The sequence below is a fragment of the Oncorhynchus masou genome, chromosome 29 (assembly GCF_036934945.1).
Source record: "Oncorhynchus masou masou isolate Uvic2021 chromosome 29, UVic_Omas_1.1, whole genome shotgun sequence".
NCBI lineage: Eukaryota > Metazoa > Chordata > Actinopteri > Salmoniformes > Salmonidae > Oncorhynchus > Oncorhynchus masou.
In genome coordinates this window covers 46,721,257-47,008,483 of record NC_088240.1, presented here as the reverse complement: position 1 = coordinate 47,008,483, position 287,227 = coordinate 46,721,257, and the positions used below count along the sequence as shown (strand labels likewise).

The 287,227-nt window shown below is 42.5% G+C and overlaps 3 protein-coding genes across 3 annotated transcripts; 2 read left to right on the top strand and 1 right to left on the bottom strand.

Annotated features, from left to right (window-relative positions):
• Positions 1 to 7,093: 7,093 nt before the first annotated feature.
• LOC135519917 (P2Y purinoceptor 8-like) lies at positions 7,094 to 15,994 on the bottom strand. Its single transcript, XM_064945132.1, has 3 exons — positions 15,919 to 15,994; positions 11,234 to 11,552; positions 7,094 to 11,093 (listed from the first exon to the last, which is right to left on the bottom strand). Exons 2-3 carry the CDS (start codon positions 11,524 to 11,526, stop codon positions 10,334 to 10,336), a joined length of 1,053 nt encoding a protein of 350 aa, XP_064801204.1. The 5' UTR covers positions 11,527 to 11,552; positions 15,919 to 15,994; the 3' UTR covers positions 7,094 to 10,333.
• Positions 15,995 to 33,803: 17,809 nt separating this feature from the next.
• Positions 33,804 to 44,456, top strand: LOC135519916 (fas apoptotic inhibitory molecule 1-like). The gene is made up of 5 exons (XM_064945131.1): positions 33,804 to 34,002; positions 34,317 to 34,466; positions 34,855 to 35,083; positions 37,703 to 37,752; positions 41,884 to 44,456. The coding sequence occupies exons 2-5, from the start codon at positions 34,353 to 34,355 to the stop codon at positions 42,031 to 42,033; spliced, it is 543 nt and encodes a 180-aa protein (XP_064801203.1). The 5' UTR covers positions 33,804 to 34,002; positions 34,317 to 34,352; the 3' UTR covers positions 42,034 to 44,456.
• Positions 44,457 to 53,116: 8,660 nt separating this feature from the next.
• dnah7 (dynein, axonemal, heavy chain 7) lies at positions 53,117 to 266,866 on the top strand. Its single transcript, XM_064945130.1, has 67 exons — positions 53,117 to 53,480; positions 61,466 to 61,537; positions 61,778 to 61,880; positions 62,323 to 62,503; positions 62,649 to 62,739; positions 62,854 to 63,034; positions 63,211 to 63,283; positions 63,600 to 63,725; positions 63,899 to 64,018; positions 65,868 to 66,051; positions 66,125 to 66,304; positions 66,529 to 66,801; positions 67,299 to 67,426; positions 69,940 to 70,018; positions 76,218 to 76,442; positions 77,842 to 77,988; positions 78,350 to 78,670; positions 84,180 to 84,547; positions 87,888 to 88,074; positions 105,646 to 105,839; positions 117,331 to 117,529; positions 119,097 to 119,237; positions 119,671 to 119,883; positions 120,027 to 120,136; positions 120,432 to 120,600; positions 123,765 to 123,867; positions 124,274 to 124,401; positions 124,660 to 124,872; positions 125,866 to 125,964; positions 126,308 to 126,556; positions 136,608 to 136,757; positions 138,381 to 138,563; positions 142,814 to 142,990; positions 146,327 to 146,458; positions 153,438 to 153,659; positions 154,643 to 154,840; positions 157,990 to 158,145; positions 158,336 to 158,504; positions 158,841 to 158,967; positions 165,823 to 166,042; positions 169,416 to 169,874; positions 169,960 to 170,127; positions 170,470 to 170,715; positions 177,445 to 177,674; positions 178,024 to 178,354; positions 178,675 to 179,021; positions 179,229 to 179,409; positions 182,616 to 182,801; positions 183,702 to 183,865; positions 187,541 to 187,695; positions 189,755 to 189,945; positions 199,515 to 199,648; positions 200,040 to 200,375; positions 217,279 to 217,405; positions 219,410 to 219,604; positions 220,674 to 220,766; positions 220,919 to 221,095; positions 222,059 to 222,220; positions 226,322 to 226,522; positions 226,682 to 226,843; positions 233,467 to 233,649; positions 235,424 to 235,561; positions 238,268 to 238,498; positions 245,488 to 245,640; positions 252,029 to 252,206; positions 252,920 to 253,023; positions 263,416 to 266,866. Exons 1-67 carry the CDS (start codon positions 53,469 to 53,471, stop codon positions 263,620 to 263,622), a joined length of 12,042 nt encoding a protein of 4,013 aa, XP_064801202.1. The 5' UTR covers positions 53,117 to 53,468; the 3' UTR covers positions 263,623 to 266,866.
• The last annotated feature ends 20,361 nt before the right edge of the window (positions 266,867 to 287,227 follow it).

The window sequence follows — 287,227 nt, the reverse complement described above, 5'->3', positions numbered from 1 at the left end:
GCCGGAGTCTCCCGCCTGTTTAGCGCAGCCAGAGCCTTCCTCCTCTCCTGCGCTGCCGGAGTCTCCCGACTGTTTAGCGCAGCCAGAGCCTTCCTCCTTTCCTGCGCTGCCGGAGCCTCCCGCCTGTTCAGCGCTGTCGGAGCCTTTCTCCTATCCTGCGCTGCTGGAGTCTCCCGCCTGTTTAGCGCAGCCCGAGCTGTCAGTCTGCATGGAGCAGCCAGAGCGGTCAGTCTACATGGAGCAGCCAGAGCTGTCAGTCTACATGGAGCAGCCAGAGCTGTCAGTTTGCATGGAGCAGCCGGAGCTGCCAGTCTGCATGGAGCTGCCAGTCTGCAAGGAGTTGTCAGTCTACAAGGAGCTGTCAGTCTGCAAGGAGCTGTCAGTCTGCAAGGAGCTGTCAGTCTGCATGGAGCTGCCAGAGCTGTCAGTCTGCAAGAAGCTGCCAGAGCTGTCAGTCTACATGGAGCAGCCAGAGCCGCCAGTCAGCATGGAGCAGCCAGATCTGCCAGTCAGCCAGACTCTTCCAGATCCGCCAGTCAGCCAGACTCTTCCAGATCCGCCAGTCAACCAGATTCTTCCAGATCTGCCAGTCAACCAGACTCTTCCAGATCTGCCAGTCAGCCAGGATCTGCCAGAACCGTCAACCAACCAGGATCTGCCGGATCCAACTACCTGGCTGAGCTTCCTCTCAGTGCTGGGCTTCCTCTCAGTGCTGGGCTTCCTCTCAGTCCCGAGCTTCCCCTCAGTGCTGAGCTACCCCTGTCCCGAGCTGCCCCTCTGTCCCGAGCTGCCCCTCTGTCGCGAGCTGCCCCTCTGTCGCGAGCTGCCCCTCTGTCGCGAGCTGCCCCTCTGTCGCGAGCTGCCCCTCTGTCGCGAGCTGCCCCTCTGTCCCGAGCTGCCCCTCTGTCCCGAGCTGACCCGCAGTCCCGAGCTGACCCTCAGTCCAGTGGGGTTCTGGGTGAGGACTACTCGGCCATGGTCGGCGGCGAAGGTGGACTATCCTAGGACGCGAGGAGGGGGGACTAAGACATTTATAGAGTGGGTTCCACGTCCCGCGCCGGAGCCGGAGCCGCCACCATGGACAGACGCCCACCCGGACCCTCCCTATTATTTTGATGTGCGTCCGGGAGTCCGCAACTTAGGGGGGAGGGGGGTTCTGTCACGCCTTGGTCGAAATATATTATGTTTATTCTTCATTTATTCGGTCAGGCCAGGGTGTGACATGGGTTATTGTGGTGTGTTTTTGTCTTGGGGTTTCGTGGGATGTCTAGCGTTAGTCTATGGCTGCCTGAGGCGGTTCTTAATCAGAGTCAGGTGATTATCATTGTCTCTGATTGGGAACCATATTTAGGCAGCCATATTCTTTGTGTGTTTCGTGGGTGATTGTCCTTAGTGTCCTTGTTCCTGTCGCTGTGTTAGCTTACATATGTATAGGCTGTTTCGGTTTTCGTTACGTTCATTACGTTCTTGTTTTTGTATTATTTTGTATTGATTCGTGTTTACGTTTTTTTATTAAACATGGATCGCAATCTACATGCTGCATTTTGGTACGACTCTCCTTCGCCTACAGAAAACCGTTACAATACCACACCAAAATACAACTAAGTTTGTCTAAAGCGGTTAGAGTGTTTTGTTAAACCAGTTGGGGCTGAAAAGGTGGTGCAGGGATTTCAAAAACATTCTTTAGAAATATTTAACTTTAACACATTAACAAGTCCAATTCCTCAAATGAAAGATAAACACCTTGTTCATCTACCCATCATGTCAGATTTTAAAAATGTTTTACAGCGAAAACACAACATATATTTATGTTAGACCACCACCAAACCAAAGAAAAAATGCAGCCAAAGATAAAATCACAAAAGCAGGATTAGAAATTAAATGAATCACTGACCTCTTGAAAATCTTCATCAGATGACAGTCATATGACATGTTACACTGTACATTTATGTTTTGTTTGATAATATGCATTTTTATATCCATAAATCTCGGTTTACATTAACGCCATGTTCAGAAATTCCTCCAAAATATCCGGAGGAATTATAGAAAGCTACGCCAGATAACAGAAATACTCATCATAAACTTTGACTAAAGATACATGTTCTACATATAATTAAAGATACACAGGTTCTTAATGCAACCGCTGTCAGATTTTTTTTTTTAAACGTTACGGAAAAAGCCTAACATTGCAATAATCTGAGACGGCGCTCAGACGTAACCGCCATGTTGGAGTCAACAGAAATACAAAATTACAACATAAATATTCCCTTACCTTTGATGATCTTTCATCAGAATGTAGTGCAAAGAGTCCTAGTTCCACAATAAATTGTTGTTTTGTTCCATAATGTCCAATACTAGTGTCCAAGTAGCTGCATTTGCTACCACTTTCAGCTCACGTGCCCAAAAACTGACTGCTGGTCCAAGATAACTCGCACGAAAACTTCCAAAAGATATATTCCAGGTCGAAAAAACTGGTCAAACTAAGTAGAGAATCAATCTTCAGGATGTTATTATCATATATATCCAATAACGTTCCAACCGGATCATACGTTTTCATCTGGAGCCGAATGGAACAGCCGTAGCACCCACAGAGAAATACGCCACAGGAAAATGTCATTCTGTCGGGACACTGACTATTTTCCCTCCCATTAGGTCAAAGTTCACAGCAAATGCTCCATTACACTTTCTACTGAATGAGGACATCTAGTGGAAGGCGTAGGAAGTGCTTCCAGATCCAATATCTTATTGTGTAAAGGAGGGGGAAATGACGTCAAAGTTGCCCCAACTTTCAGAATTTCACTTCTTGTTTGGAAGATTGCCTGCCCTATGAGTTCTGTTATACTCACATACATAATTCAAACAGTTTTAGAAACTTCAGAGTGTTTTCTATCCAATAGTAGTAATAATATGCATATATTAGCAATCTAGGACAGAGTTTTGATGCAGTTCACTATGGGCACGCAATTCATCCAAAGTGAAAATACTGCCCCCTATCCTCAACAAGTTTTAAATATCATGTAAAATGTGTTCCGTCTTAATTGGATTGTGTGAGTGACTCTGAAGCATTGGTGTCACATAATCTTTATTTTTTGGGTGTGTGAGGATGAGTTGAAGTGGACTTTTGAGTATAATGGAGGCTATTAATGCTGTCTGTTGTGTACGCAGGCTGTCTGTTGTTAAATCATTGTGTTGTGTACCTTGCAGGTTGTCCAGAGGATATTCTACAATGTCAACAGGTCATGGACAGGCAGAATCAGCTGTTCGGAGCTCAGGAAAAACAGATTTCTCCAGGTAGGAAGGAAGTTCTGAGGTGGAATGGATAATTTGTCAGATGAGGAGGGGCTGTTTGGAGTCTGGTTCCTCCCATGGTTTCTTCCCATCAAGGGAGGTTTTCCTCGTCATTGTATAGTGAAAAGTGCTAAATAAGTCACTATTAATTGATTGGTTAATTGATTGTTTGGCTGGTTGGTTGGCTGGCTGGTTGGTTGTTGAATTGATTAGTCCAACAGAATGTGTCCCTGCTAGAGCAGCAGCAGGAAGAGTATGTGAACCAGCTGAGTTCTTCTCGTATTTCTATGTCATCTACTACAAGTTCTGGGAGCTTGATGCAGACCATGACCTCTACATAGACCAGAGAGACCTGGCCATACTGTATTTATGGTATGGAAATCATTCACTTGACGTCCCGATGAGCTTGATTTATTTTGTGTGATTGTGGATCACACAGGCTTTTTTTTCACTACCTTGACATTTTGGCTTCTACAGACATTTCTGTAATAGGCAACATCAAGAATTTTATGTCTATGGATTCAGCAAACTGTTAGCTACAATAACTATAATGTCAACAACAACAAAAACGTTGAGACACGAGTGAAAATATGCCATAAAGGTAAAAAAATGATAGAAATTCAACATTTTATTTGTTTCTTGTTGTGAAAAGCACTGTAAACTATAATAGACAAGATATCCAACACCAGATAGTGAATCCCCCAGTTCTTGAGAATAATGTACCAGTGTTTGGAGGCACAAATATCAATGAAACAAACAACTATATAAAAGCGTGGGACTACTGCCCACATCTGTTTTCAACAGAACATGAGCCCATTCACATACAATGGCCAAGTCTGACCCTGACATATTTTGTCACAGGTGAAAGCCATTCCTCATTTCACAGAGGGTCACCCCAGTGATCCCACAGTCATTAGTGGGACTAGTTCCCCATCTACTGGCCTTCATGTGTATTGCACCTTAGTGCACTACTTAAGCAATAAGGCCCGATGAGGTGTGGTATATGGCCAATATACCACGGCTAAGGGCTGTTCTTAAGCATGACGCAACACAGAGTGCCTGGATACAGCCAATAGCCATGGTATATTTGCCATATACCACAAACCCCTTAGGGTTGCTATTATTGCTATTATAAACAGGTGACCAATGTAATTAGAACAGTATACAAAAATACCCATGGTATATGGTCTGATATAGCACAGCTTTCAGCCAATCACCATTCAGGGATCAAACCACCCAGTTAATAACACTGTGTGTATGCATGTACAGTTCATTCCGAAAGTATTCAGACCCCTTGACATTTTCCACATTTTATGTTACAGCCTTAACTCGACTAACCGTTGCCCCAGCACATTGACTCTGTGCCGATACCCCCTGTATATAGCCTCACTATTTTTATTTTACTGGTGCTCTTTAAATATTGGTTAAATTTATTTATTTTTGGGGGGAATTTTTCTTAACCGCATTATTGGTTAAGAGCTTGTAAGTAAGCATTTCACTGTAAGGTGAAATTTCACTCAAGCAAAACACCAGTCTCAATGTCAACAGTGAAGAGGGGACTCCGGGATGCTGGCCTTCTAGGCAGAGTTCCTCTGTCCAGTGTTTCTGTTCTTTTGCCCATCTTAATCTTTTATTTTTATTGGCCAGTCTGACACATGGCTTTTTCTTTGCAACTCTGCCTAGAAGGCCAGCATCCCGGAGTTGCCTCTTCACTGTTGACGTTGAGACTGGTGTTTGCGGGTACTATTTAATGAAGCTGCCAGTTGAGGACTTGTGAGTCGTCTGTTTCTCAAACTAGACACTAATGTACTTGTCCTCTTGCTCAGTTGTGCATCGTGGCCTTCCACTCCTTATTCTATTGTGCTTAGAGCCAGGTTGCGCTGTTCTGTGAAGGGCGTAGTACACAGCGTTGTACCAGATTTTCAGTATCTTGGCAATTTCCAGCATGGAATAGCCTTCATTTCTCAGAACAAGTATAGACTGATGAGTTTCAGAAGAAAGTTCTTTGAGCCTGTAATCGAATCCACAAATGCTGACGCTCCAGATACTCAACTAGTCTAAAGAAGGACAGTTTTATTGCTTCTTTAACACAATAGCAAAAGGGTTTTCTAATGATCAATTAGCCTTTTAAAATTATAAACTTGGATTAGCTAACACAACGTGCCATTGGAACACAGGAGTGATGGTTGCTGATAATGGGCCTCTGTACGCCTTTGTAGATATTCCATAAAAAAAATCTGCCGTTTCCAGCTACAATAGTCATTTACAACATTTACAATGCTTACACTGTATTTCTGATCAATTTGATGTTATTTGAATGGACAAAACATGTGCTTTCAAAGTGACCCCAAACTTTTGAATGGTAGTGTATCAAATCAAATGTTATTGGTCACATCCCATAGGAAAGCTAATCCAAGATGAGAGCTCCTTTATAACCTCTGTCCATCTCCTAGACAAAAAGAGCACTAGTCAATACTAAAGTGAGATGCTGTGCATTTTCTCATACATCTCAATTGTCAGTCCTGAGAAGTAGACATGGATCTGTCTCACAGTGATCACTGTATGAGTTCTCTGAACTCTCTCACACGTGTCTCTTTTCTCAGTCTCAGCTACTAGATAAATGAGAGTAGTACTTAAAGATTTCAATGTGATACGAACAATTAGATGCTCTATCTCAAACATGTCTTACATTCATCCCATACAGATCTCAGTGGTAACGTCACAAAATGTGGAAAAGTCAAGGGGTCTGAATACTTGCCTAACAAATAGTTATATTGACTATGTCCGTCCTAGCTCGCTCATTAATGTCTTAATCAAAATTACAGATTGCCTCTTAACGTACTCTTATCGTTCCTCTTATCGTTCCCCTGTGCCATAGTTTGTAAATCTCAATTGTAAGTAGAAAACACATTTGTTTAAGCAAGTCAGCCATATAAGCAATGTTTTTTAAAAGCCAGTAAAAGAGGCTGAATTGAACTGTTTTGCTGCCAGACAAGGCTATGCTGATAGCCAGGTGTAGCGGTGGTAAGGATTCACTCCATGCTACTGAAAATAAATATCTGCTGTTGGGACAGCTTTATGTAGGCCCTGACAGTTTGTGGTCACCGTTATAGTGGAATTAATGTGTTGTTTAGTGTTGTGGCTTTGCTGGAATGCATCCTAAAAAATATGTTTGAGTTTGCCCCACCAAAATGTGCACGCTAAAATCCCCACTGGCTACAGGTAACTGCCAAAATAAAAGAAACACTAACATAAAATGCCATAAGAGGGCAGTGCTGAGTGGTGGTATTTTCTCTAGTCTTATGGATGGGTTTTTGATTATCATCATTATCATTTATTTCAGTTGAAAAAATATAGATGCAACATGCAACAATTTCAAAGATTTTACTGTCACAGTTAATCTTAGGAAATCAGTCAATTGAAATGAATAATGTCTTAATTTATGGATTTCATATGACTAGAAAAACAGATATACATCTGTTGGTCACAGATATCTTTTAAAAAAGGTAGGGGCGTGAATCAGAAAACCAGTCAGTATCTGGTGTGACAACCATTTGCCTCATACAGCGCGACTTCTTCGCATAGTTGATCAGGCTGTTGATTGTGGCCTATGGAATGTTGTCCCACTTCTCTTCAATGGCTGTGCAAAGTTGCTGGATGCTGGCAGTAACTGGAACACGATGTAAAGTTTTCTTAACGCTCTCGAAACAATTTGAGAACATGGTTTTAAATAGAACCATGAGAAAACATTAACCTGTAGAATAAATTATATTTTCTCAAAATATTAAGAAAACCACAAGAAAACTTGTAACGTTCAGAGAACATTTTAATAATGTTAATTTAATAATTTTAATAATATAATTTAAAAACGTATACCTTCCGTTCTCAGCATCAACAAAACTCTATCCCTTATCCCTCTATCCTGTTAAGTGTGTTCAGGTTGGTTGGATTCTCCCACTAATTGGCACTAATTGGCCACATAATACCTCAAAATGACAAAGCAAAAGCAGGATTAGACATTTTTGAAAATGTACAAAAAAAAACTGATATCATATTTACATAATTTTTCATACCCTTTACTCAGTACTTTGTTGAAGCACCTAGCAGTGATTGCATCCTTGAGTCTTCTTGGGTATGATGCTGCAAGCTTGGCACACCTGTATTTGGGGAGTTTCTCCCATTTTTCTCTGCAGATCCTCTCAAGCTCTAAGGTTGGATGGGAAGCATTGCTGCACAGCTATTTTCAGGTCTCTCCAGAGTTCAATTCCGGGCTCTGCTGGGCCACTCAACAACATTCAGAGAATTGTCCCAAAGCTACGCTGGAGTTGTCTTGTCTGTGTGTTTAGGGTCGTTGTCCTGTTGGAAGGTGAACCTTCGCCCCAGTCTGAGGTCCTGAGAACTCTGGAGCAGGTTTTCATCAAGTATCTCTCTGTACTTTTCTCTGTTCATCTTTCCTTCAATCCTGACTAGACTCCCAGTACCTGCCGTTGAAAAACATCCCCACAGCATGATCTACTTCCCCCCCCCATGCCTCACCATAGGAATGGTGCCAAGTTTCCTCCAGACATGACATTTGGCATTCAGGCAAAATAGTTCAATCTTGGTTTCATCAGATCAAAGAATCTTGTTTCTCATGGTCTGAGTCCTTCAGATGCCTTTTGGCAAACTCCAAGCGGGCTGTCATCTGATTCCGTTACGGAGTTTGGGTAATCCAAATGTTATGTGACTGATTACAATTTTTGGGCAGGTAACTAGTAACTGTAACATATTACATTTAGAAAGTAACCTACCCAACCCTGTAAATCAGACATGATTACTCGTACTGTAACAAATCTTAATATACATTTTCAAAACACTATCAAGTCTCATATGCAAACATACTCAGATCAACCACATGGTGGCGCTATAAGCGGAACACAATATCTATCTGTTGGTAGAGTCATGGAATTTGGCACACATGCTCAGGGATGTGAGTATAGCTAACCTGTAGAGTATGGTTGTGTTTGGCCTCATGGTGGCGCTGTTGGAAGAAGGTGAGCAACAGTTTTCACTAGAATCTTTGAAAGGAAAATTTGTTATTTTTTGTATTTATTTAAAATTTATTTAACTAGGAAAGTCAGTTAAGAAAAAATTCTTATTTACAATGACGGCCTACAGAGGCCAAACCTGGACGGGACGACGCTGGGCCAATTGTGCACCGCCCTATGGGACTCCCAATCATGGCCGGTTGTCCTACAGCCTGGAATTGAACCAGGGTGTCTGTAGTGATGCCTCAAGCACTGAGATGCAGTGCCTTAGACCGCTGCACCACTCGGGAGGTTTGAGATGGGCCTATAATTTTCAGATCATCTGGATCAAGATCAGTTTTTTTTAAGGAGTGGTTTAGTTACAGCCAGTTGTTTTCTAGATATTGTTGTTTAGATTTTCAATATATATTATACACTGGCAACAGCCAAAATAAATAACCTAGGAATCTTAAGGCTTAACCTGTCTGAACATACACAGGTAGGGCAAGACTACACAGCCTTCCCTTAAAGGTGAAAACACATCCACCGAATTATGGCCTGCCGTTCGCTGACTGCGTGGTGTGTTTTAGGGACCACCCCGCCAGTGGGCGTCTGACTGCCAAATCGGTTTGCAAATTACAGCAGGCACTCTGTTTAGACTGGTGGTAAGTACTTTCGGCCGTGCTGAGAAACCAAAACTAATCTGAATCACAGGACTTCAAAAATATACATATGCACTTCCAAAGATCATTTCTATATCCATCAAGGCTTGAGTATAACATTTAATCACAGTTTCTAAATTGACCACTTCATAATTTTCTTTCAACTCACAGTTTTGACCTCAATCATAACACAGAGGCCATATAGCCCTAGGCCTATTTCTATCCATGCTCAGATGTGTGTGCTCTCAACATTAGAAAGGACGAAGAAACCAGACAAATGCAAACTTTGAGCGTTCCAAACTAACGACGTTGGAGAAAATGACTGGAAACTCCTACATCGAATTAAATAACCCAAAACGTATTTCTGACAAGTGTAGCATAGTTTGTGAGATCTGAAAACAATGTGTCCCCTCTGAGAATTAGAACGGTAAATTCATATGCATATATATTTCAGGAAAGAACAAAGATTAGCGATGTAACCAAACCATAACGGTCTAAATTACTGGGAAATTATGGTGATTAACAGAAAATGCATTACTGGTGATATAATTAGCGGGGAATCAATAAACATTGAACAAACAAAGGGTATACTTCATAATTCACATAATGAAGTAATGAATTTGCCCGAATTGGCAGGAGGCAGAGAGCACATTGGTGGTGAGAGGAGCCTTGCTCTCACTTCGCCACACTATCTTATTCCTATCTTTATGCAAGTTGCAACATTCTTTCACAAAATAAATAACCCTTTTTTTCTGTTTTCTTTTTAACTAAGGCCAAGATTCAATCATATTAAGCCGAGGTTTTGGTAGTGTCGGAGGTGGAACTGCATTGGAGCTGTCAAATTAGTGAGCAGCGGCTCTTGCAATCACTGTCAGGAAAGCCACACCCGCCCCTAACTTCCGTTAGAAGTTCAGAGCGAGTGTTGAATTGAAAAATCATTCAACTAAATTCTATCATCTTAAACCAGGTGTCGATTACATCTCACATTCCAGTGTTCAAACTTGTAAACAAGGCTGCAAATGATTTCTGTTAATGCAAAATCACTTTCAATGTTAATGCGAAATCACTTGCAATGTCCTCTTTAGGTTTACTGCCAGGAGCGACTTGTGGATTTGTCAGCTCTAAATCAGTTCCACCTCTGACAGCATCAAAACAACAGCTATGCGGATGTCGGCAAAAGTAGATCTGATTGAATAGAGCCCTAACTTTGGAAATGCAGAAGCACCATCTGTCCTAGTTTGTTAATCTATATACAGCACACAAAAACATTCCATCCTGTAAAATTATTGTGAAATGTCATTTGTCCCAACACGAGACATTGCGACATGTCATTTCGGTTGTCATCTGCCCTCTCTCTTCACTTTACAGACAAAGTTTTTAACAGTGTTGTTTAACAGAAACTCTGCCGTTTTCTCCGCCCTGTCCCCCAGACACATACTGGGCAGAGTACAGGCTCTCTCGGTGCGGGTCTGTCTTCCCTGTGTCCAGACTGCTCAGTGTTCTCAGCCTTAGCATCTGCCTCAGCTTTTGACGGAACTCCCTAGAGGCAAAGTAGTAGATGAAGGGGTCGAGGCAGCTGTTGAGGCAACTGAGGGAAAGAGTCAGCTTGTAGGCCATGTAGAGGGAGTCCCCGTAGAAGAGCCTCCGGATGGTGTGAGCCAGGAGGAGGATGTTGTTGGGAGCAAAGCAAAGTGTGAAGACCGTTAGGACGGTGACGGCAAGACGGATAGCTTTCTCTTTCTGGTTGGTCTTGGAAACTCGGGCCAGCTTGCGGATGATGCCGACGTAGCAGAATACAGTGATGCAGAACGGGATGAAGAAAAGGATGACAAACAGGGTAAGGAGGAAAGCAGCCCAGGCCTCCATCGATGGAAGCATGTCCCTCTTCAGAACGTCAAAGCAGGTGGTGATCCCGAGTTCTGGAACGTGGAAAGTCAGGTCGGTTGTCATTAATGGGTACAGGACAGATAGGACGACTGTCCACATGGCCAAACAGCCGATAACAGCGAATGACTTCCTTTCCCTGGTCTCACGGAAGAGCATGGGCCAACAGATGCCCAGGTAGCGGTCTCCACTGATGGCGGTCATAGTTAGAATTGAGCAGTACATGTTGGCAAAGAACACCAGGGTCAGGAGCCTATGAAAGATCAGAATATATTTAATCGTTATTCATCTGTGACAAAAGAGAGTTGTTTGCTCAGGGCATGGAAAAGGCATTTCTCTCAATGAAACTAATCAGGATAAATAAATGATGATAAAAAAAATAAACAAGAATACCTGCATACGCCCGGGCCCAGGCTCCAATTATGCCCCTGCATCTGATACTTGATCTGGAAGGGCAGGACGAGGCCCAAGACCAGGTCAGTCAGGGTCAGGTTTATCATGAAGATAATGGAGGGGGTTTTGGGAGAGGTACGGAAGAGGAGAAGCCACATGGAGAGGCCATTTCCTATCAGGTTGATGACGGTGACCACGATGTAGATGATGGAGATAGCAGTGCTGGCTGTCGTGTTCTGGAACAGGGACAATGTGATGTTGTCCAGTTTGGTGCTGTTGGTACTCCATGCCATGGTGACAATGACTTCACACAGACTACCTATGATCAGACAGACATTTAGATTATGTAAAAGGATAGAATTGTCTTGTCTGTAGCCCAATGTACTAGCTAGTGTCACGTGGGATCTGAACTTTTCTTTTAAAACAAGAATTGGCAGACAATAATGTGCCAATGAATTAAAGTTCACCAATTTTTTTTTTCACCACACCCTAATAGGGTAATTTTATTCCTTCTTTAATAAGGACAACAGTTTTCAGTTGTGCTAACATAATTGCAAAAGGGTTTTCTAATGATCAATTAGCCTTTTAAAATGATAAACTTGTATTAGCTAACACAACGCGCCATTGGATCACAGGAATGATGGTTGCTGATAAAGGGCCTCTGTACGCCTATGTAGATATTCCATCAAAAATCTGCCGTGTCCAGCTACAATAGTCAGAAGTGACCCCAGACTTTTGAACGGTAGTGTATATACAGTTGAAGTCAGAGGTTTACATACACCTTAGCCAAATACATTTAAACTCGGTTTTTCACAAGTACTGACATTTAATCCTAGTAAAAATTCCCTATCTTAGGTCAGTTAGGATCACCACTTTATTTTAAGAATATGAAATGTCAGAATAATAGTAGAGTGATTTATTTCAGCTTTTATTTCTTACCTCACATTCCCAGTGGGTCAGAAGTTACACTAAATTAGTTCTTGGTAGAATCGCCTTTAAATTGGTTAACTTTGGTTAAACGTTTTGGGTAGCCTTCCAAAAGCTTCCCACAATTAGTTGGGTGAATTTTGTCCCATTCCTCCTGACAGAGCTGGTGTAACTGAGTCAGGTTTGTAGGCTTCCGTGCTCGCCCACACTTTTTCAGTTCTGCCCTCAACATTTCTATATGATTTAGGTCAGGGCTTTGTGATGGCCACTCCAATACCTTCACTTTGTTGTCCTTAACTAATTTTGCCACAGCTTTGGAAGTATGCTTGGGGTCATTGTCCATTTGGAAGAACCATTTGCGACCAAGCTTTACTTCCTGACTGATGTCTTGAGATGTTGCTTCAATGTAGCCACATCATTTTCTTCCCTCGTGATGCCATCTATTTTGTGAAGTGCACCAGTCCCTCCTGCAGCAAAACACCCCCACAACATGATGCTGCCACCCCCGTGCTTCCACGGTTGGGATGGTGTTCTTCAGCTTGCAAGCCTCACCCTTTTTCCTCCAAACATAACGATGGTCTTTATGGCCAAACTGTTCTATTTTTGTTTCATCAGACCAGAGGACATTTCTCCAAAAAGTATGACCTTTGTCCCATATGCAGTTGCAAACCATAGTCTGGCTTTTTATGGCGGGAGTAGTGGCTTCTTCCTTGCTGAGCGGCCTTTCAGGTTATGTCGATATAGGACTCGTTTTACTGTGGATATAGATACTTTTGTACCTTTTTCCCCCAGCATCTTCACAAGGTCCTGGGATTGATTTGCACTTTTCACACCAAAGTACGTTCATCTCTAGGAGACAGAACGTGTCTCTTTCCTGAGCAGGATGATGGCTGCCTGGTCCCATGGTGTTTATACTTGCGTACTATTGTTTGTACAGATGAACTTGGTACCTTCAGACGTTAGGAAATTGCTCCCAAGGATGAACCAGACTTGGAGGTCTAAACTTTTTTGTCTGAGGTCTTGGTTGATATCTTTTGATTTTCCCATTATGTCTAGCAAAGGGGCACTGAGTTTGAAGGTAGGCCTTGAAATACATTCACAGGTACACCTCCAATTGACTCAAATGATGTCAATTAGCCTACCAGAAGCTTCTAATGCCATGACATAATTTTCTCTAATTTTCCAAGCTGTTTAAAGGCACACTCAACTTAGTGTTTGTAAACGTCTGACCCACTGGAATTGTGATACAGTGAATTATAAGTGAAATGATCTGTCTATAAACAATTTTGGAAAAATGACTTGTGTCATGCACAAAGTAGCTGTTCTAACCAACTTGCTAAAACTATAGTTTGTTTACAACTAATGTGTGGAGTGGTTGAAAAATGAGTTTTATTGACTTCAACCGAAGTGTATGTAAACTTCCGACTTCAACTGTATTAGAAAACATTTCTAAAACCTGTTTTTGCTTTGTCATTATGGTGTATTGTGTGAAGATTGAGTAAAAAAAACTATTTAATCAATTTTAGAACAATGCTCTAATGTAACAAAATGTTGAAAAGGTCAAGGGGTCTGAACATTTCAGAATGCACTGTATATCTAGGGATAACCACAAACAAAATTGGTGAATGCAGATGCTTCTGAAGCTGAGAAAAATGTGTGGGCATGCGGAAAGAGTCTGACTTTCTGTAAATGGCAGTCAAAGAGAAGAACAATAAATGTTGTCCACCAAACGCTTATTTAGGCCAGGGTTTCCCAAACTCTGTCCTGTGCATCCCCCCCAACGCAGCTGATTCAAATAATAAAAGCTTGATGATGAGTTCATTATTTGAATCAGCTGTATAATGCCAGGGCTAAAACCAAAATGTGCACACAAGGGGGGGCCCAGGACAGAGTTTTGAAACTCTGATTTAGACCCAATTACGATCTCTTCAGAGCAAGTTATTACATATAGTCTTGTTTCAACATTCTCTATGAAATGGGATTTTTTAAGTTATGTATGATTACATGCAGTAAGCTTTGAAATTATAGATGAATGTCCATTTGAATGTGGTAAAAAGTCATTACATTTTGATGATGGCAGTATGATAAACAAAAGAAAATATACATTTACAGCAAATTGTTTAAATGTTTATATTCTATGTGCTCTATTTTTATGCTTCCAGTTCTTAATTTTAATTTTGTGTCTTTTACTTTCAGTTTTGTATACCAGTTTCAAACCTTTAAAAATACAATATTTTTATGTAATTAAAATATATTTCACAGTGGTTTAGATGGTACAATGATTCTTTACTCCATCTATTGCTTATTTTATCACATAAACTGAAATAAGGCAAACCTTTCAAATTATAGCAACCAGGAAATGGTGGAGCGATTTCTGCATATTGCACCTTTAAAGGACCAAAATAACCCAAAGTCTCTAAATGTATAAGTAGTTGCAAACATGCAAATTAAGCCTAAAATGCAATGTATGTATGTATGTATGTATGTATGTATGTATGTATGTATGTATGTATGTATGTATGTATGTATGTATGTATGTATGTATGTAATGTATGTATGTATGTGACTGCATACAGTTTGTTTCTTCATTGAAGTGCATTACTATTTAAACTTTCTCTTATTGAAAGCCAATATTAGGCTATACCATCGATAAGTTGAAATATCATCACGTCGAGAACAGCCTTCCACCCAAAAGTCAATTCTGAATGAAAAAAGTATTAAAGGGGACAGTTAAAAACTAAGCCTGTGCTAATAGTCCTCTGGAAACACATTAATTCTGGGAAATAACATAACTGAGAATCTCTTGTAATACTAGTCCTGTACAAATAGGGCTTTAGGCAACAACAACTATTGTGTATGATGAACTGTATCATGTATTATAGGGGTTAGTATAAAAATATTGTCTATAAAATCAGGGTTTTTTGCATTGAGTGTGATATTTTTCTATTCTTGTGGTGACAATAATGTGTTTTTGGCTCTGGAGTGAACTTCCCATTGTAAAATACTACAACACTAGCACACACCACAAGGACTAAATACACTTTCACCCAAACATATTGAGGGTGTTAATAACCACATACCAAATGTGACTGTGTCTGCTGGCGCTTTCTATATACTATAGAACACATTTCCAGTGTTGTACAAAATATGAAATTCCAAAAGTGCATGAAATTCCAACAGTGCATCTTGGCTCTTGCACAGTAAATCCCCCTCCATGTGCAAGTGAAGTGGCACTCTAACCTTATATTATTTAACCAAAACACAAGCTTTGCCAAAAGTAAATAGCACAGGTACTGTATGCATCTAAACAGAATTCCTTCATTCTAACTTCAAATATAGAATGTAATATATCTGAACATTATCCCTATTTCTGAGACAAGGTACTCTGAATTGAAACAAAGAACAATGACATATTTTAGGCTAAATCTTTATCAATCTCGAATTCAGATTTTGGACATTAACAGTTCAAATTGAAGTATCTTTGTATTAAGGGCTCCCGAGTGGCACAGCGGTCTAAGGCACTGCATCTCAGTGTTAGAGGCGTCACTACAGACACTACAGAATCCAGGCTGTATCACAACCGGTCGTGAATGGGAGTCCCATAGGGCGACACACAGTTGGCCCAGCGTCGTCCGGGTTTGGCCAGTGTAGGCCGTCATTTCAAATAAGAATTTGTTCTTAACTGACTTGCCTAGTTAAATAAAGGTTACAATTAAAAATGTAAAAAGTGTAAAGCAAAGAGACAGAGCAGTACTTACCTCTGTGAATACACAGACTTGATTCAGAGAGGGGAAGTTGAGGGATGGATGCATTGTACTGTAGCAGGTCAGGAAACGGGTGCACGTTACTGTCGAATAAGGGAAGTGCGTCATGTCTTCATATCCAACTGCCATAGGCAGGCAAAACTAGTAAACAAGGTGTAATAATGTATGTGCACTCTGTTTCTGTTTGGTATTTGCTTTCCTTTTATTAGGTAAGTTGATTCAGGATACATTCTCATTTACGACAACGACCTGGAAAAAAAGTGTGCGTGTGCAATCATTAAATTCGCTCTTGCACGCCTTGTATACAATGCCATTTATTTTTTATAGGACTCATTTTAATGCCAAAAAGTTACGTCCACAAAACTTAGTGCACTGTGTTCATAACAGATTGTAGTTTTGGGAACAGAAAACTGTATTGAGATCGGCTTATTTCTACGAGAAAATCAGAATGTCGGCCCAGTTCCATATCCAGACGCCTCACAAGTTCTCAAATGGCAGCTTCATTAAATAGTACCCGCAAAACACCAGTCTCAACGTCAACATTGAAGAGTTGACTCAGGGATGCTGGCCTTCTAGGCAGAGTTCCTCTGTCCAGTGTCTGTGTTCTTTTGCCCATCTTAATTTTTATTTTTATTAGCCAGTCTGAGATATGGATTTTTCTTTACTCTGCCTAGAAAGCCAGCATCCCGGAGTCGCCTCTTCACTGTTAACGTTGAGACTGGTGTTTTGCAGTACTATTTAATGAAGCTGCCAGTTGGGGACTTGTGAGGTGTCTGTTTCTCAAACTAGACACTCATGTACTTGTCCTCTAGCTCAGTTGTGCACCGCGGAGCCTCCCACTCCTGTTTCTATTCTGGTTAGAGACAGTTTGCGCTGTTCTGTGAAGGGAGTAGTAAACTGCGTTGTATTTTATCTTCAGTTTCTTGGCAATTTCTCCCATGGAATAGCCTTCAATTCTCAGAACAAGAATAGACTGATGAGTTTCAGAAAAAAGCTCTTTTGAGCCTGTAATCGAACCCATAAATGTTGATGCTCCAGATACTCAACTAGTCTAAGTAAGGCCAGTTGTATTGCTTCTTTAATCAGAACAACAGTTTTCTGCTGTGGTAACATAATTGCAAAATGGTTTTCTAATAAATTAGCCTTTTAAAATGATAAACTTGGATTAGCTAACACAACGTGCCATTAGAACACAGGAGTGATGATAATGGGCCTCTGTACCCCTATGTAGATATTCCTTAAAAATACCTGCCATTTCCAGCTACAATAGTCATTTACAACTTTAACATAGTCTACACTGTATTTCTGATCAATTTGATGAAATTTTAAGGTACAAAAATGAGCTTTTCTTTCACAAACAAGGACATTTCTAAGTGACTCCAAACTTTTGAATGGTAGAGTATGTGTGTAGAGTGTATGTGTTTGCGAATGCTGTGTGTGTGTCTCTCTTCACAGTCCACGCTGTTCCATAAGGTGCAGTTTTAGTTTTTTTTAAATAAATTCTGATTTTACTGCTTGACTAAGTTACATGATGTGGAATAGCGTTCCATGTAGTCATGGCTCTATGTAGTACTGTGTGTTTCCTGTAGACTGTTCTGGACTGTGAAGAGACCTTTGGTGGCATGTCTTGTGGTGTAGGTATGGGTGTCTGAGCTGTGCGGTAGTTGCTTAAACAGGCACCTCTGTGATTTCAACATGTCAATACCTCTCACAAAGACAAGCAGTGATGCAATCAAGCTCTCCTCCACCCTGCGCCAGGAGAGATTGACATGCATATTATCAATTGGGTGGAGGCCGGCCTGTGGTGACTGTTTAACAGTCTCATGGCCTGGAGATAGAATCTATTTATCAGTCTCATGTGTCCAAGCTTCGACACAACTGTACTGTCACCACAATTCTAGATGGTAGCGGGGTGAACACACCTCCAGCATGTCAATGATTTAACCAAGCTATAGACCAGTGAGCAACAAACCCATCCTCACAACATGAATGCTAGCCAAGATATTTAGAAATAATGTCACTATATATTAACAAACAATTATATTTACAGTATATAAAATAATAATATAATAACAAGTAGTACAAATAATAAGTAATAATGTAATAAACATTATTACAATATAGAGTTAAAAAGTAAGGTCGCTCTCACTCTAAAGATGCCAATATTTTGCAGAGTTAAATTAACTATGTATCAGTAGACAGCTGCACACATGTACTTTCCCAGTTACAGTGAGGCATGTAATTGATGACTAGCATGACATTATACACACGGCACAGCATACAGGTTTAAACATTGATCTGGAGGAGTGGATAAAAACACTATGAATGAAAAGAGAACCATGTAGAAATCTTAGGAGAACAGAGATATACTTAACACATTATAAAAAATATTTACCAAACATCTTAAAGTTGTCATGAAAGGTCTCTCTTCTTGTGTTGTCACAATAACCCCATGATTATAGGATACAGTAAAAGCTGAACTCTTACTATCAACAGGAAGACAGCCCATGCCTGCCCATGAGCAGGCATCTCGTGAATCTGGTGAACAACAATGAAGAAAGCGCACTGTTCTCTGTTCCCACTTCAGTCTCATAACATCACATTTCACAGTTGTAAGCAGTTAGCTAGATCTTGCTCGCCAACTCTCCACACACAGATTACATATCTGACACGTCTGTGAAGAAGGTCATTCCTCAAATAGTGCCTTTTGTGTACGTCTAAGATTGTGTGTGCATTTTGATGAAACACTGCTGAAACACTCAAAGCACTGTATTCTTTAAAAAATATATATACAAAATTCTCTGAAAATGTCAAACTTCTGGGAAATGTTTTATCCATTGAACCACAAGATTTTCACAATAAAAAAAATCAAATCATAAAATTAATAGTCAAATCATAGAGAAAAAGCAGGTAAGCTGGTTTTACTCTTTCAGACATTTTCTATTTGTGTTTTGTAGTGAAAGACTGAGCGCGTCAAGAATAACATGTCAACACTGTTACCCATAAATACACAGGCTAGACATTTTGTAACAAGTTCAAATATTGTTGTTAAGTTTTCATGCAATTTCTCTCCCTCTGGCACACAACAAGCTTCAATGGTTGATTTAAGATGAAACTGTAAACCCTTTCACAGTCCACAATCACTCACTTTTATATACATTTCTCTTAATTTTAACTCTTGAGATGGGATGTTTGTTATGAAGTTGAACATGTGTTCTTTATGAAACAATGTTACAATTCATGAAATAAATTGTTATTTTGGGCAAAATTACACTACCCAAAAGGCACACTATTCGCAGAATGACCCAGGAGCAACGTATCACCAAATGGATATGGCCCAGATATAGCAAAAGAGACAGAGCAGTACTTAAGTCTGAGAATACACATACTCGAATCAGATAAGGGCGGTTGGGGGATGGATGCATTGGTACTGTAGAGGGTCATAAATAGTTGCAATTTACTGTAGAAAAGGGGAGGTGCGTAATATCTTCATATCCAACTCTTTTGCCACCATCGGCAGGTAACACTAATAAACAAGGTGTACATAGTGCACCCTGTTTGTGTTTGGTATTTGCATTTCCTTTATTAGGTAAATTGATTGAGTACACGTTCTCCTTTATAATAACGACCTAGAAAAAAACAACATTGCAAATCCCTAACATTTGGGCAGCTATTGTCTAAATATTTCTTATTATATGTGTATATACAGTAAAACACTTCCCCAAAGTGTAGTTAAATATCCTGAGTTAGTTATCAATTTAGGTCTTCTCCATTAACAAACAAATATTAATGACAAGCTAGCTTGAAGTCTAACTTCTTCACAGAGAGGTAGATAGAGACCTGCATTTGAGCCCTTATGGCGACAAAGACAGAGAAAGAAGAATCTACAGACCTCATTGGGTTGGACAACGTTGAAATTGGGAGATACACACATGTGCACATCAATACATGAACATGCATATTCACATACAGTTGAAGTCGGACATTCACATACACCTTGGCCAACTACATTTAAACTCAGTTTTTCACAATTTCTGACATTTAATCAGAGTAAAAATTCCCTGTCTTAGGTCAGTTAGGATCACGACTTTATTTTAAGAATGTGAAATGTCAGAATAATAGTAGAGAGAATTATTTATTTCAGCCTTTATTTCTTTCATCACATTCCCAGTGGATCAGGAATTTACATACACTCAATTAGTATTTGGTAGCTTTGCCTTTAAATTGTTTGACTTGGTCAAATGTTTTGGGTAGCCTTCTACAAGCTTCCCACAATAAGTTGGGTGAATTTTGTCCCATTCCTCCTTTGGAAGTATGCTTGGGGTCATTGTCCATTTGGAAGACCCATTTGCGACCAAGCTGTAACTTCCTGATTGATGTCTGTTGCTTCAATATATCCACATAAATTTCTTCCCTCATGATGCCATCTATTTTGTGAAGTGCACCAGCCACTCCTGCAGCAAAGCACCCCCACAACATGATAATGCCACCCTTGTGCTTCACGGTTGGGATGGTGTTCTTCGGCTTGCAAGCCTCCCCCTTTTCCTCCAAACATAGCAATGGTCATTCTGGCCAAACAGTTCTATTTTTGTTTCATCAGACCAGAGGACATTTCTCCAAAAAGTACGATCTTTGTCCCCATGTGCAGGTGCAAACTGTAGTCTGGCTTTTTTATGGCAGTTTTAGAGCAGTGGCTTCTTCCTGGCTGAGCGACCTTTAAGGTTATGTCTATACAGGACTCGTTTTACTGTGGATATAGATACTTTTTGATACTTTTGGAGGTCTACAATTTATTTTCTGAGGTCTTGGCTAATTTCTTTTCATTTTCACATTTTCCCACTGAATTTGAAGGTAGGCCTTGAAATACATCCACAGGTACACCTCCAATTGACTCAAATTATGTCAATTAGCCTATCAGAAGCTTCTAAAGCCATGACATCATTTTCTGGAATTTTCCAAGCTGTTTAAAGGCACAGTCAATTTAGTGTATGTAAACTTCTGACCCACTGGAATTGTGATACAGTGAATTATAAGTGAAATAATCTGTCTGTAAACAATTGTTGGAAAAATTACTTGTGTCATGCACAAAGTAGATGTCCTAACCGACTTGCCAAAAGTATAGTTTCATAACAAGACATTTGTGGAGTGGTTGAAAAACAGGTTTTAATGACTCCAACCTAAGTGTATGTAAACTTCCGACTTCAAATGTACATCCCACCATGCAGCTTTCACCTTTCTCACCACATCCTTTCACACCAACAGCTTGTGAGTTTTTTAACCAAGCAACACACAAGTGAGCAACAAACCCAGCCTCACAACATCAATATCAGACACAATGCTAGACAAATGATTTAGAATTGTCACAATATATTATAACAAACAATCATATTTACAATGTGTAAAACAATAATGCAACAATAAGTAATATTAAAAAGTAATAATGTAATTATTATTACAATATACTGTAGATCCACACACTAAGGTTGCTCTCCCTCTAAAGATGCCAGTATTTTGCAGAGTTAAATTAATTATGTATACGTAGACAGCTGTGTACATGTACTTTCATAGTTACAGCGAGGCAAGTCATTAATGGCTAGCATGACTTTATACACATGGCACACCTCACAGCTCTAAACATTAAACTGGAGGAGAGCAGAGATACACTTAACATATAATAAAAAAAAATGTCAAGTTGTCATGAAAGGGCACGCCTCCTGTGTCATCACAATAACCCAATGATTATAGGATACGGTAAAAGCTGAACTCTTGCTAGTAACAGGAAGACAGCCCATGCCTGCTCATGACCAGACATCTCGTGAATCTGCTGAACAACAATGAAGAAAGCACACTGTTCTCTGTTCCCACTTCAGTCTCATAACATCACATTTCACAATTGTAAGCAGTTAGGTAGATCTTGCTCACTGACTCTCCACACACAGATTACAGATCTGACTCACATCTGTAAAGAGGGTCATTCCACAAATAGAGTGCCTTTTGTGAACCTCTGAGATGGTGTGTACATTTAGATGAAACACTCAAAATTACAATAACACTGATTTCTTTAAAATAATTTGTTTTCTCTGAAAAAAATTGCACTTTTAGCACCAAAGTACGTTCATCTCTAGGAGACAGAATGCGTCTCCTTCCTGAGTGGTATGACGGCTGCTTGGTCCCATGGTGTTTACTACTTGCGTACTATTGTTTGTACAGATTAATGTGGTACCTTCAGGCATTTGGAAATTGCTCCAGAGAATGAACCAGACTTGTGAAGGTCTACAATTAATATTTTATATGGTATTGGCTGTTTTTTTTCTCCCCATGATGTTAAGCAAAGAGGCACTGAGTTTGAAGGTAGGCCTTGAAATACATCCACAGGTACACCTCCAATTGACTCAAAGTATGTCAATTAGCCTATCAGAAGCTTCTAAAGCCATACCATAATTTTCTGGAATTTTCCAAGCTGTTTAAAGGCACAGTCAACATAGTGTATGTAAACTTCTTACCAACTGGAATTGTTGGAACAATTACTTGTGTCATGCACAAAGTAGAAGTCCTAACCGAAATGCCAAAACTATAGTTTGTTAACAAGAAATGTGTGGAGTGGTTGAAAAATGAGTTTTAATGACTCCAACCTAAGTGTATGTTAACTTCCGACAACTGTAGATAAAGAACTGCAATTGAGCCCTTATGTTGATAAATACAGAGAATCTACAGATCTCATTGTATTGGATAACATTGAAATTAGGAGATAGGCACATACACACGTGTATGTCAATAAATGAGCACGCATGAGTTCTCTATTCCTGTGTGCATGATGTACTGAGAACCCAGATAGCTGAATAGACGGAGAAAGAATATCCAGAAGCAGCCATGTTTGCATGAAACAGAGTATGTTTACAATCCCTTTTGTCTCTCTGGAAGGAGATCCTCGCCCTGAGCACGTCTACTTTATTATCTAGAGATTGAACATTACCGAGTAATATACTCGGAAGTGGTGGATGGAACACTAGAGTGATTACATTACGAGAGAGAGACTTTACATTACAAGGGAGAGATGTCATCAGAGAGCACAACAGGACACTGTACTGCTACACTCGGTTTGTTTACATTAAAACATTTTTATTAAATCGATTTTAATCCCAACTAAAGTTTTGTTACTAAGGATTCCACAACGCGGTTATCCTTTACGGCTGAGACTGCAAGTTTGTGTTCCTTTTTCTTTTGGCGTCAATTCTGCGAGTGCTAGCTGGCAGTACTACAGACACCTGTCGTCGTCGTGGGAAAGACTCATTATCTTCTCGTAAAACAACTGGTTGCAGTATAGAGCCAATCTGGATACCAATCAGATCCTGAGGGAAATAGACATACCAACAGCTTTAAGCCATGTATGGAGGAACAACATACTCCTTCGTTGAAAGATCTGACCACCTCACAAAATAGCTTTAACCTGACAAAAAAAAGAATAACAGATTCATCTACAGACACGGATTTACTTACCATTGAGGTAGAGGCTAGTGCTCTGGCTGGAATCCATGCAACAGTGGAATAGTTGTGTGAGGAGGTAGCAGGACTTGAGGGGGAGATTGGAGTTCAGCCAGAGTGAAATTCTCAAGCTCCAAAGATAAAACAAGGCACTCACAGCCAAGGTAAAAATACACAATTCCAACATGGATTGTCTACTCAGGGAAAACAGGGTGATGGAGACGCTACTAGGACATACAAAGTCATAGCATGCGTGAAAATATAATTTTTTCCCTGGCATTCCTGAGGACGCATCCAATAATCAAGAGGGCGCGATCAGAGAATTCATGAAATCCGCATTGAAACTTCCTATAGAGACTGTGAACAGGGTGGCTTTCCACCGAGTACACAGGCTTGGAGCTCGGAGAGACATGACCAAGGGTCCCCGACCGATCATCGCCAAATTTGAACACTACCAACAAAAGGAGCTGATCAAAAGCAGAGGAAGTGAGCTTTAAAGGACCAAATTCGGTCTCAATAACCAATTTCCAAAGGAGATAAACGAACGACTTAAGAGACTGTATAAGGTACAAAGACAACAAAGGATGGATGGTAGGCGTGCCTTTATCATTGTGGACAAACTCTTTATAGATGGACAGCTTTTCTGAGACAGTTCCATAACACCGTGTCTGTACTAAATTCTACAGGGACTTCAGGTTACAAACAAAAAGAAGGTATGGGAACTGTTTAAAATATCTGAACATTATGAAGTGAATATGAACACAAACGTACTTAATTACATGCTTGCTTACACATACGGACTTAAACACACCAGATCTCACTCTCTTTTCTCCCTCTTTTCTCTCCCTCTCTATTGTCGAGAACTGTTTTATAATTTAACGTGTTTATTGTTTGTCGCTTTTTTATGTATGTGTCTACAAGTTTATATATGTTTACAACAAGCAAGGGGAAGATACAGTGCCTTGCGAAAGTATTCGGCCCCCTTGAACTTTGCGACCTTTTGCCACATTTCAGGCTTCAAGCATAAAGATATAAAACTGTATTTTTTTGTGAAGAATCAACAACAAGTGGGACACAATCCTGAAGTGGAACAACATGTATTGGGAATTTCTAACTTTTTTAACAAATCAAAAACTGAAAAATTGGGCGTGCAAAATTATTCAGCCCCCTTAAGTTAATACTTTGTAGCGCCACCTTTTGCTGCGATTACAGCTGTAAGTCGCTTGGGGTTTGTCTCTATCAGTTTTGCACATCGAGAGACTGAAATTTTTTCCCATTCCTCCTTGCAAAACAGCTCGAGCTCAGTGAGGTTGGATGGAGAGCATTTGTGAACAGCAGTTTTCAGTTCTTTCCACAGATTCTCGATTGGATTCAGGTCTGGACTTTGACTTGGCCATTCTAACACCCGGATATGTTTATTTTTGAACCATTCCATTGTAGATTTTGCTTTATGTTTTGGATCATTGTCTTGTTGGAAGACAAATCTCCGTCCCAGTCTCAGGTCTTTTGCAGACTCCATCAGGTTTTCTTCCAGAATGGTCCTGTATTTGGCTCCATCCATCTTCGCATCAATTTTAACCATCTTCCCTGTCCCTGCTGAAGAAAAGCAGGCCCAAACCATGATGCTGCCACCGCCATGTTTGACAGTGGGTATGGTGTGTTCATGGTGATGAGCTGTGTTGCTTTTACGCCAAACATAACGTTTTGCATTGTTGCCAAAAAGTTCAATTTTGGTTTCATCTGACCAGAGCACCTTCTTCCACATGTTTGGTGTGTCTCCCAGGTGGCTTGTGGCAAACTTTAAACAATACTTTTTATGGATATCTTTAAGAAATGGCTTTCTTCTTGCCACTCTTCCATAAAGGCCAGATTTATACGACTGATTGTTGTCCTATGGACAGAGTCTCCCACCTCAGCTGTAGATCTCTGCAGTTCATCCAGATCATGGGCCTCTTGGCTGCATCTCTGATCAGTCTTCTCCTTGTATGAGCTGAAAGTTTAGAGGGACGGCCAGGTCTTGGTAGATTTGCAGTGGTCTGATACTCCTTCCATTTCAATATTATCGCTTGCACAGTGCTCATTGAGATGTTTAAAGCTTGGGAAATCTTTTTGTATCCAAATCCGGCTTTAAACTTCTTCACAACAGTATCTCGGACCTGCCTGGTGTGTTCCTTGTTCTTCATGATGCTCTCTGCGCTTTTAACGGACCTCTGAGACTATCACAGTGCAGGTGCATTTGTACGGAGACTTGATTACACACAGGTGGATTGTATTTATCATCATTAGTCATTTAGGTCAACATTGGATCATTCAGAGATCCTCACTGAACTTCTGGAGAGAGTTTGCTGCACTGAATGTAAAGGGGCTGAATAATTTTGCACGCCCAACTTTTCAGTTTTTGATTTGTTAAAAAAGTTTGAAATATCCAATAAATGTTGTTCCACTTCATGATTGTGTCCCACTTGTTGTTGATTCTTCACAAAAAATACAGTTTTATATGTTTATGTTTCAAGCCTGAAATGTGGCAAAAAGTCGCAAAGTTCAAGGGGGCCGAATACTTTCGCAAGGCACTGTATCAGAGGGTTTTTCTTGTTCAAGATAAAAGCAGATATCAGTTTATCTAGGGAGATAAAAAAAAGATTTTGTTAGAAAGATGGGAATACATTGAAATGAGTACAAAACTGCTGTGAGTCAGATCTGTACCGGACGGTGTATCTGTGTGTAGAGTACGTGAGCGACACCTCAACCAGCTTCATGAGCTAGTCACCTGGAATGCATTTCAATTAACAGGTGTGCCTTGTTAAAAGTTAAATTGATTAACTTCGTTCCTTGCTAATGCTTTTGAGCCAATTAAATTAGATTTGTCACATGCGCCAAATACGACCTTACAGTGAAATGCTTACTTACACGCACCAACAATGCAGTTCAAGGAAGAGTAAAGAAAATATCTACTAAATAAACAAATGTAAAAAATTATAAAAAGAAACACAAAATAACAATAACGAGGCTATATACAGGGGGTACCGGTACTGAGTCAATGTACAAGTTAGTCATGGTAGTTTGTACATGTAGATTGGGGTAAAGTGACTATGCATATATAATAAACAGTAAATAGCAGCAGTGTAAAAAGAAAAGGGGGGGTCAATATATATAGTCCGGCTGGCCATTTGATTAATTGTTCAGCAGTCTTATAGCTTGGGGGTATAAGATGTTAAGGAGCCTTTTGGACCTAGACTTGGCACTCCTGTACCGCTTGCCGTGCGGTAGCAGAGAGAACAGTCTATGACTTGGGTGACTGGAGTCTTTGACCATTTTTGGGCCTTCCGCTGACTCCGCCTAGTATATAGGTCCTGGATGGCAGGAAGCTTGGGCTCAGTGATGTATTGGGCCATACGCACTACCCTCTGTAGCACCTCACGGTTGGATGCCGAGCAGTTGCCACACCAGGCGGTGATGCAACCGGCCAGGATGCTGTCGATGGTGCAGCTGTATAACATTTTGAGGATATTTTCAGTCCCCTGAGGGGGAAAAGGTGTTGTCGTGCCCTTTTCGACTGTCTTGGTGTGTTTGGACCGTGATAGTTTGTTAGTGATGTGGACACCAAGGAACTTGAAACTCTCGACAAGCTCCACTACAGGCCCAGTTGATGTTAATGGGGACCTGTTCGTCCTTCCTTTTCCTGTATTCCACGATCATCTCCTTTGTCTTGCTCACATTGAGAGAGAGGTTGTTGTCCTGGCACCACACTGCCAGGTCTCTGACCTCCTCCCTATAGGCTGTCTCATCATTGTTGGTGAGCAGGCCTACTACTGTTGTGTCGTCAGCAAACTTAATGATGGTGTTGGAGTTGTGCTTGGCACGCAGTCGTGTGTGAACAGGGAGTACAGGAGGGGACACAGCATGCACCCCTGAGGGGGCCCAGCATTGATGATCAGCGTGGCAGATTAATTGTTGCCTAACCTTACCACCTGGGGGCGGCCCATCAAGAAGTCCAGGATTCAGTTGCAGAGGGAGGTTTTTAGTCCCAGGGACCTTAGCTTAGTGATGAGCTTTGTGTGCACTATGGTGTTGAAAGCTGAGCTGTAGTCAATGAACAGCATTCAAACATAGGTGTTCCTTTTGTCCAGGTGGGAAAAGGCAGTGTGGAGTGTGATTGAGATTGTGTCATCTGTGGATCTGTTGGGGAAGAGTAAAGCGATTTGGAGTGGGTTTAGGGTTTCCGGGAAGATGGTGTTGATGTGAGCCATGACCAGCCTTTCAAAGCACTTCATGACTACCGATATGAGTGATACGGGCAGATTACCTTTGCATTCTTGGGCACAAGGACTATGGTGGTCTGCTTGAAACATGTGGGTATTACAGACTTGGTCGGGGAGAGGTTGAAAATGTCAGTGAAGACACTTACCAGTTTCTCCACGCATGCTCTGAGTACACGTCCTAGTAATCCGCCAGGCCCCGCCGCCTTGTGAATGTTGACCTGTTTAAAGGCCTTGCTCACGTCGTCTACGGAGATCGTGATCACACAGTCGTCCGAAACAGCTGGTGGTCTCATGCATGCTTCAGTGTTGCTTGCAACGAAACAAGCATATAATAAATTTAGCTCATCTGGTAGGCTTTATCATGACTTTGAAAACTGAGTTTCTACTTATCATAAAACATATTCTGACTTACATGTACACAGTTGGAAACAGGCCATTTTATGCAAAGACAGTAACCTACAGATGATTCAATTGTAATAGCCAGGCTTTACTTCCTGGCTATTATGACACATCTGGCAGTTCCTTCTCTTCCTAGCCTGTCACATGGCATGGTTTCCATAGTAATATATCAGTTTTGCTTGCCAATATACATGCACATAGTACTTCAAATCACCCCAACTATCTCATACCCCAGTACACTGACAAGGTACTGGTACGCCTTGTATATTGCCTCGTTATTGTTATTTCATTGTTATTTTATTGTGTTACTACTTGACCTATTTGCACATTTTCTTTTTAACTGCATTGATGGAAAAGGGCTCGTAAGTAAGCATTTTACTGTATGTTGATTTGATTTTGAAATGCACATCAAATAAGGTTTAATTTGATGTTGGATCTTTAATTGATGATTTGTATTAATATATAATAACCTCAGTCTATAAACCCTATTCCCCCTCAGGAGACTGAAACGATTTGGCATGGTTCCTCAGATCCTCAAAAGGTTCTACAGCTGCACTATTAAGAGCAGCTGTAGCAGCTAACTGGTTACATCACTGCCTAGTATGGCAACTGCTCAGCTTCCAACCGCAAAGCACGACAGAGGTTAGTGCAAACGGCCCAGTACATCACTGGGGCCAAGCTTCCTGCCATCCAGGACCTCTATACCAGGCGGTGTCAGAGGAAGACCCTAAAAATTGTTAAAGACTCCAGCCACCCTAGTCATAAAATGTTCTCTGTGCTACCGTACGGCAAGCGGTACCGGAGTGCCAAGTCGAGGTCCAAGAGTCTTCTAAACAGCTTCTACCCCAAGCCATAAGACTCCTGAACACCTAATCAAATGGCTACCCAGACTATTTGCATTGTCCCCCCCCCACCTCTCTTTTACACCGCTGCTACTCTCTGTTGTTATCTATGCATTGTCACTTTAATAACTCTCCCTACACGTACATATTACCACAAATAACCGGTGTCCCCACACATTGACTCTGTACCGGTACCCCACCTGTATATAGTCCCGCTATTCTTTAATTACTTGTTACATGTATTTTTTATCCTTATCCCCCCAAAAAATTAAATGTCGCACTATCCAGGTCTATGCCCAAACAGTTTGAGCTCACTCTTAAAAATCCATCTTTCCAGAAATAAGTCCTTCACTGTTGCCGCTTGTTATAGACCCCACTCAGCTCCCAGCTGTACCCTGGACACCATATGTGAATTGATTGCCCCCCATCTATCGTCAGAGTTCGTACTGTTAGGTGACCTAAACTGGGATATGCTTAACACCCCAGCCATCCTACAATCTAAGTTAGATGCCCTCAATCTCACATAAATGATCAATACCTACCAGGTACCTACCAGGTACAACCCCAAATCCATAAACATGGGCACCCTCATAGATATCATCCTGACCAACTTGCCCTCTAAATACACCTCTGCTTTTTTCAACCGGGATCTCAGCGATCACTGCCTCATTACCTGCGTCCGTTATAGGTCCGCGGTCAAACGACCACCCCTCAGCCCAGTCAAACGTTCCCTAAAACACTTCTGCGAGCAGGCCTTTCTAATCGACCTGGCCCGGGTATCCTAGAAGGGTATTGACCTCATCCAGTCAGTAGAGGATGCCTGGTTGTTCTCTAAAAGTGCTTTCCTCACCATCTTAAATATGCATGTCCCTTTCAAAAAATGTAGAACTAAGAACAGAAATAGCCCTTGGTTCACTCCAGACTTGACTGCACATGACAAGAACAAAAACATCCTGTGGCGTACTGCACTAGCATCGAATAGTCCCCATGATATTAAACTTGCCAGGGAAGTCAGGAACCAATATACACAGTCACTTAGGAAAGCAAAGGGTAGCTTTTTCCAAACAGAGGCTAGCTTTTTCCAAACTCCCCAAATTTTAGGGATGCTGTAAAGTTCATGTAGAATAAGAGCACCTCCTCCCAGCTGCTCACTGAATTGAGGATGGAAAACACTGTCACCACCGATAAATCCACGATAATCAAGAATTTCAATAACCATCTCTCTATGGCTGGCCATTCTTTCCACCTGGCGACCCCAACCCCGGCCAACAGCTCTGCACCACCCACAGTAACTGGCCCAAGCCCCCTGCTTCTCCTTCACCATAATCCAGACAGCTGATGTTCCGATAGAGCTGCAAAATCTGGATCCCTACAAATCAGCTGGGCTAGACAATCTGGACTCTCTCTTTCTAAAATGATCCGCCGCCATTGTTGGACCCCCTATTACTAGTCTGTTCAACCTCTTTCGTATCGTCTGAGATTCCTAAAGATTCGAAAGAGGCCGCGGTCATCCCCCTATTCAAAGGGGGAGACACTCTAGACCCAAACTGTTACGGGCTTGTATCTATCCTGCTTTGCCTTTATAAAGTCTTTGAAAGCCAAGTGAACAAACAGATCACCGACCATTTAGAATCCCACCGTACCTTCTCCACTATGCAATCTGGTTTCTGAGCTGGTCACGGGTGCACCTCAGCCACGCTCAAGGTCCTAAACGATATCATAACCGCCATCGATAAAAGACAATTCCATGCATCGACCTGGCCAAGGCTTTCGACTCTGTCAATCACTGTATTCTTATCGGCAGACTCAACAACCTTGGTTTCTCTAATGACTGCCTCGTCTGGTTCACTAACTACTTCTCAGAGTTCAGTGTGTCAAATCGGAGGGCCTGTTATCCGGAACTGTGGCAGTCTCTATGGGGGTGTCACAGGGTTCAATTCTTGGTCCGACTCTTTTCCCTGTATATATCAATGATGCGGGTGATTCTCTGATCCACCTCTACGCAGACGACACCATTCTGTATACATCTGGCCCTTCTTTGGATACTGTGTTAACAAATCTCCAAACAAGCTTCAATGCCATGCAACACTCCTTCCGTGGCCTCCAACTGCTCTTAAATGCTGGTAAAACGAAATGCATGCTCTTCAACCGATCGCTGCCTGCAACCACCCGCCCGACTAGCATCACTATTCTGGACAGTTCTAACTTGGAATATGTGGACAACTATAAATACCTAGGTGTCTGGCTAGACTGTAAACTCTCCTTCCAGACTGATATTGACAATTCTGGGAAGGGGGTTCCGCTAGCGGAACACCTGGCCTACAGCCAGTGAAATTGCAGGGCGCCAAATTCAAACAACAGAAATCTCATAATTAAAAAACAAGTATTACACACCATTTTAAAGACAAACTTCATGTTAATCCAACCACAGTGTCCGATTTCAAAAAGGCTTTACGGCGAAAGCACACTATGCGATTTTGTTAGGACAGTGCCTAGCCACAAAAAACCATACAGACATTTTCCAGCCAAGGAGAGCTGTCACAAAAGTCAGAAATAGCGTTAAAATTAATCACTAACCTTTGATGATCTTCATCTGGTGGCACTCCCAGGACTCCATGTTACACAATAAATGTTTTCTTCGATAAAGTAAATCTTTATGTCCAAAAACCTCAGTTTAAATTGGCGCGTTATGTTCAGTAATGCAGTGTCTCAAACAAACATCTGGTGAAATTGCAGAGAGCCAAATCAAATTACAGAAATACTCATAAACATTGATGAAAGATACAAGTGTTATACATAGGCTTAAAGATTAACTTCTTGGTAATCCAACCAGTGTCCTATTTCAAAAAGGCTTTATGGTGAAAGCACACCATGTGATTATGTTAGGACAGCGCCTAGCCACAAAAACCATTACAGACATTTTCCAGCCAAGGAGAGGTGTCACAAAAGTCAGAAATAGCGTTAAAATTAAATCAGATGATATTCATCTGGTGGCACTCCCAGGACTCAGTGTAACACAATAAATGTTTGTTTTGTTCGATAAAGTTCATCTTTATGTCCAAAAACCTCATTTTTGTTTACGCGCTTTAGTTCAGTAATCCATATGCAAGCGCGGGCACAACATCCAGACGAAAAGTCAAAAAAATTCCATTAAAGTTCGTAGAAACATGTCAAACAATGTTTCTAATCAATCCGTAGGGTGATTTAATCATAAATATTCAATAATGTTTCAACCGGACAATACCGTTTTCATTAGAAAGGAAAGGGAACGAACGTCGCACTCATGGCCACGTGAGATAAACAACTCATGGCTTTCAGCTGAGCCACTTACTCTGAGTTCTCTTATTCTCCCCCTTTAACAATAGAAGCCTGAACAACTTCTAAAGACTGTTGACATCTACTGGAAGCCTTAGGAAGTGCAATCTGACCCCACAGACACTGGATATTCGATAGGCATTCACTAGAAAACTACAAACCTCAGAATTCCCACTCCCTGGTTGGATTTTTCTCAGGTTTTCGCCTGCCATATGAGTTCCGTTATACTAGTTTTGGAAACTGTAGAGTGTTTTCTATCCAAATCTACTAATTATATGCATATTCTAGCTTCTGGGCCTGAGTAACAGGCAGTTTACTTTGGGCACGCTTCTCATCCAAACTTCCCAATGCTGCCCCCTATCTTAAGCATATCCAATCCAAAATTAAATCTAGAATAGGCTTCCTATTTAGCAACAAATCCTCCTTCACTCATGCTGCCAAACATACCCTCGTAAAACTGACTATCCTACTGATCCTTGACTTCGGCGATGTCATTTACAAAATAGCCTCCAACACTCTACTCAGCAAATTGGATACAGTCCATCACAGTGCCATCTGTTTTGTCACGAAAGCCCCATATACTACCCACCACTGCGACCTGTATGCTCTCATTGGCTGGTCCTCGCTTCATATTCATCGCCAAACCCACTGGCTCCAGGTCATATTTTAGTCCTTGCAAGTTAAAGCCCCGCCTTATTTCAGCTCACTGGTCACCATAGCAACACCCACCCGTAGCACACGCTACTCGCTAGCCAACACCTACATTGGCCGCCTTTCCTTACAGTTCTCTGCTGCCAATAACTGGAACGAATTGCAAAAATAACTGAAGTTGGACACATATCTCCCTCACTAAGTTTAAGCATGAGCTGTCAGAGCAGCTTACTGATCTCTGCAGCTGTACACAGCCCATCTGTAAATAGCCCATCCAACCAACCATCTACCTACCTCATCCCATATGTTTTCCTGCTCTTTTGCACACCAGTATTTCTACTTGCACTTCCTTATCTGCACATCTATCACTCCAGTGTTAATTGCTAAATTGTAATTAAGTTGCCACTATGGTTGCCACTTATTGCCTTACCTCCTTACTTCATTTGCACACACTGTATACATATTTTTCTATTGTGTTATTGACTGTACGTTAGTTTATCCCATGTGTAACTCTGTGCTGTTGTTTTTGTCGCACAGCTTTGCTTTATCTTGGCCAGGTCGCAGTTGTAAATGAGAACTTGTTCTCAACTGGCCTACCTGGTTAAATAAAGGTGAACTAAAAATAAAAACAGTGTTGGTTTGGGGCTCTTAAGTAAGCATTTCACTGTTGTATTGCATGTGACTAATACAATTTGATTTGAAATGTATTAACTCGGTTGGAGGCTGACAGGTTGGAGGCTGACTGGTCAAGCTCTGTTTATCATTAAACATATTTTGATTTACATGTACACAGTCGGAAATAGGCATTTGTATGCAATCAGTAGCCTACATATAGTTCCTTTTCAAATTTGGCTCCCCAGTGCGGGTTTACATCCTGGCTATTTTGACGCATCTGGCAGTTTCTTCTCTTCCTAGTCTGTCACGTGGCATGGTTTCCATAGTAACGTATCAGTTTTGGTTGTTTTGATGCGTTGCTGAACTGAAGCAAACTGTGGATGTCCTATAAACAAACAAGCACTTTACGTGTAGATATAGCTAGCGAACTAGCTAAACTATTGTTATATTTTTACAGTAGGAAGCTTTCTAGCTAGTAAACCGTTCCTGAAACGGAGCTAGCAAGGTACTGAAAGGTAAGCCTAACGTTAGCTAGCTAGCTAGCTAGCTTTGGCTATCAGTGTCATGGTTAAGTTAGCTACGTTAGCTAACTAGCTAGCAAGCAGGCTCCTTAATAACTAATTTGTAACTAAGAGTAACGTTAATCTAACTAAAGTTAGCTAGCTAAATTATATAATATGCTAAATGATCTCCAGGCTAACGTCACTGTGGTTACTCAAATTAACTAGCTAACGTAGCTAGGTCCTTCTAATAGATTTATTTCGCTCTGGCACCATGCTATGTCGTGACCCCTTTGAAAAGTTTAGTTAATCTTGTTTCAATGTTCTAGAGTTGGTGGCCAAAGCGGGCCAGTGAGGAGGTCAGAATGTCGGGCGACCTGGTAGGAGTGTGGGAAGTGGCCCTGAGCGATGGAGTCCATCGGATTGAGTTTGAACATGGCACAACCACGGGGAAAAGGGTAATCTACATAGACGGAAAGGTAAAACTTGATAAATAATAGTTACGTTACACTTAACCCTATTTATTAGACAAGCAGACAAAACGTCAAGCATCAACAAACTCGGAGAATCTCTCCCACTCACTAAACTCACTCCCTCTCTCTGTTTGAGATTGAGTGGTAGCTTCTCTTGATCTCCCTCAATGGCAGTCACATTCAGAGAACCATTTGACATGTCAGTCTTTGCCATGTTGTGTGTGTGTGTATATGTGTGTATATATATATTATATTATATTTGTTTACAATTACTACTCGGGTAGTGTCAAGTAAATGTAGGCATTTTGAATATAGGTCTAATATTATAACGGTATGACAATAACATAGAATCACACTGAATTATTGGACCTCTTGCATTTGTCCCTTTGCCCAGGAAATTGTAAGAAGAGACTGGATGTTCAAGCTGGTGGGAAAGGAGACCTTCAATGTAGGAAGTGCGGCCACCAAAGCGACCATTAACATTGACGCAGTGAGCGGCTTTGCTTACGAATACACCCTGGAGATCAATGGAAAGAGCCTGAAAACGTACATGGAGAACCGCTCCAAAGTCACCAACACTTGGCTGCTCAACCTGGACGGCATCGACTGCAGGGTCGTCCTGGGTAAGATATGTGACATATGTGTCCATTTCCTCTCCCCAGCTTTTAATGCAAACATACAGTGTGTCAACCACTATAAGGGGAAACTGATATTGAACACTGCCTGTCTTTTTGAGCCATTGAGATTTATTTACAAAGTGCCAAAGATTGCTGTGGCAATATTTGTATTTTGTGGATGTTTGCAAAGCACCTCCCATAAAATATAAATTACATCAAATTACTCAATTACCCTATCTGAATACTGGTAGGCTATGTCAGCCACTCTGGAATTTCAAAGTGAAATAGATGGGTTCAAAATAAACTTCACTGTTTTTAAAATGCCCCATGGTAATGTTAGGTCTGACTTGTCCTAACACAATGACAGGCAATGGTGCAAAAAAATCTATGAACTTGTCACAAACCCATGTGTTCGGTTATTGGTTGTTGCATTTGTTAGTTTGAGGATATGGAACTGACAATTACCATTGCATTAGCTAGGCTATAGTACCTTTGATGGTTCACTATTGAACAGAGTGGGCATGACTAAAAACATTCACTCCTAGTGTGGTTAGTATAGTGTTAGCTTATTTCTTTATGCTACAACCCTTAAAATTAGCGCACCTCAACATTCAAAACAAAGACCACCAGAATACCAACACTTATCTTCCACTGGTGGTATGTCATGGATGAGGCTGTTATTTTTATAGCCTCTAAACTCCACACCACCATCCTAGGGCTTATGGAAAACTGTAGGCCTTGTAACTGTTCCAGACTGGGAAAGACAGGTAGCCCAGAGGTTAAAGAGGTGGGCCAGTAACCAGAGGGTTGCCAGTTCCAATCCTAAGTCTGAGGAAAAAACCAAGAGCTGGATGAGAGCTGGCAAATGGAGATGCCATCACCTGCTGTTGTGCCCTTGAGCAAGGCACCTCTCACCTAAAACTCTGCGCTTCCGAGTGGCACAGCAGTCTAAGGCACTGCATCTCAGTGCTAGAGGCTTCAAAAAACAGACTCTGGTTCGATCCCGGGCTGTATCACAACTGGCTGTGATCGGGAGTCACATAGGGCGGCACACAAATGGCCCAGCGTCTTCCGGGTTTGGGGAGGGTTTGGCCGAGATAGGCCGTCATTGTAAAAAAAAAAAAAAAAAAATGCTCCAGGTGCTCAATTCTAAGGCCAAATCCTTATTTTTCTTCTTCATTTGGCACTTTGCCACCTGTCCTCTACACCACTGCTCAAATAAGTTCAGATATCAGGTGAAACTGTCCCCTTTTCTAAGAAATGGCTCAGATGGGTTGGCCGGTCTAGCAGTAATAACGCAGCCTCTGGCACGTCTACAGTGTCAGCATAGGTTCGAATCCGGCCTACTTTCCCCACTGTTATACTCTCACTATCTGTTTTAATAGAATCTGAAAACACCTTTAAAAATACATCTATTTTACCATTGCGTGTAAAAATGTAAAAAACTGAAGACACCACGTCATTTTTGGACACATTTTATTGACACGGTAGCGCCACGGATACGGCAGCGTCACGCTCGCTTGCAAAATAGTGTAGAAGCAATTGCCTGACTGTAAACCATTTTAAGTGGCTAGCTAATCATCTTGGCAAACTGTGGGGGGAAACAATTAACTTATTTATCATTAATTAACCACTGCAAATGCATTTGGTAACAAACACGACACTGTCTCCAAAGTCAAGGTTTCTACAGCAATATTTACTTGACGTTCTTTGACGTCTCCACTTTACAAGCTCAGGATCCACTTGTGTTGGTAGGCAGTTAATTTTATGTGTTCCTTGATTGTATTTGGCAACCCTGTCCAAGTATTCATAGAGAGAAGCAACTGGTTGGAGTGAAAATGGACGCGGTCGTTGACGCGGCTGATTTGTAGAGGCCCCCATCTTGGCGGTGTAGATCATTTAAATAATTTTTAGGCCAATTTCCTGCAATTCTACATATTTCTCCATGGAGCGGATATTTTTTTTTCTGTTTTAAAATACATTTTTCTACTATTCTATTCAACTGTAGGTCATTATCTTTTCTACATACTTTATATCTGGTTTTAGTTGTTTCAGTTTACACTGAAAGGCCCCCCCCCCCCACTGTTTGGATTTAGGTGACCCGAAAAAAACACTTAGGTGGACCAGCCACGAATTTCACTGGCATAAAAATCCCTGAGTCCATCACCCTTGCTCTCAGAAACAATTGAAGTATTACGCACACTACCCTTAAGTCACATCTACTTTAAATGGACAGTTTAATTGAATGTGCTCTCTAAATAATTACATGAAAAATAACACTGAAGGAAAACACATTAAATTTAGTTAGGCCTACTACCATAACCAACACAATGCCATCTCGAAAAGGATAGCAGGAGAGCATTTGAAAGAGACTGGAGAAGTCCAGGTTAATTTTCAGTTCTATTGGTAATTTTGACTCACGCTCCTTTGAAATCACTCAAAAGCTTATCTGAACATAGCCTAAGAAAAATGCTTTACTTTGGCAGAAACCAAGTCACAGCTATCTTAAAGGCTTGTTCTCATGGTGATCATCAATCAGGAGTACAATATGCGCTGCTTTCATTCTGTGTATCCTGAAGTATTTTATTGATGTTTGCCTAATATGTGTTATTTCTCTTTCCACAGAGAAAGACACTATGGATATTTGGTGTAATGGACAAAAAATGGAGACAGCGGTAAGCATCTTCCCTCCAATCATGCTGAGAATCACTTAGCAAAAAGATGAAATAGTAAAACGCGGATGCCCCGTCTACCGGGCAATCTGTTTATTTCCTGTGTTTGTTTGAGGGGTGCAAAATCGACTTGTCACTTAAATCTTGCTGGATTGATTGCTTTTATTATAATCACATTATATTTGTCACATGCGTCGGATACAACAGGTGTAGACCTTACAGTGAAATGCTTACTTACAAGACCTTAACCAACAATGCAGTTGAGAAAATATGTTTTTAAAAAATGTAAGAAATAATAACGAATAATTAAAGAGCAGCAGTAAATTAAAATAGCGGGGCTATATACAGGGTGTAGCGGTGCAGAGTCAATGTGTGGGGGCATTGGTGTCGAGGTAACTGAGGTAATATGTACATGTATGAAGAGTTATTAAAGTGACTAAGCATAGATAATAACAGAGAGAAGCAGCAGTGTAGAGGGAGTAGGGTGGGCAGTGCAAATACACTGCGTGCACAATTTTGGCAAATTGTGTTCCTCAGGATTAATTTTATTGTTGAACAAACACAATGCTCTCAGTCAATCCAAAATGTTATTGAACCTCAAACCAGAATGTTTAACAAAGGAGAGTTGAGTTTTGTCTTTCTCGGGGAATATATAAGTGTGCACAATTATTAGGCAACTATTAGTGTGCAGAATTAGGCAACTAAATTACAAAAATAATTTCTCCCAACTCACGTGTTTATTCAACATTTCAGTAAGTGTAACAAATAAGTAACACAAAATGGCAATTAAATAAAAATGTTGGCCCTTCAAAAATATTCAGTGACCTTCTTTTCAATAACTGCCATGAGCCTTCCAGTTTCTTGATCTGTTCACGATCAACTTCGCTGAACTACAGCAACTACAGCCTCCCAAATGCTGTTCAAAGAGGTGTATTGTCTTCCCTCACTGTAAATCTCACATTTGAGAAGGGCCCACAAGTTCTCAATAGAATTTAAGTCAGGTGAGGAAGGGGGCCAGGTCATTATTGGGGCATCTTTGAGGCCCTTGCTGGCTAGCCAAGCAGTGGAGTACTTGGATGCATGTGATGGAGCATTGTCCTACATAAAGATCATGGCCTTCTTGAATGCTGAGGACTTATTCCTATACCACTGCTTGAAGAAGGTATCTTCCAGAAACTGGCAGTAAGTTTGGGAGTTGAGTTTCAGTCCATCTTCAACCCGAAAACGTCCAACTACCTCATCCTTAATGATAGCAGCCCATACCAGTACCCTTCCTTCACCTTGCTGGCGCCTGACTTGAAGTGGTGCCCTGTGTCCATTACTGATCCAGCCACGCGCCCATCCATCTTGTCCATCAAGAGTCACTCTCATTTCATCTGTCCATAAAACCTTTGAAAAATTGCCCAATCTTGATGCTTCAACTTGTGAATCTTATTCAGTGGTGGTCGTGTTTCTGGCATCTTGACCTTGGCCATGTCTCTGAGCACTTGACACCTTGTACTTCTGAACACTCCAGGTAGGTTGCAGTTCTGGAATATGGTGGCACTGGAGGATAATGGGTTCCTGGTGGCTTTGCAGTCAATTTGCGCCTTTTCTTCTCCATGCATTTTTTTGCGCCACAGCTGACGATTCGCAACAAAACGTTTGATTGTCCGGTGGTCACGCCTCAATAGTTTAGCTATTTAAAGAGTGCTTCATCCGCCTGAAAGGCATTTTAAAATGTTTGACTTTTCAGTGTCAATTAAATCAATTTTTTGGCCCATTTTACCTGAGGTAATGAAGCTGCCTAATAATTATGTACTGCTTGATGTAAGTGTTATTCAATTTCGCCACACAATCCCTCATTACACAAATACATATCACCTGAAAATAATTCCATTCAATAAGCATTCAAGTTTGTATAGTTTGGAGTTGGAAAATGTGCATAGAAATAAGAAATAATATCACAATACTCATTTGATTAGCTTGGGGGTAGAAGCTGTTTAAAAACCTCTTGGACCTAGACTTGGCGCTCTGGTACCGCTTTCCATGCGGTAGCAGAGAGAACAGTCTATGACTACTAGGGTGGCTGGAGTCTTTGACCATGTTTAGGGCCTTCCTCTGACACCGCCTGGTAGAGATGTCCTGGATGGCTGGATGCTTGGCCCCGGTGATGTATTGGGCCGTGCTCACTACCCTTTGTAGTGCCTTGCGGTTGGAGGCCGAGCAGTTGCCATACCAGGCAGTGATGCAACCCGTCAGGATGCTCTCGATGGTGCAGCTGTAAAACCGTTTGAGGATCTGAGGACCCATGCCAAATCTTTTCAGTCTCCTGAGGGGGAATAGGTTTTGTCATGTCCTCTTCACGACTGTCTTGGTGTGATTGGACCCTGTTAGTTTGTTGGTGATGTGGACGCCAAGGAACTTGAAGCTCTCAACCTGCTCCACTACAGGCCCGTCGATCAGAATGTGGGAGTGCTCGATCCTCCTTTTCCTGTAGTCCACAATCATCTCCTTTGTCTTGATCACGTTCAGGGAGAGGTTATTGTCCTTGCATCACATGGTCAGGTCTCTGACCTCCTCCCTATAGGCTATCTCATTGTCGTCAGTGATCAGGCCTACCACTGTTGTGTCAAACTTAATGATGGTGTTGGATTCGTGCCTGGCTGTGCAGTCATGAGTGAACAGGGAGTACAGGAGGGGACTGAGCATGCACCCCTGAGGGGCCCCGTGTTGAGGACCAGCGTGGCGGATATGTTGTTACCTACCCTTACCACCTGGGTGCGGCCCGGAAGTCCAGGATCCAGGAAGTCCAGGATCCAGTTGCAGAGAGAGGTGTTTAGTCCCAGTTTCCTTAGCTTAGTGGTGAGCTTTGAGGGCACTATGGTGTTGAACGCTGAGCTGTAGTCAATGAACAGCATTCTCACATGGGTGTTCCTTTTGTCCAGGTGTGAAAGGGCAGTGTGGAGTGCAATAGAGATTGCATCATCTGTGGATCTGTTGGTGCGATATGAAAATTGGGTTGGGTCTAGGGTTTCTAGGATAATGGTGTTGATTATAGCCATGACCAGCCTTTCAAAGCATTTCATGGTTACAGACGTGAGTGCTACGGGTCGGTAGTCATTTAGGCAGGTTACATTAGTGTTCTTGGGTACAGGGACTATGGTGGTCTGCTTGAAACATGTTGGTATTACAGACTCAGACAGGGAGAGGTTGAAAATGTCAGTGAAGACACTTGCCAGTTGGCCAAATGGCAGCTGCGACTCTTTCATACTCTTGTTCGTGCCTTTAGTATTTCCCCATTAACGTTACAACCGCAGACATTTTTGTAATGTCCTGTCAAGCACATCCTGTCAAGGGCTCAATGGAATGCGTTGTTTTTCTGTTGGATCGATAAGAATGTTCAAGCTTTGTTGTAGATTTAACTCATCATCTCAACACTTACATCACAAGAAAGAGAAGAAAGTTACCTTATTTTGATGGGTGTTCATTTTTTTGGAATTTAATTAAGTAATAATTTAATATAGTTGAAATGTTTACAAATTAATGTGCTGTTATGAAAGCAACTTCTGAAAATGAACACTTGGATTATAGTGATATTATGGCTCATCTCGCAAAAAATGTAATGTATGTATCGACGTTGTCTAGAGCCAAGTGTGTTGATTTTTAATCCAAGGGTATATTGACACATTTGTTGAATTATGTAACTGAACGTGACAACAATGGTAATTGATGAGTCAGTCTAGACAGCACTGGTATATGCAGGTACTGTAGGCCTAGACAAAGTAATTTTTGGTGGTTGCAGCCCTGTTCCACACCTTTATGTTAATGTATTAATATATTAAATACACCCAGTGTATTAATGCAAATGAGGCACATATCATTTTGATTATTTTAACACAAAATATTTTTTTCAAAAGCTGATACCATTAGAAAATGTATGAGATGATTCTATGAACAAAATTGAGGTTAATTAACATTATTTGATTTTATAAACAAGATGCAATAAAACAGGGAAATGCACCACTCCTAACCTCCTAGCCCACTTAAAATCATATTGGCCCTTTATATCCCTCCATACACTCTTAATTTATGTATAATATTTACATTACATGAAACTTTACTGAAATCTGTTAATCTCCATCTTGTTCACAGGGGGAGTTTGTGGAAGACGGTACTGAGACACACTTCACTCTAAGCGACCATGACTGTTGCATTAAGGCCGTGAGCAGTGGAAAGAGGCGAGATGGCATTATCCACACTTTGCTTGTGGACGGCACAGAGATAGCTGAAACCACAGAGTGATTGTCTGTATAGGTGTTTTGAGCACTTTGTTGGAGTGAAGAAAGCCTTTTTCAAATCAGGGACAAAATAATAGACTGAACATTGGTGCTGTGTGATATTTCACTGTCAAGCTGGAGTCCATGAGGCACCTCTGCACAATGTCCATGATCTTAGATGGTTAACCACCAAAGATCATGGGCATCATGCAGAGGTACCTCATGGGCTCCAGTTCTGTAGACATACAGTATTTTATATAATTTTATCTAGTAAACTGACATTATCACCAGTGAGTGAAAGGCAGGTTGCACAGTTGTGTCAAGAGGAGTAGTAATGTCAATTAAGTGTTTTTCCTAAATGGGAAAACATTTCTTAATTTTTAAGTTGATATTCCAGTCACTTTCCAGAAAGTGCACTGTGTATGAGGAATCATCCTTGTACTTGTAATTTACAAAACACACATTCTGCTTCCCAAATGGCACCCTATTCCCATTGACCAGAGGGAGCCATATGGGCCCTGGTCAAAAGTAGTGCACTATATAAGGGATAAGGTGCCATTTGGGACACAGAACCTGTCCATGGGCCATGCAGCTCACTTATAATGCATTAATGTGCCAGTAATTTGCTTTTTTGTGTAGGCTGCAACATTCTAAAACAAATTAATTGTAATAACTGGAGTATTTATAAACAGATCTGTCCCGTGCATAGTTGGTAACATCAATGGTATGTTTATGTTAATGATTATTTGATGTCAGCCCTTACAATTAATTAATGAATTGAGTTTAGGCTACAGTATATGAACTTGTTGGCCCAAATTCTAACAGTTGCAGATAAAGGAAAACCACACTGGGGGTTCACTCAGAATGTTGATGCTGTATTGGAGGTGTTAAGTGTTAGGAATGATTCATCTCAGTTAACCCAGAACTATAGTCTCGCATAATTGGTCAGATACTTGATGATGTTCTGGGTGTTTAGAGAATGAGGATCAAAACCGGAGCGAAGAGCTTCACAATCTCACTTTCAAGTTACGGGCAAGTCTATGGGCAAAATGTCCACTCCCCTTCGGGAAAAAAAGTGCTAACATCTGCGAAATTGTGGTTTTTCTAAAGCACCAGAACTAATGCTGCTTGTTATCCCATGCATCCCGTTGTATTTTGACAGATCTATGCTACCATGTATATTTATGTAGTCTGTCCAGGAGAGATGAAAAACTGACACTTGCCATTGGATATTGACGTGAAAATACACCTGTCCAAAGTATAACGTAAACCTGTCCATGTACCAGTTTTCCTATATCTGTGATTGATTGATTTGGGGTCAATTCAATGGAACGGGACTTCTTTTGCTAGATTCTAGCCAGTGTCTGACATGAACAGAATAAACTGTGCTGTTACCCTCAGATTCTATTTATTTTATATCAAAAGAGCACTATATGTATTCAGGTATAGTTACTGCATTGTTTGTATTATGTACACTGCATGACCAAAAGTATGTGGACAGACACCTGCTTGTCAAACATCTCATTCCAGAATCATGGGCATTAAGTTGGTCACCCCCTTGCTGCTATAACAGCCTCCTCTCTTCTGGCAAGGCTTTCCACTAGATGTTGGAACATTGCTGTGGGGACTTGCTTCCATTCAGCCACAAGAGCGTTAGTGAGGTCGGGCACTGATTAGGCCTGGCTTGCAGTCTGCGTTCCAATTCATCCCAAACGTGTTCGATGGGGTTGAGGTCAGGGCACTGTGCAGCCTAGTCAAGTTCTTCCACACCGATCTCAAACCATTTCTGTATAGACCTCCTTTTGTGCACGGGGGCATGGTGATCTTAGGCTTGTGTGTGGATGCTTGGCTATGGAAACACATTTCATGAAGCTTCCGACGAATAGGTCTTGTGCCGATGTTGCTTCGAGAGGCAGTTTAGAACTTGGAAGTGAGTGTTGCAACCCGAGGACAGAATATTTTTATGCGCTACACACTTTAGCACTCAGAGGTCCCGTTCTGTGAGCTTGTGTGGCCTGCTACTTTTCGGCTGAGCCGTTGTCACTCCTAGACTTCACAATAACAGCACTTACAGTTGACCGGGGCATCTCGAGCAGGGCAGAAATTTTAAAAACTGACTTGTTAGAAAGGTGCCATCCTATGACAGTCCCATGTTGAAAGTCAATGAGCTCTTCAGTAAGGCCATTCTACTGTCAATGTTTGTCTATGGAGAATGTTTTGCTATGGAGATTGCATGGCAGTGTCCTCGATTTTATATAGCTGTCAGCAAGGGATGTGGCTGAAATAGCCAAATCCACTCATTTGAAAGGGTGTCCACATACTTTTGTATATATAGTGTATATTTTGTTTTGTGTCAGGTGTTTCAACATGTTTATAATGTGTATATTTTGTTGAACTTGTCAGACATTACTTATTTTATTAAATCCATGTAATTTCACTCAAAGTTGACCCTTATTGTCTTTGTCTAGAATGTTAAAACCTCTTTCAGAATCAGTGTGACCTCGCCAACCTGTGTCACATATGCTGTAGTCAACTGTGGTGGAAAATGTAGCCAAGGCCTAGTTACCTAGGTTAGACACTGCAGAAAATGGATAGGTCTCTTGAAATGGTACATTACTACGTTATTTGTGAAGTGAAAGCTAAGAGATATATTTTTAATGAGCCATTCTCTGGCGAGGTGTAAAGTTAGCAACCTAGGTAAAATGTGTTTTATATTGGATATTTGGTTGTTATTCAGTATTCTCTCATCAATAGCTATTGAACCAAGCCATTACTATGAAAATGATATATTCTGAATCAGGTAGGATGGAGAAACAGTCAAATTCATTTCTTTATTATGTTTTTTTGACCCAGATTTTAATCTTCAATGGCTCTTAAAACCTGTTATGGCTAGACGTTCCGCTCGCCAACATCCGGTGAAATTGCAGAGCGCAAAATTCAAATTAAATTCTTAGAAATATTTAACTTTCATAAAATCACAAGTCCAATACACCAAAATAAAGCTTAACATCTTGTTAATCCAGCCACCGTGTCCGATTTCAAAAAGGCTTTACGGCGAAAGCGAACCATGTGATTATCTGAGGACAGCACCCCATCATACTAACACATAAAATCATATTTCAACCAAGCAGGTGCGACACGAAAGTCAGAAATAACGATATAATTCATGTCTTACCTTTGAAGATCTTCTGTTGACACTCCAATATGTCCCAGAAACATCACAAATGGTAATTTTGTTCAATAAATTCCTTCTTTACATCCCCAAAATGTCCATTTATTTGGTGCGTTTGATTCAGAAATACACTGCTTTCAACTCGCCCAACATGACTACAAATGATCTAATAAGTTACCTGTAAACTTGGTCCAAACATTTCAAACAACTTTCCTAATCCAACTTTAGGTATCCTAAAACATAAATAATCGCTCAAATTTAAGACGGAATATACTGTGTTCAATAGGGGATAAAATCAAGGTGGAGCGAGGTCCATGTCGTGCGCACCAAACAAAAGAGTCCACTTGGCTTGACACTTAGAAAGTACAGCTGTACTTCTTCATTTCTCAAAGGAAAAACATCAACCAATTTCTAAAGACTGTTGACATCTAGTGGAAGCCATAGGAACTGTAACCAGATGCCTCATAAATCTAGTTACCAATAGAAACCACAGTGACCTCAAAAAGAAAATTTCCTGGATGGTTTGTCCTCGGGGTTTCGCCTGCCAAATAAGTTCTGCTATACTCACAGACATTATTTTAACAGTTTTAGAGTGTTTTCTATCCAAATATACCAATTATATGCATATCCTGTATGCTTCTGGTCCTGAGTAGCAGGCAGTTTACTTTGGGCACGCTTTTCATCCGGACGTGAAAATGCTTCCCCCTATCCCAAAGAGGTTTTAAAGCGTCCATGACTATGAATACGCTATATTCTGAATCAGGGGAGGACAACATTTTTGTTGTTGAAATGTGATTGTTCCTTATCTCTTTCTTTCTAGAAACAACACATGATCATGAACTCGCTGCTAGTTTAAAGAAATTACATTTCTAATTGTTACAAAGAATTAATGTATTGGCTACATTTATGAGAATAACATGCATTTGCTTACCTTTTCAAGCTTGAAGATGATACACTTATTTATCACTCAAAAAAAGTGTGAATAGTGTGTGCACCACAAACATCTTTTCAGGGTGTTGAGGCATCCTCTTCCCAATGCAGCCTCTTCAAACACCATGGTTAGGGGAAGTGTATCTATCTGCAAAATTGAAGTTTTGCTTTGAAGTCAAGTCTTATTGTTTCTACCTTAGCTGTTGTGCTTACTAACAGTGACGCTACTATATTGCCATACACATTGGTATTAAAAGACACGCAATGTCATCACCAAAAAATAACTGTTTAAAATATTCAGCAAATAATTTGTTTGCTATCACAATACTTGTGATAAAATATGATAGCTAAGAGATAGCGATTAGCTAGCTAGCAAGTTAGCCAGTCAGTGGCACTGACAGATTGAAATTGATATACATATACAAAAATAAACAAAACACACAACATTTTTACTGAGTTACAATTCATATAAGGAAATCAGTCAATTGAAATAGATTCATTAGGCCTAAATCTATGGATTTCATATGACTGAATACAGATATGCATCTGTTGGTCACAGACTATACGTACATACCCCAACCAGAAGGATTACAGGCAACATTCGCACTGAGCTAAAGAGTAGAGCTGTGGCTTTCAAGAAGCGAGACTCTAACCTGGAAGCTATAAGAAATCCAGCTTGACTGAATCGTACTACACTGGCTCCGATGCTCGTCGGATGTGGCAGGGCTTGCAAACTATTACAGACTACAAAGGTAAGCAAAGTCGAGAGCTGTCCAGTGACACGAGCCTACCAGACGAGCTAAATAACTTATATGCTCTCTTCGAGGCAAGTAACGGACGACTGTGTGATCACGCCCTCCGCCGCCAAAATGAGAAAATACCTTTAAACAGGTCAACATTCACAAAGCCGCAGGGCCAGACGGATTACCAGGACATGTACTCCGAGCAACTGGCAAGTGTCTTCGCTGACATTTTTTTAACCTCTCCCTGTCTGAGTCTGTAATACCAACAAGCAGACCACCATAGTCACTGTGCACAAGAACACTAAGGTAACTTGCCTAAATGACTACCAACCCGTAGCACTCACATCTGTAGCCATGAAATGCTTTGAAACACTGGTCAGGGCTCACAACACCATTATCACAGAAACCCTAGACCCCACTCCAATTTGCATACCGCACCAACAGATCCACAGATGATGCAATCTCTATTGCACTCCACACCTGGACTAAAGGAACACCTATGTGAGAATGCTATTCATTGGCTACAGCTCAGCGTTCAACACCATAGTGCCCTCAAAGTTCTTCACTAAGCGAAGGACCCTGGAACTAAACACCTCCCACTGCAACTGGATCCTGGACTTCTTGACGAGCCACCCCCCAAGTGGTAAGGGTAGGGAACAACATCCGCCACACTGATCGTTAACACGGGTGCTCACTCCCCTCCTGTACTTCCTGTTCACTCATGACTGCACAGCCAGGCACGACTCCAACCCCATCATTAAGTTTGCAGATGACACAACAGTGGTAGGCCTGATCAACGACAATGATGAGACAGGCTATAGGGAGGAGATCAGAGACCTGACCGTGTGGTGCAAGGACAATAACCTCTCCCTCAACGTGATCAAGACAAAGGCGATGATTGTGGACTACAGGAAAAGGAGGACCGAGCACTCCCCCATTCTCATCGACGGGGCTGTAGTGGAGCAGGTTGAGAGCTTCAAGTTCCTTGGCGTCCACATCACCAGCAAACTAACATGGTCCAAGCACACCAAGAGTCATGAAGAGGGCACGACAAGCCCTATTCTCCCTCAGGAGACTGAAAAGATTTGGCATGGGTCCTCAGATCCTCAAAAGATTTTACAGCTACACCATCAGAACAGCCTGACGGGTTGCATCACTGCCTGGCCTCCGACCGCATGGCACTACAGAGGGTAGTGCGTAAGGCCCAGTACATCACCAGGGCCAAGCTTCCTGCCATCCAGGACCTCTATACCAGGCGGTGTCAGAGGAAGGCCCTAAAAAATGTCAAAGACTCCAGTCACTCTAGTCATAGACTGTTCTCTCTGCTACCGCACGACAAGTGGTACCCGGAGACTAGGTCCAAGAGGCTTCTAAACAGCTTCTACACCAAGCCATAAGACTCCGGAACAGCTTCTAACCCCAAGCCATAAGACTCCTGAACAGCTATTCAAATGGCTACCCAGATTATTTGCACCCCCCCCACACCACCACCACCTCCCTCTTCTACACAGCTGTTACTCCCTGTCATTATCTATGCAAAGTCACTTTAATAACTCTACCTACATTACATATTACCACAATTACCTCTGCACCTGTGCCCCAGCACATTGACTCTGTACCGGTACTCCCTGTATATAGCCCCACTATTGTTATTTACTGCTGCTCTTTCATTTTTTGTTGTTCTTATCTCTTACTTTTTTTTGTATTTTCTGAAAAACGGCATTGTTGTGCTATTTCATCATTTTGATTTCTAAACTATTTTTCTACAATGTAGAAAACAGTAGAAATAAAGAAGAACCTTGAATGAGTAGGTGTGTCCAAACTACTAATTGGTACTGTATGCCTTGAGAAGTTACAGCTCAGCCAAAATTCTGTCACCAGCAAGTCCAGAAACATTTTGCTAAGGGTAATTGAGATACAATCAGATTTGTATGACTAGTTTGAACGTATGCTTTCAGTAAACCAAGTAGCTGTCCATAAAGGGCAAAATGTTATTTAAATATCATGATGTAAGAGTGTTTTGTCATGGTGGATACATGTAATGTTACCTAGCAGTTCAGCATCACCACCGGCACCTCCACTAGCAAGTTAGACTCAGCCGGACAGTGAGACAGGGAGCTTGGGTGGAGGGGGGCAGTGCCTCCTCCGACAAAGTGCTTGGAGCAGGTGCAATTTGCAGTTCAAGAACAAGCAAACATATAACCCCTGGCTTGTCATGCAGAATTCAAAGTTGGGCTGTACAACATGCAAAAATGTAGGGAGTTTTGGTCTAGATACGACTGGAGGGATTGAACTAGCAAACGAGTGGGTGGAATGTATAGTAAATTAACATCCTATGTGTAACGGATGTGAAATGGCTAGCTAGTTAGCGGTGATGCGCGCTAATAGCATTTCAATGGGTGACGTCACTCGCTTTGAGACCTTGAAGTAGTGGTCAAAAGGGGGGTGAGCAATGTAACAGTATAGACTTTACGCCCGTCCCCTCGCCCCGACCTGGGCGCGAACCAGGGACGCTCTGCACACGTTAACAGTCACCCTCGAAGCATCATTACCCATCGCTCCACAAAAGCCACGGCCCTTGCAGAGCAAGCGGAACCACTACTTTAAGGTCTCAGAGCAAGTGACGTCACCGATTGAAATGCTATTAGTGCGCACCACCGCTAACTAGCTAGCCATTTCACATCGGCCACAAAAAAAAACAAAGATCCCTCAGAAAAAAAGTTTTTTGAACATGCCTGAACCAAGGAGCATTTGGTGGCAGCAAGCCTTGTAGACAAGGCTAAAGAGGACACCCAGGTTAACACTCAAGATGAGAAAATAAATAGACACTACAGCCAGAGTCTTCAGAACAGCCTTAGAAGGCTAAACATCACATCCACATGCCCGCTCATAGCTTTGAGATAGAAGTTGAATCTCAGGAGTTAAATGGACTTGACATGGGGAGAGTCTTTGTGGGAGGTTTTGAAACTAAGGTTGGTCCTTTACCTTCACATTACATAAGAAGTTTGTAATAACTCTCTCACACGGACTCTCCCCCCCTGCACTCACTATGTGTTCCGGGACCTCCCGATTTTCTAATTAAGCGCGGAACCTACTTCAATATTGTCATGGGTCAATATACACTGAATAAAAATATAAACGTAAAATGTAAAAAGGTCATATGTTTCATGAGCTGAAATAAAAAAGATCCCAGAAATGTTCCATGTGCACAAAAAGCTTATTTCTCTCTTATTTCACAGAAATGTGTTTACATCCTTGTTAGTGAGCATTTCTCCTTTGCCAAGATAATTCATCCACCTGACAGGTGTGGCATATCAAGAAGCTGATTAAACAACATGATCATTACACAGGTGCAGCTTGTGCTGGGGACAATAAAAGACCACTCTAAAATGTGTAGTTTTGTCACATGCCACAGATGTCTCAAGTTGAGGGAGCGTGCAATTGACATTGTGACTGCAGGAATGTCCCCCAGAGATGTTGCCAGAGAATGTAATGTTCATTTTTCTACCAGAAGCCGCCACCAACGTTGTTTTAAAAGATTTGGCAATCCGTCCAACCGGCCTCACAACAGCAGATCACGTGTATGAGGTTGTGTGGGTGAACGTTTTGCTAATGTCAACATTGGGAACAGTGCCACATTGTGGCGGTGGGGTTATGGTATGGGCAGGCATATTTTAGGGACAACGAACACAGTTGCATTTTATTGATGGCAATTTGAATGCACAGAAATACCATGACGAGATACTGAGTCCCATTTTTATAAAGGTGACCAACAGATGCATATCTGTATTTCCAGTCATGTGAAATCCATAGATTAGGGCCTAATTTATTTAAATTGAACAATTTCCCCTACTTTAACTCAGTAGACATCTTTGAAATTGTTACGTGTTGCGTTTATATTTTTATTCAGTATCTTTATACAATACCTTTCATGGTATCGAGCGAGATTGGGTCTAAGCTTTGGGTATCGTTATGGGAATAGCTTTTTAGGGTTGTTGCTGTTTTATCTCACACGCATTCATTCACTCACTCACTCACTCACTCACTCACTCACTCACTCACTCACTCACTCACTCACTCACTCACTCACTCAGGGCAAACCTTTCCCTACAGCTGGCAGTAGCTAGCTGTAACGTTACAGGCATGGCGTCTTGCGAGTCATTCCATTTGGCCAACAAATGTACTTCAAAATGGTGATTTAATACATTTAATGACAAACCATGTAATTACTTAGGTAAACATAGAAATGACGTCTTAACCAAGGTTCTGGGGAGTTGTTTGTAACTGGCTAGTTGGCGTGTAGTGGTGACGTCAGACCATCTGTTTAAGTAGCCAATAGAAAAAAAAAATCTTTATTTTATTTTACATGTAATTGGCCACATATATATCGCTCCTGGATGCTCCGGCTCAAGTCAAGCGCCATAGACCCGCAAACGTATTAAGCTAAATACACTCCTCAAAAAAATAAAGGGAACACTTAAACAACACAATGTCACTCCAAGTCAATCACACTTCTGTGAAATCAAACTGTCCACTTAGGAAGCAACACTGATTGACAATAAATTTCACATGCTGTTGTGAAAATGGAATAGACAACAGGTGGAAATTATAGGCAATTAGCAAGACACCCCCAATAAAGGAGTGGTTCTGCAGGTGGGGACCACAGACCACTTCTCAGTTCCTATGCTTCCTGGCTGATGTTTTGGTCACTTTTGAATGCTGGTGGTGCTTTCACCCTAGTGGTAGCATGAGACGGAGTCTACAACCCACATGAGATGAGATGAGATCCTCAGACCCCTTGTGAGACCATATGCTGGTGCGGTTGGCCCTGGGTTCCTCCTAATGCAAGACAATGCTAGACCTCATGTGGCTGGACTGTGTCAGCAGTTCCTGCAAGAGGAAGGCATTGATGCTATGGACTGGCCCGCCCGTTCCCCAGACCTGAATCCAATTGAGCACATCTGGGACATCATGTCTCGCTCCATCCACCATCTGTTGCACCACAGACTGTCCAGGAGTTAGCGGATGCTTTAGTCCAGGTCTGGGAGGAGATCCCTCAGGAGACCATCCGCCACCTCATCAGGAGCATGCCCAGGCGTTGTAGGGAGGTCATACAGGCACGTGGAGGCCACACACACTACGGAGCCTCATTTTGACTTGTTTTAAGGACATTACATCAAAGTTGGATCAGCCTGTAGTGTGGTTTTCCACTTTAATTTTGAGTGTGACTCCAAATCCAGACCTCCATGGGTTGATGCATTTGATTTCCATTGATACATTTTGTGTGATTTTTGTCGTCAGCACATTCAACTATATAAAGAAAAAATATTTAATAAGAATATTTAATTCATTCATATCTAGGATGTGTTATTTTAGTATTTTTTTGAGCAGTGTATTTACTTTTTTTTGCTGGCGTTCGATAAGAACTCCCCCTTGTTCTGCCAACAACTTGAGCGCATCGCTCTCTTGCGGCAATGTTTGTAAACACAGAAAGGAGTATATTGTTAGCTCTCCAAGAATAGGCTTGGAGAGCCTGTACTAGAAGCACTCAGGCTAAGGTTACACAAAGCAACTTTAACGCAATCCTCTCAAGCAACTTTGCTGTTACATGAAGCAACTCAAATGCCATTAAAATGGCATGCAACTGGCAAACAAATTGAAGCTGCGTGTTTGAGAGTTCCAAACTCGCCCCATGTCATCAGTTGCATTACGTCGTGGTTTCACAAATTATTTGTTTATCCAACCGTTTGGTTATTGTAACAGAGATTTGTGTTCTCCTCGAAATTACATGTATTGACTGTTAAACCATGTACACAAATTTGCATACATCTTGTTTTTATTGGCTGTTGCTGCAACTAGTTGCACAAAGTTGAAAAGTTCCAATTGAATGCAACAAAGTTGCAGATGAGTTACTTATTAGTTGCAAGAGGGTGTTGGTGTTTCATGAAGCAATCAAGAAGCAACTAAAATAGAATACAAGTTGCGTCCTGTATTGGCAGCTATACAATCAACCTCATTGTTTTAATAGGAATGGGGTGGCAGTCTACACTGTTCTTCAAGGAAATGCAACTTGGCGGAAATTGTTCAAAGTAGTCCTTGTGCATAGAGTTGTATGGGTTGTGTAAATAAGCAATCATTCGTTTATGTTTTACATACATCTGAGTCTCCCGTAATTCCGTTACTATGGAATTGCACTGAAGCCTTCTGTACAAACATGGGCGTGGTTGAGAGGAGGAGGCATGTCGCGTCGCTTCCTTAGCAACCAAAATGGCAAGTGGCAACAGCTCGCCGTCGAGAAATATACTTGCTTGACTGATTTTAGCTATGAAAGAAACCAGATAACGCCACATTTGATGGGCAAACAATTGCTAGATACTTGTTAAAAAAATAGTTTTTAGCAAGCTTTGTAAAGAAGGGACATGCAGGTTTCTTAGTTGTAGCGTTTTGCGAAACTTGTGGTGACATTATTTTATGTGCTGCTGACGTTGCTACGTTACCTCCTCTAACTAACGTTAGCTGACTTCGACCAGTTCTTGAAACGGTTGCAAAGTTACATTTGTTTAAATAGCGCAGTAACTAGTATGTAGAGGTAAACATTTCTTTACATTCTTCAACATGGAAACTCAGGTAAGTTTGCTCTAACATGACCCACATAATGTTAGCTAAGTTACTAAAGTTGGTTGAGATGGAACCTGAAGGGAAAAAGTTGTTTGAGACGGAAATCTAACATATCAATTATTCATTTATAGACAAACTGGAATTAAAGCCAGACTAAGTCAGTGGCACAAATGGAATAGCTTTTGATGACTTTGTAAATAGCATCAGGGCTGGGCCTGGTTATTAATTTGCTGCTCATGACTCAACAATCATTCTCACATTGGTAATATTCATTGGAAAATATCATAGCTAAGCAGGGCTGGGCTGGGCTGGGCTTGCTTAAAACCATGTAGGGGAGACCAAAAGGTAGCTTTAGATAGACACATTCTCCAGTTAGAAGTGCCTCCCAGCCTATTGTTTATTTTTTTCTGATAGTTGAAGATCTGCCTTTGTCTTAAAGGTATAAATTAAACATATTTTATACAAGGTTTGTCTATGTTAACATTTGGTTACCATGATGACATAATCCTGAAAACAATTGACGTCTTCTGGCTGGGGGAGTTTAGTTAAGTGCGCTAACATGCATCACTTGCGGTACCGTTTTGGAAATATAAGGTCAGAACGTATCTTTCATATCAGCGAGAAATAGTTTTTGAAAATAAAAGGTCAAATTTACCTTTATAGGATTAGGGTTTCCACGGCCATATTTCAGAGTCGACTACCTATGCTAATGATATATCTGCAACTCTGAACAGCTGTGTGTAACCAGAAGACTTGTTGTCACTGAAAAATACTGTCAGCGGCAACTGTGTTAAAACAGTTAAATCAGTGTAAGTGCATATTCTGCATTGTGAAATTATTTTGATGTGATATCAAAGTAGAGACCTTTATATTTTTAGAACCGTACCACATTATTAGATTCATTTTTAGATGTAAACTCAGCAAACAAAGACACGTCCTCTCACTGTCAACTGCGTTTATTTTCAGCAAACTTAACATGTGTAAATATTTGTATGAACATAACAAGATTCAACAACAGATACATAAACTGAACATGTTCCACAGACATGTGGCAAACATAAATAGAATAATGTGTCCCTGAACAAAGGGGGGGTCAAAATCAAAAGTAAAAACCTGGTGTGGCCACCAGCTGCATTAAGTACTGCAGTGCATCTCCTCCTCATGGTCTGCATCATATTTGCCAGTTCTTGCTGTGAGATGTTACCCCACTCTTCCACCAAGGCACCTGCAAGTTCCCAGACATTTCAGAGGGGAATGGCACTAGCCTTCACCCTCCGATCCAACAGGTCCCAGACGTGCTCAATGGGAATGAGACCCGGGCTCATCGCTGGCCAAGGCAGAACACTTACATTCCTGTCTTGCAGGAAATCACGCACAGAACGAGCAGTATGGCTGGTGGCATTGTCATGCGGGATGGTCATGTCAGGATGAGCCTGTAGGAAGGGTACCACATGAGGGAGGAGGATGTCTTCCCTGTAACGCACAGCGTTGAGATTGCCTGCAATGACAACAAGCTCAATACGATGATGCAGTGACACACCGCCCCAGGCCATGACGGACCCTCCACCTCCAAATCGATCCCGTTCCAGAGTACATTGCGGACAATCTGAGCACTGATGGAGGGATTGTGCATTCCTGGTGTAATGCGGGCAGTTGTTGTTGCCATCCTGTACCTGTCCCTCGGGTGTTATGTTTGGATGTACCGATCCTGTGCAGGTGTTGTTACACGTGGTTTGCCCCTGCGAGGACGATCAGCTGTTCCTCCCTGTAGCGCTGTCTTGGGCGTCTCACAGTACGGACATTGCAATTTATTGCCCTGGCCACATCTGCAGTCATCATACCTCCTTGCAAAATGCCTAAGGCACGTTCACACAGTTGAGCAGGGACCCCGGGCATCTTTCTTTTGGTGTTTTTCAGAGTCAGTAGAAAGGTCTCTTTAGTTGTCCTAAGTTTTCATAACTGTGACTGTAATTGCCTACCGTCTGTAAGCTGACAGTGTCTTAACGACCGTTCCACAGGTGCCTGTTAATTAATTCTTTATGGTTCATTGAACAAGCATGGGAAACAGTGTTTAAAGTGTTTAAACCCTTTACAATGAAGATCTGTGAAGTTATTTGGAGTTTTACAAATTATCTCTGAAAGACAGGGTCCTGAAAAAGGGACGTTTCTTTTTTTGCTGAGTTTAGTATTTGGTTGTTTTGGCAGCCATAGCCAATTAGCCTCTAAACATAACATGTATGGTCCTTGGACTATAAGGAGTAACGTTAGGCTCTTTTTGTCCATTTTCAGCTAAAGAACAGCAGGACAGACTGTGGCTTAAAATACAGTTTGAAGCTACATTATTTGTTTACAAAGATTGAAATTACAACAAAAACAAACATTTGCATAATATTGTTATGTACCCTATACAGTACCTTGGTACCTAGGCTGTAATTACATTATTCAGCAATCAATGGATATACAGTCATCTGAAAAAGTAAATACAACCCCTGGAAAGTCATTATTATTTGTTTTTAACATATTTGGACACATGGATATTTGAGCTAAATTCCAACCACATTTATCGATAAAGGTTCCAAATATTTCGAAGTACATCATTCCATCATTCCAGTGTCCGATTGATCATCTACAAATGGAGAAAATTCCAGACCACTGGCAATCTACCTAGGACAGGTCGTCCCACCAAATTCAGCCTAATAGCTGACCGAAAGATGTTCATAGAAGTCTTAAAGAACCCCAGGGTAACATCAAGGGATCTACAGGCCTCTCTTGCCACAATCAATGTCGAAGTGCATTGAAGTGCAAGTCAACTGTCAGAAAGAGACTGAACAAACTTGGCCTACATGCGAGGTCAGGAAGGAAGAAGCCTCTGCTCTCAAAAAATAATATTAAGACACAACTGACATCTCCAGACAACACTTGGGTAAAGACCAAACTACTGGAACAATGTGATCTGGACAGGCGAAAACAAAACACTGCCTTTGAACAGAAGAACCTCATACCAACAGTAAAGTGTGGAGGCGGTGGCATTATGGTTTGGAGCTGCCTCAGGGCCTGGCCAACTTGCCATCATTTAGTCAACCATGAATTCCATATTGTACCAGAGAATTATTCAGGAGAATGTGAGGCCATCTGTCAAAAAGCTGAAGCTGAACCGTACGTGGATCTTGCAACAGGACAATGATCCAAAACACACAACAAAACTAAAACAGAATGTCTCAAAGAGAAGAAATGTGGGGTTATGGAATGGCCGAGTCAAAGCCCAGATCTCAATCCTGTCAAAATGCTGTGGGTGAACTTGAAGCAGGTCGTGCATGCAAGAAAGCTCTCAAACATGACCTAATTGAATCAGTACTGTAAAGAAGAAAGGGCAAAAATTCCTCCCAGTCGATGTAAAAGACTGATACAGTTACTAGAAACGGCTACATTAAGTTATTTCAGCCAAAGTGGGCAACACCAGCTATTGAAACTAGCAATGTACTTATTTTTTTGCATTTCTTTTGATTTTCGTTTAATAAAGTATAATCTTTCATATATTCAGTGGTGCGAACAAGTATTTGATACACTGCTGATTTTGCAGGTTTTCCTACTTACAAAACATGTGGAGGTCTTTATTTTTTTATCATAGGTACACTTCAACTGTGAGAGACGGAATCTAAAACAAAAATCCAGAAAATCACGTTGTATGATTTTTAAGTAATTAATTTGCATTTTATTGCATGACATACGTATTGGATCACCTACCAACCAGTAAGAATTCCAGCTCTCACAGACCTGTTAGTTTTTCTTTAAGAAGCCCTCCTGTTCTCCACTCATTACCTGTATTAACTGCCCCTGTTTGAACTCATTACCTGTATAAAAGACACCTGTCCACACACTCAATCAAACCGACTCCAACCTCTCCACAATGGCCAAGACCAGAGAGCTGTGTAAGGACATCAGGGATAAAATTGTAGACCTGCACAAGGCTGGGATGGGCTACAGGACAATAGGCAAGCAGCTTGGTGAGAAGGCAACAACTGTTGCCGCAATTATTAGAAAATGGAAGAAGTTCAAGATGACGGTCAATCACGCTCTGTCTGGGGCTCCATGCAAGATCTCACCTCGTGGGGCATCAATGATCATGAGGAAGGTGAGGGATCAGCCCAGAACTACACGGCAGACCTTGTCAATGACCTGAAGAGAGCTGGGACCAGTCTCAAAGAAAACCATTAGTAACACACTACGCCATCATGGATTAAAATGTTTGCAGCGCATGCAAGGTCCCCCTGATCAAGTCAGCGCATGTACAGGCCCATCTGAAGTTTGCCATTGACCATCTGGATGATCCAGAGGAGGAATGGGAGAAGGTCATGTGGTCTGATGAGACAAAAATAGAGCTTTTTGGTCTAAACTCCACCCGCTGTGTTTTGAGGAAGAAGAAGGATTAGTACAACCCCAAGAACACCATCCCAACCGTGAAGCATGGAGGTGGAAACATCGTTCTTTGGGGATGCTTTTCTGCAAAGGGGACAGGACGACTGCACCGTATTGAGGGGAGGATGGATGGGGCCATGTATCGCGAGATCTTGGCCAACAACCTCCTTCCCTCAGTAAGAGCATTGAAGATGGGTCGTGGCTGGGTCTTCCAGCATGATAACGACCCGAAACACACAGCCAGGGCAACTATAAGGAGTGGCTCCGTAAGAAGCATCTCAAGGTCCTGGAGTGGCCTAGCCAGTCTCCAGACTTGAACCCAATAGAAGATCTTTGGAGTGAGCTAAAAGTCCGCATTGCCCAGCGACAACCCCGAAACCTGAAGGATCTGGAGAAGGTCTGTATGGAGGAGTAGGTCAAAATCCCTTCTGCAGTGTGTGCAAACCTGGTCAAGAACTTCAGGAAACGTTTGATCTCTGTAATTGCAAACAAAGGTTTCTGTACCAAATATTAAGGTCTGCTTTTCTGATGTATCAAATACTTATGTCATGCAATAAAATGCAAATTAATTACTTATTAAAAATCATACAATGTGATTTTCTGGATTTTTGTTTTAGATTCCGTTTCTCTCAGTTACCTATGATAAAAATTACAGACCTCTACATGCTTTGTAAGTAGGAAACACTGCCGATTTAGCAGGTTTTCAAATACGTGTTCTCCCCACTGTGCTAGTCAAAAGTTTGGACACATCCAGGGTTTTTCTATATTTCTACTATTTAATACATTTTAGAATAATAGTGAAGACATCAACTATGAAATTACAAATATGGAATCAGGTAGTAACCAAAAAAAGTGACAAAACTAAATATATTTTAAATTCTTCAAAGCAGCCACCCTTTGCCTTGATTAGAGCTTTGCACACCCTTGGCATTCTCTCAACCAGCTTCAACTGGAATGCTTTTCCAACAGTCTTGAAGGAGTTCCCACATAATATGCTGAACACTTGTTGGCTGCTTTTCCTTCACTCTGCGGTCCAACTCATCCCAAACCATCTCAATTGGTTTGAGGTCGGGTGATTGTGTAGACCAGGTCATCTGATGCAGCACTCCAACACTCCTTCTTGGTCAAATAGCCCTTACACAGCCTGGGGGTGGGTTGGGTCATTGTCCTGTTGAAAAACAAATGATAGTCCCACTAAGCGCAAACCAGATGGGATGGCGTATCACTGTAGAATGCAGTGGTAGCCATGCTGGTTAAGTGTGCCTTTAATTCTAAATAAATCACTGACAGCGTCACCAGCAAAGCACCCCCACACCATCACACCTTCTCCATGCTTCACGGTGGGATCCACACCTGCGGAGATCATCCATTCACCTTCTCTGCATCTCACAAAGACACTGCGGTTGGAACCAAAAATCTAAAATTGGACAGATTTTCAGCTGTCTAAAGTCCATTACTCGTGTTTCTTGGCCCAAGCAAGTCTCTTCTTATTATTGGTGTCCTTTCGTAGTGGTTTCTTTGCAGCAATTTTAGCATGAAGCATTCACGCAGTCTCCTCTGAACAGTTGATGTTGAGATGTATCTGTTACTTGAAATCCGTGAAGCATTTATTTTGGCTGCAATTGCTGAGGCTGGCAACGCTAATGAACTTATCCTCTGCAGCATAGGTAACTCTGGGTCTTCCTTTCCTGTGGTGGTCCTCATGAGAGCCAGTTTCATCATAGCGCTTAATGGTTTTTGTCACTGCACTTCAAGAAATGTTCAAAGTTCTTGAAATTTTCTGTATTGACTGACCTTCACTTCTTAAAGTAGTGATGGACTGTAATTTCTCTTTGCTTCTTTTTTAATTTTTGAACTGTTCTTTGAACTGTTCTTGCCATAATATGGACTTGGTCTTTCACCAAATAGGTTTATTTGGTAAAACAACACAACTGATTGGCTCAAATGCATTAAGAAGGAAAGAAATTCCACAAATGGACTTTTAACTGTTCAGACCTGTTAATTGAAATGCATTCTAGGTGACTACCTTATGAAGCTGGTTGAGAGATTGCCAAGAGTGTGCAAAGCTTTTTTGGTTACTACATGATTCTATATGTGTTATTTCGTAGTTTTGATGTCTTCATTATTATTCTACAATGTCAAAAAAAATCTTCCCATAATGTCAAGCAAAGAGGCACTGAGTTTGAAGGTAGGCTGTGAACGACATTCACAGGTACACCTCCAATTGACTCAAATAATGTCAATTAGCCTACCAGAAGCTTCTAAAGCCATGACATACATTTCTGGAATATTCCAAGCTGTTTAAAAGCACAGTCATTTTAGTGTATGTAAACTTCTGACCCACTGGAATTGTGATGCAGTGAATTATAAGTGAAATAATCTGTCTGTAAACAATTGTTGTAAAAATTACATGCACAAAGTAGATGTCCTCACCGACTTGCCAAAACTATAGTTTGCTAACAAGACACTTGTGGATTTGTTGATAAACAAATTTTAATGACTCCAACCTAAGTGTACGTATACTCCCGACTTCAGCTGTATATATAGTGCTTTTGGAAAGTATTCAGACTCCTTGACTTTGTCCACATTTTGTTACATTACAGCCTTGTTCTAAAATGTGTTAAAACAATTGTTAACATTTCATCAATCGATGCACTATACCCCATTATGACAAAGCAAAAACAGGTTTCAGACCCTTTCCTCAGTACTTTGTTGAAGAAACTTTGGCAGAGATTACAGTCTTGAGTCTTCTTGGGTATGACACTACAAGCTTGGCACGCCTGTATTTGGGAAGTCTCTCCCATTTTTTTCTGCAGATCCTCTCAAGCTTTGTCAGGTTGGATTGGGAGCGTCGCTGTACAGCCATTTTCAGGTCTGTCCAGAGATATTCGATCGGGTTCAAGTCCGGGCTATGGTTGGTACTCTCAAGGACATTCCGAGACATGTCCTGAAGCCACTCCTGCATTGTCTTGGCTGTGTGCATAGGGTCGTTGTCCTGTTGGAAGGTGAACCTTCGCCCCAGTCTGAGGTCCTGAGCACTCTGGAGCAGGTTTTCCTCAATGATCTCGCTCTACTTTTCTCTGTTCATCTTTCCCTCGATCCTGACTAGGCTCCCAGTCCCTGCCTCTGAAAAACATCCCCACAGTATGATGCTTCCCCCACCCTGCTTCACCGTAGGGATGGTGCAAGGTTTCCTCCAGACGTGACGCTTTGCATTCAGGAAACCGAGTTCAATCTTGGTTTCATCAGACCAGAGAATCTTGTTTCTCATGGTCTGAGAGTCCTGTGCTCAATTTCAAGTCTCATAGCAAAGGGTCTGTATACTTATGTAAATAAGGTATTTCTGTTTCTTATTTTTAGTACATTCAATTATTTTTTGAAGAACCTGTTTTCACTTTGCCATTCTGGGCTATTGTGTATAGATTGATTGGGGAACATTTAATTTAATCAATTTTAGAAAAAGGATCTAACAAAATGCGGACAAAGTCAAGGGGTCTGAATAATTTCCGATTGTTACTCAGTGACATTTGTCATGTCCAGCTAGCCACCTAGGTCCGAATGACAATTTCTCTTCACAGAAGAGTTTGCATAATAAGAAGCTGCCCAAGATCCCTGACAGTCCAAACCGCCTCCTACCACAACTTCCACAGGTACGCTGCCTAACATCAGTCTCCCAGGCTTTGGCAATTGCTAACCAGTAAGCCTATGTAACAGACGAGTTTGTCCAATATAGGCTAAGCATAATGTCTTGGTTTTGCTTCATAGAAAGTGTGGGTGGTGTAACTCAAATAACTAACCATCTAATTGTTACATTTCCAATTATTTTTTATTTATTAGTCCCATACTCTCTCGTTTTGCACTAAACTATTAATTTATATCTGTCTTCAAAGATCCGCTCCAAACCCCAGTGGCAGGAGACAGCTCCTGCCTTTGTCCTGCAGCCGCCAGTCAGAGGAGAGTCCCATGGCTTTGGGGCGGCAGTTAGACTGTCCAGTAAGTTATGTTCTCACTGATATAGGCTAGTAGCAAATAGGACATAGTTTCAACTTAGTTATAGTTTTTAAAACATAATTAACCAAAGGTGACTCAAATGGGGAACAGCATATTATATGTTGCAATCGATGAGTAGACATAGCTCCTTACAAAAACAACAATACTTTTTGAACATACACACCCTCCACAAACTGTAAATTGAGTGGTAAAAAAATTATGGATTTTGTAACTGACTTCCCTCACCATGTTTTTTTCTTAGCCTCACATACTGTAACTGCGTGGAATATAATCCCTTCATCCCAATGCCTCATATGTTTCTTTGTGACCTATATGATAAAGTCCATCCACTGTAACTGTGTGGAGAAGGCAATGCTATGCTTTATAATCCCCCTATAAGTGTCTTATGTGACCTATAATGACGTGTCTCCACTGTTCACTGTAGGAGATGTGCTGGGTGGAGGGTCGGGAACCAGGCGTTACCAGAGCCTGAGCAGAGGCCTGGAGGACTCCCAGAGCAGAGAGGCCGGCCTGTCATCAGAGTCCTCCAAACATCGCAGCAGTAGCCACACTCAGCCCAAAAAAGACCGGGAGCAGTTCCGCAGTGCCCTGGTCGGCATAATCCTGTGAGTCCAATCAAATAATCAATCAATCCATACATTGCCTATTCATCCCCTTCATTCCAAGCATCCACATACCGACTCACCCAACGTTCTGTAGCACTTTTCAACATACAACATTCTCCTTTCACTAAATTACCCCGTGTTTCAGGCAGCATGAATCTGCCAGTGGCAAAACCATTTTGGAGGACAGTCAGCCCCCTACTTGTGGGTCCCCCACAGCTACAGAGAAGGATATCCTGGTAAGGGAAGGTGACATTTTGGTATATATTGTTAATTAATAAGTCCAAAAATGAATGTAGCAACTGTGGATTAGCTCTTTAATGTGTCTTATCTTTTTATGTCCACCTTGTCAGAGATATTACTATTACATTCGTAATGGGATCGACACAGAGCATGTGGCAGCCATGGAGGACTCCTGGCTGGAGAATGTTCTGGACCTGGTGCCCACTCACCTGAAGAGGCTGACTAGGACTATAGAGCTGCTATCAGACGAGATGAAGGAGGACTACCTGCTCAGTGTGAAGAAAGCCATTGGTACCTAACCCAACACAAATCCATCTGTGTTCTTTAAGTTATCATTAAGACATATCTGTCTGTAGACTGAGATTTTTCTCTAGATTCTGTTCTAAATGTGCATATCTATTATTAGTCTTTTGCTGCACAGTCTTGCTTTTTAATTAGTCATGTTGTTTTGTTGCCGCTGTTTGCAGTGGATTTCGTACTTCGGGACCCGAGGGAAAACGATGAAGACAAGGTCAAAGATGTTCCTCCTCACAGAGTTGAGTAAGTCCCATAAAATGGAGAGAATGTGACTATGTGTGCAGTACTTTGAAACACACTTGGTCCTAATACATGGACAGAAACCACATAGGCTCAGATTAATTGCCTTTTGAAAAAAAGGAATGTTTCCTTAGTGTTTTGTTTCTCCCGAACTTGGTTGTTTAATAAAGCAACATTTTGACCGTCATGGTCTTCAGTTACTTGACGAAGACCATGTTGGTTGAAATGTTCTAAGTAGCCTTTTTTTTGTCAAATTGTATTCCTCTTAAAAATATTAAACTTCTTCTTATCCTCTTTTCCTTGCTGTACATCATTTAAGAATGGAGGTGGTCCCTAAACCATGGAACAAATCATTCCTTCATGCCCAAAAGAGGATGAGAGACAAGTTGCATTCCATCAACCCCACTATGCTATCAGTGCTGGACCTGTGGCATGTGTCTTTCAAGTGAGAACACTTCTATCCTATCATATCCTTCTATCCTATTCTTATAGTCTTATTTCTTTCTATAATTTATTCTCTTTCACTGTCCCAAGCCTTTATATTCAGTATTGCCATCTTTTCTGCTCTGTCTGCCTCTCTTTTTCTTTAATCTCTCACCCCCTGCGTTCTCCTTGTAGGAAGATGCGTCTCATCGATGTTGAGGAGTTCCAGAACAGGCAGGAGTCTATGGAGCTCTCCATCTTCCAGCATCTAGTCACCAGACACATTGAGTGTGCCAAGGACATCCTCCTCAAAAAGTACGAGTACATGTAATAGAGTAGGTCCCCACTGGGCTAGGACCAGTGACCTGCATACTAACACTTTACACTTACATTTCCTGTCGCCCCACAAAAGCCATGTCCCTTGCTGAAAAAGGAAACAACTACTTCAGGTCTCAGGAGGATTGATGTCACTTGCAGGATGAATACTACTACTATAGCAAGCGATTCCACATGGACTTTTGAAAAACTAACAGACAAGTAGTCAAAGCTCAAACCATGTTTATTCACCCACTGGGTCAAAAGGCTGCAAAGACATGTTTACTCAAGCACATATATTTATACCCTCCTAGGCGGAGTCCACTCCTTGCAACTCTAGACAGCCAATGCATCTCTTTTGCTAGGCAAGACCTTAAGTGGTGACTGTTCCTTCTCACTTCATCTGACCTGACCTCGGCCCAAATCCTCACTCCTTCTTAAATCAAGGCTGTCCTACCTTATCTTTTACTGAAACCAGACGGTTACTATTTTCCTCTCCCTATAGGATCCTTGAGATTTAACAATAACATATTCTAACAGAATGTAAGCTCTCTGCACTCTTCCTTCCTCACTCAGTAACTTTCCATACACCTAGTTGTTATCCCTCCATTGACCTCAACATATACATTCATTATACAGCAAACAAATAAGTTCTAATTTTTAATATGGTAACATGAAAAAGCATATTTCATGCTATAATCCAACACTTGATACCAGTGGAGGCTGCTGAGGGAAGGACAGCTCATTATAATGGCTGGAACAGAGCAAATGGAATGGCATCATGGAAACCATAGGTGTTTCTCAAAATGCATACTACCGTGCTCTGAGGATGCAAATTGGGGCATGGCAGGGTCAGAGTATAAGTAAAAATCAAGGTATGTGAAATGGAGCATGCATTCGAGAAGCATACTTCGTTTGTAAACATTTTGAAGCATGCATCGATGCAAGCTTCAACGGAAAGTATGCAAAGAAATATGACGCAGCAAAGTAAAAAATGACGCACGATTTCTTGAAATCAATGGCGGACATTATATGAGCTGAAGCGATAATGAAATGCTGACTATTCACATTTCATATGTTGCCTGACAACACTATTTTATCTTGATATGTTAATAACTACATGCTGTGTTAGTTTTGGCATGTTTACCTGCCTACGTACTATAGATCGCAAGGCCATGAGTCAATAGGGCTAACTGTCTAGCTACTACTGTTAGTTAGCCAGAAAGCCACAAAGAATTGTTAGGTAGCTACCCAAGAAGAATTGACATCTATCTTGCATAATATTTGTGTTTTTGTTCATTTCTACTTGTTAAACAACCTGACTAGATAGATTTTTACAATTCACATATATCTAGCTGATAGTTTTGAAGTAAAACGGTTGCTTTGTTTATATCTTGTTTTGTCTATTGTTGCCATTGTCCTGGCTGGAAGAAGGTTCAGTGAATGGGGAGGTGAAACGTGAGGTAATACAGTAGGGGGAGTGCGAGTGCTTCTGTAATGTTTTATGCATTCTCCACACTCACGTCCTCACAAGAACTTACACAAGAGAGCATCGTTGGAGATTACACTCGGAGCATGAGAGTGTGGAGCACAGGAGAATGCATATTGAGAAACACCCCATGTGTTTGATGTATTTGATACCATTCCACTTATTCCGCTCCAACCATTACCATGAGCCTGTCTTCCCCAATTAAGGTGCCACCAACCTCCTGTGCTTGATACAACCGAACACCTAAAAATAACTGTAGCAGGCTTCCGAGGTGGCATGTCAGTGAAAAGTAGCATCTTAGCCGGGCTGTTTCTTGTCCTCCATTTCTAACCTATACCCTAACTTTGTGCTTATGAACAGGTGGTTTCCCGAAGTTCAGCACATTTACTACCAGGGGAACAAACGCAAGCTGGTCCCCAGCAACACCAACGCAGCTAAACTGCAGTCCTTCTTCAACTGTGTGGCTGCCCTGATGGCCTCACAGCTCCAGAGTCTAGCACTGGAGTCCATCCAGGATTACACACACCTCATTTCCCAGGACCCGGTAACTACAATACACACACACACACACGCTCAGTGTATTCCAGTCATTTTGATTTTGGGGTCCTATCTCCCAGTACTCGGTGAGGGCCTATGAGCACCCTGGCTTTGTCCTGCGTCTGATCCTGGATGAGAATGACATCAAATTTGAGCCTGACTTCAAAGACTTTGAGGTCATCCTTCTCAACGTCTACGACATCATGCTGAAATCCATCAGCTTGGTGCCGCGCGTGGAGACCAAGCTCTACTCAGAATGGGTAATATATAAGTGTGTGTGTGTGTGTGTGTGTGTGTGTGTGTGTGTGTGTGTGTGTGGGATGACAGTGCCACTGTGTATCTCTTTGGCTTGAATTCAAGAAGTAGACATCCTACTGTGTTTGTGTGTCTGTCACTTACCCTCACAATTTACTGCACGAGTATAAGACTTTAACACCCACCATATCACCTCATCCACCTTCCATCCTACAACACTCTTCCCAAGCCGGGCTGCCAGAGCGGGGGCACACTCAAGCCCATCGTCCTCCCGGAGATCATGCAGGCCCAGCAGGAGGAGGTGAGGAGGGTAATCTGGGAGGAGAGCGCCGGGCCTCTGGACCATGTGCGACTCTACGACAAGTACGCTCCCCTGGTGTCCCAGCAGGCCCAGGATGACGTGGAGCAGTTCCTCCGCGAGCAGCATTCCTTCCCAGAGATCATGATAGAGGTCACCCGTTACCAACAGCTGGCAGATGAGATCCAGTACAGCTCCAGCAAGGTGTGGATCTAGTTTATACCGAATGCTACATTTTAGTCCATTTTTAAGATACCCCATGGAAGTTGAATTGCTCATTTTGGCCTCCCCCATCCCACCATACGCCTTTTTATTAACAGAGTTACGTAAAATAAGTACACCTACATTCAAAAGTAAATTAAACTAAGGAAGGTGAAACACATTTTATCTTTATTGAGGACATTTAGGCCTGGGAAATGATAAATATACAAAATGGGGATGTACTCAATAGATACTGGGTGCCTGAGGGTATGGACTGTTTGGATTTGTTTGGAGGATATGCTTCACTGCAGTCATTTTGAGCAGTGATAGGCTATTGCAACCACTGTTGGTATTGAGCTTGATAAAGTGTTGCTAGGATTTAGGGTTACAACACTAGTTTCAAGCAGCATTGTTAACAAGCTTTGGTCATTCAAACATTGTTTGCAATAGAGATTTTTTTTTTCATTGTCTTCTCTTCCCTGCCATATTGTGCACAACAGGTGGTGCGCCTGGGTATGTTTGAAGTGCACTGCCACGAACTGGTCCGTGCCTTGGTGAAGCGTGCCGAGGGACTGCGGCAACATCTGGTCACACATATGTTGGAAAACCACCAGGAAATGAACAAGAAGTGAGTCACTTTTTCTACCCTATGAAGATTCCCATTCTCTCAGAATGAACCTTAGGTCTAAACAAAGCACACACAAAAATCATCCCTGAGGCCATTGCAGAAAGTGCTCTGTCAGAGTGAAGGTTCTCCTCAAGAAATACCTTGGGCATAAAAATACGTTCTGCAATCAAACTTCTCACTTTTGACTAGGGATGCACGATATATCGGTGAACATATCGGAATGGGACAATATTAGCTAAAAATGCCATCATCGGTATCGGCCGGTGTCTAGTTTAGCGCCTGATGTGAAAAACCGATGTCAAAGCTGATGTTCATACCTATATAACGAAGGTACGTGACATAATGACGCCATGTAAAATGTTGCACTATACGTGCAACACAGCATTCCTAACTAGCCCACAATATCTGCTGTGAGGATCAAGCAGTCAAGCAGTCATTTGAAAGAGTAACAACATTTTAATGAGACAACTCAAAGGCGAAATCCATTATAGCCAAGATAATGGAATTCATTGCCCTTGACAATCAACCGTTCTCTATTGTAGGTGATATTATTTCTTTCCGACTTGTCGAGCACCAGTTAACACTACCAAGTGCGCTATTATTCCGATGTTGTCCTACCGGAGTTACACAGTAATAGCGTCACTGCTATTAGCTTCACAACATACATACTATGGAACGCCATTTGGATATTTGCGTGTCAAAAAAGATACAGTAGCACTGTCAAAGCTGTACAAAAAAGTCAGCAAACAAGCAAACTTCGGCCACGAATGATGTGTTTGCAATACCGCGTTGGTAATAAAGCATAATTTGTTTGACCGCATCTCCTGGGGTAGCTAGCTTTAGCTTGGTACCTAGCTAGCACCAATACAACCAGCCTGAAAACAATGACCAGTAAAAACTGCAGTCATTTTCATTATTCTTAGCACTGATTTAGGAATCCTTTTGAGTAAGTATTAGCTGGGTTGCCACTTGTTGTTCGCCTATTGAAAATAAATAGCCATGAAAATAAATAGCTAGCCAGCTACTTAACCCTGTTGCCCAAAGCTAACGTTATAAGCAGCCAGCTAGCTTCATCTGGCTAGTGAGGCTCGACCGGACCGGGTTATGTGTTTGTAAGCTAGCCACAATAAGAATTAGGCACAATAGTGGAATTTTCGGTTTGCCTTCAAAATAAAAGTATGTCATTGACAGTGTTGCAAATGAATACAAATAGTAGAATTATGCCATACTTTTATGAAGGCTAACTGCAAAGTCCACTATTGTGGCTAATCCTTATTGTGGCTAGCTTCACATAGATGGGTGGGACCACCATTAATCAAATAAGAATTGTATTATAAATTAGGGTTATTTTAGATGATGACACCTAGCTATATAGTTAACTAGTTAACTATAGTTACTGAAACAGATTATTTCCTTTTGCTTTGTTTTTGAGGAAGACCATTGTTTGCATCCATGAGCTAGCTAGCTTTTTTTAATGAGCAGCACTGTAGGTCCGCGAGACAACTTTAACAGCATCATAGCATACGTTTCGATTAATCGTTGTGACATATGAAATACGAGTGATAATGTAATCAATGTGTAATATCTACGTAAAAAATGTATGAATGCTTTAAATTATTATGTGACGTGCAGTCATATTCAGGTCCTGATTGGTCAACAAGCTTATTTGACACATCAAATAGTGTTAAATAGTATGCTTTTGACACGCAAAGACAAACGGCGTTCCATAGAAATCCTGGTTGAGAATGAAATTACTGAACAAATGAACTAAGGAATCATCACAGCAAGTAAGTGAAAGAAATAGGTTTTGATTATGTTTTACTGGTAATGGCGACATACCTAAATGCCAACAAAATAACTTTTTGGTGTGTGTGTGTGTAACCTTTATTTAACTAGGCAAGTCACTTAATAACAAATTCTTATTTACAATGACGGCCTACCCCCGGCCAAACCGGGCGATGCTCGGCCAATTGTGGGCCGCCCTGTGGGACTCCCAATCACGGCCGGATGTGATACAGCCTGGATTCGAACCAGGGACTTTAGTGACTCCTCTCGCACTGAGATGCAGTGCCTTAGACCGCTACGTCCATGTGTATGTGTTAAAGCATAAAAGACCGCAAACATTTTACATTTCGGTTATCGGTATTTTTCTTTGGCAATGAAAATATCGGTTATCGGTATCGGGCCAAAATGTCATATCGGTGCATCACTACCAATACCAAATAGAGTGCAGGACCTTAGCTGACCCCACTTCGTGAACAATTTAAAAAAAAAAAAAAAAAAAAAAAAGTGTTATAGCGCTACATTTTTTACCTTCAAATCCCAATACCATTCAGAGCTCCCTGTAAAGTGCTATCATTCACTAGTCAGACTTTCATGCTCTGGCCTGGCTGTGCTGCCATGACTCTGAGTTCGCTCTAATATGGTCTGACTGCAGGCTCTGTAATGAATTACCAGATCGCATGTGTGTGTGTGTGTGTGTCCTGTGTGTGCCTGTGTGTGTGTGACTGCAGGCTCTGTGATGAATTTGAGAAGATCGCAGATAATGCACTGAGCACCCCTCCCAACACACAGGAACTGATGGAGCTCAAGGTAAGGTCCCCCGTTACAATCGCCGCTGTAGTGTGTATCAAGAGTGATTCGAAACCCAGACATAAAATACAATGATTTGGGGTATTTCCACAGAATGTAAACTATAGAACAGTCCTTTGGAGGAATGATTGTTGACAGATTTGACATTTGTATCTTTTTTATTTATTTATTTTATTTCACCTTTATTTAACCAGGTAGGCAAGTTGAGAACAAGTTCTCATTTACAATTGCGACCTGGCAATCTAAAAGAATAATCTAAAAAGAATAATACCAAAGTTACTGGAATCTTGAGTAATTTTGGTAATTAACAGAATATCTATAGCAATAGTTGCGGTAAAGAGGTCAATCGAACTCGACCAAAACAATGGAATTGCCATGGAAACACGTGGGGGAAAGGGTCGTGGGGGAAAGATCCTGAATCTCCTCATTGCCCCCCAGAAAAAGTAGCCTACATTTAGGCTATTGTTTATATGTGAATTTCACACCATGTTGACTTAAAAATCGGAGTAAAATGATTGTATGGATGTCAACCCCAACGCGCATGTTCATGTCATCGTCACCAATCAACTGCATTATGGTTAAAAACGACTTTGACTACCACCAACGATTTCTGTATGCTAGCTATGCTAACCAGCATATTGACAGGTTGGTTGTTTAGCAATAAAACAATGTGCGCACAACCATGGGACACAACAGATGTGGTTGGCTTAGATTGTTGACAACATGTAAGCTATATTTCATCTCCAATGTTTATTGAAAAGACAAATACATTTCCAGAATGACCACTCGTTGTTTCTCAAATACTTTGTTAGTTGTTGGTTAGCTAGCGAATTTAAGGCATATTAGCATTGACATGAAATCAGTCAAAACACCTCAAAACAAGACATGATCTCAATCGTGGACTACAGGAAAAGGAGGGTCGAACACGCCCCCATTCACATGGATGGGGTTGTAGTGGGGCGGGTCGAGAGCTTCAAGTTCCTTGGTGTCCACATCACCAATAAACTATCATGGTCTAAAGTTGTGAACAGGGCACGACAACATATTTTCTCCCTCAGGAGACTGAAAAGTTTTGGCATGGGTCTCCAGATCCTCAAAATGCAAGATAATCCTGACCCGTTGCATCACCGCCTGGTATGGCAACAGCTCGGCATCCAACCGTGAGGCGCTACACAGGGTAGTGTGTACGGCTCAGTACACCACTGGTGCCAAGCTTCCTGCCATCTAGGACCTATATATTAGGCTGTGTCAGAGGAAGGCCCAAAAATGGTCAAAGACTCCTGTAACTCCAAGTCCTAGACTGTTCTCTCTGCTACTGCACGACAAGCGGTATAGTATCGCCAATTCTTGGTACAAGAGGTTCCTTAACAGCTTCTATTCCCAAGACGTAAGAGTGCTGAACAATTATTCAAATGGCCACCCCCCACTATTTACATTAATACCCCCCCCCCATTGTTTTTACACTGCTGCTACTCTCTGTTTATTAACTATGCTAAGGGATTGTAAAGTAAGCATTTCACCTGTTGTATTTGGCGCATGTGACATAAAATTGATTTGACTTGATTTGATAACAAGATGACGCAAGCCACTTACGATTCCCCACATTACAGTTTCTTGTCATTCTTGCTAGGAATCTGGCCATACAGAATCACAACAACAGGCAGACTTCTGCCCCATGGAACGCGCACATTGTTTTCGTCACGTTGTCAGCCAACCCATTTATAGGAATGTTAGTTAGCATTTAGCAGACACTTCTTCTAAACCTGAAAAGGGACAACATCTAAATGTTTTGCACCGAAAACAGTCAAATATATGAAAATCGGACTTAAGTGCCTGTTGTAATACATATATCTTGAAGGATTTGACGAATATCCTCTTTGTTATATCAAATTGTTTTATTGTGTACCAATATGCTCAATGGGATGGTCTGCGCTCCATTGACTCCTTTAATGCATCTACAGTTGAATTCGGAAATTTACATACACCTTTGCCAAATACATTTAAACTCAGTTTTTCACAATTCCTGACATTTTATCCTGGTAAGAATTCCCTGTTTTAGGTCAGTTAGGATCACCAGTTTATTTTAAGAATGTGAAATGTCAGAATAATAGTAGAGAGAATTATTTATTTCAGATTTTATTTCTTTCCTCACATTCCCAGTGGGTCAGAAGTTTACATACACTCAATTAGTTTTTGGTAGCATTGTCTTTAAAATGTTTAACTTGGATGAAACGTTTCAGGTAGCCTTCCACAAGCTTCCCAGCTCCTAACAGAGCTGGTGTAAGTGAGTCAGGTTTGTAGGCCTCCATGCTCGCACATGCTTTTTCAGTTCTGCACACACATTTTCTATGCGATTGAGGTCAGGGCTTTGTGATGGCCACTCCAATACCTTGACTTTGTTGTCCTTAAGTATGTTTGGGGTCATTGTCCATTTGGAAGACCCATTTATGACCAAGCTTTTAACTTGATGTCTTGCAATGTTGCTTCAATATATCCACATAATTTTCTTCCCTCATGATGCCATCTATTTTGTGAAGTGCACCAGTCTCTCCTGCAGCAAAGCACCCCCACAACATGATGCTTCCACCCCTGTGCTTCACGGTTGGGATGGTGTTCTTCGGCTTGCAAGCATCCCCCTTTTTCCTCCAAACATAACAATGTTCATTATGGCCAAACAGTTCTATATTTGTTTCATCAGACAGAAGACATTTCTCCAAAAAGTATGATCTTTGTCCCCATGTGCAGTTGCAAACTCTAGTCTGGCTTTTTTGTGGCGGTTTTGGAGCAGTGGCTTCTTCTTTGCTGTGCGGCCTTTCAGGTTATGTTGATATAGGACTCGTTTTACTGTGGATATAGATACTTTTGTACCTGTTTCCTCCAGCATCTTCACAATGTTCTTTGCTGTTGTCCTGTGATTGATTTACACTTTTTGCACCAACGTACGTTCATCTTTAGGAGACAGAATGCATCTCCTTCCTGAGCGATATTACGGCTGCGTGGTCCGATGGTGTTTATGCTTGCTTATTATTGTTTGTACAAATGAACATGGTATCTTCAGGCATTTTGAAATTGCTCCCATGGATGAACCAGACTTGTGGAGGTCTACAATTTTTTTTCTGAGGTCTTGGCTGATTTCTTTTGATTTTCCTATGATGTCAAGCAAAGAGGCACTGAGTTTGAAGGTTGGCCTTGAAATACATCCACAGGTACACCTCCAATTGACTCTAATGATGTCAATTAGCCTATCAGAAGCTTCTAAAGCCATGACATAATTTTCTGGAATTTTCCAAGGCACAGTCAACTTAGTGTATGTAAACTTCTGACCCACTGGAATTGTGATACAGTGAATTATAATTGAAATAATCTGTGTAAACATTCTTTGGAAAAATTACTTGTGATATAATCACTCACACCTAACCGACTTGCCAAAACTATTGTTTGTTAACAAGAAATGTGTGGAGTTGTTGAAAAACAAGTTTTAATGTCTCCAACCTAATTGTATGTAAACTTCCGACTTCAACTGCTTGTATCATATCTTTGGTAATTTATGATTGTATATCCAGTCGTGGCCAAAAGTTTTTGACACATATTAATTACCCCAAAGTTTTCTGCTTCAGTGTCTTTAGATATTTTTGTGAGATGTCATTGTGGAATACTGAAGTATAATTACAAGCATTTCATAAGTGTCAAAGGCTGCTATTGACAATTTCTTGAAGTTGATGCAAAGAGTCAATATTTGCATTGTTGACCCTTCTTTTTCAAGACCTCTGCAATCTGCCCTGGCATGCTCTCAATTAACTTCTGGGCCACATCCTGACTGATGGTAGCCCCTTCTTGCATAATCAATGCTTGGAGTTTTTCAGAATTTGTTGGTTTTTGTTTGTCCATCCTCCTTTTGAGGATTGACCACAAGATCACAATGGGATTAAGGTCTGGGGAGTTTCCTGGCCATGGACCCAAAATATAGATGTTTTGTTCCCCGAGCCACTTAGTTATCACTTTTGCCTTATGGCAAGGTGCTCCATCATGCTGGAAAAGCCATTGTTCGTCACCAAACTGTTCCTGGATGGTTGGGAGAAGTTGCAGAAGTTGCAGAAGTCCAGGCACTAAATCAGACTGGTGGAATAAGAACATCAGTCATGATGTTCTCCTCTACACAGAAGGTCATACAAAAATATTGCCTGATGATTTTCAGAACTTCCTAATACCTTTCTGATGGATTTTAGTCACTTCAAACTAATCTTCCTTCATATTGAAATACGGCCAAAAGTACTGTCAGACTGATTTGTTAATAGACAATCATCGCCCCAATTAAAAAAGTAAACATTGGCGGTTGATTACATCCCTTTTTTACATGGTGTTTTATATTGAAATGGGGTCGCGGGACAAAAAGGTTTGGTAGCCCCTGCTCTACGGGGGCGTATCAAAGTTCCAGAGTTGGATCTCTGCTGCTTTTAGAGTTAGGATCCAATTTGTAAACATTACCAACAGAGTAAATGGTTTCAGGTTTCTCCACAAAACAAATGAGAGAGGTGGTTCGCCACATTGTGGACTGGTTGTGCCACTATGTAAGAAAAAGAAGATAATTTTTTGTTGTTGTTGTTGTCATCGTATTTATTTGTTATCATACAAGGCAACATGTTTCTTTAGATTGCTGTAAATGGCAGTTACTGGTGTTCAAAAAATTCTTGAGTCCAAAGGGGCACTGCCCACCTCCGGGCCTACCTCTGGCCATACTCAGCAGCACCACCTTCTTAAAAAATCACCCTCTGCTGGTGATTTGCAGGGTGTCCAGTGATACAAATGAAAGGAGGGCTGTAAATTGGTTTTATTGCCTTCTATGCCAATTTCTCCATATAAAATGGGCCATAACTTTAAAACTCGCTGATATCCCACTCTGAAATTTTGATATGCCAGTAGAGTTTATTTTGTTCAACAATATATTGAAAAATGTGCCAAATCAATGGACAAATATTTTCAATAATAGGGATGTTTACATTTAACCGTTAATTGTTTAGACAGCAAAAATACATTTGACCGGTGATGCTTATCAGTATAGGTTAATTTGTATAATTTTGTGGAATTTTATTTTTCACACGCGCACAGCATACAGTCTAGTTTGAGGAGCAGAATAGCCTACCACCTGTCAGACAGTGCAGTTGTCTCCTCAAAAGGCCTGTAGGCTACTGGAGTGAAACCTGGTTACCACGATTAAAAATGAGCTATTTTTATTCAGAAATCTCTTCTCGTAAAGCGCGCCTCCCATTCTCCATTCGGATGCATAGGCTATAGCCTTCCTACCGTTGACTGTCTGTTAGTCATCCACCAGTGCAGTGTTTAATTTGAACAGGATCCGGCACCTCTCAAATTTGACTTTGTTTGATTTATTAATTATTTATTAATTATTTCGCTATTATTTAGACATTCTAATAATAGCGATCAGCATTAAATAAAGTTGCCTCCTCGTTATTTCTCCCACCCACCAGAAAGACCATCATGTAAAAGTGTGGTGATCCTTCTATGTAATCATCCTATCCTGCCACACTGATTCCATACCTACTCTCTTATTTGTACATAGAGGTTATGGGAAGTGCCAGTGGGGTAAGTAACTGATCTTGACACAGATCTTGGTAGTGGTGGTCAGCTAGTGAAGAGGTCCCTACGTTATCATGTCACGTAGCCTAGTCTAGTCGTCTCCCTACTGAATTTGAATCGTGGGAAAGCCAAGTAAAAAATGTACATTTTTCAAGTCTAAAAATCCAGAGAAAGATGGTGAATTCAGAAGGCTTCTTAACAGCTTCTACCCCCAAGCCATAAGACTGCTGAACAATCTTTTTTTACACTGTTGCCACTCGCTGTTTTTTTACTGTGCATAGCATACCCCTACTTACATGTACAGTACCAGTGAAAAGTTTGGACACACCTTCTCATTCCAGGGTTTTTCTTAATTTTTTTCAATTTTCTACTTTGTAGAATAAAAGTAAAGACATCAAAACTATAAAATAACACATTTGGAATCATGTAGTAACCAAAAAAGTGTTGAACAAATCAAAATGTATTTTATATTAGAGATTCTTCAAAGTAGCCACCCTTTGCCAGCCAAATGCCAGCAAACACATCTGTAAATAAAACTAAGCATCACTATGACCTTCTAGTTTCCTATTCCCAGAATTTACCACATTCTATCCCACTTTACCAGGCGTTTGTGGACAAGGTGGAGGCCACGGAGATGCCCCTACTGGAGACCAAGCTGTCAGAGTCCAAGACCCGTCTGTGTTTCCTAGTGGACTATGTCACCTTCTCCCCTCTTGACATGCGCCTCAACCGGCAGACCTTCCAGTGGCACACACGAATGCCCTCCATCTTCGAGGAGCACCGGCAGATCACCAGGGAGAAGACAGAGCAGTACCAGGGTGGCCTTAAGGTCAGTTAGACAGCAGATGGAGGGAGAGTGAAAGTTTTTTTTAAAACAACATATTGGGTGTATTCATTAGTGCTCATTGTAGTAAAACACTGCAACTGAAAACAAAAATTAGTGTTTATTATTGGACCAGGTCCAGATAGACCCTCCCTGTTTCATTCTGTTTTCGTCAGTTTGGTGCCTGATGAACATGACCCTGATAATCTGTCTAAGCCACTCTTGAAAGTTAACAGTTTTCATTTGAATCACCAAACCCTCACAATAACCTAAAACAACCAATTATCCTCCACCTCACATCAATGACATACAGTACTTTGTATTAAAATTACCTTGCAACAAAACTCCAGCATAATCACTACAGATCACCATTAATTTAAAAAGTTGTCATGTCCAGACCATTTATTAACTTTTATTTATTCAGGGTAGCCCAATTGAGACCACAGTCTCATTCCCAATGGTGCCCTGAGTACAAACATTGTCTCACAAACAGGAATAAAAATTTACCTTACAAATAAAACTAGAAGAATATAAATAACCACAAGGCACAACCTCAACACCACAATGTCAACAAATAAACCACCACCATCAATCGAAACAACTGCAATCCTCTATTCATTCAACACCGAGTCCTAAACTCCCCAAGTTGCACCAGGGAACAAGATGCAAGGAATTTAGTAGGTTATTCCAACAATGTTGGCACTAAAACTAAAGGAGGATTTACCTAAATTGGTCAAGACCCGAGGGACCTCAAGAGTTAACCAATCCTGCGAGTGGATTTGGTAGCTCATTCTTTTATCCGTTAGCAACACAATAGGTAAATTGGAAGCTTGTGTAGAAGAGCTTTGTAAACAAAAAAAGTATAATTAAGTGATCTATGGGACTTTAATGAAGACCAGCAAACCTTTTGATACAGGATGCAGTGGTTAGTATTAAAACTGTCACCTGTGATAAAGCGAAGGGCACTACCGTAGACAGCATCCAAAGTTTTAAGAGTAGTGGCTGCTGCAAACTGGTAAATGGTGTCACCATAATCAAGAACTGTCAGGAAAGTTGACTGTATAATCTGCTTCCTGCTATTTAGGGTGAGGCAAGATCTATGTAAAAAAAAATAAAAAAAAATCTTTGCTTTTCAACTAGCTCATTCATATATATTATGTTTAAACATTAAGTCTTTGTCAATCCATGCCCAGATATTTATAGGTGGGAACCCGATCGATGGGAGAACCATCCAATTAATAACTACAGTATGTTGTCCATCTGGATTGTTTTTGTGAGAGTTAGAGAGCAACATATATTTAGACTTGCCCACTTTAAGTACAAGTCCACTGACTCACCTACTTTCATAGTGCATACGCACAATTATCTCCAAATGTGTATCTCTCCCACTGTTTTTCCTCTTTAGCTGCGGTGTGAGAGGTTTGTGGAGGAGCTAGAGAGCTATGCCAAGCAGGTGGAGGAGTTTGTCACCTTCGGGGACCTATCCGAGCTCAGCAAGTACCTGAAAAAGGCACAGACCCTTAACTCCAAACTGGACACTGCCATGGAGAAGGTGAGGAGGATTGGGAACCTCAGCTTTTCGCCAGGGCTCTATGCAATTAGCATGCTTGCTGAAAGGGGTTGATCTGAAAATAACAGTGGACAATAAAATATTATTGTTCTTCTCTGAAATGACTGTAGAGGGCAGCAGAGACAGTATAATAAAGTGAAGATGTGTGTTTGTGTTTACATATGGTGTGCAGGTTCAGTATCTCCAATAACACACACCCTCATGTATTAAAAAAAGACTGTTTCACACTGAGTAATTTCTTTGACAATTAATTAATGATGGCTTTCTTATGTTACCACTGTAATTGCCCATGGCAGTCCACTTTTCCTTGACGTCTCTGTCTCCAACTCCCTTCCCCCTACAGATCGAAGGCTTCAACCAGGAGGAAGAGGCCTTCAACTGGCCCGTGTCCCAGTACCCACAGCGCAAGAAGGTCCAGGACCGCCTGCTCCCCTTCCTCCGCCTCTACGAGACGGCTGCAGAGTTCCAGAACCAGCACCATAAATGGATTCACGGGCCACTGTCCGCGGTCAACCCAGACAAGGTGGAGGGCGATGTGGGCAACTATTGGCGTGCCCTTTACAAGCTGGAGAAGGGTTTCGGGGATACTCCCAAGGCTCTGCACATTGCTAGCCGTGTTAAGGCTGAGGTGGAGGCCTTTAAGGAGCACATCCCCCTCGTACAGGTATGTAGCGATTGATTGAAAATCTTTGCACTTGAAAACTTAACCTAACACCTGCCTCAGACCACTCATAGAACAGCTAAGTGTGTCGTTAATGCTTTTTTTTGCCCACCAGTGGCACTTAAACACAGAAGATCTCCTCTAAACTTATCCGTCTCATTGTGACCGCCGATAACTTCTGAACAAAGTTGACTACGATTACAAAGTTGCCAATGTCTTTGCAATTGATACAAACAAGCAATGTATAAAAGTATGATTCAAATGAAAACCAAGGTGAGTGCATTCAAATATTCACTGTGTACAAAATATTAGGAACACCTTCCTAATGTTGAGTTGCACCCACTTTTTCCCTTAGAACATCCTCAATTCGTCGGGTGTTGAAAGGTTGATTCCAATGCTTCCCAGAGTTGCGTCAAGATGGCTGGATGTCCTTTGGGTGGTGGACCATTCTTATTTTTTGGGGGGGTGGATCAGCTTTAATATTGCGGCTTCCATCATTGTAATTGGCTGCATCATTTCCAACCCCCCATAAATATTTTGTTGTTGTAAATATATATATTAATTTAAAGATATATATTTTTTAAATATATTTTCCTTGTTTATTGTTTTCCCCTAACCATACCACCCCTCCCCTAATTGGGGTAATCTAATGGACAACAATACATAGGCTTCCACTTCTAGCTTATCCATACAACATACATTTCACGGACAGTATATTTTACATCAGATATCTTTTGTTTGTTTTTGGTTGACCATTCTTGATACACATGGTAAACTGTTAAGCGTGAAAAACCCAGTAACGTTGCAGTTCTTGAAAAACTCAAACCAGTGCACCTGGCACCTACTACCATACCCCGTTCAAAGGCAGCTCTGTTTATAGCTCCTAAGCAACTTTGCAGTATTTTTTTTTTGTATTGTTATTTCTTTCATCATTCGTGGCCCAGAACGTTTTTTGTGTGTTATGTGTTATTACATACAACCTGAAACATCCTTTATTCATACCCCCAAGGCAATTGAACTTGTCCCAGAGGCTGCTCCAAGACGCCACCGGCGGAGAAGAGGTATTCAGAGTGGACTTCTAGTCTGACTCAGGAGGAATGCACACCATCCACCGCTTCCGAGTATATTACTTGCTAAGGTTCAATCTCTTAACAATAAAGTATACCAGCTCAGGGTGAGGATCTCCTTCCATAGAGACATCAGGGACTGTAACATGCTCTGTTTCACGGAATCATGGCTCTCTCCGGATATACTGTCCCCGTCCATATAGCCAGCTGGGTTCTCAGTACATGCTGGCTATATCATGCAGATAAGAATGAACTCTCCAGGAAGAAGAAAGGTAGAGATCTATGTTTCATAATTACCTACTCATGGTGTGATTGTGGTAACGTACAGGAACTCAAGTTGTTTTGTTCACCCATCCTAGAATACCTCACAATCGAATGCTGACTGTATTACCTGTCAAGTGAATTCTCTTCGGTTATCATCACAGCCATGTATATTCCTCCTCAAGCGGATACCACGATGGCCCTCAAGGAACTACACTTGACTTTGTGTAAACTGGAAACCGCATATCCTGAGGCCGCATTTATTGAAGCTGGGAACTTTAACAAATTAAATCTGAGGTAAACGCTGACGAGGTTCTATCAACACATTGCTTTTAGTACTCGCGCATCAATAACTCGACCATTGTTACTCTCCCTTCCAGGAAGACTACAAGGACCTCCTCTGCCATCTCTTCGGCAAATCAGATAATGACTCCATTCTCCCTTCCTATAGGCAGAAACTCAAACAGGATGTTCCTGTGCTAAGGTCTATTCAGTGCTGGTCTGACCAATTGTAATCCATGCTTCAAGATCGTTTTGTGTTTGCAAACGACACAACAGTAGTAGAACTGATTACCATCAATGACAAGACAGCCTACAGGGAGGTGAGGGCCCTGGCTGTGACATTGTGAGGTTGCACCCAGGTGCAGAGAAGAGACCGGACGAGGAATTAGTGGTTAAGGATAAACATAATACTTTACTGAGAAATGGTAACGGAAGGCTCACAGTAACACTGGGAAAACAACAAACACCAATTCTCACTCAGGAGACCAACGCACACGGAACACAATTCAAGCTTAAGCAAAAGTCAACAGAAAACACACCTCATATTGAGTTAATAGGACACACCTGACTGTCATTAATGTCTCTAGGATGGTCTCTGCTGCCCTCTGGTGACAGGTGGAGCCATGACACTGATGGAGTGGTGCCAGGTAAATTATCTCTCCCTCAACATTAACAAAATTAAGGAGCTGATTGTGGACTTCAGGAGACAGCAGAGGGAGTACACCCCAATCCATGCTTCAAGATTGTTTTGATCATGTGGACTGGGATATGTTCCGGGTTGCCTATGAGAATAACATTGACGTATACACTGACACACAGACTGAGTTCATCAGGAAGTGTACAGGGGATGTTGTTCCCATTGTGACTATTATAACCTACCCAAAACAAAAAACATGGATCGATGGCAGCATTCGCGGAAAACTCAAAGCACGAATAACTGCATATAACCACGGCAAGGTGACTGGGAATATGGTTGAATACAAACACTGCAGTTATGCCCTCCATAAGGCAATCAAACAATTACAGAGACAAAGTGGAGTTGCATATCAATGGCTCAGACACAAGACGTATATGACAGGGAGTCTAGAAAATCATTGATTACAAAGGGAAAACCAGCTACCAGCTAAAACCAGGAAACTGACGTCTTGCTCCCTGACAAGCTAAACACCTTCTTCGCCTGCTTTGAGGATAACACAGTGCCATCGACGCGGGCTGCTCTCAAGGACTGTGGGCTCTCGTTCTCCATTGTCAACATGAGTACGGCATTTAAGCATGTTATCCCTTGCAATTTTTCCGGCCCAGACAGCATCCTTAGCCGCGTCCTCAGAGCATGTGCAGACTAGCTGGCTGGAGTGTTTACAGACATATTCAATCTCTACCTTATCCCAGTCTGTTGTGCCCACTTGCTTTAAGATGTCCACCATTACTCCTGTACCCACGAAAGCAAAGGTAACTGAACTAAATGACGATCACCCTGTAGCACCCACTTCTGTCTTCATGAATTGCTTTGAGAGGCTAGTTAAGAATCATATCACCTCAACCTTACCGAACACCTAGACCCACTTCAATTTGCATATCGTCTCAATAGATCCACGGACGAAGCAATTGCCTTCGTACTCCTCTATCCCATCTGGACAAGAGGACTAACCCTGCACCTTAGAGGCTGCTGCCCTATGTACATAGACATGGAATCACTTTAATAATAGAACACTGGTCACTTTAATAAAGTTTACATAGCGTTATACTCATTTCATATGTATATACAGGGTTCTAGTCAATGCCACCCTATTAAACTACTGCTGTATATATACTATTCTATCCGACGTATTCTACAGATATACTAAACATTCTATCCGCATACCGTCCATAATGTCTATACATCCCATCACACGCACATACAGTGTCTTCAGAAAGTATTTCAGACCCCTTGACTTTTTCCACATTTTGTTATATTACAGCCTTATTCTAAAATGGACTTTAAAAAATCATCAGCAATCTACAAACAATACCCCATAATGACAAAGCAAAAACTGTTTTTTAAACATTTTTGCAAATGTATTTAACAAAAATAACTGATACTTTATTTACATTAGCATTCAGACCCTTTGCTATGAGACTCGAAATTGAGCTCAGGTGCATCCTGTTTCCATTGATCATCCTTGAGATGTTTCTACAACTCGATTGGAGTCCACCTTTAGTAAATTCAATTGATTGGACATGATTTGGAAAGGCACACAGTTACCAGTGCATGTAAGAGCAAAAACCAAGTCATGAGATCGAAAGAATTGTCCATAGAGCTCCGAGACAGGACTGTGTCGAGCCACAGACCTGGGGAAGGGTACCAAAAAATGTCTGCAGCATTGAAGGTCCTGAAGAACACAGTGGCCTCCATCATTCTTAAATGGAAGAAGTTTGGAACCACCAATACTCTTCCCAGTGTTGGCCGCCTTGCCAAACTGACCATCGGGGGAGAAGGGCCTTGTTCAGGGAGGTAACCAAGGACCCGATGGTCACTTTGACAGAGCTCTAGAGTTCCTTTTAAGGAGATGAGAGAACCTTCCAGAAGGACAACCATCTCCAAATTTCAGATAGTGAACGGATGATCTCTGCATGTGTAGTTCCCACTGTGAAGCATGGAGAAGATGTGCCCGTTGTGGGGTTCCTTTGCTGGTGACACTGACAGTGATTTATTTAGATTTCAAGGCACACTTAACCAGCATCTATACCACAGCATTCTGTAGCGATACGCCATCCCATCTGGTTTGCGCTTAGTGAGACTATCATTTGTTTTTCAACAGGACAATGACCCAACACACCTCCAGGCTGTTTAAGGGCTATTTGACCAAGAAAGAGAATGATGAAGTGCTGCATCAGATGACATGTCCTCCACAATCACCCAACCTCAACCCAATTGAGATGGTTTGGGATGAGTTGAAAAAGCAGCCAACAAGTGCTCAGCATAACTCCTTCAAGACTGTTGGAAAAGCATTCCAGGTGAAGCTGGTTGAGAGAATTTCAAGAGTGTGCAAAACTGTCATCAAGGCAAAGCGTGGCTACTTTGAAGAATCTAAAATTTTAAATGTATTTTGATTTGTTTAACACTTTTTAGGTTACAACATGATTCCATATGTGGTTTTTCATAGTTTTGATCTCTTCACTATTATTTTACAATGTAGAAAAGTCCAAACTTTTGACTGGGTTTGTATATTTATTTTATTTAACCTTTATTTAACTAGGCAAGTCAGTTAAGAACACATTGCCTGTCAAAGGGCAAAAGGCCTCCTGCGGGAACGGGGGCTGGGATTAAAAATAAATAAAAATAAAATAGTACAAAACACACATCATGATATATACACTCCGGACTCCGACATTGCTCATCCTACTATTTATATATTCTTTAATTATTTTACTTTTAGCCTAAGTTCCATCGCTATCGGGAAACAGGGCCCTTTCACATCACATCGACCCTCATGATTTATGCACTGATTTACTATTATTCTGTCTATTACTGACACTGGATTAATTGATTGTATTCATGTAGCACTTTCCACTAGATCTCAAACAACTTTTACCTTGTATTGCAGCGGCCAACTCATGTCACCCACACTAGTCTTTTACAGCTAGTTCTCAACAGTATAAGAATATCATCATACATTTCCCAGTAATATGAGGATACAGTACACAATACAACAACCTGTTGCTGTGTAACCCTAGGTGCTGTGTAAGCCAAGGCTCATTGACCCCACACTTAGCCAAGACACTGCATACTGGATGCTTCCCAAATGGCAACCTATTCCCTATGTAGTGCACTACTACTGTAGCTATGGGCTCTGGTCAATTCGGATGTAGGCACAGTATATGACACAAGAGACTAACAATAAACCAAATCCCCTCCAACTAAGGTGCTGTGTAACCCGGGGCTACGTGACCGCCACTGGAACACCATGTCGGAGGTGGTGGGCTTCCCGCTGCGTCCAGCCGAGGAAGGTGCCTGCGTAGCCCGCTTCATTCCACTGCGCCTGGAGGCCCACCTGGCCAGCTTCGAGGGCGTCAGCGAAGCGGCCAGCAAGGAGCACTCGCTGGAAAAGGCCATGGAGAAGATGGCCCTGGAGTGGGGCGACATGGACTTTGCCCTGCTGCCCTACCGCGAGACTGGCACGTCCATCCTGTCGTCGGTGGACGAAGTGCAGATGCTGCTGGACGACCACATTGTCAAGACGCAGACCATGCGGGGCTCGCCCTTCATCAAGCCCTTTGAGGCTGAGATCAGGTGAGAAGGGGCATGGTATAAAATTAGGTGAGCAGGTGAGGAGTTTAAATTACAGTTAAAAAATACTGTGCATTTTGTACAATATTCTCCAATTGAATCGTACACATATGGCAGTACACAGTACTCTGGGTCATATTCATTTGGCACTAAACGGTAAAACATTTACTGAAACCGGAAGTTTCAATAAGAAGTGCTTGTTTTTGTTTTCTGTATAATCGTTTATTTTTGGGGGGGATACTGTGTGCACACTGAATATTCTCCCAATTACCACCTTTATTGACAACGATGGAGAAATTAATACATTAGATTTTTAATATGAATAAAGGCCCTTCATAAACCCTGTGTCTTCTAGGAATATTTCAACCCACTTAATCCCAACATTACTTCCAAGTTTCACCATCATTGTAAAGGCCGCGTTAATTTGCTGCTTTGGCAAAGTAATTTCTGAAGATTATTATTTGTATTCATGTGATTAGTGATGTATTTACATTTGTCCCTCATTTTAAGGCCAACCCTGTTAAGCAAAAAATATACCCCTTTAAAATAATGGACCATTCCACCAAGTTAAATTATTCACACCAGGAGACATTGTTTGGGACCTCTGAATAGCATAGAAGTCTTCTCTCTCTTTTTGGTCTATTAATAATTGTTTTATCATCTTTGACTGAGATGCTCGAGCTCAACACGTCAAGCCTGTTCGCTCAATTCACTTTAGGAAACCTGGAATTTGATTAAACTTTCATTATGTGTGGAACATATGTATAATAACTAATTTCATGAAAAACTTGTAGTCCCATGCTCTTCACCATATGAGGAGTAATGGCCGATTTTCACCTAAAACCTCAACCATGTAAATCGTCAACCTTGTTAGAGGCCCAATGTTAACTTTATTAGTTTGATATTATATGTGAGTTTATTTGTACAAGGGATACTTGATCAATGAGAACATTTTGGATTTATCTCAAACATGCTTTTAAATAATAGTTAGGTAGTTAGCTACATACGTGTCAGGGTTGACAGACAGTGTGGTACAAGTGCAGATAAAATGCTCTTAGTTCATAGGATTTTAATCCCTGAGATGGGAAAGGTGTTTTTCCATAGGCTAAACATATTCACTGTTGACGTTGAGACTGGTGTTTTGCGGGTACTATTTAATTAAGCTGCCAGTTGGGTACTTGTGAGGCGTCTGTTTCTCAAACTAGACACTGTAATGTACTTGTCCTCTTGCTCAGTTGTGCACCGGGGCCTTCCACTCCTCTTTCTACTCTGGTTAGAAACAGTGTGCTCTGTTCTGTGAAGGAAGTAGTACACATCGCTGTACGAGATCAGTTTCTTGGCAATTTCTCTCATTGAATAGCCTTGATTTCTCAGAACAAGAATAGACTGATGAGTTTCAGAAGAAAGTTATTTGTTTCTGGCCATTTTGAGCCTGTAATCGAACCCACAAATGCTGATGCTCCAGATACTCAACTAGTCTAAAGATGGACAGTTTTATTGCTTCTTTAATCAGAACAAGTTTTCAGCTGTGCTAACATAATTGAAAAAGTGATTTCTAATGCTCAATTAGCATTTTAAAATGGTAAACTTGGATTAGCTAACACAAGGTGCCATTGGAACACAGGAGTGATGGTTGCCTATAATGGACCTCTGTATGCCTATATAGATATTCCATAAAACATCTGCCATTTCCAGCTACAATAGTAATTTACAACATTAACAATGTCTACACTGTATTTCTGATCAATTTGATGTTATTTTAATGGTCAAAAAAATTGCTTTTCTTTCAAGGACATTTCTGAACGACCCCAAACTTTTGAACGATACTGTAAATGTATATTGGTATGTGTATGTATATACATATATTTATCCCCAAAATATATGGGGGATTGGAAATTATGCAGACAATTACATTGATGGGAGCAACAATCTAACCGCAATATTAAAGCTGATCTACCCCCTTAAAAAAAAAAGAACAGAGCTGCTGTCCTCAAATACCTCCCACATAGTACAGTCAAAACACCCTTGGAGATGAGTGATACTATTGTCGTTCCAGATCTGGACAGTTTTAACTGTAGGTTTCTCCCTCTCCAGGAGCTGACAGTAGGTTGGCTGGAGGTAGACAACATTGTGGTCTGATGTTTCTTGGAAGGTCTGGTGGTGGCAGGGAAATCATTTGGTATTGTCTCATTGCACAAATCAAGAGTCTTATTTTTCATAGCGTGACAGTTCACATACAGGTGGTACGTGCACGGGACTTTGTGCAAAGTGCAGTTAAAATACCCTAAAATAAATGTGGGTGCGTCGGGGAAAATGGATTCCAGTGTTTTGTGACGGATTATAGATAATATTTGATGCCTTTGTTATATAAGCTTTTCGTTGAATATACACAACGGTAACAAACAATTGGGGGAACTCAAGGGGCAGATAGTAGGGTTGCAGTGACTTAAAAAGCAGTTCAATGTCAGGGGTACAGAGTCTCTCTCTTACCAGGATCGATTTACAACACTGGTCCTTGACAAGCAGGTAGGCGCCCCCTCCGTGCTATTTCCCTGTGGTGGTCAGATCACGGTCCGCTCTGACCAGTGTGAACCCGGCCGGCCTCAATTCCCTGTCCAGGACTCTGTCATCCAGCCAAGTCTCAGTAAACGCCAGCAAACAGGCCTCCCAGTATTCATGTTGCTGCTGACAGCGCATCCTCTTTCCCCCTCAATGACTGGGCATTCATCAGCAAGGTGGTGTGTAAGGGAAGTTTGTTCTTCATTTTTTAAAGTCTGTGTCTGATTCCCCCGCGTTTTCCGCTTTTGCATTTGGGTTTGTAATCCACTCACAGACAATAGGAGATTAGATGGGCCATTGGGATATCCATTGCATTTGTGTGTGAGTTGCATTGTAGTATGATCTCTTTACCGTGTTGGATTCCGCTGTGAGCAGCGTTTTCAAAACTTAATCCGTTTGTAGAGGGTATGTACACGATCAACAAGATCAGTCTAACACCCCGTCACTGTAAAGCAATCATTGACAGATGGTTTACAAACAAAGTGTAAAAACAACAAAGTACACCACACCAAACGTCACACACACTGCTGGATGCAACAGCCGTGCCCCCAGAGCCTTGACACACTGTACTTATGACACCTTCAAATAGACTAGATACATAACGTGCTTTAATTTCTAAACGGTAAAACAGATATGAAAATACCCTCAAATTAAAGGTAACCTTCTGTACTTTCACCAAATATAAAACATTGGATCTCAAATCCCAAATAATTATTTGATATGGTGTGCCCTAATGAATATGACCCTGATGTATTAATTCATTAATTCATCCATCCATCCCCAGGGACTGGGAAGGCAAGCTTCTGCTTCTGCAGGAGATCATGGACGAGTGGCTGAAGGTGCAGTCCACCTGGCTCTACCTAGAGCCCATATTCAGCTCCCCAGACATCATGGCCCAAATGCCAGAGGAGGGACGCCGCTTCACTGCCGTCGACAAGACCTGGAGGGACACCATGAAGCATGTCTCTCTGGTAAGTAGTAACAAACACACACTCATACTCAGTTATTAAGGGATTGAATTTATAGTGTTTTTCCAGTTGACACATAATGTAAGGCGGGTAACTCAATTTCGACTACAGACGTATGAATTCCAGGCCCTTGGTACCCTGATCTGTGCCTACATGGGTGTGGGTTTACCTGTTTTGGACTTTTGACTGTCTAAAGAACTAGAGCTATGTGATGGTGGCCTCGGATATAGCTTGTTTGTATATCAATTTGCCCAGGCAAAAGATATGGACATTTCTGTGCATGTGCAGGATTTGACTTTTTAATTAGCTGAGTGCCGAATCCGCTGCCTGCGTAGCTGCTGTGCTGAGTGTTCCACTGCTGCTCCCCCTTCCTTTATCGCCTTTGTCTAGTCACTGGTGTAGCCTAAAAACTTCATGTTGTACACACAACTGTTTAATAAACTATTGCATTCCCTCAATAGGCTATTATGCATAAGCACAATTTCCTACAAACTTCATGTTGTACACAAAACTGTTCTATTGCATTCCATGCTTCAGTAAGCATAAGCACAATTTCATGTTATTTTTCATTTAAAAAAGGAGGGGAGTAGGCTACATGCAGCTATTTACATGTTTTACACAAAATACATTATCAACATGTTTGTACAAACGTTGTTGTCAGTATTGCAAACATAAGCACGACACAAACAGGCAGTCTAGCAATGTTCTTCTTAGCTGCTTAATTACGTACAGCTATGATATCGGCATATCATGCCTTCAGAAATTATTCCAATCCATCTACTTTTTCCACATTGTTTGTGTAACAAAGTGGGATTAAAATATATTTGATTTTCATCTTGCGTTGAGCAATCCCGGATCCGGGATCCTATTTATAGCCTCAAGCTCATTAGCATAACGCAACGTTAACTATTCATGAAAATCGCAAATGAAATGAAATAAATATATTTGCTCTCAAGCTTAGACTTTTGTTAACAACACTGTCATCTCAGATTTTCAAAATATGCTTTTCAACCATAGCTAAACAAGCATTTGTGTAAGAGTATTGATAGCTAGCATAGCTATAAGCCTAGAATTCAGCCAGCAACATTTTCACAAAAATAAGAAAATCATTCAAATAAAATCATTTACCTTTGAAGAACTTCAGATGTTTTCAATGAGGAGACTCTCAGTTAGATAGCAAATGTTCAGTTTTTCAAAAAATATTATTTGTGTAGGACAAATCGGTCCGTTTTGTTCACGTTTGGCTATGAAAAAAACCTGTATCCAGTTATAGCCTCAAGCTCATTAGCATAACGTAACGTTAACTATTTATGAAAATCGCAAATGAAATGAAATGAATGTGCTAGCTCTCAAGCTTAGCCTTTTCATTAACAACACTGTCATCTCAGATTTTCAAAATATGCTTTTGAACCATAGCAAAACAAGCATTTGTGTAAGAGTATTGATAGCTAGCGTAGCATTTAGCGTAGCATTTAGCTGGCAACATTTGCACAAAAACCAGAAAAGGATTCAAATAAAATCATTTACCTTTGAAGAACTTCGGATGTTTTCAATGAGGAGACTCTCAGTTACATAGCAAATGTTCAGTTTTTCCTGAAAGATTCTTTGTGTAGGGGAAATCGCTCCGTTTTGTACATCACGTTTGGGTACCAAAAAAACCCGAAAATTCAGTCATCAAAACGGCGAACTGTTTTCCAAATTAACTCCATAATATCGACTGAAACACGGGCAATCTCTGTTTAGAATCAATCCTCAAGGTGTTTTTCACATATCTCTTCATTGATATATCGTTCGTGGATGTCTACTTTCTCCTGTGAATCGCTTGGAAAAGGACGTGCAGTTGAAGATGACGCACTAATTTCGACGGAGGACACCGGGCGGACACCTGGCAAATGTAGTCTCTTATGGTCAATCTTCCAATGATATGCCTACAAATACGTCACAATGCTGCAGACACCTTAGGGAAACGATAGATCGGGCAGGCTCATTCCTTGCGCATTCACAGCCATATAAGGAGACAATGAAAAACAGAGCCTCAAAAATCCTGCTCATTTCCTGTTTGAAGTTTCATCTTGGTTTTGCCTGTAGCATCAGTTCTGGGGCACTCACAGACAGTATCTTTGCAGTTTTGGAAACGTCAGAGTGTTCTCTTTCCAAAGCTGTCAATTATATGCATAGTCGAGCATCTTTTTGTGACAAAATATTGCGCTTAAAACAGGAACGTTTTTTATCCAATAATGAAATAGCGCCCCCATAGATGTAACAGGTTAAAAACAATCTACACAAAATACTTTGTCAAAGTGGAAGAAAAATGTGATTTTGATTTAGATTAGTATTCAACCCCCCTGAGTCAATACATGTTGTAATCGCTGTCAAAGGTGATTCTAACTGTAAATCCAGGTTTGCAAAGTTTAAGAGTTTTGCAAACCTGGATTGTACAATATTATTATTTTTACAATTCTTCAAGCTCTGTGAAGTTGGTTGTTGATCATTGCTAGACAGACATTTTCAAATTTTGACATAGATTTTCATGCCGATTTAAGTCAAAACTGTGTCTGTGTTTAGCTCTAATTCCTTTTAATTTTATCCTAAAATCTCCAGTGTATATTTGGCCTTGTGTTTTAGGCTATTGTCCTGCTGAAAAGTGAATTTGTCTCCCAGTGTCTGTTGGAAAGCAGACTGAACCAGGGTTTCCTCTAGGACTTTGCCTGTGCTTAGCTCTATTCCTTTTCTTTTTATCCCAAAAAACTGCCTAGTCCTTGCTGATGACAAGCATGCCCATAACATGATGCAGTCACCATCATGCTTGCAAATAGTGTGACTCTGTGATGTGTTGTGTTAAGTTTGCCCCAAACATTACACTTTGTATTCAAGACATGAAGTTCATTTATTTGCCACCTTTTTTTTTTTTTTTTACTTTTGTGCCTTAATGCAAACAGGATGCATGTTTTCAAAGATGTTTTATTCTGTACAGGCTTCCTTCTTTTCACTCATTTAACTCAGTATTGTGGAGTAACTACAGTGTAATTCATCCATCAGTTTTCTCCACAGCCATTTAACTCTAACTGGTTTAAAATCACCATTGGCCTCATTGTGAAATCCCTGAGTGGTTTCCTTCCTCTCCATCAACTGTGTTAGAAGGACGCCTGTATCTTTTTAATGACTGGGTGTATTGATACACCATCCAAAGTGTAAGTAATTAATAGCTCATAAGGATATTGTTTTTGCTTTTTTTAATGTTTAGCCATCTACCAATAGGTGCCCTTCTTTGCTAGTCATTGGAAAATCTCCCTGGTCTTTGTCGTTGAATCTGTGCTTGAAATTCACTGCTCGACTCAGGGACCTTACAGATAGTTGTATGTGTGTGGGAAAGAGATGGCGTAGTCATTCACAATCATGTTAAACACCATTATTGCAGAGAGTCCATGTAAATAGGGCTGTTGTGCTGACCATATTACCTCCACACCGGCGATCAACGTTCATGAAGGCAGTCAAATTCCACGTGACCGTTTAGTCATGGTAATTAGACTTCTCCAAGCTCTGATGCTGCTGATGGTCATTAGTAGCCTACCAAACTTGCTAGCTGCCTGGTATAGGCTATGCGATTGCTCAAGAAAACAGAGTGATGGCCTCTACTAAAAAGTGGAGAATCAGCTTTCTATTGGCTCGACCTACTATATTTATTTTCAAATGTCCTAATATTAAGCACATTGTTTATCTTTACAACTGGAGCATAGCCTACCTGGCTGGCAAGACAATAAACCATGGGGAAATCATCCTTCATTCACTATTTAAGTGCATAGATTACATGTATTTTTCCCACTGCCCCTGTTTTGCTACAGGTGCCTGATAATGGTCCATTCTAAATCAAAACACATTTCACATACATATTATTTAGTATATGTAAAGACAATATTAAATCAAGAATAGTCTGATCACTTGTGAATTATATATTATCACTTGTGAATGATGCCTAGCATAAGAAACAATGCTTTTTTCCCCAACTTTTTCAAATCATAGTCCCACACCTCATCTAGCCTAGCCCATAGTCATAAATGTCTAGGTTTATATATGTCTAGGTTTGTATTACAACTAAAGTGACCAAATAACTTCTTACAATTAAGAAAATTAATACATTTTACAATGGGTGTTGAGCCTAACTGGCATACATAAGCAGCGTGTGAGTTTCAAGTTTGGCGAAGATAATTTTCACCATAAAAATGTACCTTTTATAATTTAACCGTTACATGCATAATTGCAGTTCCGGTCACTTTTGATAATGGGGTTCTTCTATTGGAACATTCGCGCTCATAGCTTACTACCATGTGCGCTTATAATGTGAATAAACATCTTAAGCGAAACGTTCTGATCTGTTCCGTCAGCCACATTGCGTAAAAAAGTTTTTTTTTAATGCTAGTGGTTTTATTAATTTGGGATCTATCACATCCCACAACTGTCCCAGACTATGTTTTGAATAAGTATTTCTCGCACAGAAAAGAATAGGTCAAACTTTGTACCGTTCTTCCAATATCTTCAATATGCACCTCGGAATTGGATAAGGATGTGGGGAGTTGCTTTTCCGATGTGTCTGTCTTCATTTGTAGCCTGTGAGTAAGACCGGATCACTTGATGGAGTGCGCAGCACTCGGAGAAGGGCACAACAGCCACTGGCCCACACAAATGGGATGCCGCTGTGAAATTCTAGGCATTAGAGTTGCATCATGCAGCCTTACAATGTATTAATAATCAAAACATAAAGCCCAATGTAGAACAACTGAAGTTACATTAAGAACTCTAAATTAAGCATATAGGAGTACCTTTTTCTTTGTTACCCGCACATCACAGCATATCTGCATGTGCACACTACCTCATTGTTTAGAGAAAATATCCCTATTTTATTCAGCTTTGTTCAATTGTATTCTTCATACTACAAAATAACGCCACGGAATTGTAAGCAATTCTTGTCAGCTAAATTAACTAGTGTAGCACACAGCCATTTGGCATAGCCAGATCAGGGAAGATCAGGACAACTCAGAGTATGCTATTTTGTTCATCTGAAATAGACTACATTTTCTTCATTTCATGCTTCTTTAGACTTGTCTAAAATAAATAAGGCATTTATTGTGAAGGTGTAGGCTATATTACATTTATTAGACTTTTTCAAATGTAGACGTTCCAAAGGTCAACATCATTGGCTTGTAGGCTATGTGTGGATGCTAGGAGATGCTAAATGTGTTTATGTTAATTGACAGTCAATTTTTGTATTTTATTTTTTATTTCACCTTTATTTAACCAGGTAGGCTAGTTGAGAACAAGTTCTCATTTACAACTGCGACCTGGCCAAGATAAAGCATAGCAGTGTGAACAGACAACACAGAGTTACACATGGAGTAAACAATTAACAAGTCAATAACACAGTAGAGAAAAAGAGAGTCTATATACATTGTGTGCAAAAGGCATGAGGAGGTAGGTGAATAATTACATTTTTGCAGATTAACACTGGAGTGATAAATGATCAGATGGTCATGTACAGGTAGAGATACTGGTGTGCAAAAGAGCAGAAAAGTAAATAAATATAAACTGTATGGGGATGAGGTAGGTACAATTGGGTGGGCTATTTACCGATAGACTATGTACAGCTGCAGCGAACGGTTAGCTGCTCAGATTAATGTGAGATCGACAGTTATTTGCTTGCCAATCACCGGCTGATGAAGTTTCGTGGCATTCTCTCAACCAGCTTCACCTGGAATGCTTTTCCAACTATCTTGAAGGAGTTCCCACAAATGTTGAGCACTTGTTGGCTGCTTTTCCTCTGCGGTCCAACTCATCCCAAACCATCTCAATTGGGTTGAGGTCGGGTGATTGTGTAGACCAGGTCATCTGATGCAGCACTCCAACACTCTCCTTCTTGGTCAAATAGCCCTTACACAGCCTGGGGTGGGTTGGGTCATTGTCCTGTTGAAAAACAAATGATAGTCCCACTAAGCGCAAACCAGATGGGATGGCGTATCGCTGCAGTATGCTGTGGTAGCCATGCTGGTTAAGTGTGCCTTGAATTCTAAGTAAATCACCGACAGTGTCACCATTAAAGCATCCCCACACCACCTCCTCCATGCTTCACGGTGGTAACTACCCATGTGGAGATCATCCGTTTACCTACTCTGCGTCTCACAAAGACACAGCGGTTGGACTCATCAGACCAAAAGACATATGTCCATTGCTTGTGTATTTTGGTAATTTTTATTGGCCCAAGCAAGTCTCCTCTTCTTATTGGTGTCCTTTAGTAGTGGTTATTTTGCAGCAATTTTACCACGAAGGCCTGATTCATGCAGTCTCCTCTGAACAGTTGATGTTGAGATATGTCTGTTACTTAAACTCCTCAAAGTATTTATTTGGGCTGCAATTTCTGAGGCTGGTAACTCTAATGAACTTATCCTCTGCAACAGAAGTAACTCTGGGTCTTCCTTTCCTGTGGCGGTCTTCATGGGAGCCAGTTTCATAGCGCTTGATGATTTTTGCGACTACACTTTAAGAAACGTTCAAAGTGTCCTAAAGTAATGATTTACTGTCATTTGTCTTTGCTTATTTGAGCTGTTCTTGCCATAATTTGGACTTGGGTCTTTTACCAAATAGGGTTATCTTCTGTATAACACATTAAGAAAGGAAATAAATCCACAAATTAACTTTTAACAAGGCACACCTGTTAATTGAAATGCATTCCATGCTACCAGACTACCTCATGAAGCTGGTTGAGAGAATTCCAATAGTGTGCAAAGTTGTCATCAAGGCAAAGGGTGGCTACTTTGAAGGATCTCAAATATGAAATATATTTTGTTTTGTTTAATACTTTCTTTGGTTACTATATGATTCCATATGTGTTATTTCATAGTGTTGATGTCTTCACTATTATTCTACAAAGTAGAAAATAGTAGAAATAAAGAACAACCCTGGAATGTGTAGGTGTGTCCAAACTTTATACTGTATATGTAAGTAGGCGTATAATGACTATGCATAGATAATAAACAGCGAGTGTCAGCAGTGTAAAAAAAGGAGGGGGGGTGTCAATGCAAATTATCCTGGTTGTAACGGTTTTCTTGTGTCGAAGGAGAGGTGGGCCAAAATACAGCGTGGTTATTTGTATACATCTTTAATAAAGATGAAAACACAAACAGTATACAAAAACAATAAATGTGAAAAAACCTAAACAGCCTAGCTGGTGCAAACAAACACAGATACAGGAACAGTCACCCACAAACCCCAACACCAAACAGGCTACCTAAATATGGTTCCCAATCAGAGACAATGACTAACACCTGCCTCTGATTGAGAACCATATCAGGCCAAAACTCAGAAACAGACAAACTAGACACACAACATAGAATGCCCACTCAGATCACACCCTGACCAAACAAAACATAGAAACATACAAAGCAAACTATGGTCAGGGTGTGACACGGGTAGCCATTTGATTAGCTGATTATTTGTAACCCTAACCCTAATTTTAAACCCAACCCCTAAGCTTTGTGCTCATGTGGACATGGTAAATGTCCATGCGAGGGATCATTTTCCTTATTTTACTAGCCACGCAGACTTTTGGTCCCCACATGGATAGAAGATCCAACCCACACACACACACGCACACACACACACGCACACACACACACACACACAGACGGTCACACACAAACACGTACACCAGTAGCCCTTTCCTAGAGACTCTCGAAAGGGTAATTGGTGTCCCCAGCAGACCCGAAATGAGACACATCAATATCAGCCCAGCGTCCTCCAGAAACTCGGCTGGCTGCGCCATCAAATAGAAATTATGGATTTTGTCTGGAAAGAGCGGGCCAGGTGGAGTCTCATAGAAAATGAGGTTGCAAAGGGACAGAGGGCCTATAGTCTGTCTTAATGTATTTTTGTGGGATGTGTGGGTCCATGTGGTGTGATCTTATGTGTCGGCCTACTAGCAACTGTCTTAAAAATTGATAAAAGGTCAAAAATACAGTTCTGACAATTGTAGCCTAACAGCTGCATAATGGAGTAAGATTCTCAAACCTTATTGTAAAAAAAAATCCACCAAATATTGACTGAATTAGGCTGAAGCACATAAACAAACAAACTGACACAACATTCATTTTGGTAGGAATGTATGTTTTCAATTGAATTCTGTTCAATATTCATATAATTTTCTTATTTGAAACAACACATGCCAACATTTGAAAACAATGGCCTATTTTTGTGTTTTGTTGCTTGGATAAATGTTTTAGAATGAAAACGTTTGTCCCATTTTGCATATACACAGGGCATACTTTTTGTTGTTGTTTTTGCATGGTATTTACTCTATCCAATCTGCATCTTTCTAAGGTACCACCCCATTACAATCTCACATTCTACTGTACCTGATCATGATGAAGTTCACTCATATTCATGATTGGTTTTGTCAAATTCTCTGGGCATATAACATTATGTGGAGAATATGTTTATAAAACAGGTGGGTATACTTTTCTTAATATTAACACCCTTCTATAGAATATACCAACACACAAATAGTTTACAATGTGTGCAAGATCAAAACCCTTATCTACGACATTTTGTTGTTCATTTTTGGAAGCTGCTTGAGGTACTTGGTAAACATTTCAAATTAATGACATCTTTAAACTATATTAAGAAAAATCAACACACACTTGTACAATGATCGCATTCTCCTCTGTCTCTTATATCATCCCAGAATATTGTGTACACGGTAGTGAAGTAGGAAATTAACACCAGCCACTAGCCAAATGCTGGTACTGTAGATTTTGGCACTGGCTGGTAGAATGTCTATTCTTCACAGCCACATTGGCGGGTGGTCACACAAAGCATTTTGGAGCATTTTTACTTAAATAAAATCTAATTCCCAGATTTGAGTGTGTGTGTGTGTGTGTGTGTGTGTGTGTGTGTGTGTGTGTGTGTGTGTGTGTGTGTGTGTGTGTGTGTGTGTGTGTGTGTGTGTGTGTGTGTGTGTGTGTGTGTGTGTGTGTGTGTGTGTGCGTTTTATGTGATTTATTTTTATCTTCAACCACAGGGGTGCGCTCCAGATCCGTGAAGCTCACACTAGCCTCATCCCGCAAGTCATTATTTACTCTCCACTTTAATCTGTCAATTAATGTGTCAGCTTGTCCTCAGATGCAGATGGGAGTGAAAATTGTTCATGTTTTCTTTCTTATGTTTTTTCACAGACAGTATTTCTCCCAGTTAGGGGCGGGGGTGGGGTCATGTCCTGAACTAAAACAAGTCATAATTGAGCTGTCAGGTATGCCAAGCAGAGAGAAAGAGTGTGTCTGTGTCTGTCTGTGAAGTCCCCTCCTTCCGCCCCCCTCCTTCTCCTTCCTTCCTTCTCAAGGTAAAATGCTTTGACACCACACACTTTTAATTAGAGCAGCACAACGGAGATGTGCATGGAGGAATGGAGGTGTAAATTGAGGAGGTTGATGAGGAGGTGGAGGAAAGGGGCGGGGTACTGTGTGCCTGTGTGTGTGGGGGACAAGGTTATAAATGACAATGTTTTTAGTTAAGGTACTGCATTACCACTCTTACTGTACTATACTGTACTATAACTCTTGGTCGTGTCAATTCAACTCCCATGCTGAAGGATTTAATCTGTTTGGCCAATAAAGTCTACAATGACACATTAAACATACATTATGGCAATGTCATCCATAAATATTACCTTGGTGCGTTTAATCCCTGTCCAAGCGTTGCCTTTGAAATAGATGCAAATCAAAAACTACGTTCCATTGTTGACATTTTGAAGGGGACTTGCATTTCACACGTTCTTAACAGACGTTTGAGGGAAAAACGCATATGAAAATGCACTTTGTACAAGCAACAGTTTGAGTGTGCGTTGCTTTTCATAAATAGATCCAGTGACAATTACTGTATGTGGCAGCTTAAGTTAATTTCCACCCCACAAAAACAGGGAAATAATGACTGGAAAGGGAAGATTCCTGAGGTGGGTGGGGCATGCGCATTGCTATGTGTACAGAGAGAAGGGATTTTCAGAGAAATGAACGTAGATTAAAAAAAAAATGTGCTTACACTCAGGAGAGGACCCATTCAGTGTCTCACTCCTCACAAAGTATTTCTGTTCACAGACTGAATAGAAATGTCCCCTTCATTATTTTGTATTATACCAAGAGATGTGCAAGAAAACTGAGTCTGATGTGAGAGCTGCCATTTTTCTGAATCCTACAATGGCTAAATCATCTGTCCTGAAGAAGGAGCGAACAATTTAGCACAATCAACCAATTCAACCTCATCAAATCAGCTTTTTATTTCACTGTTTGCTTGCCAAATGAGGTTGATGATTTGATTTAGCCTGTTATCGTGAGTTGGTTACAGTAGCCAGAATGTCGCTAATAATGTAATCTCGAGAAGGGAGACTATCACCCGTAAAATCCAACAAAAAAGGGATTTAATCTTAGAAAATGCAGTCTCCCCTTTCTCGCAGTAGGATCATCAAATTACTAATTTTCACGGTTACAAAAGGTGATTTAAAGGCTTAGTGAGATGGGGTGCTTATTACCACTTCTTTATTACATGCTTTTAGAGTCAGTCTTCAGAAAAAGTTTATTTTGGAATGAGAGACATCATTAAAGTAAAATTTCCAGCCACTGCCTCAAATAAATCAATAGCAATCAGAGTAAGAGAAGAAAGGCAATTATTATCTCTTACCAGATGCTCTGTGGGTTCTATACTTTGTGGAAGGGCAGAAAGAGAGGATAAAATAATAAAAGCATGTTTTTAAATCCCCCCCATCCTCCATTATAACTCCCCTCCTAACTTCAAGAACTTAGACTTTTCCAGTGCAACCCTTAGAACAATGTGCGATACTAGATCAAATACATCACGTACTCTTCTATGCCTATTGTTTTCCATTTACATGGATAGGAATTGCAATGGATTTACATTTAGAACTCAATTAATAGTATCTCTGTGGGAATTGCTCTGTACTGTACAACTACTGTGTACATTACAAAAAGGCTAGACTAGAGTAATCTCTAAAGCCTTCAGCCGAAAATGTGAATAATGTAGAATTCAAGTTCCATTAGGACTCCCTGTACTGTATTAACTTTGCTCTCTCATTTTATGAAGAAGGGGAGACTGCAGGTAGTTGGTCTACAGTATGTGGTTTAGTTGTAATTTAGTACACACAGAGATAGATATCCATTTTGGTGTTACGTGTTTGTTTAGAACTTTTATTAACATTTCCCTCAAAAAGGAAAAGCACACAGTTGACCATAGCAACAACAAAATGGTTTAGTCTCTCTTATCAGTAAAATGGATACATTTAAAACTTTTCCTTGTCGTTAAGAAGACACTTTATAACTCCAAGTTTAGTCATGAGTTATGTTTCTTTGCATTATCTCTGTCTGTGCTTTTCATATTATATCAGCACGATAGTATCCCTCAGAGCCGTGATCATGCATTCCCCATCTAACCTTGGAAGATTAGATAGACTTTAGGCCTTCCAGGGATGTCTAGAGCCAACATGTTAAATTAGTTGACAGCTGAGATCAGATCAGACCTGAATTGTACTGTGGGCCTCAAGACTTTTTAAAATCCTAGTTTTATGTTTGGCTGGGGGCTTGAATGAGGATATTGGAGTAAACTCAGAGCATGGATGCTATACATATGGATGGAGACAAATTGCAGAATAACAACTTAAGACACACTGTGACTTTTGTGCAGGTCAATGCTAGATTTGCACTAAAGTTTACATTTCACAGGCATATCATAAGTATTGATTAATCTCTAAGTGAATATGATACCGTAGAAGTGTGGCAAATAGAATAAGAATGACTGCTCTATCACAGTCAGGGCCATATTCTGACATAAGACACCATGTAGCTGGGTAACTAATTGTTTACACACATCAGTGCCTGTATTCAAAAAGTGTCTTACTAGAAGTGCTGATCTGAGATCAGGTCCCCCCTGTCGTTATAATCCTTATTATGATCAAAAAGGCAAAACTGATCCTATATCAGCACTCCTATTCAGAGACTCTTAAAGCGTCAATCAGCAGTTGAAACAATGACAAAGCCTTATCACCACCCCTGTTTATGTAAAAAGGGATGGGGCAGGAGAAATGTAACCACTCTCAAATGTATAGACATAGCTATGAATGCAAGGACTGACCATCCATCTCATCAAAATTATAGTTTTAATTAACCATGTTTTAAGGTTATTTAGTGTTTGTCCACAGTGTGTTTAAAATAAACACAAACAAATAGTGCTACCCTCATGGACACCCTTACACTCATGGGCATTTGCTTATATGGATAACACAATCTGAAAATGCTCTGGATACATTCAGTAACATAATACAAACATTTTGGAGTAGGTACAAGATAAGAAAAAACAATTACAATGGTTTGAGTGAGAGATCCAACTGGTGTCTCTAAGTGGCCACACACATCTCCAACTGTGCACAGTTACTAAGTAATTTCAATGCACTTTCATGACTTAATGAAAGCGTTTTCAACTATAAGGTGATATTTTGACCTCTCATAGCTTTGCCATTGAGGAACTGAAGTAAGCACACTTGTAGTTTTTTTTTTGGAACATCCCCACCATCACACAATTACTGTTGTTGTTGTTGTTTACGCTATCCCAAAATGTTCAATTATAAATCACAATCTGGGTCAGGTGGGCATCATTTGAAAGCTTATTCTATTGCCAACATGACTAGCTAAGTAATACATACAATCTTAGGATGTTTAGGCTTTCAAAAGTCACTTCAGACAAACAAATAGTAATTTTGGTGCACATAGAATGGAGTCATGAGTGCATTCCTGTGTGTGTTCCGATGTTAATTTTCTTCACAATACAACAAACAGGCTCATTCTGTTCAGGACAACCCAGGGTATAACACATGTCATCCTTGTAACTGTGGATGAAACAAAGCGATCATAAACGTTGATACTGTAAATGATGAGTTTTCACATATGGAAATGAGAGGTGCACATTTGAACTCAGGTGTGTGGTTTGTTTGTATGATATCAAAGCATGTATGATATCCTCTCGATTTACAGCATTTCCCTCACTCGGACGAAAAAATTAAATGTATCCCAAGTAATGAGAGGGATGGGTCATCTTCTTGACATGCATGGTGCTCAAGTTTATATCGGCTGCAGTCAATACCCATACAGAGCTGTGAAGCAGGGAACCAGAGCTCTGACGTCATGTATACAGTAGCATGTTAATGTACATCCACTACGTTCCAATTTAGGTGCTTTTCAATGACAAAATCTGCCATTTTCAACCCATATCTGTGAGTGGAAAGTGGTACTACTATTTACATAACCATATTTGCAAGAGATCCCAATGCATTTCAGTGGCTATATACTTAAATGGGAAAAATTCAGGTCGCTACTTATTTTCAAGGGTGTAAGATAGAAACTTTAAAACTGCTGACGGGTCTGGAATAGGTTGCTTGTATACAGCTTTTTGATATCATCTATACTTTCTGAACAATGTTTTAAATGGGCATACTTTTTTTTAAAGTCACATACACCAGATAAGTGCAGTGAAATGTGTTGTTTTACAGAGTCGGCCATAGAAGTACTGTGCCTCTGGAGCAAATTAGTGTTAGATGCCTCAGTCAAGGGCACATCAGCAGATTTTTCACCTTGTCGGCTCGAGTATTCGAATCAGTGACCATTCAGTTACTGGCCCAACGCTCTAGCCGCTAGTCTACCTACCGCCTCAATCCCATTTGCATTCGCAACTGCTCTTGAACAGTTAAAGATACCAACACCAAAACAACTTTAACATGTGCAGACTGTCACTGGTACTGTTGCTCGAAGACATATTTTTTTATGCTACTTGTATTATTCACACTACAACCATAGTTGCATGAATCCCAATGCATTTCAGGGATAGACTTGAATGGGATGAATTCTGTTTGCTACTAATTTGCAACCATTTAAGATGGAAACACCATTCAAACTAAGAAAACGTGCAGACTGGTCTCGAATAGCTTTTTGAAACCATTTATACTTTTTGAACTATAACCATTTTTAAATGTGTATAAAAGCTCCATATGCTTCAATGGTACATTTTTGGATTCACCACGGCTCTTGAACCATTTATGTTACAAACATGAAACCAACATTGAAATGCGAAGACTGACTAAAATTAGATTGCTTGTCAAAAGCCTCTTGATACTATATATACTTTTGCAACTATAACTCCATAGACATCAAAGGCAACATTTGGATACACACTGCTCTAGATCTGTTTCAGCTAAAAACACCACCCAAATGTTGACATGTGCAAACTGACTTTTTACTACTATTCATACTTCATAAACTATAAAGCTGGTTGTATCCACATTCATTTCAATGGTGGAATGCAGGCTTCAACATTCTAAACTGAAATCCACTGGCACAAACTTTCAGAATGTTTAAATTAAAGGATTTTGAGAACTTAAAAGCACATGATATGGCTTTTGATGATATAGTGATCTCTCTAGCCTAATATACTAGGCCACTATAATTCACTATAATAACTCCACACCTACAAACCACCATCAATTGACTTTTTGGTCCAGACACTGACAGTTGGATCTACCAGCCACATATTATTTTGCCATAATTACACCAAAAACAAAAACAGATGTGTGCTTTCTATTTTTCTAAAACAGGAAATAAATTGCTAGTAAGAAGTAATGGGGTATATTGCTTAATTTCATTTCATTTTTGTGACCTGTGTCTTTCAACCAATGTTTAAAATAAATCATTTAAGGCCTCCCAAGTGGCGCAGCGGTCTAAGGCCACGTTGCAGTGCTTGAGGTGTCACTACAGACCCGGGTTCGATCCCAGGCTGCGTTATAACAGGCCGTGTCTGGCGCACAATTGGCCCAGCATCGTCCAGGTTAGGGGTGAATTTGGCCGGGGGGCTTTAGTTGGCTCATCATGCTGTTACGACTCCTTGTGGCGGGCAGAGCACCTGCATGCCACGGTAGTCAGTTGAACAGTGTTTTGTCTGACACATTGGTGCGGCTGGCTTCTCGGGTTAAAGTGGGCGGGTGTTAAGGAGCACAATTTGGCGGGTCATGTTTCGGGGGACGTATAACTCGACCTTTGTCTCTCCCGAGCCTGTTGAGGAGTTGCATCAATAAGACAAGATTGTAATTGGATATGACAAAATTGGGGATTTTTTTAAACGTTTAGATACAATAGTAAAAACAGATAAACAACTGGACATCAAGAATCAACAAAGTGCCCTGCCACAAAAGATAGAGTGATATGGTTATTACAGTTCACGGCTCTATTCAAATACTTATTTTCCACCATAATTTGCAAATAAATTCATTAAAAATCCTACAATGTGATTTTCTGGATTTTTTTTTTCATTTTGTCTGTCATAGTTGAAGTGTACCTATGATGAAAATGACAGGCCTCTCTCATCTTTTTAAGTGGGAGAACTTGCACAATTGGTGGCTGACGAGATACTTTTTTGCCCCACTGTATCTACATAGGCGTACAGAGACCCATTTTCAGCACCCATCACTCCTGTGTTCCAATAGCACGTTGTGTTAGCTAATCTAAGTTTATCATTTTAAAAGGATAATTGATCATTAGAAAAACATTTTGCAATCATGTAAGCACAGCTAAAAATTGTAGTGCTAATTTAAAGAAGCAATAAACCTGGCCTTCTTTAGACGAGTTGGGTATCTGGAGCATCAGCATTTATGGGTTCGTTTACAGGCTCAAAATGGCGAGACAGAGAGCTAGTAAGATTTCATTATTTTTTTTTCAATTTTAATTTTCACCTACTTAGTTTAGACTACTCAAACATCCGGCTCAAACAGAGATGCTATGTTACCTAGCTGGCTATTGCTATCCAACACTGTAACTCTTCCAAGTCAAGGTAAGCATTTGGTTTTATGAATTTATTGCCACCAGAACCAGCTGGTTTAACTGCTAAACTGCTTGCTAACTGTACACTGTACTGCATGATTTGAAGCGGTGACATGGCTGTGTGTAGCGATTAGCGTTTATAATATGAAGGTATGGCTTGGAAGTTTTTTTTTGCCTGGTCACAGACAGCTGATGTGTTGTGCACTGAAGTGTACAAGCGAGGGGAACGGGGAGAGGAGGAGAGCGCATAGATGTGAGAATGAATTATACCTTGATCTGGCTGCTATGAAAGTGAACTGTGTTTGTGTGTTATCAGGGGTGAATTCATTCCGCCGATTCTGTAGAAAACATTTCTTAAACGGAACAAAACTGTTTGTTTGCAACTGTTGGACTAACAGATCAGCTAGATGCAGGCAAGATTGTGGAAGGCAGTATTGAATGTGTCAATGTCATTACACCTTGATTGTTCAAATGTATCTTGACCTGTGCACCTACGTTGTAAACTTTCATTCATAGGCTAATTTGTAACAACCTCATGATGGGTATATGGAAATTATGAGTATCATGTAGTAGCCTAAACCTATCAGTGTTAGCATTGAGCTGTAATAGAAATAAATTATCATCCTCCTCATCTTAAATGGAACCGATTGCCACTGATCTCATAGTATCAACGTTGCTGTGTGTTTGAGGTTTCTTTTTGCAGTCTATGGTTCGAGGAAACTGCAGACACGGAGATCTTAGCTATTGGATTGGCCAGCGGTAGGTCCTATAAGTGAACTTGACTTGCTCTACACATGAAATGGCAAAAAAATGGGAACACTTTGCCTTCCCGGTGCTAGGGCTGCTGAATAAAGTTCACTTACCGCCAACAGCGGGAAAAACATTAAAGAAATAGGAACGCAAAGCTTTATCATTAGATTCGGATCGACTGGTTGGTGACCACTGATATAGGAGAACAATGAAAGTATAATAAGTGTTTTAATGATAGGAAATTACCAATATTTCATGAATATACGTTTTTAGGAGTGATCCATGCTCAATTAAGCACAATCATTAGGTGAGATAAAAATGTTCAGCTGCCCCTTTAAGGGACGTGCCGTTACCGTGGTAAGTTGGACACTTGCTTGTCTGTGATGGAAAAAAACTCAGACGGCAATGTCTTCGTAGCAGCAGACAGTTGGAGCAAACAACTTAGTGTGTGAAGAAAACAATGTCAGGCCAAGAAACAGAATGACAAAGTCACACTTTAGTAGCCTTTCTTGTCAATTCCAACTTCTACTTGTGGCCTGTTCCCAAATGCTCTGTGTGACCACCCGCCAACGTGCCTGGTGAAATAGATATTCTTACCCACCAATGCCAAATTCTACCCACATTTGGTGGGTGGCGGGTGCAAACTTACGACCTTGCAAACCACCCCAAAATGGGTCACTATAACTAACACATAGCCTATGAAAACCGTATTACTACCGTTAATGCCATTACTACTACAATTTCACAACCATAAATACTTCAAGACTAGCAAGCACACCACATTTACTTCAGTACATGTCCTTTTCTAGTTACTACTAATTTAAGTCCAAAAATTGATGTTGCAACTGCAGATTGCTCCTTTAAATACAGGTGAGGCCCAGATTATTGGAAATATTAAATTTCCCTCTATTCCTGACAGGACAAGCACGTGCTGGCCGTGGTGGCCATCGACCAGATGCTGGAGAAGCTGAAGAAGTCAAACGAGTTCCTGGAGTTGATCCTGAAGGGCCTCAATGAATACTTGGAGAAGAAGCGCCTCTACTTTCCACGATTCTTCTTCCTGTCCAACGACGAGCTGCTGGAGATCCTGTCTGAAACTAAAGACCCCACAAGGTAAGAGCACTGGCATTAACCTTATACCCGTTCAGACCTGGGTTCAAATACTATTTGAAATCATTTTAAATACTTAATTGGGCTTGAATGAACTTGCCTAGCACAATGGAACCAATGGAATAGCCTTAAATAGCCTTAAAACTCTGTCCATCTGGCACTCCAGGCATGGTAAAGCAAATGCTAAAATGACTTAGTCCTATCCGTGTGGGATTAACCCTATTTCACTAGTGCGTTACAGTGTAAATTATGCGTTGTATTGTAGCATTGATAGGTGGGTAAATGGAAGTAAACAGTATGATTTGTATTTCCTCCCGACTATGAGAGGTGCCCAAGCTTTGCAGCAATGTAAACTCTTTGTAAATCTATCCCTTTAAGTCGTAAAAGTGGGTTATTTTTGTGGATAAAGTGTTTCTTGCCCAAGGTCCTAGAGTGTAACTCAACTGAGGCAGGCAATCACCAGCTTGATTGTGACACTGCTGAAATGAAATTGATTGCTCTTGAAAAATCACAGCTCAAGCCTTTGCTGTAAGACTTCAGGGACACACTAACCACTTGTTAGGAAGAACTGAAAAACACTGAACAAAAATATAAACGCAACATGTAAACTGTTGGTCCCATGTTTTGTGAGCTAAAATGAAAGATCCCAGAAATGTTCCATATGCATAAAAAGCTTATTTCTTTCTAATTTTGTGCACAAATTTGTTTGCATCCCTGTTAGTGAGCATTTCCTCTGCCAACATAATCCTCACATGACATGTGTGGCATATCAAGAAGCTGATTAAACAGCATGATCATTAAACAGGTGCACCTTGTGCTGGGAAAAATTAAAGGCTACTCTAAAGTGTGCAATTTTGTCATACAACACAATGCCACAGATGTTTGAGGGAAAGTTCAATTGGCATGCTGACTGCATGAATGTCCACCAGATCTGTTACCAGAAAATGTTGTGTTAATTTATCCACCGTAAGCCGCCTCCAACATCCTTTTAGAGAATTTGGCAGTTTGTCCAACTGGCCTCACAACCACAGACCATGTTTAACCACGCCAGCCCAGGACCCCCACATCCGGCTTCACCTGTGGGAAAGTCTGAGACCAGCCACCCAGATAGCTGATGAAAGTGTGGGTTTGCACAACCTAAGATTTTCTCCACGTAACCGACTTCAGTGGGCAAATGCTCACATTTGACAGCCACTGGCACGCTGGAGAAGTGTGCTCTTCACAGATTAATCCCTGTTTCAACTGGACTGGACAGATGGCAGATGGATTGTTTGGCGTCGTGTGGGCGAGCGGTTTGCTGATGTCAACGTTGTGAACTAGGGCTGGGCGGTATACTGTATTTTACTATATACTGGTATTGATGCACATACCGGTTTGGGTTTTTACTTTACCTTCTATAATGGTATTTGATTGTTTGGTTTGTTGACTCCACTACTTGAGTCATCTACTCTTCTCTTTCTCTCTCTCTCTCTCTCTCTCTCTCTCTCTCTCTCATGCTGCTTTCCTCACAGACCTAGTCCCACTCCCAGTCACTCAAGGAGCGCATTTGTTGTTGCTTGACCATTAGATGCTTTCGTTCAGTTTCCATGGTCAATGCAGCACATGCAACAATGTTGAAGACAACGATGTTGTTTCCACTTTGATCTTAATATAAATCCACAAGCATTTTATAATTGCAATATTAGTTTGTGTTTCTTATATCTGCAAACAGCTATATATTTTGTATTTTCTTTGCAAGTTATGCTAACTTGTGTTAGCCCCTAATGCTAATCGCTAGTTAACTGGCTAAAAGTACTGAGGCCTAAATTAGCATGTTGTTTGTGCAACAGTATCTTCTAAATCAAAGAGGAACAGGCGAAGCATGAATATGTTGGCTGTATGAATAAAGTTTTAATGTAGCTAAAGATTATAAGGTCCCCTAGGAAACACGGAACATTTGGTTCCTAACCTGTCACATTAACTCGTCCATTGCATTTTAATTTGTTGTCATGTCAAACAACACTGTATTCAAAGTGCCCACTTAATTCTAATCTAACTATATAATTATAATAAACATTATATTTCCATGATTCCAAAAGTTTACCCAAGTGTTTTTTATCTAAATCACAATTGCAACATTTGGTTAAAAATAAGGCCTAGTATTTTTGCCCATATCATGGCAGTGTGGAAATGATCTCAAATGAGTGCAGGAAATGCAGAAATTGGTGGAAATGCAGGAAATTATTTTCGGTTGAAGTTAAATTGAACAGTATAAAACAATCTGAATGGTGAAAGACCCATTTAAATAATTTTGAATATATGTGTTGCCACCCTAGGGTCACGCACTACTCATAAAGAAAATGTAGAACTTTTATTAATCAAAAACATAAAATACCGCCAAATACCGTCATACCGTCTAAAATTAGAAAAATACCACGATATGACATTTTGGCCATATTGCCCAGCCCCATTGTGAAACAGAGTGCCACATGGTGAAGGTGGGGTGATGATATGGGTATGCATAAGCTATGGACAACGAACACAATTGCATTTCATCTATGGAAATTTGAATGCACAGAAATACTGTGACGAGATCCATTGTGGTGCCATTCATCCACCGCCATCACATGTTTGCATGATAATGCACGACCCCATGTCGCACGGATCTGTACACAATTCCTGGAAGCTGAAAATGTCCCAGGGTCTTTTATGGCCTGCATACTCACAAGACATGTCAACCATTGATTATGTTTGGGATGCTTTGGATCGATGTGTATGGCAGCGTGTTCCAGACCCGCCAATATCCAGCAACTTCACATAGCAATTGAAGAGGAGTGGGACAACATTCCACAGGCCACAATCAACAGCCTGATCAACTCCATGTGAAGGAGGCCAATGGTGGTCAGAACCGATACTGAATGGTTTTCTGATCTACACCCCTACCATTTTTTAAGGTTTCTGTGACCAATAGAAACATCTGTATTCCCTGTCATGTGAAATCCACAGATTAGGGCCTAATGAATTTATTTAATTTGACTGATTTCCTTATATGAACTGTAACTCAGTAAAATCTTTGAAATTGTTGCATGTTTGGTATATTTTTTAGTTCAGTGTATATTTCGGTATTTGTGTGGGTATGATCTTAGCTATATCAGTCATGGTATAGCTATCGGTCAGTTAGTTAGGTTAAGTGTTGGACATCACCTTTGGTTGCATTGTATATGTGATATCTTTCCATTTTTATTTCTCACAAGTGCTTTATAATGCTTAATTTGAAAGCCCAACATTGCAGTAGTATTCAATATCAAAATAGTTTAACTAATAAAAAACATGAGAAATAAGAAATAAGACTGGAAGCTATGCTACAGGAAGCTAAATCTCATTCCAAAATCCTGGGCATTAATATGGAGTTGGTCCCCCCTTTGCTGATATAACAGCCTCCACTCTTCTGGGAAGGCTTTCCTCTAGACGTTGGAACAAAAGCATTGGTGAGACTGGGCACTGATGTTGAGCGTTTAGGCCTGGCTCGCAATCAGCGTTCCAATTCATCCCAAAGGTTTTCGATGGGGTTGAGGTCAGGGCTCTGTGCAAGCCAGTCAAGTTCTTCCACACCGATCTCGACAAAACATTTCTGTTTCAACCTCGCTTTGTGCCCGGGGGCATTGTCATGCTGAAACAGGAAAGGGCCTTCCCCAAACTGTTGCCTCAAAGTTGGAAGCAAAGAATTGTCTAGAATGTCATTCTATGCTGTAGTATTAAGATTTCCCTTCAATGGAACTAAGGGGCCTAGCCCAAACCATGAAAAACAGCCTTTCCTCCTCCACCAAACTTTAAAGTTGGCACTTTGCATTGGGACAGGTAGCGTTCTTCTGGCATCTGCCAAACCAAGATTCATCTGTCGGACTGACAGATGGTGAAGCGTGATTCATCACTCCAGAGAATGCGTTTCCACTGCTCCAGAGTCCAATGGCGGCGAGCTTTCCACCACTCCAGCCGACGCTTGGCATTGTGCATTGGTGAGCTTAGGCTTGTGTGTGGCTGCTCGGCCATGGAAACCCATTTCATGAAGCTCCCGACGAACAGTTATTATGCCGACGTTGCTTCCAGAGGCAGTTTGGAACTTGGTAGTGAGTGTTGCAACCAAGGACAGGCTATTTTTTACGCTCTACATGCTTCAGCACTCGGCGGTCTTGTTCTGTGAGCTTGTGTGGCCTACCACTTCGCGGCTGAGCAATAACAGCACCCTACAGTTCACTGGGGCAGGTCTAGCAGGGCAGACATTTGACGAACTGACTTCTTGGAAAGGTGGCATGCTATGACTGTGCCACTTTGAAAGTCACTGAGCTCTTCAGTAAGGCTGTTTTGCTGTCCATGTTTGTCTATGGAGATTGCATGGCTGTGTGCTCAATTTTATACACCTGTCAGCAACGGTTGTGGCTGAAATAGCCGAATCCACTAATTTGAAGGGGTGTCTACACACTTTTGGTCATGTATTGTATATACAGGTTTTCCTCTAGGATTTTGTTTGTGCTTTGCTCTATTCTGTTTATTTTCATCCTAAAAAAAACTCCCTGGTCCTTGCTGATGACAAGCATACCCATAACGTGATGCACCCACGACCATACTTAAAAATATGAAGAGTGGTCCTCAGTGATGTGTTGAGTTGGATTTGCCCAAAACATAACGTATTTTATATTCTGGACATACATTTTTTTGCCACATTTTTGGCGGATTTACTTTAGTGCCTTATTGCAAACAGGATGCATGTTTTGGAATATTTGTATTCTATACAGGCTTCCTTCTTTTCACTCTGTCGTTTAGGTTAGTACAGCTTCTACCCCCGATAAGACTCCTGAACAGCTAATCAAATGCCCCCCCCAACCCACACCTGTCACGCCCTGGTCGAAATATATTATGTTTATCTTCATTTATTTGGTCAGGCCAGGGTGTGACATTGGTTATTGTGGTGTGTTTTTGTCTTGGGGTTTTGTGGGGTGTCTAGCATAGTCTATGGTGATTATCATTGTCTCTGATTGGGAACCATATGTAGGCAGCCATATTCTTTGAGTGTTTCGTGGGTGATTGTTCCTGTCTCTGTGTTTGCACCAGATAAGGCTGTTTTCGTTTTTTTGTACGTTAGTTATTATGTTAGTTTATCGTGTTTAGTTTCTGTATTAAATAAAATGAATCACAACTACGCTGCATTTTGGTCCGCTCCTCCTTCCCACAACGAAAGCCGTGACAGAATCACCCACCACAACAGGACCAAGCGGCGTGGTAACAGGCACGTGCAGCGAAAGGAGGAATGGACATGGGAAGACGTTTTGGATGGCAAGGGTTGTTACACTTGGGAGGAGATACTGGCTGGAAGAGATCGCCTCCCATGGGAACAGGTGGAGGCACTTAGGAGAGCAGAGGCAGCCGGAGAGAGGAGCCCGCGATACGAGGGAACACGGTTGGCTAGGAAGCCCGAGAGTCAGCCCCAAAAATTTATTGGGGGGAGGCTCACAAGGAGTATGGCTAAGCCAGGTAGGAGACCTGCGCAAACTTCCTGTGCCTACCGGGGGGCTAAAGAGACCGGGCAGGCACCGTGTTATGCTGTGGAGCGCACGGTGTCTCCAGTGCGGGTGCATAGCCCGGCGCGGTACATACCAGCTCCTCGTATTGGCCGGGCTAGAGTGGGCATCGAGCCAGGTAAGGTTGGGCAGGCTCGGTGCTCAGTGCTCCAGTGCGCCTGCACGGTCCGGTCTATCCAGTGCCACCTCCACACACCAGTCCTCCGGTGGCAGCTCCCCGCACCAGGCTTCCTGTGCATGTCCTCGGCCCAGTACCACCAGTGCCAGCACCACGCATCAGGCCTATAGTGTGCCTCGAATCTCCAGCGCTGCCGGAGCCTTTCTCCTCTCCTGCGCTGCTGGAGTCTCCCGCCTGTTCAGCGCTGCCCGAGCCTTTCTCCTCGCCTGCGCTGCCGGAGTCTCCCGCCTGTTCAGCGCAGCCAGAGCCTTCCTCCTCTACAGCGCTGACAGATTATCCCGCCTGTTCAGCGCAGCCAGAGCCTTTCTCCTCTCCTGCGCTGCTGGAGTTTCCCGCCTGTTTAGCGCTGCCAGAGCCTTCCGCCTCTGCAGCGTTGCCGGAGTCTCCTGCTTGTTTAGCGCAGCCAGAGCTGCCAGCCGGCATGGAGCAGCCAGAGCTGCCAGCCTGCATGGAGCAGCCAGAGCTGCCAGCCTGCATGAAGTAGCCAGAGCTGTCAGTCTGCATGGAGCAGCCAGAGCTGTCAGTCTGCATGGAGCAGCCAGAGCTGTCAGTCTGCATGGAGCAGCCAGAGCTGTCAGTCTGCATGGAGCAGCCAGAGCTGTCAGTCTGCATGGAGCAGCCAGAGCTGTCAGTCTGCATGGAGCAGCTAGAGCTGTCAGTCTGCATGGAGCAGCCAAAGCTTTCAGTCTGCATGGAGCTGCCAGTCTGCATGGAGCTGCCAGTCTGCAAGGAGCTGCCAGTCTGCAAGGAGCTGCCAGTCTGCAAGGAGCTGTCAGTCTGCAAGGAGCTGTCAGTCTGCAAGGAGCTGTCAGTCTGCAAGGAGCTGCCAATCTGCAAGGAGCTGCCAGTCTGCAAGGAGCTGTCAGTCTACATGGAGCAGCCAGAGATGCCAGTCTGCAAGAAGCAGCCAGAGCTGCCAATCTGCATGGAGCAGCCAGAGCCTCCAGTCAGCATGAAGCAGCCAGAGCTGCCAGTCAGCATGAAGCAGCCACATGTACCTACATGTACATATTACCTCAATTACCTCAACTAACCTGTGCCCCCGCACATTGACTCTGTATCGGTACCCCCTGTATATAGCCTTGCTACTGTTATTTTACTGCTGCTAATGAAAGGCCTAATGAATTAATTATTAATTTATTATACTTATCTATTTTTTACTTAACACTTATTTTTCTTATAGCTGCATTGTCAGTTAAGTAAGCATTTCACTGTACGGTCTTCACCTGTTGTATTCGGCACATGTGACAAATCAAATTTGATTTGATTTATTGTGGAGTAAGTACAATGTTGTTGATCCATCCTCAGTTTTCTCCTATCACAGCCATTACACTCTAACTTAATGTCAATATTGGCCTCATTGTGAAATCCCTGAGCAGTTTCCTTCCTCCCCTGCAACTGCACCTGTATCTTTGTAGTGACATGGGTGTATTGATACACCACCCAAAGTGTAATTAATAACTTCACCATGCTCAAAGGGATAATTATTGTCTACTTTTTGTTTTTACCAATCTATCAATAGTTGCCCTTCTTTGCGAGGCATTGGAATACCTCCCTGGTCTTTGTGTTTGAGATTCACAGCTCGACTGAGGGACCTTACAGATAATTGTATGTGTGGGGTACAGAGATGAGGCAGTCATTATAAAGTCATGTTAAAACGCTAATATTGCACAAAGAGTGAGTTCATGCAACTTAAGTGACTTGTTAAGTACATTTTTACTCTTGAACTTTAGTGTTGCTATAACAAAGTGGTGAATACTTATTGATTCAAGACATGTCAGCTTTTCATTATTAATGAAGTTGTAAACATTTTTTAAAACACATTTCCACTTTGACATTATGGGGTATTTTGTGTCATCCAATGAAACAAAATATAAATGTAATCCATTTCAAATTTAGGCTGTAACACAACAAAATGTGCAACAAGTCAAGAAGTATGAATACCTTCTGAAGACACTGTATATAGAGTCAGGAATAACAACACTTTGTATTTTCTTAAATAAACAAAAATGAACTACAGTAACTGTTGGCATTTCAGTTTCCCTCTGAACTGAAACCGAACCGTGCCATGACCCCAAAACCGCAATACCTACTGAACCGTTACACTCTTGTCAGAAAGCCATGTTTCAGAAAAACAGAATATTGCATTTACAAGAGTCTCTTTGAGGGAAGTGGTGGCTGGTTTTCTCCTCTCCTTAGTCTTACCAGGACCCCAGCACTCCTGCCTTTTTTTCGACTGCGTTTCCTCTTTTGTAGCCCGAAGATTTGGTCAGAGGAGATGAATCGAAGCCCAGGCAGATGAATCGAAGTTGATGCCGGAATTTTGTTTATTAACTGCCGATGTTCAAAATTTTTTGTTAATCATAGGAAATAATAGCAGGCACATTTTGAGCAAAAAAAGTAAAGATAAATGCCAAAGAATAACAAAATAGCAAAGTCGAGTTGGAGCATGCAAAAGACGGCTGACATACAGTACGGTGCCATGTCTGTTATTGTGTATCAGATGTTAGGGTTATTTATACAATAGATAGATGCATTGTAGCGGTTGGTCATACAGAGGCTTTAAAGTAGTGATGGCATTTGAGTTCCTTCCGTAGTGATATATATGGGCATATTTACATGGTGTTTTTCACAACTCCTGTTCAGAGAATAACCTACCAAAGTATAATATGAACAGAACACACAAACTTGGCCACTACATACACTTCATTCAGCAAAAAATAAATGCTCCGAACCACCTCATCAAGACTGCTTAAAAGAGATGGGAATAAAGAGAAGAAGAGAAAAAGTTGAGGCTTCGAAAATGAAAATCCTGTACTTACTGTGGGAATTTTAATTATATAATGTCTTCTCCTCACGACACTCTGCCCTACTTACTCCACTGTAGCTCCCTGAGTAGGCGAAAGGCTGATAAGCATGCCTTGTCTTATTTCACCAAAGGTATGTGGTTTATAATGAATGTGATTTCAGACAAAGGAGGCTCAGCCCTTTTTCTTCTGTTTCTTTTTTCCCCTTCTCATCCACTACTGCCATGAATTTCATTAGCCTCATGTCGCCTCGTGCAGTCACTGACTTTTCTGAAAAGACAGAATTTTCCAAACACCTACGGTAGTTTGATTTTGGTAAGGCGATGAATCTGTTGCGAGGCTGAATAGGACCTAGTGTGCCGTCTTAAAGCCCTTTTGAGCAAGGATGTGCCATTCTCCCATCTGTAGAGCTTTACAGTAGTTCGTTCTGTATCGAAGTTTCGCCAGACCAACCCAGTCATCCCACACAACCATTTCATGCAGCCACACATTTTCTCCAACGCTGCTTGGTTGCTTTATGATTCATTAATATTTTTTAAATTAACGACTGTCCTTTTCTTCAGAACTGTTTTTATTTTATCTTTAGTGTTCGACTTCAATCCAACACAAAATAATGTATTGCAAAGTAATTTGTCACCGAAAGCACAACAAAACGCTTAAGCGTGGTGCGTGTGTCGTATTTGAGATTTGATTAGTCTCTTTTGTGTTCCTCGACTGGTGGTTAGAGGACAATCAATAGCTGATTATCATCATGATTAGGCCAGATGCAATAGTTTTGTGTGCGGTGTGAATAGCAAACATTTTGCTGATTTTCCAGGCAAACCCTTGCATGCAATATAATAATCACGAGCAGTAGGCCTAAACGAGATGCTCCTACTGTGGCAGTGTTATACAGATAGGGAAGGACATCTAATTGTGGGAAGTGATGCATGGAAAGCAAGGACTTTGTCACCCAGGAGGGCCAAGATAAATAGGCTACTTTCTCACATTTGTATTATGCCTTCTATTAAGGGTATGATTATTCCTAAAATTTAAAGTTTGTTAGTTTTGTGGCCTAGGATGATCAAGCAGTGTAAGCAGCTGTGTCCAAAAAACATACACCGCTGCATGGGTTTGTTTACATCCCACTGCTATTTTAGCACATTCTCTCCTCTATCTTTCCTCTGTATCTATCCTGTCCAATCAACATCAAAAAACATGTTTGGCAGTTTTGATACATGAAAAGTGTATCAAGGGGTCTGAAGTCAGTGTCCATGTTCCATGCAATATGTGTTGTGCGTCTGGCTGTAGGACTGCAGTACATTCGGAAAGTATTCAGACCCCTTGACTTTTTCCACATTTTGTTACATTACAGTCTTATTCTAAAATTGATTTAATTGGTTTTTCCCCTCATCAATTTACACACAATACCCCATAATAACAATGCAAAAACAGGTGGATTAGACATTGTTGCTAATTTATTACAAATAAAATAAAAAAAATCACATTTACATATTCATATTTAGACCCTTTACTCAATACTTTGTTGAAGCACCTTTGGCAGCGATTACAGCCTTGAGTCTTCTTGGTTATGAAGCTACAAGCTTGGCACACCTGTATTTGGGGAGTTTCTCCCATTCTTCTCTGCAGATCCTCTCAAGCTCTGTCAGGTTGGATGGGGAGTGTCGCTGCTCAGCTATTTTCAGGTCTCTCGAGATGTTGGATCGTTGCCCTGTTGGTAGTTGAACCTTCGCCCCAGTCTGAGGTCCTAAGCACTCTAGAGCAGGTTCTTGTCAAGGATCTCTCTACTTTTCTCCGTTCATCTTTCCCTCGATCCTAATTAGTCCTCCAGTCTTTGCCGCCGAAAAACATCCCACAGTATGTTGCTGTCACCACCATGCTTCACCGTAGGGATGGTGCCAAGTTTCCTCCAGACATGACGTTTGACATTCAGGCCAAAAAATTCAATCTTAGTTTCATCAGACCAGAGAATCTTGTTTCTCATGGTCTGAGAGTATTTGGGCAAACTCCAAGCGAGCTGTCATGTGCCTTTTACTGAGAAGTGGTTTCCATCTGGCCACTCTATCATAAAGTTCTGATTTGTGGAGTGCTGCAGAGATTTTTGCCTTTCTGGTAGGTTCTCCCATCTCCACAGAGGAACTCTGGTGCCCTGTCAGACTGACCGTCAGGTTTATGGTCACCTCCCTGAACAAGGCCCTTCTCCCCCGATGGCTCAGTTTGGCCCGGGCGGCCAGCTCTAGGAAGAGTCGTTGTGGTTCAAAACTTCCTCAATTTTTGAGAATGATGGAGGCCACTGTGTTCTTGGGGACCTTCAATGCTGCACACATTTTTTGGTACCCTTCCCCAGATCTGTGCCTCGACACAATCCTGTCTCGGAGATATACGGACAATTCCTTTGACATCATGGCTTGGTTTTGCTCAGACATGCACTGATAACTGTGGAACCTTATATAGACAGGTGTGTGCCTTCCCAAATAACGTCTATTCAAATGAATTTACCACAGGTGGACTCTAAGTTGTAGAGACATTGCAAGGATGATCAATGGAAACAGGATGCACCTGAACTCAATTTCGAGTCTCTTCGCAAAGGGTCTGAATACTTATGTAAATAAGGTTTTTCTGTGTTTAATTTTTAATAATTTTCGCTTTGTCATTATAGGCTATTGTGTGTAGATTGATGAGGAAAAATATTTATTTAATCAATTTTAGAATAAGGCTGTAACGCAACCAAATGTAGAAAAAGTCAAGGGGTCTGAATACTTTCCAAATGCACCGTATGTGCTCCTGACAAACTTTGTTTTTGGGGTGAACTAGGCCCATATTTTGTTACTACTACTACTGTGTCCCAAAAGGGTGTTACAAATGTGTGCTTGTAATGTGAGAAGAGTTACACACACATCCCAGTGAAAAACGCTGCATAAATGCAAACCATTATTTTCCCCTTCTTTCTTTAGGGTTCAGCCTCATCTGAAGAAGTGTTTCGAGGGCATCAACGACGTGGTGTTCACAGAAGTGCTGGACATTACCCACATGAAGAGCAGCGAGGGAGAGGTGGTGGAGCTCCTAGATATAATCTCCACCTCCAAGGCCCGCGGCCAGGTGGAGAAATGGCTCCTAGAGCTAGAGATGGGTATGATCAGCTCCCTACATAAGGTACAGTTACAGTACTTATGGCAACTCCATTGATCGTCAAACAAGATATCTAATATCAGTGTCTAAGGTCTGCTTAAAAATATGATTTATTAGCTAAATTGGATATCTGACCCTGGACAAGTATTTTGAGAGATAATGTACAGTATCATCAACACCCACAATACACTGTACCATGGACTGGCTAGGCAATCAGTTGTATGAGATGGAATCTAGGGAGACAGAATTTTCTTAAGCCGTCAGAAATTATTAGAAGTAAAAAGTACTTGGGGAATTACTCTAGATCAAATTAAACCTGAAGATTTAACTATTTTTGCCATATAAAGGATTCAGCTCTAAGTGAATACAGTAGATTTTGGTGCAAATTATTTGAAGATACTTATTTTTCAAGAACAATTTTCTCCCATTTTTTTTGTGAAAAGAAAATAAGTTGAAAAAGATTTTTCACAACTCAGTGGCCTTGTAGTTAGTGTCCACCCTGAGATTGGAAGGTTGGGAGTTCGATCCCTGGCTGAGTCATACCAAAGATTGTAAAAAGTAGGACCCTTGGCACTCAGCATTAAGGAGATAGATTGGGGGTAAGGCCCTGTGATAGGATCCTCTCCTGAGGTTGTACTTGGACATAAAATTTGCCTCACACTACAGAAACGGGATATAGGCTTCTTACCTAGGCCATACAAACTTTATTTACTCTTTAATGGATTACATTTTTGTAAAAGTGAGGCGAGCGAGAGAATACAAATGAAACACAATTTTTTTAAATACAATTATTTGACTATTTAAGATTTCTCTGTTTTTCGTACGATGTACCCAATGACTAATGAAAACGTGCTATGTCTTCATTGTGATTTTACAAAGGTGTTTCATACGTCTTATTTATACACTTGTAATATTTATGAAATGTATATTGATATATTTGGTAGCACTTATGTTTTTCCCTTTGCCTTCAACCCCTTTCGATGTGTTGAACGGATGTGGGAGGGGCTAGGTCTACATAAGGGTGCAAATTTTAAAAAATTCACAAAAGCTCTGACGAAGGCCATGAGGCCGATATGTAAGCTTATTAAATATCAGTAATACTATCAAGAGCAGTGTGCAGCCACATAATCCAAAAGGAAGGCAACAGCTAATATTTTTTTCTACAATTATTTTGATTCATATCATTTGATTCACTGTGATTGACCCGAATCCCAGATACTAGAATGGCAAAGTGAATTGCTTGTTTCATCAACATAATTATTGTTTAAAATAATCGATTCATATAAATCGTAAAATGTATTTTATTTTTGAAAAATGTTATGCAGGGCATCTGTTAAACAGAAAATCTACTTTGATAGGCCTTTACTCGTGGCAATACGAGGGCCGGCAGGTAGCCTCGTGGTTTGAGCGTTGGACTAGTAACCAAATGGTTCCAAGATCAAAACCCGAGCTGCCCCTTAACTAGACTGTTCCTAAGCCGTCATTGAAAATAATAATTTGATCTTAACTGACTTGCCTAGTTAAATAAAGGTAAAATAAAATACACATTCTCTCTTAATTACAGTGTTGTTTTGATAATTGTGTGCCCCAGGTGATTGGGGAGGCCATTGAGGCATACCCCAAGGACCTGAGGATCAACTGGGTGCGTACCTGGCCCGGCCAGACGGTGCTGTGTGTTTCCCAGGTGTACTGGACCAAAGACATTCACGCGGCCATCGTCTCAGGGCAGAAGGTACAAGGCCAAACAACATTGGAAAGAGTTTACCTTATATTATATAATATCTGCAGATGAAAACTAGCCAGCTGGCTTAATCTGGCACATTTTATTGATGTGCATTATCACTGTCAAATAAATACAGAAATATAGGCTGCTGTCATGCTGCAGAACAGATTAAGTGCTATCTCACACCTAACTGAGGAAGAACCGCTTGACGAGCACTGGACCATGTTAAGAAAAACCTGGTGTGTGTGTGTGTGTGTGTGTGTGTGTGTGTGTGTGTGTGTGTGTGTGTGTGTGTGTGTGTGTGTGTGTGTGTGTGTGTGTGTGTGTGTGTGTGTGTGTAAAAGCCCGCACAGAGTACTGAGAGTGCATGTGTCATCATATGACCCTATGATTGACATATATTTCCCTGTTAAACCAGTGATGTCTCCCTTTTGTTTTGCAGGCCCTGGATGTCTACCTGCAGCAGAACAACAGTCAGATCGATGACATTGTGATGCTGGTGCGCGGGAAACTGTCCAAGCAGAACCGGGTCACCCTGGGTGCTCTGGTGGTACAGGACGTCCACGCCCGAGATGTACTAGCCACACTGGTCCAGAAAGGCATCAGGGACGAGACTGACTTTGAGTGGCTCAGTCAGCTACGCTACTACTGGGTGGTAAGTGTATGCGTGTGTGCATGTGGGTTTTTTGGGTGTGTATGTGTGCATGCATGCATGTTTTGTGTCTTATGTATTTTACCTTTGGCTCCATTAAGTACTAACTGACCAGGTTTGTGTTGACTTGACCTCTATATATACAGGAAGACCGTCTCCAGACTAAGATGATCAACGCCGGCCTTGCTTATGGTTACGAGTATCTGGGGAACACACCACGCCTGGTCATCACTCCACTTACTGACCGCTGCTACAGGTATGGACCACTAATACTCACCGCACTCATTGGCAAGTCCAGACCCTCGACATGCTGATGTGCTGCGACTGTAATGCAATGCCATCAAATCAGACCTAAGTACTATGTGAAATCTATATGAAATCTTTCACACGACTTGGTCTAGAAGGATTAGAGTGCCAAGGGTGTGGGGTTTGCACTTCTTGTGACAATTCTATTGGTTCCATTGTGCCAGGCAAGCACAATCATGCATAGATAAAGTATTTGAAATTATTTCAAATAGCATTTGAACACAGGTCTGCCGCTTCTCCTACAGAACACTGTTTGGGGCCCTGCACTTATACTTAGGAGGGGCCCCTGAAGGTCCCGCAGGTACAGGGAAGACGGAGACCACCAAGGATCTGGCCAAGGCTGTGGCCAAGCAATGTGTTGTCTTCAACTGCTCTGACGGCTTGGATTACATCGCCCTGGGGAAGTTCTTCAAGGTGGGCATATCCCTCTAGCGTGGTAAAACCTGACTAAACCTGAGTGAACCAGACACTCACCATTAATAAGTGAAGTGAAACAATGGTGTGTGCAGCGTTCAGTCATGTTTAACCAGGCTATGATCCCTTACACCCACTCTTACTGTAGGGCTCAGCTTCTAGTTGGCATGGCTCTATTGATGAATAGCCTATGCTCTTCAATACAGTTTTTAAATGATGATAAACGTTCCAGTTTTAAAATCTTGTATTGTAGAACAGCTGATTAAAGATATGAGATGCAGGGCTGAGACCGTTTCCATGGTAACAGTGATACCTTTTGGAATGATGTGATGAAACTTTGTAGCAAACCAGTATCATGAAATACATGCACAACAAACAGGGCACATGTGTAACGGCTAGCTAGCTAGCTGTTTGGCTAAATACAGAACATCAACACACTGTTCTTTGATTGGCTAAACAAATCTGTCTCTTTTGACATGTTACATCTTGGAAACTCCAGCAGCTGACATGAGACTTTCTGAAACTACATCGTTTAAATCAAGCAAACTTCATAAAACCATCTTGTCTTGGCTGTTAGATCTGTACTGGGCTTCATAGGCATACCGTGAGGCAGTTATTTACTCAAATAACAATTTATAAAAACTTCTTAACAGAATTGTATACTTTTTTTTGACCCAATGCAGGACATTGTGATTCAGGCCACTTATATAAGAGCTTAGATGCTTTTTAAGAGGGTCCTTTCGGTTTTTCCTCTTTAATTTAATTCAAGTTTTAACTCAACACTTCTCTGCCCACATGAATATGGACTGACAAATTCTTAAGATAGATATCACAACGATCCCTTGGCAACCGCAAGTGGTCCAAGTTACGCTGTGTGTATGTGTCTGCTTCAGCTGTTTCAATTTGAAGCTGGTGGACAAAACCGAAAGCAAAAGACTCAAACACTAAACTTGAGGGAAGGGGGACAGTTGTTTGAATTGAGGCTGTGTTGTTGCAAATTGCCTAGTTTCCACAATGGGGCTTCATTTTACATATAACTCCTTTAAATTACAAATGCCAAGGTATTTATATGAGTGGAGTCACTTAATTTGTGCTCCATTCAAAGTGCAAATATGTACGTCTGTGATGCCAGTGCTATGGGCTTTAGAAAAACACATATATTTAGTTTTATCTGCATTCCGTACCCGTTTCAGGTCAATAAGTGAGTTTTGTATGACATTTAAAAGCAGTTTGTAGATCAGCACAGTGTCATCAGCATAAAGGTATACACTTCTTCACTTAGGAACCAATTTCGTTAATATACACTGTGAGTAGTACTGGCCCAAGAATAGACCCCTGAGGTACTCATTTTGTGACCTTGAGGGAATCATTTCAGCAACTATACATTGAGATCTATCAGTTAGGTCATTATTGAACCAGTTGCAGGCATTTTGATCAAGTCCGACAGAGGACAACCAAGGCAACAACAGTGAGTGATCCAAAGTATCAAAGGCTTTAGATCTTTAACCTGTCTAGGACTGGGAACCCCGTTCCGCTAGCGGAACCCCTCGCCAAAAGCCAATGAAATTGTAGGGCGCCAAATACAAATCAATAGAAATTTCATAAATCAAATTTCTCAAACATACAAGTATTAGGCACCATTTTAAAGATACATTTCTCATTCATCCATCCAGCCACAGTGTCTGATTTAAAAAATGCTTTACAGCGAAAGCTCCACAAACACTTATGTTAGGTCACCACCAACTCACAGAAAAACCCAGCCATTTTTCCAGCCAAAGAGATGAGTCACAAAAAGTACAAATAGAGATAAAATGAATCACTAACCTTTGATGATCTTCATCAGATGACACTCATAGGTCTTCATGTTACACAATACATGTATGTTTTGTTCGGTAAAGTTCATATTTATATCCAAAAATCTTATTTTACATTGCCATGTTATGTTTAGTAGTTCCAAAACATGCAGTGATATTGCAGAGAGCCACATGAATTCACAGAAATACTATATATATAAAATTCAAGTGTTATGCATGGAACTTTAGATACACTTCTCCTTAATGCAACTGCTGTGTCAGATTTTACGGAAAAAGCATAATCTGAGAACAGCACTCAGAGCCCAAACCAGCCAAAATAAATATCCGCCATGTTGCGCAGTCAACATTAGTCATAAATAGCATTATAAATATTCACTTACATTTGATGATCTTCATCAGAATGCACTCCCAGGAATCGCAGTTCCACAATAGATGTTTGTTTTGTTCGATAATGTCCATCATTTATGTCCATTTATGTCCAAATAGCTTATTTTTTTAGGGCGTTTGGTAAACAAATCCAAAAGCGTGTTCAGGTCCAGTCGGATGAAAGGTTCAACAAGTTATATTACAGGTCAAAGACACTTGTCAAACTAAGTATAGAATCAATCTTTAGGATGTTTTTATCATAAATGTTCAATAATGTTCCAGCCGGAGAATTCCATTGTCTGTAGAAAAGCAATGGAACGATAGATACCTCTCATGTGAAATGTGCATGACTGAGATAAAGGCTGCTGGCAGACCCCTTAGTCAAACAGCTCCCATCCAGCCCCCCTTCACAGGAGAAGCCTGAAACAACGTTGTAAAGACGGGTGACATCTAGTGGAAGCCTTAGGAAGTGCAAAATAACCCATATCCAACTGTGAATTCATTAGGGGCTGAGTTAAAAAACTTCAGATTTCCCACTTCCTGTTTGGATTTTTTCTCAGGTTTTTGCCTGCCATATGAGTTCTGTTATACTCACAGACATCATTCAAACAGTTTTACAAACTTCAGAGTATTTTCTATCCAATACCAATAATAATATGCATATATTAGCATCTGGGACTGAGTAGGAGGCAGTTCAGTCTGGGCATGCTATTCATCCAAAAGTGAAAATGCTGCCCCCTATCCCAAAGAAGTTAAACGTTGCTTTTTAGAGAGCATACAATAACATTGACTAAGGGATGCAGCTGAGATGGTACTATGTCCCTGTCTAAATCCTGATTGACATCTGTTTAGTATACATTTCCTAGATGTGCATAAATTAGTTTCTACTAAAATAATAACATTTTACTTACTTGATTCAAATGTAATTCTCTATTTGAGGTGGATGTGCTTGCTTCTCTAGTCATATCTCTTGTTGCTTGGCAGGGTTTGCTGTCCTGTGGAGCCTGGGCCTGCTTCGACGAGTTCAACCGCATTGACCTGGAGGTTCTATCAGTGGTAGCCCAGCAGATTCTCACCATACAGAGAGGTGTGTGTTAGAGAGTCCCATAGTGTGTGTGTGTGTGTGTGTGTGTGAGAGAGAAATTCCCCATAATTTACACATTCTCACACCATACAGCTGTGTGTGTCCATTAAAGACAGATTCTCAACATACAGAGAGTTGTGTGTGTGAGACGCCATAATACACATTCTCACACCATACAAAGAGGTGTTTAGGTGTATAGTTCAACTGTTAGTACTTCAACTATAGCGCATTTGGCCACATGTTCTTACTTGTCGCTAGCATGGTCACTGATCAAATGTAGTCCCGGTCTCTGTAATATAATAATAATGATATATGTCATTTAGCAGGCACTTTTATCCAAAGTGACTGGCAGTCAAGCGTGCATACATTACAATCCATTACGTTACAATACATACATTTTCTCTCTTAGGTATTACTTCCCATGCTGAAATGCTGCTGTTTGAGGGGACGGAGCTAAAGCTAAACCCCTCCTGTGCTGTGTTCATCACCATGAACCCAGGATACGCCGGTCGCTCTGAACTGCCAGACAACCTAAAGGTACCCGTGCTAAATGTATTAGTATTATTATCTGAGATCACATTAGCACAAGCCTCAGTGACTGTACCCATGAGCCATCTGGTTGTATGGGATCACATGATGGCACACATGACATATGTTACATCCCAAATGGCACCCTATTCCCTACATAGTGTACTACTTTTGACCAGAGCCCATAGGGTTGTAATGCACTATGTACGAAGTAAGGTATCATTTGGGAAGCAGGCACAATTTTGGTGGGTTGTTTCCTTTCTCTAGGCTCTCTTCAGGACGGTGGCCATGATGGTCCCGGACTACGCCATGATATCTGAGATTGTGCTCTACTCTTGTGGGTTTGTGACTGCCCGGCCACTGTCGGTGAAGATCGTAGCTACCTACAGGCTGTGTTCAGAACAGCTGTCCATGCAGCACCACTACGACTACGGCATGAGGGCCGTTAAGTCTGTCCTGACCGCCGCCGGGAACCTGAAGGTACCTGTCACAAGTCATCACATTGACTCTTTGCCCATGTCATTCAGGTCCCTACAGTGTACCCACAATAAGTGTTTGCCGCTGGCCTCTAAGTTCCCACAATGTTCACCTCTACGGCAGTGTTTCTTAATCCTGTTCCTGTGAACCCAAAAGACTACATAACTGCTTCCACTAATCAACTCATCATGAAACCTTTAATATGTGGAATCAGGTGTGTAGTGCTAGGGCAAAAAAAAAAAAAACGTACATACCTACAGGCCCCACAATGTCCCCACATTTATCCTTTGCTCCTTTCCTCTCACTTTCACGAATGTGATGTTTTTTTTATATTGCTAGATCAATTAGACAAAATGGGACATTATTAATAACACTTGTTGTTAGTAATGGGACAATTTGTCCAATCAAATCAGGTTTTCATTGTCTGAAGTTGAATATGAAGTTGAACATTACTCTTTGCAGCCACATTAGATTGAAATAGTTTCTTTTGACATTGTGATGACAATGAGAAATTGGGGCGTTCGTTCCTAACATGCAATGGCATAGCAAAGACAGATGAAGACAGAACCTGGAAGATTGACTTTCAAAGATAAAGATCTGAACCCAGAACCAGGTTCCCTATATAAATAGAACATATTTTTTCCCAGGCTCTAAGTGTTGTTTTCGGTGCGCCGCAATGCATTAATGTAATTTTTACATCAATTTCAGCACTGCCGCCTCCAGGACTTTACCCTGCCTCTTTCAAAATTACTTTTGGAAAATAGTGGCTTGCATTTAGCCCCTGAGCTAAAGTGGCAAATACCACTGAAGACTCCCTCGTCTGAAAGAGAACGCGTGTCAGTGCACTCCAAGGTTCCTGAATGATGCCTTTCCCTACAAGGCCCAAATTTGTCTCCCTCTCATTATGTATCTACCTCTTCACCATTATCTCATTCTCTCTCTCTCTCTCTCTCTCTCTCTCTCTCTCTCTCTCTCTCTCTCTCTCACGTGTCACAGCTGAAGTATCCTGATGAAAATGAAGACATCCTGTTGCTTAGGTCCATCATTGACGTAAACCTGCCCAAGTTCCTGGCTCATGATCTACCGCTCTTTGGGGTGAGATAGTTTACAAAGTCACTTCCTGACAATATAAACTCAGCAAAAAAAGAATCATCCTCTCACTGTCAACTGCGTTTATTTTCAGCAAACTTAACATGTGTTAATAATTGTATGAACATAACAAGATTCAACAACTGAGACATACACTGAATGGGACTAACAGAAATTGAATAATGTGTCCCTGAACAAAGGGGGGGGGGTTAAAATCAAAAGTAACAGTCTGGTGTGGCCACCAGCTGCATTAAGTACTGTAGTGCATCACCTCCTCATGGACTGCACCAGATTTGCTAGTTCTTGCTGTGAGATGTCACCCCACTCCTATACGTGTGCATCTTCCCAGGGCATCACCTCTGATCTGTTCCCCGGGGTCAAACTCCCCAAACCGGACTATCGTCTCCTGCTGGAGGCCATCAAAGAGAACAGCGATAAGATGAACCTGCAGGTGACAGACTTCTTCGCAGAGAAGATCCTGCAGATCTTTGAGATGATGATCGTGCGCCACGGCTTTATGCTGGTGGGGGAGCCCTTTGGTGGGAAGACGTGCGCCTACCGGGTGCTGGCAGCAGCCCTACAAGACATCTGTGAGAAGGTAACTTTCACTTCTTACATACAGATGCCATATCTTATTTTGATCATCCTGCTGCTGCAGGATTATTTTCCTGCTGTGTGAAACTGGATCAAACTGGCATTTTAGTTCAATTCTGTGTCTAAAACCCCTTTAATAAAGGCCTTTGGCTGGGGGGCAGTATTGAGTAGCTTGGATGAATAAGGTGCCCAGAGTAACCTCCCTGCTCCTCAGTCCCAGTTGCTAATGTATGCATATTATTAGTATATTTGCATAGAAACTCTGAAGTTTCTAAAACTGTTTGAATGATGTCTGTGAGTATAACAGAACTCATATGGCAGGTAAAAACCTGAGAAAGAATCCAACCAGGAAGAGAGAAATCTGAGGTTGGTCGATTTTCAACTCAGCCCCTATAGAAGATAGTGGGATATTAGTCATCTTGCACTTCCTAAGGCTTCCACTAGATGTCAACCATCTTTAGAAACTTATTTGATGCTTCTACTATGAAGGGGGGCTGAATGAGAGGGGAATGAGTCTGAGGTCTGCCAGCAGTCACGCACATTTCACATGTGAGGTATCTCCCGTTCCTTTGCTTTTCTGAAGACAAAGGAATTCTCCGGTTGGAATAATATTGGTAAAAACATCCTAAATATTGTTTCCATACATCGTTTGACAAGTTTCTACGGACTGTCACGGAACTTTTTGACATTACGTCTGCAACTAGTGAACGCGCTTTGTGAGTTTTGATTTGTTTACCAAATGCGCTAAAAAAAGTAGCTATTTGGACATAAATGATGGACATTATTGAACAAATCAAACATTTATTGTGGAACTGGGATACCTGGGAGTGCATTCTGATGAAGATCATCAAAGGTAAGTGAATATTTATAATGTTATTTCTGACTCCTGTTGACTCCAACATGGCAGATATATGTATTTGTTGTCTGAGCGCCGTACTCAGATTATTTGCTTTTTCCGTAAAGCTTTTTTGAAATCTGACACAGCGGTTGCATTAAGGAGAAGTGTATCTAAAGTTCAATGCATAGAACTTGTATTTTCATCAACATTTATAATGAGTATTTCTGTAAATTGATGTGGCTCTCTACAAAATCACCGGATGTTTTTGGAAATACTGAACATAACGCGCCAATGTATACTGAGATTTTCTTATATAAATATGAACTTTATCAAACAAAACATACATGTATTGTGTAACATGAAGTCCTATGAGTGTCATCTGATGAAGATCATCAAAGGTTAGTGATTCATTTTATCTCTTTTACTGCTTTCTGTGACTCCTCTCTTTGGCTGGAAAAATGGCTGTGTATTTCTGTGGCTTGGCTCTGACCTAACATAATTGTTTGTGGTGCTTTCGCTGTAAAGCCTATTTGAAATCGAACACTGTGGTGGGATTAACAACAAGATTACCTTTAAAATGGTATAAGTATGTTTGAGGAATTTAAATTATGAGATTTCTGTTTTGAATTTGGCTCCCTGCACTTTCACTGGCTGTTGTCATATCGATCCCATTAACGGGATTTCAGCCCTAAGAAGTTATTAAAGGCCCACAAGAGCGGAAATTCATTTTTTAAATATTTTTTTTCAGCTGAAAGATGATGCCAATAGCTTACCTATGAAGTTGCACAATGATTTAAGTCAATAAGTTATATTTTTAGTCAAAGTATGATATATTTGGGCTTGAAGTGGGAAAGCCGAACTGGTAACTTCGATATTTTCTGTGTCAATTGCATGTGTTTCCTCTGTGATAACGTGCTAATACTTTCTAGTCTACATTTCTTTTCAGGGATGGGATTAATTTGAATGTTACCATCCACCTGCATGGCATTGTTTATTAATCAGAAACACCTGCAAAGTTCTCCCTCTCCGCGAGTTGCGACAGCTGAACCAAACAGCTTTTCGCCATAGCCTGCTTTGTCATTATGGGATATTGTGTATACATTGATGAGGGGGGGGAAAACAATTGAATCAATTTTAGAATAATGTTGTAACCTAACCTGTGGAGAAAGTTAACGTGTCGAAATCCTTCCCTTGATGGATGTGCAATTTTGCCGTATGAGTGTACAAAACATTAGGCATACCTGTCCTAATATTCAGTTGCATCCCATTTTGCCCTCAGAACAGCCTCAATTCATGGACTGTACAAGGCTTGGAAAGCATTCCACAGTGATGCTGGCCAATGTTGACCACAATCCTTCCCACAGTTGTATAAAGTTGGCTGGATGACCTTTGGGTGGTGTACCATTCTTGATACACACAGGAAACTGTTGAGTGTGAAAAACCCAGCAGTGTTGCAGTTCTTGACACACTCAAACCATTGCGTCTGTCACATATACCTCTCCGACCTCTAGGTCATCAGGTAGCTGATTATTCCGCACACCTGTCACCATCGTCAATGGCACCAGAGCCTCATGACACTCACCTGGGTTCTTTCCTCAGGTGTTATTGACTCTGTTTTCATGTCTGTGCATTGTTTGTGTTACGTGTTTGTTTAATTTATTTATTAAAACTTTCACTCCCTGAACTTTATTCTCAACTCTTAGCGTTGTCGTTACAGAATAGCACCTCACCAAAAAGAAGCATCAGGGAGTGTTTTTTGTTTGTTTTTGTGTCAGTGTAAATTCGTCTGGGAGCTGCTACAGGCTCATGCCTCAGGCAGATCGCCAGGCTCTCATACCTCAGCCGGCTCGTCGGGCTCTCATGCCTCAGCCAGCTCGTCTGGCTCTCATGCCTCAGCCGGCTCGTCTGGCTTTCATGCCTCAGCCGGCTTGTCGGGCTTTCATGCCTCAGCCGGATCGCCAGGCTCACCTGCTTCCACCGGCTCATCAGGCGTGCATGCCTGAGCCGGATCACCAGGCTCCCCTGCCTCAGCCGGTCTGTCAGGTTCCCACTCCGTGCCGGCTCGACAGGTTCCCGCGCCTCAGCAGGGGTGACCGGTCTGCTCCGTATCCCTGTGTTCGGCCCCTTTGTCGGCGTCCTGTGGCTGGAGCCGCTCGTCAGGGAGGGGGTGTGGTCACATGTACTCCCTCTCCGGCCTCTAGGTCATTAGGCTGCTGATTATCCTGCACACCTGTCACCATCGTCAAGCTCACCAGCGCCTCATGACACTCACCTGGACTCCATCACCTCCTTGATTATCTTCCCTATATCTGTCAATCCCCTTGGTACTTTCCTCAGGTGTTTTTAACCCTGTTTTCATGTCGGTGCGTTGTTTGTGTTACGTGTTTATTGTTTCATTTATTTATTACAACACTCACTCCCTAAACTTGCTTCCCGACTCTGAGCGCACACGTTACAGCGTCTGGCACCTACTACCATACCGCGTACAAAGACTTAAATATTTTGTCTTGCCCATTCATCCTCTGAATTGTGCACATATACACAATCCATGTCTCAATTGTCTCAAGGCTTACAAATCCTTCTTTAACCTGCCTCCTTCCCTTCAACGTCAATGAAATGAAGTGGATTTAACTAGTGAATCAATACGTGATCATAAATTTCATCTGGATTCACCTGGTCAGCCTATGTCATGGAAATAATGTTTTGTACGGTCAGTGTATCTAAATGTAGAGAGATGAACAGAGTGTGGTGCAATTATTTTGTGTACAGTTCAGTGATGATGTGGTGTGCAACATAAGGTGCATAGTCCTTTAGTCTCTATGGTCCAGATGGCCGGGTGGTTAGGGCCGCAGCACTGGGAAAGAAACTGTTCAGTTGGCGGTTGGTTTTGGTCATGATTTTACCTGAACTAGTCTGCCAGAGGATACTTTTTGAAAGAGGGGGTGACCGGGTGGGAGTAGTTTGCAATGATCTTTGATCCAAGATGGCGTAGCAGTCAGACGTCTTGTCGTGTCATGTCCCTTGTATATATATATACATTTTTCTAAACCTCAACATCTAAATACTCTCCTGCAACCCGCCTCACCCAATGTAGCGTGGACCTGCTTTTTTTCCTAAAGTATTTATATTTACTTCGGATCCGGAACCCCTCAACTGAAGCTAGCCAGCTAACTACCAGCTATCAGTCAGCAAACCATTGCTAGCGGTCATCAGCTAACCTTTAGCTCGGAAAGCTCTCGCCAGTTCGAACAACGCGACTCTAACCAGAGCATAACGGACCTATTATTTTTATCCCCGGATTCCCACCGCAAATGGAACTTTTTCATCTGGATCTTCACAACTAGCTAACTAGCTAACCACAACCCCGGATGACTACTCCTGGCTAGCGTTCCCATCCACTTAGCTTGAAGCTAGCCCGGCCAGAGCTCCTGTGCTACCACCGAAGCATACTCCTGGGCTACAATATCCGGACCAACGACTGGTCTATCGATATCACCGCATGATGAGGCATAAACAGACTTAACCCCCATCGCGACGTCCCCCAAAGGCTAACTTTCTAGCCCTTGCTATCTGCTTGCTTGCTAATTCGGCCTGCTAACTGCTAGCTTGTTTAGCCCCGGCCAACTAACTGTTAGCTTGTTAGCACAGGCCTGCTAACTGTCTGAATCGCCGCATCCCCAGCCAGCTCATCCACTCACTGGACCCCTATTTACTTTCAATCTCTTTTCGATTTTTAATTCGATTATACCTTCCGGTAACCTGCCTCACCCAATGTGATACAGAATCACTATTATTTAAAATTTTTAGAACACATTCAAGAACCTCCAGAAGCTAACCAGCTAACTAGCTACAAGCTATTTAGTCATTGTTAGCCACTGCTAGCGGCTTTTACCTTCAGCACAGCCAGACAGTTTTTTTTAGCCTGGATAATACTCGTCAGTCAAGCTTCCCTGTCGCATCCACCGCTGCCCCCTGGACACTGTGATCACTTGGCTACATAGCTGATGCCTGCTGGACTGTCCATTAATCACGGTACTCCATTCTGTTTGTTTATGTTTTATCTGTCGGCCCCAGCCGCACTCAGGCTCTGTGTGTAGTTAATCCGACCCACCCTCTCTGCCTAGTTAACGCCATTTTACCTGCTGTTGTTGTGCTAGCTGAGTAGCTGTTTTTGTCTCACCTACTGGTTTAGCTAGCTCTCCCAATCAACACCTGTGATTGCTGTACGCCTCGCTGTATGTCTCTCTCAAATGTCAATATGCCTTGTATACTGTTGTTCAGGTTAGTTATCATTGTTTTAGTTTGCAATGGAGCCCCAAGTTCCACTCTTCATACCCCTGATACCTCCTTTGTCCCACCTCCCACACATGTGGTGTCCTCACCCATTTCAACCAGCATGTCCAGAGATACAACCTCTCTTGTCATCACCCAGTGCCTGGGCTTACCTCTGCTGTACCCGCACCCCACCATACCCCTGTCTGCGCATTATGCCCTGAATATTTTCTACCATGCCCAGAAATCTGCTCCTTTTATTCTTTGTCCCCAACGCTCTAGGCGACCAGTTTTGATAGCCTTTAGCCGCACCCTCATACTACTCCTCCTCTGTTCCGCGGGTGATGTGGAGGTAAACCCAGGCCCTGCATGTCCCCAGGCACCCTCATTTGTTGACTTCTGTGATCGAAAAAGCCTTGGTTTCATGCATGTCAACATCAGAAGCCTCCTCCCTAAGTTTGTTTTACTCACTGCTTTAGCACACTCTGCTAACCCTGATGTCCTTGCCGTGTCTAAATCCTGGCTCAGGAAGGCCACCAAAAATTCTGAGATTTCCATACCCAACTATAACATTTTCCGTCAAGATAGAACTGCCAAAGGGGGAGGAGTTGCAGTCTACTGCAGAGATAGCCTGCAAAGTAATGTCATACTTTCCAGGTCCATACCCAAACAGTTCGAACTACTAATTTTAAAAATTACTCTCTCCAGAAATAAGTCTCTCACTGTTGCCGCCTGCTACCGACCCCCCTCAGCTCCCAGCTGTGCAATGGACACCATCTGTGAATTGATTGCCCCCCATCTAGCTTCAGAGTTTGTTCTGTTAGGTGACCTAAACTGGGATATGCTTAACACCCCGGCAGTCCTACAATCGAAGCTAGATGCCCTCAATCTCACACAAATCATCAAGGAACCCACCAGGTACAACCCTAAATCTGTAAACCAAGGGCACCCTCATAAACGTCATCCTGACCAACTGGCCCTCCAAATACACCTCCGCCTTCTTCAACCAGGATCTCAGCGATCACTGCCTCATTGCCTGCATCCGCTATGGATCCGCAGTCAAACGACCACCCCTCATCACTGTCAAACGCTCCCTAAAACACTTCTGTGCGCAGGCCTTTCTAATCGACCTGGCCCAGGTATCCTGGAAGGACATTGACCTCATCCCGTCAGTTGAGGATGCCTGGTCATTCTTTAAAAGTAACTTCCTCACCATCTTAGATAAGCATGCTCCGTTCAAAAAATGCAGAACTAAGAACAGATATAGCCCTTGCTTCACTCCAGACCTGACTGCCCTCGACCAGCACAACAACATCCTGTGGCGGACTGCAATAGCATTGAATAGTCCCCGCGATATGCAACTGTTCAGGGAAGTCAGGAACCAATACACGCAGTCAGTCAGGAAAGCAAAGGCCAGCTTCTTCAGGCAGAAATTTGCATCCTGTAGCTCTAACTCCAAAAAGATCTGGGGCACTGTGAAGTCCATGGAGAACAAGAGCACCAGCTGCCCACTGCACTGAGGCTCGGTAACACGGTCACCACCGATAAATCCATGATTATCGAAACTTCAACAAGCATTTCTCAACGGCTGGCCATGCCTTCCTCCTGGCTACTCCAACCTCGGCCAACAGCTCCACCCCCCCCGCAGCTACTCGCCCAAGCCTCTCCAGGTTCTCCTTTACCCAAATCCAGATAGCAGATGTTCTGAAAGAGCTGCAAAACCTGGACCCGTACAAATCAGCTGGGCTTGACAATCTGGACCCTCTATTTCTGAAACTCTCCGCCGCCATTGTCGCAACTCCTATTACCAGCCTGTTCAACCTCTCTTTCATATCGTCTGAGATCCCCAAGGATTGGAAAGCTGCCGCAGTCATCCCCATCTTCAAAGGGGGAGACACCCTGGACCCAAACTGTTACAGACCTATATCCATCCTGCCCTGCCTATCTAAGGTCTTCAAAAGCCAAGTCAACAAACAGGTCACTAACCATCTCGAATCCCACCGTACCTTCTCCGCTGTGCAATCTGGTTTCCGAGCCGGTCACGGGAGAACCTCAGCCACGCTCAAGGTACTAAACGATATCATAACCGCCATCGATAAAAGACAGTACCGTGCAGCCGTCTTCATCGACCTTGCCAAGGCTTTCGACTCTGTCAATCACCATATTCTTATCGGCAGACTCAGTAGCCTCGGTTTTTCTGATGACTGCCTTGCCTGGTTCACCAGCTACTTTGCAGACAGAGTTCAGTGTGTCAAATCGGAGGGCATGCTGTCCGGTCCTCTGGCAGTCTCTATGGGGGTGCCACAGGGTTCAATTCTCGGGCCGACTCTTGTCTCTGTATATATCAATGATGTTGCTCTTGCTGCGGGCGATTCCCTGATCCACCTCTACGCAGACGACACCATTCTGTATACTTCCGGCCCGTCCTTGGACACTGTGCTACCTACACTCCTTCCGTGGCCTCCAACTGCTCTTAACCGCTAGTAAAACCAAATGCATACTTTTCAACCGTTCGCTGCCTGCACCCACACGCCGACTAGCATCACCACCCTGGATGGTTCCGACCTAGAATATGTGGACGTCTATAAGTACCTAGGTGTTTGGCTAGACTGTACACTCTCCTTCCAGACTCATATCAAACATCTCCAATCGAAAATCAAATCTAGAGTTGGCTTTCTATTCCGCAACAAAGCCTCCTTCACTCATGACGCCATACTTACCCTAGAAAAACGGACTATCCTACCGATCCTGGACTTCGGCGATGTCATGTACAAAATAGCTTCCAACACTCTACTCAGCAAACTGGATGCAGTTTATCACAGTGCCATCCGTTTTGTTACTAAATCACCTTATAGCACCCACCACTGCGACCTGTATGCTCTAGTCGGCTGGCCCTCGCTACATATTCGTCGCCAGACCAACTGGCTCCAGGTCATCTACAAGTCCATGCTAGTTAAAGCTCCACCTTATCTCAGTTCACTGGTCACGATGGCAACACCCACCCGTAGCACGCGCTCCAGCAGGTGTAACTCACTGATCATTCCTAAAGCCAACACCTCATTTGGCCGCCTTTCGTTCCAGTTCTCTGCTGCCTGTGACTGGAACGAATTGCAAAAATTGTATATAATAATTTTGCACGCCCAATTTTTCAGTTTTTGATTTGTTATAAAACTTTGAAATATCCAATAAATGTTGTTCCACTTCATGATTGTGTCCCACTTGTTGTTGATTCTTCACAAAAAAATACAGTTTTATATCTTTATGTTTGAAGCCTGAAATGTGGCAAAAGGTCGCAAAGTTCAAGGGGGCCGAATACTTTTGCATGGCACTGTATATAGACTTTCTTTTTTTTCTTTTTTTTTCTACTGTGTTATTGACTTGTTAATTGTTTACTCCATGTGTAACTCTGTGTTGTCTGTTCACACTGCTATGCTTTATCTTGGCCAGGTCGCAGTTGCAAATGAGAACTTGTTCTCAACGAGCCTACCTGGTTAAATAAAGGTGAAATAAAAAATAAAAAAAATTAATAGGTGGCAGCTGATGACCTTCTCTGCAGACTGGACAATGTGTTGCAGCCTGCCCTTGGAGCAGGCAGATGCAGACCCAAACCAGAGAGTGCTGGAGGATGTGAGGAAAGGACTCAATGATTGATTCTATAAAGGGGGCTGCAGGTAACCTAGTGGTTAGAGCGTTGGACTAGTAACTGAAAGGTTGCAAGATTGAATCCCTGAGCTGACAAGGTAAAATAAATCTGTCGTTCTGCCCCTGAACAAGGCAGTTAACCTAGGCCATCATTGAAAATAGGAATTTGTTCTTAACTGACTTGCCTAGTTAAATAAAGGTAAAAATAAATAAATAAAAATGATCAGGATTGACTGGGGGATTTTGAGTTTTTCAGCTGAGTTTAGTACATCTGCTGGTTTGCTTTCTTGGTGACCACTATGATGGTGTCCTCCCTCTTGAGGTTTTGGGAGATGATAGTCCCTAGGAATTTGAATGATTCAGCCATGCTAACAGCTGAGCCACCAATCTCGAAGGGGATAGATGGTGGAGGCGTTTTCTAAAGTCAACCACCATCTCCAGACAAAACGTTTGTGCTAAGTTCCAGGCTCTTGTGACTGCACCTGGTGATTTAGCGGCCTTTGTGAGTCAAATCTGCAGTAAATATGGTTAGTTTATTCGGCATTGAGGGGTTGTCTGCCGTCGAGGACTCGGGAGATTTTGGTTTGTAGTTTTAGTCCTTTCCAGACATACGGACAGTCGTTGTTGAAGAACTACTGCTCTAGCCTGACTTTATGCTGCTATTTGGCGACCTTAATTTCTGAGTCTGAACTTTTTCTTGGTCTTGCTGGTCTTGCTCCTCTGGTCTTCTTCTTTGGCAGAACTTTGTCTAGTTAGTACATCCTTTCCCTGTAGTTGGTCCGCTTCTGCACTGTTTACTAGACATCACTGTTTCCCAGACAAGCACAGCACAGCAGTTAGGTGTTTACATGCCTGAGAGGCCTTCTAGGGTTCCCTGGGAGGAGACAGAATGGCAAATGATGGAATGCTGAATGATGTCACATTTATCATCGCACCCGGCAACTCTAGACGGCCCGTCATGTCCATCCTCCTCTCATTTCCGCAAGCGTCCGCTTCCTTTTTAACAGCTCCACTCAGAAATGCCACTCGCTGTTGTTTTGGCTCTCCTTTGTTTGGAGAAGCTTTTTATCATGGAGACATTGATCTCGAAGGCGATTTATGCCTTGGCAGAGGAAGTGTGGTCAAATGAGGTGCTAGCCTAATCTACATTGTGTTCTAGCTGTCTTTCTTTTTCTGGTGCTTTCAGATGGGCTTGTATCTGTTATCTATTATAAGTAACTGGTTTTTATTGTCCACAGATAATGTTGCTAATCAGATCATTTTGTGTGTGTGTGTGTCTGTGTGTGTGGTCTATGTACTGTAGGGTTTAATGGATGAAAACCGGGTCCAAATCACGGTTATAAATCCCAAGTCCATCACCATGGGCCAGCTGTACGGTCAGTTTGACCCAGTCTCTCACGAGTGGTCGGACGGCATCCTGGCGGTCAGCTACAGGGCCTTCGCCTGCTCTCAGGTAAAATGGTCATCCACGGTCAACTCCAAAAACAGAAAAAAACTGGAGAAAGTGGCACTCAGAACATACCGACAGAAACCGAAATGACCAAACTAATTATAAACTGTGTGGTTTGAGCCATGAATTTTGATTGGTATATCAGACCGTATACCACGGGTATGACACAATATTTAATTGTACTGCTCTAATTACGTTGGTAACCAGTTTATAATAGCAATAAGGCTACTCTAGGGTTTGTGACATATGTCCGATATACAACGTCCGAGGGCTGTGTTCAGGCACTCCGCATTGTGTGGTGCTTAAGAACAGCCCTTAGCTGTGGTATATTGGCCATATACCACAACTCCTCGGGCCTTAATTATATGGTTCTACTGCCATGTACTGTTTGCATGGAAACAGGGATTTTAGTGACAATCTGTGGATTATAACCTTTTAAAATGAGATTAAGATGTTCACAGAGATCAATAACTCAAGGGAATTAACTTGGTGTCACTGCAGTGGGTCAAATGCTGTGAGACCTTCGTCTAGGAGGCTGTTAGAAATGACAGAATGAGAGTAAAATATCTTCATTTCCCTATTAAACTATTTATTTCTCAGTCAACAATTGTAATTGACAGAAACAGCGGGTAGCTTTGACACCTTTTGATCATACTTCTCTTCAGGAGCATGTTGTTTTTCCCAAAATATTTCACTTATCAACATGAGGTATTGAAGTACATAGGTATTTTCAATATGTTTTGACAGTTTATGTATTAAAGCAATAAAGTGCGTACCATCGAACGATGCCTGGCTTCACTAGGCTAGAATACTTTAATTCCTGCTTGTTATGTAACACACTAAATCCAGTAAATTCCAGTTTTGTTGGCACTTTAATTTGAAATCATTAGCTTTGACACAGGACGCATCTGCATACTTTGTGATCCCCCCCCCCCCCGGTTCAGGGAGATCTTTTTAAGTAATGTTTTCTGTCAGATGATTACATTATGCTTTCTCGAGCACCAGATGGCCCAAGCCGATCGCATCTCGAGTTGTTTATATTATAACAAATCAATTTAACCAGAACTCCTGCCAGCTTTCTCATTGGAGAATTGATGCTTGATGTCAACCTCCATTATGCATGTGTATGTGTTAATTTACATCAGTTCTGGAACGCTACATTTGTATTTGAGGCCTGTTATGACCTTCAAAGTTGGACTTGAGGTGAATAGTGTCAGGGAAAGTATGAATATGTGCATATGATTATTGGTTAATCTATATGGGCCATCTTTAAATCAACTTTGATTTACCTAAGAATTTCTTAAAATGTACTTTTAAGCCTTTCAGAAACTTCGAGCTCCACTAATGTCTCCCCAATCTTTCAAAAAACTTTGAGCACTGCAGGATCTCCCTTTGCTGTAGTTTTCCTATTACATTAGCTATTTTATTTAAAACTGAAACTGGCATGACCATAACCTGTGGTGACAGCAAAGATTGAGAGAGTGGGAGGCTTCACTTGTTAGCACACACACAGCCACGTAATCATCTGGGTGCACATGGGTCCATTCCTCTTTTGTGCTACTTGAAAACTGATAGTGTGTGATAGTTAGAAAGTACCACACAGCACATACCTCTTTCCATCCTTAGAGTCCGGACAGGAAGTGGCTGATCTTTGACGGGCCGGTGGATGCTGTGTGGATCGAGAACATGAACACGGTGCTGGACGACAATAAGAAGCTGTGCCTGATGAGCGGAGAGATCATTCAGATGTCCCCGCAGATGAGCCTCATATTCGAGCCCATGGACCTGGAGGTGGCCTCCCCAGCCACGGTGAGACTGGGAGTTGTAGTTCTATTGTGGCAATTTTTAGTTCTCAAATACATACAGCACTGATAATGGTGGGAGAATAAGTTCTGTAAGGGTTAATTAAAGTATTATCAGCAAGCAATATCATTATATTCATCACATCTTGATGCATAACTCATGGCCTCATTCAATCCCGACTATTACAGATCACAAATCTTTTAACCAACTTAAAGTCACTATCAATTATGCATTTATTATCTGCACTGTGATATGTCAGGAAACATCAGGGGGATTTCATGAGATTTAATGGCCCAAACAAAACAAGCATCAGGTAAACATTCTCTCTGATGTCTTAGAGAAAGAAGTCAGATATGCAGTAGCATAACTGGGGCAGACTTCTTGTACAGTATTGTGTAACGGCATCAGCCTCCACAATGTCACAATGCGGGTCACTAAAGGGAGAGACCAATCCTCTTAGCGCATAATTACAGTCACAATTACAGACAAATTGACACCAGAAGGACCAATGGCACTCTATGTATGTGTCGCAGAGTTTGTGCATGTTGGTAATTATATAATACAGTCCACTTGGATTTTCTGTGAACACATTAAGTATGACAAGGACTGTTTCATTGATGCAGTAGTCCTGTGCACAAAGTTCATCATATGTAGTGTCCCGCGTTTTCTCTTAACACATAACCTGACTAAGAAAAACGTGGGGCTCTTATACGGGTAGGGCTAAAACTGTACAAATAACGTATCTTAATTTGATCCATCCTGTTGTTGCAGGAATTTTCATGCACAGCAGGAAATGCAAACTTGTGTATTCAAGGTTTAAAAAGGCTTCTAAAGTTGTACTTTCCACTTTAAAATGTCAGACTTGATTTGCCCTAAAGAAAATTGTTCCCATGAATTATAATCCACATAATACTTTTTTTCTGGTAAGGTTATGTTATGGTCAGGAATTAACTTAATGTCCTGAATACAAATCATTATTTTGGGGGGAAATCCAACACAACACATCACTGAGTACCACTCTTCATAATTTCAAGCATGGTGGTGGCCACATTATGTTATGGGTATGCGTGTCATCGGCAAGGACAAGGGGGTTTTCATCGTAAAGAAAATGGAATAGAGCTAAGCACAGGCAGAATCCTAGAGGAAAACCTGGTTCATTCTGCTTTCCAACAGACACTGGGAGACAAATTCACCTTTTATCAGGACAATTACCTAAAACATGCCAAATATACAGTGGAGTTGCTTACCAAGAAGACATTCAAATCAAATCAAAATCAAATTTTATTTGTCACATACACATGGTTAGCAGATGTTAATGGGAGTGTAGCGAAATGCTTGTGCTTCTAGTTTCGACAATGCAGTAATAACCAACAAGTAATCTAACTAACAATTCCTAAACTACTGTCTTATACACAGTGTAAGGGGATAAAGAATATGTACATAAGGATATATGAATGAGTGATGGTACAGAGCAGCATAGGCAAGATACAGTAGATGGTATCGAGGACAGTATATACATGAGATGAGTATGTAAACAAAGTGGCATAGTTAAAGTGGCTAGTGATACATGTATTACCTAAGGATGCAGTCGATGATATAGAGTACATTATATACGTATGCATATGAGATGAATAATGTAGGGTAAGTAACATTATATAAGGTAGCATTGTTTAAAGTGGCTAGTGATATATTTACATCATTTCCCATCAATTCCCATTATTAAAGTGGCTGGAGTTGAGTCAATGTCAGTTTGTTGGCAGCAGCCACTCAATGTTAGTGGTGGCTGTTTAACAGACTGATGGCCTTGAGATAGAAGCTGTTTTTCAGTCTCTCGGTCCCAGGTTTGATGCACCTGCACTGACCTCGCCTTCTGGATGATAGCGGGGTGAACAGGCAGTGGCTCGGGTGGTTGATGTCCTTGATGATCTTTATGGCCTTCCTGTAACATCGGGTGGTGTAGGTGTCCTGGAGGGCAGGTAGTTTGCCCCCGGTGATGCGTTGTGCAGACCTCACTACCCTCTGGAGAGCCTTACGGTTGAGGGCGGAAGAGTTGCCGTACCAGGCGGTGATACAGCCCGCCAGGATGCTCTCGATTGTGCATCTGTAGAAGTTTGTGAGTGCTTTTGGTGACAAGCCAAATTTCTTCAGCCTCCTGAGGTTGAAGAGGCGCTGCTGCGCCTTCTTCACGATGCTGTCTGTGTGAGTGGACCAATTCAGTTTGTCTGTGATGTGTATGCCGAGGAACTTAAAACTTGCTACTCTCTCCACTACAGTTCCATTGATGTGGATAGGGGGGTGTTCCCTCTGCTGTTTCCTGAAGTCCACAATCATCTCCTTAGTTTTGTTGACGTTGAGTGTGAGGTTATTTTCCTGACACCACACTCCGAGGGCCCTCACCTCCTCCCTGTAGGCCGTCTCGTCGTTGTTGGTAATCAAGCCTACCACTGTTGTGTCGTCCGCAAACTTGATGATTGAGTTGGAGGCGTGCGTGGCCACGCAGTCGTGGGTGAATAGGGAGTACAGGAGAGGGCTCAGAACGCACCCTTGTGGGGCCCCAGTGTTGAGGATCAGCGGGGAGGAGATGTTGTTACCTACCCTCACCACCTGGGGGTGGCCCGTCAGGAAGTCCAGTACCCAGTTGCACAGGGCGGGGTCGAGACCCAGGGTCTCGAGCTTGATGACGAGCTTGGAGGGTACTATGGTGTTGAATGCCGAGCTGTAGTCGATGAACAGCATTCTCACATAGGTATTCCTCTTGTCCAGATGGGTTAGGGCAGTGTGCAGTGTGGTTGAGATTGCATCGTCTGTGGACCTATTTGGGCGGTAAGCAAATTGGAGTGGGTCTAGGGTGTCAGGTAGGGTGGAGGTGATATGGTCCTTGACTAGTCTCTCAAAGCACTTAATGATGACGGAAGTGAGTGCTACGGGGCGGTAGTCGTTTAGCTCAGTTACCTTAGCTTTCTTGGGAACAGGAACAATGGTGGCCCTCTTGAAGCATGTGGGAACAGCAGACTGGTATAGGGATTGATTGAATATGTCCGTAAACACACCAGCCAGCTGGTCTGCGCATGCTCTGAGGGCGCGGCTGGGGATGCCGTCTGGGCCTGCAGCCCTGCGAGGGTTAACACGTTTAAATGTTTTACTCACCTCGGCTGCAGTGAAGGAGAGACCGCATGTTTCCGTTGCAGGCCATGTCAGTGGCACTGTATTGTCCTCAAAGAGGGCAAAAAAGTTAATTAGTCTGCCTGGGAGCAAGACATCCTGGTCCGTGACTGGGCTGGATTTCTTCCATTGAATGTTCCTGAGTGGCGAGTTACTTTTTTGTCTTAAATTGGCTTGAAAATCAATGGCAATACATTTTTAAGTCTGTCTAGCAATGATCAACAACCAACTTGAAGCTTTAATTATTATTATTATTAGTATTGTTTTAAAGAATAATGTGCATACATTGCACAATTCAGTTGTGCAAAGCTCTCGGGAAGACTTACCCAGAAAGACTCACAGCTGTAATAGCTGCCAAAGGTGATTCTAACATGTATTCACTCAGAGGTGTGAATACTTATGTAAAATATATTTATGTATTTCAAAAATTTCTAAAAACATGGTTTCACTTTGTCATTATGGGGTATTGTGTGTAGATGTGTAAAACATATACAGTATATTTAATCAATTTTGAATTCAGGCTGTAACCCAACAACACATGGAATAAGTCAAGGGGTATGAATACTTTAATGGCCTTGGACAGCTTTGATAGCTTTCTACAACTTTAATTGATTTTAATAAAAGCAATGTTTCTTGCTAATGAGGAAGCTATTTATCACAATTATTGACCTCACAATAAGCCAGATTCGAGTAACTTCCATTGTGGTGCTGAAATTTGAAGCAGCAGCCGCGTCACAATCAGTCGGAAATAGTTTCAACCTTCATTTTAATTTAACTATTCTAACAACAAGAGGGCTTTGTGTTGGAGTATATGTCTTCCTATTTAATAACTAAGAGGTAGGTCTACCTGTTTGGCAGACCAAACTAGGCTATAGGCTGCTATCCATAGATTTGATGGCCAATTCCTCCACCCACCATGCACTATGACAGATCTGATTCATATAAAGTGATCTATAATGGTGCTTCAGTCCACAATGTTCTTTGCTATAAACAAGCTGTAAGGATATCTTTTGGTTCATTTCTATGACATTCAGTGGCTGAGCTACAACCTTCTATAGCCGAAAAGACCAACTTGTTTGTGTTTTTTTTAACAGGTGTCTCGCTGTGGCATGATCTACATGGAGCCTCACATGCTGGGCTGGCGGCCCCTCATGTTGTCCTGGCTCAACACACTGCCCACCACAGTCAACGCCATGCACAAGGACCTCATCACTGGTCTCTTTGACCGGATGCTGCCGGCCTGCCTCCAGCTGATACGCAAGGCTACCCAGGTACAATTCAAAGATGTAGTCATTCTATATTGGACATTCCCATAAATATATTTATATTAAACATCATGCACACCATGTTATCCAATGGTTTCTCAACTCCAGTCTTCTAGGACTACTGTCTCTTCTGGTTTTCATTAAAATTAGTGACTAGTTTATTTACAGTTGTATACGTTTTTTGACCTGGCAATCATTGAAGTTGTATAGTGAATTCAGAATAGACTAGAATACATGGATATCAGAACAGCGATTACTCACCTTGAACTGGACAAATATGTTTTCTTTAATGAAACAGTGTTAGCCCTGATCACTGACAACGATGAGTCAGCCTATAGGGAGGAGGTCAGAGACCTGGCAGTGTGGTCAGAGACCTGGTAACCTCTCCCTCAATGTGAGCAAGACAAAGAAGATGATCGTGGACTACAGGAAAAGGAGGGCCGAACAGGCTGGGGCTGATGTGGAGTTGGTTGAAAGTTTTAAGTTCCTTGGTGTCCACATCACCAACACACTGTCATGATCCTAACACACCAACAAAGTCGTGAAGAAGGCACAAGACCTTTTCCCCCCTCTGGAGACTGAAAAGATTTGGCATGGGTCCCCAGATCATCAAAAAGTTCTACAGCTGCACCATTGAGAGCATCCTGACTGGTATGACAACTGCTTGGCATCCGACCGTAAGGTGCTACAGAGAGTAGTGTGTACAGCCCAGGACATCACTGGGGCCAAGCTTGCGGGTAGCAGAGAGAACAGTCACTATATCACTATATACTAGGCAGTGTCAGAGGAAGGCCCAAAAAGTGTCAAAGACTCCAGTCACCCAGGTCATAGACTGTTCTCTCTGCTACTGCACGGCAAGCAGTATCGGAGCGCCAAGTATAAGTCCAAACTCTCCCTAACAGCTACTACCCTCAAGCCATAAGACTGCTGAACAATTAATCAAGTGGCCACCTGGACTACTTGCATTCTGCTACTCACTGTTTATTATATATGCATAGTCACTTTACCCCTACCTAGTGTACAAATTACCTCGACTAACCTGTAGCCCTGCCCATATATATACACACACACACACACACTTTTTAAAATTAGTTTATTTCGTAAACTATTCTTAAAACTGAATTTCATGGTAACCTGTTGTATTCGGGGCATGTGACAAATACGTTTTGATTTGATTAGAATTACATTGGCAAGAAAAAGTATGTGAACCCTTTGCAATTGAAATCATTGGTCAATTCCTTTGACAATATATAAACTAGTCACCCCGCAGTGTTTGTCATTATACCCTTATGAAGACAGCTTATCTGTCAAAACGTTGTTTATCAATTTATTGCATCTGAGCTCCTAGAGTGCGGCTCTCCCTTAATTTTAGGTGTTCTACGCTGCAAGCCAGCACCTCGCCTAAATATGTGTGCGTGTCTTTCGCTTCTAGATTAACCCTTTGGAATTACCTGGATTTCTGCATAAGTTGGTCATCAAATTTGATCTGATCTTCATCTAAGTCACAACAGACAAACAGTTTAAATACACTATAACACACAAATTATTGTATTTTTCTTGTCTGTTGAATACATCATGTAAACATTCACAGTGTAGGTTGGAAAAAGTATGTGAACCACTAGGCAAATGACTTCTCCAAAAGCTAATTGGAGTCAGGAGTCAGCTAACCTGGAGAGGTTGGTTGGAGCTTCCTTGCCCTATAAAAAACACTCACAAAAATGTGAGTTTGCTATTCACAAGAAGCGTTGCTTGATGTGAACAATGCCTCATACAAAATAGATCTCAGAAGACCCAAGATTAAGAATGGTTGACTTGCATAAAGCTGGAAAGAGTTACAAAAGTATCTCTAAGAGCCGTGATGTTCATCAGTCCACAGTTATTCTTCCTAGGTGTGGCCGTCCTGCAAAGATGCCTGCAAGAGCACAACGCAGAATGCTTAATGAGGTTAAGAAGAATCCTAGAGTGTCAGCTAAAGACTTACAGAAATCTCTGGAACATGCGAACATCGCTGTTGACCAGTCTATGATACGTAAAACACTAAACAAGAATCGTGTTCATGGGAGGACACCACGGAAGAAGCCACTGCTGTCCAAAAAAAAACATTGCAGCACATTTGAAGTTTGCAAAAGTGCAGCTGGGTGTTCCACAGCGCTATTGGAAAAATATTCTGTGGACAGATAAAACTACAGTTGAGTTGTTTGGAACACACAACATGTGGAGAAAAAAAAATGCACAGCACACCAACATCAAAAACCATCCCAACTGTAAAGTATGGTGGAAGGAGCATCGTGGTTTGGGGCTGCTTTGCTGCCTCAGGGCTTGGACAGCTTGCTATCGTCGACAGAAAAATGTATTCCCAAGTTTATCCAGACGTTTTGCAGGTGAATGTTAGTCTGTCCGCCATTTGAAGCTCAACAGAAGTTGGGTGATGCAACAGGACAATGACCCAAAACACAGAATGGCTTCAACAGAAGAAAATACACCTTCTGGAATTGCCGTCAGTGTCCTGACCTCAACCCGAATGAGATGCTGTGGCATGACCTCAAGAGAGCAGTTCACACCAGACATCCCTATTAAGGCAAGACCCAAATGCAGCCACAGGAGGCAGATGGTTGGAGTCTTAAAAATTTTATTAATCCAAAGAGATAGGCAAAAAGGTCAAAACCAGATCAGAGTCCAGGAGGTACAGAGTGGCAGACAGGCTCGTGGTCAAGGCAGGCAGAATGGTACAAAGTCCAGAAACAGGTAAGGGTCAAAACTAGGAGGACTAGAAAAAGGAGAATGGAAAACGCAGGAGAACGGGGAAAACCGCTGGTTGACTTAGAAACATACAGACGAACTGGCACAGAGAGACGGGAAACACAAGGATCAATATGCTTGGGAAAACAAGCGACACCTGGAGGGGGTGGAGACAATAACGAGGACAGGTTAAACTGATCAGGGTGTGACAATCCCAAAAATATTGCAGAATTGAAACAGTTTTGTAGGAAGAGGAATGGTCCAAAATTCCTCATGACTGTTGTGCAGGTCTGATCCGCAACTACAGAAAATGTTTGGTTGAGGTTATTGCTGTCAAAGGAGGGTCAAACAGTTATTAAATCCAAGGGTTCACATACATTTCACACCCTGCTTTGTGAATGTTTACACGGCGTGTTCAATAAAGACATGAAAACGTATATTTGTTTGTGTGTTATTAGCTTAAGCAGACTGTGTTTGTATATTGTTGTGACCTAGATGAAGATCAGATCAAATTTATGCCGAATTTATGCAGAAATTCAGGTATTTCGAAAGGGTTCACATACTTTTTCTTGAAGCTGTATATTGGTTGTGTACCTGTTCCAGGAGCTCTCCCCGACATCAGACACAAACCTGGTGAACTCGCTGATGAACTTGATGGATTGCATGATGGACGAGTACAGTGAGGAGGTCAAGATGAAGGGCATGAATGAGAGGGACATCTGCTCCTGGCTAGAGGTGAGGGGTGGGAGAGGCCCTGTGGCGAGGGTCGTGTTCATTAGGGCATGGAATGGAAAACATTTTAAACGCTCTGCTATGGAAACTGAACATGAGTGTTTCTTATTGGACAAGTATGAGAGGTTCCTGTTTTATTCTGTTCTGTGCCTAATAAACGTTACCCAGATGAAGCACTCTGTCACACACACCGTGCACAATGTAACCGTAACATTTTATGTAGACAATTTAATAGTTGACCATTTTGAATCAATTAATAGGTACTTCATTCTAAATGAGTTTGAAAACACTAAAGACTGTTAACTTTAAGTTCAGAGAAGTAGTTGCCACCTTCTCATGAACATAATTAAAAGAGGGTTATCTCTCTGAATGTATCCCTGATTGATATCCACTTGTTTGGTAAAATAAATGTAAAAGCTAAAAAAAGTACCACCTCCACTGAGACCCAAAATGTTTTAGTAGATGAGCCAGTTCCTGTGCTGAATTAATCATATATTGTGAAAGCAGTGGTATTATCACAGATAGAACATTGAGACCGATATTTCCCCGTATGTATAAATGTGAAGCATCCACTTGGCATTTCCACTCACTACCAAATATGATTGTAAGAGGAAGCCCAGTGTCACGCCTTGGTCTTAGTATTTTGTGTTTTAGTTAATTAGTTGGTCAGGCCAGGGTGTGACATGGGTTTATTGTTTGTTGTAATTCTTAGTGGGGTTTTTTAGTTATTGGGATTGTGGCTGATTAGGGGTGTGTGTTGCATAGGTTTGGCTGCCTGAGGCGGTTCTCAATCAGAGTCAGGTGATTCTCGTTGTCTCTGATTGGGAACCGTATTTAGCTAGCCTGGGTTTCACTTTGTATTTCGTGGGTGATTGTTCCTGTCTCCGTGTTAGTGTTCGCCAGACAGGCTGTATAGGTTTTCACGTTCCGTTTGTTATTTCATGTATCGTCATTTGTTCTATTAAAAACATGAGTAACCAACACGCTGCATTTCGGTCCGACTCTCTTTCGACAAACGAAGAACGCCGTTACAGAATCACCCACCACACACGGACCGAGCAGCGTGTCAACAGGCAGGAGCAGCCCAAAGAGGAGCTGCGTATTAAGGATTTCTGGACATGGGAGGAAATCCTTGACGGGAGAGGACCCTGGGCTAAACCAGGGGAGTGTAGCCCCCCAAAGGTGCAGGAGGAGAAGAGGAAACAGGAGCAGCCCAAAGAGGAGTACAGTATGGACTTTACGACGTGGGAAGAAATAGACAGGTGGGCGGCCGACCCAGAGAGTGTGCCGGAGCCCGCCTGGGATTCGCTGGAGCAGTGCGAAGAGGGCTATAGGAGAATGGAGTCGAAAAGAAAGACACGGCGGCGCAGAGCGAAGCCCCCAAAATTTCTTGGGGGGGGGCTCAGAGGGGGAGTGGCTGAGTCAGGAGACAGACCTGAGCCAACTCTCCCTGTTTATCGTGAGGAGCCAAGGAGGAGACCAGAACCGGTGTTGGAGGTGAGCGAAGCAGAGACTGTGAAGGAGTTAATGGGGAAATTGGAGGAGAAAGTAATGAGGGAGTTGCTAGCTTGGTGCTTTAGGTATAAGATTCGTCCGACGGAGCGTGTCGGGGATTTAATGGCACCTGGGTCAGCGCTCCATACTAGTCCTGAGGTGAGTGTTAGTCGGCTGGTGAAAAATGTGCCAGCCTCACGCACTAGGCCTCCTGTGTACCTACCTAGCCTTGCACGTCCTGTGCCAGTCCTGCTCTCAGGCTCTCCAGTACACCTTCACGGTCCAGTCCATCCTGTGCCACCTTCACACACCAGTCCTCCGATGGTAGCTCCCCACACCAGGCTTCCTGTGCGTTTCCTCTATCCAGTACCACCTCCACACCCCAGCCCTCCGGTAGCAGCTCCCCGCACTAGGCTTCCTGTGCGTGTCCTCGGCCCAATACCACCAGTGCCAGCACCACGCATCAGGCCTTCAGTGCGTCTCGCCTGTTCAGCGCAGCCAGCACTTTCTCCCTCTCCTGCGCTGTCGGAGTCTCCCGCCTGTTCAGCGTTTCTAGAGCCTTCCTCCTCTACAGCGCTGCCGGAGCCTCCTGCCTGTATGGAGCAGCTAGAGCTAACAGTCTGCATGGAGCAGCCAGAGCTGCCAGTCTGCATGGAGCAGCCAGAGCTGCCAGTCTGCATTGAGCAGCCAGAGCCGCCAGTCTGCATGGAGCAGCTACAGCTGCCAGTCTGCATGGGGCAGCCAGAGCTGTCAGTCTGCTTGGAGCAGCTAGAGCTGCCAGTCTGCATGGAGCAGCCAGAGCTGTCAGTCTGCATGGAGCAGCTAGAGCTGCCAGTCTGCATGGAGCAGCCAGAGTGCCAGTCTGCATGGAACAACTAGAGCTGCCAGTCTGCATGGGGCAGCCAGAGCTGTCAGTCTGCTTGGAGCAGCCAGAGTGCCAGTCTGCATGGAGTTGCCAGTCTGCATGGAGCTGCCAGTCTGCAAGGAGCTGCCAGTCTGCAAGGAGCTGCCAGTCGGCAAGGAGCTGCCAAAGCTGTTAGTCTGCATGGAACAGTCAGAGCTGTCAGTCTGCAAGAAGCCACCAGAGCCGCCAGTCAGCATGGAGCAGCCAGAGCCGCCAGTCAGCATGGAGCAGCCAGAGCCGCCAGTCAGCATGGAGCAGCCAGAGTCGTCAGTCAGCATGAAGCAGCCAGAGCCGTCAGTCTGCCAGACTCTTCCAGATCTGCCAGTCAGCCAGACTCTTCCAGATCTGCCAGTCAGCCAGACTCTTCCAGATCTGCCAGTCAGCCAGACTCTTCCAGATCTGCCAGTCAGCCAGACTCTTCCAGATCTGCCAGTCAGCCAGACTCTTCCAGATCTGCCAGTCAGCCAGACTCTTCCAGATCTGCCAGTCAGCCAGACTCTTCCAGATCTGCCAGACTCTTCCAGATCTGCCAGTCAGCCAGACTCTTCCAGATCTGCCAGTCAGCCAGACTCTTCCAGATCTGCCAGTCAGCCAGACTCTTCCAGATCTGCCAGTCAGCCAGACTCTTCCAGATCTGCCAGTCAACCAGACTCTTCCAGATCTGCCAGTCAACCAGACTCTTCCAGATCCGCCAGTCATCCAGGATCCGCCAGTCAGCCAGGATCTGCCAGATCTGCTAGTCAGCCAGGATCCTCCAGTCGACCAGGATCCGCCAGTCAGCCAGGATCCGCCAGTCAGCCAGGATCCGCCAGTCAGCCAGGATCCGCCAGTCAGCCAGGATCTGCCAGATCTGATAGTCAGCCAGGATCCGCCAGTCAACCAGGATCTGCCGGATTCAACTGCCTTGCTGGGCTTCATCTCAGTACTGGGCTTCTTCTCAGTACTGGGCTTCCTCTCAGTGCTGAGCTGCCCCTCAGTCCCGAGCTGCCCCTCAGTCCCGAGCTGCCCCTCAGTCCTGAGCTGCCTCAGTCACGATCTGCTCCTCAGTTCAGTGGGGTTCTGGGTGAGGACTATTCGGCCATGGTCGGCGGCGAGGGTGGATCATCCCAGGACGCGAAGGGGAGGAACTATGACATTTATGGAGTGGGGTCCACGTCCCGAACTGGAACCGCCACCATGGACAGACGCCCACCCGGACCCTCCCTATGGTTTTGAGGTGCGTTCGGGAGTCCGCACCTTAGGGGGGGGTTAATTAGTCACGCCTTGAGTTATTGGGATTGTGGCTGATTAGGGGTGTGTGTTGCATAGGTTTGGCTGCCTGAGGCGGTTCTCAATCAGAGTCAGGTGATTCTCGTTGTCTCTGATTGGGAACCGTATTTAGGTAGCCTGGGTTTCACTTTGTATTTCGTGGGTGATTGTTCCTGTCTCTGTGTTAGTGTTCGCCAGACAGGCTGTATAGGTTTTCACGTTCCGTTTGTTGTTTTTGTTATTTCATGTATCGTCATTTGTTCTATTAAAAACATGAGTAAACAACACGCTGCATTTCAGTCCGACTCTCTTTCGACAAACGAAGAACGCCGTTACACCCAGTGGCTGGCAGTGGGAAAAGATGGATTTTATCGTATCTTTGGCTATGCCGGATTAAGTGACATGACCTGCTATTCTATAAAATAATTTATCTGTAGTTAATATTACCTGATTAAGCTAATCAGGTAGATAATTAACCACAAAATAATGTTTATAGAGCTGTTATCATCCGAATAAATAAATAGACCTAGTAATATTTTACATCAACAGCGGTCAATTTTTAATCGTCACCTTGTTTAGTCTCATCTGAAAGTGATACATTATTGGTTGGTCTTCACGAACACTGGCTAACAAGTTGAATCAGCAATAGAACAATTGGTTTAATTATTTATTTACTAAATACCTAAACAATCACACAGAATGGATCATACATTGATTACAAATTATGTCATAAAGAAAACATCCCTGGTGGACGGAACAGATACGACGGCTGGTTACACAAAGAGAGGGGGTTGGGTTTGAGTGAAAGAGCGGGAAGACTGAGTAACAAAGGGAGAAGCTATGCTATCGTAAATACAGAATCTTATGCATTCTAAATAACCGCCCATTTGGAAAAGGAAAATACAATAAATATTTACTCTGAGCTGCGCTTTGATAGATTGTTTGTCGATGGAAGGCCGGTTTGTCCTTTGTGGATCTCTGGTCCTCTGAAGAATGTCTAGTGGTGAACTGGAGCGTGGTAGATTGGATACTCTGTCCGTCCTCTCCTAGCCCACGTTTAGCGACTGCTGCTAACTCAACGGCTAGAAGGTATCACTTCTGGAGTGAATACGAGTTCAAAGTTCATACCAAGTTGCCATACTTTTAAGCTCGTGCTATATTCTGGCTGGTTTAGTCGAAATTCATCCTTCTGGCTTGTAGGTCATCACCTAATTTCGTTAGATTCTTGCTAAGGTTGGCTTAGTTCTGTAGGTGGTCTTTGTCCTTTCAACGTGGGGACCTCAAGTCCACACGTCCTTGGAACAGCTTATTATCTGAGCCCTTTTAACGTGGGACTGTCGCCTTAACGTCCTCGGAACAGAAAGTTACATTTTCGTCAAGGGCTTTTATATAATATAGAAAGGGAGAGGAGGGCATGTTTCATAGTTTATAACCAATGTCTGTTCACATGGGCAGGGCCACTGAGTTGAGCATAGTTCACTCATGAAAATCCAATTCTCTCATTTGGAAGCTAAAATTACATGTAATCTTTTCACAAATAGTTTCATATTTAAACATTTAAATTGCACAACAATTCCATGTGAATCTGATAACTTTAATGGTAGACTTTCCAAAATACAGTTTGTCATCATATTATTAGTGATAATGTCTCAGATGACAACTGATCTGCCATCATATTCTTTCAGTACCAACGCATATTTTCAGCTGGTTGGATTACCGAAATGTGGTTCCTTTCCCCACACCTTTTGATGTTCCCAGACTCTCTATGTTTAACAAAGGCTTTTCAAGAGTCCTTCTGTAGATTCAAGAGAGAGGAAAGGGAGAAAGGTATTTATGGGGAGGTCATAAACCTCACCCACAGTTTTCTCATTGATGAAACATTTTGATCTCAATAGCTTTTTGTTGTCAAAACTAGAATCTGCTTTGAACAGAGTGGACTAAGTTTTTACTCCTTGCCAAAGTTGTAAAAAAGCTGTGCAAAGGCAAATGTAGTTATTACACACGCACACTTCACCAAGTAAGTGTTCTCTAATGGAAATATGCAGATGCGGGCTAGAATGGGTCAATAGGATCTCGCTAGCTCGTGCTTGGCTCTGCCCACCTCCTTGCCTGTTCTACCCACTATGACTAATTTGTTTCTATTGGAAACGACCGGCTGTGGTCTATCTTGGCATACTATACTGATGATATCCTCTTTGCTTTCAGCTAGTTTCAGCTAGTCTTCTTATCAAAGCATTGAATTAATAACCATTTTTGCTGTATGGTTTATTTTTGTTGTAGGGTTTATCGTAGGCCAGCCATTCTCAATAGGCAGACCATGGTCTGGATCTGGACCCAGAACGGCGTCAATATGACCGCGAGTACAATTGCAGGAAATTATCTTTAAAAATACATAATGTTCTCACTGCCAACAAGAGAGGTGCGAACAGTTTGTGTCAAGGACAGTGCTTGTATATGTGTCAGGGCTCGACATTCAGGCCTTCCCGCTTACCCGGCAATATCTGCATTTGTATTTAATCTTTCACAATCTTCTGACACCTCACACTTATCAACCAGCATTCGGTTTCCTAGCGGAGGCAAAAATGTCAAAGCCTTCCCTCTCCGTCTTGAGTGAGCCTCGCCACAGTAGGCCAAGTCCTGAATACTCACGCCAAACCCACCTCCGTGGGAAATTCCCTAAAAACACGTCACTTCGATACAGCTATGACTTTTTTGTAGCAGGTTAGGAGAATTAGTTTAAGGTTAGGGTTAGCTAAAATGCTCTCATAACCTGCTACGAAAAATGCACTTATATCAAAGTGAAATGTTTTTACGTAGTCCCTGTCTGTGGAGATGGGAAGCCAATCAATTAAAAGTTTAACATCAGCACACGCATTCCACAATCACAGAATAAAAGTCCTCCACCTGCTTTTCAGTCTTTTTCATATCAGACATACTGAGGCCTACACTATGGAGCTGCTTGCTAATCAAGACATACATATTATTTACACAAATCACTTGTTGGTTAAATAAATTAAAAAATATGAATATTGTAAAAAATTATATTCTGTAGTCAGGGTTATTCAACTCTTACCCTACTAGGTCCGGAGCCTGCTGGTTTTCTGTTCTACCTTATTGCTCTTTACTGAGTTTGTGGCGGTCTCTTGGAACTGCTACAGAAAGGATACCTCTACGTTGATTTATACTCCCTGCTTACCTGACATTGTCAGCCATGCTCGAGTGATAAAAATAAAAATCTGTGTAATGGAATCCTTCCTGCATTCCATTTGTGTTTTATCACCTGATAAATCTTTATTGTGAGCATTTTGTGAGATTCTGACTATCTTGGCACCACAGGGCATCTTCATCTTCTGCCTGGTGTGGTCGGTGGGTGCCAGCTGTACGGAGTCCGGACGGGTGAAGTTTGACAGCCTGGTTCGGGAGATGATGGAGGGTGCCTTGAGCGAAGAGACACGGGCACGCCATGGCATCCTAGAGCATGTGGAGTCTCCTGCCAAGCAGCTGACTGTGCCTCTGCCCACGGAGGGCACACTCTATGAGTATCGCTTCATTAAAGAGGTGAGATTGGTCAGGACCAGGTAAGGCCTACAATAAGCTCTAAAGAGTGAGTCTCACATTTATGTTGATTGTTGAAGAGCCAACTGTGAGTTTGACTGTAAATAAGACTCAATAGCGCAATGAAGCCAAATTAAGTCAGTTAAGACAGCGTCTCATGGAGACATCATTTGCGCAGTTTGAGCTTCTCAAGGAAGCGACTCAAGTTGAAGGCCGACCGCTTACTGCAGTTTGCCATGAGCAATTAAATTATCCGAATAACTTTTTCTGCTGTGATTTTAAAATAATTGGATCAAGGACATACATCTGGTGTATTAGAAGCAATTATTGGTCCCATGATATTCTTCGATTTCTGTATTTTATTTACACGAAGATTGACCATGAAGATTAAAATTTTTCTATTCACTATAATGGGGATCCTGTTTTCTGCTAACAATGTCTTCAGTACTGTAGTGACTTGGCTCTTATTACTTATTTATATATTAAGAAAGACTCTGAATACAAGGAATTAAAAGTGGAGCTTCACATTTACTAAAACGAGTTAGTACCAGAATATTATAGAACAACACTGCGCATGACCAAGGGTTCTCCATTCTTAAAGGGGACATCAGTAATTAACAGAACATAACAAGTACTGTGGTCGTCCTTGAACTTCCATGGTTTCAATGAGAGGGGCAGTAGTTCTCTGGTTTGTACGGTAGCCCTAAGATGCAAAGTAGCACCTTATCTGCAGGGGTCAACTGTAAGTCTTAAGGAGTGAGTACTGCGCCCAGTAATAAAATACTGTGCCACTTGCCAACATCCATTTGCTATATCACTATCACAGTAAGGTAACTTCCAATGAGCTTAATTGAATTGTGTTTCCAGTGAGTGGATATCGAGTTGCTCTCAGACATGAAATGAGTAAGCGATCACTATAAGGCCTAAATAAATTAACAGTTTGTGGTAATTTCTTTTTAAAAATAAAATAATGTATTCTTCTACAGGGCCCAGGGAGGTGGGAGTTGTGGACAGACGAGTTGAAGATGGCTCCCCCTATCCCCAAGGATGTGCATTTCAACCAGATCATTGTTCCCACGGAGAACACAGTGCGCTACACAGCTCTAATGGAGCTGCTTATCACCCACCAGAAGCCCACCATCTTCATCGGCCCCACAGGCACTGGCAAAAGTGTCTACATCATTGTGAGTGGCCTCTTATCTCAGTCAACCGATCAGAACATTATTTATCAATTATCTCAATCAGCCACTCAGCTGTGTCTCATTTTACACTAATTATTTCAATCAACCAATCAGTGTCTGATTTTACAGCAGTCTCAACAATGGGTTTCAATAATGGCCTTGGAAGTTCTTACTTGGCTTGGTTTTAATATTCGTTGTAAAAGCCTTTTCCATCCTCCCATTGATCCTCCAGTCCAGCTAATCGATCGATCAGATTTTCTGTACTGATTTTCTGACCCTATATGTCTATGTGCATTTAAGTGATGAGCCTGTAATAATTTCCTCAATGTTTGAGGTCACTTGCCTTAAACACATTACCTTCACAGTATATAAGCACTCTTACTCTACCACCAACGGCATACTCAAACAAATTGAATCAACCAGACACCACTAACAGTGGCAGGTAGAAGTTAGCCTGCCCTTAGGCAACCCTAGCAGCCCCAATTGCACCTTAGGTACATCACCTGTCTGCCTGGTCTTCCTGTAGAAACATTAGCTTGTAGATCAGACACCAGCTACTCTAATACTGTTCACTGGGGCTTCCTCTCCCCATCTAGCCCAGCTGTGCTCTGTCTGACAGAGCAGAACCGACTGCCCGTAACCATGCCTGGCAGAGCAGGGCATCTCCGGCGTGCCAGGGGTGATAAACGAGCACCCGGCCTGGGCTCGACAGTGGGCACGCCCTGCCGACAGATACATTGTACATGCTGCCGTCACTACCAAGCTCTCCCACCAGCTGCGCTTCCTATTTTCGGCTCTGAGGAGGAGAGAGGTGTGACAGCGCAGGCCTCCCGATCCATCATGTTAACAGCCTCCATCCATTCTCTTCCTCGTTACACACCAACGTTCTACAAATGCTGCACGTGAATTATTATATAACATTTTTTTCTGGGCGGGGCACTGTGTAGGGGGTCTTGGATGGTTGATGGGCAGCTCTTGGGGAACTGTGGGGGGGGGAGATCTTGGAGGGCTGGTGGCCTGGCGGTTGGGAGCTTGGGCTAGATGCTGATGGGTCGCTGGTTCGGGTCCCCGTTTTTGACCTTGTGGGAGATCTGTCGACAAGCCCTTGAGCGGGGCTTTGACCATGGGTCGCTCTGGATGGGAGTCTGTTAGATGACTGAATGTGATGTAGATGTTGAGCGGCTTTACTGCAAGTCTGTTTAAAAAATATATGGATTTCATTCTTGTTTCCTGACCGATTACGCGTTGGGGGGGTTCCACTAAGCATAAGACGTTTTTGTTGCGCAATTTTACATCTAATGTGTGACACATGGATTTCCCAAACTCCGTTTTAGACTAAACTGAGTTCATGAGCAAAATTATTGTATTTACACTTTGTAGTCTATTTTTACACTTGCAAAACTGTTTCTGACTAATATCGATGCAGCATGGGCCGTTTTCAAAGGGATGCGTTGCTTTTTAAAGGCAGTCGCTTTTTAAGCATCAAATATGCTGTTTAAGTAATGTTTATGAATGAATCGTGAATAATGATGAGTGAGGACGTTACAGTCTCATATCATACCCCTCCAAAAATGCTAACGTCCCCTGTTATTGTAATGGTGAGAGTTTAGCATGTCTAGGGGGTATGATATTTGTGCGTCTGTAACTTTCTCATTCATCATTATTCTCTATTCATTCAGGATTATTCATAATCTTGGAAGCATCCACATTCATTTAGAAGTGATAAGAAATATATTATATTCTTATTTACAATACAAGTTACTGTAAGGGTTGCGGAACTGGTGGAAGTGAAGTCAGACTCAAGAGAACAGAAATAGGTAATAGCCATAGCAGTTTATTTCAAAAGCAAAGGCAATAAAAAACTAAAAATCTACATGGGTACAAAACCCGACCCGCACCAGTATCATAGTGCACAAGCACTTACAAACATACAATTCCACACAAGGACATGGGGGGAACAGAGGGTTAAATACACAACACTTAATGAGGGAAATGGAAACCAGGTGTGTGGGAAAACAAGACAAAACAAATGGAAAATGAAAAGTGGATCGACGATGGCTAGAAGACTGGTGACGCCGACCTCCGAACACCGCCCGAACAAGGGGAGGAAACGACTTTGGTGGAAGTCCTGACAGTTACTTCAAAATGACACAATACATTATTTACAATAAATTCCTATTGGCCACAAATTAATCTGTAATACAACCAAAACAAACATCAAATGCATCTAACAAATGTGTAGAGTCACAACCTTAATGAGTCATAGCGTGTTTTGAATATTGGACCAAATACTTAACTTTTTGTAATACTTTAATGCACATATACGTACATTTGTCCTAAAATGAGGGGGACTATGTACAAAAAGTGCTGTAATTTCGAAATAGTTCACCCGATATGGATAAAATACCCTAAAATTAAAGCTGACAGTCAGAACTGTAACCTCATTGTCATGGTATTATTTCCAATACAAAATGCTGGAGTACAGAGCCAAAAGAACAACAGAAAAATGTGTCACTTCTGCATGCCAATTCAGAACTTGAACGTTCAATGATTTTAGAAAATAACTCACCCTATGTTTTCTTCAGTGAGTACTGAGAAACTGCTTACTGTAGTAGGTGCAAGAAAAAGCTCATTGTAAAAGCATCATTTTTTAAAATCCAATTCCTAGAACACTTACAAGAGGGACTCAATATACCAGCTTGAGACGAGCAAAACAGAAGTGTTGCGTAATAAGTGTTCTTATTTTCCAGTTAAGATTCATAATATCCTAAATCTTCTGTGATCATACAATCAAAATAATAGTAATAAGTCAACTCACAATGTATGGCTAGGCTATTTGATTTCATTACCTCAAACTCATATTTAGAGACTGTAGTTTAGACCGTCCCCTCAACCCCCAACTTAAAACTGTCTGTAAGGAATTGGTGCAAAGGACCATGATTCTCAAAGAACCATCTGAAAGAGCTGTTATAGTCACAAAGGAAAAACACTTTTTACACTACAGTGCCAATACGAACCGATCTGTGCTGGCTAATATTTTCTTTTCAACTTTTCAACTGTCCTCTGCAGGACGGTTCTAGCTACTATGATGAATGTTTAACCAACAGCTCAGTAGTGTGAAACAACCCTAACTTCCCACAAACTCTCTGCAGGACTTTCTGTTGAACCGTCTGAATAAGGATGTATATAGCCCCCTGATGATTAACTTCTCAGCACAGACCACAGCCGCCCAGACACAGAACATCATCATGTCAAAGCTGGATAAGCGCCGCAAAGGGGTGTACGGCCCGCCCATGGGCAAGAGGACGGTAGGTTTGCCAGGCTGTGTGTGTGTGCACATGGATGCGTGACTGACATTGTCATGCGTGTATGTGTTTAATTCTTGAATAATAATAATGGTGTTGATAAGCCCTCGATGAAGTGTTGTGCTGACATTGAAAAGTAGTATTGCAGCAGAGTGAAAGACATTGTAGTTTAATAAGTTCTTTATTTGTCCAGGTGGTGTTTGTGGACGACGTGAACATGCCGGCCAGGGAGACGTACGGGGCCCAGCCCCCCGTGGAGCTGCTGCGTCAGTGGCTGGACCACTGGAACTGGTACGACATGAAGGACTGCTCCATGATCAAGCTGGTGGACATCCAGATCATGTGTGCCATGGGACCGCCCGGTGAGTCTAGCACGTACAGCTCAGCTGTCCCTTTACTGAGTTTATTTGCTCACACTTTTTTTCACAACACTATTCAGCAGTTGCTGTTTATTTAAAGACCCATTTTTATTCAATGTATTATTATTAATCTTTCTTAGGGGGGCATTGAAAGAAGCGTTTAAAAGGTTTACATGCTATCACAGTCATTTGTCCCAAGTGCGCTTTCTACGTTTTCTAACTCTGTGCCCCTATGGAAACTGATTTGAGGATTTGGGGAGGGTGAGCTGGTCTTAGATTTGAGCCTAAGGGCACCTTCTACCGAAAGCCATTTTCAAAGCATTGGATTTCTGCCCTCAGGTGGTGGGAGAAACCCAATCACAGCTCGCTACCTACGCCACTTAAACACGGTCACCATCAACGACTTTGACGAGAAGACCATGTACACAATTTTCTCCAGAATCATGGACTGGCACCTCACTATCAGGTAACAATATAGTGTTGCTGAGAAGTTAGCCCTCTCTTCAGCAACATAGATAGATAGTTCAGCCTAGATATACAGTACATATTTAGGCCTAGACCTAACCTCCTAGACAAATAAACCCTTTCGGGTCGTTCCACCTCAAATAGCACAAGAAAGAGAATTTCGATATCCACCATTTCAGATTGTTCAGAAATAATTTCTGTAGTTAGTTACCGGTAACATTTGCATACCTGCAATTATTTTGTTGAAATATAATATGATCTCTGAGATCAAATAGGCCATTGTAATTAATAGGATTCATATAATATTCAATAAATATAGTACCTAACATCCGATTTGGAAAAAACTTCTAACAATGAGGAATTCAAATAAAATGGCCAAGAGCCACCCCCGGACCCCCCCCCGCCGCTGAAAAAAATCCTAGGGGAAACACTGTATTGTCACAGAACAGTTGGTGCCATATGGAGGATAGTTAGCCCAACTCTGTACCTATAAGAGGTTATAACATGGCATATACACACAGTTTTTATAAAGTGGTATGTATTTTGCAATGTTCTGTGCTTTGTCAAGTACACTCCTTGTCACGTTCGTCATAAGGAGTAGACCAAGATGCAGCCTTTATTTTGGAATAGAAAACTTCAAAGAACAACACAACAAAGCGAACAAACGAAACGTGAAGCTATAATAATGCTCACAGGCAACTATACATAGACAAGATCCCACAAAGCACAATGGGGAAATGGCTACCTAAATATGATCCCCAATCAGAGACAACGATAAACAGCTGCCTCTGATTGGGAACCATAACAGGCCAACATAGATATACAATTCCCCTAGATAACCCACCCGTTCTAGCGGAACCCCTCGACAACATTCCGCTGAAAAGGCATTGCGCAAAATTCAAAAATATTTTTTAGGAATATGAAACTTTGACACATTAACACGTCAAATACAGCAAATAAAAGATAAACATCTCGTTAATCTACCCATCGATTTCAAAAATGCTTTACAGCGAAAGCACAACATATGATTATGATAGGTCATAGCCAAGTCGAAAAAAACAGCCATTTTTCCAGCCAAAGATAGGAGACACAAAAAGCAGAAATATAGATAAAATGTATCACTAACCTTTGATGCTCTTCATCAGATGACACTCATAGGACATCATGTTACACAATACATGTATGTTTTGTTCGATAATGTGCATATTTATATCCAAAAATCTGTTTACATTGGCGCCTTACGTGCAGTCATGTTGCAGTAATGTTTTGATTCCAAAACATCCGGTGATTTTGCAGAAATACTCATAATAAACATTGATAAAAGATATAAGTGTTATTCACAGAATTAAAGATAGAATTGTCATTAATGCAACACTGTGTCAGATTTCAAAAAAACTTTACGGATAAAGCATAATCTGAGAACGGCGCTCAGAACCCAATCCAGCCAGAGAAATATCGGCCATTTTGGAGTCAACAGAAGTTAGAAACAACACTATAAATATTCACTTACCTTTGATGATCTTCATCAGAAGACACTCCCAGGAATCCCAGTTCGACAATAAATGTCTGATTTGTTCCATAAAGTCCATCATTTATGTCCAAATAGCCACTTGTTTTTAGTGTGTTCAGCCCAGTAATCCATCTTCATGAGGCGCAGGCCCTTCATCCAGACAAAGACTCGAAAAGTTCCTTTAGAAACATGTCAAACGATGTATGGAATCAATCTTTAGGATGTTTTTAACATAAAACATCAATAATGTTCCAACCGGAGAATTCCTTTGTCTTCAGAAAAGCACTGGAATGAGAGGTAACTCTGTTTGGAGCGCGCGTCATGAGACCAAGGCACTCTGCCAGACCACTGACTCAAAGAGGTCTCATGAGCCCCTCCTTTATAGTATAATCCTCATTCAAGTTTCTAAAGACGGTTGGCATCAAGTGCAAGCCGTAGGAAGTGCAACGTTATCCATATCTCAATGTGTATTCGGTAGGCCAAGCTTTGAAAAACTACAAACCTCAGATGTCCCACTTCCTGATTGAAATTGTCTTAGGTTTTCACCTGCCATATGAGTTCTGTTATACTCACAGACATAATTCAAACAGTTTTAGAAATGTCAGAGTGTTTTCTATCCAATACTACTAATAATATGGATATATTAGCATCTGGGACAGAGTAGGAGGCAGTTCACTCTGGGAACGCTATTTATCAAAAGTGAAATTGCTGGCCCCTATCCCAAAAAGGTTTTAATCACACCTGACCTAACCAACATAGAGAATAAACAGCTCTCTATGGTCAGGGCACTGGAGGTCTAAAGCGTAGAGCTGGCACAACCAGTCGTGGCTGGATGCTCACTTTAGCCCGGCAAGTGCGGGGCGCTGGCATAGGACGCACTGGCTGTGAAGCTGCACTGGCGAAACAGTGCGTAGAGCCGACGCAGGATATCCTGGACCGAGGAGGCGTACTGGAGACGAGGAGTGCGAGGAGCTGGCACAGAACACACCGGGCTGTGGATGCGCACCTGAGACACATTGCGTGTCTCCGCAAAACATGGTGCCTGACTGGTCCCACGCTCCTCACAGCGACTGTCTTGCTCCAGACACCAAACCAGCCACTCTGCCTCATCACTCCCCTCAACTATCTCACAATCCTCGCTCACTCTATCCCAATATTCCTTCGCCGATCACTCCGTGTGCCCCCTCCCAATTTTTTTTTTGAGGCTGCCTCTCGGGCTTCTGTCATGGCTGCGAACCCCGGTGTCGTCGTTGTCCTTCCTTCACAGCGTGCGTCTGCTTCCATGGAAGGCTTTCGTCTCCTGCCATTATCTCCTCCCAAGTCCAGGATGTCTTTACCTCCTGGATATCCTCCCAGCCCCAGGATACCTGCTCCTCCTGGCCATGCTGCTTGGTCAGTTTGTGGTGGGTTCTTCTGTCACGTCCGTGGAGTAGACCAAGATGCAGCGTGGTATGTTTCCATCCTTAATTTTGGAATAGAAAACTTCAAAGAACAACACAACAAAGCAAACAAACAAAACGTGAAGCTACAATAATGCTCACAGGCAACTGTACATAGACAAGATCCCACAAAGCACAAATGGGAAATGGCTACCTAAATATGATCCCCAATCAGAGACAATGATAAACAGCTGTCTCTGATTGGGAACCATACCAGGCCAACATAGATATACAATTCCCATAGATAACGCACCCTTACTCACAACCCGACCTAACTAACATAGAGAATAAACAGCTCTCTATGGTCAGGGCGTGACACTCCTATATTCTCGTATTCACATATTAACATTACATTACTCCCATCTTTCAACACGCATGTTTTAACGAGTAAATTGTCATGTAAATTGTTAAAACAAACCTGCATGATTGAAGGTAATGAGGATCAAAGCCTGGCTACATCTTCTCAAATTACTATATGACACTTTTATTTCCAGGTTTTGCCAAATGATTCTGTTGATAGTATTGACAGACAGCTGTAAGAATATTAAAAGATAAATATACAATGCAGAGAACTAAAGATCAATGGAACTAGTTGTTTTTCTTTAATGGGGAACTGACGATTAATGGGTCAGGGACTTTGGTTGTTTTTCAGCTCAACAACTGTTTAGAATCTGTGTAGGGGTTCCAGTCTGGGACTCATACAGTTAAAAACCAAATCAAATGGATTTATAAAGCCCTTCTTTCATCAGCTGATATCTCAAAGTGCTCTACAGAAATCCAGCCTAAAACCCCAAACAGCAAGCAATGCAGGTGTAGAAGCACTATGGCTAGGAAAAACTCCCTAGAAAAGCCAGAACCTAGAAGGAAACCTAGAGAGGAACCAGGCTATGAGGGGTGGCCAGTCCTCTTCTGGCTGTGCCGGGTGGAGATTTTAACAGAACATGGCCAAGATGTTCAAATGTTCATAGATGACCAGCAGGGTCAAATAATAATAATCACAGTGGTTGTCGAGGGTGCAACAGGTCAGCACCTCAGGAGTAATTGTCAGTTGGCTTTTCATAGCCGATCATTCAGAGTATCTCTACCACTCCTGCTGTCTCTAGAGAGTTGAAAACAGCAGGTCTGGGACAGGTAGCACGTCCGGTGAACAGGTCAGGGTTCCATAGCCGCAGGCAGAACAGTTGAAACTGGAGCAGCAGCACGGCCAGGAGGACTGGGGAAAGCAAGGAGTCATCAGGCCAGGTAGTCCTGAGGCATGGTCCTAGGTCTCAGGTCCTCCGATAGAGAAAAATAAAGAAAGAGAGAGGGAAAGAAAGAGAGAATTAGTGAGAGCATTCTTAAATTTACACAGTACACCGGATAAGACAGGAGAAAAACTCCAGATATAACAGACTGACCCTAGCCCCCCGACACATGAACTACTGCAGCATAAATACTGGAGGATGAGACAGGAGGGGTCGGGAGACACTGTGGCCCCATCCGACGATACCCACAGACAGGGCCAAACAGGCAGGATATAACCCCACCCACTTTGCCAAAGCACAGCCCCCACACCACTAGAGGGATATCTTCAACCACCAACTTACCATCTTGAGACAAAGCTGAGTATAGCCCACAATAGATTTCAGCCATGGCAAAACCCAAGGGGGGGCATTAACCCAGACAAAACTAGGTCCAGAGTATGACTGGTAGTGAGTAGGTCCGGAGACATGTTGTACAAAACCCACTGTGTCGATGATGGCTCCGAAAGCCTTTTGTAGTGGTTCTGTGGACTTTTCCATGGGAATATTAAAGTCACCAAAAATGTGAATATTATCTGCCATGACTACAAGGTCTGGTAGGAATTCAGGGAACTCAGTGAGGAACGCTGTATATGGCCCAGGAGGCCTGTAAACAGTAGCTATACAAAGTGATTGAGTAGGCTGCATGGATTTTATGACTAAAAACTCAAAAGACAAAAAAAAAACATGTTTTTTTGTCAATTGAAATGTCCTATCATACATGTTAGCAACACCTTCGCCTTTGCGGGATGCGCAAGGGATATGGTCACTAGTGTAACCAGGAGGTGAGGCCTCATTTAACACAGTAAATTCATCAGGCTTAAGCCATGTTTCAGTCAGGCCAATGACATCAAGATTATGATCAGTGATTAATTAGTTCATTGACTATAACTGCCTTGGAAGTGAGGGATCTAATGTTAGGTAGCCCTATTTTGAGATGTGAGGTATCACAATATTTTTCTATAAGGAGGTCTTCATTCCAGTGAGGTTGCTAAGGCGAACATCGCCATGTTTAGTTTCGCCCAAACTAGGTCGAGGCACAGACACGGTCTCAATGGGGATAGCTGAGCTGACTACACTGACTGTGCTAGTGGCAGACTCCTCTAAGCTGGCAGGCTGGCTAACAGCCTGCTGAAGTTGGAAGTTTACATACACCTTAGCCAAATACATTTAAACTCACTTTTTCACAATTCCTGACATATAATCCTCGTAAAAATTCCCTGTTTTTGGTCAGTTAAGATCACCACTTTGTTGTAATTAAGAATGTGAAATGTCAATAATAGTAGAGAGAATTATTTATTTCAGCTTTTATTTCTTTCATCGCATTCTCAGTGGGTCAAAAGTTTACATACCCTCAATTAGTATTTGGTAACATTGCCTTTAAATTGTTTAACTTGGGTCAAACATTTTGGGTATCCTTCCACAAGCTTCCCACAGTAAATTGGGTTGAATTTTGGCCCATTCCACCTGACAGAGCTAGTGTAACTGGTTTGACGGCCGCCTTGCTCGCACACGCTTTTTCAGTTCTGCCCACAAATGTTCTATAGGTTTGAGGTCATGGCTTTGTGATTCTTTTGTACCTGTTTCCTCAAACATCTTCACAAGGTCCTTTGCTGCTGTTCTGGGATTGATTTGCACTTTTCGCACCAAAGTACGTTCATCTCTAGGAGACAGAACACGTCTCCTTCCTGAGCGGTATGACGGCTGCGTGGTCCTATGGTGTTTATACTTGCATACTATTATTTGTACAGATGAACCTTCAGGTATTTGGAAATTGCTCCCAAGGATGAACCAGAACTACAATTTTTATTCTGAGGTCTTGGCTGATTTATTTAGATTTTCCCATGATATCAAGTAAAGAGGCACTGAGTTTGAAGGTAGGCCTTGATATACATCCACAGGTACACCTCCAATTGTCTTAAATGCCTATCAGAAGCTTCTAAAGCCATGACATAATTTTCTGGAATTTTCCAATCTGTTTAAAGGCACATTCAACTTAGTGTATGTAAACTTCTGACCCACTGGAAATGTGATACAGTGAATTATAAGTGAAATAATCTGTCTGTAACAATTGTTGGAAAAATTACTTGTGTCATGTGCAAAGTATATGTCCTTACCGACTTGCCAAAACTATAGTTTGATAACAAGAAATTTGTGTAGTGGTTGAAAAACGAGTTTTAATGACTCCAACCTAAGTTTATTTAAACTTCCGACTTCAACTGTAGCTATATGTGGCAAGTTGTCATTGGTCCAAATGATCTATACATTGAAGCTGACATGTGATACTTTGTATTTTCACCATTGGCCCAATTTTGCTGCAATGAATTCTAATTTGTCAACCACAGGTTAGATTTTTGTTTAAACTACATCCTGTCTCTTTGTTCAGTGGAGAAACAATGAGAACAGAGAAGAGTGAAGATCAACCATCCACTTTCCAGCATAACAACTATGATTTGTTCTCTTTTAATAAATATATTTCTCTCCCTTGATTTGCTTTAGGGTCTGTGATGTTGAAGAATAACATAAATTGCTAACACGGCTGAGGCTATAGTGTATGTGGAACGTTTGCACAATTGTTAATGTGTGTATATAATATAATGTATGACTCCTCACCTCTTCCTCACCAGGTTTGCTTTCCCCAAGCCATTTGCAACGCTGACCGCTCAGATCATAAATGGCACAATGTCTGTGTACCAGGAGGCCACCAAGAACCTGCTGCCAACCCCGGCCAAGTCCCACTACCTTTTTAACCTGCGAGACTTCTCCCGCGTCATCCAGGGCATCTGTCTGTCCCGACCTGAAACAGCTGAGAACCCCAGCGCCATCAAGCGCCTCTGGGTGCATGAGGTATGTATACAGGGCTCAGTATTCACGCTTGCCCGGGACAGGTAAAAAAAAATAATAATTCAGACAAGCAGAACATAGATGTAAAGTCACAAAAATCACAATATCAAATATTTTATCCTATCAGAATTGGATCAAAGTGTCCTCCGGATGCGATGTGTTGCGGACTTTCATCTCCCAAACTCTGCACTTGCATTACCGTGGTGTTATCTATCCATTTGGGAAGTACAAATATTGGGAGAAATTAATTAAGTTGAGTGGCAAATTAATTGTAATTTTATTAACATTAATGCAACAAAACAAATCTAACTTTGCAAGACAGGCGTTAATCTTGTGTTAGGCACAGCGCATCGGAGTAGAAACCATTGAAAGGCACAAACGGTCTTTCGATCACATGTGGTTGTGATGGAAGACTGATTGCTTCCAACAAGAGTACACAACTTGCACATTTCCAGCTATCTTTGAAAAGTTTTTTATGTCTTAAAGGGGCAGTGTTGTTCACTACCTAACCTAAAGTGTGCACACCTTCTCCACAAACATCTTGTTCCAAAATTATGGGCATTAAGATGGAGTTGGTCCTCCCCTTTTCTGCTATAGCCTCCACTCTTCTGGGATGGCTTTCCACTAGATGCTGGAACATTGCTGTAGGGACTTGCTTCCATTCAGGGACAAGACCATTAGTGAGGTCGGGCTCTGATGTTGGGCGATTAGGCCTGGCTCGCAGTCAGCGTTCCATTTTTTTCCCAAAGGTGTTTGATGGGGTTGAGGTCAGGGCTCTGTGCAGGCCAGTTAAGTTCTTCCACACCGATCTCTACAAATAATTTCTGTATGAACCTCGCTTTGTGCACTGGGGCATTGTCATGCTGGAACAGGAAATGCCCTTTTCCCAAATAGTTGCCACAAATTTGGAAGCACAGAATCGTGTAGAATGTTGTAGGGTTAAGCTTTTCCTTCACTGGATATAAGGGCCTAGCCCAAACCATGAATAACGGTCCCAGACCATTATTCCTTCTCCACCAAACTTTATAGTTGGCACTATGCATTTTGGCAGGTAGTATTCTCCTGGCATCCGCCAAACCTGGATTCGTCTGTCAGACTGCCAGATGGTGAAGCATAATTCATCACTCCAGAGAATGTGTTTCCACTGCTCCAGAGCCCAATAGCGGCGAGCTTTACACCACTTCAACCGACGCTTGGCAATGCGCATGGTGCTCTTAGGCTTGTGTGTAATAATAATAATGCATTTTATTTTGTGAAATGGTCCGTTGCATCATACAACACCAAAACAAATTTCAGTCACCTTTTTAGCCCATGGTGATAGACATGTATTTGTATTTTTGGACAAGTGACTTGAGCTTTAGGTATGAAGTAAAAAATCTATCCTACTTGTCCGAAGATCAAGTGGTGTTAAAAAGGTTATTGTCAAGCCCTTATGAATCTACACTCTCCGGCCAGTTTATTAGGTACACCCATCTAGTACCGGGTTGGACCCCCCCTTTGCCTCCAGAACAGCCTGAATTATTTGTGTCATTTTACAAGGTGTCGGAAACTCTCCACAGGGATGTTGGTCTAAGCTGATGCGGTGGCATCATGTAGTTGCTGCAGATTGGATGGCGGGAACATTCATAGCCCGTTCCATCTCATCCCAAATACTGTATGCGCTATTGGATTGAGGTCTGGGAACTGTGCAGGCCTCTCAAGTAAACTGAACTCGCTGTTGTATTCCAGGCAATGTTTTTCACTCCACAATTGTCCAGTGTTGTTGATTGCGTGCTCACTGGAGCCACTTCTTCTTGTTTTTAGCTGATGGGAGTGGAACCCGGGGTGGTCATCTGCTGCAGTCATCCATTGGTGACCAGGATCGAAGAGTTGTCCGCTGACTGGATGTTTTTTTGTTTGTCGCACCATCTTCGGTGAACCCTAGACAATGTCGTCAGTGAAAATCTCAGGGCGGTGGCGATTTCTGAGTTACTGGATCTGGCTCGCCTGGCACCGACGATCATACTACGATCAAAGACGCTTAGGTCACTTGTTTTGCCCATTCTGACGTTCAATTGAACAGTAACTTAATAAACTGTCCCATGAGTCTATTTTCTCAAGGTTCTAACAAATCATGACGTGTAAATTGTAATAATATTCAGGGGCCCGTTGCACCAGTTGGTCGTAACTCTATTTCCAGCGTAAAATGTGCTCTACTCCGGGCCAAAAATGATACCTGTTGCTCCCACCTGGGTGTTAGCCCTTCTATGAGCTACGCGTGAACGTAGATGCTATGCCTACTAGGGAGCAGGTGTAGGGTGTTAAATTGGGACTGTCTTTTTCATGATATGCACAGAAAATAATAGAATATAGATATTTTTTCAGGATGTGAGTCTACATTTCACAACCTCTTTTTGAGTTGCCTATGCGCGAGTCAATAGCAACATAATACACTTGATTTATATGCTACATTATAGCATGCTAAATATGTCTGATCAGATATTAGCAAACTAATATATGAGCTGCCACCTCCACCTATTTGCCTAGCCAGAGCTCAATTAACCAAATATACAGATACAAGTCAAGGGCTTTAAGTCAGGATATAGCCTAGCCTACTATGTGACTGAAGAGCAAAAAAATCCACCAGTTATACTTGGCTAGTGTAGGCTACATAATATGTTAAAAAAATGTTCTGATTACACTGTTAGATGAGACAACTAGACTAAATATTACCATCATGAACACTCACTTCAATTTGGCTAACATTTTCCCAGCCTAATTGTAACCAAATATCCAAATGGGAATTCTGTGAAATCAAAAATCTGACGCTTATCTCAAAGCAGTGCAATAACGCTGTCCCGATCATAACGGTGCTGAAATTATAGTGACCACACACTGATTAAACGGTTGATGACTTTGGGAGTTTCAGTAAGCAACAATATGGTAAATGCCTTCAATGGCATTAGCCTACTTAATTACAATATTTTTGTAAGTTAGTGATATACATTTCCAAAGTAATTATTGATTGATCCAGCCAGTTGTGGTTAAGAAAACGTGCATGCATAGTGGCGGGCTTTGCGAAGTGATGGGACATGCCTCGCAAAGTTTCGAACTGCCACTAGGATGGTAACAGCCTTGTAATATGCGGTGCCTAGCAACCATCATTATGAAGCATCAAATCTCGTGACATAGCTATGCCAGCATTGCTTTCTTCAAACTTAGATATGACTAGTCATATTTTTGGTTGGTGCAACAGGTGTAAATTATGATCCCAAAGTCAGACGTAGCTATGCCCTACCGAGCATTTAAGTCCAACTTTTTTATGCCCAACTGGTGCAACCGGCCCTAGGTGTTCAATTCTCATGCTGACAAATTGCTACTTCATTCACTCTCACAGGTCCAGAGGGTGTACTACGACCGTCTAGTGCACGACTCAGACCGGGCCTGGATGGTGGGCTACCTCCAGGAGGTGTCCCAGTCCTTCCTCAAAGAGGACTTCCACCAGCTCTTCCAGCACCTAGACCAGGACCAGGACGGGTGCGTGACGGAGGATGACCTCCGCAGCCTCATGTTCTGCGACTTCCACGACCCCAAGGGCGAGGACCGCAACTACCGCGAGGTGAACAACCTGGACCAGCTGCGGCAGGTGGTTGAGTCGCACCTGGATGAGTACAACAACGTCAGCAAGGCACCCATGAACCTGGTGCTCTTCCGCTTCGCCATCGAGCATGTGTGCCGTATCTCGCGCGTGCTCAAGCAGCCGCGTGGCCATGCCTTGCTGGTGGGGGTGGGCGGGAGTGGGAGACAGTCTGTTACCAGGTTGGCCGCCCACATGGCAGAGGCAGAGCTCTTCCAGGTGGAGAAACTTTTTTTTCATTAACAATTGTATTTTGTATAAAATTACAAACTCTCAATAACAATCACAATATACTTTTGAACAGGTGGAGATTGCAAAGAGCTACGGCATGACGGAGTGGCGTGACGACCTCAAGCTGATCATGCGCAAGTCCACGCAGGGCGACACACATGGTGTCTTCCTCTTCACTGACACACAGATCAAGATGGAGTCCTTCCTGGAGGACGTCAGCAACCTGCTCAACACTGGAGAGGTGATGGATGGATGGACAGACACAGACACTTTTCTTTATCCCCTATATAGAAATTCAGGGTCACAGACACAACAACAGAGACAAAGACACAGACTAGTCATATACATTTTGTGATTTCTGTAATTTGCCTTTCTTGAACTTTTCTTAAATCATGTTAATATTGCATGAATTAATTAATGGTTTGCATGAACATTCGAGATACACACCCATATCTCATTTTACGAAATACATAAATGCAAACATTTAGGTGGTTTAAAATGTTTTATAATAATCCCCCCAAAAATGTCTACAGTGTCATGAAAAAATCCTCATTCCCTTCCTTTTCCCCCTTCCTCACGCCAGGTACCCAACCTGTTCGCGACTGACGAGAAAGCAGAGATCTGCGAGCGCATGCGTGTGCTTGATCGTCAAAGGGAGCGCGACAAGCAGACGGATGGCAGCCCGCTATCGCTCTTCAACATGTTCCTGGAGCGCTGCCGCTCGCAGCTGCACGTGGTGCTGGCCATGAGCCCTATTGGAGACACCTTCCGGAGCCGCCTGAGACGCTTCCCTGCCCTCATCAACTGTTGCACCATCGACTGGTTCCAGGTAATATACACTACATGACCAAAAGTATGTTGTTACCTGCTCATTGAACATCTCATTACAAAATCATGGGCATTAATATGGAGTTGGTCCACCTTTTGCTGCTATTCTTCTGGGAAGGCTTTCTTCTGAGAAGGCTTTCCAATAGATGTTGGAACATTGCTGCAGGGACTTGCTTCCATTCAGCCTCAAGACCATTAGTGAGGTCGGGCACTGATATTGGGCGATTAGGCCTGGCTCTCAGTCAGCGTTCCAATTCATCCCAAATGTGTTCATTGGGGCTGAGGTCAGGGCTCTGTGCAGCCCAATCAAGTTCTTCCACACCTTTCTCGACAAATCATTTCTGTATGGACCTCGCTTTGTGCACAGGGGCATTGTCATACTGAAACAGGAAAGGTCCTTCCCCAAATTGTTGCCACAAATTTGGAAGCACATAATCGTCTAGAATGTAATTGTATGCTGTATATTTAAGATTTCCTGGATCGTGGAGGAGTTAAACCGGGTGAACCCCCCAGGGTTCGGCTGGGAATGCTGCGTAGTCACATGGACCTGCTTCCCTATTCCCCAGCTGAGTGCTGTCGCCAGGCACGAGGTGGGAAGGATGGTCTCGGGGTCCGAGGGTGTAGCCGCAGGGCTATAGCGGCGTGACAGAGCATCCGGCTTGATATTCTTGGATCCCAATCAGTAGGAGATGGAGAAGTTAAACTGGGTGAAAATCAGGGCCTACCTAGCTTGCGGTCAAAGATATTCCAAGTTCTTGTGATCTGTCCACACAATGAACAGATGTTCCGTCCCCTCCAAGTAGTGTCTCCACTCCTCCACTTCACCGTGAAAAGCTGACTATTCCCCACATCGTAATTCCTCTCCGTGGCATTGATGCGATGGGAGAAGAAGGCGCAGGGATGTAACATGAGGTCCAGGGTGGAATGCTGGTACAGGACAGCCCCCACTCCGACATCCGAAGCATTGGCCTCCACCACAAACTGATGGGACGGGTCAGGATGAACCAATATGGGAGCAGTGGTGAAGCGGTGCTTGAGGTGCCGGAACGCCCGGTCAGCGGGAGGTGACTACGTGAATGGAATCTTGGGAGAGCTGAGTGCAGACAGGGGGGAAGCCAGGATGCTTTAACCTCGGATAAAGCGGCAATAAAAGTAGGCAAATCCCAGGAAACGTTACAGCTGCACTCTGGACGTAGGCTGGGGCCAATTCACCACCGAACGAAGACGAACCGGTTCAACATGTTGCCAGGGCCTGGAACGCAGCTGGGGCATTGGTAAGGCCAACTGGCATGGCCAGGTATTCGTTGTGACCGCTGGCCGTGTTAAAGACAGTCTTCCACTCGTCCCCTTCTTGCATCAGCACCAGGTGGTAGGCGTTCCGCAGGCCCAACTTGGAGAAAATGGTGCCCCCCGGAGCATCTTCGAAGGCCGAGGTGGTAGCGGGTAGCGGTCATTGAGGCCCTGGTAGTTGATGCACGGGCGCAGGGTTTTGTTTTTCTTCTCCACAAAGAAGAACCCTGCCCTGCAGGGGAGGCAGAAGGACAGATACACCCTGCAGCTAGGGAGTCCTCGATGTAGGTCTCCATAGTCTTGGTCCCCAGACCTGACAGAGAGTACTGTCATCCCCGGGGTGGTGTGGTGCCTGGGAGAAGATCCAGCAGTCATAGGGTCGGTGTGGAGGAAGTGGCCCAGGCCTTACTGAAAACATCCCGGAGGTCCTGATACTCCTCGGGAATGGCGAAGAGGTCCGGGGCAACTTCTGAGCCCACAGGAAGATGACCCGGGGCAGGTTGCGCTCACTTCTGACAATGGCCGTGGCAGAACGGGCTGCAGCTCATGACGGCACCAGCAGTCCAGTCTATGATTGGATTGTGTCGCTGGAGCCAAGAATATTCCAGTAGCATGGGAACTTGAGGAGATTGGATTGCCTGGCTGTGGTTCCCTGACACTCGTAGGCTGATTGGAGTGGTATTTGGGTGACCCAGGCTATAGAGCGGCCGTCCAGCACTCTCTAACGTCCATGGGAATGGAAAGGGAATGAGTGGGGATGCCCAGGTCAGACGACAGGGTAATGTCCAAAAAACTGTCATCGGTCCCAGAGTCGATGAGTATCCAGAGATTTTGATGGGTTCCCCCACAGCAGGATGGTATGGAAAGGGGTATGAGTAAAGGGGGGAGGAAAAGTTCTCGCCCCGACCAGTGAGCCTGGTCTTTTAGTGGACAGGAGGACACGAAATGACAAGTAGTCCTGCAATACAGACAACTCTTCATGTGAAGCCGGTGTAGACGTTCGGCTGGGGACAGCCTAGCTCTGCCTAGTTGCATCGGCTTGGGAAGAGGTGAATCGGCAGACTTTGGAGACTTTTGGGGGAACTCGGGTAGCCTCGGGTCCTCTCGGCCATGGAAACATCGGGGACTTCCGGGATGCATAGGAGGCGAGGTGGAATCTTTCCTACGTTTCTGTAGTCTCCAGTCGATCCGGATGGTCAAGGCAATGAGCGAGTTGAGATCCGTTGGTAGTTCCCGGGCTGCTAGCTCGTCCTTCACTTCCTCCTGTAATCCGTGCAAGAACTTTCGCACAGCAATTCCGGGTTCCAGCCAACCTCAGCTGCCAACGTGCGGAAATCCACCACAAAGTCTGCCACATTGCGGGAGTTTGCCAAAGCTGGAGTATCTTCCGGGCAGTCTCTCTCCCGGATAGTGGAGAATCAAAATCTTCTTCACCTCCGTGTGGGAACAACAGTTGTCGTATGCTTCAGCCTGGAGGAGTTCGCACATGGCTGTAGTGCAGGGGAGAGCCCTCCCGGGCATCAGCGTGATCAGGTACGCTATCTTTGAGTGGTCCGAGGGGAAGGAGGAGGGCTGCAGCTCGATGATGAGAGAACACTGTGCGAGAAACGCCCGACAGGTTCCTGACTCTCCAGCAAAGTGTTCCAGGGGAGGTAAGTGGGGTTCTCGGGAAACCGGTATGACTGGGGAGACCGCGCTGCTAACAGCCAGGTTACTGAGGGGCTGGGAGGTTACCGACATGGTAGTCTTCCTGACAGACAACCCACAGAATTGCTCCAGAAATGTGTTCAAAGCGTGGTCATGCCGTTCGGCCATAGTCTAGAACCCTTCGATAAGACCATGTAGCAACTCCTCGTGCCTTCCAATGGTGGCTTCTTCGGAGGAGACGCGTTGCGGAGCTGGCCAGAGTTTGCTGGGTCCGTCATGGCCAGTTCGTACTGTCAAGGTTCAGGAGAAGAACCAGACAATTTCGAAGTAACAAAAGCTTATTACAAAAACAGGGGTAGGCAAACGACAGGTCAAGGGCAGGCAGAGATCAGTACTCCAGAGCAGAGTCTGGTACAGAACAGCAGGCAGGCTCAGGATCAGGGCAGGCAGAATAGTCAAAACTTCTAGAACAGGTGAAAGTAAAACACCTTCCTGTTAGTTCTGTTTAAGGCTACAGGACAAAGCATTGAAGCCACAGACAAATAAGAAGAAGGACATTGTGACCTCTGGTGGACACCTAATTTGGGAGAAGACCCAATGGAACCCTTTTAACGGAGGCCTGGGTCCAACAGAGATACACGATGAAAGGAAGACATTCAACACATAAATACATTCATTATTTCTTACCAAAACCTTGCACACTAACCGCTGCACGTTATCTCAAAAAAATAAATGTCCTCTCACTGTCAACTGTGTTTATTTTCAGCAAACTTAACATGTTTAAATATTTGTATGAACAAAACACGATCCAACAACTGAGACATAAACTGATCAAGTTCCACAGACATGTGACTAACAGAAATGGAATAATGTGTCCCTGAACAAGGAGGTGGGGGGGGTGTAACAGTCAGTATTTGGTGTCGTCACCAGCTGCATTAAGTTCTGCAGTGCATCTCCTCCTCATGAACTGGACCAGATTTGCTAGTTCTTGCTTTAGATGTTACCCCACCCTTCCACCATGGCACCTGCAAGTTCCCGGACATTTCTGGGGGGAATGGCCCTGGCCCTCACTCTCCGATCCAACAGGTCCCAGACGTGCTCACTGGGATTGAGATCCGGGCTCTTCGCTGGCCATTGCAGAAACACTGACGTTCCTGTCTTGCAGGAAATCACACACAGAACAAGCAGTATGTCTGGTGCCATTGTCATGCTGGAGGGTCATGTCAGGATGAGCCTGCTGGAAGGGTACAACATGAGGGAGGAGGATGTCTTCCCTGTAACGTGTTGAGATTGACTGCAATGACAACAAGCTCAGTCCAATGATGCTGTGACACACCGCCCCAGACCATGACGGACCCTTCACCTCCAAATCGATCTTGTTCCAGAGTACAGGCCTCGGTTTATAACGATCATTCCTTTGACGATAAATGTGAATCCGACTATGACCCCTGGTGAGTCAAATCCCCAACTCTTCAGTGAAGAACACTTTTTGCCGGTCCTGTTTGGCCTAGCAACGGTGGTTTTGTGCCCATAGGCAACGTTGTTGCAGGTGATGTCTGGTGAGTACCTGCATTACAACAGGCCTACAAGCCCTCAGTCCAGCCTCTCTCAGCCTATTGTGGACAGTCTGAGCACTGATGGAGGGATTGTGTGTTCCTGGTGTAACATGGGCAGTTGTTGTTGCTATCCTGTACCTGTTTCGCAGGTGTGATGTTTGGATGTACAGATCCTGTGCCGGTGTTCACACGTGGTCTGCCACTTGGAGGACGATCAGCTGTCCGTCCTGTCTCCCTGTAGCGCTGTCTTAGGCATCTCACAGTACGGACATTGCAATTTATTTCCCTGGCCACATCTGCAGTCCTCATGCCTCCTTGCAGCATGCCTAAGGCACGTTCACACAGATGAGCAGGAACCCTGGTCATCTTTCTTTTGGTGTTTTTCAGAGTCAGTAGAAAGGCCTGTTTCGTGTCCTATGGTTTCATAAATTTGACCTTAATTGCCAACACCTCGTTCCGCTAGCGGAACCCCTCGCCAACAGCCAATGAAATTGCAGGGTGCCAAATTCAATCAACAGAAATCTCATAATTCAAATTATTAGACACCATTTTAAAGATAAAATTATTCTTAATCCAACCACAGTGTCCGATTTAAAAAAAAAATATATATATATATTAAAATAACTTTTTGACGAAAGCAGAACATATCATTATGTTAGGTCAGCAACTAGTCACAGAAAGCATACAGCGTTTTTCCAACCAATGAGAGGAGTCACAAAAAGCAGAAATAGAGAAACTTAATCACTAATCTTTGATATTCTTCATCAGATGACACTCACATGACAACATGTTACACAATACATGTATGTTTTGTTCGATCAAATTCATATTTATATCCAAAAACCTCAGTTTACATTTGGCTTTGCCTCCAAAACATCCCGTGAATTTGCACAGAGCCACATATATTTATAGAAATACTCATAATAAACATTGATAAAAGATACAAGTGTTATTCACAGATTTAAAGATATACTTCTCCTTAATTCAACCGCTGTGTCAGATAAAAACAAAAAAAACATGCAATAATCTGAGTACGGCCCTCAGAGACCAACACATCATCAAAAGATATCTGCCATGTTGGAGTCAACATAAATCAGAAATAGCATTATAAATATTCACTTACCTTTTGATGATCTTCATCAGAATGCACTCCCAGGAATCCCAGTTCCACAATAAATGTTTGATTTGTTCCATAAAGTCCATCATTTATGTCCAAATAACTCCTTTTGGTTCGCGCGTTCAGTACACAATCTAAACTCACGACGCGCGGGCAGGTCCAGGCAAAAGTTCAGATGAAAAGTCATAATACAGTCCATAGAAACATATTAGAATCAATCTTTAGGATGTTTTTAATTGTTTATGGTTCATTGAACAAGCATGGTAAACCGTGTTTAAAGCCTTTACAATGAAGATCTGTGAAGTTATTTGTATTTTTACTATCTTTGAAAGACAGGGTCCTGAAAAAGGGACTTTTTTTTTTGCTGGGTTTATATATGATTAATGTGAAGACAGTCCTAGAATATATCCACGATAAATGTCTCTGTTTTCCCCATCCCCTTCTCCGTCTCTGTGTAATAAGCCGTCATAGCTTGTCAGTCCACTGGAGACTTTTGTCTCATGTAAGTGTGTATGTGTACACTCTGTTAGTATTTATTTAATAAGTAACTAAATAATAAGTCAATAAATAATTAAATCAATTTGTGTGGTACTGAATGATTAGCAAAGGTTGGGGTTCTTGCAGATCCAAGAGGGTTACGACTGTTCAGATTGAGACTGATATGAGGTAATGATTAATAAGTGACTGTTATTGATATGTAACTTATCTTACAGAGTTTAATTTGGGAGATGGTAACTCATTAAACATTTTCTTCCGTGGTGCCCAAATTACTAATGAGTTAATTGTTACATTATTATTTTAATTGGGTAACAATTAAACATAGTTATTTTGATTTGTTGAACACTTTTTTGCTTACTACATGATTCCATATGTGTTATTTCATAGTTTTGTTGTCTTCTCTATTATTTTACAATGTAAAAAATAAAGAAAAACCCTGGATTGAGTAGGTGTGTCCAAACTCTTGACTGGTACTGTATATAATTATGGAACTCAGACAGGGTTTTCATTTACTCTGATCTAGGATCAGCTTCCCCTCCCCAATCTTAACCTTGCAAAACTAATGCAAGATCAGCTTCTCTGGGGGCAACTTCACCCTATACCCTCTCCTCTCTCCTCCCAGAGCTGGCCGGAGGACGCGCTGCAGGCGGTGGCCTCACGGTTCCTGGAGGACATCGAGATGACAGACGAGTCACGGATGGGCTGCATTAACATGTGCAAGAGCTTCCACACATCCACCATCGAGCTGTCTGCCTGTTTCCTCTCCGAGCTGCAGCGCCATAACTATGTCACGCCCACCTCCTACCTGGAGCTCATCTCCACCTTCAAGGCCCTGTTGGAGAAGAAGAGAGCGTAAGAAACAGTCAAAACAAGAAGGCTGTTTCTCAATCCATAAGGACGCTTCCCTTTGAGGCAGGTAGCCAACAGGCAGCTGCCTTTGGATTGAGAAACAGCCGACATCTTTTCCCCCCAAATGTGTGGCTTTTACATTCATTTATAGCCTGGTCCCTGATCTATTTGGGTTGTGTAGCCAACACCTGTGGTTGTTGGCAAGAGAGCACTAAACAGATCTGAGTCAATGTTAGTAATTTTTAATATAGATGCAAGAGATTTTGATATTATGCCAGTGGTTATGAATATATTACTACCCATTAAACTGACATTATTAAGCTGAAACACCCAACACTCTCTGCATCCACAGAGAAGTAATGAAGCTGAAGCGCCGCTATGAAGTGGGCTTGGAGAAGCTGGAGTCTGCAGCCGCCCAGGTAGCCACCATGCAGGTGGAACTGGAGGCCCTGCAGCCGCAGCTGCGTGTGGCCAGCAAGGAGGTGGATGAGATGATGGTGGTGATTGAGCACGAGTCGGTGGAGGTTGCCAAGACAGAGAAGGTGGTGAAGGTGGATGAGGCGGTGGCCAACGAACAGGCCATGGCGGCCAAGGCCATCAAGGACGAGTGCGACGCCGACCTGGCCATCGCCATGCCCATCCTGGAGTCAGCCCTGTCCGCTCTGGACACACTAACCAACCAGGTCTGAAAATGATTGGGAGATTGGACTATAAAGTCAATGTAAAGCAATCTCCAATGGACTTGTCTTCTGCTTTATCCCAACCCCTCTCAGAATTCAGCCTTTGCCCACCCCCCTTCCAAAATAATGCAGGATATTTTTTCAATTGCCATTTAAGTCAATGTATAACTTTATATAAAGATGATGCTGAATGGACCAAATCCTAACTTGAGAATCATGTGCATAGCCTAAATCTCTCATAAACATTAAAAACAAAAAAAATGTGCACATGCACAAACAAAGTTCAGCCCTAGGTGACTGTGATTGTTTGCCCCTTTGTCTAGGACATCACAGTGGTCAAGTCCATGAAGAGCCCTCCACCGGCGGTCAAGCTGGTGATGGAGGCCATCTGCATCTTGAAGGGCCTGAAGCCGGACCGCATTCCTGACCCCTCGGGCTCCGGCAAGAAGGTGGAGGACTTCTGGGGCCCGGCCAAGAAGCTCCTTGGAGACATGAAGTTTCTTCAGAGCCTTCACGAGTATGACAAGGAAAACATCCCACCCCACCTCATCGCCATTATCCGCAAACAGTACATCACCAACCCAGACTTTGTCCCAGAGAAGATCCGTACCGCCTCCACGGCCGCCGAGGGGCTGTGCAAGTGGGTGCGCGCCATGGAATCCTACGACAAGTGAGTAACGTGTAGAGCTGTGTAAGAAGAATTGTGATCACATTCAATAGTACAGTACAATATAGTCTATTCTTGAATCTCACAAGGATACTGAGTTGTATTATTGAAGTTAATTGAAATAAGCCTTGGTGGTTATTATTAGAAAATGTTAAGTTACATTTCCTGAATGGAACCCCAACCTATATATTCTCTCCTCCTCTCGCTCAGAGTGGCCAAAGTGGTGGCCCCTAAGAAGGAGAAGCTATCTCAGGCCGAGGGGGAGCTGAAGGTGGCCATGGAGAGCCTGCGTAAAAAACAGGCTGCCCTCAAAGAGGTCCAGGACAAACTGGCAAAGCTGCAGCAGACACTGGAGGCCAACAAGAACAAGAAGGCTGAACTAGAGAATCAGGTCAGTGGGGTTAGGCGCAAATTACAAAGGTGAACCATCATCTCCTTCAATACACCAGCCAGCTCTGGTTAGCAGCTATCCACTTCCTTTCAAATATGTACATAATGGTTGAAGACCAAAATACAAATGTATCAGTATTTGTTTTAGTATTACATCCATTAATCTAATGGAATATAAAGTTGAAGTCAGAGGTTTACATACACTTAGGTTGGAGTCATTAAAACTTGTTTTTCAAGTTTCTTGTAAACAAACTATAGTTTTGGCAAGTCGGTTAGGACATCTACTTTGTGTATGACACAAGTCATTTTTCCAACAATTGCTTACAGACAGATTATTTCACTTATATTTCACTATATCACAATTCCAGTGGGTCAGACACTAAGTTGACTGTGCCTTTAAACAGATTGGAAAATTCCAGAAAATTATGTCATGGCTTTAGGGGCTATTTGACCAAGAAGAAGATCGATGGAGTGCTGCAACAGATGACCTGGCCTCCACAATCACCCAACCTCAACCCAAATGTGATGGTTTGGGAAGAGTTGGACCGCAGTGTGAAGGAAAAACAGCCAACTAGTGCTCAGCATATGTGGGAACTCTTTCAAGACTTTTGTGAAACCATTCCAGTTGAAGCTGGTTGGAGAATGCCAAGAGTGTGCAAAGCTGTAATCAAGGCAAAGGATGGCTACTTTGAAGAATCTAAAATATATTTTGTTTTGTTTAACACCTTTTTTGGTTGCTACATGATTCCATATGTACAATGGAGAAAATAGTACAAAGAAGTATGTGTATCCAAACTTGTAATATATTTTTTTACACCTTTTCCACCCCAATTTTGTGGTATCCAATTGGTACAACAGTCTTGTCTCCTCAAAGCAACTCCCGTACGGACTCAGGAGAGGCGATCGTCAAGAGCCGTGCCTCCTCCGAAACACAACCTAACCAAGCCTCACTGCTTCTTGACACAATGCCTACTTAACCCGGAAGCCAACTGTACCAATGTGTCGGAGGAAACACCGTACATATGGCGATGTTGTCAGTGTGCACTACGCTCAGCCCGCCACAGGAGTCGCTAGTGCGCGATGGAACAAGGACATCACTGCCGGCCAAACCCTCCCCTAACCCGGACGATGCTTGGCCAATTGTGAGCGCCGCCCCATGGGTCTCCCTATCAGGCCGGCCTCGACAGAGCCTGGACTCGAACCCAGAATCTCTAGTGGCACAGCCTTAGACCACCACGCCACTCGGCAGGCCTGTATCCCAACTTTTGACTGGTACTGTATATATCTATATAATATTTTGGTAGTTTATTACCCCTTTTTCGTTATATCCAGTTGGTAGTTACAGTCTTGTCCCATCCCTGCAACTCCCATACGGACTCAGGAAAAGTGAAAGGGCGAAGGCCATGCGTCCTCTGAAAAACGACCCTACCAAGCGGCACTGCTTCTTGACACACTGCTCGCTTAACCCGGAAGCCAGCCACACCAGTGTGTCGGAGGAAACACCATACAGCTGGCGACCGAAGTCAGCGTGCATTCGCCTGGCCCGCCACATGGAGTCGCTAGAGCGCGGAAGGACATCCCGGGCCAGCCAAGCCCTTCCTTAACCCGGACGATGCTAGGCCAATAGTGCGCTGCCTCATGGGTCTCCTGGTCGCAGGCGGCTGCAACACAGCCTGGAATCGAACCCGGGTCTGTAGTGACACCTCAAGCACTGCGATGCAGTGCATTAGACTGCTGTGTCGCTCGGGAGGCCCCTGAATTGTTTTAAAGTATAATTTTCAAATGAGTTCTATAGCTCACTCCCTGTTGGCACCTGCTTAACACGATTTGTGGTAGCTCGACTTATTGGCAGAATTTTTGGCAATAATTTTTCCCGATTTTAACATTTGCTTGAAGAGCTTATACAGTGCATTTGGAAAGTATTCAGATCCCTTGGCTTATTCCACATTTTGTTGCTTACAGCCTTATTTCAATATGGATTCAATTAAAGCAATTCCTCATCCATCTACATACAATTCCCCATAATGACAAATCGAGAAAAAAAACGGTTTATATTTTTTGTATTTTTGTAATTACATACGTACAGTGCCCCTTGTCTCTCGATGTGCAAAACTGATAGAGACATACCCCAAGTGACTTACAGCTGTAATCGCAGCAAAAGGTGGCGCTACAAAGTATTAACTTAAGGGGGCTGAATAATTTTGCACGCCCAATTTTTCAGTTTTTGATTTGTTAAAAAAGATTGAAATATCCAATAAATGTCGTTCCACTTCATGATTGTGTCCCACTTGTTGTTGATTCTTCACAAAAAAATACAGTTTTATATCTTTATGTTTGAAGCCTGAAATGTGGCAAAAGGTCGCAAAGTTCAAGGGGCCGAATACTTTCGCAAGGCACTGTATTTAGACCCTTTGCTATGAGTCTCTAAATGTAGCTCAAGTGCATCCTGTTTCCATTGATCATCCTTCAAATGTTATTACATCTTGGTTGGAGTCCACCTGTGGTAAATTCAATTGACTGGACATGATTTGCAAAGGTGCACACACACCTGTCTATATAATGTCCCACAGTTAACAGTGCATGTCAGAGCAGAAACCAAGCCATGAGGTCAAAGGAATTGTCCGTAGAGCTCCGAGACAGGATTGTGTCTGGGCACAGATTTGGGGAAAGGTACCTCTTGAACACCAAAAGACCAACAATCATATAGGGGCTATCCCAGGCGATCAGAGTAGATGCAAGTACTCTAATATAGTTTTATCTATTTTCATTTAAACTTTCTCAACATGAAAAGTAACCATACTAAGCTAAAACGGGGAATTAAACAGCCATCAATCGACAATAATTTCTGTTCTATTTAAGATTGAACTGTTATTTTTCAAATCTCTTCCAAAAGTAACTCCTATGAACAAATGTTTGGAATGATACTGAGTGTCATTGTTGAGTGTCCTTATTAAGTAAATTGTTGGTAAAGCCTGCCTTCAATCATTCAATCAAAGCAACATGATAATTGTATTTTTATGGTGTCGTAGCCTCTGCTTTAAACAGGGCCATGTTCATGTTCAGTACAGATGAAACGAGCCGTTTTGAAACAGTGAAGGTTCTACCCAAACTATTTCAAAACGTTTTCCCATTTAGTGACTACTGAACGCGACACAGACGGGTAATGTTACAAATCCTCAGCCCTGTCCTTCCCTTCTCGACCTCTAGGTGACATTGTGCAGCAAGAAGCTGGAGAGAGCTGAGCAGCTGATTGGTGGGCTGGGTGGCGAGAAGACTCGCTGGAGCGAGACAGCCTTTAACCTTGGGGATCTCTACACCAACCTGACAGGGGACATCCTCATTTCGTCAGCCATCGTAGCCTACCTGGGGGCATTCACCTCCAGCTATAGACAGGTAGGTACACAGTGGTGGTACACAGATGCATCATGAAAGACTGGTCCATACTGTAGGTACACACACAAATATACTGGCTCAGAATATACATACTGGTTAAAGTAGGTAAATACAAGGTAGAGACATACAAAGGATATCCTCTATCATGACATTATCCAGTCAATACAGGAATTGAAAATAATTCCTGGAGAGAAATTCCACATTCTTTTCAACTGCCAGGATATTGAATAGAATTGACTCCAACAATGAAATACAATAATGTAAAGGGTGATATTGGATCCCTGGTGCCAATGTGCAACAGGTCGTACTTGGACATAGAGTTACAGTGACATACAGGTAAAAACTCAGGCATAAATGGATATAAAGGTGCGTATATGAACATGCTGCCATATAGAGGGACATAAAGAAATACAGTATACAGCAGAGGTAGATACTGTACAAATTAAAAAAGGTACATACAGGGACATAGAATCAGTTTGAAAGTCAGTGAGCACTTGAGAGAGTGTTTATGTCTATGTGCATGTTTGCCTGTGTGTGTTTTGATGCAGTTGGCCTCAGTCAACACTAGGAGCTTTGATGTGACAAAGACGAGAGGACGCCAGATAGTTTCAATATTTAACTTGTATGCTTTTCTATGATGCTCAAAAGGAACTGCATTAAAGAGTCTCCCTCAAAATACGTTATTATTGCGACCCCCGCATCCTCTCACGCAAGTATTTTTAACAACAAACACGAGCCGTCATGAAAAATAGATGACACTGATCAAAACATTGTTGCGATTGTGGGAAATGTTTGTGATTAAAATATTTTTTTTAATGAGCTGAAGATATGAAATTATTACTTTTTGATCTATGCTCGTGGGATGGTGTGCTCCCATGTCTATTTGTATGTGCATTCCAGGCTCAGACCGAGGAGTGGATGGAGCTGTGTAAGAGCAGAGACATCCCGTGCTCCAGCAATATGTCCCTGATGAACTCGCTGGGCGAGCCAGTCAAGATCCGCAGTTGGACCATCGCCGGGCTACCATCGGACAGCTTTTCTGTAGACAATGGCATCATCATCTCGTAAGTCCACAACCTAAACAAACATATTACCTCAGCCACCACTTAGAGTACTTTTAGCAACCCCCTCTGGTGATACATGGCAGCCATTGTATGCCAACAGCCTTGCTCAATAGCACATTGACAGATTTTTCACCTAGTTGGCTCGGGGATTTGAACCAGCAACCTTTCAGTTACTGGCCCAACGCTCTTAACCACTAGGTTACGTTTAGGTTACGTTTCAATCTCACTCACCATGTTCTGTTGCCTAATGCAAGAACCATAGGAAGTCTCTCCTGCTGACTGTCTAGGTAGAGACACACTTGGGGCTCGCAACTAACTTTTTTCCTCACCGTCCCGAAGTACAATTTCAGCATCCCAAACTTAACTTGAACCGTCCCAAACAAAGATTTGCACTAAAATTACACCAACAAAATACAAAAAAACGGATGAGCATGCTTTGTAATGTTTCTATAACTATAAATCTATTACTAGTAAAATGTAATGTGGTTTATTGTTTCATTACATTTTTTGTGACCGGAGTCTTTTAACCAAAATATTACAGATGAATCAGACATTTTCACCCTCCCCTTTAAGGGTGGGAGGTTACCGTGGTAATGCGACTTCAGTCATGTTTGTGCCTGTGAGATTGAGAGTCTGACTAGTATCGTAGTATCGTAGTATTGTTTCTCTTCCCTAGCAGTTGGAAGTCAAACATTGACAAACAACCTAGCGTGTGAACAAAAATATGTAAATAGCTAAGGAACACAAGGACAAAGTCTCAGTTCCGTAGCCTTCCATTTCAGCTCTTCATGCGGCAGGGTAGCCTAGTGGTTAGAGCGTTGGACTAGTAACCGGAAGGTTAAGTTCAAACCCCCGAGGTGACAAGGTACAAATCTGTCGTTCTGCCCCTGAACAGGCAGTTAACCCACTGTTCCTAGGCCGTCATTGAAAATAAGAATTTGTTCTTAACTGACTTGCCTAGTTAAATAAAGGTAAAATAAAAAATAAATGTGAGCACGCACAGCCCCAAGCCAAGCAGTGTTGCAGCGCGAGGCAGAAATACTTTGCACGTTTTAAAGTGTGCATTTGGTGCAGGTCAGGGAGACAACCATATTCTCTTGAATACCATAGTAGCTAGCCATAGCCTACAGATAATGCAAATGCCACAGCAACTCCCGACACACGTAAACTCAATTCCTGGCCGGCAGACCGCAGACAGGCTGGGAGAGAGTAAAATGTGCATTCTAATAGGCCTATTTGCCCAACATTGGAATGATATTCTGATATTATACATTTCCATAACCTAAATAATTACATATGCCATGCCTAGCCAGCAATATCATTGTTTGAAACGTGGACATTTTACATAGCCTCTCTTACCTTGCTTTTAATAGCCTACAGCCAAAATCCGACCATAGACACAAAGCTAAGATTTCCTGGTACTGTATGCCACTGAAACCAGCATTTATTCTGTCCAAAGGCAGTAAGGCAAAATCCTATTGTTGCATCTTCAGATATTCCTTCTTTCTAAGTCTATACCATTAAGCTGAATATCAGTCTCTGTCGTATTATAAGAAACGCTGGCATCAGATGTGCGTTTGAGAATGGTGTTCTCCAGTAATAGCATTTTGGAACATTCACGCAAATGGCCGAGACGAGTGAACACATTGCTGCGCTTGTAATGTGAATTATTCATAGTTTATCAACTTTTAAGCAACAGTTGAAGTTGGAAGTTTACATACACCTTAGCCAAATACGTTTAAACTCAGTTTTTCACAATTACAGAAATTTATTCTAGTAAAAAATCCCTGTCTTAGGTCAGTTAGGATGACCACTTTATTTTAAGTATGTGGAATGTCAGAATAATCGTAGAGAATTATTTATTTCAGCTTTTATATCTTTCATCAAGTTCCCAGTGGGTCAGAAGTTTACATACACTCAATTAGTATTTGGTAGCAATCCCTTTAAATTGTTTAAATTGGGTCAAATGTTTCGGGTAGCCTTCCACAAGCTTCCCACAATAAGTTGGGTGAATTTTGTCCCATTCCTCTTGACAGAGCTGCTGTAACTGAGTCAGGTTTGTAGGCCTCCTTGCTCTCACAAGCTTGTTCAGTTATGTCCACATTGTCCATAGGATTTAGGTCAGGACTTTGTGATGGCCACTCCAATACCTTGACTTTGTTGTCCTTAAGCCATTTTGTCACAACCTTAGAAGTATGCTTGGGGTCAATGTCCATTTGGAAAACCCATTTGCGACCAAGCTTTAACTTCCTGACTGATGTCTTGAAATATTGCTTCAATATATCCACATAATTTTCCTTCCTCATGATTTTGTGAAGTGCACCAGTCTCTCCAGCAACAATGCACCCCCACAACATGATGCTGCCACCCCCGTGCTTCAAGGTTGGGATGGTGTTCTTTGGCTTGCAAGCCTCCCCTTTTTTTCTCCAAACATAACAATGGTCATTATGGCCAAACAGTTCTATTTTTGTTTCATCAGACCAGAGGATATTTCTCCAAAAAGTATGATCTTTGTCCTCATGTGCAGTTGCAAACCGTAGTCTTTTCAAACTGTAGCTTTTTTTATGGCGGTTTTGGAGCAGTGGCTTCTTTCTTGCTGAGCGGCCATTCAGGATATGTCGATATAGGACAGGTTTTACTGTGGATATAGATACTTCTGTACCTGTTTCCTCCAGCATCTTCACAAGGTCTTTTGCTGTTGTTCTTGGATTGATTTGCCCTTTTCACACCAAAGTACGTTCATCTCTAGGAGACAGAACGCGTCTCCTTCCTGAGCGGTATGACGGCTGCGTGGTCCCATCGTGTTGAAACTTGCGTCCTATTGTTTGTACAGATGAACGTGGTACCTTCAGGCGTTTGGAAACTGCTCCCAAGGATGAACCAGACTTGTGTAGGTTTACAATTTTTCTTCTGAGGTTTGGCTGATTTCTTTAGATTTTCCCATGATGTCAAGCAAAGAGCCACTGAGTTTGAAGGTAGGCCTTGAAATACATCCACAGGTACACCTCCAATTGACTCAAATGATGTCAATTAGCCTATCAGAAGCTTCTAAAACCATGACATCATTTCCGGAATTTTCCACGCTGTTTAAGGCATAGTCAACTTAGTGTATGTAAACGTCTGACCCACTGGAATTGTGATACAGTCAATTATATATGAAATAATCTGTCTGTAAACAATTGTTGGAAATATGACTTGTGTCATGCACAAGTAGATGTCCTAACCGACTTGCCAAACTATACTGTGTTATAGTTTGTTAACAAGAAATTTGTGGAGTGGTTGGAAAATTTGTTTTAATGACTTCAACCTAAGTGTATGTAAACTTCTGACTTCAACTGTAAATGTTGTGATCTGTTTCAACCTTGTCTTTGTGTTTAAACATTTTAGTATCGAACTACTGTTATATATTTTTCTGGCTTATTGTCCCTCATCTGTCCCAACATCTGTTTTGAACCATCCCAGGCATAATTTTTATCGTCCCCAGAATGACGGGACAGCCCTGGCCAGCCCTGTGTGTGTGCCTGCCGTGTGTGTCATGTATCAATTGTGCCTTACTGTTCTCTTTGTGTGTGTGTGTGTGTGTGTGTGTGTGTGTGTGTGTGTGTGTGTGTGTGTGTGTGTGTGTGTGTGTGTGTGTGTGTGTGTGTGTGTGTGTGTGTGTGTGTGTGTGTGCAGCAATGCCCGAAGGTGGCCCCTGATGATCGACCCCCAGGGCCAGGCAAACAAGTGGGTAAAGAACATGGAGAAGGCCAACTGTCTGCACATTATCAAACTGAGCGACGGAGACTTTGTGCGCACCCTGGAGAACTGCATCCAGTTTGGCACACCAGGTGAACTCCCATAGCCTAGAATCCAAACTATATTGTGAAGTGGAACTATGGTTAAACTGAACACATGAGTTTGGATGCCAGACTAAAACTACTAGCCTCTGGTTGGTGCAGTACTCCTGGTCACCTGAAGGGGTCTCCCTTCACCACAATAACAGATACTGATGTAAATCTGTATTCAGGATCAGAGAACACAGAAATGTGATGTCAAATCAAATAAAATCAAATATATTTGTCACATACACATGGTTAGCAGATGTTAATGCGAGTGTAGCGAAATGCTTGTGCTTCTAGTTCCGACAATGCAGTAATAACCAACGATTAATCTATTCTATTCTTCTATTCTTAAGGGCGAGAGTTTTAATGATACTTACAGTTTTAGATACATTTACATCTACACCCCCAGGACCCTTGGGATGGAATAAACACAGTCTACTGCATAGAAATAGATTACATTTATATGCGCTACTGTACATAACAAATTAGATGTGTGTTCAACTAACTGTGTTGGTTGAACCCTTGGTTAAATCCATGTCTCTTTGCGGGAAGAGGGAAGCTGACTATCATCTTTGTGGGTAGATGGACGCAATCTTTATTAGACTAACATGTTTGGTTGGTTGTTTGTGTTGTTCTCTCTAAGAGGTCCGGACCTTGAGTTTTAGCCCTGGGGTGGATTTGCATTGCCTCAATTTCCACCGCCATCGTATAGACTTGACTGTTGTTGTGCCCTCAGTATTTATTAGTTTTACAAAACTGCGTAGAAAATGTAGCCCTTGCAACGAAGAACCATATGTGCTTTAAAAAAAAAGCTAATATTCTTAAATATTGTTTTTTAAATTGGGGTGGATGTGTATACCACATCAAATGTCATTTTTCCTTGTACTTTTTATAATGATTCATGTGGTTTTTCATCTGTTTGATTCAATTGTTCACAATAACAAACAAACAAGCTTTTACCAATCCAGTAGCTCTTGTAGCGGCATAGGCTGTGAGAGCGATACAAAGCATAAATATAAAAACAAAGCCAAACTCGGGTTATCTGTCAGGTCAATATGTACTTGTAGACAACAGGAACAGCATTTACAAGTGCTGTGTCCTTGTATTTGGTATTGATATTTTTGGTATTTTATTTGGATCCCCATTAGCTGTTGCAAAAGCAGCAGCTACTCTTCCTGGGGTCCACACAAAACATGAAACATGACATAATACAGAACTTTAATAGACAATAATGGCTCGAGGACAAAACTACATCAATTTAAAAAACACACGTAGCCTACATATCAATTCAAAGGGTACAAATAGGACAAATAGTCTATAGAGAAACAGAACTGTGTTATGTTCGCCTCCTCTTTGCTCCCCCGGTATATTGCTTTTTATATATGTATTTCACTGTAAATGCCCATTGTATATCTCTCTATTCAACTCATTATTATGAGAAAATGCATTTAGTCTCTTAATCACATCCACAATAGCCTATCCAAAGGCAAAGTGCAGAAAACAAATAGGCATCCCCAGTGGAATGATGAAGACATAGGAACAAATGTTTCTGTTTGACATAACTAATGACTAGTAATTGTCTGCTAGGAAGCGTAGTACCATGGTTCTTGAGGGTCCTATAATGGAGTGTCGCAGAGCTAACCAGAGGATGTTGGAAGGGGGGTCAAAGTTGTCTATTCTGATTATGTTATTTCAGGGGTATCAGCTCAAAGCAGATGAATCTTTTTTTTTTGTGAATTTTACCCCCTTTTCTCCCCAATTTTGTGGTACCCAATTGTTTTAGTAGCCGCACTGCTCTTGACTCTTGAAGGAACTTTGAATTTGCACTGTATCAAGACATGCTCACCGGGTAATCTCTGGTTGTGAAGTGAGCTGTACCATAGAGTGGTCTATAATTTGCCAAGTGTGGTCTAACCTGGAAATAAACCGTTTTACAACTAAAAGTTGCAAACACAACACTCTTCCCAGAGGGTAAAATTGGTATGTTTTTACATATTTTGTTCTAATCAGTTTTGCACTCATTTATCTGCTCAGTATTTTTTAACAAAGCACTGTTGTTTCTCAGTGCTCCTGGAGAACATTGGTGAGGAGCTGGATGCCATTCTGGAGCCCCTGCTGCTGAAGCAGACCTTCAAGCAGGGCGGTGCCATCTGCATCCGCCTGGGAGACTCCACTATCGAGTATGCCCCGGACTTCCGTTTCTACATCACCACCAAGCTCCGCAACCCCCACTACCTGCCCGAAACTTCTGTTAAGGTTAGACTACCACACACATACGCGCAACACACACAGGACACACACACAAAGAGGAGGGAGGAACATATGCACACTCACACACATGCAAACACACACACACACAAACTGATTTGTAACATGCCTCCGTTATACTTTATTGTTGAAGTTGGATGCATTGCAAAATAATGCTTAATTACAGATGCTGTCAAATATACAGTATTGGCACCCTAGCACAATTCAATATTTCTTATAAAATAAGTTAATATAATAAAAAATGTTTGGTGTTCACACGTATTTGTTTGATTTTCAACTGCACAGGACCCCCAAAAAAACATTAAAACTGAAATGTATATGTTTTCATTCAACAATTTTTTAAAAGAGGAAACAGATCATTCTGCTCTCCATTGTAAAATGCAACTGTATTTGATAATATTTGTAATTAGGATAATTCATCCCTTTTTTAATACAATGAAATACAACCCAACAGTTTTGTGAATAAGTAACAGCCGTAGATGACAACTCTGTTTATAATTTATGATCACTGTACTGGATTTGAGCAATTACACAAAAGTATGTACACACATGGCTAAGAACCAGTTTAGGCCATTGCGTTTGAAGGAAACTAGCATTCGAGCTTCATAGGGGTTGAACATGCAAGGCTTCATTTCAAAGTGAGGCCTCGCTAACACTTCTACCTCCTTAGAACGACGACACCTTTTGCAGCACAAGACTTCTGCATAGACTCTGTTCTTCCCCATGTGTGACTTTACAGTATGTGTGTTCCTATCCATAGCCGAGCAGCACATGTGCCTGAGGCAGGTGTAAGTTTCTTCTAATGAGCCTTTACTGCTCATTCACGCTTCCCGGAGCTCACTGGCATGCAGATGCACAATCTTTTTCTGTCTGTGCTAAGTGAAGTGGAAATGATACAATGCAGAATTATAGGGGAGTCTGGCTATACCTTTCTCCTCCCCATGTAGCCTTTAGAAACTGTATCTGCTCCATACAAAATGGCTGAGCATCGTCGTAGCATTGGAGCATAGTCTATGATTATAATAGGCCTCTTATTTTAAAATGAAAATTGTAACATTCAGACTTTGAAATGATGTTCTACACATCAAATATGGTACTGCTCTTAGATCAAAACGGTGCACCAGATCCACTCTACTTAATAATTGCAGTGCTTTTCAGACAGAGTTTCAGACAGCTGCTGCGAAAGTATGATATCTCTCTCAAAGAGGGAAGGGAGTGAAGATTACAGCGAGTTACGCACTGCAGTTTCAGGGTCACAGCACTTGAGCAAAGATGCATTTACCCCCCAAAACACATCAGCCAATCACTCAATATTGTCCCATTTAACAAAGCAACACCAATACAAGCAAGTGAGTGTGTGTGTCCTCAGGCAGGCCCCCAGAAAAAGCAATTTTCAGAAAATGCACATATAAAGTGAATTGCATTAGGGAGAAAAAAAGGCATTACCAAGGTTCGCATTTCAAGCATCTATTTGCAGGGCCACCCGCCTGTTTTTTATAGGCCCCCATTAAATAGATTCAGCTCGTTTTTTACGAGCACACTTTTTCCTGACAGCCTACAGTACACTCTCATGATAGGCTCTCATTCTTCCCATCAAGCCATATCTGAAGCACAATACCTCCAATCGGAGCAGGCCCAGCTCCGGCGCCTGAACTGATCAGTTCGATGGGCCTTTGTTTTCCATAAGCAGGCACGTTTTTTCACGGGAAGTCCACATGTGTGTACGCGCTTGCGTGGCATAGGCAGCTTGTGAGTTTCAAGTTGGGGAAGCATTCAATTTATCCTACCATTACTACCAATCTGCTTGCCAGTTTCATTTCAATAATAGCATTTTAGTTTCTCAAAATCATTGTCAAATGGTTAATCATAGGCCTCCCGGGTCGCGCAGTGGTTAAGGGTGCTGTACTGCAGCGCCAGCTGTGCCATCAGATACCCTGGGTTCGCGCCCAGGCTCTGTCGTAACCGCCCGCGACCGGGAGGTCCGTGGGGCGACGCACAATTGGCCTAGCGTCGTCCGGGTTAGGGCCGGCTTGGCCGGTAGGGATGTCCTTGTCTCATTGCGCACCAGCGACTCCTGTGGCGGACCGGGCTCAGTGCGCGCTAACCAAGGTTGCCAGGTGCACGGTGTTTCCTCCGACACATTGGTGCGGCTGGCTTCCGGGTTGGATGGGTGCTGTGTTAAGAAGCAGTGCGGCTTGGTTGGGTTGTGTATTGGAGGACGCTTCGTCTCTCCCGAGCCCGTACGGGAGTTGTAGCGATGAGACAAGATAGTAGCTACTAAAACAATTGGGTACCACAAAATTGGGGAGAAAAGGGGGTAAAATTCACAAAAAAAAGATTCATCATAAGAATCGGAAGTAAAACGATACAATGCTAAAAGTAAAAATGCAACTATGGTGAGAGCACTGGCCTCTGCCATTTGGACACATTGATACACGATTATCCATTGGCAGCTAAAGAAACGAGCGCATAGAACCCAGTGATAGCCTACAGGCAAATGCAGGAGTAACGCTATAACTTAATCATCAACTAAGTAAAATACATAGGCCTACAGCCGACAAGTAAAAACAGTAGAAAATATTTCACAATCATCTCTCTACTCCGCCTGTCTGCCTCCCTTTCTTTCTGTCTTGACTTGAGCTATTGCTAGTGAAGCACAACATTGTATCAAATCATCAACTGTTCCGGCCTGAAGCTGTAACCAGCAAACTTGCAACATTGTTTCAAATAGCCTATTCACGAGCCAGGGACAAACAGCAGTTTTTTATGATGTTTTCACTGGATATAGGGAATCATCAGATCATGATGTTTTGCTCTTTCACACCAAGGCTTGATAAAGAAGAAGTTGGCACCGAAGAACATGGCTGACGTTTTACATTCTCCATACCAACTGTGCTATTTTGTTAATTTTTTTGCATTTTGTGTAACTTATTTTTTCACTTATTGTGTACATCTCTTCTGACCAAAAATAACTTCTGGATATCAGAACAGTGATTACTCACTGCGGACTGAAATAAACCTTTTCCTTTAATGAGTCCAACAAGAATGATATCCTGCTTTCACTGGACCAGGCCCAGATCCACGCCTTTTGTGTGAAGAAAAGATGCAGGAAAAGGGGCCACAGATCAGGCTGCCTTCTGAGAATCCGTAGGCGAGTGAGTAAACTCCCACTGCTGTCTATTATTTTTGCTAACGTGCAATCATTGGAAAATGAAATTGATGACCTACAATTAAGATTGTTCTACCAACGGGACCTCAAAAACTGTAGCATCTTATGTTTCACCGAGACGTGGCTGAACAACGATGCGGACAATGTAGAGCTAGCGGGGTTTTCCGTGCACTGGCGGAACAGAAAAGCTACCGCAAGTTAAGACAAGGGGTGTGTGTATATTTGTCAGTAACAGCTGGTGCGCGATGTCTGATATTAAAGAAGTCTCAAGGTATTGCTCGTCTGAGTTAGAGTACCTTATGATAAGCTGTAGACCACGCTACCAAGAGTTCTCATCTATATTATTTGTAGCCGTCTATTTACCACCACAGAACGAAGCTGGCACTAAGACCACTCTCAACAAACTCTATAAGGCCATAAGCAAAGAAGAAAATGCTCACCCAGAAGTGGTGCTCCTAGTCCCGGGGACATTAATGCAGGCAAACTTAAATCATTTTTACCACATATCTACCAGCATGTCACATGTGCAACCAGAGAAAAATAAATCCTAGACCACCTTTTGCTCCACACACAGAGATGCATACAAAGCTCTCTCCTGCCCTCTATTTGGCAAATCTGACCATAATTATATCCTCCTTATTCCTGCTTACAAGCAGCAAACTAAAGCAGGAAGTACCAGTGACTCGCTCAATATGGAAGTGGTCAGATGACGCAGATGACACCACCTCAGTCATCAGCTTCATCAATAAGTGCATCAACGACGTCGTCCCCACAGTGACTGTACGTACATATCCCAACCAGAAGCCATGGATTACAGTCAACATCCGTATCGAGCTAAAGGCAAGAGCGATGAAACGGCTTACAGGGAGGAGGTCAGAGAACTGGCAGTGTGGTGCCAGGACAACAACCTGTCCCTCAACGTGAGCAAGGCAAAGGAGCTGATAGTGGACTACAGGAAAAGGCAGGCCGAATATGCCCCCATTAACATCGAAGGGGCTGTAGTAGAGCAGGTCGAGAGTTTCAAGTTCCTTGGTGTCCACATTACCAACAAACTATCATGGTCCAAACATACCAAGACAGTCGTGAAGGATGCACAACAACACTTTTCCCCCTCAGGAGACTGAAAAGATTTGACATGGGTCCCCTGATCCTCAAAAGGTTCTACAGCTGCACCATGGAGAGCATCCTGACGGGTTGCATCACCCCCTATGGCAACTGCTCAGCATCTGACCGTAAGGCGCTACAGAGTGTTGTGTGTGTACGGCCCAGTACATCACTGGGGCCAAGCTTCCTGCCATCAAGGACCTATACAATAGGCAGTGTCAGAGGAAAGCCCATAAAATTGTCAGACTCCAGTCACCCAAGTTATAGACGGTTTTCTCTGCTACTGGAAGGCAAGCGGTACCGGAGCGCCAAGTCTAGGATCAAAAGGCTCCTCAACAGCTTCTACCCCTTAGCCATAAGACTTCTAAACAATTAATAAAATCGCCACTGGACAATTTACATTGAACCTCCCTCCCTTTTGTACACTGCTGCAACTCGCTTTTTATTATCTCTGCATAGTCACTTCACCTCTAGCGCCTCGCTTTGCGTTCTAAGGAAACTATGCAGTTTTTGTTTTTATTTCTTACACTGTTACCCCAGGAAATATTAACTCTTATTACATACAACCGGGAAGAACTGTTGGATTTAATAGCAACGTCAATATTACGACCAGGAATATGATTTTCCCGAAGCGGATCCTCTGTTTGGACTCAGTAGGCCACCCAAAACACCGGAGCCGCAGAAGGGGCAGACGCAGCGGTCTTCTGGTCAGGGTACGTAGCGGGCACATCGCTCACTTTTCCCGAGTATACTCCTCGCCTATGTCCAGTCTCTTGACAACAAGGTAGACAAAATTCGAGCAAGGGTTGCCTTCCAGAGATACATCAGAGATTGTAACATGCTGTTGTTCATGAGTTGTTTCGATGTTGGAAAGACCTTTCAAATTCTGAGGAACTAACATTCCCAATGGCTGTTAAAAAAAACAGACGTTTTTGACTTACTGTGTGAGGTGAAGATAAAATGACTGAGAAGCTCAGCTTATTAGTGGTGGACATTGTGAGTTATGACCATCAGAATTCGAACATTGCCAAATGAGCACTTTCCTACTTTTTCACGCAGAAGACCAGGTAGGTCTACTGCTGTGCTCCCTCAACATTATTAGGAAAGAGAAACCAGACACATGCTCATTGCTCTCATGGAGTACTCCAAACAAAAGACAATGAAAAAATGTCATAAACTCGTAATGGTTATGAAATGAACCAAAACTTGTTTCTCGCAAGTGTGGCATGTTGTGATCTCCGCAAACAATGTTTCCAGTCCGAGAATGGTAAATCACTGTAATTAACCTTTCTGGCGCAGGCGTTCCGCGAGCGACCCACCTCAACAACATCCGGTGAAATTGCAGAGCGCCAAATTCAAAATACAGAAATAGTCATAATGAACTATTCATAAAAAATACAAGTGTTATACATTAGCTTAAAGATTAACTTCTTATTAATCCAGCCACTTTGTCAGATTTCAAAAAGGCTTTACTGCGATAGCATACCATGCCATTATCTGAGGACAGCGTTCCGCTTACAAAATCATAGAAACATTTTACAACAAAGTAAAGGAATTACAAAAGTTAGAAATAGTGATAAAAATAATCACTTTCCTTTGAAGATCTTCATATGGTTACAGTCACAAGAGTCCCAGCTACACAATACATGTTTGTTTTGTTTGATAAAGTCCCTCTTTATATCCCCAAAACTCTGTTTTGTTGGCGCGTTTTGTTCAGTAATCCACTGGCTCCAAGGCGGTCAATTCATGCAGTAGAATATATCCTAATAAAGTATAGTTCGCCGAAACATGTCAAACGATGTTTATAATGAATAATTCCTCAGGTTGTCAATTGTCTAACTAATCGACTATTTAAACCGGACAATAGCGTATTCAATAGAAAGGAAAAACAACGAAAGACGTGCATTCTGTCATGCGTGCATACCAGCTCTGCGTTCTTCCTCAGTCCACTGAGAGAAAGGCCTCATTCTTCTTCCTTTTTCAGAAAACAAGCCTGATGTCTAAAGACTGTTGACAGTCTTTAGATGCTATAGATGCTCTATAGGCATTCAATTGAAAATACCCACATCAAAAAAATCCTACTTCCTGGATGGATTTTCCTCAGGTTTTTGCCTGCCATATCAGTTTTGTTATACTCACAGACATAATTTAACTGTTTCGAAAACTTTAGAGTGTTTCCTATCCAAATCTACCAATTATATGCATATCCTAGCTTCTGGGCCTGAGTAACAGGCAGTTTACTTTGGGCATGCTTCTCATCTAGATGTCGAAATACTGCCCCCAAGCCATAAGACGTTTTAATACATGCATTAACAGAAATTAATGTAACCAAATGACGGGGGATTAACAGTATATGTACTAGGCTTACTGGTGACCTAGGTAATGGAGAATTGATTAAAAAAATAAACAACCAAAGGGCAAACAATTCACACAATTAAACAATGAATACACAATAATTAGGCCTGCCTACTTGGTTGGATAATAATCGCAGTTGAAAAAAAAAATCATCATAAACTCATTTAGGCCTACTGGAACATGACAGCCAGTCAAAGGTAGGCTACCTCTTTTTGAACTACTTCATTGATTTATTGAAATGACCTTAGCATTTCTGTTGTTAATACTGCGACCACAATACAGTAGCCTAGTAGTTGAAAATTGGCTGTGGTGCTGAAATGTGGAGATGAGGGCGCTCAAGTCTATTAGAAGTGGTGCCCGGCCCAACAATCAGGAGAATGGCACATTTGATTTCCATGTCTAGCTATTCATTATAGTATCTAGACAAGTGAGTGCTTTGTTAACTTTATTAGAAATAGCTTACATTTTGAGAGTTTGAAAATGTGCACAGGAGATCAAGGACAAGATCCTGGAGGTGCTGCCTTCATCAGAGGGCAACATCTTCCTGTGGGCTGCCAACTCCTCTCTCTCGCTCTCTCGCTCTCTCTCTCTCTCTCTGCCTTGTTAGTGCACTGTACTGCCCCTCCAATAATTGCTTGAATAATTGGCTAGCTAGTCCAAGGAGTTTTCTAGGCACAGACCATGGCATGTTTTCTAAAATGAGACCATGGCAGCTAGCATTTGGGAAGTATCCAGACCTCTTGACTTTTTCCACATTTTGCTACATTACGGCCTTATTCTAAAATGAAGAAGTTTGGAACCACCAAGACTCTTCCTAGAGCTCCCCCCAGTCAAACTGAGCAATCAGGGGAGAAGGGCCTTGGTCAGGGAGGTGACCAGGAACCTGATGGTCATTCTGACAGGGCTCTAGAGTTGGGAGAACTTTCCAGAAGGACAACCATCTATGCAGCACTCCACCAATCAGGCCTTTTATGGTAGAGTGGCCAGACGGAAACCACTCTTCAGTAAAAGGTACAAGATTCTCTGGTTTGATGAAACAAAGATTGGACACTTTGGCCTGAATGCCAAGCGTCAGTCTGGTGAAACCTGGCACCATCCCTACAGTGAAGCATAGTGGTGGCAGCATCATGCTGTGGGGATATTTTTCAGCGGCAGAGACTGGGAGACTAATCAGGATCGAGGCAAAGATGAACAGAGACATGGACAGAGAGATCCTTGATGAAAACCTGCTCCAGAGCACTCAGGACCTCAGACTGGGAGAAGTTTCACCTTCCGACAGGACAATGACCCTAACCACGCAGACCGAACAATGCAGGAGTGGCTTCGGGACAAGTCTCTGAATGACCTTGAGTGGACCAGCCAGAAACCAGACTTGAACCCAATCGAACATCTCTGGAGAGACCTGAAAATAGCTGTGCAGCAACGCTCCCCATCCAACCTGACAGACCTTGAGAGGATCTGCAGAGAAGAATGGCATAAACTCGTCAAATACAGGTGTGCCAAGCTTGTAGCATCATACCCAAGAAGTCTTGAGGCTGTAATCATTGCCAAGGGTTCTTCAACAAAGTACTGAGTAAATGGTCTGAATACTTATGATACTTGTGGTAAATGTGATATCTGTTTTTTATTTTCTATAAATTAGCAAACATTAAAAATAAAAAACATTTTGTTTTGTCATTATGGGGTATTGTGTGTAGATTAATGAGGGACAAAAACAACAGTTTAATACATTTTAGAATAAGACTGTAACGGTAACAAAATGTGGAAAAAGTCAAGGGGTCTGAATACTTTCCGAATGCACTGTACGTTCCCAGTCAGTAGTCTTTTGGATGTATGGGTAGGCTACTCACCGTGGATAGGCATTGAGTTGGACAGATAACAGTTTTTTTATTGAATGAATATCCCCTGATCAATCCATCCCTATGTTTTTTTATTTTTTGTTGTAGAATTACTGTGTTATTATTATGATTTTCCAGCTGTTGTGAACGGCACATTTCAGTGATGAATAGGCTTTGCAAATCACCTTGTCACCTCTTCATCTCTATTGACATGGACTGTGGATCTGTAAATGATTTATCCAAAACATTGTAACATCTAATTTGTGTGCTGGTATATTGTGTCAGAATTTTTTAAATAAAAATTGTGTCAGAACATTTTGTTGCAAAATAATTTCATAGGATAGCTACGTGACATGATGTCTCTTCAAATGCACATAAAAAGTAGTTTTAGGGGTGAAATTAGATTATTATTGGTTGTGAATAGGCTGCTGGGTGGTTGTTGAGTTGTTTTGTAACAGTTGTTTGCCCTGCTAAAATGTTTCATATACACCTTTTAAGCCAGGCCAAAGGAACTGCAGGGAGCACAGATTTGAAAATGATTTGAAAATGGCAGCTCCGGGATTTATACAGGCTTTGAGAGTCTTTACCACCAGCTGAGCAGGCCTTAGCATTAATATAAATTTAATTAGATGCCTGGAGAAGTGCACTCATTTATTAGAGTGGGGAGTAGATACCAGATATAGGCTTTTAACCTCTAGGATAGTAGGCCCTAAGGACTGGATCTGTGGGTTGAGATGTGCTCACTTCTCTCACTTGTGATAGAGGAAAAAGGCTATTGCTGTAGCTTTTAAAAAAGGCTATTACAGTAGCTTATTAAGGTAAAAGTTACCACTGTGGGATTGGATAGTAGTGAAGTGCGAACCATTAAATGAGCACACCTAAAGGAGATATTTTTTTTCTCTCTCACTCTCATGTTATCAGACGCTCTTATCCACATGAGCAATTAGGGTTGTTCACCTTGTCAGCTCGGGGATTCGAACCAGCGGCCTCTTAACTGTTAGGCTAACTGCCACCTCACACACTACTGTAAACTCTATAGTGGATGTTTGTCATTTGTGAAGGTTGATGTATTGTGTTTGTTTGCACTGTAGGTGACCCTGCTGAACTTTATGATCACCCCCGAGGGCATGCAGGACCAGCTGCTGGGCATCGTGGTGGCCAGGGAGAGGCCTGACCTGGAGGAGGAGAAACAGGCCCTCATATTGCAGGGGGCCGAGAACAAGAGGTAATGGCTTAGTGCAGGGTTGTCAAGCTTATTCCATGGAGGGCCTAGTGTCTGTTGGTTTTGAGTTTTTTCTTTCAATTAAGACCTAGACAACCAGGTGAGGGGAGTTCCTTACTAACCTGTGTCTTAGAGAGAGAGAGAGAGAGCACATGTAAAGATTTGTTTTTGTTTGATAGAAATCTGCATTGCCAAAAGTTAATGTCATAGGCTACGTCACATGATCACCAGAGACGTTTAATTTAAGCAATACCAATAAATAAATGAATTTAAAAAAGGAAATCATGATCAACAAATGGTGGATTTCCAATCATTCAGTCTGTTCAAACAAAGGAACAGGTAGCACAGTAGACTCTGGTACTAATCACATTACCTTTTCACCCCCTCCCCCCAGGCAGCTGCAGGAGATCGAGGACAAGATCCTGGAGGTGCTGTCCTCTTCAGAGGGCAACATCCTGGAGGATGAGACGGCCGTCAAGATCCTCTCCTCGTCTAAGGTTCTGGCCAACGAGATCTCGGAGAAGCAGGCCATCGCCGAGGTGACGGAGGTGAAGATCGACGAGACACGCATGGGTTACACTCCCATTGCTGTGCACTCTGCCATCCTCTTCTTCTCCATCGCAGACTTGGCCAACATCGAGCCCATGTACCAGTACTCGCTCACCTGGTTCATCAACCTCTTCATCGCTTCCATCGACAACTCGGACAAGAGTGACATCCTGGACCAGAGGTAGCTAGCTAATTAGCAAATTGTGATAAAAATATTTTTGGCAGAATACAAATATTGCAGATAGTGTGTTTTTGATTTCTACACATTTTTAGCGTGTCATGTGGATGCTGAAAGTTAGTAAGCGGAAGTGTTCCATTGAAGTCAATTGACATTTTTAACATTGTCTAGCATAGGACAAATAAGCTTGAATGTCAGTGCATTCATATACCCTGCATAAATATGGCCCAAAGAGTGGTGAAAAAGGAAATAAAAAGTAGATAAACTACTCATTCAAGTGAGTGAGCTCCCCACCCCTTCCTATCCTTACGGTAAATAATTGGTTGTCTGTTGTCACAGACAAAGACATTGCTGGTTACATAGCTGTAGCTTATTGACACATTACTGTCCGGCCTGGCAGTTTGTTTGTCTGACAGCCTTTAAAAGTTGTGAATACTGCTTCCTCCTTTAACCTAAGTGTATACACTGAATCCAAAATGGACGCCTAATGCATTGACAGACACATCAAAACACACTAGCTCAAAGCAGACTGCAGAACAGGCTACAGTCCTAGAGTCTTGGCAGCTCTAATCAACAAGTATGTTTGATTTAATGCAGTGGCATCACTGAGATTTAATGGCCACTTCATAAGATAAATACAGTAGGGGGGAGGGGGTTCCATCATAACCCACTAAATATATTCTCTGCATAATGAGTAGAAGTGATGGCAGATGAGAATAACTGTCAATGGAGCATGTAGCCTAACTAATAAATGACTTGTTGCATGTCTGCTGTCAGAGTTTGCACTCCATAATTTGCATGTGCAATGTTTTAGCTCTTGCCAAATGATGGGTTTTTGGTACTGTAGCCACTTTGAATGATTGACAAAGCATTGACAAGGCTATATCATTGGCTCCTGTTAAACCTATCGAATATGTTTTTTTTAGTAGGGACAGATACAAGTAGGCTACATTGACATATTGTAACGAACCGTCAGAAGTGTTGAACCATAGCAGACCTTTGCAGAACATAGTTGTATTTTGTAGTCTATTTTAAAATACCAACTTTTCAAATACTGGAGGTGAGTCAACTATTGGCAACGTTTTCCTTCGATATTCAAATACTGGTCTCAGAAAAACAAATAATATTTTAAAGTATTTGAATATATGCAAGTTATTTGAAAGCAAAACAAATATTTATCTGATGGCTGCCAAATATTTTATGAAGAACCAAAATACAGTTAGTTGAATCAGTCTAAATATATTATAAGCATATGGTTTGGAGGGCTCTTGAATATTAATATAGCCTAGCTAGAATTAAATACATGATGGATGTGAATAACCTCAACATTAGAGTAGACCACTTTTACAGCTTCAAAATTACTAACACATACATTTTCATTATGAGTGAGACATAAGGTAACACTTCACATGAAGTCCCTATACATATGTAGTAACTTTGCTTAATGCAATAGCAACGTTGTTGTTATATAGGACTTAGGAAATGGATTTAATTGCATAATAACAGAGTTATTACATTATTACAGTGGAATAAGGAACAGTGACTATTCCTTCTGTGTACAGTAGTTGCAAAATGCAATTACCAAAGTATTATGTAACAACATGCTAATAAAATGTTGCTCAAAATGTATATACAGTTTTATTACACATGCATAACAACAGTTTAATGTTGTGTTACTGAGAATGCTAACAGTAACAAAATATTGCTATTAGGAAACGAAATATCCCGAAACTGCCTTATTGAATCAACTACAACCATGGTAGGTGTAAAATCATGTTAACGTGTATTCTGAGTAAACTATCCCTTTAAAGATGGTATAGTGTTTGAAACAAGGGCACAGCCTTAGATGAACAAAGAGGTAGTAGTTTTTGCTATCTATCCAACTTGCTGATTGCAATGTTTGCAAATGGCTTTGAATTACTCTGCAGTATTTTCAGGCATCATACAATTAATTGCAGCTTTCGACCATTTCAGTGGCATGTTGGAAGAGTCATACAGTAGTTGAGCGTCACAACTTATTCAAACTTTCAAAATATAATTGGTTAATTGGTTTGAGTTGATTATGTTGACATAAATACATTTAGCATCCTAGGCCTCCAAGCATACAAGTGTCATGATGTTGGCCTGTTGGGGAGGTTTATGACCCTCATTAATACCTTTCCCCTTTTCTCTTTCTCTCCTCTATAGAGTTGAATTTTGTAAAGCCTTTGTAACATAGCGAGTCTGGTAACAAAGAAAGGTGGGAAACAGAACCATATTTCGGTAATCCAACCAGTTGAAAATACGTGTTGATGGGGCTTCAGCCCACAACGGTGGCGCAGGGAAAGCAAAAATATTCTTAAAAATATTTAACCTCCACACATTAACAAGTCCAATAGCTTAAATGAAAGATAAACACCTTGTTCATCTACCCAGCATGTCAGAATTTTAAAATGTTTTACAGCGAAAACATAGCACATATTTATGTTAAACCACCACTAGGGAAACATACAATATGTAGCCACATGGCTATGCAAATTAGCACAATCACAAACGCAGGATTAAAAGAAAAATAATTCACTAACCTTTTGAAAATCTTCATCAGATGACAGTAATAGCACATGTTACACAGTACATTTATGTTTTTTTCAATAATATGCAATTTATATCCATAAATCTCCATTTACATTGAGCCATGTTCAAGAAATGCAGCAGAAATGACCGGAGAAATTATAAATATCTCCAGCAGCTAACGCCAGATAACAGCAATAAACATCATAAACTTTGACTAAATATACATGTTCTACATATATTTAGAAAGATACACTTCTTCTTAATGCAAACGCTGTGTTACATTTATTTTTAACGTTACAGAATTCGTTCACTAATCTGAGACGGCGCTCAGCCATTAGTATTATTTCTCTACTATGTTGGATTCGACAAAAATACAATTTTATAACATAAATATTCCTTTACCTTTGATGGTCTTCGACAAGAATGCCGTGGAAGGAGTTATACTTACCTAATATAACGTTTGGTTGCAGTTGGTGTGTCTTTGTATTAGCAAAAGCTAACATCTTCAGGTGAATTACCCCAAAAGGACTTCTGATCACGAAAATTGCGCATCAAAACTTCAAATTTACATATTATATGTCGACTAAACCGGTCAAACTAAATGCAGAATCAAGCTTTAGGATGTTTTTAACGTACAAAACAATTGGCGATTAAATCAAACGTAACGAACTCACTTCAACCAGCTTGGAAAAAAACGTCCATTTTTCCAGAGCGTGCTCCTGAAAACTCGTGACACCTCAGTATTTGGCCCACCAAGCAGTCAAAGCTCGTGCTATTTTCTCCGTTGCACGTCTCACTGTAAGACGGGAGCGCGCTGAAGAGATAGAAACTGTTCCCAGAGCCATAGCTGGTTGGGAAGGGTGGGGGCGATGACGTCAAAGTTGGAGGAATTTTCTAAGGAGGGAGAGATAGTTTGGGAGAATATCTGCCCTGTGAGTTCTGCTTTACATACAGACATAATTCGAACGGTTTTAGAAGCTTTAGAGTGTTTTCTATTCAATAATAATTTTTATATGCATATATTAGCAATTTTTGACAGTTTTTTTTTGTTTACTTTGGGCACACCATTCATCCAAAAGGGGGCAGTATTTCCCATAGCCCTAACAGGTTTTAATGAATATGATTTCAGATCAGTTGTTGTCTGAGACATTACTACTAATGACAGGATGACATAAAGTGTATCTTAGAAAGTCGACACATTCTAGTTCAGATTCACATGGAATTGTTGTGCAATTTCAAATGTTTAAATATGAAACTATTTGAAAAGATGAAATGTAATTTTAGCTTCTTAAATGAGAGAATGGTTTGTCATAGAAAAACTGATCACTCAGAGGCCCCGCCCAAGTGAACAGACTTTGGTTGTAAACTATGGAACACGCCCTCCTTTCACCACTATATAAACCCGTTGATGAAAATTCTACTTTCTGTTCCGAGGATGTGAGGACGACGGTCCTACGTTAAAAGGGCTCAGATAATAACAACGAAATTAGCATCGTGTTCAATGTGAAGGTGACTATTGACATGCCGAAAGGATGAATTTCGACTAAACCAGCCAGAATATAGCACAAGCTTAAAAGTATTGCAACTTGGTATGAACTTTGAACTCTTACCTCCTTGCCGTTCGTTGAGTTAGCAGCAGCAGCTGTAAACGTGGGCTAGGAAAGAACGGACGACGTACCCAGTCTAACACACACAACGATACTACAATGTATCAAGTTTACCACCAGAGACATTCTTCAGAGGACAAGAGATCCCTACTGGGCAACCCGACCTTCCATCTACGACCAACTTATTAAAGCACAGCTCAGAGTAAATATTCCTTGCACTTTCCTTTTCCAAATGAGCGGTTATTTAGAATGCATAAGATACTGTATTTACAATAGCATAGCTGCCTACGGCCGGATGGAGACACAAAATATTTTTTGTTCCTCAGTCTTCACGCTCTTTCATTAAAAATCCTACCCTCTTTCTTTGTGTAACCAGCCATCATATCTGTTCTGTCCGCAAGGGACGTTTTCCTTTATGACATAATTTGTAATCAATGTATGGTCCATTCTGTGTAGATGTAATTCTGTCTGATTATTTAGGTATTTAGTAAATTAATAATTAAACCAAATGTTGATTTGCTGATTCAACATGTTCGCCAGGGTTCGTGAAGATAACCAAGAATTTACAACCTTCAGATGTGACTGAATAAACTGATGATTAAATATTGACTGCTACTGATGTAAAAGATTACTAGGTCTTTAAGAGTTAGATAACAGCTTGATAAACATTATTTCGTGGTGCCCCGACTTTGTAATTAATTAAATTTACCTGATTTAGCTTTATCAGGTAATATTAATTACAGAGAAATTATTTTATAGAATAGCATGTCATATCACTTAATCCGGCAAAGCCAAAGACACGACACAAGCTGCATACAAGCCGCTCTCTACATTTAAAAAAAGTCTAATAAATAAATGTAATATACACCATCATAATAAATCCATTATTTATTTTAGGAAGGTCTAAATAAACATGATACAGCATGAAGAAAACATATGTCAGAAGAACAGAATATGAATTGGTCAACTGTATGTTATCTGGTTATGCGCCATGCCATAGGCTGTAGGCTTGTTCATTTAGCTGTCAAGATATGCTAAGAAGTCCCGTGCCATTATTTTATATTATGAAGAATATAATTGTACTTAGCTCAATAAAACAGAAAGGATATTTTTCCCATTCCTGGAGCGAGTGTGAATATTGTCTATAATATCTAAAATTAGTTTTGATTTAGAATGGCCCATTATTCAATGGGCAGGAACAAGAGCAGGGGAAAAAAATACATGTCATATGCATGCACTCGAATAGCAAATGGATGCTCCTCACTTTCTCGCCAATCCATTTTTCAATGATGCCGGGTAGGCTACTTCGTTTTTTATAGCAGAGCATGTGCTTAATATGACCAGCTGAGAAATAAACTCAGCAAAAAAAGAAACATCCTCTCACTGCCAACTGCGTTTATTTTCAGCAAACTAAACATGTGTATGGACAAGACTCAACAACTGAGACTTAATCTGAACAAGTTCCACAGACATGTAACGAACAGGAATTGAATAATGTGTCCCTGAACAAAGTGGGGGGGGGGGGTGAAAATCAAAAGTAACAGTCAGTATCGGGTGTGGCCACCAGCTGCATTAAGTACTGCAGTGCATCTCCTCCTCATGATGTTACCCCACTCTTCCACCGGACATTTCTGGGGGGGATGGCCCTAGCCCTCACCCTCCGATCCAACACGTCCCAGACGTGCTCAATGGAATTGAGATCCGGGCTCTTCGCTGGCCAAGGCAGAACACTGACATTCCTGTCTTGCAGGAAATCACGCATAGAACGAGCAGTATGGCTGGTGGCATTGTCATGCTGGAGGGTCATGTCAGGATGAGCCTGCAGGAAGGCTACCACATGAGGGAGTTGGATGTCTTCCCTGTAACGCACAGCGTTGAGATTGTCTGCAATGACAACAAGCTAAGTCCGATGATGCAGTGACACACCGCTCCAGACCATGACGGACCCTCCACCTCCAAATCGTTCATGCTCCAGAGTACAGGCCTCTGTGTATCGCTCATTCCTTTGATGATAAACACAAATCCGATCATCACCCCTGGTGATACAAAACAGCAGGTGTTATGTTCGAATGTACCGATCCTGTGCAGGTGTTGTTACACGTAGTCTGCCACTGCGAGGACGATCAGCTGTCCATCCTGTCTCCCTGAAGTGCTATCTTACGCATCTCACAGTACGGACATTGCATTCCACATCTGCAGTCCTCATGCCTCCTTGCAGCATGCCTAATGCACGTATACGCAGGTGAGCAGGGACCCTGGGCATCTTTCTTTTAGTGTTTGTCAGAGTCAGTAGAAAGGCCTCTTTAATGTCCTAAGTTTTCATAACTATGACCTTGCCTATCGTCTGTAAGCTGTTAGTGTCTTAAGGACCGTTCCACAGGTGCATGTTCATTAATTGTTTATGGTTCATTGAACAAGCAATGTAAAGAGTATTTAAACCCTTTACAATGAAGATCTGTGAATTTATTTGTATTTTTACGAATTATCTTTGACAGGGTCCTGAAAAAGGGACTTTTCTTTTTTTGCTGAGTTTACAAATAAGAACTCCAGGCATCAACCACTGTCTGAGGAGCATGCTCTCGCTGCATGACAGGTGATATTCCGGCCAAACTCTGTATGCCATGGGCTCTACAACCCTGTTCCTGTAGCTACCCAGTGTTTTTTTTGGAAACCAAGTGAAATCTTTTTGGGAACATCGATAGTAACACATTTTCGCAACGAAACATACAGTGCCTTTGGAAAGTATTCCGACCCCTTGACTTTTTCCACAATTTGTTAAGTTATAGCCTTATTCTAAAATATATTAAATAGTTTTTTTGTTCATCAATCTACACACAGTACCCATAATGACAAATCAAAAACTGTTTTTTTGAAATGTTTGCAAGTGTATTAAAAAAACTTCTCTTCGGATCCTCTCAAGCTCTGTCAGCGAGGATGGGGAGCATTGCTGCACAGCTATTTTCAGGTATCTCCAGAAATGTTCGATCAGGTTCAAGTCCGGGCTCTGGCTGGGCTACTCAAGGACATTCAGAGACTTGTCCCGAAGCCACTCCTGCATTGTCTTGGCTGTGTGCATAGGTTTGGAGTCCTGTTGGAAGGAGAACCTTCACCCCAGTCTGAGGCCCTGATCGCTCTGGTGAAAACATCCCCACAGCATGATGTTGCCACCACCATGCTTCACCGTAGAGATGGTGCCAGGTTTCCTCCAGACATGACTCTTGGCATTCAGGCCAAAGAGCTCAATCTTGGTTTCATCAGACCAGAGAATCTTGTTTCTCATGGTCTGAGAGTCTTTAGGTGCCTTTTGGCAAACTCCAAGTGGTTTGTAATATGCATTTTACTGAGTGGCTTCTGTCTGTCCACTCCACCATAAAGGCCTGAGGAAGAGTCTTGGTGGTTCCAAACGTCTTCCTTTTATGAATGATGGAGGCCACGGTGTTCTTGGGGACCTTCAATGCTGCAGACATTTGTACCTCAACACAATCCTGTCTCTGCGGCTATATGGACAGTCCCTTCGACCTCATGGCTTGGTTTTTGTTCTGATATGCACTGTAAGCTGTGGGACCTTATATAGACAGGTTGTGTGCCTTTCCAAATCATGTCCAATCAATTTCATTTAAAATAATATTCAGTATAGCTAAAGGTAATAATGTATGTCACCCAATTAACTATGAATATATAAACAATTCCCTATTACTAGGCTATTGAAAATCAAATACAATTTCACTATAATTGTAGGCTATAACTGTAAACAGCCCTGCACAATCAATGAACCAACAGCATCGCCTAGTGGAAAAATCTTGGGGTAGGAGCATTGATGACATGGCAGGTGGCAGTGTGGTAGGCACGCTTGTCCCATGAATTATTCATAAAAATTTAGGATTTGCTGATAACTGAGAAATAAACATTCTGGATAATATAGAGAATTTGGAACTATTTATTGATTCGCATTTTGATATGCTTGACAAACAAACAGGTCTATCAAAGTGAACATGAGAAGACCTTTCGTCGAGTTCTGCAAGTGAAACGGAAGGGAAGCCGCCTTCTAAAATTCAAAATGTAACATTGAAGGGCAATATTTTTAAAACTATGTCTCCAGAATATAGAACATTGCTTACAAGCATGAGCGAGTAGTTGAAAAAAGCTGGATCTATTGCCTGGGCTACTGGGGGTGGCTGAGGACTTAAAAACAGTAATGGATTATAGTAATACATTGATGGAAGAAATACGAGGGGAAAATAAGCTATTGACAACTACCATGGACTCCCTAAAAGACACTACAGAGAGGCTACGTTGTGATATTAAAACAATGAAGGCCAAATTACTTGCTCTAAAGTGCAGAAGTATGAAAAAATGTGAATAAAGGAGGATATAAATGAAAAGTATCAGTCAACGGAGGACAAGTCAAGGTGTTCATGATTAATTATCAGGTATCAAGGTAATACCCAGATGCAGACTGTGTCAAAGTAAGAATGATTATTACAGCAACAGGTGCTAAGGTAGAGAACAGCAGGCATACTCAGGGTCAGGTCAGACAGAGGTCGGTAATCCAGGGTGGGGCAAAGGTATAGGACGGGCAAAGGTACAGGACGGCAGGCAGGCTCAGGCAGGCAGAGTGGTCAGGTGGGTGGGTACAGTGTCAGAGCAGGCAAGCATCAAAAACCAGGAGGACCAGAAAAGAGAGACTGGGAAAAAGCAGGAGCTGACAAAAAATGCTGGTTGGCTTGACAAACAAAAGGACAAACCGAGAACACAGGTATAAATACACAGGGGATAATGGGGAAGATGGGCAACACCTGGAGGGGGGTGGAGACAATCACAAAGAAACAGATCAGGGTGTGACAGTAATCTTAAGATGACGGACGAACAGGTGGAAACTATTGATTTTCAAAGGGCTCACCGTTTCGGTGGCAGAGCAGAGGGAAGACCCCGTCTGATCGTTGCTATGCTAAACCACTGCAAAATGAAAGTTGCCTTGTTAAAACAGGGTTGGGGATTGAAGAACACCCCATTCTCTATTCATGAACAATTTCCCCATGAAATAGTGGAGAGACGACGTGACCTGTACCCCACTTTGAAAAGGCTCTGAGCAGAGAAGCAGAATGGTCTTGTGGTCGATAAATTATATGTAAACAACTAAATGTTCAAGGACTCAAAGATTACAACATGGCTGTGAGTGATAGCTACCTCCAGTTGAAGTAGTCCCAGATACATATTTGCACCGCATTACGCAGTACAAATATGGATTAATTTGTTTTTTACAAAAACATTTTTTTGGCATAATGGACTTTTCTATTATAGATTTGTTTACTGCAGTAAGGAAATGTAGACTATGTGAACTTAAAATAAGGTTGGATTCATGGTAATGCATGATGGGTATGATGAACTTATCCTGTTTCTATTCAAGCAATATGGAACTTTGGACTATATGGACTTAAATAATATCAAGTTTTTATTTAGGGGAAGGAGAAGATGGGTGACCTTTTTTCTTTATGAATGTTTATTTATTTAATTTCAAGATTGTACATTATAAATACCAAGGTTGTTTTCAGTTTAGGATAAAGGATTATAGAATTAAAAACCTGCCTAGGTTCTCTATTGGAATAGGCCTACAGATCCTAAAATAATTGGTGTCATTACCCTTTTACATTTAAAAAATAAATCTCAATATAAAAATGTAAACAATGATTATTTTTCTGAAACACACCGGCAAATGAATTAGGTTTTGTCAACACTGGGATAAACTGATTAAAGTTAACGGTAGAACCAACACAATAACTGGCTTCTGGAAGCACTTCTCTATGCGAGAGAGAGGTATGTTATATATCTCTATATAAGCTATTTATGCTGCCTTTTATATTCTTGATCCTAATGATATAGGCCAAGGTGTAAAACAGCCAAGGTGATAGAACAACGACCCTGGGTGGAGAGAGGGTTGGTTTTATAGGTTTACTTGCTCTGGATTGTCAGTACTGCATGTATTCTTGGCCATCTTTCCATGGCTATGTCAGAGTCGATTGTAAGTTGTATTCCTTTATGGGCAGTGTGATGCCTAAGACTAATGACTGCAAGTAAAAATTTGAGGCTGTTAGAATCTATGTTCCTTTTTCCATCTTCCTTTTTTTGCCGGAATACAACGGGATATAGTAAGGACTACATGAAATATGTCTAGCATGTAATGGACATAAAAAAGGACTGTTCTTGTGATATATTTAGGTTGTTTTCTCTTCATTTTTTCAAAAATGTTCCAACAATTGAATCAAATGAAGTGAGCATGCTGGGCTGACATGCTTATAGTCTTGCTAGGCCTTTCTAAATATGAGCATGCATATATAAGATTGTGCTGTTGTTATTTCTATTAATATTTTCTGTTATTGTTACTATTATATTTTTTTCTGACTGTCTTCCATGTTATTTGATTAATTCTCTTAAAAAGCACCCACATAGATATTTATGTTATCATGGGACTGCCCATATTTCCCTCTGGCCAACGCCAATTGGCGGCCAAGGGTTTGCCTTTGGGCGCAGAAGTGCATCGTGAGTCAGGAAGATGGTCTGATGGTCTTACATGCTGACCAGACCGGACACGTCGCGTGCGCGAGCGTCGCAAATTAAATTTAGAAATCCATGTTATTCAACTATTACACTCACGCTGCTGCGCACATGCGCCATTGTGCGCTATCGTGCATAAATATATTTTGCCCCCACACCAAATGCGATCACGACATGCAGGTTAAAATATAAAACAAACTCTGAACCAATGACATTAATTTGGGGACAAGTCGAAAATCATTAAACATATATGGCAATTTAGCTAGTTAGCTTGCACTTGCTAGCTAACGTTAATTTGTCCTATTTAGCTGGCTTGCTGTTGTTAGCTAATTTGTCCTCGGAAATAAACATTGAGTTGTTATTTTACCTGAAATGCACAAGGACCTCTACTCCGACAATGAATCTACACATAAAATGGCCAACCGAATCGTTTCTAGTCATCTCTCCTCCTTCAAGGCTTTTTCATCGTTTAACTTATATGGTGATCGCATCTAAACTTTCATTGTACTTTCACAACTACCGGCAAAACAGTTTGTCTTTCAGTCACCCACGTGGGTATAACCAATTAGGAGATGGCACGTGGGTACCTACTTCTATAAACCAATGAGGAGATGGGAGAGGCAGGACTTTCAGCGCGATCTGCGTCAGAAATAGGAATGAGTTCTATTTTAGTCCTTGGTGTCGCAGACACTCATTGGCGCGCGCGAGCAGTGGGTGCAATAATTGAATAACATGGATTTCTAAATTTAATTTGCAACGCTCGCGCACGCGACGTGTCCGGTCTGGTCAGCATGTTAGTGAATAAGGGTTCAACGTTCATACCAAGTTGCCATGCTATATGCTCATGCCATATTCTGGCTGGTATAGTCGAAATTCATCCTTCCGGAGTGTAGGTCGTCACCTTCACATTGAAATTCGATGCTGGGCGGGGTTTGAGTGAAAGAGTGGGAATACATTATATTATGCATTCTAAATTACCGCCCATTTGGAAAAGGAAAATGCAATAAATATTTATTCTGAGCTGCGCTTCAGTGGGTTGGTGGTAGAAGGAAGGCCGTGTTGCCAAACCAAGTTCTCTGTCCAAGAACCAAGAATGTCTCTGGTGGTCACTTGGATAAGTTGTAGTAACGTCGTTGTGTGGTAGATTGAATACTCTGTCTTTTCCTCCCTAACCTGCGTTTGCAGCTGCGGTCGCTAACTCAACGGCTAGGAGGTATCACTTCTGTCGTGAATAAGACTTCAAAGTTCATACCATTCGCAACCAAAGCTCACAATTTACAGAAACTTGTTACAAATAATGGAGTCATCCATGGTTCCCCAAATTATATTTTGAAAGCAAAATATTTTAAGCATGTTTTATTTTCAGTCTCCTCCATTTCCACTGAATGATGTTAAATGTTTAGATTTCTTTCCTAATAGTAATAATAATTATAATGTAAAATTAAGACATTTACAGAAAGACCCGTGTGAAGGCCAACTTACAGAAGAGGAACTTTTTGATGCATTAAAAAATGTTCAGTCTGGAAAAACACCAGAGCTTGACGGTATACCAGTAGAGGTGTATCAGACCTTTTTTGATTTACTACTAAAACAGGACCCAGGTGGTATGTATAAAGATTCAGTCAATTTAAAAAACTGGAGGCCTCTTACATTTCAATGTTGTGATGCGAAAACCTGCCAAAATGCGTAGAACATAGAATAAAAAAGGTTTTACCAGATATTATTCATCCTGATCAGACTGGTTTTTTACTTTGATGATATATTGAAGATAATATACCACAGTTACTTAAAACAATTGAACATTATGAAACATCAAAGATACCAGGCCTGGTCTTCATATCAGTATGACTAGAATTGATATATAAATGCCTGGATTACTTTCATTTTGGTGAGTCATACAATGGGTTAAAGTTATGTACAGCAACCCCAGATGTAAAACAGTAAATAATAGTTAATTCTCAGAAAGTATTTAGCTTTTGTGAGGAGTAAAACAAATCTGTCCGTTGTTTCCATGTCTATGCATTATGGCCGTTGAAATGCTAGCTATTATAATTCGATCCAACGAGACCATCAATGTGTTACAAATCCAGGGGATAAAAACAAAATCGTCAATGTATGCCGATGACTCTATTTTTTTACTCTAAGTCCGCAATCTGGATCGCTGCACATTCTCATTAAAGATCTTGATCACTTCTAGCCTCTGGATTAAAACCTAATTATGACAAGTATACCGTACTACGTATTGGATCGTAAAAAAATAGTGTTTGCACTACCTTTTAGCTTACCAATTAACCTTTTTGGGATGAGGGGCAGCATTTTCACTTTTGGATGAATAGCGTGCCCAGAGTGAATTGCCTCCTACTCTGTCGCAGATGCTAATATATGCATATTATTATTAGTATTGGATAGAAAACACTATGTAGTTTCTAAAACTGTTTGAATGATGTCTGTGAGTATAACAGAACTCATATGGCAGTCAAAAACCTGAGAAAAATCCAACATGGAAGTGGGATATCTGAGGTTTGTAGTTTTTCAAAGCTTGCCCTACCGAATACACAGTGTCTATGGAGTCAAGTTGCACTTCCTGCGGCTTCCACTAGATGTCAACCGTCTTTAGAAACTGGTTTGAGGATTCTACTATAAAGGAGGGGCTCATGAGACCTGTTTGAGTCAGTGGTCTGGCAGAGTGTCTCAGGCTCGTGACGCGCGCTCCTGCCAAAGTTACCTCTCATTCCAGTGCTTTTCTTCAGACATAGGAATTCTCCGGTTGGAGGCTTATTGATATTTTATGTTAAAAACATCCTAAAGATGAATTCCATACATCGTTTGACTTGTTTCTGTGACCTGTAACGGACCTTTTCGAGTTTTTGTCTGGACAAAGTGCTCGCACCTCATGAAGATGGATTACTGGGCAGAACACGCTAACAAGAATTGGCTATTTGGACATAAACTATGGACTTTATGGAACAAATTAGTCATTTTTTGTCGAACTGAGATTCCTGGGAGTGCCTTCTGATGAAGATCATCAAAGGTAAGTGAATATTTCTAGTGCTGTTTCTAACTTCTGTTGACTCCAAAATGGCCGATATTTCTCTGGCTGGATTGGACTCTGAGCGCCGTTCTCGGATTATGCCTTATCCGTGAAGTTTTTTAAAAATCTGACACAGCGGTTGCATGAAGGAGAAGTCTATCTTTAATTCTGTGAATAACAGTTGTATCTTTTATCAATGTTTATTATGAGTATTTCTGCAAAATCACTGGAAGTTTTGGAATCAAAACATTACTGCACGTAATGCGCCAATGTAAACTGAGATTTTTGGATAGAAATATGCACATTATCGTACAAAACATACATGTATTGTGTAACATGATGTCCTATGAGTGTCATCTGATAAAGATCATCAACGGTTAGTGATTCATTTGACCTATATTTCTGCTTTTTGTGACTTCTATCTTTGGCTGGAAAAATGTCTGTGTGTTTTTTGGACTTGGCTATGACCTAACATAATCATATGTTGTGCTTTCGCTGTAAAGCATTTTTGAAATCGGACACGATGGGTAGATAAACATCTTGTTAATCTTTCATTTGGACTTGTTAATGTGTGAAAGTTACATATTTTAAAAAAATAAAAAATTTAATTTGCGCGCCTCATTTTCAGCGGAATGTTGTCGAGGGGTTCCGCTAGAGGAACGCCTGCGCTAGAAAGGTTTAATGGGTGGAAGGTGAAGTAGACATACTTGGTATTCACATCAACTTCAAGGTGCATTACCAGCACCAACTGGACTGGAGTGAGGACCTCGGTTCAGCTTTCAATCATCTACGTGGGTATATACTCCTAAAAACCAATGAGGAGATGGGAGTCGGAACTTGCAGCACGTCAAGCATCAATCAATAATAGAACCAAGTTCTATTTTAGTGCCTGGCTTGTTGACGGCAGTTTGGATGAAATGATTGAATGACATGTATGTGTACATGTACATAGTGAAAAGACTAGTGGTCCTAAAATGGAACCTTGAGGAACATCGAAATTGACAGTTGATTTGTCAGAGGACAAACCATCCACAGAGACAAACTGATATCTTTCCGACATATAAGATCTAAACCAGGCCAGAACTTGTCCATGTAAACCAATTTGGGTTTCCAATCTCTCCAAAAGAATGTGGTGATCGACAGAATCAAAAGCAGCACTAAGGTCTAGGAGCATGAGGACAGATGCAGAGCCTCGGTCTGACGCAATTAAAAGGTAATTTACCACCTTCACAAGTGCAGTCTCAGTGCTATGATGGGGTCTAAAACCAAACTGAAGCGTTTCGTATACATTGTTTGTCTTCAGGAAGGCAGCTTTTTCAAAGAAAATTGAGAGGAATGGGAAGATTCGACATAGGCCGATTAGTTTTTTATATTTTCTGGGTCAAGGTTTGTCTTTTTCAAGATAGGCTTTATTACTGCCACCTTTAGTGAGTTTGGTACACATCCGGTGGATAGAGAGCCGTTTATTATGTTCAAAATAGGAGGGCCAAGTAGAGGAAGCAGCTCTTTCAGTGGTTTAGTTGGAATAGGGTCCAGTATGCCGCTTGAAGGTTTAGAGGCCTTGATTATTTTCATCATTGTGTCAAGAGATATAGTAATAAAACACTTGAGTGGCTCCCTTGATCCTAGGTCCTGTGCAGATTCAGGACAACTGAGTTTTGGAGGAATACGCAGATTTAAAGAGGAGTCCGTACTTTTATTTCTAATGATCATGATCTTTTCCTGAAAGAAGTTCATTAATTTATCACTGCTGATGTGGCTCTCGTCGGTGGAAGGAAGAGTGGACCAAAGCACAGCGTGGAAAGTGTTCATGATATTTATTTTCAAGAAACACTCAAACAAAAATAACAAATTAAAAAAACAAAAGCAAACAGTTACGTCAAGCACAGACACTAAACAGAAAATAGCACCCCACAAAACCCATACGGAAAGTCACAACTTATATATGATCCCCAATCAGAGACAACGATAGACTGATCGGCAAAACAACAGAGAAATAGAAAACATAGATTTTCCCACCCGAGTCACACCCTGACCTAACCAAACATAGAGAATAAATAAGGATCTCTAAGGTCAGGGTGTGACAGCTGAAGTGAAAGCCATCCTCTCTTGGGGAATGCTGCTTTTTAGTTAACTTTGTGACCTTCTCAAAAATACAGTTTGGATTGTTCTTAATGTTCTCAATTAAAGTTGGAAAAATAGGATGATCAAGCAGCTGTGAGGGCTCTTCGATACTGCAGTGTTCCAAGCTCGTCGGAAGACTTCCAGTTTGGTGTGGTGCCATTTCCGTTCCAATTAATAATACTCTTGGTAAAAAATATTTAGTTTACAATCTGTAGAATCTATGAGAATAGAAATATTCCGAACTTTTATGAAACATCACAGCACAGTTGAAAAATATACTTGATAATTTTCAGTGATAGATGGTAGGGGTTGAGGGGAGCTGAGGGGTGGGACAAAAAAATATATAATTAATGTAAATGTACCATGTCCATAAAATGTATATAGTATGTATAAACCGGAAGTAGAAGTCTAAGTATTGTTGTCCATTAGTTTAAACCAATTACGGGAGGGGTGTCAGGGTGAGGGGAAGTGAATAAAGAAGAAAAATATATCTTTAAAAATATATTTAAACTAGTTGTTCAACCGGAAAATGTGTTACTGTTTTTAAACTATAGTTATTCTAGGTCTGCACCATAGTGCATATAGATGGCAAGATGTCCTGAAGAAGAGCTCCTGGCCTATCTGTCAGACTGACTTTCTCCCTGCCAAACCATCGATTCCTCTCTCTCCGCTCAATCCAAAGCAGAGACATGCCTTTCCAAACGTCTTCTACCTGAAGCTGACTAGACACCATTAGCTTTCCATTTTTTTATAAGTTGTTGTGCCTGTTTTTGGGGGGTTTGCAAGCGGTTGTAGATTCTAGGTAGTAATGAAATGCTCTATAAGCTACATCAATTATTATTGTTAGGCTGTAGTTTATGCTACTGTCCCATAATGTATTACCAAAGTGACTAGATCAACATGAATGAAATTTTACTTCTCAAGCTTTATTTTACATTTTGCAACACATTTAAGAAAATCAACACTTTCAATAAATGTTTAGTCGACAAAGGCCAAAACCTAGGCATTAATCAAATCTTTGTTATTGTTATTACCCCAGGTTGCAGATTCTGAGGGACCATTTCACCTACTCTCTCTACGTCAATGTGTGCCGCTCGCTATTTGAGAAAGACAAGCTGCTCTTCTCCTTCTGCCTCAACGTCAACTTGCTCATGCACGACAAGCTGGTGGGTTAGCTTTACAACAACGTTCTCAAAATATTGTCAGAACCATAGACATGAACACAGAGCCTCTGTGTATGTGTTGGTTTATGTTTGATGTATTGTACAGTGGGGCAAAAAAGTATTTAGTCAGCCACCAATTGTGCAAGTTCCCCCACTTAAAAAGATGAGAGAGGCCTGTCATTTTCATCATAGGTACACTTCAACTATGACAGCCAAAAGGAGGGGAAAAAATCCAGAAAATCACATTGGATGATTTTTTATGACTTTATTTGCAAATTATGGTGGAAAATAAGTATTTGGTCACCTACAAACAAGCAAGATGTCTGGCTCTCACAGACCTGTAACTTCTTCTTTAAGAGGCTCCTCTGTCCTCCACTCGTTACCTGTATTAATGGCACCTGTTTGAACTTGTTATCAGTATAAAAGACACCTGTCCACAACCTCAAACAGTCACAGATCTGTCAACAGAAACAAAATTGTAGACCTGCACCAGGCTGGGAAGACTGAATCTGCAATAGGTAAGCAGCTTGGTTTGAAGAAATCAACTGTGGGAGCATTCATTAGGAAATGGAAGACATACAAGACCACTGATAATCTCCCTCGATCTGGGGCTCCACACAAGATCTCACCCCGTGGGGTCAAAATGATCACAAGAACGGTGAGCAAAAATCCCAGAACCACACGGGGGGACCTAGTGAATGACCTGCAGAGAGCTGGGACCAAAGTAACAAAGCCTACCATCAGTAACACTACGCCGCCAGGGACTCAAATCCTGCAGTGCCAGACGTGTCCCCCTGCTTAAGCCAGTACATGTCCAAGCCCATCTGAAGTTTGCTAGAGAGCATTTGGATGATCCAGAAGAAGATTGGGAGAATGTCATATGGTCAGATGAAACCAAAATATAACTTTTTGGTAAAAACTCAACTCGTCGTGTTTGGAGGACAAAGAATGCCGAGTTGCATCCAAAGAACACCATACCTACTGCGAAGCATGGGGGTGGAAACATCATGCTTTGGGGCTGTTTTTCTGCAAAGGGACCAGGACGACTGATCCGTGTAAAGGAAAGAATGAATGGGGCCATGTATCGTGAGATTTTGAGTGAAAACCTCCTTCCATCAGCAAGGGCATTGAAGATGAAACGTGGCTGGGTCTTTCAGCATGACAATGATCCCACACACACCGCCCGGGCAACGAAGTAGTGGCTTCGTAAGAGGCATTTCAAGGCCCTGGAGTGGCTTAGCCAGTCTCCAGATCTCAACCCTATAGAAAATCTTTGGAGGGTGTTGAAAGTCCGTGTTGCCCAGCAACAGCCCCAAAACGTCACTGCTCCAGAGGAGATCTGCATGGAGGAATGGGCCAAAATACCAGCAACAGTGTGTGAAAACCTTGCAAAGACTTACAGAAAACCTTTGACCTCTGTCATTGCCAACAAAGGGTCTATAACAAAGTACTGAGAAACTTTTGTTATTGACGAAATAATTATTTTCCACCATAATTTGCAAATAAATTCATTAAAAATCCTACAATGTGATTTTCTGGAATTTTTTTTTCTCTCATTTTGTCCGTCATAGTTGAAGTGAACCTATGATGAAAATTACAGGCCTCTTTCATCTTTTTAAGTGGGAGAACTTGCACAATTGGTGGCTGACTAAAAACTTTTTTGCCCCACTGTATATGGCCACAGCTTTCCCATAGCATTATCACACCGTCACTGCAAGGTATTATTAATGCATAACCACATATTTCTTTCTCCATCAACAACTTCTCTTGACTAATATCATCAATACTCACACACACACACACATGGCAAGGTCACAGTTGTAAATGAGAACTTGTTCTCAACTGGCCGACCTGTTTAAATAAAGGTGAAATAAAAAATATATATATATTTCCAGTCAGGACCATATGGGTCTTAGCTCTCCCAGGATCCCAAAGCCTCACATTCCCAGCAATGCTCCAGATTGACCCTTTGTCTTTCCCCCCTCTCCACCCAATCCTCCACACCAGGTGGATGAGAGCGAGTGGCGCTTCCTGCTAACAGGTGGCGTGGGCCTGGACAATCCCCACGCCAACCCTTGCACCTGGCTCCCCAAGAAGGCTTGGGATGAGCTCTGCCGCCTCGATGAGATGGACTGCTTCAAGGGCCTGCGCAAGGACATGTCCCGAATGAAAGACGCCTGGAAGGAGGTGTACGATAGCCCGGTGCGTTACTGTAGCATTCCAATAAAATATAATATGATTTTTATGTTTAATTATGTGGTCTGTAGATACACACACACACACACAGGTAGGTAGACAAGAGCACGCATGCACACACACGCACACAAACAAACACACACATCCAATACAATTAACTTTCCTTTAACTTTAAATAGCTTTCAGCCACAGACAGTGAAGGTACCTACCTCTGTGGACAGATCCTTACTCAATATAACTCTTAAGAGCAAAACAACTCAGACGTCTGATGTAAAATTTGTTCAAAAGTATCCGGGGATTATCCCTCCTCACTCACACCATCTCTCTCCCTACCCGGCGCAGCGGTTCCACGCATTAACCAAATATATCGGCTGGCCCCGCTGCACATCCCAGATTGCTTCTCTTACCACTTAATTACATTTGATTAATCTTGCTACAGGTCAATAAAGAACTCCCAACACACGCACACACACACACACACAAACATACACCCACGTACCTAAAACAAATGTGATGCCAAAGCGTCTCCATTATACTTGGGGATAACCTGATTATGGGCACCGCGTAAATGCAATCCCCTCCAGATTTGCATCTGATGAATCCAAATGGCCAGAATTCCCTCATTATTAAGGAGAGTATTAAAGCTCAAGTTTAGTTATATAAACAGCCTGTGAGGCTTGCGTCGTTTGGCTACTGTGGTTTAGACATTTGGAAGGAAACACTATGCTCCCATTGAGCTCTACTCAAAAGAAGTGCACTATGTAAGTAATAGGGTACCATTCCACTTTCAACACCCCACTTTTTTTTTCGCAAAGCTGTCCCTGGACATGGGGTTTATTGGAATTCAGTTGCATTCTAGGGAGTTCTTCCTGGTTTGTCTTAATGTTGTAAATAAGAATTAGGCTAGTTGGTAAAAAGTGAAGAATATGAGTGTGTGAAGCAAGCTTTTATTTCAATGCTGTAGTTTAGAGAAAAAAGGGGATTAGTTATTACTTAACCATCATTTGAATATCTTTGTATGTAGTGAGTATGTGATATTGTTAATAATAATGTGTGTGCATGTGCTCATGTGCAGACTCCCCACCACACACCTTTCCCAGCAGAGTGGCAGCAGAACCTTGGACAGTTTCAGAAGATGCTGGTTATTCGCTGTCTTAGACCAGACAAGGTGAGTTACCACACATGTTCACACACACACACACACACACACACACACACACACACACACACACACACACACACACACACACACACACACACACACACACACACACACACACACAGAGTCAAATCCACATTCTTCACCCCCCTGCCTCCCAGGTCATTCCCATGGTGCAGGAGTTTGTATCTGACAGTCTCGGGCGTCAGTTCATCGAGGCGCCCCCCTTCAACCTGGGGAAAGCATTTGGGGACAGTCACTGCTGCGCCCCCCTCATCTTCATCCTCTCCCCCGGTTCTGACCCCATGGCCGCCTTACTCAAGTTTGGTGATGAGCAGGTATGGATAAGCCTGAGTACCAGTCTGTTTGTGCCATCATGCCACTCATTGCCACTCCATTGGCACATTTCTACCTAGGTTTAGCCTAAATGACAATTGTTGTGGAAAAACAACCACCCTGTATTGCTTGTCCCTAGCTGGTCTTGTTGATATAGATGTTTTACAGAAAAGACAAGAGTAGACACGCAGAGTAGATAGATCACAGATTGATAAAGCTTGTAGATTTCTACAAGGTTAAAATATCCTTAAATGTTTCAAGTCATGCCTCCCGGGTGGCGTAGTGCAACCAGAGACTCTGGGTTCGAGCCTAGGCTCTGTCGCAGCCGGCCGTGACCGGGAGGTCCATGGGGCGATGCACAATTGGCCTAGGGAGGGCTTGGCCGGTAGGGATATCCTTGACTCATCGTACACTAGCGACTCCTGTGGCGGGCCGGACGCAGTGCACGCTAACCAGGTCGCCAGGTGCACTGTGTTTCCTCCGGCACATTGGTGCGGCTGGCTCACGGGTTGAATGCGCGCTGTGTTAAGAAGCAGTGCGGCTTGGTTGGGTTGTGTTTCGGAGGACGCATGGCTTTCGACCTTTGTCTCTACCAAGCCCGTACGGGAGTTGTAGCTATGAAACAAGATAGTAACTACTAACAATTGATACCACGAAATTGGGGAGAAAGGGGGGTAAAATTTAAAAAATTCAAATGTTTCAAGTCATTAATTGCTAGGCAATTAATGGTACGTTTGTCACTCAATCTTTGGGATTCACCTTTTAAAGTATCCTGTTGACACGTGTGTGTGTGTGTGTGTGTGTGTGTGTGTGTGTGTGTGTGTGTGTGTGTGTGTGTGTGTGTGTGTGTGTGTGTGTGTGTGTGTGTGTGTGTGTGTGTGTGTGTGTGTGTGTGTGTGTGCATGCGTGCGTCTGTATTCATGTGTCTGTATGTGTGTGCGTGTGTCTCTGTGTGTGTTCCCCAGGGCTTCAGTGGAAACAAGTTGAGCTCTCTGTCTCTGGGCCAGGGCCAGGGCCCCATCGCCATGAGCTTGATTGAGACGGGCGTGAAGGAGGGCACCTGGGTGGTCCTACAGAACTGTCACCTGGCCACCTCATGGATGTCCACTATGGAGAGAGTGTGTGAGGTCAGAGGGCAGCTTGCACTGTGATGACACACCTCAAGTCTCAATATTATAATAATAATTTAGTTCGTTAGTTTGGTGTGGGGATTACAGAGGCACTTAACCAGTTTTTCCCTTCAATGCTGCAGGACTGTTTTGAGAATACTGATTGGAATATGTTCAACGATTTATCCACCCAGGACTCATACATCAACATTGAGGAATATACATTGTCAGTCACAGGTTGCATTAGGACATTTGTTGATGATGTTGTACCCACAATAACAATCCGGACATACAGTACCCCAACCAAAGACCATGGATGAAGGGAGAAATCCGTACCATGCTGAGAGACCGTACTGCAGCATTCAATGTTAGTACAATGAACCGCGATGATTCGGTGGCGTACAAAGTATGTACGATCTCGGTGAATCCATTAGGCAAAAATAGACAGACTCAAATGTATGTCAATGAATGACACCACAGACTCTCGACACATGTGGCAAGGACTACAGACTATCACGGACTACAAAGGCAAATCCAGCTGTGTATTGCCCACCGAAGCCTCCCTCCCAGACAAGCTTAACACATTATATGCTTGCTTCGAGGCAGACAATACTTAACCATCCAGGAAGTCTCTCGCAAATTTGGACGACCAGCTGCTTTCGCAACCTGAGACTGATTTGAGGAAGCTTCCGGCATACATGGCACATCTGGCCACTTCCTCAGAGTCTGTGCTGACCAACTTACCGCTCTACCAGATCTACGTAAGATGCCATTTCCATCGCTATTCACTCAACCCTAACACAGCAACATTTCTCGCTAGAAAACAGTGATGGCCTCCACTAAAAAGAGGAGGATCCCATTAGCTTTTTATAGGCTAGGCCTACTATATTTATTTCTCAATTTTCCTAATATTAAGCACGTTGTTTACAACTGGAGTATAGCCTACCTGGCTGGCATGAAAATTAACCATGGGAAAATCATCCGACATTCGCTATTTAAGTGAATAGATTAGATATATTTTTTCCCGCTGCCTCTGTTTCGAGACAGGTGCATGATAATGGTCCATTCTAAATAAAAACAAATTTCACACATATATTATTTAGTATATATAAAGACAAGGTTAAATCAAGAATAGTCTGATGGGTGACAATATTAGCATATCATTTGTGAATTACAGTTGAAGTCGGAAGTTTACATACAGTTAGGTTGGAGTCATTAACTTGTTTTTCAACCACTCCACACATTTATTGTTCACAAACTATAGTTTTGGCAAGTCAGTTAGGACATCTACTTTGAGCATGACATAAGTAATTTTTTACAGAAAGATTATTTCACTTATAATTCACTGTATCACAATTCCAGCGGAACAGAAGTTTACAAACACTAAGTTGACTATGCCTTTAAACAGCTTGGAAAATTCCAGAAAATTATGTCATGGCGTCAGAAACTTCTAATAGGCTAATTGACATAATTTGCGTCAATTGGAGGAGTACCTGTGAATGTATTTCAAGGCCTACCTTCAAACTCAGTGCCTCTTTGCTTGACATCATAGGAAAATGAAAATAAATCAGCCAAGACCTCAGAAAAATAATTGTAGACCTCCACAAGTTTGGTTCATCCTTGGGAGCAATTTCCAAACGCCTGAAGGTACCACGTTCATCTGTACAAACAATAGTACGCAAGTATAAACACCATGGAACCACGCTGCCGTCATACTGCTCAGGAAGGAAACGCATTCTGTCTCCTAAAGATGAATGTACTTTGGTGCGAAAAGTGCAAATCCATCCCAAAACAACAGCAAAGGACCTTGTGAATATGCTGGAGGAAACAGGTACAGAAGTATATATATCCACAGTAAAACGAGTTCTCTTTCGACATAACCTGAAAGGCCGCTCAGCAAGGAAGAAGCCACTGCTCCAAAACAGCCATAAAAGAGCCTGACTAAGGTTTGCAACTGCACATGGGGACAAAGATCGTACTTTTTGGAGAAATGTCCTCTGGTTGGATGAAACAGAAATAGAAATGTTTGGCCATAATGACCATTGTTATGTTTGGAGGAAAAAGGGGAGGCTTGAACACCATCCCAACCATGATGCATGGGGGTGGCAGCATCATGTTGTGGGGGTGCTTTGTTGCAGGAGGGACTGGTGCACTTCACAAAATAGATGGCATCATGAGGAAAGAAAATGATGTGGCTATATTGAAGCAACATCTCAAGACATCAGTCAGAAGTTAAATCTTGGACGCAAATGGGTCTTCCAAATGGACAATGACCCCAAGCATACTCAGGTATGCTTTGAGGGACTCCCATGTGGAAGTGCAGGACATAGGTGGGGTTGAATTAATTTCTAGAAATCAAAATGACACTACTTCTCTGAGAGGAAAATGGAGTTAAGATGCCATTGACAACACACGCTGGGGAAACTCTAGCTCAAGCACTAAGTGTGAATGGTCAGAAATAACAGTACTCTCATAAGTACACCTCTGAAGGTAAGGCAGAAGTTTTTTGTCCAAAAATAGGTAATCGATGCAGGAGTACATTTGATGAAATAAAAAAAATAAAAAAGGAATACTGTCTATCTGTAGGGTGGAGGAAATGTCAGGCCTCACACACAGCATATTTCTGAAGAAAATCTTGAACAAGGTACACTTAGAAGTGACTGTAGTGAGTGCTAGTCAAGAACTGGGGATATTGTACAGTTGAAATCACCCCCTAAAATCAACAAATGGGAATCAAAATTGGGTATAGCAGATAAAAAGGTAGAAATGGAACTTGAATCATCCCAATTGGGAGCATAAACACTAGCCAAAACAAGAGGGATAGAAAACAGTTTAACAGTTCCTATGAGGTATCGTCCCTTAGGATCAGGAATAGCCTCAGAAGCTATAAAGGGAGTAGATCTATCAACCAAAATGGCAGCACCTCTTGATTTACTATGAAAGAGTTGACCAACTCACCAGTCCTCAAGTGAGTCTTATGTAGAAATGCTAAATTTGCATTCAAACCCTTTAAATGTGTCAGCACCCTCTTACATTTCACAGGGTTGTTAGCGCCTTTGATGTGCCACAAAATGTCCTTGATGGTATTATTTCGGCCACCCTGAGCATTCCCGTTATACAACCCTGTCATTAGAGCATAGAGTGGAAAAGCAATGAATACCCAAAAGACCCAGGATAACTTGTCTCAGGGTAATAATGTACTGTGTAAGAGAAACTCAGCAAAAAAAGAAACGTCATCTCACTGTTAACTGTGTTTATTTTCAGCAAACTTAACATGTGTAAATAACATAACAAGATTCAACAACTGAGACATAAACTGAAGAAGTTCCACAGACATGTGACTAACAGAAATTGAATAATGTGCCCCTGAACAAAAGGGTGGTCAAAATCAAAAGTAACAGTCAGTATCTAGTGTGGCCACCAGCTGCATTAAGTACTGCAGTGCATCTTCTCCTCATGGACTGCACCAGATTTGCCGGTTCTTGCTGTGTATAATTTTGTACGCCCAATTTTGAAATATCCAATAAATGTCGTTCCACTTCATGATTGTGTCACACTTGTTGTTGATTCTTCACAAAAAAATACAGTTTTATATCTTTATGTTTGAAGCCTGAAATGTGGCAAAAGGTCGCAAAGTTCAAGGGGGCCGAATACTTTCACAAGGCACTGTATCTCTGTCCTTGAAAGCTCAGAGTGGTATTGCGGGCTCATTGGAGAATCTCCATCTTTTCATGGAAGAAGTGCACTCGAAGAATGAGGTCACGGTGCCTCTCACCGTCCCGGGGCTTTGGTGCTATCCCTAAATTATAGATTTAACCATGGTTTGAGGTTAAATAGTTTGTTTACATTTGCTTTGTTTACAAACATTGGAGTAAAACGAGCTTATATTTTGGGCTTTGATGGGGTACGACTGTTGAACTAAGCTCATGAGTCATTTTCTAAGTTATATTCTTCAAGAATCAATGAGTACATACATCCAAAAATGGATGTAGCAACTGCTGATTGCCTCTTTAAGTCAGAGTCCCCAATAATAGCTTTACAGTATAAGGGGTATAATACACTGATAAACATTTGTCTGTTAGTATACCCCAATGTCTCTACCCTGTGTGCCTCTGTTAGGAGCTGAACCCTGACACCACCCATCCAGACTTCCGTCTGTGGCTGACCAGCTATCCCTCGCCCACCTTCCCTGTGGCAGTGCTTCAGAACGGGGTGAAGATGACCAATGAGGCGCCAAAAGGCCTTCGCGCCAACATCGCCCGCTCCTTCCTCATGGACCCCATCTCCGACCCCGAGTTCTTCTCCAGCAGCAGCAAGCCGGTGTGTGTCTGCCTGTGGATGTGTCTGTCTGCCTATGTGTGTGCGTGTATATATCTACAGTACATATTTGTATGTCAGATTGTCCCTCTAAATCTATAATGATGTAGAAAGATGATCTAGTGATCTAAATGTGTGTGTGTGTTTGTGTGTCTCTCACAGGGTGTGTTTAAGAGGCTGCTGTATGGCCTGTGCTTCTTCCACGCGTTGATCCAGGAGAGGAAGAAGTTTGGTCCCATGGGCTGGAACATTCCGTATGAGTTCAATGAAACCGACCTGAGGATCTCTGTCCAGCAGCTCCATATGTTCCTAGAGCAGTATGAGGTACATACTATACACTACATACCCCACACAAACACACACAGAGTTTCATGACTCTCAATAAAAATGCACACACACATACTTTTGTGTTATTGGCCCTAATTTATTATTTCTACGAATTGAATTGAGCAATGCAACTGTCCTCTATTGTGGAAGTGCAAAAATGTATCAAGCTGACCCCCTGGCATGTATTTTTATGACTTTTTAAAATATTGGTTAGTTCCCTGTTGTAGTTCCGGATGTCCATTTTGAAAACATATTGACCCCGGCTACAGGTAACTGCTAAAATAATGGATACAAAGTATATTGGAAGTAGGTGCCTCCACACAGGTGTGGTTCCAGACTTAATTAAGCAATTAACATCCCATCATGCTTGAGGTCATTATTTTCGCTACCATGTCCCCATAGGATGGCAGTGATCATTGAATGGTTTGATGAGCATGAAAATGATGTAAACCATATGCCATGGCCGTCTCTGTCACCAGATCTCAACCCATTTGAAGACTTGTGGGAGATTCTGATAAAATGCACAATATTTGTGGAAAAAGTAATTGTCAACCACATTAAATAGTCAGTGTCAACCTAATGTGTGGGTTGTGTTTCTTGTCTCTCTCTCTCTCTCATATACATTATTGGCTGCTTTCCAAATGGCACCATATTCTCCAGTGGTCTAGTACTCGTGTCCAGGACTCAGACTCGAAGTCCAGTTTTCATGACTCGTTTCATGACTTGTGACTCGACTTAGACTTGAGCGTTGGTGACTTGGACTCATACTCGCCTTCTTGACCGTTGGTGACACGGACTTGGACTCGGATTCTTGGACTCGCACACACAGCCTACATCAGCTGGTGAGCTGCGGGGCAACAAGCGATGAGTGTGGGCAGACATGCAGGCAGGCTGCGCTCCGGCTCCGCCTCTGATCATACATGTCGTGAAGGCGGCGCTTTTGTTTCCCGTAGCTAACCAGTCACCAGCCTTTAGTTTAGCTACCCTTTGCCTGGTTAAGAAACACAAGCTGCTTTACTAAATTAAAAAACAATACCATTGAGTTTACTCGTAAAACAACAGTATAGCTATGTTTGTCTCTCTTCCCCTTGAGTATAGAAAAGTAGGTTGTCTTTAAGTACGTTGTCTTGCTCAACCCTCCCACTTTCCCAATTGCATTTCATAGCCAGGTTCTGATACGTCTCTTTCTTTTCTATGAAGAAAACAGCTTGTTTCTAGCCCTAACCATTCAAAGGTATAACCCTTATTACCTGTGCTACATTTTGTTCTTTGTATCGTGCATTGGCGGTCTGCATTTTACATTTATAAACCATATTGACTAAATAATTAATCTTGCCACTACACTAAATCTGACTGGGTAAATAACTACATTTTGAGTTAATGTTGACCCTGTGAATCAGACTTAAGCTCTTGGACCAGGACTCGAGCACTGGGACTCGGACTTCAGCCATATGGAATTGTGACTCGACGATTGGGGACTCGGATGTTGATTCGGACAGGAGCACAGGGGGACTTGGGACTCGACACCGACTCGAGGTTTAGTGACTCGACTACGTCACTACTATTCCTTATACAGTGTCTTTGGAAACTATTCAGGCCCCTTGACTTTTTCCACATTTTGTTACGTTACAGCCTTATTCTAAAATGTATAAAACAAATATATAATTGCAATCTACATGCAATACCCCGTAATGACAGTGAAAATAGGTTTTTAGAAATGAAAAAAACAACAAATACCTTATTTAAATAAGTATTCAGACCCTTTGCTATGAGACTTGAAGTTGAGCTTAGGTGCATCCTGTTTCCATTGATCATCCTTGAAGTGTTTCTACAACATGATTGGAGTCCACCCGTGGTAAATTCAATTGATTGGACATGACACACACCTGTCTATATAAGGTCCCATAGTTGACAGTGCATGTCAGAGCAAAAACGAGGCCATGAGGTCGACGGAATAGTCCGTAGAGGAAGAGTGGTACCGGAGATGGCTTCCGTTTTACGGACTCCTAACCAATTCTGCTATTGTGAGTTTTTTCACCTTATTTGGAATTTATTTTGTACATAATGTTTCTGCCACCATCTCTTATGACTGAAAATAGCTTCTGGCTATTAGAACAGTGATTGCTCATCTCGTACTGGACGAAGATTTTTTTATTTAATGAGTCAGATGCAAAGGATTTACTTCAGACACCAGACAAGGCTCAAATCCCTGCCATTCGTATGAAGAAGAGACAGAAATATAGGGGTTGTAGGTCGGAGTGCCTTGTTAGAATCCGACAGCGAGTGTGTGACCGCCTCAACCATCAGTCCTATTAGCCAACGTGCAATCATTAAATAATTAACTGGATGAGCTCCGGTCAAGACTATCCTACCAACGGGTCATTAAAAACTCTATCTTATGTTTCGTTCATGGCTGAACGATGACATACAACTGGCTGGGTTTTCCATGCATCAGCAAGAGGGAACAGCTGCCTCCGGGTAATGCAAGGGGTCGTGGTCTGTGTATATTTGTCAGTAACAGCTGGTGCACAAAATCAAATATTAATGAGGTCTCAAGGTTCTGCTCGCCTGAGGTAGAGTGTCTCATGATAAGCTGTAGACCACACTATCTACCAAGAGATTTTACATCTATATTTTTCATAGCTGTCTATTTACCACCACAAACCGATGCTGACACTAAGACCGCACTCAACGAGCTGTATAAGGCCATAAGCAAACATGAGAGAGGCGGCGCTCCTAGTGGCCGGGGACATTAATGAAGGGAAACTTAAATCAGTTTGACCTTATTTTTACCAGCATGGTACATGTGCAACCAGAGCGAGAAAAAAACTCTAGACGTCCTTTACTCCACACACACAGAGGCAAAAAAAGCTCTCCCTCGCCCTCCATTTGGGAAATCTGACCATATCTCTATCCTCTTGATTCCTGCTTACAAGCCAAAACTAAAGCAGGAAGTACCAGTGACTCACTCAATACGGAAGTGGTCAGATTATGCAGATTTTAAGCCACAGGACTGTTTTGCTAGAACAGTCTGGAATATGTTCCGGGAGTTCTTCCGAGTACACCACATCAGTCACTAACTTCATCAATAAGTGCATCGATGATGTCACCCCCACAGTGACCGTACATTCATACCCCAACCAGAAGCCATGGATTACAGGAAACATCCTCACTGAGCTAAAGGGTAGAGCTACTGCTTTCAAGGAGCGGGACTCTAACCCGGACGCTTATAAGAAATGCCCTCCGATGAACCATCAAATGGACAAATTGTCAATACAGGACTAAGATTGAATCCTACTACACTGGCTCTGACACTCGTCGGATGTGGCAGGGTTTGCAAACTACTACAGACTACAAAATGAAGCACAGCCGCGAGCTGCCCAGTGACACGAGCCTACCAGACGAGCTAAATGACTTATATGCGTCCTCCGAGGCAAGCCTGCATGAGATCACCAGCTGTTTCGGACGACTGCGTGATCGCGCTCTCCGTAGCCCATGTGAATAAGACCTTTAAACAGGTCAACAATCACAAGGCCAAAGGGCCAGATGGATTACCAGGATGTGTACTTTGAGCATACTCTGAGCAACTGGCAATTGTCTTCACTGACATTTTCAACCTGTCCCTGACTGTCTGTAATACTAACATGTTTCAAACAGACCACCATAGTCACAGTGCCCAAGAACACCAAGGTAACCTGCCTAAATGACTACCGACCCATAGCACTCTGTTGTCATGAAGTGCTTTGAAAGGCTGGTCATGGCTCACATCAACACCCTTATCCCAGAAACCCTAGACCCACTCCAATTTGCATACTGCCCCAACAGATCCACAGATGACGTAATCTCAATTACACTCCACACTACCCTTTCCCACCTGGACAAAAAGAACACCTACTTGAGAATGCCTACATTGACTACATCTTAGAGTTCAACACCATAGTGCTCTCGAAGCTCATCATTAAGCGAAGGACCCTGGGACTAAATACCTCCCTCTGCAACTGGATCCTTGACTTCCTGATGGGCTGCCCCCAGGTAGTAAGACTAATAACACATCTGCCAATGTGATCCTCAACATGGGGGCCCCTCAGGGGTACATGCTCTGTCCCCTCCTGTACTCCCTGTTCACCCATGACTGCATGGCAAAACACGACTCCAACACAATTATTAAGTTTGCCGAAAACAAAACAGTGGTGGGCCTGATCACCGACAACAATGAGACAGCCTATAGGGAGAAGGCCAGAGACCAGACAGTGTGGTGAAACCTCTCCCTCAACGTGATCAAGACAAAGGAAATTTTATTTTTATTTTTTTATTTTACCTTTATTTAACCAGGCAAGTCAGTTAAGAACAAATTCTTATTTTCAATGACGGCCTGGGAACAGTGGGTTAACTGCCTGTTCAGGGGCAGAACGACAGATTTGTACCTTGTTCGTGGGATTTGAGCTTGCAACCTTCCGGTTACTAGTCCACCACTCTAACCACTAGGCTACCCTGCCGCCCGAAATGAACGTGGACTACAGGAAAAGGAGGGCCGAGTATGCCCCCATTTTCATCGACTGGGCTGAAGGTTGAGAGCTTCAAGTTCCTTGTTGTCCACATTACCAACGAAAGGTCCAAACACACCAAGACAGTCGTGAAGAGGGCAGAGGGCCTATTCCCGCTCAGGAGACTGAAAAGATTTGGCGTGGGTCCTCAGATCCTCAAATAGTTGTACAACTGCACAATCGAGAGCATTCTGACTAGTTGCATCACCGCCTAGTATGGCAAATGCTTGGCCTCCGACCGCAAGGCACTACAGAGGGTAGTGCTTCAGCCCAGTACATCACCGGGGCCAAGCTTCCTGCCATCCAGGACCTCTATACCAGACTGTATCAGAAGACCCAAGAAGGCCCAAGAAATTGTCAAAGACTCCAGCCACCATAGACTGTTCTCTCTGTTACTGCATGGCAGAGCTCCAAGTCTAGGTCCAAAATGCTTCTTAGCAGCTTCTACCCCCAAGGCATAAGACTCCTGAACAGCTAACCAAATGGCTACCTGGACTATTTGCGTTTTTACGCTGCTGCTTTTCTGTTTATTATCTATGCATAGTCACTTTACCTCGACCAACATGTACTTATTACCTCAATTAGCTTGACTAACCTGTGCCCCCGCACATTGACTCTGTACCGATACCCCCTTTATATAGCCTTGTGACTTTTATTGTATTGTTTCTTTTTAATTATTTTTAATTTGTCTATTTCCTTATTTTTATTCATTCATTGTTTACTTCAGTTTATTTAGTAAATACTTAACACTTTGTTGGTTAAGGGTTTGTTAGTAAGCATTTCACTGTAAGGGTACACCTGTTGTATTCGTTGCATGTGACAAATCAAATTTTATTTGATTAGATGTTTTTATTTAGAGCTCCAAAACAGAGTTGTGTTGAGGCAGGCACACAGCCAAGACAACGCAGGAGTGGTTTTGGGAAAAGTCTCTGAATGTCCTTGAGTGGCCCAGCCAGAGCGCGGACTTGAACCCTATCTAACATCTCTGGAGAGACCTGTAAGTGGCTGTGCAGTGATGCTCCCTATCCAACCTGACAGAGCTTGAGAGGATCTGCAGAGAATAATCGGAGAAACTCTCCAAATACAGGTGTACCAAGCTTGTAGCGTCATACCCAAGAAGACTCTAAGCTGTAATCGCTACCAAAGGTGCTTCAACAAAGTACTGAGGAAAGGGTCTGAAAGTGTTTTCTTTTTTTGGCTAAATAAATTTAAAAAACTATTTTTGCTTTTCATTATGGGGTCTTTTGTGTAGATTGATGAGGGGGAAAAAATGTTTTAAGCAATTTTAGAATACGGCTCGTTCTCTCACTCGTTCCAATATGATCTATATCTACAGTAAGTGTACATGTGGGTACCAACTGACATTTACAAGTGCTTTTGCTGCACTCGAGTCTCATCAGCCCGATTCAAAACCCCCTTGACATTTAAAAACCACAGAAAGTACTCCGTTGCCCTTCTCAACCCCCTTCCTACAAAACAAGTTCTGAAGAAACTGATCAAGAGGCATCTTTGAATATGCTGACATTTTCCCTTATAACCAAAGAGCCACCTGCAACATTTGCAGGGGAAATTTTCATCCACAATGCCATGGACAGTGGTTTCCCCCTGTCTACCTTTACATTTCTCCCAAACTTTAAAGTTCTATTCGACCTCTACTGTCACTTGTGCAACTATATCACATATTGAAAAATTGCTGTTTTGTCACCAGCTGAAAGGAGATGTTTTCATTGGGGTACTGAATTTGAATAATTCAGTGCTTCTTTAAATACCTTCAAACACACTGCATTGAGTTGACACTGACCCATATCTAAATGTCATCCCATTGGGAATGAATGTTAGCATCTGAAATGGCACCCTATTCCATATATAGAGCACAACTGTTGTCCCTATGTGGGCCTTGGTCAAAAGTAGTGCACTATGAAGGGAATAGATAGGGTGCCATTTTGGATGTAGCTCATGAATCCCTATGCACCCCCTACACAGACATATGCATCCCCTGGTCAAAAGTAGTGCACTATATAGGGGATATGGTTAAATTTCAGACCGCTCATGACTCCCTCTGCCCACCCTACATAGGAAGTGCCCTTTGAAGCCATCCACTACATGACTGGTGAATGTAACTACGGTGGCCGCGTGACGGATGACTGGGACCGGCGGACGCTGCGCACCATCCTGACGATCTTCTACACCCCCAAGATTCAAGACCCTGACTACAAGTTTGACCCCAGCGGCCTGTATTACTCACCACCGGAGGGAGACGTAAGGAACAACTTCTCATATGGTTGAAATGTACAGTGGGGCAAAAAAGTATTTAGTCAGCCACCAATTGTGCAAGTTCTCCCACTTAAAAAGATGAGGCCTGTAATTCTCATCATAGATACATTTCAATTATGACAGACAAAATGAGAAAATAAATCCAGAAAATCACATTGTAGGATGTTTAATGAATTTATTTGCAAATTATGGTGGAAAATAAGTATTTGGTCACCTACAAACAAGCAAGATTTCTGGCTCTCACAGACCTGTAACTTCTTCTTTAAGAGACTCCTCTGTCCTCCACTCGTTACCTGTATTAATGGTACCTGTTTGAACATGTTATCAGTATAAAAGACACCTGTCCACAACCTCAAACAGTCACACTCCAAACTCCACTATGGCCAAGACCAAAGAGCTGTCAAAGGACACCACAATTGGTGGCTGACTAAATACTTTTTTGCCCCACTGTATTTGTGTACTTTGTGAAAGTGAGAACACAAAAAATTCCACATAGTTATTATTCCCATTATTCCAATCGCTCTAGCTCCATAACGTTTTAAGTTTTAAATGTCACATTTTCTTTAGGAAATGTCCTTTTCTAGTTTATACTTTATTCATCCAGGTGAGTCCCATTGAGATCGAAATCACTTTCTCGGGGGAGCCTTGGTAAATTGAAATGGACTGTTCGCCTAAATCGCAAAGCTGTTTATTCTATGGTTGAAACTAAAGGGATGTTGCACCCCAATATCAAAACATTTACTTGAAAGTAGAGCAGGGTTCTCCAACCCTGTTGCTGGAGAGCTACCATCCTGTAGGTTTTCCAACCGTAATCTAGTGCACCTGATTCTAATAATTAACTGGTTGATAATCTGAATCAGGTTAGTTACAACTAGGGTTGGAATGAAACCTACTGAGGGTAGCATCCAGGAATAGTGTTGGAGAGCCCTGAAGTAGAGGTGAACTGTACCTTTAAGATCTGAGAAAGATCGGATATAACTCTGGGATTAATCAACACAGGCATGTTCATATGTATTATTCATGCCCATCTGTGCATGAAACATGTACATTGCTTCCACTTAATATAATGCGAAGACACATTACGTATTCATTCATTTCAGTTATGATGTATTTTGTCTTCCCTTATTAAATATGATATTTGTCCATTGGGGCGGCAGGTAAGCCTAGTGGTTAGAGCGTCGGACTAGTAACTGAAACGTTGCAAGAGCGAATCCCCGAGTTGACAAGGTAAAAATCTGCTCCTGAACAAGGCAGTTAACCCACTGTTCCTAGGCTGTCATTGAAAATAAGAATGTGTTCTTAACTGATTTGCCTAGTTAAATAAAGGTAAAATAAATCAAAGTTATCGTTGTTAATGAGTAAAGAACAAATATTATGATGTGAGATTTTAGGAACAGTCAACATGAAGGCATAAAATACTATGGAACTACACTTTAAATGGTCTAGCTCTGGCGAACTATAGACGTAAAGAGACAGAGAAGTCAAGAAAGTCAGTTGAGGTGATTTAAGTAGTACATTAACTTGTTCAAGAAAGTTCACTTTTGGAGGTACCTTTAAGTCATTAACGAGACACGGCGGCCACTGCCAGTCGTGTCATTTAATTTATTTGTGAGAACAATTATAATATATGCACAATTTTATTTGGCATTTTCCTAAACCCCATATTTTATTCATGAACTTTCATTTACATAGTCATTATTCTAAATGTCACCAATCTATCTATGTCACCAACCCCCCCCCCCCCCCCCCCCTTCTGCAGTATAACAGTTACATAGACTACACCAAGGCACTGCCTCTGAATCCGTCTCCTGAGATTTTTGGTATGAACGCCAACGCTGATATCACCAAGGACCAGTCCGAGACGCAGCTGCTCTTCGATAGCATTCTGCTCACACAGGTATGGCCAGCAAACTCACCACAATAGATCATTGTAGTGCCTTTACACACACACATATTATACACACACCCTTGATTTGTACTATAGGGATGCAAAGATATGGAATACAAAGTAAGCTCACCAACATTTTGGCACAGTGAATCCCAGTTTTCAGATGAGTCATGATTGTTGTCCTAATCTGCCATGTCCTACCATGGCATGCTCATGGCAGTGTTATATGCCATGCTCTCTTACAACCATTTTCAAATGACAGTATAGGTTTTATGACAGCTACTTAGAGCAAAGTGGTAGCCATATGGTCCACCTCCATACAACTGTGAACTCACTCAAGTCATATGTAGAGTGACGCTCAATAGCAGGGTGTTTTGGCTTGGGGTCTATTGAAACAGTGGTAAAGTTAGCACAGCCCTTTCTTTCCGTTGGCAGTGAATTTGGAGGTACATCATAAACCAATGCAAAGCACACCTTCTTGTCACCTATCCCAGATGTCCCAAATCTTGTATGTCATTTATTATCATGGCATGTTTCCAAACTCAGACCAAACCCATGTGTGTGTGTGTGTGATGCGGTGCATGTACGCATGCATATGCACACACACACACACACACACACACACACATCTTACCTATTTTATCAGTATCTTTGCCAGACTTTAATATTTGATTCCCTTCCATTAAACTGTACCATGCAATATTAATTAGGAAGAAAAGTTATTTGTACAGCGATATCTCCCTCCAAAAAACTAAACTCCCTTTCGTGTAAATGCGATGCATTGTCTGCCTTTGACGGAGTATGATAACATGGGTGTGACAATCACTGGCTTTGGAGAAACTTTGTGATCCCAGTATCATGACCCAAGGCGAGGCCCAAATGCAGACACAGGAGCCATAAGGTTGGAGTCTTACTATGTTTATTAATCCAAAAGGAGTAGGCAAGAGAATGGCTGTGGACAGGCAAAAGGTCAAAACCAGATCAGAGTTCAGGAGGTACAGAGTGGCAGACAGGCTCGTGGTCAAGGCAGGCAGAATGGTCAGGCAGGCGGGTACAAAGTCTAGAAACAAGGCAAGGGTCAAAACTGTGAGGACTAGGAGAAATGCAAAAAGCAGGAGAACAGGAAAACTGCTGGTTGACTTGGAAACATACAAGGTGAACCGGCACAGAGAGACTGGAAACACAGGGATAAATACACTGGGAAAAATCAGCGACACCTGGAGGGGGTGGAGACAATCACAAGGACAAGTGAAACAGATCAGGGTGTGACACTCACGTCTCATACTCCATGAAAGCTCTCTTTGAGTCGGCCCAAGTTACTAACTCATAGAAGCTTAGCTTACATCTATCACAACCACTCGCAGTAGAACTCTAAAGGAGTGAACATCACCCAATGGGTGACAGAAATTGAGATATTTTTAGAGTCTACAGCTGGAGTTTAAAAAAAAAAAAAATGTTTAGCTTTGCTGAAAATTAGGCAGCCAAAAGATTAGGGCTAACTGCTCAGGCATAATGGCTCACAAATAGACACACACAGACACACAAACGCACACCACACACACATATGCACACATACACTGAGTATACAAAACATTAAGAACACCTGCTCTTTCTATGACCATGGACTGAGCAGGTGAACACAGGTGAAAGTTATGATTCCTTATTTATTGTTAAATCCACTTCAATCAGTGTAGATTAAGGGGAGGAGACAGGGTAAAGAAGGATTTTTAAGCCTTGAGACAATTGAGACATGGATTGTGTATGTGTGCCATTCAGAGGGTGAATGGGCAAGACAAAAGAATAGTTCACCACCCACAGGACATCCAGCCAACTTGGCACAACTGTGGAAAGCATTGGAGTCTACATGGGCCAGAATCCTTTCGACACCATGTAGTTCTGCTATTCTGAGGGCAAAAGTGGGAGAATGCAACTCAAATATTAGGAAAATGGTCTCAGCCAAGGCTCCTCTACTTAAAAAAAAGAATGTACAATTAGGACTCAATGAAGCCTAATCTTGATTCATACTTATCGTCTTCACTAAGATTAATAATAGTTGCAGTCAAGCGTGAACTTTATTAGCAGCTAATACGGGACCATTACTCTGAATGACCAATAAACAGGAAGATGCTCCATGTGGAATGAAGCAGCTATTTGTCATTCCTACTGTAACCCCAACTATCATCTAATGATTATCCATTACCGCTGGGTCGTGACAGCGCTACCAGTGAGTAAATATGGCAAGTAGGAAAATAACCATTCTTTAGAATGAATTACTTTGAAAAGTTGAGGGAATTGTTTTTTATTTGTTTCCCTGGCACTCCAGACTTATGCAAGAAAGGGATTTGAAATGTCATGATGACACTTGTTGGTAACCAAACCTGTGTGTGTGTTTGTGTTTGCAGGGAGAGTTAACAGTAAGTACCGCTGAGGCCTTGGACCTCAGTGAGCATTACAGATAAGTAAAGCACAGGGCTTAGACTCAAGGGAGAAAAAAGAGTAAGTACAGATAAATTGATGCAGTACCTGTGTGTAGTCAGAATAATCTTGAGTTGTTGAAGGTTGTAGTTGGATTTTCATGATAGGGCCTTGGAAGAGACTAACACTGGTAAAATAAAAATTGAAATGTTTTTTTTTTCACCTACAACATACCACTAAGTAGCACACAATTGTATTTGTTGTCCAAACTCACGCACACTAACTTCTTTCTCCTGTCAGTCACGTTCCTCAGGCGGTGACGCCAAGTCATCAGACGACATGGTGTATGACGTGGCTGCAGACGTCCTCAGCAAGCTGCCACCCGACTTTGACATTGAGGCATCCATGCGCCGCTTCCCCACCAGCTACAACCAGAGCATGAACACAGTGCTGGTGCAGGAGATGGGCCGCTTCAACAACCTGCTCAGGATCATCCGAGACTCCTGCATCAACATCCAGAAAGCCATCAAAGTAAGGAGAACATTAACCTAATGTACAGGCGTAAAAGAAACACTTGAGCAGGGTCAAAATAAACCGGAAGCATCGGATTTTCAGGCTTTGCCTCTATGCTTTCCCTCTAAACCAGATGCATAGTGCGAAATCCAAACTACAGAATTATAAATATTTAACTTTCATAAAATCACAAGTGTAATATATTAAAATAAAGCTGAACTTTTTGTTAATCCAGCCGCTGTGTCAGATTTCAAAAAGGCTTTACGGCGAAAGCACACCATGCGATTATCTGAGGACAGCGCCCTGCATACAAAAGCATGAAAAACATATTTCAACCAGGCAGGTGCGCCACGAAAGACAGAAATAGCGCTATAATAAATGCCTTACCATTGAGGACCTTCTTCTGTTGGCACTCCAAAAGGTCCCAGATACATCACAAATGGTCCTTTTGTTCGAGAATGTCCTTATTTATATCCATAAAAAGTTTAGCTGGCGCGCTTCAGTCAATAATCCACCCAGTTTCCCTCCATCAAAATGCATACAAAATTAATCCCGAACGTTACTAATAAACTTTTGCAAACATGTAAAACAACGTTTATAATCAAACCTTTGGTACCCTAATACTGAAATAAACGATAAAATGCAAGACAGATAATAGTTATTGTCTTTACCAGAGAAAAATACCAAAGAACTTCGCTCGCTTCCACGTTCTTGGAAACACTACAACCAAAATTGGAGCCATCTAGAAAAACTAAAATTTCTGGCTCATTCTTCCAAAAACCAGCCTGAAACTGTTTCTAAAGACAGACATCTAGTGGAAGCCCTAGGAACTGCAATCTGGGAGAATTTCGCCTGATAATAAAAGTAACAGCCATTGAAATCTGTGGTAGGCTGAATTTTTTTTGGGGGGGGGTGGTTTGTCCACGGGGTTTCGCCTGCCATATCGGTTCTGTTATACTCGTAGACATACTTTTAACAGTTATAGCAATGTTAGAGTGTTTTCTGTCCAAGTCTTCCAATTATATGCATATCCTAGCTTCTGGGCCTGAGTAACAGGCATTTTTATTTTTTCATCCATACGTGAAAATACTGCCCCCTACCCGAGAGGTTAATGTTGTAAATGACTTGTAGCTGGAAACGGCTGATTTAAAAAAATAATAATAATAATTTTTTTAATGGATATCTATATAGGCGTACAGAGGCCCATTGTCAGCAACCATCGCTCCTTTGGCACGTTGTGTTAGCTACTCCGAGTTGATCATTTTAAAGGCTAATTGATCATTTGAAAATAATTTATGTTAGCACAGCTGAAAACTGTTGGTCTGATTAAAGAAGCAATAAAACTGTCCTTTTTTAGACGAGTTGAGTATCTGGAGCATCAGCATTTGTGGGTTTGATTATAGGCTCAAAATAGCCAGAAACAAATAACTTTCTTCTGAAACTCGTCAGTCTATTATTTTTCTGAGAAATGAAGGCTATTCCATGCGAGAAATTGCCAAGAAACTGAAGATCTCGTACAACGCTGTGTACGACTCCTTTCACAGAACAGCGCAAACTGGCTCTAACAAGGATAGAAAGAGTGGGAGACCCCGGTGCACAACTGAGCAAGAGGACAAGTACATTAGAGTGTCTAGTTTGAGAAACAGACACCTCACAAGTCCTCAACTGGCAGCTTCATTAAATAGTACCCGCAAAACACGTGTCTCAACATCAACAGTGAAGAGGCGACTCCGGGATGCTGGCCTTACTCAAGGGCACATCAACAGATGTTTATATCTAGTTGGCTCAGGGATTCAAACCAGGGACCTTTCAGTTACTGACCCAACACTCATAACCACTAGGCTACAGCTCAACACCATAGTGCCCTTCAATCTCATCACTACGCTCAAATCCCTGGGACTGAACACCTCCCTCTATAACTGGATCCTGGATGGGCCACCCCCAGGTGGTGAGGGTAGGTAACATGTCTGCCAAGCTGACCCTTAACATGGGGGCCCCTTAGGGATGAGTGCTTAGTCCCCTCCTGTAACCCCTGTTCACCCACGACTGCATTGCCCGCACAAAATCAACACCATCATTAAGTTTTCTGATGCCTATAGGGAGGAAGACAGAGACCTGGCAGTGTGGTGCCAGGACAACCGCCTCTCCTTCAACGTCAGCAAGACAAAGGAGTTGATCGTGGACTACAGGAAACAGAGGGCCGAGCCCACCCCCATCCACATCGAAGGGCCTGTACCGGAGCGGGTCGAGGGCTTCAAGTTCCTCGGTGTCCATGTCACTAAGGACAACACAGTTGTGAAGAAGACACGACAATGCCTCTTCCCCATCGGGGGGCTGAAAAGATTTGGCACGGAACCTCAAATCCTCAAACAGAACTACAGCTGCACCGTTGAGAGCATCTTGACTAGCTGCATCACAGCTTTGCAACTGCTTGGCATCTGTCCGCAAGGCACTACAGAGTGTAATTTATACGGCCCAGTACATCACTGGGGCCAAGCTCCCTTTCATCCAGGATGCCTATACCAGGCGATGTCAGAGGAAGGCCCAAAAAATTGTCAAAGACTGAAGCCATCCAAATCATAGACTGTTCTCTCTGCTACCACATGGCAAGTAGTACCGATGCACCAAATCTGGAACAAACAGAACCCTGAACACCTTCTACCCACAATCCATAAAACTGCTAAATAGTTCATCCGGGTATCTCCATAGACCCCCTTTTTTCACTAACTATTTTGACTCATCACGTACACTACTGCTAATTATATATATCCTGTTGCTCAGTCACTTTACCCCTTCCTATATCTACATATCTCCCTCAATTACCTCGTACCCCTGCACATTGACTCGGTACTGGTACTACCCTGTGTATATAGCCAACTTATCTTTACTCATTGTGCATATATTCCTCAAGTTATTCCTATTTTAATATATTTCTTTCTACATTGTTGGAAAGGGCACGTAACTAAGCATTTCACTCTTCGTCTACACCTGTTGTTTACGAAGCATGTGACAAATACAATTTGATAAAGTACATAAATGTGGCTTGGAGGCGCAATGACATTTCAAAGGAAGCAAATAATTTGTAGGAAAACCCTTTGTCATCATTGCGATGTCGTCAGATTGACTTTACAATAACAATAATCAAGGGTGCAACTTTGGTTTTAGAAGTGGGGGGGGGGGGGGCATAACCTGTCGGGTGGTCTTCCCTCAGAATTTCTGGGCATCTAAAGCTCATTTCCAGCATTTCTACCCAATCTAATATTGGACACTGTTATTGTAAACACTTCTACATGAATGTGGATGTTACCATGATTATGATAATCCTGAATGAATCGTGAGTAATGATTCGTGAACATTATATACACACAAATATCATACCCCCCCAAAAAATGCTCCGCTGTTAGTGCAATGGTGAGAGGTTGGCATGTCTTGGTTTGATATTCATGCGTCTAACTTTCTCACTCATAATTATTCATAATTATTGACTATTAATTTCTATTAGGAACAAAATAATCTGAAACACAACCAAAACAAACAGCAAATGCATCCAACAAATTTGTAGTTACAAGATTGGTGTAGTCATTGCATGGTATGAATGTGGGACCAAATACTTAACTTTTTACAACCTAATGCACATACAAGTGATTTTTTCCCCAATACTTTTGCTCCCCTAAAATGGAGGACAATGTTCAAAAAGTGCTGTAATTTCAACTGAAAGCTGGCAGTCTATACTTTAACTTCATATTCACTGTTTGTTTTAAAATCAAAACTTTTGGAGTATAGAGCCAAAAGAAGAAGAAATGCTTCACTTTCCCAATATTACTGAGGGCACTGTAATTCATATCATAGGTGTAATAGTACTGTTGACCCCTTTTTACTTGCACATAAGGTAGCTGGATCGCCCCATCCTGCCCCGAGGGGTCCAACGCCCTGCAGCGCCCCAAACCAAAACACTGCACTCAGCTTCAGGATCTTTGTCAAACAGTCATTATTGGTTTCAGGTGTGTTAGGCTAAGGCCAGAGTGACTGAGCAGCCCAGCAGCCTAAATAGGTTTCTCCCCTGAAATGGCCATGTTTTCAATACAGACTCCTTTTGTTGTACAGTATTCCATATAAGGCATCCAGACCATATGACAGTTACAGTATAGCCATAATCTTGTAATAAATCAAATATACTTTAACTTGACATTTCTGCCATCCATTGTGACATTGTGGGAGGATAACCAACCTTCCAATTAATGGCAATGCATTTCTTAGCCCCTGTAAATGCTAGGTTACACAGTTTCTTCTGATAACAGTCTCCAATATCAACATTTTCAAGCAAACAAAAAAGGGAGAAGGGAGTTACTGAGATCCTCTTTGCCAGAATTCAGCTAGCCTTCACAAGACCATAACATATGCAAATATATCCCTGTTTATGTTTTACACCTCCAGCAGAGGAATTACATTTCTGAGTGCATGTAATTCAGTTTCCCTGTCATATAGTACGTTGTTTGGATGGTCTTAAACTGCAGTAATTTATGTCTGAGATTATATGAACATGACTGGGCATTCAAACATACGGTATCTCTATCCATTCATCGTCATCAATAGCTTTTACCAGGTCTTCCTCACATTTTGATTTTACATGTTTTGAGATATTAGGAAGAGCCTCTATCTTGATACAGTTTGGAAATCAACTTGAGGTTTGTCAGGCTACCTTAAAAATAGTTTCAATCTTGAAGCATCTGGCTTGTCCAGTGTTTGCTGCATAGAGAATATATTGTTGTATCTGCAAAAACTCACCTCAGCTTCGTCACAGAATTGTCCTTCTTGGCTGCTTGACCCTGCTGAGACCCCTGTCACCATCTAATCCTCCTAAGATGAGGCATGACAAAAAATGACTTTGGTGTTCATTTATACATTTTATTATCAAATAATAGAATTAGTGGTTCTATTACCAGATCCCAGACTGTAGCTTTAAGACACCTGTCACCAACTGATCCTGCTAAGACATGATGAGCATAATGTGTTGTGTACTGACTGTGCACCATGACAGTGAAGCCTGATTAGCTGTTTATTGCTGTATTTGTGTGAAAAGTAGGGAATTAGCTAGGGAAGCTGACAGTTCAATAATGTTACATTTCTATATTGACTAATGCAAACTCGCTTTGCACTGAAAAAAATTATATATTTTGGCTGCTGGTTTCATCATTTCATTCAGATCTAGTGTGATTGACGAAAAACGAAAAGCTAACTTTAGCAAACTTTTGGCCAGTTCTCTTTCTAATGGTTCATCAACTTGCGAAAGCTAGCCAGGTTAATTTACTTCTATTGAAACGGGACAAAACAAAGGCTTCATGACATTTCCATACAAACAACAGCTGTTAGATAGCGATATAAGGTGGCTATTATTACTATCTGACAGATAGCTGGAGGCTCGAGCTGAACTGGCTGTGGTAAACAAATGCTGCTGCAGCGGCCATTCTCATGCTTTCGAAGTATTCGGACGAAAAAACTGACTTGTGAGAAAGAGCTTTTAGATGTAGTATAACGTTAGCTAACTAGCTAAGAGTGAGGGGAGAGTACTGGACTTAACATTAGTTAAATAATTAGCTGGAAATGCTGATGTTAGCATTGCTAGCCAGTAGATTTGGCGACATCATAATATCTACAAAGTTGTTTCCTACTAATTATTTGTCTACTTTAGCAATGCCATCGTATTTTTAAGACACTAATTTAGACAAAACAATAATTTTGGGAGTCGCGATGGCTGAGACGTCGGAATTTAGAGTCTTCATAACAGTGGCATGATGCAACTGAGTGATGGAGGTGGAACCCATGAATACGGCTTGTTCTAAGTGCCCTGGTTCAAATGGACTTGATGAGAAGTTTATTTTGAATGCGAAGGGCTAGCCACTGTTTTACCCCACTGAAAAGCAGAGCTGGGCTCAAAAGCATTCAATTCCTGTCGACTAAAGTTGTTCAAATGATAAATTCACTAGATTAAAGCGACTCTCATACTCCATGATCTATACCCTCAAAGCCTAATCCAACAACATAAATGTAAACAAGAAAGATATAAACAATGGTGCCAATACATTCCATGAGAGAACACATTTAGTGTTCTTCAGTCTTCTATTCAAGCGCTGGACTCATCTCTGCCTAGATCCTACTCTGTGTGAATGCCTCAGCACTGAGGTCGGTACTCGAGAGGGCACCCTCTGTGTCTAAGTGGGCCCTAGTAATCGCTTCAGAGACAAACACTAGCTCTAGGGAGCCTCCTTAGGGTTCTGTCACTGTTCCCACACTGAGTGTGTTACCCTTATAATCTGTTTGGTAGGGGTTTTGAACTAAGTCCCTGTCTTAGCGAGTCGACTATTCAGATGAAGCTCAAGTCCTGTGGGGTTAAAGCAGGAACGGGATGATGAGTAGGGTTATCGGGAGATGACAGTGATTTGAGTGGAGTGGAGCCTCTTGCGTAGCCTTTCTCAAGTACCCGTTATTTGGCTGTCACATCTCTGGAGAGATGTTCTAAACGGACAAGCCTGGATGTCTTCCTGGCTGCTACACTCCACAGTCTGTGACTCTCTTCTTCCTGGATCTGAGATGGGCTATAGTGTTCACTGTTCAGCACACCTACTGTACATAGGACTTTAAGAAATGAGTGTTTCGCTTTGTGTATACAGTATGTATGGGTATGTATTATTTAGGCTAGCCCACTATAACTCCCGAGTGGCGCAGCGGTCTAAGGCAAGGCATCTCAGTGCTAGAGGTGTCACTAAAGACACCCTGGTTTGAATCCAGACTGTATCACAACTGGCCGTGATTGGGAGTCCTATAGGGCGGCGCACAATTAGACCAGCGACCTTCTGGGTTTGGCTGATGTAAGCTATCATTGTAAATAAGATTTGTTCTTAACTGACTTGCCAAGTTCAATAAAAAATAAAATATCTGCAATGTATTGCTATACCTCTTGTCTTAACTGTGTTTCTCTCTGTGTGTGTGCGTGTGTGCGTGTGTGTCAGGGCCTGGTGGTGATGTCTGGTGAGCTGGAGGAGGTGGTGAACAGCATTCTGAAAGGTCGTATCCCTGGCATGTGGATAAAGAAGTCCTACCCCAGCCTCAAACCCCTGGGCAGTTACGTCAATGACTTCCTGGATAGACTCAAGTTCCTACAGGTACATGCTCCGTGTGAAGTTTCCCCTAGGTAGTGAAGAATGGCGCCACAGGGGATGGCTGCCATTTTAAGGGCTCCTAACTACTTATTTTTTTCTCGCATTGTTGTAACTTATTTTGTACATCATGTCGATGCTACCGTCTCTTATGCCCGAAAAGAGCTTCTGGATGAGCTCCATCCGAGACCATCTTACCAACAGGACATTAAAAACTGTAATATCTTATGTTTCATCGAGTTGTGGCTGAATGCCGACGTGGATAATATACAGTTGGCTGGGTTTCACATGCATCTGCAGGACAGAACAGCTACGGCCGGTAAGGGGTGGGGGTGTGTGTCTGTTATTTGTTAATAACAGTTGGTGCGCAATGTCTAATATTAAGCTAGTCTCGAGGTATTGCTCGCCTGAGGTAGAGGTATGAGTTACTTCTAGCGCCGACAGAGATGGCCGCCTCGCATCGCGTTCCTAGGAAACTATGCAGTTGTTTTTTTTTTATGTGTTATTTCTTACATTGGTACCCCATGTCATCTTAGGTTTCATTACATTCGGTCGAGAAGAACTACTGAATATAAGAGCAGCGTCAACTCACCATCAGAACGACCAAGAATATGACTTTCGCGAAGCGGATCCTGTGTCCTGCCTTTCACCCAGGACAACGGAATAGATCCCAGCCTGCGACCCAAAAAAACGACTTTGTAAAAGATGGAAACGAAGCGGTCTTCTGGTCAGGCTCCGGAGATGGGCACATCGCGCACCACTCCCAAGCATACTTCTCGCCAATGTCCAGTCTCTTGACAACAAGGTTGATGAAATCCGAGCAAGTTTAGCATTCCAGAGGGACATCAGAGACTGTAATGTTCTTTGCTTCACGGAAACATGGCTCACTGGAGAGCCGCTATCGGAGTCGGTGCAGCCAAGCTGGTTTCTCCACGCATCGCGCCGACAAAAACAAACATCTTTCTGGTAAGAAGAGGGGCGGGGGCGTATGCTTCATGGTTAACGAGACGTAGTGTGATCACAACAACATACAGGAACTCAAATCCTTCTGTTCACCTGATTTAGAATTCCTCACAATCAAATGTCGACCGCATTATCTACCAAGGGAATTCTCTTCGATTATAATCACAGCCGTATATATTCCCCCCCAAGCAGACACATCGATGGCTCTGAACGAACTTTATTTGACTCTTTGCAAACTGGAATCCACATATCCTGAGGCTGCATTCATTGTAGCTGGCTAATGATCCAAGGCTAATCTGAAAACAAGACTCCCTAAATTGTATCAGCATATCGATTGTGCAACCAGGGCTGGCAAAACCTTGGATCATTGCTATTCTATCTTCCGCGACGCATATAAGGCCCTCCCCCGCTCTCCTTGCGGAAAAGCTGACCACGACTCCATTCTGTTGCCCCCTGCCTACAGACAGAAGCTAAAACAAGAAGCTCCCGCAGCCAATCTGTGATCACGCTCTCCGCAGCCAATGTGAGTAAGACCTTTAAACCGGTCAACAGTCACAAGCCCGCAAGGCCGTGTACTCTAAGCATGCGCTGACCAACAGGCAAGTGTCTTCACTGACATTTTCAACCTCTCCCTGTCTGTGTCTGTAATACCAACATGTTTCAAGCAGACTACCATAGTCCTTATGCCCAATAACACTAAGGTAACCTGCTTAAATGACTAACGACAGGCACTCACGTCTGTAGCCATGAAATGCTTTGAAAGGCTGATTATGGCTCACATCAACACCATTATCCCAGAAACCCTAGACCCACTCCAATTTGCATAACGCCCCAGCAGATCCACAGATGATGCGATCTCTATTTCACTCCACACTGCCCTTTTCCACCTGGACAAAAGGAACACCTATGTGAGAATGCTATTCATTCACTACAGCTCAGCGTTCAACACCATAGTGCCCTCAAAGCTCATCACTAAGTTAAGAACCCTGGGACTAAACACCTCCCTCTGCAACTGGATGCTGGACATCCTGACTGGTCGCCCCCAGGTGGTAAGGGTAGGTAACAACACATCGGCCACACTGATCCTCAACACGGGGGCCCCTCAGGGGTGCAAGCTCAGTCCCCTCCTGTACTCCCTGTTCACTCATGACAAAAATAATAATAAAAAGTAACTCAATAAGATTAACAATAACGAGGCTATATACAAGGGGCACCACTACTGCTACAGTGTGCGGGGGTACAAGTTAGTTGAGGTCATTTGTGCGTGTAGGTGGGGGTGAAGTGACTATGCATAGATAATAAACAACAAGTCGCAGCAGTGTACTAAATGGGTGGGGGGGTCAATGTAAATTGTCCAGTGGCGATTGTATTAATTGTTCAGCCGGCTTAATTCTTGGAGGTTGGAGGTTGAGGAGCCAGAAGCTGTTGACAAGGATTTTTGAGGCTCTGTCTTTCATGATCTCCTTATATGGCTGTGAACGCAAGAGGAATGAGTCTGCCCTTTCTGTCGTTTCCCCAAGGTGTCTGCAGCATTGTGACGTATTTGTAGGCAGATCGTTGGAAGATTGACCATAAGAGACCACATTTACCACGTGTCCGCCCGGTGTCCTGCGCCGAAATTGGTGCGCAAAAGTCACCTGCCAGTATTTTTCCATGGGGCACAGAGAGAGAAGCAAGCTTCCATGAACTGCATGTCAATGAAGAGATATGTGAAAAAACACCTTGAGGATTGATTCCAAACAACGTTTGCCATGTTTCGGTCGATATTATGTAGTTAATCCGGAAAAAGTTTCACGTTGTAGGTGACTGCATTTTCGGTTCGTTTCGGTAGCCAGGCGCAATGTAGAAAACGTAACGATTTCTCCTACACACAGACGCTTTCAGGAAACACTGCGCATTTGGTATGTGGCTGGGAGTCTCCTCATTGAAAACATCAGAAGCTCTTCAAAGGTAAATGATTTTATTTATTTGGTTATCTGGCTTTTGTGAAAATGTTGCGTGCTACATGCTACACAAAATGCTATGCTAGCTTTGCATACTCTTACACAAATTAGTCAATTTCTATGGTTCAAAAGCATATTTTGAAAATCTGAGATGACAGTGTTGTTAAGAAAAGGCTATAAAAACGCATTATTTTAATTTTATTTGCTTTTCAGAAATCGTTAACGTTATGCTAATGAGCCTGAGGCTTAGTCACAATCCCGGATCCGGGATGGGGAGTTTCAAGAGGTTAAGCTAATCAGGTAAATGTAATTAACTAGAATGTTGGGGCACCACAAAATAATGTTTATAGAGCTGTTATCTTCCGAACAAACTCTTAAAGGCCTAGTAATCTTTCACATCAGCAGCAGTCAATATTTAATCATCACTTTATTCAGTCTCATCTGAAAGTTGTAAATTCTTGGTTATCTTCACAAACCCTGGCTAACAAGTTGAATCAGCAATACAACATTTGGTTACATTTTTTATTTCCTAAATACCTAAATAATCACACAGAATTAGATCTACACAGAATGGATCATACATTGATTACAAATGATGTCATAAAGGAAATTATTCCCTAGCGGACAGAACAGTTATGACGGCTGGTTACACAAAGAGAGGGGGTTGGGTTTTGAATGAAAGAGCGGGAAGACTGAGTAACAAAGGGAGAAGCTATGCTGTCGTAAATACAGAATCTTATGCATTCTAAATAACCGCCCATTTGGAAAAAGAAAATGCAAGGAATATTTACCCTGAGCTGCGCTTCAATAGGTTGGTCGTAGATGAGAGGCCGGGTTGCCCAGCAGCGGCTGCTGCTAACTCAATGGCTAGGAGGTATCACTTCTGGAGTGAATAAGAGTTCAAAGTTCATACCAAGTTGCCATACTTTTAGGCTTGTGCTATATTCTGGCTGGTCAAAATTCATCCTTTCGGCGTGTCGATCGTCACTTTGAGCACGATGCTAATTTCGTTAGGTTATTATCTGAGCCCTTTTAACGTAGGACCGTCGTCCTCACGTCCTCGGAACAGAAAGTTGAATTTCGTCAACGGGTTCATATAGTGGTAAAAGAAGGGTATGTTTCATAGTTTACAACCAAAGTCTGTTCACTTGGGCGGGGCCTCTGAGTGAGCAGTTTCTCTATGACAAACCGTTCTCTCATGTAAGAAGCTAATTACATTTCATTTTTTCACAAATAGTTTCATATTTAAACATTTAAATTGCACAACAATTTCATGTGAATCTGATAACTAGAATGTGACGACTTTCCAAGATACAATTTGTCATCCTGTCATTAGTAATAATGTCTCAGACAATAACTGATCTGAGATCATATTCATTAAAATATCATATATATTATTAAGTACCAACGCATATTTTCAATTGGTTGGATTACCGAGGTATGGTTACGTTTCCCACCTTTCGACGTTACCAGATTCTCTACGTTACAAAGGCTTTACAATAGTCAACTCTATAAAGTAGAGAGAAAGAAAAGGACAAAGGTATTTATGGGGGTCATAAACCTCCCCCAACAGGCCAACGTCATGACACCGCCTATTGTATAGGTCCTGGATGGCAGCAAGCGTTGCCCCAGTGATGTACTGGGCCATTCGCACTACCCTCTGTAGCACCTTACGGTCAGATGTCAAGCAGTTGCCATATCAGGCGGTGAAGCAATCAGTCAGGATGCTCTTGATGGTGCAGCTGTAGAACCTTTTGAGGATCAAAATGTTTTGTCGTGCCCTCTTTACGACTGTCTTGGTGTGTTTGGACCATGACAGTTCATTGGTGATGTGGACACCAAGGAACTTGAAACTCTTGACCTGCTCCACTACAGCCCCATCGATATTAATGGGGACGTGTTCGGCCCGCCTTTTCACCGCCTGGTGTGGCAACTGCTCAGCCTCCGACCGCAAGGCACTACAGAGGGTGGTGGATACGACCCAACACTTCGCTGGGGCCAAGCTTTCTGCCATCCAGGACCTCTATACCAGGCGGTATCAGAGGAAGACCCTAAAAATTGTCAAAGACTCCAGCCACCCTAGCCATAGATTGTTCTCTCTGCTACCACATGACAAGCGGTACTGGAGCGCCAAGTCTAGGTCCAAGAGGCTTCTATAAACAGCTTCTACCCCAAGCCATAAATCTCCTGAACATCTAATCAAATGACTATTTGCATGAACCCCCTCCCCCTACCCTGCTGCGACTCTCTATTATTATCTATGCATAGTCACTTTAATAACTCTTCCTACATGTACATATTACCCCAACACCGGTGCCCCTGCACATTGACGCTACCGGTATCCCCTGTATATAGCCCGGCTAATGTTATTTTGCTGCTGCTCTTATCTCTTACCAACTGCATTGTTGGTTAAGGGCTTGTAAGTAAGCATTTCACTACCGAGTTCCCAACTTCATTACAATAACTGTTCGGCGGGAGCTGTCCATGGCCGAGCAGCCGCACACAAGCCTAAGATCACCATGCACAATGTCAAGCATCCGCTGGAGTGGTTATAAGCTCACTGCCATTGGACTCTGGAGCGTTGGAAATGCATGCTCTGGAGTGATCAATCACTCGTCACCATTTGGCAGGCCGACTGACGAATCTGGGTTTGGCGGATTCCAGGAGAATGCTACCTGTCCTAATACATACTGTAAAGTTTGGTGGAGGAGGAATAATGGTCTAGGCCTGTTTTTCATGGTTTGGGCTAGGCCCCTTAGTTCTAGTGACGGTGGGAATGTATCAGGTTTCAAGGTAAGACCCAAGTGCAAGTGTTTATTGTAACCACGGGGCAGGAAAACGACAGGTCAAGGCAGGCAGGGCTCGATAATCCAGAGCAGAGGCCAAAGTACAGGACGGCAGGCAGGGTCAGGTCAGGCAGAGGTCGGTAATCCAGAGGTGGAGCAAAGGTACAGGACTGCCGGCAGGCTCAGGTCATGCTGGCGGGTACAGAGTCAGGACAAGCAAAGGTCAAAAACCAGGAGGACGAGAAAAAGAGAGATTAGGGAAAATTAGGAGCTGAGACAAAATGCTGGTAGGCTCGACAAACAAGAATAACTAGCAACAGAGACAGAAAACACAGATATAAATACACAGGGGATAATGGGGAACACCTGGAGGGGGGTGGAGATGAGCACAAGGACAGGTGAAACAGATCAGAGGGTGACAGATTGAGATTTCGACGAGCACATGTCCACATACTCTTGGTAGTGTACTTTAAACTTTGACTATTAGCATGGGGCGACTGTTGGATATTGTGTTGCTCCTGTTGACAAGGCTGTTTCTGACCTTCAGTCTGCCTTTATTGTTTTTTACAGAAAACCTTTACCTCATGAGGGGGTAGGTAAACTTTCATACTGCACTTGCAAAGTATCAACCTTTAATTGCCGCCGACCTTAGTTTGCCTTTGCATTAAGCCTTTGTGCTGTGCTCCATTCGTCCCTCTGCAGGACTGGTATGAACACGGGACTCCGGCAGTATTCTGGATGTCAGGCTTCTTCTTCACCCAGGCCTTCCTGACGGGAGGCCAGCAGAACTATGCCCGCAAACACACCATCCCCATCGACTTGCTAGGCTTCGACTTTGAGGTGCTGGATGACAAGGAGTATCACCAGCCCCCTGAAGACGGTAAGACAGACAGAGGGTGGAGGGATGGAAGGGTGAGAGAGGGCAGGGAGAAGTAAAAGGGTGAAGATGAGAAAGAGATGAGGGATGGGATTTGTCCTGATTAGTCAGGAATTCCTGCTTTTCTGACACACTCCTCCATTCATTGGAACTGACCTATTCCTGAGCCAAAATCCTGCTTTTCCAGTTTGTCCTGATCACATCTAGAGCAGTTTTAGAGAGGGAAAGTGGGAAGGAAGAGAGAAAGGTGATGGAGAGAGACTCTGAAAGGTAAAGGTTAGCGTGAATGGTGGGGAGCAAGAGACTAGAGAGAGAGTATGGAAAGAAAGGGAGGAAGGTAATGATTGGAGAATAAGAGAGAAAATAAATCGATACGGAGAGAGAAAGAGGGACGCTCCCCTCTGTCCCCAGTCCTGCATCACCCTCTCAAAGGAAATTATTTCAATTCATATGAAATAAGCCATTGAATTTGTTAGAAATGTGTTCAAAACATTTTGTATCATGTTGTACTGCAACCTCTCCATCAGTCCCCTGCTGCTCTTTCATCAGTTTGCCATGATGCTACTGGCTTCAAGATTGGAGGACACAGTTACACTCGAGTACAATATTAAAATTGTACTCTATGCATCATGTTGAAATTGTACTCTGGTGTGTGTGTGTGCGTCAACAGGTAGTGTGCTAGGTATCATGTATCGGATTGTATGTGTGTTTCTCAGGTGTGTACATTTATGGGCTCTACCTTGACTGTGCACGTTGGGACAGAAAGACCAAGCTCTTGGCTGAGTCCTACCCCAAAGTGCTACATGACGCCATGCCTGTGGTGAGTGACTCATCACAAGCTCACAACTTACACCTTAAGCAATACACATACAAATTTGCAACAAACATGTATTTATTTTACCTTTATTTAACTAAGCAAGTCAGTTAAGAACAAATTCTTATTTTGAATGACGGCCTAGGAACAGTGGGTTAACTGCCTGTTCAGGGGCAGAATGACAGATTTGTACCTTGTCAGCTCAGGGATTTGAACTTGCAACCTTCCGGTTACTAGACCAACACTCTAACCACTAGGCTACCCTGCCTCCAAATGACTTTTCATTCCTGGGTGAAAGATCATCTTAAACTATTTTTATTGGTTCACAGCGAAGCAAAACCTATTGTTATTCTTCGACATAGTCAAATAACTCAAGAATGTACTGGTAACTTTTTTTCTAATTTGGCACACAGAAACTAGAAGCCATGAGTAACTTGGTCAAAAGGAATGGTGCCGATTGACCTATAGGTTCAGTGTTATAAGCAGTCTAACGTAAACCCTCATAGAGTTGAAGTTGGAAGTTTACATACACCTTAGTCAAATACATTTAAACTCCGTTTTTCACAATTCCTGACATTGAATCCTAGTAAAAATTCCCTGTCTTTGGTCAGTTAGGATCACCACTTTATTTTAAGAATGTGAAATGTCAGAATAATAGTAGAAAGAATGATTTATTTCAGCTTTTATTTCTTTCATCACATTCCCAGTGGGTCAGAAGTTTACGTACACTCAATTAGTATTTGCTGGCATTGCCTTTAAATTGTTTAACTTGGGTCAAACGTTTTGTGTAGCCTTCCACAATCTTCCCACAATAAGTTGGGTTAATTTTGGCCCATTCCTCCTGACAGAGCTGGTGAAACTGAGTTTGGTTTGTAGGCCTCCTTGCTCACACATGCATTTTCAGTTCTGCCCAGACATTTTCTATAAGATTGAGGTCAAGGCTTTGTGATGGCCACTCCAATACCTTGACTTTGTTGTCCATAAGCCATTTTGCCACAACTTTGGAAGTATGCTTGGGGTCATTGTCCATTTGGAAGACCCATTTGCGACCAAGCTTTAACTGATGTCTTGAGATGTTGCTTCAATATGCCCACATAATTTTCCTGCCTCATGAAGCCATCTATTGTGTGAAGTGCACCCGTCCCTCCTGCAGCAAAGCATCCCCACAACATGATGCTGCCACCCCCGTGCTTCACGGTTGGGATGGTGTTCTTTTTTTTTGTTTCATCCGACCAGAGGACATTTCTCCAAAAAGTACGATCTTTGTACCCATGTCCAGTTGCAAACCGTAGTCTGGCTTTTTTATGGTGGTTTTGGATCAGTGGCTTCTTCCTTGCTGAGCAGCCTTTCAGGTTATGTCGATAAAGGACTTGTTTTACTGTGGATATTGATACTTTGTATCTGTTTCCTCCAACATCTTCACCAGGTCCTTTGCTGTTGTTCTGAGATTGACTTGCACTTTTTTCACCAAAGTACGTTAATATCTAGGAGACAGAGCATGTCTCCTTCCTGAGCGGTATGATGGCTGTGTGGTCCCACAGTGTTTATACTTGCTTACTATTGTTTGTGCAGATGAAAGTGGTACCTTCAGGCGTTTGGAAATTTCTCCCAAGGATGAACCAGACTTGTGGAGGTCTACACTTTTTTTTTTAGGTCATGGCTGATTTCTTTTGATTTTCCCATAATGTCAAGCAAAGAGGCACTGAGTTTGAAGGTAGGCTTTGAAATACATCCACAGGTACACCTCCAATTGACTCAAATTATGTCAATTAGTCTATCAGAACCTTCGAAAGCCGTGACATCATTTTCAGTTTTTTTCTAAGCTGTTAAGAAGCACAGTCAACTTAGTATATGTGAACTTCTGACCCACTGGAATTGTGATACAGTGAATTATAAGTTAAATAATCTGTCTGTTAACAATTGTTGGAAAAATGACTTGTGTCATGCACAAAGTAGATGTCCTAACTGACTTGCCAAAACTATAGTTTGTTAACAAGAACTTTGTGGAGTGGTTGAAAAACAAATTTTAATGACTCCAACCTAAGTGTATGTAAAATTCCGACTTCAACTGCATCTACTGCCACGTTTCACCTATAGCAACATTGTATGTATGTCCATTTCTTCATACTGAACAAATTTGCCTCAAGGATTTCAGATTTTACTTGTTCATTTAAATCCTGTTTAAATCTACTTCACAATGGCCTATTAACTTGAAATGTTTTAGGGTCATCAAAGACATTACCATGATGAACCATAATGACAAATCAAAAATCAGATTTTACGTATCCTTTTATACTAATGTAAATGCATTAGTGATGGTCACGGTTTTTCAAATATTCGAACGGACGTTAATATTCTAATTCTTGGAAGAGTATAGATTTTTTAGGAGAAGAAATCATTGGCCTATTTTAACAATGAAAAGGCTTTCTCTCAATTAAATGAATGATCTATGTGACATTGCTACACGCAGGGTGTCACAATCGTTGATGTAAAGATTGTCGGAACAAGGCGCAGCGTGCGTAGAATTACACATGTTTATTTAAATGAAACTCACAGAAAACAATAAACTGCAAAACGAAACATGAAACTAATGTATTGCTCGCGGGCAACTATACATAGACAAGATCCCACAAAAACCCAGTGGGAAAAGGCTGCCTAAATATGATCCCCAATCAGAGACAACGATAGACAGTTGCCTCTGATTGTGAACCATACCAGGCCAACATAAAAAAAAATAGAGTACTCTAAAAAAACTAGAGTACCCACCCTAGTCACACACTAACCTAACCAAAATAGAAAATAAAAAGGCTCTCTAAGGTCAGGGCGTGACGGTACCCCACCTCCAAAGGTGCGGACTCAGGCCGCAAAACCTGACTCTATGGGGGAGGGTCCGGAAGGGCATCTAGCCTCGGCGGCGCTCCGGTTCGGGATGTAGACCCCGCTACGCTCACGGATCCCTCCGCTTATGTGGAACCGCACCGTGGATCGTCGCCGGAGGAACCGGACCGTAGATTGTCGCCGGGGACTCCGGACCGTAGATCGTCGCCAGGGAGTCCGGATTGGGAACCATCGCTGAAGACTCTGGACTGGGAACCCTCGCAGAAGGCTCTGGACTGGGAACCCATGGATCGTCGCTGGCGGCTCCGGGCCATGGATCATCGCTGGCTGCTCCGGACCATGGATCATCGCTGGCGGCTCCGGGCCATGGATCATCGCTGGAGGCTTCGGGCCATGGATCATCGCTGGAGTCTCCGGACTGGGAACCGTCGCTGGAGTCTCCGGACTGGGAACCGTCGCTGGAGTCTCCGGACTGGGAACCGTCGCTGGAGTCTCCGGACTGGGAACCGCTGGAGTCTCCGGACTGGGAACCGTCGCTGGAGTCTCCGGACTGGGAACCGTGCTGGAGTCTCCGGACTGGGAACCGTCGCTGGAGTCTCCGGACTGGGAACCGTCGCTGGAGTCTCCGGACTGGGAACCGTCGCTAGAGTCTCCGGACTGGGAACCGTCGCTGGAGTCTCCGGACTGGGAACCGTCGCTGGAGTCTCCGGACTGGGAACCGTCGCTGGAGTCTCCGGACTGGGAACCGTCGCTGGAGGCTCTGGACCACAGACTGTCGCTGGAGGCTCCGACACACAGACTGTCGCTGGAGGCTCTGGACCGCCGACTGTCGCTGGAGGCTCTGGACTGCAGACTGTCGCTGGAGGCCTGGAGCGTGGAGCTGGCACAGGGCGTACCGTGCTGGGGAGACGCACAGGAGGCCTGGAGCGTGAGGCTGGCACAGGACGAACCGGGCTGGCGAGACGCACAGGAGGCCTGGTGCGTGGAGCCGGCACAGGACGTACTGGGCTGTGGAGGCGTACTGGAGGTCTGGAACATAGTACTAACACAACATCTCCTGGAGAGATGACAACCATAGCACGGTAAGTGCAGGGAGCTGGCACCCTGACCTAACCAAAATAGAGAATAAAAAGTATCTCTAAGGTCAGGGCGTGACACAGGGATATACCATGATGTTATAAATTCTTAATTTAATAAAACAACAAACTTTGAATCTAGTTTTTATAATGTGTTCCACATAAAAGACATACCGTTTTGCCTGCACATGTTTCATGCATGCCATTTGTTGATATTGTTGACCTACAAAAGTGGTAGGTTGTAATCTGAATGGAGTTGTTGTCGACAAGGACAGGGAACGCAGCAAAATATTTTCAACTAGGCTAGCTGGCAAACATAGCTGGCTTGATGCTGTAAAGACAGGCACTGCCAGATGGGATGATAGACACTTGTAATGCCTAAGGTTATCTAACTTGCACTAGTCAGTGGCTACATTTTATATTATTTGAATGGTGAAATTATTTAAAATGACCCTTTCCCCCATTTTGTTCCATGCTGGCTGAAAACCTGGCTGAAGACCTTGCTAACCAGTAACACCAGACACCGATTGAAGGGGAAACATAGATTAATATTGTAAATGTTTAATGATATTTGCTGACACAGTAACATTTTGTCACCAGTAGAGTAGCTATCTAGCTATATAAACTATGCCCTTTTGCAATCATGCCTTCTCTGACATTAGCAAATAAGCAAATATAATGCTACCATTGGTGTATTATAATGTATGGTGATGTCACCCTATTCCTTTATTAATCCCACCTCCTGAATCCAAGTGTTTGACATGGGAATGGGAACCAGTAACTTTATGATAAAACATTATCAATGTAGAAGCAACAGTTATTTTTCATACTTCGATCTGGTTTCATCCAAATATCATCATATTTCATGAAAAACATGATTTGGACTGTTTTATTTTTTTTTTACCTTTAATAGCTCCCTATGTAGAGTGCATAAAACACTGCCAATTCCCCAAAAGCTGTGATATATGAAGGGTGACATAACATTTTCTGATGACATAATGTTATTACTAATATGCTTAACCTACAATTATGTGAATAATTTAACACCTTTATATACAGTGCATTCTGAAAGTATTCAGACCACTTGACTTTTTCCACATTTTGTTATGTTACAGCCTTATTCTAAAGTAGATTAAGTTAAAAATGCTCATCAATCTACACACAATACCCTATAATGACAAAGTGAGTGTATAAAAATAAAAAACAGAAATACCTTATTTACATAAGTATTCAGACCCTTTGCTATGAGCTCAGGTGCATCCTGTTTCCACTGATCATCCTTGAGATGTTTTGAACAACTTGATTGGAGTCCACCTGTGGTAAAATCAATTGATTGGTCATTGGTCTAGTTAACCCACTGTCCCCAGGCGCCGAAGACGTGGATGTCGATTAAGGCAGCCCCACACACGTCTCTGATTCAGAGGGGTTGGGTTAAAGGCAGAAGGCACATTTCAGTTGAAGTCATTCTCCAATCGGGGGAGAAGGACCTTGGTCAGGGAGGTGACCAAGAACCCGATGATCACTCTGAAAGAGCTCCAGAGTTCTTCTGTGGAGATGGGAGAACCTTCCAGAAGGACAACTATCTCTGCAGCACTCCAACAATTAGACCTTTATGGTAGAGTGGCCAGACGGAAGCCTCTCTTCAATAAAAGGTCCATGACAGCCCGCTTGGAGTTTGCCAAATGGATTGAATGCCAAGTGTCTGAATGCCAAGTGTCACATCTGGAGGAATCTTTGCACCATCCCTACAGTGAAGCATGGTGGTGGCAGCATCATGCTGTGGGGGTGTTTTTCAGCGGCAGGGACTGGGAGACTAGTCAGGATCGAGGGATAGATGAACAGAATAATGTACAGCAAGATCCTTGATGAAAACCTTATATATAAGTTACATATTATATATAATTTGAAAGGTAATTTCATGAACTTTCAGAAACACTTGTCAACGTTTCAAATATATCTAGGTTTCCTTTTTAAAGTAATGTATACAGGTAATTCTGATATGCACCCAAGAGGTCAAAGGTGAAAGTTCTGTTGACCTGAAAATGTGTAGAATTAAATCAAATTGTATTGGTTGCATACACATATTTAGCAGATGTTATTGTGGATGTAGTGAAATGCTTGTGTTCCTAGCTCCAGCATTGCGGTAATATCTAACAATTCACAGCAATACACACAGATCTAAAAGTAAACGAATGGAAATTAGAAATATATACATTTTAGGACAAGCAATGTCTGGAATATATATATGTGATGGGATGTATAGACATTATGGACAGGATGTGGATAGAATATTTAGTATATCTGTATATATACAGCAATAGTTGAATAGGATGGCATTGACTAGAAAACAGTATATACAAATGAAATTAGTAAAACAGTCTGTAAACATTGTTAAAGTGACCAGTGTTCCATTATTAAAGTGACCAGTAATTCCATGCCTATGTACATAGGGCAGCAGCCTCAAAGATGCAGGGTTGAGTAACCGGATGGTGGTCGGCTAGTGACAGTGAGTAAGTTAAGGGGAAAGGGAGATAACTAGTCAGTTGTATAACTGCATGCATTCAACTGAAATGTGTCTTCCGCATCCTCTGAATCAGAGAGGTGCAGGGGGCAGTCTTATTCGACATCCACATCATCTGCGCCCGGGGAACAGTGGGTTCACTGCCTTGCTCAGGGGGTGAACTACAGATTTTTGACTTGTCAGATTGGGGATTCGATCCAGCAACCTTTCGGTTACTGGCCCTACGCTCCTACCTGCCAGGGTACTTGGTGGAGTCCGGCTAGTGAGGGCTATTTAACAGCTGTTTAACAGTCTGATGGCCTTGAGATAGAAGCTGTTTTTCAGTATCTCGGTACCAGCTTTGATGCACCTGTACTGACCTCGCCTTCTGGATGATAGCGGGATGAACAGGCCGTGTCTCGGATGGTTGTTGTCCTTAATTATCTTTTTGGCATTCCTGGGACATCGGGTGCTGTAGGTATCCTGAAGGGCAGGTAGTGTGCCCCCGTTGATGCGTTGGACAGGCCGCACCACCCTCTGGAGAGCCCAGCGGTTGTGGGCGGTAAAGTTGTCGTACCAGGCGGTGATATAGCCCGACAGGATGCTCTCAATGGTGCATCTGTAAAGGTTTGAGGGTCTTAGGGGCCAAGCCAAAAATTCTTTAGCCTCCTGAAGTTGAAGAGGCACTGTGTGGGTGGACCATTTCAGATTGTCATTGATGTGTACGCTGAGGAACTTAAAGCTTTTCACTTTGTCCACTGTGGCCCCATCAATATGGATGGGGGCATGCTGCCTCTGCTATCTCCTGAAGTCCACGATCAGCTCCTTCATTTTGTTGACATTGACAGGTTATTGTGGGGCCCCTGTGTTGAGGATCAGCGTAGTGGAGATGTTGTTTCCTACCGTCACCATCTGCGGGCGGCCAGTCAGGAAGTCCAGGACTCAGTTGTACAGGGCGGGTTTCAGACCCAGGGCCCCGTGATTAATGATCAGCTTGGAGGGTACTATGGTCTTAAAGGCTGATCTGTAGTAAATGAACAGCATTCTTACATAGGTATTCCTCTTGTCCAGGTGGGGTAGGACAGTGTGCAGTGCTATGGCAATTGCTTTGTCTGTGGATCTATTGAGGCCGTATGCATATTGAAGTGGGTCTAGGGTGGTCAGGTAAGGTGCAGGTGATATGATCCTTAACTATCCTCTCAAAGCACTTCATGGTGACAGAAGTGAGTGCTACAGGGCAATTTAGTTCAGTTACCTTTGCTTTCTTGGGTACAGGAACAATGGTGGACTTCTTGAAGCAAGTGGGGACAGCAGACTGGGATAGCCAGATAATATGGTCGGCATTTGATTGTGAGGTCTTCTAGGTTGGGTGAACAAAAGGACTTGAGTTCCGGTATGTTATTACAATCACATCATGAGTAGTTAATCATGAAACATACACCATGACTTTCTTCTTCCTGGAGAGTTTTTTTATTCTTGTCTGCGCTATGTACTAATGGGTACCCAGCTGGCTGTATGGACAGGGACAGTATATCCGGAGAGAGCCATGATTCTGTGAACAGAGTATGCTACAGTCCCTGATGTCTCTATGGAAGGAGATCCTCTCCCTGAGCTCATCTACTTTACTGTCCAGGGACTGAACTTTAGCGAGTAATATACTCGGAACCTGTAGATGGTGTGCACGCCTCCTGAGTCAAACTTAAAGTCCACTCCAAATACCTCTTCTCAGCCAGCGCCATCTTAGAGTAGCCTCTGGGATAAGTTCAATTGCCTTGGGAGGTACGAACAAAGGATCCAATTCTGGAAAGTCATACTCCTGGCCAGAATGCTAGTCAGTTACTGCCGCTCTAATATCCAAAAGTTATTTTGGCCTCCCGGGTGGCGCAGTGCTAGCTGTGCCACCAGAGACTCTGGATGTGCGCCCAGGCTCTGTCGCAGCCGGCCGCGACCGGGAGGTCCGTGGGGCGACGCACAATTGGCCTAGCGTTATCCGGGTTAGGTAGGGTTTGGCAGGTAGGGATATCCTTGTCTCATCGTGCACCAGCGACTCCTGTGGCGGGCCGGGGGCAGTGTACGCTAACCAGGTTGCCAGGTGCACAGTGTTTCCTCCGACACATTGGTGCAGCTGGCATCCAGGTGGATGTGCACTGTGTTAAAGAGGCAGTACGGCTTGGTTGGGTTGTGTTTCGGATGACGCATGGCTTTCGACCTTCGTCTCTCCCGAGCCCGTACGGGAGTTGTAGCGATGAGACAAGATAGTAACTACTAGCAATTGGATACCCCTCGAAAATGGGGAGAAAACGGCGTAAAATAAAAAGTTATTTTCCGGCTATATGTAATAACACCAAAAAAAAAAACGTTCTGGGCTAATAGTGTAAGAAATAACACAAAATAATAAAAAAAATACTGCAAGGTTGCTTAGGAACTAGAAGCAGAGCTGCCATGTCTTTCGGCACCAACTTAATTCGATCTGAACATGTGTCTGATGAATAGCTGTGAATCTAAGCTTTCTAATGATTTATGATTAAAGGGTATACATGAACAATAATTTGTTGAATACTGACATTGTCATAGGGTAAAATACAGTTAAAGTCGGAAGTTTACATACACCTGACCCAAATACATTTAAACTCAGTTTTTCACAACTTCCCTGTCTTAGGTCCGTTTGGATCACCACTTTGTTTTAAGAATGTGAAATGTTAGAATAATAGTAGAGAGGATGATTTATTTAAGTTTTTTGTGGTACAGTGCAGTGTGTTTGAATCCTGGCCTTAGTGTTAAGATCCTGATGATGTTTGTTCCAAATTATTCAGTATCTATTGGGTTTCCATTTCATGTCAGGACAATGTCTCCATCTTCCCTCGATGCATAGCGTTATACTTACATAAGCCTCACGGTGGTTTCAGAGGATAAAGATTAATGTATTCTTTTCCCATTAATTCCACCGGGCATAGAGAGAGAGGGATAATATCTTCCCATGTGTCAGTGGACCCATCTGTAGTGAAACTGAGCAGATTCTAGCTATATTCTGTGTCTTAACTCCTATGAGGCAGCTCTTTTTATCAGACTACAATACCCTGTAGGTGCCAAGGAGAGTACAAACAACAACAAACGGCAGAATAAAAAATTCTGCTCCGTTGTTCAACCCAGGAGATTGTTCCCAGCTTTGTGTTCAAAGCTCTATCTCAGGGCCTCACCCAGGCGCATCAATTTCAGCCCAAACATGGCAAGCGGAATAACAAAGTTTGTCCTCTCTTATCCTCCCCTAGTTTTCTAGAGAGGTTCTTAATTACAACTTGATATGGTGTATGAATAGTGTATTAAGACATTAAAATAGATTGCTAGTGGCAGATTCCTGCAAGAAGCTCCCAGACAAAGTATAACTGATTGCTTTGTTCGTTTTCTCAGTTGTCCCCCCCCCTCTTCTTCTTTGCCCTCACAATGCCGGCTGTTGAATAATGCACAAGCATTTTCTTTTTAATATTCAGACATTTCAGGGCAATCTTATTATCAAAATTTGTTTTGACAACAGCGGAACTTTATTAAAAATGTGTTTATTATTTGTGGGGGAAAACACAACACTGTCAGATTTTAAATGCAAATCTATCCAGCAGCTCCTGCTATCAAATTGGATGAGGATTTCACAAACTCACTTTTGTGAGAAGTTGAGTGTTCCAGTTTATCCCTTTTTGTTTTACCAGACCTGCTAATGTACCTGAGGGACTCACTCTCTCACTACTATTGTATCAAATGTTACGTCACCAAATTTCCAACTGGTTTAATTGTTTAATTCTCTGATGTTGTCCCAACTTTCTTCCTCACATCCATTCTCCATTCCATTTCCTAAAACCATTATCCCCCTTGTCTTTTCTCCTCGTCATTGTCCTCTTGCCTAATCCTCATGTGGACATCATCCCCCTCTCTGCCTGTACCCTCTCTCTCCATTCTTATCCTCCATCCATTCTTCCCTCTCCTGCCCCCCAGATGTGGCTGAAACCCATCAAAAGGCAGGACATCCCCCAGCGTATGTGCTACCTCTCCCCCGTCTACAAGACTGGCGAGCGTCGCGGCACACTCTCCACCACTGGCCACTCCACCAACTACGTAATCGCCATGGCGCTCAACTCTGACGTGCCCGCCGAGCACTGGATCAGACGAGGGGTGGCGCTGCTTTGCCAGCTCAATGCATAGACTTCCCCTATGCTCTGTTTTGCATCTACTATCTATCCAGTTTTATGTAAGAAGAGTTATGAAAAGGATGTTCTCTGGCTTGTTTTCTTTTCCCACACAGTGCTTCATGAATGTATTGCTGAGAATAATTTGTAACGATATTTTACTTTGATGGGCTACGGAAGCATATACAAAAGCACAAGTGATGAGGATGAGCCCAAAACCTAATAGATGCAGCGCCTCTATATCCACAAGCACTGGACATTGAACCTTTGCATGTTTCCATAGCCTTGTATTACATAATTGAACATCAGCCTTAAAATCTTAAAATTCGACACTGCTGATTGCACAACAGCTGAGTGTTTCAACATTTTGATTAGTCTGCCAACAATGATTCCCATTACATTTTCACAATAATTCTTAATTTCTATGATGTATCTGTACATAGTGCAACATTTTATAGCAACAAAACCTTCTTTAAACTAATCAAATGATGTTTAAAATTCTCCAATGACAGATACCAACACAGAGAGAATAAGAACAATCTTGTTCTGAGGGCAGCGCTGCAGAATCAAATGTGATCAGAGATGGGTCATTTCACCACTAGAGTGCCTTTTTTGCAAAGGTAATTTGGTAACAAAAAAAACAGTTCAAATCCATAAAAAAACATGTTTCCCAATCTCAAGAGTTTAAATTAAGAAAATATACTATAGTAGGTGCCAATTAAAGTAACAGGGTTGAAGTAAAAAAAAAATGTAAATCAACCATAACTCCCGTTGTGACAAGGGATGAAGGGAAGATTGTTGTGTGCAACAGGGATAATTTCACATTAAAAATGAAATTGTTAAAACATTTCTAGTCTATCTATTCTAATGAGAGACAAACATAAATTAATCACCAATCACGTGAAATGAGTAATAATCTTAAAAAATGACTTGGCTCACATCAACACCATCATGCCGGAAACCCTAGACCCACTCCAATTCGCATACCGCCCCAACAGATCCACAGATGACGCAATCTCAATTGCACTCCACACTGCCCTTTCCCACCTGGACAAAAGGAACACCAATGCTGTTCATTGACTACAGCCCAGCGTTCAACACCATAGTGCCCACAAAGCTTATCTGTAATCTAAGGACCCTGGGACTAAAAGGTTTAAAGCTGACCTTAGTATGGCAGAAGATGTTAGCAGAAAATAGGATCCCCCCATTATAGTGAATGGAAAAATCTTCATGTAAATAAAACAATTTTTCGAAAACAATAATGGAACCAATAATTGCTTCTAATGCACCAGATGTACTGTATGTCCTTGAACTGATTCTTTTAAAATCACACACAAGAGAAAGATAATGGCAGCCTGCAGTAACCCATTCGGCCTTTGACTTGAGTAACTCAATGAGAGGTGGCAGCAATTTTGCAACTAGTTTGCAACGTCACTTCCTGGTAGCTCAAACTGCCCATTTTATGTCCCTAAGGTTGCATTTACACAGGCAGCCCAATTCTGATATTTTCTCCGACTAATTGGTCTTTTGACCAATCACATTAGATCTTTTCACATCAGATTTTTTTCAAAGTTGATTTGATTGTTCAAACTAATATCTAACAACTCGCAACAATACACACAGGTCTAAAAGTAAAATAATGGAATTAAGAAATATATAAATATTAGGTGGACCAATGTTGGAGTCCGGAGTGTAAATAATATAGTACCAGTCAAAAGTTTGGACACACCTACTCATTCAAGGGTTTTTCTTTATTCATACAATTTTCTACATTGTAGAATAATACAGAAGACATCAAAACTATGAAATAACACATATGGAATCATATAGTAACCAACAAGGTGTTAAACAAATCTAAATATATTTGAGATTCTTCAAAGTAGCCACCCTTTGCCATGATGACAGCTTTGCACACTCTTGGCATTCTCTCAACCAGCTTCACCTGGAATGCTTTTCCAACACTCCATCACTCTCCTGCTTGTTCAAATAGTCCTTACACAGCCTGGAGGTGTGTTTTGGGTCATTGTCCTGTTAAAAAACAAATGATGGTCCCACTAAACGCACACCAGATGGGAAATACTGTGGTAGCCATATTGATTAAGTGTGCCTTGAATTCTAAATGAATCACAGACAGTGTCACCAGCAAATCACCCCCATATCATCACACCACCTCCTCCATGCTTCACGGTGGGAACCACACATGCGGAAATCCTCCGTTCACCTTCTCTGCATCTCACAATGACACAGAGGTTGGAACCAAAAATCTCAAATTTGAACTCATCAGACCAAAAGACAAATTTCCACCGGTCTAATGTCTATTGCTTCTGTTTCTTGGTCCAAGCAAGTCGCTTCAGCATTTCGACCATGAAGGTCTGATTCACGCAATCTCCTCTGAACAGCTGATGTTGAGATGTGTGTTACTTAAACTCTGAAGCATTTATTTGTGCTCCAATTTCTGAGGCTTGGTAACTCTAATGAACTTATCATCTGCAGCATAGGTAACTCTGGGTCTTCCTTTCCTCTGGCAGTCCTCATGAGTGTCAGTTTCATCATAGCGCTTGATGGTTTTTGCGACTGCACTTGGAAAAAAAATTAAAAGTTCTTGAAATGTTCCGTATTGACTGATCTTCATGTCTTAAAGTAATGATGGACTGTCATTTCTCTTTGCTTATTTGAACTGTTCTTGCCATAATATGGACTTGGTATTTTACCAAATAGGGCTATCTTCTGTATACCACCCCTACCTTGTCAAAACACAACTGATTGTCTCAAATGCATTAAGAAGGAAATAATTTCCACAAATTAACTTTTAACAATGCACACCTGTTAATTGAAATGCATTCCAGGTAACTACCTCAAAAAAAGATCAGAATTTGGCTGCCTGTGTAAATGCAACCTTAGAGACATAACATGGGCAGTTTGATCTACCAGGAAGTGACGTTGCAGACCAGCTCTTGCTGTCCCCTCTCCTTGAGTTACTCAAGTTGAATGCCGAATAGTGTACTGCAGGCTGCCATTAGCAAAGAAATTATCCTGAACTTATTCTGTGTGCAATTTTAGAGTTCAAGGACATGCAGTACATCTGTTGTATTAGAAGCAAGTATTGGTACCATAATTATTTATTTAAAAATATATATATTTTACACAAAGATTGCAATTTTATATTTACATGAAGATTGCAATTTTTCCATTCACTATAATGGGGGATCCTAATTTTCTGTTAATTTTCTGCTAATAAAAAATTAAGAAAAACCCTTGAATGAATAGGTGTGTCAACATTTTTGTCTGGTACTGTATATATATATATATATATATGTGATGGGATGTTTAGACATTATGTACAGTATGTGGATAGAGTGTTTAGTATTCAGTTGAAGTCAGAAGTTTGCATGCACTTAGGTTGGAGTCATTAAAACTCATTTTTCAACCACTCCACAAATTTATTGAAAACAAACTATAGTTTTGGCAAGTTGGTTAGGACATCTACTTTGTGCATGACACAAGTATTTTTTCCAACAATTGTTTACCTCAGTTGGAGGTATGGATGTATTTCAAGGCTTACCTTCAAGACTGGCACATTCCCATCATGGAAAAATCAAAAGAAATCAGCCAAGACCTCAGAAAAATAATTGTAGACCTCCACAAGTCTGGTTCAGCAATTTCCAAACGACTGAAGGTACCACGTTCATCTGTACAAACAATAGTTCGCAAGTATAAACACCATGGGACCACACAGCCGTCATACCGCTCAGGAAGGAGACGTGTTCTGTCTCCTAGAAATGAACGTACTTTGGTGCGAAAAATGCAAATCAATCCCAGAACAACAAAGGACCTTATGAAGAGGCTGGAAAAAACAAGTACAAGAGTATCAATATCCACAGTAAAACGAGTCCTATATCGACAACCTGAAAGCTGCTCAGAAAGGAAGAAACCACTGCTCTAAAACCTTCATAAAAAAGCCAGACTATGGTTTGTAACTACATATGGGGACAAAGATCGTACTTTTTGTGGAAAGGTCCTCTGGTGAAACAGAAAATGTAACTGTTCTTCAATAATGACCATCTTGATGTTTGGAGGAAAAAGGGGGAGGCTTGCAAGCCGAAGAACACCATCCCAACAATGAAGCACAGGGGTGGCAGCATCATGTTGTGGGGGTGCTTTGCTGCAGGAGGGGCGGGTGCACTTCACAAAATAGATGGCTTCATGAGGCAGGAAAAAGATGTGGATATATTGAAGCAACATCTCAAGACATCAGTCAGGAAGTTAAAGCTTGGTTGCAAATGGGTCTTCCAAATTGACAATGACCCCAAACATACTTGCAAAGTTGTTGAAAAATGGCTTAAGGACAACAAAGTCAAGGTATTGGAGTGGCCATCACAAAGCCCTGATAGCTCTGTCAGGGGGAATGGGCCAAAATTCACCCAACCTCTGGTGGGACGCTTGTGGAAGGCTACCCGAAACATTTGACCCAAGTTAAACAATTTGAAAGCAATGCTAGCAAATACTAATAGAGTCTATGTACATTTCTGAAAGAAATTAAAGCTGAAATAAATCATTCTCTCTACCAATATTCTGACATTTCACATTCTTAAAATAAAGTGGTGATTCCAGCTGACCTTAGACAGGACATTTTTACAAAGATTAAATGTCAGGAATTGTGAAAAACTGAGTTTAAATGTATTTGGCTAAGGTGTATGTAAACTTCTGACTTCAACTCTCTGTAGAATACATAGGATAGAATAGGGTATATTTTCAGCAATAGTTGAATAGGATGGCATTGACTAGAATACAGTATATACATATGAAATGAGTAGGTACACAGTATGTAAACATTATTAAAGTGACAAGTGATACCATGTCTATGTAAATAGGGCAGCAGCAGCCTTTTAGGTGCAGGGTTGAGTAACCGCTTGACAGTGACTAAGTTCAGGACAAAGTATTGGGTAGAGTCCGCCTTGTGATGGCTATTTAACAGTCTGATGGCCTTGAGATAGAAGCTTTTCGGTCTCTGTCTCTGCTTTGATGCACCTGTACTGATCTCACCTTCTGGATAATAGCGGGATGAACAGACCGTGGCTTGGGTGGTTGATGTCCTTGATTTTCTTTTTGGCCTTCCTGGGACAGTGGGTGCTGTAGGTGTCCTGAAGGGCAGGCAGTGTGCACCCGGTGATGCGTTGGACAGACCACACCATCCTCTGGAGAGCCCTGCGGTTGCGGATGGTGCAGTTGTTGTACCAGGTGATGAAACAGCCCGACAGGATGCTCTCAATGGTGAATCTGTTAAAGGTCTTGAGGGTCTTAGTGGCCAGGCCAAATTTATTCAGCCTCCTAAGGTGTGGGTTGACCATTTCAGATTGTCATTGAATTGTACGCCGAGGAACTTTTCACCTTCTCCACCGTGGCCCTGTCGATTGTGGATGGGGGCTGTCTCCATCTGAAGTCCACGATCAGCTCCTTCATTTTGTTGATGTTGAGGGAGAGGTTAATTTCCTGGCACCACTCCGCCAGTGCCCTCACCTCCTCTCTTTAGGCTGTTTCATCAGTGTTGGTAATCAGGCCTACTACTGTTTTGTTGTCTGCAAACATGATGATTGCGTGCGTGCGTGGCCACTCAGTCATGGGTGAACAAGGAGTACAGGACGGGGCTGAGCACGCACCTTTGTTGGGCCCCTGTGTTGAGGATCAGCATAGTGCTGGGCTTGTTTCCTACCTTCATCACTTGGGTCGGCCCATCAGGAAGTTCAGGTGTTTAGCTTGTTCGGAAGCAAGACATCGGTGTCCATGACATGACTGGTGTTCCCTTTGTAATCTGTGACTGTCTGGAGTCCCTGCCATATACGTCTCGTGTCTGAGCCGTTGAATTGTGACTCCACTTTGTCTCTGTAGTAACGTTTTGCCTCTTTGATTTCCTTATGAAGGGCATAACTGCAATGTTTGTATTCAACGATATTCCCAGTAACCTTGCAGTGGTTATAAATGCGGTGGTTAGCATTTTCAGTTTTGTGCGAATCTATCTACGGTTTTTGGTTTGGTAAGGTTTTCTAGTCACAGTGGAAACATCATCTATTTATACTTCCTGATGATGTATATGTCAATGTTATTCTCAGAGGCAACCTGGAAAGTATCTCAGTTTTCCTCATCTGTGACCAATCAACTCAAATCGGTCTGTTGCAAAATTTTAAAGTGTTTTTTTACATTGGATAAAAGTAGAGACTCAGAGCTACAAAATTGTATATCATGCACTACAGTTGAGGAACCATGGGAAAGTAATTCTGCTTTGAAAGTTGATACATTTGTAAACTCACTTTTGAGAAAAAGGCATTTGAATGTTTTGGTACTGCTACTGGAGAGACCTTCTTTGTCTACACACATTCAGCATTGTTCACACCTTCTTGAGCTTTAGCCCCAGCAATCTCTTTAAGGGGGAATAGGGATAATAAGGGCAGGCATTTATTTAAAGTACAGAGGAATGTCGAGGAGGGGAGGACAGCAGGAAAGGACAGAAGAGAGGAGGGTATTTTTTACAAGATTAAGAGTGGGACACAGCCAGTTGAATAAGTCCATAAATGTGATGGGAAAGCATCCAACAGGGAAGTATGATTATTGTCAGGAAACAGAGAGTGTGGAGCATGTATTGCTACAGTGTGGGCAGTATCAGAGGGAAAGAGAGAGGCTGAGATCTAGTGTGAGGGAGAAGGGGATACAGGAAATTAGTCTAAAGTGTATATTGAGTAGAACGTCATTAGATATAGTCTCAAATATTTTGTTATCTTTTTTTAAGACCAACCGCCGATAAACCCCACTGAAAAAGAAGAATCTCTATAAGGGTTGATTCGAGCATTATCTATTAACGGCAGTCAAGCACCCAAGCTAACTTGCTAGCTACTTCCAGACACAAATGAGAGAACAGCTCACTGAATATTACTCGTCCTAGCAGAGTAGGCTGTTCTGTTATCCAGAGCGTTGGTGACTGCAACTGTACTGTCAGATTGTCCATTCGTAAATTCAGAGTGTTTCGCTCTCGGAGCGCACCCTGGACGCTCTGGCCGATGAGTAGGGTTGATCCGAACTTTCTGACCTCACAACAGCAGTCAAGCACCCAAGCTAACTGGCTAACATTGGCTAGCTACTTCTAGAAAATGAGATGACAACCCACTCTGATGATTTTACTCACCCTAGCAGAGCTACATAGGCTGTTTTCATGTTATCCAGAGCTTTGGTGATTGTAACTGTGCTGCTGGCAACAATTGAATTATGTTTTCTTTGCAGACATTTACTGACACTGGCAATATTCAATGTGTGTTGTACGTTCTTAAATTCATCAGTTATTCTGTGCAATGATACACTCAGACAAGAGTGTTCTAAAGTCGGAGTAGATGGCCAGACGGAATTTACATTAGCTAGCTAGCTAGGTAAACAATGTACCATTATCCCTACTCATCATGTTACTTCCCTGCATGAATCTGCAGGTTGCTAACCAACCAGGTTCAATGTTAGCTAGCTAACATTAGGCTATAGCTAACCAAGCAAATGGCTCCGAGATATGAATAATAAGATCATACACGTAGCGTTACCTAGCGAGCCAGCCAGTTAACATTAGCTAGCTAGCTAATAATACAATAATACAACTTGAAATGAAACCACTTTCTGTCCAAAATTAGAAATGTGTCATATCTGAAAATGTAGCTAACTAGACTATCTTACCCGTATCTCCTATCGGATGCCATGGTTTCCCTTAGTTTGAAGATGTAATCCAGCGACAGGTGTTTTCTCCATGTCCTTAGCTATCATACTCAATTTCCACTGATTTCAAAAAACTGTCCTCCAAAAAGTGGAGAGCAAAACTTATGCAGTTTTCCTACACGATACATAAACAAAAATCTGTGTTAGACGGGATTACCTAGACATACTGACCAGCTCAAATAGAAGTGTGCTATATAGCAGACCAATCCAAACTCATCTCTCAGTATGTCTTGCCCACTCATTATCTTAGCCAATCATGGCTAGCAGGAAGGTTGCTCACTTTTTCTTCAGCTAAAATGACGAGGCTCATAATTTAACCATTTTATTCGTATTTAAAGATTTCATTCAAGTTTGTTTAACCTCTTTGGGCTAGGGGGCAGTATTTTCACGTCCGCGTTCAGACCTAGAAGCTAGGATATGCATATAATTGTTAGATTTGGATAGAAAACACTCTAAAACTGTTATAATTACGTCTGTGAGTATAACAGAACTGATATGGCAAGTGAAACCCCGAGGACAAGCCATCCCCAAAAAATAAATTTCACCTTACCACTGTTTTCAATGGCTAGTACTATAATTGCAGTTCCTAGGGCTTCCACTAGATGTTAACAGTCTTTAGAAAGCGTTTCAGGATGGTTTTTGGAAAATGAGCCAGAAATTGTAGTTTTTCTAGGTTGCTCCCATTTTGGCTGTAGTGTTTCCAAGAGCGTGTAGGAAAGTGCCTTCTTTCTTGTTTATCTCCGATAAAGACAATAACGATTCTCCGTCTTAAATGTTATCGTTTATTTGCGTAGGATGATACCTCTTGTTTCATTATAAACGCTGTTTGACCTGTTTGGAAAAGTTTATTAGTAATGTTTGGGATTCATTTTGTATGCATTTTGACGGAGGGAAACTGAAGCGCACCAGCTAAACTGAGTTTTTACGGATATAAAGAAGGACATTATCAAACAAAAGGCCCATTTGTGATGTAACTGGGATCTTTTGGAGTGCCAACAGAAAAAGATCAAAGGTAAGGCATTTTTTATATCACTATTTCTGACTTCTGTGTCGCACCTCCCTGGTTAAAATATGTTTGTCATGCATTTGTATGATGGGCCGCTATCCTCAGATAACCGCATGGTTTGCTTTCGCCAGAACGCCTTTTTGAAATCTGACACAGCAGCTGGATTAACAAGAAGTTAAGCTTTATTTTGATGTATTGCACTTGTGATTTTATGAAAGTTAAATATTTCTAATAACTTAATTTGAATTTTGTGCTCTGCAATTTCACCGGAAGTTGTCGAGGTGTTCCGCTAGCGGAACGTCTAGCCGTATTAAGGCACCTGAAAGTTGACATGTTCAAGAAGGCATTTCTGCCAACAAAAAAAACATGTATTTAAAAAAACTAATACCTGAGACATACGCCTAGTTTCATGAAACGGGTCGCATATTTGCTTTGCTAAAGTCTCCAGCTACAATAAATCCAATAAAATATGTGGTTTCCAGTTTGCACAAAGTCCAGTGTAGTTCCTTGAGGGCCTTGTGGTATATGCTTTAGGGGGAATATACCCAGGTGTAACTATAAGCGAGGTAAGAGGTAATATGGTCGGCATTTGATTGTGAGGTATTCTCGGTCAGTGAACAAAAGGTCTTGAGTTCCTGTATGTTATCACAATCGCACCATGAGTAGTTAATCATGAATCATACACCATTGCCTTTCTTCTTCCCAGAGGATTCTTTGTTCGTGTCTGACCAATGTACTGAGAACCCAGCTGGCTGTATGGACAGGTACAATGTGAAAAATAGTATTTTACAGTCCTTAATGTCTCTCTGGAAGTAGATCCTCACCCTGAGCTTGTCTACTTTATTGTCCAGAGACTGAACATCACCGAGTAATATACTTGGGAGAGGTGGATGGTGTGCAATTCTCTTGAGTCGGACTAGAAGTCTAGTCCGAATATCTCTTCTCCTCTGGCGGCGTCTGTCACGAATACCACCGAAGGTGGCTCCCCTTCCTGTTCGGGTGGCGCTCGGCTGTCGTCGTCACCGGTCTACTCGCTGACACCGATCCCTTTTTCGTTTGTTTTTGTCTAATTGTTTTCACCTGTTCCTTGTTGGGGTTTTGGGATGGGTGTTATTTAAGTTTGTTTAGCCCGCTGGTGTTTGTGCGGGATTGTTGTTATTGTTACGTTTGTGGTTATTGTTGTCTTTTGGGTTTTCGCTGTCCAGGTTTTGTAACTAAGGTTTTGGGTTTGTTTGCACCTGTGTTTAGGGCTTCATCCATGTTTGGACCTGTTACTTTGTAGACGACATTAAAGCGTTTTTTCCCGTTTACTTTTGCTCTCTGCATCTGACTCCACACCCATCACTCACCCACCGTTACAGTGTCTTGGAGCAGCCTCTGGCATAAAATCAAATCAAATTTGATTTGTCACATACACATGGTTAGCAGATGTTAATGCGAGTGTAGCGAAATGCTTGTGCTTCCAGTTCCGACAATGCAGTAATAACCAACAAGTAATCTAACTAAACAATTCCAAAACTAATTTCTTATACACAGTGTAAGGGGATAAAGAATATGTACATAAAGATATGAATGAGTGATGGTGCAGAGCAGCATCGGCAAGATACAGTAGATGGTATCGAGTACAGTATATACATATGAGATGAGTATGTAAACAAAATGGCATAGTTAACTTCTTGCGTCGAGCAATCCCTGATCCGGGATTCTATTCATAGTCTCAAGCTCATTAGCATAACGCAACGTTAACTATTCATGAAAATCGCAAATGAAATTAAATAAATATATTTGCTCTCAAGCTTAGACTTTTGTTAACAACACTGTCATCTCAGATTTTCAAAATATGCTTTTCAACCATAGTTAAACAAGCATTTGTGTAAGAGTGTTGATAGCTAGCATAGCTATAAGCCTAGAATTCAGCCAGCAACATTTTCACAAAAACAAGAAAATCATTCAAATAAAATAATTTACCTTTGAAGAACTTCAGATGTTTTCAATGAGGAGACTCTCAGTTAGATAGAAAATGTTCAGTTTTTCAAAAAAATATTATTTTGTAGGACAAATCGCTCCGTTTTGTTCACGTTTGGCTATGAAAAAAAACCTGTATCCAGTTATAGCCTCAAGCTCATTAGCATAACGTAACGTTAACTATTTATGAAAATCGCAAATTAAATTAAATGAATGTGCTAGCTCTCAAGCTTAGCCTTTTCTTAACAACACTGTCATCTCAGATTTTCAAAATATGTTTTTGAACCATAGCAAAACAAGCATTTGTGTAAGAGTATTGATAGCTAGCGTAGCAATTAGCGTAGCATTTAGCGGGCAACATTTGCACAAAAACCATTAAAGGGTTCAAATAAAATCATTAACCTTTGAAGAACTTCGGATGTTTTCAATGAGGAGACAATCAGTTACATAGCAAATGTTCAGTTTTTCCTGAAAGATTCTTTGTGTAGGAGAAATCGCTCCGTTTTGTACATCACGTTTGGGTACAAAAAAAAACGAAAATTCAGTCATCAAAACGGCAAACTGTTTTCCAAATTAACTCCATAATATCGACTGAAACACGGCAAACGCTGTTTAGAATCAATCCTCAATGTGTTTTTCACATATCTCTTCATTGATATATCGTTCGTGGTAGTCTCCTTTCTCCGGTGAATCGCTTGGAAAAAGACGTGCAGTTGAAGATGACACACCAATTTCGACGGAGGACACCGGGCGGACACCTGGCAAATGTAGTCTTTTATGGTCAATCTTCCAATGATATGCCTACAAATACGTCACTGTTCTGGGGCACTGACAGACAATATCTTTGCAGTTCTGGAAACGTCAGAGTGTTTTCTTTACAAAGCTATCAATTATATGCATAGTCAAGCATCTTTTTGTGACAAAATATTGCGCTTAAAACGGGCACGTCTTTATATCCAAAAATGAAATAGTGCCCCCATAGATGTAACAGGTTAAAGTGGTTAGTGATACATGTATTACATAAGAATGCAGTAGATGATAGAGTACAGTATATACGTATACATATGAGATGAATAATGTAGGGTATGTAAACATTATATTAGGTAGCATTGTTTAAAGTGGCTAGTGATATATTTTACATCCTTTCCCATCATTTCCCATTATTAAAGTGGCTGGAGTTGAGTCAGTGCGTTGTGCAGCAGCCACTCAATGTTAGTGGTTGCTGTTTAACAGTCTGATGGCCTTGAGATAGAAGCTGTTTTTCAGTCTCTCGGTCCCAGCTTTGATGCACCTGTACTGACCTCGCCTTCTGGATGATAGCGGGGTGAACAGGCAGTGGCTCGGGTGGGTGTTGTCCTTGATGATCTTTGTGCCCTTCCTGTAACATCGGGTGGTGTAGGTGTCCTGGAGGGCAGGTAGTTTGCCCCCAGTGATACGTTGTGCAGACCTCACTACCCTCTGGAGAGCCTTGCGGTCGTGAGCGGAGCAGTTGCCGTACTAGGCGGTGATACAGCCCACCAGGATGCTCTCGATTGTGCATCTGTAGAAGGTTGTAAGTGCTTTTGGTGACAAGCCAAATTTCTTCAGCCTCCTGAGGTTGAAGAGGCGCTGCTGTGCCTTCTTCACGATGCTGTCTGTGTGAGTGGACCAATTCAATTTGTCTGTGATGTGTATGCCGAGGAACTTAAAACTTACTACCCTCTCCACTACAGTTCCATCGATGTGGGTAGGGAGTGTTCCCTCTGCTGTTTCCTGAAGTCCACAATCATCTCCTTAGTTTTGTTGACGTTGAGTGTGAGGTTATTGTCCTGACACCAGACTCCGAGGGCCCTCACCTCCTCCCTGTAGGCCGTCTCGTCGTTGTTGGTAATCAAGCCTACCACTGTTGTGTCGTCCGCAAACTTGATGATTGAGTTGGAGGCGTGCGTTGCTACGCAGTCGTGGGTGAACAGGGAGTACAGGAGAGGGCTCAGAACGCACCCTTGTGGGGCCCCAGTGTTGAGGATCAGCGGGGTGGAGATGTTGTTGCCTACCCTCACCACCTGGGGGCGGCCCGTCAGGAAGTCCAGTACCCAGTTGCACAGGGCGGGGTCGAGACCCAGGGTCTCGAGCTTGATGACGAGCTTGGAGGGTACTATGGTGTTAAATGCCGAGCTGTAGTCGATGAATAGCATTCTCACATAGGTATTCCTCTTGTCCAGATGGGTTAGGGCAGTGTGCAGTGTTGTTGAGATTGCGTCGTCTGTGGACCTATTTGGGCGGTAAGCAAATTGAAGCGGGTCTAGGGTATCAGGTAGGGTGGAGGTGATATGGTCCTTGACTAGTCTCTCAAAGCACTTCATGATGACGGAAGTGAGTGCTACGGGGCGGTAGTCGTTTAGCTCAGTTACCTTAGCTTTCTTGGGAACAGGAACAATGGTGGCCCTCTTGAAGCATGTGGGAACAGCAGACTGTTATAGGGATTGATTGAATATGTCCGTAAACACACCATCCAGCTGGTCTGCGCATGCTCTGAGGGTGCGGCTGGGGATGCCGTCTGGGCCTGCAGCCTTGCGAGGGTTAACACGTTTAAATGTTTTACTCACCTCGGCTGCAGTGAAGGAGAGACCGCATGTTTCCATTGCAGGCCGTCTCAGTGGCATTGTATTGTCCTCAAAGCGGGCAAAAAAGTTATTTAGTTTGCCTGGGAGCAAGACATCCTGGTCCGTGGCTGAGTTGGATTTCATCTTGTAGTCCGTGATTGACTGTAGACCCTGCCACATACCTCTTGTGTCTGAGCCGTTGAATTGAGATTCTACTTTGTCTCTATACTGACGCTTGTTTGATAGCCTTACGTAGGGAATAGCTGCACTGTTTGTATTCGGTCATTACCAGTCACCTTGCCCTGATTAAATGCAGTGGTTCGCGCTTTCAGTTTCACGCGAATGCTGCCATCAATCCACGGTTTCTGGTTAGGGAATGTTTTAATCGTTGCTATGGGAACGACATCTTCAACGCACGTTCTAATGAACTCTCACACCGAATCAGCGTATTTGTCAATGTTGTTGCCTGACGCAATACGAAACATGTCCCAGTCCACGTGATGGAAGCAGTCTTGGAGTGTGGAATCAGCTTGGTCGGACCAGCGTTGGACAGACCTCAGCGTGGGAGCTTCTTGTTTCAGTTTCTGTCTGTAGGCAGGGATCAGCAAAATGGAGTCGTGGTCAGCTCAATTGCCTTGGGCGGTTTGAGCAAAGGATCCAATTCGGGAAAGTCGTATATCTGCTCAAAATGCTGGTGAGTTACCCCCGCTCTGATATCCAAAAGTTACTTCCGGCTGTTGTAATAACACAAAAAACTTTCTGTGCTAATAATGTAAGAACTGATACACAAAAAAATAATAATAAGACTGCAATGTTGCTTAGAAACTAGAAGCAGAGCTGCCAATTCTGTCGGTGCCATCTTACTAATATCAGAAATGGGTTGCCTGTGTTGATGCAGCCCATGAGACACCATCTTAACCTACTTAACTTGGCTTCAATGCGCTATTGTGTCTTCACATAGGAATGGATGGTGTCACGTAATCGATGGCTTTGTCCATTCATGCACTACATGACCAAAAGGATGTACACACCTGCTCGTCGAACATCTCATTACAAAATCATGGGCATTAATATAGAGTTGGTCCCCCTTTGCTGCTATAACAGCCTCCACTCTTCTGGGAAGGCTTTCCACTAGATGTTGGAACACTGCAGCGTGGACTGCCTCCATTGTCGAGAAACCATTTAGTTTGGACTTTGCTTTGTGCATGGGGGTAGAGTCTTGCTGAAAGAAGAAAGGGCCTTCTGTCACGAATAGTACCGACGTTGGCTCCCCTTCTGGTTCGGGTGGCGCTCGGCGGTCGTCGCCGCCGGGCTACTAGCTGCCACCGATCCTTTGTTCTGTGTTCGTTTGGTTTTGTCTAATTGGTTTCACCTGTTCCTTGTTTGGTTGTTAGGGTGGGGTTATATAAGATTGTTTAGCCCGCTTCTGTTTGTGCGGGCTTGTTCTACTGTATTTGTGAGAGGTGTTGTGTTATGTTGAGTTTTTTTGCTGTCCTGGTATTTTACCTAAGGGTACTATTTGTTTTAATAGTTACGCCTGTTTTGGGTATATACGGTTTTGATTTTGGACATTAAAGCGTGTTTTTCCCGCATCCTTTGCTCTCTGCGCCTGACTCCACACACATTCACTCATTGAGCGTTACAGAAGCCCGCACCACAGAGATGGAGTCAGCAGGAGCAGCGACCACCCCTCTCCCCACGATGGAGGAGAGAGTCCTTCATCACACGTCCATCCTCCATCGCATCGGATCAGCGATTGATCAAATGATGGAGAGGATGGATCGTTGGGAGAGGAGTGGTCTCCCTACTACCCCACCTACCCTCCCACCAGCAACTCTACCATCTCCCCCAGCGGAATCCGGTCCCAGCGCTCTGCGCATTACGCCTCCGAGGGAGTACGCTGGAGCAGCGGCGGGGTGCCAGGGATTCCTACTTCAATTAGACCTCTACCTGGCCACTGTTCGGCCGTCTCCCTCGGACGAGGAGAGCGTGAGTGTCCTCGTCTCTTGCCTTACGGGTAGAGCCCTGGAGTGGGCCAATGCCGTCTGGAACGGGCCCTACTCAGCAAGGGGCAACTCCCCGGAGTTCACCCGCCGTTTCCGGGCCATGTTCGATCACCCTCCGGAGGGCCGAGCGGCGGGTGAGAGGTTGTTCCATCTCAGGCAGGGGACGAGGAGCGCGCAGGACTTCGCGCTGGACTTCCGGACCTTGGCTGCTGGAGCAGGGTGGAACAACAGGGCCCTGGTAGACCATTACATGTGTAGCCTGAGAGAGGACGTCCGCAGGGAGCTGGCTTGTCGGGATACTACGCTTAGCCTGGATGAACTGATAGACTTGTCGATCTGGTTAGACCATCTGCTAGCTGCTCGCGGACGTTCTGAAAGGGTCCTGTTAGTTCCACCTCCTGACCTTCCCGCTCCTATCCCGATGAAGTTAGGAGGGGCCGCATCGGAGGAGGAGGCTCCTCTTGTACCAGTTGTGGCCGGAGAGGGCACACTTCAGTTCGGTGCTGGAGGAGTTCCTCTGGGAGTCGAGAGGGCAGGCAGAACACTCCTCGGTTACCCCAAGTGAGTCAGCACCACACTCTCCCAGAGTTTCCTGTTGGTCACATGTTTTTATTAATTTGTTTCCTTAAATTTTTTCCGTCTCTCCAGCATAAGGTGCTAGTCGATTCATGCACAGCTGGGAACTTTACAGATCGCGGACTCGCTCAGAGGTTGAGGATTCCGTTAGTAAAAGTAGACCCCCCTTTTCCCGTGCTCTCTTTAGATAGTCGACCATTAGGGTCAGGGCTGGTCAGGGAGGCCACAATTCCTTTGGAGATGGTTACGCAGCGGAATCATAAGGAGCGGATTAGTCTGTTCCTTATCTATTCACCTGCGTTTCCGGTGGTGCTGGGGATTCCCTGGCTGGCTATTCACAATCCGACGATTTCGTGGAAACAGGGAACTCTCCAGGGGTGGTATGATGAGTGTTCAGGCAGGTGTGTAGGAGTTTCCATCGGTGCGACAACGGTGGAGAGTCCAGACCAGGTTTCCAATGTGCGCATTCCTGCTGAGTATGCCGATTTGGCTATCGCTTTCAGTAAAAAGAAAGCGACCCAATTACCACCCCATCGACAGGGGGATTGCGTGATAAACCTCCAGGTAAACGCTGCACTCCCCAGGAGTCATGTGTATCCTTTATCCCAGGAGGAGACGTTGGCTATGGAAACATATGTCACGGAAGCTCTGGGACAGGGATACATTCGGCCGTCCATGTCACCCGTCTCCTCAAGTTTCTTTTTTGTGAAGAAAGGATGGTGGTTTGCGTCCGTGTATTGATTATCGAGGTCTAAATTCCATCACGGTGGGTTTTAGTTACCCACTACCTCTCATCGCTACGGCAGTGGAATCATTTCACGGAGCGCAGTTCTTCACGAAACTGGATCTCAGGAGTGCGTATAATCTGGTGAGTATTCGGGAGGGAGATGAGTGGAAAACCGCGTTTAGTACCACATCTGGCCATTATGAGTACCTCGTCATGCCGTACGGGTTAAAGAAAGCTCCAGCTATCTTTCAATCCTTTGTTGACAATATTCTCAGAGACCTCCACGGACAGGGTGTGGTGGTGTATATTGATGATATTTTGATCTACTCCGCTACACGCACCGCGCATGTGTCTCTGGTGCGCAAGGTTCTTGGGCGACTGTTGGAGCATGACCTGTACGTGAAGGCGGAGAAATGTGATTTTTCCAAACGAGCCGTTTCCTTCCTGGGTTATCGCATTTCCAGCTCGGGGGTGGTAATGGAGGGTGACCGCGTCAAGGCCGTGCGTAATTGGACGACTCCAACCACGGTAAAGGAGGTGCAGCGGTTCTTAGGGTTTGCCAATTACTACCGGAGTTTTATCCGGGGTTTTGGTCAGGTAGCAGCTCCTATTACCTCACTGCTGAAGGGGGGGCCGGTGCGTCTGCAGTGGTCAGCAGAGGTGGAAGGAGCTTTCCGTAGGTTGAAGGCGCTGTTCACTGAGGCGCCGGTGTTGGCGCATCCGGACCCTTCTTTGGGGTTCATAGTAGAGGTGGACGCATCCGAGGCTGGGGTTGGAGCAGTGCTCTCACAGCGCTCGGGGACACCACCGAAGCTCCGCCCCTGTGCTTTTTTCCCGAAGAAGCTCGGGCCAGCAGAGCGGTATTATGATGTGGGGGAAAGGGAGTTGTTGGCTATTGTTAAGGCTCTGAAGGTATGGAGACACTGGATTGAGGGGGCTAAGCAAGGTGGGCCATGTATTTCACCAGATTTCGTTTTACAATCTCGTATCGACCAGGTTCCCTCAACACTAAGGCCAACGCGCTGTTCCACCTCTATGACTCTGAGGACCGGTCCATCGATCCTACTCCCATCACTCCGGCGGCTAAGCTAGTGGCACCAGTATTATGGGAGGTGGACGCGGACATCGAGCGGGCGCTAAGGGTGGAACCTGCGCCTCCACAGTGTGCGGAGGGTCGTAGGTACGTGCCGCTCACTGTTCGTGATCAATAGATTCGATGGGCTCATAGTCTACCCTCGTCGGGTCACCCAAGTATTTCGAGGACAGTGCGAAGTCTTAGGGGGAAGTACTGGTGGCCCACCTTGTTGAGGGATGTGCGATTCTATGTCTCCTCCTGTTCGGTGTGCGCCCAGAATAAGGCTCCTAGGCACCTGCCACAAGGGAAGTTACCACCCCTCCACGTTCCACAATGGCCGTGGACCCATCTATCGGTGGATTTTCTTACCGACCTTCCCCCCTCTCAGGGGAACACTACGATCCTGGTCGTTGTGGATCGGTTCTCTAAGTCCTGCCGTCTTATCCCATTGCCCGGTCTCCCTACGGCCCTGCAGACTGCGGAGGCTCTTTTCACCCATGTCTTCCGGCACTACTGGGTGCCCGAGGATATTGTTTCTGATCGGGGTCCCCAGTTTACCTCCCGTGTGTGGAAGGCATTTATGGAACGACTGGGGGTCTCGGTCAGCCTGACCTCAGGGTATCACCCGGAGAGTAATGGGCAGTTAGTTCCCTTAGTTCCATTCACTGGAACTAAGGGGTCCGGCGCCGACAGAGATGGCCGCCTCGCTTCGCGTTCCTAGGAAACTATGCAGTTTTTTGTTTTTTTAGGTGTTATTTCTTACATTAGTACCCCAGGTCATCTTAGGTTTCATTACATACAGTCGAGAAGAACTACTGAATATAAGATCAGCGTCAACTCACCATCAGTACGACCAAGAATATGACTTTCTCGAAGCGGATCCTGTGTTCTGCCTTTCAACCAGGACAACGGAATGGATCCCAGCCGGCGACCCAAAAAAACGACTTCGTAAAAGAGGGAAACGAGGCGGTCTTCTGGTCAGACTACGGAGACAGGCACATCGCGCCCCACTTCCTAGCATTCTTCTCGCCAATGTCCAGTCTCTTGACAACAAGGTTGATGAAATCCGAGCAAGGGTAGCATTCCAGAGGGACATCAGAGACTGTAACGTTCTTTGCTTCACGGAAACATGGCTCACTGGAGAGACGCTCTCGGATGTGGTGCAGCCAGCGGGTTTCTCCACACATCGCGCCGACAGAAACAAACACCTTTCTGGTAAGAAGAGGGGCGGGGGCGTATGCCTTATGGCTAACGAGACGTGGTGTGATCACAGAAACATACAGGAACTCAAATCCTTCTGTTCACCTGATTTAGAATTCCTCACAATCAAATGTAGACCGCATTATCTACCAAGAGATTTCTCTTCGATTATAATCACAGCCGTATATATTCCCCCCCAAGCAGACACATCGATGGCTCTGAACAAACTTTATTTGTCTCTTTGCAAACTGGAATCCATACATCCTGAGGCTGCATTCATTGTTGCTGGGGATTTTAACAAGGCTAATCTGAAAACAAGACTCCCTAAAATGTATCAGCATATCGATTGCGCCACCAGGGCTGGCATAACCTTGGATCACTGTTATTCTAACTTCCGCAACTCATATAAGGCCCAGCCCCGCCCCCCGTTCAGAAAAGCTGAACACGACTCTATTTAGCTGATCCCTGCCTACAGACAGAAACTAAAACGAGAAGCTCCCACACTGAGGTCTGTCCAACGCTGGTCCGACCAAGCTGATTCCACACTCCAAGACTGCTTCCATCACGTGGACTGGGACATGTTTCGTATTGCGTCAGGCAACAACATTGACGAATACGCTGATTCGGTGTGCGAGTTCATTATAACGTGTGTTGAAGATGTCATTCCCATAGCAACAATTAAAACATTCCCTAACCAGAAACCGTGGATTGATGGCAGCATTCGCGTGAAATCTGAAAGCGCGAACCACTGCATTTAATCAGGGCAAGGTGACTGGTAATGACCGAATACAAACAGTGCAGCTATTCCCTACGTAAGGCTATCAAACAAGCGTCAGTATAGAGACAAAGTAGAATCTCAATTCAACGGCTCAGACACAAGAGGTATGTGGCAGGGTCTACAGTCAATCACGGACTACAAGATGAAATCCAACTCAGCCACGGACCAGGATGTCTTGCTCCCAGGCAATTACATTTACATTTACATTTAAGTCAACTAAATAACTTTTTGGCCCGCTTTGAGGACAATACAGTGCCACTGAGACGGCCTGCAATGGAAACATGCGGTCTCTCCTTCACTGCAGCCGAGGCGAGTAAAACATTTAAACGTGTTAACCCTCGCAAAGCTGCAGGCCCAGACGGCATCCCCAGCCGCGCCCTCAGAGCATGCGCAGACCAGCTGGCTGGTGTGTTTACGGACATATTCAATCAATTCCTATACCAGTCTGCTGTTCCCACATGCTTCAAGAGGGCCACCATTGTTCCTGTTCCCAAGAAAGCTAAGGTAACTGAGCTAAACGACTACCGCCCCGTAGCACTCAATTCCGTCATCATGAAGTGCGTTGAGAGACTAGTCAAGGACCATATCACCTCCACCCTACCTGATACCCTAGACCCGCTTCAATTTGCTTACCGCCCAAATAGGTCCACAGACGACGCAATCTCAACCACACTGCACACTGCCCTAACCCATCTGGACAAGAGGAATACCTATGTGAGAATGCTGTTCATCGACTACAGCTCGACATTTAACACCATAGTACCCTCCAAGCTCGTCATCAAGCTTGAGACCCTGGGTCTCGAACCCGCCCTGTGCAACTGGGTACTGGACTTCCTGACGGGCCGCCCCCAGGTGGTGAGGGTAGGCAACACCCCGCTGATCCTCAACACTGGGGCCCCACAAGGGTGCGTTCTGAGCCCTCTCCTGTACTCCCTGTTCACCCACGACTGCGTGGCAACGCACGCCTCCAACTCAATCATCAAGTTTGCGTACAACAGTGGTAGGCTTGATTACCAACAACGACAAGACGGCCTACAGGGAGGAGGTGAGGGCCCTCAGAGTGTGGTGTCAGGACAATAACCTAACACTCAACGTCAACAAAACTAAGGAGATGATTGTGGACTTCAGGAAACAGTAGAGGGAACACCCCCCTATCCACATCGATGGAACAGTAGTGGAGGGGGTAGTAAGTTTTAAGTTCCTCGGCATACACATCACAGACAAACTAAATTGGTCCACTCACACAGACAGCATCGTGAAGAAGGCGCAGCAGCGCCTCTTCAACCTCAGGAGGCTGAAGAAATTCGGCTTGTCACCAAAAATCACTCACAAACTTCTACAGATGCACAATCGAGAGCATCCTGGCGGGCTGTATCACCGCCTAGTACGGCAACTGCTCCACTCACAACCGTAAGGCTCTCCAGAGGGTAGTGAGGTCTGCACAACGTATCACCAGGGGCAAACTACCTGCCCTCCAGGACACCTACACCACCCGATGTTACAGGAAGGCCATAAAGATCATCAAGGACAACACCCACCCGAGCCACTGCCTGTTCAACCCGCTATCATCCAGAAGGCGAGGTCAGTACAGGTGCATCAAAGCTGGGACCGAGAGACTGAAAAACAGCTTCTATCTCAAGGCCATCAGACTGTTAAACAGCCACCACTAACATTGAGTGGCTGCTGCCAACACACTGACACTGACTCAACTCCAGCCACTTTAATAATGGGAATTGATGGGAAATGATGTAAATATATCACTAGCCACTTTAAACAATGCTACCTTATATAATGTTACTTACCCTACATTATTCATCTCATATGTATACGTATATACTGTACTCTATCATCTACTGCATCCTTATGTAATACATGTATCACTAGCCACTTTAACTATGCCACTTTGTTTACATACTCATCTCATATGTATATACTGTACTCGATACCATCTACTGTATCTTGCCTATGCTGCTCTGCACCATCACTCATTCATATCTTTATGTACATATTATTTATCCCCTTACACTGTGTATAAGATATTAGTTTTGGAATTGTTAGTTAGATTACTTGTTGGTTATTACTGCATTGTCGGAACTGGAAGCACAAGCATTTCGCTACACTCGCATTAACATCTGCTAACCATGTGTATGTGACAACTAAAATTTGATTTTATTTGATTTGGTTTGAAGTGGAGAGAGTGAACCAGGAGGTGGGTAGGTTTCTGCGGTCATATTGCCGGGACCGGCCAGGGGAGTGGGCGTGATACATCCCCTGGGCAGAAATGGCCCAGAACTCACTAAGCCACTCCTCTACTAACATGTCACCATTTGAGTGTGTGTTAGGGTACCAGCCGGTCCTGGCACCATGGCATCAGAGCCAGACTGAAGCTCCTGCGGTGGAGGAGTGGGTGCAGCGCTCTAAGGAGACCTGGAAGGCCGTCCAGGAGTCATTACGCCAGGCGAGTGGACGGCAGAAGAGGAGCGCTGACCGTCACCCCAGTGAGGCCCCCTTGTTTGCACCGGGGGACAGGGTCTGGCTCTCGACCCGAAACCTGCCCCTGCGCTTGCCCTGTCGGAAGCTGGGTCCGCAGTGTGTAGGACCATTTAAAGTCCTGAGGAGAATAAACGAGGTTTGTTATTGATTATTACTTCCTTTGTGTTATCGCATTAACCCCTCGTTTCATGTGTCTCTCCTCAGGCCGGTGGTAGCTGGTCCCATGCAGGAAGGTGAGGTTCTGGAGGTCCCTCCGCCCCCCCCTGGACATCGAGGGGTCCCCGGCGTACACGATACGAGCTATTCTGGAATCAAGACGCCGGGTGAGGGGCCTGCAGTACCTCGTTGACTGGGAGGGGTACGGCCCAGAGGAGAGGTGCTGGTCCCGGTGGGGGATATTCTGGATCCATCCATGTTGAGAGAGTTCCATCGCCTCCATCCGGATCGCCCTGCGCCTCGGCCCCCGGGTCGTCCCCGAGGCCGGCGTCGGCGCGCTGCGGGAGCTGCGCGTCAGGGGGGGTACTGTCACGAATAGTACCGACGTTGGCTCCCTTCTGGTTCGGGTGGCGGTCGTCGTCGCCGGTCTACTAGCTGCCACCGATCCTTTGTTCTGTGTTCGTTTGGTTTTGTCTAATCGGTTTCACCTGTTCCTTGTTTGGTGTTAGGGTGGGGTAATATAAGTTTGTTTAGCCCGCTTCTGTTTGTGCGGGCTTGTTCTACTGTATTTGTGAGAGGTGTAGTGTTATGTTGGGTTTTTTCACTGTCCTGGTATTTTACCTAAGGGTACTATTTGTTTTAATAGTTACGCCTGTGTTGGGTATATACGGTTTTGATTTTGGACATTAAAGCATGTTTTTCCCGCATCCTTTGCTCTCTGCGCCTGACTCCACACACATTCACTCATTAAGCGTTACACCTTCCCTAAAATGTTGCCACCAAGTTGGAAGCACAGAATCGTCTAGAATGTCATTGTATGCTGTAACGTAAAAATATCCCTTCACTGGAACTAAGTGCCCTAGCCCGGACCATGAAAAACAGCCCGAGACCATTATTCTTCCTCCATCAAACTTTACTGTTGACATTATGCATTCGGGCAAGTAGCGTTCTCCTGGCATCCGTCAAACCCAGATTCATCCGTCGTACTGCCACATGGTGACGCGTGATTCATCACTCCAGTGAACGCGTTTCCACTGCTGTAGAGTCAAATGCGTACGCCACTCCAGCCGACTACGTGGCGACTGAGCCGTTGTTGCCTAGATGTTTCCACTTCACAATAATAGCACTTACAGTTGACCGGGGCAGCTCTAGCAGGGCAGAAATGATTTAACAATTTATCAACTCTTCAGTAAAGCCATTCTACTATCAATGTTTGTCTATGGAGATTGCTTGCTCTGTGCTCGATTGTATATACCTGTTTGCAACGGGTGTGGCTGAAATTGCCGAATCCAGTAATTTGAAGGTGTGCCAACA

Excerpts from the sequence above, each read along its gene's own strand:
- LOC135519917 (XM_064945132.1), bottom strand. The coding sequence starts at position 11,526 with ATGGCATGGAGTACCAACAGCACCAAACTGGACAACATCACATTGTCC. Across the intron at positions 11,094-11,233 it reads CTGGGCCCGGGCGTATGCAG|GCTCCTGACCCTGGTGTTCT; the intron begins GTATTCTTGTTT and ends GATCTTTCATAG.
- LOC135519916 (XM_064945131.1), top strand. The coding sequence starts at position 34,353 with ATGTCGGGCGACCTGGTAGGAGTGTGGGAAGTGGCCCTGAGCGATGGA. Across the intron at positions 34,467-34,854 it reads TAATCTACATAGACGGAAAG|GAAATTGTAAGAAGAGACTG; the intron begins GTAAAACTTGAT and ends CCCTTTGCCCAG. Across the intron at positions 37,753-41,883 it reads GACAAAAAATGGAGACAGCG|GGGGAGTTTGTGGAAGACGG; the intron begins GTAAGCATCTTC and ends TCTTGTTCACAG.
- dnah7 (XM_064945130.1), top strand. Across the intron at positions 170,128-170,469 it reads ACCTGCTCAACACTGGAGAG|GTACCCAACCTGTTCGCGAC; the intron begins GTGATGGATGGA and ends TCCTCACGCCAG. Across the intron at positions 178,355-178,674 it reads TGGACACACTAACCAACCAG|GACATCACAGTGGTCAAGTC; the intron begins GTCTGAAAATGA and ends CCCTTTGTCTAG.